Source organism: Halichoerus grypus, chromosome 3 (assembly GCF_964656455.1).
Source record: "Halichoerus grypus chromosome 3, mHalGry1.hap1.1, whole genome shotgun sequence".
NCBI lineage: Eukaryota > Metazoa > Chordata > Mammalia > Carnivora > Phocidae > Halichoerus > Halichoerus grypus.
Genome location: NC_135714.1, coordinates 89,879,500 through 90,167,857, shown reverse-complemented (window position 1 = coordinate 90,167,857; position 288,358 = coordinate 89,879,500). Strand labels below are relative to the sequence as shown.

Genomic DNA, 288,358 nt, shown 5'->3' with positions numbered 1-288,358 from the left:
TTTTTATATTCCTCTGTTAGATTAAGTTGTCTTTTATATCATACATATATGAAATAAAAATGTATTGTGTATATATAATACACACACACTATATCTATCCTTCTATCCTTTCAGTGCCTAACCTTACTTATATAACATTTTAATTTAATTGCTGTCCAAGTAATGCTTTCACATAAGTTAAAAAAAAAAATTAGATGATGTTCAGAATCTTATCTAGAAAATCAGAAGTTCTCTATAATTTTTCTCCACGGGTTTTACCACAGCATGCCTCCCGAGATGGTGGGGGGAGGGGGCAGGGTGAGCTTCCAGCCAGCCAGTCTCAGGAGCTGGGCTTCTGGGCTCCTGGCTTCTCCTGGTGTGGCAGCCACCAGGGCGTCTGCTCCCAGCCTCGGGGGCATTCCACACCTGGCTCCTTCCTGGGGCAGGCTCCTCTCCTGACCACTGCCTGGCACAGCACCCAGGTGCTCCAAGCCTGGTGCCTCAATCTTTCCACTGCCACAAAGCTCCCTCCTGCTTCTGAAATTTTCTTCTGATACCCCTCCAAAGCCAGAGCCACTCCCACCTTTGGTAGCAGTTCTCTGTTGCAAGTTGTGGGCTGTAGTTCTTCCCAGCTACTTTTCATCTTTTAGGAGTTTCTCAGTTTCTGGTCCACAGAAGACACCAAGTGCCTCTTCTTATTTTCCAGCTCTGTGAGAGACATCATCTGTCATTGGAATGACTAGGAGGCAGGATCATGGGTTCAATCCACCATTGAACTTAATTCCAGGTATTTCTTTGATGACTGGGGAAAAAGTTGACATGTTCCCCCTTTGGAAAAAAAAAATTAATTCTGAGTTACTTGATATAATCAAATGAGGAGAAGAGGCAAGATGGACCCCTGGGCTCCAAAATCTAGGATTTGTGCACTGAGGATATGGTCATGTCCTATCTGACATTCCAGTTTCTGCCTTTCCAAGTCCCTCCATCGTGGCTTATTCATGTGCAACCACTCCACATCCATGTTCTTTCCCAGTTCCCATACCAGCTGTGACTTGAAGCAGGAAACATTTCAATAGCAATTCTCCCTAAAAGTGTGAGAGTTGATGGATAAATCAGTCAATAGATCCATAAGTTGGGAAATTTCACTCAACAAAAATCAAGGGATCTTTATCTTCAATATTCTGAGGAGAACATGGTTTAGACTTGGAACTGAGGACTGTGCTTCAAAGAATCTGTGTGCAGAAGAAAGAACATGGCCTCTGGGGAATATCAGGAATGAGTTTGTACCCCAATGTTGCTGTCACCATGTAGTTTACTTTGGGCCAGTTACCTAACCTCTCTGAGCCTCAACTTTTCAACCTATAAAACTGGAATAAGAGTCCTTCTCTGATGTGGAGAAAAAGGAACCCTCTTATGCTATTGGTGGGAATGTAACCTGGTACAGGCACTGTGGAAAACAGTATGGAAGATCCTCAAAAAGTTAAGAGTAGAACTACCCTATCCAGTAGTCACACTACTGGGTATTTACCTCAAAAAGACAAAAACACTAATTCAAAGGGATACATGTTCTCCTATGTTTATAGCAGCATTATTTACAATACCTAAATTATATACACACACACATATGTATATCACATATATCACATGTGATATATATATATATATATATATATATATATATATATATATATGATGGAATATTGGAGCGCCTGGGTGGCTCAGTCGGTTAAGTGTCTGCCTTCGGCTCAGGGCATGATCCCAGGCTCCTGGGATTGAGCCCGGTGTCAGGCTTCTTGCTCAGCAGGGAGCCTGCTTCTCCCTCTGCCTCTCCCCCTGCTTGTGCACTCTCTCCTGCTCTCTCTCGCTCTCTCTCACTCTGGCAAATAAATAAACAAAATCTTTTAAAAAAATAAAAAATTAATTTAAAAAATAATAAAATGGAATATTATTCAGCCATAAAAAAGAATGAAATCTTGCCATTTGCAACTACATGGATAGAGCTACAGAGTATAATGCTAAGTGAAATAAGTCAGTCAGAAAGACAAATACCATGTGATTTCACTTATATGTGGAAACAGACTCTTACCTCTAGAGAACACACTGATGGTTACCAGAGGGGAGGTGGGTGGGGGTATGAGTTAAATAGGTGATGGGGAGGGCACTTGTCATGATGAGAACCAGGTGTTGTATGAAAGTGGTGAATTACTATATTGTACACCTGAAACTAATATAACACTGTATGTTAGCTATATTGGAATTAAAATAAAATAAAATAAAATAAAATAGAACAAAATAAAATAAAATACCTTCTCTGAAAATAGATACTGCTGCAATCCTACAACTCTGGCCCAAACCACCATTATCTCTCACTGGAATACTGCAAAACTCCCGAGTGGTCTCCCTGCCCTCGCTGTAGCTCCCCCTCCAATCTGTGTCCAGCCCTGTAGCTGGTCAGATTGGGTCATTGCCTATGACTCTGGGTGGATCTTCCATCTCATTCAAAGTAAAAGCCCAAGTCCTTATTAATACAGTCCTACCAGATCTGTTCCCTTGTTACCTCTCTGACCTCTGACCTATCACTCTCCCCTACTCACTGCACACCAGCCTCACATGTCCCTTTGCTGTCCCTCAAAGACACCAGGCACACTTCTACCTCACGGGCCTTGACACTGGCTCTCCTCTCTTTCTGGGGTGTGCTCCTCTGGGTATCCAAACAGCTTTCTTTACTCAAATATCACCCTCTTAGGCCTCTCTTTGACGCTGTTAAAAATTTCAGCCCTCCCTCCGATTCTTCTGCATGAGTTTTTTCCCTTAGCAGTTATCATGCCAACATACTATGTATTTTACTTATTTGCATTCGTTTTTGTCTGTTTCTACTAGAATGGAAGTTCCATGAGGACAGGATTTTTTTTAAATTCTGGTTGCTACTATCCTAGCACTGGGATCCATTCCTGGCCCCCAGTAGATGTTTCATATGTATTAGATAGAGACAGTATTTGTAAAGCAAAGCAGTATAGTTTCGTGGTCAAGAATGCAGCTTCAGAGGAGGAGCAAGATGGCGGAGGAGTAGGGGACCTAAATTTCCTCTGGTCCCAGGAATTCAGCTGGATAGGGATCAAACCATTCTGAACATCTATGAACTCAACAGGAGATTGAAGAAAAGAATAGCAGCAACTCTGTGAACAGAAGAGCGATCACTTTCTGGAAGGTAGGACGTGCAGAGAAGTGAATCTGAGGTGATATTCAGGAACATAGACGGCGGGGGGAGGGAGCCTCTGTCAGCTGCTACTGGCAAGTGATAAGAGAGCAGAGCACTAAATCACAACTTTTAAAAGTCGGCTCCCCTGAGGGACATCGCTCCAGTGGCTAAGCTGGGGGTGGAACCCTCGTTGGGACACTGTGGTCTCAGGACCCTCAGGGTCACAGGAAGACCAGGGGTTCCTGAGTGCAACAGAGCTCCCAGGTATCAGAGCAGGGAAACCGGCTACAGAGATGGAGCCGAGGTGCAGGCTTTCAGCTCGGGGTTGCCATAAACCGTGATCCGTGGCACAGTCGGGCCACTGCTCCTCCAGCAGGGACCCAAGAAGCGGCGGATCCAGGGAGACTCCCCTTCCTCCCCAGGAGGAGTGGCGCAGGAGCACACTGCAGGAATCTGCTGGGTTTGGAGACTCCACACGGGGTCGGGTGCCAGAGATAGAAACGCTCGGTCACAGGCTGGGTGAGCACGGAGTACAGCCAGAAACCGGGGAGACGGGAGTGATTGACTGCTTTTCTCTGGGGGCTCACTGAGGAGTGGGGCCCCCAGTTCTCGGCTCCTCCGGGGCGGAGATTGGGAGGCTGCCATTTTTATTCTCAGCCTCCAAAGCTGTATGGAAAGCTTGCAGGGAACAAAAGCTCCCGAGGGGAAACCCGAGCAGATGACTTAGCCCAGACCCGGCAAGGGCGGGGCAATTCCGCCTCCAGCAAAGACATTTGGGAACAACGGCAACAGGCCCCTCCCCGAGAAGATCAGCAAGAACAGCCGGCCAAGACCACGTTTACCGATCAAGGAGAATGGCAGAACGCCAGCACTTGGGAAATACTGCACATAGAATTCATGGTTTTTTTCCCATGATTCTTTAGTCTTTCAAAGTGGATTTTTAAATTTTCTTTATTTTTTCTTTTTCTCTTTTTTAAAAATTTTTCTTCTTTCCATTTTCAATCAACATCTTATCTTACCAATTTCTTTTTTAAAAATCTTTTTATTTTTCATTTTTACAGTCATATTCCATCCCTTCATTGTATTTAACCTTATTTTTGTATATATATGTTTTTCTTTCTTTAAAATTTCTAACAGACCAAAATATACCCAAAATCTAGGGTGTGGCTCTGTTCTATTCACCAGCCTAATCATTTTCTAATTCTTTTCTTTTTTCCCCTTTTCTTTTCCCCCCAATTTTGGGTCACTTCTGATTTGTTTAGTGTATATTTCTCTGGGGTCATTGTTACCCTTTTAGCATTTTGTTCTCTCATTCATCTATTCTACTCTGGACAAAATGACAAAATGGAAAAACTCACCTCAAAAAAAAAAAGAACAAGAGGCAGTACCAATGGCCAGGGACCTAATCAATATGGACATCAGTAAGATGTCAGAACTAGAGTTCAGAATAACTGTTATAAAGATAATAGCTGGGCTTGAAAAAAGCATAGAAGACACTAGAGAATCCCTTTCTGGAGAACTAAAATCTAACCAAGTCGAAATCAAAAAGGCTATTAATAAGGTGCAAACAAAAATGGAGGATCTAACTGCTAGGATAAATGAGGCAGAAGAGAGAATTAGTGATATAGAAGACTAAATGATGGAGAATAAACAAGCTGAGAAAAAGAGAGATATGCTGGATTACGAGGGGAGAATTTGAGAGATAAGTGATACCATAAGGCAAAACAATATTAGAATAATTGGGATTCCAGAAGAAGAAAAAAGATAGAGGGGGGCAGAAGGTATATTGGACCAAATTATAGTGGAGAACTTCCCTAATTTGGGGAAGGAAACAGGCATCAAAATCCAGGAGGCACAGAGAACCCCCTCAAAATCAATAAAAATAGGTCAACACCCCGACATCTAATAGTAAAACTTACAAGTCTCAGAGACAAAGAAAAATCCTGAAAGCAGTTCAGGACAAGAGGTCTGTAACCTATATGGTAGAAACATGAGATTGGCAGCAGACCTATCCACAGAGATCTGGCAGGCCAGAAATGACTGGCATGATATATTCAGAGCACTAAATGAGAAAAATATGCAGCCAAGAACACTATATCCAACTAGGCTGTCATTGAAAATAGAAAGAGAGATAAAAAGCTTCCAGGAAAAACAAAACTAAAAGAATTTGCAAACACCAAACCAGCTCTACAAGAAATATTGAAAGGGGTCCTCTAAGCAAAGAGAGAGCCTAAAAGTAATATAGACCAGAAAGGAACAGAGACAATATTCAGTAACAGTCACCTTACAGGCAATACAATGGCACTAAATTCATATCTTTCAATAGTTACCCTGAAAGTAAATGGACTAAATGCCCGAATCAAAAGACACTGGGTACCAGAATGGATAAAAAAACAAGACCCATTAATATGCTGTCTGCAAGAGACTCCTTTTAGACCCAAAGACACATCCAGATTTAAAGTGGGGGGTGGAAAACCACTTACCATGCTAATGGGCATCAAAAGAAAGCTGGTGTGGCAATCTTATCAGACAAGCTAGATTTTAAACCAAAGACTGTAATAAGAGATGAGGAAGGACATTATATCATATGTAAAGGGTCTATCCAACAAGAAGATCTAACAATTGTAAATATCTATGCCCCTAACATGGAAGCAGCCAATTATATAAGCCAATTAATAACAAAAGCAAAGAAACACATCGACAACAACACAATAATAGTAGGGGACTTTAACACGCCCTTCACTGAAATGGACAGATCATCTAAGCAAAAGATCAACAAGGAAATAAAGGCTTTAAATGACACACTGAACCAGATGGACTTCACAGATATATTCAGAACATTCCATCCCAAAGCAACAGAATACACATTCTTCTCTAGTGCCCATGGAACATTCTCCAGAATAGATCACATCTTGGGTCACAAATCCGGTATCAACTGGTACCAAAAATTGGGATCATTCCCTGCATATCTTTGGACCACAATGCTTTGAAACTAGAACTCAATCACAAGTGGAAAGTCGGAAAGAACTCAAATACATAAAGGCTAAAGAGCATCCTACTAAAGAATGAATGGGTCAACCAGAAAATTAACGAAGAATTTAAAAAATTCATGGAAACAAATGAAAATGAAAACACAACTGTTCAAAATCTTTGAGATGCAGCAAAGGTAGCCCTAAGAGGAAAGTATATAGCAATACAAGTCTTTCTCAAGAAACAAGAAAGGTCTCAAATACACAACATAACCCTACACCTAAAGGAGCTGGAGAAAGAACAGCAAATAAAGCCTAAACCCAGCAGGAGAAGAGAAATAATAATCAGAGCAGAAATCAATGAAATAGAAACCAAAAGAACAGTAGAACAGATCGATGAAAGTAGGAGCTGGTTCTTTGAAAGAATTAATAAGATTGATAAACCTCTGGCCAGACTTATCAAAAAGAAAAGAGAAATGACCGAAATAAATAAAATCATGAATGAAAGAAGAGAGATCACAACCAACACCGAAGAAATACAAACAATTATAAGAACATATTATGAGCAACTATATGCCAGCAAATTAGACAATCTGGAAGAAATGGATGCTTTCCTAGAGATGTATCAACTACCAAAACTGAACTAGGAAGAAATAGAAAACCTGAACAGACCCATAACCAGTAAGGAAATTGAAGCAGTCATCAAAAATCTCCCAACAAACAAGAGCCCAGGGCCAGATGGCTTCCCAGCGGAATTCTACCAAACATTTAAAGAAGAACTAATACCTATTCTTCTGAAACTGTTCCAAAAAATAAAAATGGAAGGAAAACTTCCAAACTCATTTTATGAGGCCAGCATTACCTTGATCCCAAAATCAGACAAAGACCCCATCAAAAGGAGAATTACAGACCAATATCCGCGATGAACATGGATGCAAAAATTCTCACCAAAAGACTAGCCAATAGGATCCAACAGTACATTAAAAGGATTATTCACTACGACCAAGTGGGATTTATTCCTGGGCTGCAAGGTTGGTTCAACATCCCCAAATCAATCAATGTGATACAATACATTAATAAAAGAAAGAACAAGAACCATATGATCCTCTCAATAGATGCAGAAAAAGCATTTGACAAAGTACAGCATCCTTTCTTGTTTAAAACTCTTCAGAGTGTAGGGATAGAGGGTATATACCTTAATATCATAAAAACCATCTATGAAAAACCCACAGTGAATATCATTCTCAATGGGGAAAAACTGAGAGCTTTCCCCCTAAGGTCAGGATCGCGGCAGGGATGTCCACTATCACCACTGCTATTCAACATAGTACTAGAAGTCCTAGCCACAGCGATCAGACAACAAAAAGAAATAAAACGCATCAGAATTGGCAAAGAAGTCAAACTCGCACTCTTTACATATGATATGATACTTTATGTGGAAAACCCAAAAGACTCCACCCCAAAACTGCTAGAACTCATACAGGAATTCAGTAAAGTGGCAGGATATAAAATCAATGCACAAAAATCAGTGGCATTTCTATACACCAACAACGAGACAGAAGAAGGAGAAATTAAGGAGTCAATCCCATTTATAATTGCACCCAAAACCATAAGATACCTAGAAATAAATCTAACCAAAGAGGCAAAGAATCTGTACTCAGAAAACTATAAAATACTCATGAAAGAAATTGAGGAAGACACAAAGAAATGGAAAAACCTTCCATGCTCATGGATTGGAAGAACAAATATTGTGAAAATGTCTATGCTACCTAGAGCAATCTACACATTTAATGCAATCCCTATCAAAATACCACCAACATTTTTCAAAGAAGTGGAACAAATAATCCTAAAATTTGTATGGAACCAGAAAAGACCCCAAATAGCCAGAGGAATGTTGAAGAAGAAAAGCAAAGCTGGTGGCATCACAGTTCTGGACTTCAAGGTCTGTTACAAAGCTGTCATCATCAAGACAGTATGGTACTGGCACAAAAACAGACACATAGATCAATGGAACAGAATAGAGAGCCCAGAAATGGGCCCTCAACTCTATGGTCAACTAACCTTTGACAAAGCAGGAAAGAATGTCCAAAGGAAAAAAGACAGTCTCTTTCAACAAATGGTATTGGGAAAATTGGACAGCCACATGCAGAAGAATGAAACTGGACCACTTCCTTACACCACACACAAAAATAGACTCAAAATGGATGAAAGACCTCAATGTGAGACAGGAGCCCATCAAAATCTTTGAGAACACAGGCAGCAAGCTCTTTGACCTCAGCCGCAGCAACTTCTTCCTAGAAACATTGCCAAAGGCAAGGGAAGCAAGGGCAAAAATGAACTATTGGGACTTCATCAATATAAAAAGCTTTTGCAAAGCAAAAGAAACAGTCAACAAACCCAAAAGACAACCAAAAGATTGGGAGAAGATATTTGCAAATGACATATCAGATAAAGGGCTAGTATCCAAAATCTATAAAGAACTTATCAAACTCCACACCCAAAGAACAACTAATCCAATCAAGAAATGGGCAGAATACATGAACAGACATTTCTGCAAAGAAGACATCGAAATGGCCAACAGACACATGAAAAAGTGCTCAACATCGCTTGGCATCAGGTAAATACTAATCAAAACCTCAATAGATACCACCTCACACCAGTCAGAATGGGTAAAATTAAGAAGTCAGGGAACGACAGATTGGTGAAGATGTGGAGAAAGGGGAACCCTCCTACAGTGTTGGTGGGAATGCAAGCTGGTGCAGCCACTCTGGAAAATAGTATGGAGGTTCCTCAAAAAGTTGAAAATAGAGCTATCCTACAACCCAGCAATTGCTCTACTGGGTACTTACCCCAAAGATACAAATGTAGTGATCCGAAGGGGCATGTGCACCCCAATGTTTATAGCAACAATGTCCACAATAGCCAAACTATGGAAAGAGCCTAGATGTCCATCAACAGATGATAAAGAGATGTGGTATATATACACAATGGAATATTACTCAACCATCAAAAAAATGAAATCTTGCCATTTGCAACAACATGGATGGAACTAGAGGGTATTATGCTAAGCGAAATAAGTCAATCAGAGAAAGACAGTATCATATGATCTCACTGATATGAGGAATTTGAGAAACAAGATAGAGGATCATAGGGGAAGGGAGGGAAAAATGAAACGACAAAATGAGAGAGGGAGACAAACCATAAGAGACTCTTAATCTCAGGAAACAAACTGAGGGTTGCTGGAGTTGAGGGGAGTAGGAGGGATGGGGTGGCTGGGTGATAGACATTGGGGAGGGTATGTGCTATGGTGAGTGCTGTGAATTGTGTAAGACTGATGAATCACAGACCTGTACCCCTGAAACAAATAATACATTATATGTTAATTAAAAAAAAAAAAGAATGCAGCTTCAGAAACCAGACTCCATGGATTCCAATCTACTACTAATATTTACTAGTTATACAGTTTTGGGCAAGTTATTTAACCTCCCTGGGGTCCAGTTTTAGCATCATTAATATGAAAGTGGTACAAGCACCTATGCGTGGAACTGTGGGGAAGATTAAATGAGATAATACATGTAAAATATTCAGAACAATGACTGGCACATAGTAAGCCATCAATAAAAGATGACTATTGTGACTAACGTATCTAATATTCAGTAGGTCTTAGTTTAAGGGTAGTTGTAATTATCAAACTTAAGCTGTAACCATCTCAGAGCCTCAGAGAATGAGCAGGCTTAAGAGGTGGAGAATGCAGTTCTCTCAGACATTAGAACTAAAAAAGCCAAGCTTGCATACTGTCAGGGGAATGTGTAGCTAAGCTGACCATCTCTGATTCAAGTACATGCATGCAGCTTAGGCTAATAATATAGGACTCCAAACAGCTGATTAAGCACAATATGATTGAAGGAGAAATGGCAGCAACAGGACAAAGAGTCCAAGCTGTGGTCACAAGGTTGGTCTAAGTTAGAAGGCTCATTTCATCTGTCAGGGAGCGTGGAGTATAATTACCCAGAGAGGAACACAGAGGCCTTCTGTGTGAGTCTCATGAGCAGTCTTGTCACAGCCGAATGAGGAGGCATGCACAGGATATTATTAACTGTCCCACAAGCAAACGCCCATAAAAGCAAAGTTGTCCTGCTCAGCAAATTCCATTGCAGACATATCCAGCAACAGAAGAGTAATTTCTGGAAGCAAAGGAGCTATTAAACACATGATTCCTAAACAATGAGACAAAGCCTCCCCTTCATTCAACTACTTCTGCTTCTGATGCCGAGTTTGTGGATTTGGGGGATTTGGTATAAATAATTAGTATTCTTTTTTTAATTTATTTATTTGAGAAAGAGAGAGTACGCGTGAGTTGGGGGAGAGGCAGGGGGAGAGAGAGAATCCTGAAGCAGACTCCCTGCTTAGCGTGGAGCCCAACATGGGGCTCAAGCCCAGGGCTCTGAGACCATGACCTGAGCCAAAATCAAGAGTGGGATGTTTAACTGACTGAGCCACCCAGGCGCCCCTATAATTAGTATTCTTAAACTATGTAAGCCATTAGATAATCTAAAGGATTTATAGGCCTTTTATTATTGTACAATTGTACTTATAAAATAATAGCTAAATAATGGACAAAGCTAAGGATTTTCGTTGTTGTTATTACATTACATGATGTATTTTTTGCCAATTTTTTATCTTCTATTTTTCAAAATTATTTAATCATGAAGATATTTTATTACTCCTATCTGAGAATATTTATATTACTATTACTGATTACGGGTATTTAATAATTAATATTACCGATTTTTGACAGTTTTGGATTTTATGATCATTATATTTTGTCTTATCTCTACTATGTTTTCTTATTTTTTCTCTTTTTATCCCTTTATTAGATTAAGTTGCCTTTTACTTCACTCATATAACATAGTTTAATAACCTAAATTTTATATATTTAACAATATAATATGTATAATATATTAATATAATATTTTAATATATTCTATATATTTTTAATAATATACAAATTTTAAGTAAATATACATACATAAAATACTCACTATATCCTTCTAGTGGTTAATCTTATTTACATGACATTCTAATTTGGTTGTTGTCAAAGTAATGCTTTCACGTAAGTTAAAAAAAAAATTAGATGATGCTCAGAATCTCATCTAGAAAATCAGAAGTTCTCTATAATTTTTCTCCACGGGTTTTACCTACCACGGCGTGCCTCCTGAGATGGTGGGGGGAGGGGGCAGGGTGAGCTTCCAGCCAGTCGGTCTCAGGAGCTGGGCTTCCGGGCTCCTGGTTTCTCCTGGTGTGGCAGCCACCAGGGCATCTGCTCAGCCTCTGGGGCATTCCACACCTGGCTCCTTCCTGGGGCAGGAAACAGAGTTTGTCTTACTGACCAATTCTTGACTGAACTGGTTATTGTGATGTGATGGACACACAACCTACACAGATTTATGAGGAAGGAACACACAGAGTTATGAGGAAGAAGAGAAGGAGCCCTGGCCACATATCACATGAATCTCTGCATAAAATGCTACTCAGGTTAAGTGTCCGGCCTCACCGACCGAGGGCTCCCTTCTCCTTTCTGAGGAGGGAATTTGGGGAATCAATCTTGCCCCCCGGGGCAGGGTGTAAACTCTAGTTCAAGTAAACCCGGCATCAATGAATCTTAGAGCCAGACCGACTTGCCACCCTCTTTCTAACTGCACAGTCCGCTTTGTTCTCTCACATCCCATAACTTACTGTGTGTCTGCTTTCTTGGAGACAAGAGTCCCTGCTTGGATGACAGCTTCTGCTTGTCCTTCATTGAGACAGCAGGCCTGCCTCTGATCCCCAAAGAGGGCTGTCTCATCTCTTTGTGGCAATGTCTGAATGCCACAATTCCTAGATGCCACGAGGCTGCGTTCCAGCCATCAATGTGACACCGCATTCCTTTCAGCTGGGTTTTTCTGATGCTGACATTTTGCCTAGACATCCACCCTTAGACCCCTGAACTCTCTTCCCAGCTGGAGTTCTTTCTACAGGCCGCAGCCCTTCCCTCCAGCTCTGCTCCAAGGGGTAGCTTGGGCTCTGGGTCTGGCACCTGCCACTGGGCCTGATCAAGTAGCAGGCACTTTCATGTGCATTCTCTCATCTTAAACACACAACTCTGTAACACAGGTGTCCAAATTCGTGTAACCATCCTCATTTTAGAGTTCAGAAAATTGAGACTCAGAGAGGCTGGGGCTCCTGGGTGGCTCAGGCGTTAAGTGTCTGCCTTCGGCTCAGGTCATGATCCCAGGGTCCTAGGATCGAGCCCCGCATCGGGCTCCCTGCTCAGCGGGAAGCCTGCTTCTCCCTCTCCCACCTCCCCCGCTTGTGTTCCTTCTCTCGCTGTGTCTCTCTCTGTCAAATAAATAAATAAAATCTTTTAGAAAAAATAAACAAAAAAATAGAGAGGCTAAGTGTCTTGCCTCTCTGAAGCCAAGAATTAAGTGGAGTCTGTTCTCAAAACCAGATCTTACATCCATACAATAGAATATTATTCATCCATAAAAAGGCATGAAGTGCTGATACATGCTACACTATGGATGAACATGGAAAATGTTAGGCTAAGTGAAAGAAGCCACACACAAAAGGTCCCATATTGTATTATTCCATTCATAGGAAATATCCATAATAAGGAAATCCACAAAGACAGAAAAGATTGTCGGCTGCCTGGAAAACTGCTTTCCCTCCGGGTGATGAAAATACTCTGGAACTCTATACAGGTGGTGCTGCACAGCATGATAAATGCACTAAATACCGTTGAACTACTCACTTCAAAATGGTTAATTTTATGTTACATGAATTTCAACTCAATTAAAAAAGAAAAAGCAGGCTTTTGGATTTCCAGAAACTTGGTAAAAATAAGGATTCCTAAGCCTCATCGCAACACAGTCTGACTTGGCATGTCTGCAGTTGATCTAATAATTTCCACTTTTTAATAGGGATCCAGAGTTATTCTGATGCAACTGGTTCCTAATCCTACTCTGAGTAATATTGAAACAGAATAAGGAACTCATTCCAGGAAACCATTCTTGAGCAGTTGTTATGTTCCAAAATTCGTACATATGCTGGGAGTGCAAGCATTTATAAAACAAGGCCCCTGCCCTAATAGAAAATATGAGTAAATCAGCCAATGCCATACCATAAGGGACACACAGTGGAAGTACATACAAGGTGCTGGAGCTGAGGAACCCTTATGGGCAGAGGCCAGAAGACGCTTCATGAAGGAGGTGACAGATGAGCAGGACAGTGGTGGATTAACATGCATTTTCCAAGGAGATGGAATTGAAGTGGTACAGAGACAAAGCTGCCAGGCTGAAGTAACATCATGAATAGTCACGGAACTGAGAGACAACAGAATGATCACCAGAAGAGCCTACTGGGAAAAAAAAAAAAGTAATGGTCACATCACTGTGTGCCATGTTAAGGAGCTGAACTTTATCTGTGGGTTATGGAAATCATGAATTGTTTTAAAGAGTAAAGTACCAGGGTTCAACTTATATTTTAAAGATCATTGTGGCTACAGTATGAAGAATGGATTCAAGGAGTCCTGAAGCTGAAGGAAGAGAGATTCATTTAAAGGTGATCACAGGGGCCTCTGCGTGGCTCAGTTGGTTAAGTGTCTGACTTGATGTCAGCTCAGGTCTTGATCTCAGGGTCTTGAGTTTAAGCCCTGATTTGGGCTCCGTTCTGGGCGTGGAGCCTACTTAAAATAATAATAATAATAAATTTAAAAATAAAGACTATCACAAAATCATGCCAAAATGATGATAGTTAAAAAAGAAATGTGTGAAAATAATAGAAGAAAATGTGAAAGGATCTTCTTATGATTTTAGGTATGAAAAACGTTTTTTAAATTTTTAAAACTCAGAAGTCAAAAAAGTAAAGAATGATAAATTGGATGACATAAAAATAGAAAGTTCTGTGTATATAAAAAAAGAAAATAAGATCAAAATATAAGCAACAAACTGGGGGAAACGTTTGCAACACATATCACAAGTGCTAATTTCCTTAATAAATGAAGAGTTTTCATTAATCAAAGAGAATAGATCAATGATCCAGTAGAAATATAAAAAAAATTACTAGACAGTTCACCACTTACAAATGGCTTTTAAATATTAAAAAGTACTTAATCTCATTCATTGTTAGAGCCAATGTAAAATAAAACTGTAATAAAATACCATTTTCACTTATCAAATTATATTACCTTTTCAAAATTTTAAACATTTTTTTAAGAAAAAAAATCCTCTCCAAATAAATGCAAGAAATTACAAGGGAATGAACTAATAAAATGTTTGTCATGCAGATAAATGTAAAACCAAATGCACCAGATATAGGATGGGGACGGGCAGCTATGCAACTGCCCATGCAAAAAAGAAGGGAAGAGGGCCCAAGGATGGTTACAGAGAATTAGGGCTGGGCAGGCAGATTCAGTGGTCTAGATCACCTGCAGGAACTTGTAGAAATTATTCACAATAGGAGCACATTTCCAGAAATGTCTCCTTGAATGGTAAGAAGAGGATAAGAGACACATCGAGGATTCTCAGCTCCGAGCCAGAGTAGGAGCAATAGCCAATGTAGAATCTGTGAAATCAGTGACCCAACTGGATTCAAGCAGCTCAGAGGACCTTAGGCTGGAGCCAACTAGAGAAGTTCTCTGGCAATGGGCTGGAGCAGTGATGAGAATATTACCTAACTTTTTTTCTCAGCTGGCAGTGTTGTTCTGAGAAACCAGGAAAACTCAAAGGGAGACAGATAAATACAGGGGAGAGGTGAGTGCCTTTCTAAGAGTTTCCTAGTTGTGGAGAGACAGAAATTGACTTTAGAGAAATCTCTTTATAAATGGAATCAAAACTGTTGAGGAACATGAGAGGAGAGGGTTAGCCCCTAGGAACAAAGGTCAATCCTATGAAATGACCTCCATAATCTATGTGTATTAGTCAGGGTTCTCCAGAGAAACAGAACCAATAAGATGTATATAGAGAGAGACATGTAAGAGATTTATAATAGGAATTGGCTCACATTATTATAGAGGTGTCCCTATACCTGCCATCTACAAGCTGGAGAAGAAGAAAAGCCAGTGGTGAATTTCAGTCAGAGTCCAAAGGCCTCAGAACCAGGGGAGCTGATGGTTTAAGTCTCAGTCTGAGTCCAAAAGCCCAAGAATGGGATGGGCGTAAGATGATGGTATAAATCTGGGTATAAGTGCAAGACTTGAGAATCAGAAGCAACAATGTCTGAGCGTTAAGAGAAGATGTACATCCCAGCACAAACATAGAACAAATTTTCCCTTCCTCTACCTTTTTGTTCTATTCAGGTCCTCGGTGGATTGGATGATGCCCATCTGCTTTGGTGAGGGCAATCTTTCCTCAGTCTACCAATTCAAATGCTAATCTCTTCCAGAGATACCCTCAAAGACACACCCAGAAATAACAATTTACCAACATTCCTTAGCCCAGTCAAATTGACACATAAAAATAACCATCACACTATGAAAAAACCCCAAGCATTGTTGACAAGTCATTTGTCAGAAAATTTGGGGAGTGGGAGATCTTCTTTGAGGATAAAGAAAAAATGGATGTCTTGGTTTCAAAGAGGCCGTGGTCAGGTCAAAACTAGAGTTAGAAACAGGCTCTCTAGTTCCATCCTCAGTCCTTGTCTCTCTTCTTTCTTTCTCACATGGTATTGTGATCCATCTCTGTGGCTTTAAATACTATATAGTCAATGACTTCCCCACTCAGACTTCAATACTGTCATTTCCTTCTTCCCCCGCCCCACCCAAGCATGGATGCCCTCCTTACTTTGTTGAGGTTCTGAGGTTTAATATTTCTTCATAAATGCTCAACTTCACATATAATTGCAGAAATAAAACTTAAAATAAAAAGCTGCCATGAACATAGATGCAAAATCCTCAACCTAACATTAGCAAACCAAATCCAAAAGAGAATTGTATACCGTGATCAAGTGAGATTTATTCCAGGTATGCAAGACTGGTTCAACACTTGAAACTTGACTAATGTACTCCATCACATCACAGGCTGAAAAGGAAAAATCATATAATCATATCAATACACACAGGAAAAGCATTTGACAAAGTCCAATATCCTTTTATGAGAAAAACGTTCTGTAAACTAGTAATAGAGAGGGACTTCCTCAACTTAATAAGGAATACCTACAGTTAACATACTTTATGGTGAGAAACTCAAAGCTTTCTCACTAAGATCATGCAGAAGCCAAGGATGTCCTCTAACCATTGCTTTTCAACATTGCACTGGAAGTCATAGCTAATTCAGTAAGAAAAGAAAAGGAAATAAAATGTATACAGATTAAGAAAGAAGACATAAAACTGTCTTTGTTAGCAAGTGACATGATTATCTATATAGAAAATCTGAAAGAATTGACAAAAGAAAACTCCAGGAACAAATAAGTGAGTGTAGCATGGTTGCAGGACACAAGGTTAATATACAAAAGTCAATTACTTTCCTATATACAAAGTAAAAATAAAATACCATTTACATTAGCACCCCCAGAATGAAATACTTAAGTATAAATCTAACAAAGTATGTACAAGATCTATATGATGAAAACTACAAAATTTTGATGCACAGTCAAAGAAGAACGAAGTAAGTGGAGAGAGAATCCATATTCATAGATAGGGAGACTTAATATTGACATGATGTCCGTTCTTCCCAATTATCTATAGATTCGGTGCAATCCCAATCATAATCCCACCACATTATTTTGTAGATATGGGCAAACGGATTCAAAAAATTATATGGAGAGGCAAAAGACCAGAATAGCCAAAACAATACTGACGGAGAACAAAGTTGAAGAATAGAGACTACCAACTTTAAGACTTACTATTAAGCTGAAGTAATTATGACAGTGTGTATTGACAAAAGATTAGACAAATAGATCAATGGGACAGATTAAGAGCCCAGAAATAGATCCACATAAATATAGTCAACTGATCATAACAAAGGAACAAAGGGAATACAATGGAGCAAAGATATTCTCTTCAATAAATGGTACTAGAACAGCTGGACATCTACGTGCAAAGAAATTAACCTAGACACAGATGTTATACCCTTCACCAATATTAAGTCAGAAAGGATCACAAAACTAAATGTAAAATGCAAAACTATAAAAGTCCTGGAAGATAACATAGGACAAAACCTAGATAACTTTGGATATTGAGATGACTTCTTGGCTACAACACCAAAAGCATGATCCAGGAAAAACCTAATTAATAGGCTAGACAACATTAAAATCAAAAACTTCTGCTCTGTGAAAAACAGTGTTAAGAGAATGAGAAGATAAGCCATAGAGTAGGAGAAAATATTTGCAAAAAATCTATCTCATAAAGGAGTGGTATCTAAGATATTCAAAGAAGTCTTACAACTCAACTGTAATAAAACAAACACACAATTAAAAACATGGGCCAAAGATCTTAACAGATACCTCATCAAAGAGATATATAGATGGCATACAAGCATGGGTAAGATGTTCCACATCATATATCATCAAGGAAATGCAAATCAAAACAATGAGTTATCACTGTAAATCAATTAGAATAGCCAAAATCCAGAACGCTTACAATAACAAATGCTGGTGGAGCAACAGGAACTCTCACTCACAGCTCTGGGAATGCAAAAAAAAAAAAAAAAGTTACAGCCAATCTGGAAGACAGTTTGGCAATTTCTAATTTTTTTTAATTTCACGTATTTATTTGAGCGAAAGAGAGAGCATGAGCGGAGGGAGGGGCAGAGGGAGAAGAATAAGCAGACTCCCCACTGAGCATGGAGCCCAAGGTGGGGCTTGATCCCAGGACCCTGAGATCATGACCTGAGCCAAGGTCAGACGCTTAACCAACTGAGCGACCCAGGTGTCCCAGTTTGGCAATTTCTTACAAAACTAAATATACTCTTATCATATGATTCAGCAACTGTACTTCTCAGTATTTAATAAGCCAAAGGAATTAAAAACTTCTGACCAACAAAACCCTGCACACAGATGTTTATAGAAGCATCTTTCATAATTGTCAAACCTTGGAATAACCAAAATGTCCTTCAGTAGAAGAATGGATAAATAAATATTGGTACATTCAAACAATGAAATGTTATTCTGTTCTTTTTTTTTTTATGTTATTCTGTTCTAAAAAAGAAATGAGCTACTAAGTCATGAAAAGACATGGAGGAACCTAAAATGCATATTACTAAGTAAAAGAAACCTACCTCAAAAGACTACATACTGTATGATTCTGATACTATATGACATTCTGAAAAAGGCAAAACTATGAAGACTAAAAATATCCATGGTTGGCAAGAGTGGGGTTGGGGGTGGGGGGAGGATGAATTGTCAAAGCCCAGAGGATTCTTAGGGCAATGAAAATACTCTGTATGATATTATGATTATGTCATTATACATTTGCCCAAACCTATAAATATACAACAAGAGCAAACCCTAGAGCAAACCCTAAAGCAAACCACGAATTTTGAGTGACTATGATGTGTCAGTGTAGGTTCATCCTTGGTTAAAAAGAAAAATGTACCATTCTGGTGAGGGATGTTAATAATGGGGGAAGCTATTCTCCCTCTCCCACTCCCCCTGCTTGTGTTCCCTCTCTCGCTGTCTCTCTCTCCATCAAATAAATAAATAAAATCTTAAATAAATAAATAAATAAATAATGGGGGAAGCTATGCATGTGTGGGGGCAGGAGGTTTATGTGAAATCTCTGTATCTTCCTCTTAATTTTATTGTAAACTTAAAAGTTCTCTAAAAAAATGGAAGTCTATAAAAAATAAAAGTAAAAGCCATTTAAACCAATTAGATTGTCAAGGATTAATAAGACTGATAATACCTAGTGCTGGTAAAAGTATGGGAAGACAGCAAGCACAGTCATATATATACCTTACACAAACCTATATTATGGAGCAAACTCCCTGAAGAACAATTTGGAACTACTTCACAAAACTTAAAAAATACTATGCATTTGACTCCGTAGTTCCATTTCTAGGAATTTTCTGACAATTGTTTAAACAAATGTCCCAAAATAATTATAGAAATTTTAATTGCAACATCACTTATAATCACATGCACATGTGCACGATCACACACAAACCAGCCTCAATGTCCAATAGAGAAATAGTTAAGTAAATCATGGTACAATGGAATAATGCAAAGCCATGAAAAACAATGAAGTAGATTTTCATGTACTAAATAAAGAAAGATCCCCAGGAGACATTGTTCAGTGAAACAAAACAAAACAAAGCAAAAATGGATATGCGGTGCAGTATGATTTCATTTGCTTTAAATATATATGTATGTTTATTAATAGAAATTTTCTGGAAGGTAATATTATGAGCACTGTCATAGTGTAATTCCATTTATACTAAACATAGAAAATTTCTGGAAGGATGAAAAAGAAACTGTTAATAGTGATTTCCTCCAGAGGAGCAAGACTGAGTCAAGGAAGAATGAAGTAATCTTAATTTTTATTCTATATTATTCTGTATTGTTGAAAGTTTTTTTTAGCATATACATGCATTGCTTTTATTATTAAAAATATTTTAAATGTTTTTGTGTTCATTAATTATTTCCATTTCTCTGGTCAATTTTCTTCTGGATTGTTTGAGTTTCATTATTATTTTGCATTTATGTTAGTCATACTCATGAAATATACAAGTTTGCTTTTGCCTTTCTCTGTCTTTGACTTTTTGTTGATATATATACACATACATATGAATATAAAATAAGTGTACCACTTAACGAGAAGTGTATTCACCATGTAACCAGCCCAAGACCAAGAAACAGACCACGAGCAGCATCTCCGAAGCCCCGCCCCTTCCAGTCTCTACTTCCATGGCTGCCTTTTAATTTTATTTACAACTTTTGGGAAGGAAAATTTTCCAAGCTTTGGTTCTCAACCTTGGTGCTCTACTCCTTTGAGAATTCTTTCATTGCTTCTGCGCATATAAAATTTTTCTTGATCTAGAAATCAAATGAATAGTCACCCATATTTTTATCTAGCATTAGTAATGGTTTATTTCTTTACATTACTCTGCTGGAATTTACATTCGTGTAGGAAGTGGATGAGAATTTCAATGAAATTGGTCAAATAGCCAATCTTTTTTTTTTTAAGATTTTATTTATTTATTTGACAGAGAGAGACACAGTGAGAGAGGGAACACAAGCAGGGGGAGTGGGAGAAGGAGAGGCAGGCTTCCCACTGAGCAGGGAGCCCGATGTGGGGCTCGATCCCAGGACCCTGGGATCATGACCTGAGCCGAAGGCAGACGCTTAACTGACTGAGCCACCCAGGCGCCCCAAATAGCCAATCTTATAAGATCTTTTGTTCCTGGGTGGGCACCAAAGAAGGAAGTTAATCAGCTCCATCGTCCTCAAGACCCCACAGCACAAGAATCACAATTTCAGTTTAAGGAGAAGAGAGAGACCTCCTTGGAGTATTGATTATGACTGCCCAGTCCTGGAAAAATTGGAAGAAACATATTTATAACACTGTAAAAGAGTATGCATTCTTATGGTACAATTTTAAAGTGAATCAAAAGTTTTATGTACATATTTAGACATAGCTGTACAGATGTTCTGAGAAGGGGCAGGGAGGGGCTTGGCTAATCGTCACCCCACAATATGAAGTAGATGAGAAAACTGAAACAAAGGCCACCAGCTCAATCATGGTATATTGCAATGGCAGCCTTGGACTTTTTCTGGAATAAAGGCCACAAAATTATTCATGTACAAGCGAGGAAATGGTTAAAAGGGAGGCTCAGTGAGGCACTTCCAGCACAAAGCACAAGAAAAATGCGCAAGCGAGAAGTCAAAATCTGGATTCTTTCTCTGCTCCTTACAAGACAGATGGCCTTTGGCAATCTACCTTATCAAACTTGAGTTTTCTCCTGCCTAAAAGGAGCATGAAAATGTTTGTACTGCCTATTTCAGAGGATTACCGAAAGGGATAAATAAGAGGAAGATTTCAAAGTGCTGCATAAAGGGTTAAGATCACACAAAAACTAATGATGTATTGTATGCTGACTAACAGAACATAATAAAAAAAAAGAAATAGTTAAGATCACAGCGCCAGTGTGGGTGTCCCCCCTTTGTACCCGTCTCCTCCTGTGCAGGAGACTGCACTGGGAGGCAGATGGGAAAAAGCAGGTCAGGGGATGGATTCATATGCCTCTTGGCTGTGAAGTAGGAATTTCAGGGAATGAGGATTCATTCGAGAATTTTATTTCTGTGCTTTTCTTCCCAATGGGAAAGGATCATTCTGAAGCTGTCGTGGAAAGAATATGAACTCTGGAGTCACACTAGGATTCAAATACTGGCTCTGTTTTTTTTTTCAATCTATGTGACCTTAAGCGTGTTTATTAACTTCTCTCTGAACTTCACTTCCATTCTGTAAAATGGAGAAAAGAGCAATACTTTTTTCATGGAGTTGTAAGGACATAATGCCTAGCCCAGCATCGTCACTTAATAATTAATCTTTATAATTTCTGTGAATTGCTCGTTTTCCTCTACCTATTTACAAATATCAGGTTTGCTGTTTTCATGTCAATACAATTAAATTCAATAAATATAGATAAGAGATGTCTCTATGGTGGTCACTAGGACCACCAGGATATTAATATTCCTCATACTGTAGAGACAGGGTTTCCCAGCAGCAGCACGGTTGATGTCTTAGGAGGGATCATTGTGTGTGTGTGTGTGTGTGTGTGTGTGTGTGTGTGTGTGGTGTCCTCTACACTGCAGGATGTTTAGCAGCATCTTTACTTTCTACCAGTAGATTCCAGTAGCATCCTCCCAATCATAACAAACAAAAATGTCTACAGATACTGCAAAATATCCCCTGGTGGAAAAATTGCACCCAGTTAAGAACCACTGCTCTAGGGGACTTTTTTGGAAACTAAAGGGAAGCTCAGAAGGAGTTCCATCAAGGACAGGGCAATGGGAAGAGGACAATCGGAGATTTGGGCTTAGCTACAAGTAACGTTTTCAACAGTACAATACAGAACTGTTTGTCATTTGAACTAAATATTTACCTGGTAGTAAACTGATATGAGGGATGATGAGATGGCTGTTTCATTCAACACAGAGCTTAAAAGTTTAGACACGATCACTGTTTTTAGGAGGCTTATTTAAATATCACCTCTCCGCAAAACTACCTGAAACATTAGAAGATAATCTATGCTCATGAGAGGAGATTTTGGTAGTTCAGTTTATCTGTGTCAAAACCAGGAAGTAATTAGATACAGATAGGTCCTCTAACTAATGGTATGAAGGACATTTTCTAAATGCCTGGGGGCTCGGGTGGGCAATGAGTTCCACAATGGCCTTGTGATTCCCCTGATAGAGAGCACAATGTGAGGATCTGCCTCAACCCTATTCATAGGAATTCTCCAGCTCATCATTGAAATGCAGAGTCCTCTAGGGTGAAAACTAACACCTGTTTAGTCAACATCAGTGTGTTATGCTGAAGTTTAGAATAGAAAGCAAGGAGCAATATTTCCGATGAAGACCCCGGGGTCACTTAGCAAGTTGATAAACAGGGGCTCTCAGGCAGTGCTCACAGCCAGGAACCTGCCCTGAGCAGTGTGATCTAGAAGAACCACAGCTAACCACTGAATGCCATTTCTTCTTTCTAAAACAACCTCATCAAAGTCTTCACTTAAAATCTTTTGGAGGCGCGCCTGGCTGGCTAAGTTGGTAGAGCATGCAACTCATCTTGGGGTTGTAAATTCAAGCCCTGCATTGGGTGTAGAGATTACTTAAAGTTAAAAAAAAAAAAAGAATTAAATCTTTTTTAAAAAGCTGTTAAAAAATTAAAAAACAAATCTTTTGGAAAGATTTGTGCTAGAAACAAAGAACTATGTGAGGGTAGCTTTGAACCTCTGATTCTAAGTCATTTATTTCTTCCACAAATATTTGTTTAGCGCTTGTTTGTGAGGCACTGTCCAGGTAGTAGAAACAGCAGTAATCAAGATAGTTCAATTCCTCCCCATTTGTCTGGGGAAGGTGTAGGACCAGCCCCAGACAAGAATAAGGAAGTAGGATTTCTGGTGTCTTTCTGGTCTTCCCCATTCTACACTCTAAGTGCACTTCAGTAGTAAGGCCCGAGGGAAATAGTTAAGAGCACAAATTGTGAGATCTGGGTTCAAATCCTGGTTATACTATTTGCTCACTAAGCAACTCTGTGAAAGTACCTAACTTTTCATTGTCCAGTTTCCTCATCGGTAAAGTGGAATAAAATAATAATATCCATATCGTAGGATTGATAAGGGACTGAATAATAAAATATATACAATCATTAAATACAAAGTAAATGTATAATCAGTAGCAGTCAAAATAGCAATAACAGCAACCACACATTCATCCAGAACTTGGTGTGTCATGCCGTGTTTTGTCTGTCCAGAGTCCTAAAGCGTCACTAATATCCTCTACCCATCATGCCTTTCAAATCAGATTCTCCCAGCCCCTCAGAGCTTGCACTGCAGAACACTCAAATTCTCCCTCTCAAATTCTAAGTTTGGGTCCTTGCTTTCTCAGAATTGGAATTGTTGGGAATGAGAGGAGACTAGAAGGGATCCTGTGACTGGGGGTTGCAATAGACCTATACTACCCTTGCTACACTGAGTCCAAAACTCCTGAAAACAAACAGTATATAAAATCATGGTATTAGAGAAAATAGAAAAAGCTCAGAAAGCACAGTTTTCAGGAAATGTAATGACATTTTAGGACCCAATAGAAATTCTGAATTGCAAAAGCGAGACCCAGAAGAACACTTCACTGAGCAATGAGTTTTATTTGGAGAAACATCTGCTGCAGTAGCATCACAGATCAACTACTAAGTTCGAGCTGGTCCAATGATAGCAAAGACCTTCCTTTCAGCGAGAACAGCAAAGAGTTGATGGACAAAGGGTACTAGAAGCGGGTGCTAATTAGTCACATTGACTTTGCAGATATAATGCCCATAAATGTCAGATTAAATTTGTGGATTTAGCCCACTGGGGGCGAGAGGTTGACTTGAGGTCATTTGGCTTGATTGAGATGAAGGATAGCAGATGGGTTTTATCGTGAGTGCCAATCAGAGCATGTTGGTAGTGGGCACCTGGGACAGTGTGTGGGGAAGGTTATGTGAGGTTGCATACCAACTCGGTAAGAAGAGTGCCATGTGGACTGTCGATGATTGTGATGGGCAGATGGAAGGATTATCAGCTTAATACTACCAGTTGACATCAAAGATTAGGTCAAGTCTTCAGATTTCCCCCCATTAGATTCAAAAGTAGATTTTTAGAGGCCAGGAGAGTTTATTCAATAGGTAAATCCAAATAAAACGAACTTGATACAAATAATTATTTTCTCTTCCTTTTTTGTTCAGCATAGAGTAATAGAGTCACTATTATATTCTACACACTGTGCTAGATGCTAGGGGAAAGGAGATTAGAATAAATATGGTTTCTACCCTCATGTGGCTTAGATGGCAAACTAGACCTTAAATAATCATCCAAATAAACACGGAATTGCAAACCAGAATAAATGCTCTAAAGGAAATGCTCTTCAGGGAGCTATGAGTGAAGAACAAGAAGGTTTAACACTTCCTCGGAGAGTACTTTGGAAAGAACGGTGCATGGCACTTCCATAGGGGGTTTTTTGCTGTCCCTTTCTGACAAGCAGAAACTGAAAAATTCAACTGAAAAATATTTATTGAAAGCCAAGTGTGGAGTTAGATGTTGAAGACATAAAAAGATCCCTTTGACATATAAATCAGGTCAATATATAAGTCAGAGTTCATTCTATCACCTTACATAAACCCCACAGGATCTGACCTTTAGCCACCTCTTTGACTTCTTTTACTCCTCTCCTGTTTGTTTTTCTCTGTGTACTTGCCCTCTAGCCGTACTGGCCCCCTTGCTGTCATTCAGATATCAAGCATCTTCTCACCTCCAGGCCCCGGCCCTTGCTGCTCCCTCTTCCAGGAATAATCTCCATACAAGGTGTCAAACACCTCCCTCACCTCTTTCAGGTGTACTCAAACGGCACTTGCTCGGAAAACTTTGCTTCTGAAACACCCTGTGTAAAATTTGAGCTCCCTTTTCCCTAACACTTTTAATTCCCACTTTCTTATTTTTTTCTAATATACTATATATTTTATTTTTAAAATCTTGGTTATTGTCTGTCTCCCCGTAGGCTGCATATGACTTTCATGGATCCGAGGCATTTTTGCTTGTGTGAGCCCCCCTTCTTACAAACACACACACACACAATTAAAAAATTTATATGATGACCATATTGATATAAAGACAAATATAGTCTGACTCCATTCATTATTTTGTATTCTTTTTCTTCTGATTTTAAAAGAAGTTAAAATTAAAGGCCTTAGGCACTGTGTTTACTTCGTCTAATGGGTCAGTCAGCCTTAGACTTCCCAGCTAGAATGTAGATACCATGAGGGGCAAAGATGTTTGTCAGTATCGTTCACTGCTGTGTCCCCGATACCTAGAATAGTACCTGGCACATAGTAGACACACAATGAATACTTGTGGAATGAATCACTGAATGACCTGGAGAGGCTTGGCTTTCTAGGAACATGCCCTGCAAATTGTTAACTTTCAGCAACATCAAACTGTGGTTCAATAATTTCAAAGTATGAAGGCCTTAACCCCACCAGTAAATGCCTTTGTGAGAAACCGCCCTATCTTTACTGGGTTTTGATCAAGCACAGAGCCACTTGAGAGTACAAGATTTCAGGGCACCGACACCATGCCCTGCCCTTTATAAATTTGATACCACCCTGAGGCTTCACGTTCTTGTCAACAATATAAATTGCTTTAACCCAGATAATATGAGAGGCAATGGTAGCCCCTAGACTTTGCTAACAGACATCAAGGGGCCTGTTCACTCAAGGCACCCCTCTCGGTGGACGACTTCTTAGTCTGCACCCTTGAAACCACAAGGAGAGCTTCGATAGCCAAGCAAGCGTTAACAAGTGTTGGCATGTCTGAACTGGCCTGAGACATCTTATAGAGACTGTTTCCTGACGTCAGCAGACCCTGTTGGCACGTGTACTCTGCTCCAGACAGTTTCACATTAGAAGATGCTCACTCAGATGTCTGTGACATGAATGATGTTGCCTCATCAACTTGGGCTTCTAAAAACATCAACTGCAGGGCGCCTGGGTGGCTCAGATGGTTAAGTGTCTGTCTTCGGCTCAGGTCATCATCCAAGGGTCCTGGGATCGAGCCCCGCATGGGGCTCTTTGCTCAGCTGGGAGCCTGCTTCTCCCTCTCCCTCTGCCTGCAGCTCCCCCTGCTTGTGTGCTCTCTCTCTGTCAAATAAATAAATAAAATCTTTAAAAAAATAAAAAAATGAAAACATCAGCTATGCTCCATCATGAAATGTCTTTGAAAGGCTCCATGTCAAACTGCACACGTAAGGCAGCTTTGCAATGTATCCCCACGGAGATCTCCAAAACTATAGCTGAGGTTGATGGAGCAACAGCTAGGTCTTCTCTAGGTTGCAGATTATGTTTGGGAAATTAAAATCTTTTCATCTTCAAACTGGCAAGTTGACCTGATACTTTATCTTGCGTGAGGTTTATGTGTTCTATAAAGTGTGAGATCGTCAGCAGGCTTCTTTTTCAAACCCTTGCTTTGTTTGTGAAGTAGCAAGGGTCCTAATCTTACTTATCCTATGTTTATCCCAGGAGTCAAATGGAGTGAATCATCGTGAGTCTATTGATATGAACGGCCCAGGACATCTTGAAAAATAAATTTTTTAGAGAAAAAAGCATCAAGGCTCACAAGTTTCATTCAAGAACAATGAAAAAGTTTCTAAAGGAAAAAGGGGAATTGACACTGGGCTTCATGTTTGTCATATCTTTATTGTCTTCTCCCACACCACAGACAAGAATATAAGCTCCATGAGAGCAAGGACTTCATCTATTTTATCCATTGATGTGGATAAAACCTAGAACAGTGTGAGTACATGGCAGGTGTTGAGTAAATATTCGTTGAATAACGAAATGAATTGCATTCCTATCCAGTCCTCACAGATTTCTCTGAACTGTAGCATGAGGAAGCTACAAAGAAGAAAAGAGTAGAACTGTTCAGCAAACTATCTGAAAGCAAAACACAGCTGCTGCACTGGGGATAGAAGTTTAAACAATGGCCAGAGACAGGGCTGCTGGCTTCGAAAGATACCCCCTTACACGGACATCAGTGCTCTTGGCTTCAATCATAAGAGGCATGCAGAATTACTGGTTGGCATTGGAAGTCATGCCCTCAGTGGCCACTGGCAGAAGATCTCCTGCTTTTAGTAGTGATGGGAACCATCACCCCCTGAGAAGTAGAGCCGAGAAGAGGAAAAAATGGATTCCACAAAGTAGCCAAGAAAATGAGTTCATGACTCATGAAGCACCAAACTAAATCAGGCTCTAAGGTAGTTACTTTCCATCAACAGAGCCTGTCTTGAATTGCTTATTACACTTGAAAGTTGATTTGCACTGCCGACAACTACCCAACTTCTTTTTTTAAACAGGATTCTGATCTTGGTGATGAGATGTTTTGTAATGAGTACTGCTACCGTGGATGGGAAACAAGAAATTTTCAACACCATTCCTTTATTGGGACATTACTTTGAGCTACCCCTGCCCTGTGACACGATTTCACAGGGTGTCAGGGACTCAAAAGGAGCCAAAATGAATCACATGTTTTGACTTACAAGCGCCCACGGACTTTCACACCCTTTCTCAGGTAACACATGTAGTTTAACAAAGACTTTCTAGAAACATCTATTTGTTTAATTTGCTTAATTCCAAAGACAATTTGGGGAAAGGAATTAGAGGCCCTTCAGGAGTGGTGTATAGTTCAGTGATGAGCAGTTTGAGGAGGGACTCTCAGGGAGATATTCAGTGTCTCTCACAGCAAACACAGCACACTGCTGTAGGGGTAGTCATGGGATCGTAATCACTAATATCTTTTAGCCATGGATAAATCCAGCTAGGACTTGAGAGAAACACATTCGCCTTCCTTCTTATTGGGAGTCTGTTAGATCCTCAGGTACTAGTCTTGGGCTAGGGCCAAATGGACAGGGTTCAGGACAAGAAGAGGAGCTGCCAGTGGACCTGGAGAAGCGACCCCAAGAAAGGCTGGCGCTTGGTCATTGTGAGCCATTTAACTTGCTTTTGGAGTTAGGAGGGCAGTCTGCAGAGTAAAAACAACGTGAAGAAGACAAGAAACAAGAAAACTGTGACACAGAAGCCAAAGGAAGGGTGTGTATTGAGAAAGAAATGATCAACAGTATAGAATGTGCTGAAAAGTCAAATAAGATGAGGCCTTAAATTGCCAAGTAAATTTAGAGACATGAAGGTCCTGAGAAATAGGGAGAGAACAAACCAGGCATGGCAGAAATTTGTGGTCTCCCAATACCCATTCTCCCCTTACTCTTCGGTAATAGAATTTTTAGTTGGAACACAAGAGGCCCAGAATAAAAACCCCATTTCTGAGAGTTCCTTGCAGCTGGTTGTGACTGTGTGATTGATCTAAGTCACTAAGATATAAGGTGAGGTATCTTGCCAGCTACCAGGAATGTTCCTTATAAGCTGGCTGCCGTATGCCTTTGCCATGCCTTTCTCCTTCCTGCACCTTGTTTTCTGAAACGTGCTTCTAATTGTGCAAAGTCGAGCTCAGCTCATGAGGACCAGGGCCAAGGGATGGCAGACCAGAAGGCTGGAAACAGCCTTAAATTCTAGGGACCTCGTGAAGCAGATCTGCTTCACCAGCCTTGGATCACCTACCTCCAGACTTCTGTGATAGAGAAAAACAAAAGTCCATCTTATTTAAGCTATCGTTATAACCATATCTAATCCTAGCTGAAGTCATGGCCTAGCGTCTCATACACATCATGGCCAAAGCATAACCCTTGACCTCTCTCCCCCAAAGTTTGATCCTCACACATTCTGCCCCATCTCAATTAATGACCCTCCTATAAACAAAAATTAAGCATCACCCTTGATTTCTCTCACAGCCTAGTTTAATCCATCAGGAAGTCCTGTCAGATGAATCATGGAACACTACATCAAAAACTAATGATGTAATGTATGGTGACTAACATAACATAATAAAATAAAATTTGAAAACAAAAAAGGAAGTCCTGTCAGCAGTACCATCAGTGAGCGCCATGACTGCAACTAGTTCTCTCTCTCCACCCCTACCTCTCCAAACAGGTTGTTAGAATTTCCCTCCCAGTTCACTGCCATAACATCCTCTCTAGTCTTTATGCTTCTATCTTTCCCTCCATAATCCATTCTCTATGAAAAGATTTGAAAAGATCTTTTTAAAAATGTAAATCAGTCCATAACTGAATTCTCCTCAAACCTATCCCATTGATGTGGGAAACAAAGGCAAAAGAAAAAATTAAATCTCCTTACTACTCACAGCCCATGGACAAGTCCTTGACAGAGGCAGAGTGACCTTCCTATAGGAACTCAGCTGCCTCCATGTTAATATTTTGCTCAGGGCAAAAGGCAATTTTAGCTTAACATTATCCCAATCCTCCAGGATCCTGTAAGTCTACTTTAGCATATAAAAATTCCTTTGGAAACTTCCTTTATCTCTGCCCCCTAAGATATATGTTAGCAGTCATCCTCCAAGCATATGGCCCACTGATTTACATCTGAAGGGTCTCATGACTAAGTTTTTATTGGACAGTAATAAATGACCTTTTCTAACAATAGCTAGCCCCCTCAAGGTCCTGGAAACCTTGCTTCCATAATGCCCTAGAGACTTACACTATCCCTAACCCCTCCCAACTTGAAAGTATATCATGGTCCACTCCTCAGGACCCCATTGCAGCCCTTTCTGCCCACGGGTCCTGTCCCCATGCTTTAATAAAATCACCTTTTTGCACCAAAGACGTCTTAAGAATTGTTTCTTGGCTGTCAGCTCCAAACCCCAACATTTCTACATCACCATGGCTTTCCTTCATACTTTGAACAAAATTTTAAGTCTTTGCCATGATCTGTGTGGACTTACACAATACGCCTTCTGACTATTCCCAATTCCATCTCCTACCGATGCATGCCATTCAGGTTCCATTAGCCTTCCTCTTGTTCCCTGAATATCCTACCTCCTAATGATGTACACCCACTTGTAAACCAAGTGCTGTGGGTTTTTGAAAAGCAGTTATTACACGTTGGTCGCTGTCTTTGCTGTGTCCTTCTCTGTCAGCAGAAGCCTCACTGTTTATCCCCAGCAGCTCTCCTGCTCCTGCCTCAGCTGCCTTTGCCAACAAGCTCCTAGCACCGCATGAGGAAGAATTGTTAAGAACTAATACAAGAGGTGATATTCATGGAATGCTTACTTTGCACCAGAGAAGTTTCCATATATTACCTCTTTTGTTAAGTAGAGAATATCATCATTTCCATCTTCCTGATGAGGAAACTAAGAATTAAACAGGGTAGGTGCCCTGGACAAAATCAAGAACTAGTGAGAGGTGGTGTCAACCCAAGTGTGTGTCCCCCTTGAATGTCAGTATTATGTTCGCATGCCAGTGAGAATGAAAGTCAAGACAAGAGGAACGACGGCATCTAGGGATTCAAGTCCTGAGAAGAGCAATCAGAGGCCGAATTTCTCATGGGAATGAATTTCTATTTCCTGGAAACCACAGTGAGAGTGGCAATACTGAGTAGAAGACTTTGGGAAAAAACAAAGGGAACCTATTTCCCTGTCTCACCTGAACTGTCACCAGTTTAAACTTGTTTAATTTGTCTTACATACCAAGCTCTAAAAGGACTGTCCTGCTCCAGTTGAGCAGTAAGACCAGATAAAGTGCCTTTTAAGTGCATTATCCAGCCAGGGCACTAAACTATTTGACTAAGATTTAAATTGAAACAAAACATCAGTAAGGGAAAATTATGTTCTGCAAAAGTACTTTGTTGTTTCAACATTATACCATCTAGTTATAAAAAGGATTCGTGGGAATTTATCTAGTAAAGATATCTATACATCTATCTCTCTATATATTACTCTTGGTTCTATTTCTTCTGGAGAACCTACTACAGCACCCAAACCAGCATCAGACATAATCATAGGCATTGGAGCCCTAAGCGCTCGAGATTGTTTCGGATTATCTTCAGCCGAAACCAGCTTCATTTACACTTAATTTGCCATGTTAGGCTCCAAAACAGAAAAACAGCTTTTTAAAAAAATGTTCTGCTTTTGATTTGTAAAAATCACAGTGAACACTGGCTCCTGCAATTATAGCTTATAAGTAGTACACATGCAGAAAATATTTGTTCAATATTTATTAAAGACTCTGTAAGTTAAGGCATCTATCATTACCTAATGGCACCATATCCTAATTGCTAAGAAGGGAATGAGCCCTTGAGAGCTTACTCTGAAAACCTAAAGTTAAAGGAATGGCCAAAATACTGTGTGAGGCAGAGAGCTAGTGGAATTGGAGACATTAGAGATCCAGAGGATGGTCATAGTTTTTTATTCTTCCTGGAAAGTCATTTTCTTCCAAAAAATCAGTTTTTCAAAGTACAATGCAATGCAAAGAACAACACTTCTTCCTTCATGGCATTCCTAATTGCGGTTAATGTAGCCGAGATAGAGTGGTTCCTATAAACTAATAAATACTAGTGCAAGGATGCAAACTGCTGAACCAGTGCACGCTGGTTGATTTAAGGCTCATGCTAGGCGAAATCCAAATAAGCAGATACTGTCCTAGACAATTGCCAATCTCCCTGGTTTCCCGGCTAGAAGTTTCGCATGCTACTCTTGGGGAAACAGCTTTGTCGTTTACTTAGACGTTTACTCAGGGAGTTGCAAGAAGTTGGGGGTTCTCTCTATTTCCAAATAATAAAAATACAAAAGGGCAATTGGCACCTCATTTTAATATGTTTAAAATGCTTTCTTACTCTGTTTCCTTCGCCACTGCAGAAATTACTCCCAGAATGTTCACTAACCCACCAGGGGAGATCAAAAGTATACCACTGGTCTTCCTCTTCCAGCCATTACGGACGAACTGCTACTGTGCTTGCTGCATACAGGTTTTTTTTGGTTTTGGGGTTTTTTTTTCTTTCAATTTTGGAACTGGAGAAAATATAAGAAATGACTGCTTTTAGACACTGGCAGCACAAAACCGTGTTTCCTAAAAGAGGCGATGCAAATATGATGAGCCTTATGATAAACCCCCAGCTTTCTGTCTCAAGGCACTTTCCAAGCTGAGGCACAGGGAGGTACAAGAGCTAAGCTGGCGCTCCAGGGCATTCAAAGGCCAAGTAAGCGCCCACCTTCCAAGAGCAGTAGCTCCCACATCTGGCCCTTGTTCTGCATTTCCAGTCTCATGGCCTTGAGGCCCTTACACTTTCTGAATTACAGATATCTCTTCCTAATTCACCTTCTTCCTTCCAGTTTTTCACCTAAAAATCCATCCTTAAATATATGTCACGTAGATTTTTTTAATATAAATTGAGTTTCAATTCTTCCAATTAAAATTATTCCTCTGCCTTTGAGATAAATTGACAATATTAGCACAGAACATAAAACTGTAGTGATGTAGCTTCTAGGAATTGCTGCCCCACCTATCCACTCTGCTTCACTTTTTCACCTCGTTTTTTTTGACACCTCATTCTTACTGGGAGTTGCCTAAATCGGGCGTGCGTGTGGCCGGCCTCGTGGCACTCAAGGACTATGAAACGTGACTTGGGACCTTGAGCTCACAGGGGCCCCGCACGTGGTTTGAGGCTCTGCTGTCAACATCTTGAAATTCTTAATATTTTAACAAGCTGCCCCAAATTTGTGTTTCTCACTGCAGCCCACAAATTATGTAGCCAGTCCTTGCTAGCTTTATATATGCTGTTCTCTCTGATTTGAATTCACACGCACATGCATGCACGCGCACACGCACGCACGCGCACACACCCACCAGCACTATGACAGGCACAGTGGAAAATGGTGCAATAGGGTTTGAGTGAAATACAATGAACACTGGGGCATCTGGTTTTGAGTTTCAGCTCTGCCAGATTTTACTTCTTAACCGCTCTTCATTTGTTTCATTATCTGTATGGGATTAAAATATCTTTTCTGCTTACCTTGCAGGGTTATTGAAAGGATTGGCTGAGATAATATGAAAGTTTTTAAACAGTAAAATACAGATAAGGATTTTAATTATAGCACCACATCTTAATTGGCTTACTTGCTTTACTTAATATCAACTAATCCCTATTTCCAGGAGGAAGTATTAGGTATGTCAGAGCAACTTATATTTTAGACTTCAGAAGAAGCTAGGAGTGCTTCAATAACGGGCTTGTGAAGTCCTTATTCAAGAATTGCATGGGTTTAGGGGCACCTGGGTGGCTCAGTTGGTTAAACGTCTGCCTTCTGCTCAGGTCATGATCTCAGGGTCCTGGGATCGAGCCCCGCATCTGGCTCCTCGCTCAGTTGGGAACCTGCTTCTCCTTCTCACTCTGCTTCTGTGCGCGCTCTCTCTCTCAAATAAATAAATAAAATCTTAAAAAAAAAAAAGAATTGCATAGGTTTAGAAAAAATGTTTATGATATACTTACATGGATAAGAACATCCTGGGCATGTATAAAGGCAAAAATATAGGTCAAGTAGAGCAGAAATTATGACATATTTTGCAATTGAATGATCTATTAATTTACTGTTTTGAAGAGGATACCAGTTCTTCTGAAATGGACACACTCAAATATTCCTGGTAGAAATAGATAAAATGTAAACCCATACAATAGTATACTATTCAGCAATAAAATGAAAGGAGCTGATATATGCTACAACACAATGAACCTAAAAAACAGATGCACTCTTCTCTCATAAATGGACAAATCCACCAGGCAGAAAATCAGTAAGGACGGGGTTGAACTCAACACACCATCAATCAACTGAATATTATTGGCATCTATAGACTACTTGATCCAACAAGAGCAGAATACACATTCTTCTAAAGTTCACATGAAATATGCACTAAGATAGACCACATTCTGGGCCAAAAAACACACCTTATCAAATTTAAAAGAATAGAAATTATACAATGTCTGCTCTCAGATCACAATGGAATTAAACCAGAAATCAAAAACAAAGAAGATAACTGGAAAACCCAAAAATCATGGAGATTAAAAAATACACATCTAAATAATATATGGATCAAGGAAGAAACATCAAAAGAAATTTTTAAATATTTTGAACTAAATGAAAATAAAAACACAACAAATTTTGTGGGATGTGGTGAAGGCAATGCTTAGAGGGAAATTTATAGCATTGAATGCATATATTTAGAAAAGATGAAGCTTTAAATCAACAATGTAAGTTCCCACCTTAGGAAAACAGAAAAAAAAAAAAGAGTAAAATAAATCCAAATTAAGCAGAAGAAAAAAAATAATAATTAGAGTAGAAATCAATGAAATTCAAAACAGGAAATCAATGAAACCAAAAACTGGTTCTTTGAAAAGATCAATAAAACAAATAAGCCTCTAGCCAGGCTAACTAAGGAAAAAAAGAGAGAGAGAACACAGATTAGTGTCAGAAATGAAAGAGGGGATGAGGTGCCTGGGTGGCTCAGTCAGTTAAGCACCAATTCTTGATTTAGGCTCAGGTCATGGTTTCATGGGTGGTGAGATGGAGACCTACTTTGGGCTCTACACTCAGCAGGGAGTCTGCTTGAAGATTCTCTCCTGCCCCTCCCCCATCTCTTTCTCTTAAATAAATAAATCTTTGGGAGAAAAAAAAATGAAAGAGGGGAAATTTAAAAGATAATAAAGGGATAACTATAAACAACACTATGCCCGCAAATGTGATAACCTAGATGAAATAGACCAATGCCTTGAAAAGCATAATTTGCCAAAACTCACACAAAAAGAAATAGAAAATCTGAATAGACCTATGTCCATTAAAGAAAATGAATCAGTGTAAATAATAACCTTCCCAAATAGAAAGCACCTGGCCCAGATAGGTTCATCATGTAAGGAAGAAATTACACCAATTTTCTACAATTTCTTTCAGAGTTTAGATGCAGAGAGAATACTTCCTAATTTATTATATGAGGCCAGCAACTCTAATGCCAAAACCCAAAATAGACATTACAAGAAAACTACAAAATATGATTTCCTGTGAACATAAACCACAAAAATCAACAAAATATTGGCAAATTGAATCCAACAATTTATAAACCAAATTATACACCATGATCAAGTGGGATTTACCCCAGGTATGCAAGGCTGTGTCATCATTCAAAAATCAATTAATGTCATCTACCACATCATAGACTGAAAAAGAAAAATCACATGATCATATCAAATAGAAGCAGAAAAAGCATTTGACAAAATTCAACACTAATTCATGATAAAAAAACATTGTCAACTAGAAATAGAGGAGAACCTTCTGAACTTTATAAAGAATATCTACAAAAACCCTACAGCTAACATCATACCTCATGTGCAAAACTCTAAGCTTTCCCACTAGGATCAGGTACAAGGCAAAGACGTCCCCTCTAACCACTGCTTTTCAACATCATACTAGTAGACTTAGTTAATGCAATAAGACAAGAAAAAGATTCAAATGGTAAATGGAATGTGAAGGAAGACATAAAACTGTCTTTGTTGGCAGATGATGTGATTGTCTAGGTAGAAAATCTAAAAGAATTAAAAAAAAAAAAAAAAACCACTCCTGGAACTAATAAGAAATTATGGCAAGGTTGCAGGATATAGGCTAATAAACAAGAGCCAATTGCTTTCCTACATACCAGCATTGAACAAGTGGAATTTGAAATTAAAACCACAATACCATTTACATTGCCACCCCAAAAATGAAATACTTAGGTATAAATCTAACAAAATATATACAAGATTTATATAAAAAAAAACTACAAAACTATGATGAACAAAATCAAAGAATGAAATAAATGGAGAGATAATCCATGTTCATGGATAGGACAATTCAAGATTGTCATCATGTCAGTTTTCCCCAACTTGATCTATAGATTCAATGCAATCTCAATCAAAATTCCAGCACATTATTTTGTGGATATTGACAAACTGCTTATTAAGTTCATAGAGAGAGTCAAAGACCCAGAATAGCCAACACAATATTGAAGAAGAAGAATAACAAAGTAGAAAGGTTAACAGTACTAACTTCAAGACTTACTAAAAAGGGGCGCCTGGGTGGCTAAGTTGGTTGAGCATCCCACTCTTGATTTCAGCTCAGGTCATGATCTCAGGGTCCTGGGATTGAGCCCCCCATCAGGTTCCCCACTCAGTGGGGAGTCTGGTTGGAGAGTCTCTCTCTCTTCCTCTGCCCCAACCCCACTTTTGTGGGCTCTCTCCATCTCTCTCTCAAATAAATAAAGAAATCTTAAAAAAAAAAAAGAAAAGAAAAGACTTTCTATAAAGCTACAGTCATCAAGATAGTGTGATATCAGTGAAAAAATATACAAAAAAATCAATGGAACAGAATAGAAAGCCCAGAATAGAACCATACAAATACAGTTGACTGATCATGACAAAGGAACAAAGGCAATACAATGGAGCAATGATCGTCTCTTCCACAAATGGTACTGGAAAAACTAAATAACCACATGTCAAAAAAAAAAAAAAAGGAAGAGAGAAAGAGAATCTAGACACAGACCTTACCACCCTTCACAAAAATTAACTCAAAATGAATCACAGACCTAATGTAAAATGTGAAACTATAAAACTCCCAGAAGGTAACATAGGACAAAACCCAGATGACCTTGGATGTGGAGAGATGACTTTTTAAATACAATGCCAAAGACATGATCCCTGAAAGAAATAATTGATAAGCTGGCCTTCATTAAAATAAAAAAACTCTGTTCTATAAAAGACAATGCCAACAGAATAAGACAAGCCATAGACTGAGAGAAAATATTTGCAAAATATACATCAGATAAAGGGCTGTTACCAAAAATATGCAAAAAACTCTTAAAACTCAACTCTAAGAAAACAAACAACCCAATTAAAAAATGGTCCAAAGACATTAACAGACACCTCACCAAAGAAAATATATATAAATGGAAATAAGCACATGAAAAGATGCTCCACATTCTATATCACAGGGAAATGCAAAATAAAACAATAATTATATGCTACTATACATTTATTAGGATGGCCAAAATCCAGAGCACTGACAACCGCAAGTGCTGAAGAGAATGCAAAGCAACAAAAAGTCACATTCATTGTTAGTGGGTGTGCAAAATTGTGCAGCCACTGTAAATGACAGTTTGGCGGTTTCTTACAAAACTAAGTAAACATACTCTTACCATAAGATCCAGCAATCATGCATTTACTTGTATTTACTTGGCATTTACTTACCCAAAGGAGTTGAAAGAAAACTTACGTCCATGCAAAAATCTGCACAAAGATGTTTATAAGCAATTTTAGTCATAAATGCCAAAACTTTGGGGCACCTGGGTGGCTCAGTCATTAAGCATCCGCCTTTGGCTCAGGTAATGATCCCAGGGTCCTGGGATCAAGCCCCGCATCGGGCTCCCTGCTCGGTGGGAAGCCTGCTTCTCCCTCTCCTACTCCCCCTGCTTGTGTTCCCTCTCTCAGTGTGTCTCTCTCTGTCAAATAGATAAATAAAATCTTTAATAAATAAATAAATAAATGCCAAAACTTTGAAGCAACCAAGATGCCCGTCAGTAGATGAATGGATAAATAAATGATGGTACCTCCAAACAGTGCCATAGTACTTCGTGCTAAAAAGGCATGAGCTACCAAGCCATGAAAAGATATGAAGAAATCTTAAAAGCATATTACTAAGGGGGGGGGGGTGGAGCCAATCTGAAAAGGATACATACTGTATGACTCCTACTATATGACATTCTGGGAAAGTCAAAACTGTGAAGACAATAAAAAAATCAGTGGTTGCCATGGCTTGCAGGGGAATGATTAGGGGGAAGCACAGAGAGTTTTTAGGGTAGTGAAAATGCTCTGTAAGATACCGTAATAATAGTTACATGTCATTATATGTTTGTCCAAACTCACAGAATGTACAAGAGTGAACCTTAATGTAAACTATGGGTTCTAGATGACAACGATGTGTCAGTGTTGGTTCATTAATTGTAACAAATGTACCACTTCGAGGGGGATATTGATAATAAGGGAGGCTATGCATGTGTGGGGGCAGGGAAGATACGGGAAATCTCTATACCTTCCTCTCAGTTTTGCTATGAACCTTAAACTGCTCTAAAAAAATAAAATCTTAATTAAAAAAAACAGATGCAAGGAAAGAAAAACTAGGTATAAAAGATTATAATATTTTATTATTTCATTTATTTGAAATTTATAGAAACAGCAAATCTATAAAGACAGAAAGCTGATCTGTGGTTTTCTTGGCCTGAGGATAGATAGGAGTGGGATTGACTGCAAATGGGCATAAGGCAACTTCTGGAGTGATAAGAATGATCTAAAACCAGGTTGTGGGGGACGCCTGGGTGGCTCAGTATGTTAAATGTCTGCCTTTGGCTCTGGTCGTAATCCCAGGGTCGTGGGATCGAGTCCCGCTTCAGGTTCTTTGTTCAGTGGGGCGTCTGCTTCTCCCTCTTCCTATCCCTCTGCCCCTCTCCCACTGCTAGTGTTCTCTATCCGTCTCAAATAAATAAATAAATAATCTTAAATAAATAAATAAATACAATAAAACCAGGTTGTGGTGATAGTGGCACAGCTCCCTGAGATTACTAAGTTCACTTAACTACACATACAGTGGGTCATTCCATGGTACGTAAGCTGTGCTTCAATAAAGCAGCTCAAGGAGAAGGAGAAGAGGAAGAATAGGAAGAAGGGGGAGGATGGGGGAGGAGGAGGAGAAGAGGAAAAGGGAAGGGAAGGGAAGGGAAGGGAAGGCTCATTGCTATGCAGTTAGCAGCCCCGGCCCCAGCTGCATACTTGTTAGCTCCAGCTCTGATACTTACCAGCTTTGCAATCTTGGCCAGCCGCTTGATAAATGAAGGCTTGGAACTCCTTCCAATCATCTTCAAGGAAAATGAAATGGATTTTTAAATTATTAATAGGTATTGAAGTGAACTTCCCTCCTCTTCATAAGAACTTAGCTTCTTATCATTTCCACTAAGAAAAAGATCACTCTAAAATAAATACCTCTATTTGCTACTTAAAACTGTTTTTCATATTCTTTTTGCAGTTGGTTCAAATTCGTATCCAAACAAAGTCCACCCTTTACATTTAGATTTTGCCTAAGTCTCTTTTAACTTGTAAGAGGAAAAGTTGATGTGTTGGAGGGCACTTCTTTAGTCAAAGCAAATAGGTTTTCGAAATTTCCAATAAAGCTTCTTATCCAGATGAGTATTAAGGGGCTAGTTAGAATTGAAAAAGCTGTCAAAGCGATAAAGGTCAAAGTACTGAGAATTTCCACCAGCAACAGATAAGTTCATTTACCTGAAAATTTGATTTCTACTCAAAAGTAAAGCAGGGAATGGTAGACAGGACAAAAGAGAGAGACAGAGAGAGCAAGAGATATACAGAAGTAACCTCAAAATACAAATGAAGACTCACGAAAATTTTGTTGCAAATATGTATTCAAGTAGCAACAGGAGGATTGTTAACAATGAGCCATGCAATTTGCAGACATAACATAACCCTTATTTCACCAATCTAAGAAATTTAGCAATCTGAAACTTAGTATCAGTAGAGGCCCAGAGGTCTGTTTTGGTTTATCAACTCTACAAGTTAAAGTTAGATGCTTGGGCTTATGTAAGATCCTTTTATAAAGTAACTTGGCCTCAAAAGTAATATTTGCCTTTAACCACAACTTGGAAAATACCACAAATGAATCAAAACAATCACAAATCCTTACAGAATATAGGGAAAATGTTGAATTTTCAACTCAGTGACTACACACTTCCATTGTACCTTCTAGAAATTATTTCTCAACAAACTCACAGCAGCTTATCCTTCAAAAACTTCCTCAGAAGGAGAGTAGAATGGTCTGGGGAAAATGTTTTTTGACATAATATTCAAATATGTCCTATAAAGACAAATAGCTAGGGCTTGGAGTTAGAAGTTAAGTAGACAGAGATCTTAAAGCAAGGGTTATTGATTAGTTATGAGACTTGACATAAATTTCTATAAATACCATTTTGGTGAAAGGAGGCAGGGAGAGAGAAGCTAGTACTTTCGAAATGCCTACTGTGTATAGGATATATGCTTTCAAATACATTTTCACTAATCTTATAACATCTTAGAATTTTAAAACACCTTAAAAGAGGGGTGTCTGGGTAGCTCAGTTGGTTCAGCATCTGACTCATGATTTTGGTTCAGGCCATGATCTCAGGGTTGTGAGATCAAGCTCCGCATCGCATCAGGCTCCAAGCTGGGCATGGAGCCTGATTAGGATTCTCTCCCTCTCCCTCTGACCCTCCCTCCCTCTCATAAATAAATAAATAAATAAATAAATAAATAAATAATAAATAAAACCTTAGGGAAATAAACTTGGAAAAATAAGATATGAAAAGTAAAGTTATTCTATTTTGCTAGAGAGAAATGAATGTAAATGGAAAAATCTTAAAACTCTAGCAAATGGGATTCATTAGTACATCGAGAGGATTATACATCATGACTAACTGGGGTTTATGCCAGGAATGCAATATAATATGCCATATTAATAGAAAGGAGAGAAAAAAACAACAATCTTTTCAATTCATGCAGAAAAAAACATATGACAAAATCTAACACTATATCATGATAAAAATAAACAAAGTGAGAGGATTGGCTCGGTCATTTGAACATCCAACTCTTGGTTTTGGCTCAAGTTATGATCTCATGGGTTGTGGGACTGAACCCTATGGCGGGCTCTGCGTTCAGCAAGGAGTCTGCTTCAAGATTCTCTCCCTCTATCCCTACCCTCACTCACTCTCTCTCTCTAAAATAAATAAATAAAATCTTTTTAAAAATAAAAATAAATAAAATCTTTTTAAAAATTAAAAAAAAATAAAGTAGGAATAGAAGGAAACTTCCTCAACATGATAAAAGGCATTTGTGAAAGACCTATAAGTAAAATTCTACCCAATGGTGAAAGACTTAAAGCTTCTCCCCTAAATTCAAGAAAAAAACAAGAATGCCAGTTTTGCTACTTCTAGTCAATGTTGTACTGAAAGTTCTAGCCAGATCAATTATAGTAAAAAAGAAAAAAGGAAAAGAAAGAAAGAAAAGAGAAGAGAAATGAAACAAAATGTATCAAAATTGGAAAGGAAAAAGTAAAAGCATCTCTGTTCTCAGATGACATGACCTTATATATAGAAAGCCCTAGAGAATCCACAAAAAAGTTTTTTTATCTAATAATCAAATTCAGGAAACTTGCAGGATATAAGATTGACATTACAAATAGTTATATTTCCATACACTAACAATGTATATTAAAATTAAGCAATGTAAAGATAAAATTAAGGAAGCAATTTCATTTACAATAGTATCAAAAAGAATAAAATACTTAGAAATAAATTTAACCAGGGAGTTGAAAGACTCATACACTGAAAACTACAAAACATTGCTGAAAAAAACTTAAAAAGACTTAAATAAATGGAAAGACAACCCATGTTCATGGAAACTCAATATGGTTAATATCAATCCTACCCGATATGATCTAGATTCAATGCAATACCTACGATATTCCCAACAGTCTTTTTTGCAGAAATGGAAAAAGCCATCTTAAAATTCATATGGAATTGCAAGAGACCCTAAATAGCCAGAACAATCTTGAAAAAGAAAAGCAGAGGTATGTTGATAATGGGGGAGGCCATGCAGATGTGTGGGCCAGGGATGTATGGAATATCTCCGTACCTTCCTCTTAATTTGCTATGAACCTAAAACTGCTCTAAAGAAACAGTCTTTAAAAAGAAAGCAAAATTTAAGGACTTATACTTCCTGATTTCAAAACTTGCTAAAAGGCACAGTAATCAAAACAATGTGTTGTGCCATACAGATAACATATAGATCAGTGAAATAGAATTGAGAGTTCAGAAATAAACCAATACATCGGTGGTCATTTGAGTTTTGACAAGGGTGACAAGAGCACTCACTGGAGAAAGAATAGCCTCCTCAACTAGATATCCACATTAAAAAGAATAAAGGTGAACCCTTACCTCATATCATCTACAAAAATTAAGTCAAGGGGTGCCTGGGTGGCTCAGTCATTAAGTGTCTGCCTTCGGCTCAGGTCATGATCCCAGGGTCCTGGGATCGAGCCCCACATCGGGCTCCCTGCTCAGCAGGGAGTCTGCTTCTCCCTCTCCCTCTGCCCCTCTCCCCTGCTCATGCTCTCTATCACACGCTCTCTAATAAATAAATAAAATCTTTTTTAAAAAATTAAGTCAAAATGGGTCAAAGCCCAAATGTAAAATAAAAAATTATTTTAAAAATGTAAGAGAAAATATACAGTAAATCTTCATGACTTTGGATTTAACAATGAATTTTTCCCATTTTGAATTAACTTTTTTCCTAAGTATTTTGTCTTTTGTATGGCTACTATAAATGAAGTTTTCTCCATCTTCATGGAGTCTAATTGGTTGCAGATGAATACATGAAAACTGTTGATTACCAACGTCCTACTGTGTGTGGTAACTTTTTAGTTTTTCTTCTACTTAGATGGAATTTTTTCTTATTTAAGTGAAGGGCAGATTCCTTGAAAGTAGCAGTTAAACTCCCCACAATTTATCTTCCAGAAGACTTTGTGTCATGATATATGATTTTTGCCTCCATCTTCCAGTCCAGCCACACTGGTTCACTCACTTTTTCTGACCATGCCACACGCTTTTCTGTTAATGTGGTTTTAGTCTTTTTACCTTGTTCTCACTCCAGCCACTTAGTAGTCAAAGTCCAAGTTATTGACATTTCTTCCAAAAGGTTTCCTCAATTTTTTATTTATCTAGAAATCATAGCTCCTCTCTCTGTCTTACTGTAGCATGTTGCATAGATCTAGTCACTATCTTGTAGAATAGTTTATTCATTGTATATCTATGATCTCCCTAGTTTTAAGTCCTTTAAGGGCCACCAAAAGGATCTTTTAAATTTCTATATTCCTTTTGTTTCTTGGATGAGTGCCTAGAACATAGTAAATATTGTTTGAAGTACACAGAATAGATAGATATTTAGATCAGTAGGTGGATAGATGAAAGAAAAAAATACAGTAGTTTCTAGACTTTAATGTTTCATAGGATAATAACATTTCAAAAAAAATGAGAACAACTACAAAGTTCTCAGATTTTATAGGTTTTATTCTTCCAAGTCAGAACATTAAAAAACTCCAAAAATTCCAGTTTCCTCACCTTCATTTTATATGAGACAAGACATATGAATCCCAAATTAGCAAGAAGGACATGAATCTTCAATCAAAGCATAATCCTTTAAATTGAATAAATTGCATAGGAAAATGGCAGCAGCATAGTACTGAATCTTCCCACTTCTCCTGGAAGTCACACAGAGCAGTAAGGAGAACAACATCAATTGCAACAAAGAGCACAAACCACATCCTCTGCAAAATAAATACTCAAAGATTCCAAATTACACTGAGGCATGGTCAAAACATCCTAGATATGAAGGACCTACCTAAGAAGCAATGGTGGTGTCGTTGTCATGTTGGGAAGGTTGGGACACGGAGAGGGGCCTGGCAATGGTCCATCTCAGAGACAGACAGCAAGCATTTACTCCTGGAATGCCAAGAGCAGGCCTGAGATAGAAGAAGCAGCAATAGCTGGAGAAGGCAGAGGGGAACCAGCCCAGGGAGGACCGGAGGTGACTCAACTCAGAAAGCACCACTTTTTAAAAGAGAAAGGGGTGCCTGGGTGGCTCAGTCAGTTAGGTGTCTGACTCTTGATTTCGCTCAGGTCATGGTCTCGGGGTTGTGGGATGGAGCCCCATGTCAGGCTCCATGGGAAGTCTGCTTCTCTCCCTCTCTCTTTGCCCCTCCCTCAATTCTCTCTCTTCCTCTCTCTCTCTCAAATAAATAAATAAATCTTTTTTTTAAAAGAGAGATGTATATTCAAGGCAGGGGCTGAGTTTATCATTAGTAAAAGCTAAGAAAGCTCAAAGCAGCCAGTACGTCTTGTGAGAGCCCAAGGAGGTGGAATTTCACAGTGAGGCCATGTTTTGAAGAAACAGTCCAGCACTGAAGCATCAGAAAAGGGAGAATTTGAGCAGAAGAATTTGGAAAACTACCCTGGATCATCCCCTTGCTCCACAGGAATCTTTTGCTAATGGTTAGTCTGGGGAAAAAAAAAAACAAAAAACAGCATATTCAAATATATATAAACACAACCTCCAAACAAAATAGTCTTAAGAAAGAAGATAAAGGAAACTTGCCAGAAAAAAAATGTTGTCACAAGGCAAATGAAGATTATAGCTCAAATTCCTACATGAATGGAAAAGACACACACACACACACACACACACACACACACACACACACACACACAACCCTGGACTTCGACAATTAAATTGAATGAGAATGGGAACAGGGAAAAAAGAAGACTAAAATTATGTCGACATGAAAATGCCTGGCATGGTCAGAAAAAGTGAGTGAACCAGTGAGCTGAGCTGGAAGATGCAGGAAAAAATCGTAACCTGGTACCAGCACGTCTTCTGGAAGATAAATTGTGGTGAGTGTAGTTGCTACTTCAAACCAGTCTGGGCTTTCCTCAATAAGCAATAAAGGACTATTTAAGGGTTTTGAGGAGAGTGAGTTGATTCAATCCATGTCTTCAGAGGATAACTTCAGTTGAGTGAAAGATAAATTGTAGAGACATAAGAATAGCTAGGAAATCACTATAAAATCTCTGTTGGTGTATTTTTTCATCATCTGTTTACTGAGTGTAGGATGTGCCAGGCACATCTCAGGTCCACTGAACCACATAGAGCCCCCGTCCTCAAGTAGTTTACATTCCAGCAAGGTGAGACCGTGAACACTACCAATACACACATACTATGTGCCCTGAGAAAACATCAAGCCAGCTTCAGGCACAGTGAATGATGGTGGGTGGGGCAGTCAGAGTTGAGACCTGAACACGTGAGCCGTGCGTCTGTCTCCATGAGAAGTTGCTGGGACTTTGGCAGAAGCTGGGGACTAGGAGCCAGTGCTAAACTAAACCAGCCAGAGACCCTGCTACTTGAGATAATATTTGAACGTAGCCTGTAACAAATAGAGAACCAAAAGGACAAACCTGGGTCCTGGATGGGGAGAGGCTACCTGTGGGAAGACACAGAAGTTAGAGGCCAGGAGCCTGAGAGGTTTGGAGCCTTCAGCACCCCTAGACAGATTTCAGCAGGTCAGCATCTCTTTCCTAACTAAGGCTGATTGACCTTCACCTGATGAAGGTAAACCTAAGAGTTTTGCTCCCAGCACTGAGTAGTGTATTTTTTCACCATGCATTAGGAATAAGCCCAGTTGCCCTGGAAAAACAAACAAACAACAAACAAACAGGAATGGGGATAATTCAGCAACCAAATGCCATAGGGGTAAAAGAGCTGGTAAGTTGTTTCAAAAACATGTTATTACAGACCTTCTCAGCTAAAAGGGATTCTTAAGCAGAGATGCCCCTTTTAAAAATGATCTCCCCTCATATGTTCCTCATAAAATGGTACAGCTTCTCTGAAAAATAGTTTGGCCGTTCCCTTCAAAACTAAATATGCACTTATCATACGACCTGACAATGGCACACTTAGACATTTATTCCAGAGAAATAAAATCTTACGCCCACATAAAAACCTGCACATAGGGCGGCTGGGAGACTCAGTCAGTTGGGCGTCTGCCTTCGGCTCGGGTAGTGATCCTGGGGTCCTGGGATTGAGCCCCGTGTCAGGCTCCCTGCTCCACGGGGAGTCTGCTTCTCCCTCTCCCTCTGCTCCTCCCCCTGGCTTGTGCTCTCTCATGCTCTCTCTCTCATTCTCTCTCTCAAATGAATAAACTAAAAAAATCTTAAAAAAAACAAAAACCCTGTACATAATTGTTCATAGCAGCATTATTTGTAACAGTCAAGAAGTGGAAACAATCAAAATGCCCCTCAATAGATGTATGGGTAAACAAATTATGGCACATCCATACCATGGAATACTCATTAATAAAAAGATACAGACTATCACACACAACAGTTTGGATGGAGCTCAAGGGATTATGTGGAGTGAAAAGCCAGTCTCAAAGGTCATATACTGTGTAATTCTATCTATGTAACACTCTATAAATGATGAAACTGTAGAGATGGAAAATAGGTTAGTGGGTACCAAGTGTTAGGGGAGAGTGCTGGGGGAGAAAGGGTAAGCGTGACTATGAAGTCACAAGGGAGATATTTGTGGTGATGGAATAGCTCTGTATCTTGTCTGCAGTAGTGAGTCTACCCATCTACACATGTGACCAAATGACACAGGACTATGGAACACATCAGTATCAATGTCAAATCCCCAGTATCAATATTGTATTATAATCCTATAAGATATAACCATTGGGGGAAACCAAATGAAAGATGCATGAGACCCATCTGTTAGGTTTTCACAACTTTCTATGAATCTGAAACTTTTTCAAATTAAAAAAATTTGGGGGGCACCTGGTGGCTCAGTCAGTTAAGCGTCTGTCTTCAGCTCAGGTCCTGATCCCAGGGTCCTGAGATTGAGCCCCACAGCGGGCTCCCTGTTCAGGGGGAAGCCTGCTTCTCCTTCCCCCACTCCCCCTGCTTGTATTCCCTCTCTCGCTGTGTCTCTCTCTGTCAAATAAATTAATAAAAATATATATATATTAAAAAAAATTTTTTTTAATTTTTCAAGATCTTTGAAAACCTACTGACCTTAGGTCTCTGGAAAAGACAAAAAAAAAAGTCTAAAGATAAACATCTCGGTGATGGGTATTAAGGAGGGCATGTATTGCATGGAGCACTGGGTGTTATATGCAAACAATGAATCATGGAACACTACATCAAAAACTAATGATGTAATGTATGGTGACTAACATAACATAATAAAATTTAATTTAATTTAAAAAAGATAAACATCTAAGGAAAAAATATCTTCCATTTATTTCTGATCAGAGTTGATTTTAATTGAACATACTTGTATTTCACTGAATGGTATGGAATTTTTTGTTGTTGTTTTTGGTGATGAATTTATTTATTTTATTTTATTTTTTTATTATTATATTAATCACCATACATTACATCATTAGTGTTTGATGTAGTGTTCCATGATTCATTGTTGTGTATAACACCCAGTGCTCCATGCAGAACGTGCCTTCCTTAATACCCATCACCGGGCTAACCCATCCCCCCACCCCCCTCCCCTCTAGAACCCTCAGTTTGTTTCTCAGAGTCCATAGTCTCTCATGGCTCGTCTCCCCCTCTGATTTCCCCCCTTCATTCTTCCCCTCCTGCTATATTCTTCCTTTTTTTTTTAACATATATTGTATGATTTGTTTCAGAGGTACAGGTCTGTGATTCAACAGTCTTACACAATTCACAGCACTCACCATAGCACATACCCTCCCCAATGTCTATCACCCAGCCACCCCATCCCTCCCACCCCCCACCACTCCAGCAACCCTCAGTTTGTTTCCTGAGATTAAGAATTCCTCATATCTGTGAGGTCATATGATACATGTCTTTCTCTGATTGACTTATTTCACTCAGCATAATACCCTCCAGTTCCATCCATGTCGTTGCAAATGGCAAGATTTCATTCCTTTTGATGGCTGCATAATATTCCATTGTATATATATACCACATCTTCTTTATCCATTCATCTGTCAATGGACATCTTGGCTCTTTCCACAGTTTGGTGATTGTGGACATTGCTGCTAGAAACATCGGGGTGCACGTACCCCTTCGGATTCCTACATTTGTATCTTTGGGGTAAATACCCAGTAGTGCAATTGCTGGGTCATAGGGTAGCTCTATTTTCAACTTTTTGAGGAACCTCCATACTATTTTCCAGAGTGGCTGCACCAGCTTGCATTCCCACCAACACTGTAGGAGGGTTCCCCTTTCTCCACATCCCCGCCGACATCTGTCGTTTCCTGACTTGTTAATTTTAGCCATTCTGACTGGTGTGAGGTGGTATCTCCCTGAGGTTTTGATTTGGATTTCCCTGATGCCAAGCGATGCTGAGCACTTTTTCATGTGTCTGTTGGCCATTTGGATGTCTTCTTTGGAAAAATGTCTGTTCATGTTTTCTGCCCATTTCTTGATTGGATCATTTGTTCTTTGGGTGTTGAGTTCAATAAGTTCTTTATAGATTTTGGATACTAGCCCTTTATCTGATATGTCATTTGCAAATATCTTCTCCCATTCTGGTATGGAATTTTAAGTGTACTCTAGAATAGCATGGATTTTAATCAGAAAGAATGTCTAAAATATCCCTCTACAGCTTCTGAAAAAGCTGGAGTCTCACCTTATAAACAGGCATTGATTCAGGACAACTTAGGTCAGTTTGGCTTATGTCCAGTAGCCAGAGCAATTGCCTGGTCCCTTTATCCTGCCAGGTGAAAAGACATCAGCAAGTTTTGCAGTTTTGCAGAAGTTCAGACTAGTCCACACTGGGCTGGCAGGAGCAATGTGGCTGTCTACAATGTGGCTGCCTGTCATTTCTTTTGAGTGTCTGTGTTTGTAGAATGATCTTTGGTGTTTACTTCTCAATTCCAGGAAGTTGTCCCTCCATCACATTTATAACCCATGATTTGGGGCTGTCAGATATTTGATTGGATTTAAAAGATATTTGATTGGACTAGTTCTCTACTCTTGGAAGCCTTAAGTGTATCACTCAACTCAAATGCCATTTCTTCCTTCAAATCTTCCCTGATCTCTGTCCTCACTTCACACCCATTAGAATATACTGTTTTTCTTCCATATGCCCTCAACATGTGACTTATACCTTCAACCTTAGTCACTCTGCCATGGCTTATAGAACCTAAAAGCATCTATACTTCCACTGAATTTTAAGTTTGAGGTGGCAAACAGCCTATTATCAAAGAATCTACCATAGCGTTTATCACAAAATAAGGAGTAAAGAAATCTTGGTTAAATTTAATTTACACAAATTACGTAATAAACTTCTGCTGAAAATTCAGATCCTATGAAGTGAGGGATGCTCAAGAGGTAAAATTAGGAAAGAAAATAAACTTTGCATTTCTAAGCTGCAAGAGGGAAAACTGCATTTAATGAGATAATTTAGTTACAAAACTGGAAAGCAAATATCTGCCAGGTTCTGACAGAAACGTCCATGTTCTGGACAAAACTTAAACTTGAATGCAGGTGTTCTAGACCAAGATCAGTACATGGTAAGCATTTAACATAGTGCCTGGCACAGAGTTAGCACTTAATAATGTTACCTACTCCTTATTTCATGAATTTCAAGATGCATTTCTTTCACATTTGACCTGTAGAATTTAGATGCGATCTATAATCCACAGTGTTTTATAATTTGTCAGCCAGAGGTAATCTCAATGTCGTTGTTTAAAACTCTTCTCTTGACACAATTTGGTAAGATCAAGAAAGCACCAACAGCAAAGTATCTTAGGTTCAGTGAAATATGGGCATTACAATTGTGCATGTTTACATCCTGGTCTAGTGCCTTTCATATAGTAGGTGTGAATCTGGGTTGCATAACAATATGATACTCTTTGATTATAATCTAAATTTTAAAGTGCCTTATAAATTAGAAATGTGCCTGCAAGACAAGAACTCCCTTCATTCGGTAGTACCTATAAATGCGAATAGAATGTCACCCTTCCTTTAGCTCATATTGAGACATTACCAGTTACTGCAGGAAAAGTGCAAATTAGAAAGGCATTTTACAAAATGCCACAAAGGAATTGTGCAGTATTTTGCAAATACATGCATTAAAGGGACAAATACTTAAGTGCCAAAGCAGACTGGTGCCTATCGCCCTTCCTTGTCAACAGAATTGACCTCGAGCTGTTTCCTGCTTTCCTGGGGGGAAATGCATTCCCTGTGTTATTCCTTACCAAAAGCAGTGCAGGTTACTTCACCTTAAAAAGCAATGTGAATTTCATGGTTTCAGAAGTAAAATAAACATGACTCAAGTGAGATTTATCTAAAAGAATCACAATGGAAAGAAAGTATCACAGGGTTTTTTTTTCCCCTCTACTTAGTAGGGTGGATTTCCCAGTTTCTTTGAAACTTTTTAGAAATGATACAAAGAAAGGGGTGACTTGGTGGCTCAGTTGGTTTAGCGTCTGCCTTTGGCTCAGGTCATGATTCTGGGGTCCTGGGATTGAGTCCCAGGTCAGGCTCCCTGCTCAGCTCTCTCTATCTCTTTCTCTCAAATAAATAAATAAGATCTTTATTAAAAAAGAAAAAAAAAAGAAATGATACAAAGAGAATTTTGCAGAAAAAATCTGCAATTCATCTCTTCTGTTTTACTAATGTCACTAACCACCATATTATAACCTAGGCATGTGCTCTCTTTCTCCCCCTACACATCTAACCAGACGCTAAATGCTGGACATTCTGCCTATGCAATAATCACTGTGCTTCTCCCCAATTCCACGCCTACTGCTAATTCAAATTCAGGCTCTCATCTGAGCCTGGTTGTAATTGCCTTCTAGACCATTTGCTCTATTCCAGCCTCTCTGTGCTCTGAGGCATTCCATGCTGATGTAAACAAGATGATCAGTTTCACACTCAAAAATCTTCAGAAACTCCTTCTTGCCACTTTGATGGCTAACAGACTCTCAAATTCAGTATGTCCAAAACTGTAGCTCTCATCTTTCCCTCCAGACTCTCGTTTCCCGTAATCATTTCGCTTCAGTTGATGGTAGACATTTCAAAATCAGTATGTCCAGCTGGCAACTCCTAATTTATGCTCTAAGCCACTCTTCCTACAGTCTTCCCTGTCATTCCAGTCAGTCAAGGAAAAACCCTTGAGATCTTTGACACCTCTCTTATTCTCACACTTAACATCCACTCCATCAAAAAAAAAAAAATCTGTCCATTCTAATATAATAATATTCAATAAATATCCTGATCCCAAGGTCCTGGAATTGAGTCCCGCATCAGGCTCCCTGCCGCTCCTGTTCACTCGCTCTCTCTCGCTCTCTCTCTTCCAATATAATAAATAAATGTTTAAATTTTTTTTCACCTTCTCAGTGAATACCCTCTATAAAATCAAATCCTCCCTATCACCCAGGACTCTTGAGCTTCCTTATCATGCTCAACCTTTATCTTTTCATGGTGACACTCACCAACTTCTAACATTCTAATTTTTTTTTTTTAATCAGAGAGAGAGCACAAGCAGGGGGAGCAGCAGGTAGAGGGAGAAGCAGACTCCCCACTGAACAGGGAGCCCGATGCGGGGCTCCATCCCAGGACCCTGAGATCATGACCTGAACTGAAGGCAGACGCTTAACCGGCTGAGCCACCCAGGAGCCCCAACTTCTAACATTCTATACAATTTTCTTATTTCTTATTTTTATTGACTTTCTCACTCTGCTGCAATAGAAGTTCTGCAGCTATAGGAATCTTTGTCTATTGTGCTCATAGATACATAGTAAGCCCCTAGTACTTTGTTGGACATATTGTGAACTGAATTAATTAAAGGCCAACCAATTAAGAATGGACTTTCTGGGCATGGTGAGAAAAATGCCCATAGCACAAGTTCTACCCTGTTTTCCCATCTTTCTCCCCCTTCGGTCAATGAATAGAATACCCACATTTAGATAGTTTTCATGAAAGGAAAATACTTGGAGAAAGTTAAAGCAATTTTAACTCTGGGTCACTTGTCCAGATTACAATGTTAAAAGGGGGGACAATTGCCACAGTCTCTCCAATCATTTCCAAACTGGTTGCTTGCACAGTTCCTAAGAAGCGAAGATAGAACAGCGCCATCTGCTGTCAGCCAGCTGATCTTGATGAAATAACTAACTTGCGCCTTTCGGGAAGCAGTTTGTTCTGTAAGATATTTTAATAGTTAGCTTTTTGAACTTTGTTCTATTCTATCTCCCTTGTTGTCACACAAAACTTTTTATCTGGCCATATAAATTTTTTTCCCTTCTTCTTTTATAAAAAAATAAGTTTGGGGCGCCTGGCTGGCAGTCTGTAGAGCGTGCAACTCTTGATCTCAGGGTTGTGAGTTCAAGCCCCTCATTGGGTGTAGAGATTACTTAAAAATAAAATCTTTAAAAAAATAAGTTTAGGAACACCTGGGTGGCTCAGTTGGTTAAGCATCTGCCTTTGGCTCAGGTCAGATCCTAGGGTCCTGGGATCAAGCCCCGTGTCAGGCTCCGTGCTCAGCCAGGAATCTGCTTCTCTCTCTCCTTCTGCCCCTCCTCCCACTCATGCCCCCACCCACCACCAAATAAATAAATAAAATCTTTTTTCAAAAAAAAAAGCTGCTGTTCACCAGCAGACATCAAAGGTATCTAGTTGTGTAACATGACTGAACAGATGTTCTTAATGCGAGCACTTTGCTTTAAAAAAAAAGTTTGTGCTGTAATTATCACCCCCTAAAATAGTCTAATTGATATTATATAATTTAAATATACTCCAAACAAGAAAATGAGTCATCCATGGAAATGTAGAAAATTTCAGATCTCAGGGCGCCTGGGTGACTCACCTGGTTGAGTGTCCGACTTTTGATTTCGGCTCAGGTCATGATCTCAGAATTGTGAGATTGAGGCCCACTTGCGGCTCCATGCTCAGCAAGGAGTCTGTTTGAGATTCTCTCTCTCCCTCTCCCTCTGGCCCCCCCTCCCCACTCACACAGACAAGTGGCCTCTCTCTCCCTCTAAAAATAAATAGGGGTGTCTGGGTGGCTCAGTTGGTTAAGCATCTGCCTTCAGCTCAGGTTATGATCCCAGCATCCTGGGAATGGAGCCCTGCATTGGGCTCCATGCTCAGTAGGGAGTCTGCTTGTCTCTCTGCCCCTCCCCCTGCTTGTGCTCTCTCTCTCTCTCTCTCTCTCTCTCTTTCTCTCTCTCAAACAAATAAACAAAAATCTTTAAAATAAATAAATAAATCAAAATAAATCTTTTTTAAAAAAAGAAAATTTAAGATCTCATCTCTGGAAAATCAAGGAAAGTGTCAAGATGGTAATTTTAATTTTTTTGGTGTATTAGTCATTCTATAACATCATTAAAAGTCATGAATAAAGAATATTTCCTCCCAGTGAAAATACTCTTTTCATGTCCTGATTTTCAGAAATGGAGGTGACCCTCTTTTTTCTCCATAAGTGACTATTACATTTATTGCTTATGAAAGAGTCTATAAAATAAAGGCAACATTGGGCTATCTAATTCCAAATGTCATTAGTTCATCCAAGAAGTATTTATTGAGTGCCCACTGTATGCCAGATTTTGCTATAGGCAATGGTGATTCAACAGAGTGAAAACTGACAAATTCCCTATCTTCAAGGAATTTACGTTCTGGTTTTTGATGGTTCACTTGTTGTTTAGCTAGTTTGGGAAGACTGACAATACTTGCTCTCCCAGCAGCTATAGTCAACTGAGAGGAAACAAACAAGAAGCAAAATAAATAAAATATATAATATGTTGGATGGTGTTATGGGTTGAACTGTGTCCCCCATCCAAATCCATATGTTGAAGCCCTTACCCCCAGCACCTCAGAACATGGCCATATTTGTAAACGGAATCATTGCAGATGTCATTAGTTAAGACAAGGTCATAGGAGAGTAGGGTGAGCCCAACCCAATATGACTGATATCCTTTTACAAAGGGAAATTTGGACATAGAGGCACACAAGGAGAATGCCATGTGAGCATGGCAGAGATCACAGTGATGTGCCTACAAGACAAGAAACACCAAAGATTACCAACAAACTTCCAGAAGCTAGGAGAGAGGTGTGGAACTGATTCTCTCTTAAAGCCCTCAGGAAAAACCAGCTCTGCCAGCAACTTGATCACAGACTTCTAGTCTCCAGATCTGTAAAGCAATACATTTCAGTTGTTCTAAGTCCCTCAGTTTTTGGTACTGTTTCTAGTGCTTTCTTCCCTAGGAAACTCAAATTGAGAAGTAATGTGGCTAGCACCCAAGGTTAAGCTTCAGGAGATCAACAAATATGTATTTGTGTCCCACTATAGGCACAAAATCAGGTAGTCCCTACCATTGGATCTCTCTGATTCAGTTTCCTTGCCTATAAAGGGTTGGGCTAAATAATCTCTAGTTCTAATTCCAGATTGCAGTAGAATTAGATGTTTCTCCCCAATTTGTGTTTTCTGGGAAAGAAAGCACTAGAAGCAGGTGGCTACTTCTTTTAAGGCCGAGACTAGTTTCTCCATAAATTTTCTCTTTTGTTGACTACCTTCCAGCCTCAGGGAGTTCCTGAAGTTGCGGAAAGAGTGCCAGAGGATCAATAACCAATGTAAAAAATTTTAAAATAACTTGACAAGACAAATTAATAATAATAGTTGCCATCTATTAAACATATCCTATTCACAGGCTCCGTGCTAAGAGTTTTACTAAAATTTTCTCATTTAATCTTGCCAACAACCCTATGAAGTATTATTATCCTCACTCTTCATAGGAGGAAAATGAAGTATCAAGAAAGTGACTGACTTTCCCAAGGGTTCACAGTTAGTAAATGGCAAAGTCAGAACACATTAACCCAAGGTCAATTGGCACCGAATTCCATGGTCTAAAGTATTATGTAAATATAAATGAAAGTAGCTGGTCACTGCTTGTATATGTCATCTGACTGAAGCCTTTTTCTTTGTAACCATCTTTTTGCTACTTACTAATCGGAAACTCAGCTTGAGCACATTGTGCTCTCTACAAAATTATTTTCTTCTGCTACATAATGATTTTCCTTCCGTGTCAGTGTACAATGCAGAGTATACAATGTACATCATAGTAGATGGTGAAATTCCCCATTCATAAATACAGGAGCACCTAATTAGAAATCTTTATTCAATTTGACTATTTGCAGAAATAAAAAATGCGTTACCAGGGTGCCTGGGTGGTGCAGTTGGTTGAGCGACTGACTTGATTTCAGCTGGGGTAGTGGTCTCGGGGCTGTGGGATCCAGCCCCACGTGGGGCTCCGCGCTCAGCACAGAGTCTGCTTGGGATTCTCTCTCCCTCTCCCTCTGCCCCTCCCACTCACTTTCTCTTTCTCTCTCTCTCTCTCTCATAAATAATAAATCTTTTTTAAAAATGCATTACCTTATGTCCATATTCTTGCAGCTTCTACCCTTTTTTGTGAAAGAAAGACTTTTTTTTCTTTAGGAAAATCACAGTTCCTGTCTTTTATAAAATTATTGATACCTCCTGGATTCATTACTGTGAAATAGAAGGCTAAACCATTATTCTCTCTCATTTTTTCATGAACCTTTCACTCTATTCTTCATCTTTCCCCAATTTCTTTCATGTCTATTTGCTTTGAACATACTTCTCTCCTGGCAGGAATGATCCTCTCCTTAAGTCATCTCTCATTTACTTCTCCTTAAAGACCTGGTTCAAAAGTCTCTTCTTCAAAGCCTCTTTCACCTGCCCGCCGACAAGGCACTTACTTGCTCCCTTCTGTTCCCCACCACTTTCGGTTCAGCTCCCTCTTATGCCCCTTCCCTCATTAGATTTGACTGATCCACTCCTATAGCTATTTCCTCCACTAGGCTGACAGCAACGTAACAGCATGAACATGTCTTTGGCTGTTCTAAATCCTTAACACTTCAGTTAGTTCTTGGCACATAGTAGGTAGATAAATATTCACTTATTGAATAAATGAATGAATAGAAAACTCAATGAAAGAAAATGACATGTTACTGTACTATTCTCTGGATAAAGTAAACTAATAACAATATTTTAAATAATGAATTTGGGGTAGTTTTATTATTTTTAAATATTAAGTTCAAAATTAATTTAATATATAAGCAAGGAATTGCCAAAACAACTCCTCAAAGTCTTTTTTGTCATGACCAGGCTAGACATTTCTACTACATATTTTGAATTAAGTTTACAAGACATATTTGTACATGTAGTAGATTTAAAGGGGTTGATGGTTCTGAATTTTTTTTGTAATATTCAAATGTTCTATGACATCAAATTCAAATGGAAATTTCAGTGAGTTAATAAATCATTGCCTCTTTTATAGTTGTAAATTGTAATCCTTTCTAATCTTGCAAAAATGCCAGGTGTTCAATGATTTCGACCCAAAGTAAAAATGGTAACTGTTGAAGATAGTTACCAATTGCTTCCTACAGATGGACATGTTTAACTTATGAACATACAATATGAACATGAGTATATAATCTTTCTCCTATTCAAATGAATGATTATTCATATAATTTCTTGTATCTTTTCAAAATGCGAATTATTTTTCCAAGAATGGAATCTTTGAAATTAAATAGAAAGGGCTTCAAAATTGTGAGTGTAGTAATATGTTACTCAGAACAGTAAAACCCTTGAGATGATTAGCTATTATGTAGCTCCTTGTCTCTGATAATAAAATATAATTTTAAAAGGAATCTGTTTTTTCTCCAATGTCTAGTTCTGAAATTTTTTCTTCCACCTGCCTGTCTCTCGAACAGTATGCCCATAAGCCTCAGATTAGAAGAAAAGAGGAAATACAACATGCCAATATTCCTGACACAAAATACTTTGAAAAACTGAAAAAGACACTTCTTCTTTTCATGAGCACATTTGTCTCATGTAAATGTCTCTGAACTCATTTGCAAGGTCATGAAACTTCTATATCTATTGTGATTACTTACATATTTATTTTATTTCCACCATATCTTTCCTGATTTCTACTCACTCTGCTTTTTCTTTGCCTTTTTTTTTTTAAATCTTTTTCTTGCCTTGTAGTAGACAAATATCCTGCTACTTCTTCATCTTTCCTTCTGGAATATTCTATAGCCATGTTGTCCAATACAAATATAATGTGAGTCACACATGTAAAGTAAAAATAAAGGGCTAAAATTAATTAGTATACATGTATATAATATTTAACCCAATATATCTAAATGTTATCAATTCAATATATAATCAATAACTATTTTACATTATTTTTGTATTAAGACTTGAAATCTGGTGTGTATTTTATACTTACAAAACATCTCAATCTGAACTAGCCCCATTTCAGTGCTTAATAGCTACATGTGGCTAATGGCCATACTGAACAGCATAAGCCTAAAATATACTCTTCTTTGTCCGCCTTAGGAAAACTTCATTCAAAAAATGACAACTTGGAAATGGAACTTAAAAAAAAAAAAAAAAGAACCCCAGTGAACTGTCAAACCTAGAAATAAACCCATGTATACATGGTTAATTAACTTACAACAAAGGAGCCAAGACTACAGAATGGGAAAAGGACAGTTTTTTCAATAAATGGTGCTGGGAAAACTGGACAACCATATGCAAAAGAATGAAACTGGTCTTATGTATACTCTTACACCATACACAAAAATTAATTCAAAATAGATTAAAGACTTGAATGTAGGACCTGAAATCATAAAGGTCCTGGAAGAAAACATAGGCAGTAAGCTTCTTAACATTGATCAATGATTTCTTTTTAATCTGATGCCAAAAGGCAACATAAGCAAAAATAAACAAGTGGGACCACATTAAACTAAAGTCTCTACACAGCGAAGGAAATCAACAAATGAAAAGGTAACCTAGTGAATGGGAGGAAATATTTGTAAATCATGTATCTGGTAAGGGGTTAATATCCAAAATATATAAAGAACTCACACAACTGAATAGCGGGAAAAAAATCTGATTTAAAAATAGATAGAAGATCTGAATAGACATTTTTCCAAAGAAGATACACAGATAGCCAAAAGGTACCTGTAAAGATGCTCAATGTCACTGATCATCAGGAAAATGTAAATGAAAACCATAATAAGATATCACCTCACACCTGTTAGAGTGGCTAAGACAAGAAATAACAAGTGTTGGCAAGAATGTGGAGAAAAGGGAACCCTTGTGCACTATTGGCAGGTTGTAAATTGGTGCAACCACTATGAAAAGTAGTATGGAGGTTCCTCAAAAAATTAACAATAGAACTACCATATGATCCAGCAATTCCACATATGGATATTTATTCCAAAGAAAATGACAACACTAACTCAAAAAGATATGTGCACCCACATGTTCATTATAGCATCATTTACAATAGCCAAAATATGGAAACAACCTAAGTGCCCATTGATGGATAAAGAAAATATGGTATATATATTTACAATGGAATATTATTTAGGCATTAAAAATGAAATCTTGCCATTTGTGACAGCATGGATGGATCCTGAGGACATTATGCTAAATGAAATAAGTCAGACAAAGACAAATACTGTATGACCTAACTTATAGGAGAAACTCAAAACAAAACAACAAAATTCATAGATACAGAGAACAGAGAGACGGTTGCCAAAGCCAAGGAGTAGGGATAGTGGGCGAGGTTGGGCAAAATGGATGAAAGAGGTCAAAAGGTACAAACTTCCAGTTATAAAATAAATAGGTCATGGGGATATGACGTACAGCATGATGACGATAGTTACTAATACTGTAGTGCATATTTGGAAGTGGCTAAGACAATAGATTTTAAAAATTCTCATCATAAGAAAAAAATTTTTGTAACTCTGTGGTGATAGATGTTAACTTGACTTATTGTGGTGATCATTTCACAATATATATAAATACCAGATCATTATGTTGTACACCTAAAACTAATATAGTGTTATATGTCAGTTATACCTCAATATAAAAAAGCTCCTAAAAAATAAATTAAAAAAATAAAAAATAAAAATAAAAAAGCTCCTAAAAAATATAATTTATGAAAACTAACACAGAAAAAAATGTAAAATCTGAATAGCTCTGTACCCAGTTAAGAAAATAAATATGTAATGTAAAGCTTTTCTCAAGAGAAAAAGAAGTAAATCGGTAATAAAGATGTGGTTTTGTGGGCCGTAGGGTCTCTATCACAACTCCCACACTCTGCCTTGGGAGCATAAAAGTAGCCATAGATAATGTAGCAAGCAAATCAGTGTGTTTTTGTTCCGATAAAACATAATTTACATAAGCAGAAGTGAGTTGGATTTGGCCCCAGGGCTGCAGTTTACTAGCCACTTCCATAGTTGAAATGGCAGGTAAAATTAGATAATTATATTACAGTGTATTTAGCAACAGAATTAAAGTTTTCATAGGTTCACAGAGAAAGATGGTCGCTTGGCCTGACCTGAGACATTAGAGATGATTGGAAGAGACAGAATATAAACAGAACTTTTTTTCAGAGCAAGAAATTAGGCAAAAAGAGCAATTCCAAGGAGAGGGAAGAGCATCAGCAAAGACACAAACATGTGACATAGCATGGTGAGTGTGGGGAGTGGATAATCAGAGTAAAGGAAGTGGGGGTGGTGGTGGTGGGTGGTGAGAGTGTTTAGTGAGTGCTTACTTTATGCCAGAAGAAAAAAAAAAGTAAAATACAATAATGCACTATCAACAAACATTATAGTTTGCCTAAGATCGTGTCACTCTATTCAGAAGTTATTCCAGAGGCGGGACCAAGGCCTTCATAATGTGCCATTACTGCACAGTAAATCAACAAAATGCAGTTATGTACTTCTAACAGCCCGAGCTCTAAGCCACTACAGGGAGCAGGAAATGTATTCACCAGAAGATAAGATCTAAATTTTTCCCCATTTTTAAGATTAACAATCCATATGAATTCAATATGGATAAAAGCATGACACTGACATAAATTGAAGAGAACATGATCTCATTTAATAATTTTGACATCATCAATTCCCCTGTGCACATGATAAATGCCCCCAGTGACAGGATCATTCTTTACTCCATGAACAGAGTAAATAAAGGACACAGACTAACTTACGCTCTGAATGGCCTCTACCCATTGTCAAAGGCATTCCATGTACATGACTTGACTACATGAAAGCATTTCTAAAACACTCAACCCACAGCTGGGGAGGTTATAATTCTGCTGCCAAAGTTCTAATTGGACTAATTTCAACATAAATGTTGGACCTAACCTATCCCTTCATTTTGGGTAGCTACACAAAGAGAGAAAATAAACTACTGAAATAATTCAGTTCAGTGTTGATAGAACCTATTTCAAAATGTCAGCACAATTGTTCACAATGTTCCCCACATAAAACAATCTAAATGAGCCTGTTTAAAGTGACCAAAATTGTGCCTCAACTGCCAGCAATTTGACTAGAAATACATAGGAGATTTTTTTTCTCCTCCCTTTTGGAAGCTGTACTTCCAGGGGAGAAAAATCATACCATTTCCTGTTGCATAAGATAGATATCGTTTAAATATAAATAACTTAAAAATTTAAGTAGTTCTCTCACAATTCATTTGATATTTTTCTTTGATTACTTTTTTAGTGAGCTCTTACTTTTATTAGAAAGAAGAGATAAAATCGTTATATATAGCAAACAGATTGCATCATGAATAAGACTTAAGCCACATGATTTGGAGTGATTCAAAAAAAATGAACACTTTCATAAATACATTACTCAGTAATTAGAGTTAATTACTCAGTTAACTTCAGTAATTAGGTTAAATATGAGCACGTAGTCAAAACCAATTGATAAAGGAACTATCCATTGTTTTACAAATACTCAACACAGGCCCCTCTTGTCACATGGCACACGTGAATCCTGTAGTTAATTCATCCCAGACCTTTATAGCATATCATGGATAATGTTTGGAGTGGCAGCCTCCATGCAACCCTTTCATTTCCTCTACAATTTGATGCATATTACTCGAAAAGATTATTGAAGTGTATTTGGTTATTCCTGTGGTTGATTGTTTTAGATGTATTTTATATATATTCACCTATGGCCATAATAGTCTATTACATGTTTCTTATTTACAGATACCAAATCCGTTTGAACCACGTTCTCTATGCTTTATTATGAAAAGGGTAGTGTAAACTACCCATTCATAGCACCTAATTTTTGAAACCAAAGCAGCTTTCAAAGTTGACCACCAATCACAATGTAATAGACCACGTTGATGAGCCAAAAATAGCAATCTAAGCGTATTAAGGATATGGTAATAACTCTCAGAATAATTCAAAATAGAAACTACCAGACCAAGATTGTCTTAGTAGAGCAGAATTGGATTTGAAAAAAATAGGGCCCAGAGTGAGCAATTTCATAAAAATTGCTTAGAAAGCATTCCATAAATGGGTAGAAGACCCATTTTTATTATTACATTATGATTACAAGCTCTTCTATATTATTTGATGTTTTAAATATACATTAATTACATTGGTTTAATTTTTTCTTATTTTAAATGAAACAAAAAAACAAAGGTACTGTCTTACTTGGAAATATTAGGATTAAGAAGTATAAGGAACTTTTCAAATTATTATTCTAGTTACCCCATTTCCCAAATGAGAAAACTAAGGCATGGACCACCTCAACGTCTTGTTCCTCTGAAACCTACACCAACATCTAGATCTCCATCAGTAGGGGACATAAAAATGTGCCTCGTGGTTTCCTGACTGTGTGGGGAGTATAATCTACTGATGGCCCCAGATCCACCACAGAGTTGGAGTTGTGGCCACAATTCCCACATGGCAGACAATCACTAAGGTGGCAGAGATATGAAGGCAGACCCACTCCTGCAAGTTGCAAGACTCCTATGACTTTGACTGGAGGACTTCCCATGGCCTTGTCAAAGCTTTCATAAAACAGCACTGCATCTACAACACTTCCTACTCAATCTTTTTTCCTTGTATCTTTCTTTCACAGAGGTCATGCCTGAAACAAAGTTCCTCCAGCCTCCTCCAGTGTCCTTCCCATTTTCCTTCAAAGGCATTTTTCCCAACAAATAATGTGCACTCTCAATTGCATCCTGATGTCTTCTTCTCAGAGAAACCAAGCTAACACAACATCCATTCTTATCTTCTTTCTAGTCTTAAGGATATGTCCCTCCCACCTCCGGCTCAAGGATAGTCCATTCAACAGTACTATTGACCTCAATCCCTCCTGTCTTCTCCAGGACCTTGTTGCCCCTCTAATTCTTACTTACAATATTTCCATTTTCTTCTTGGTATTTATGGTCTCTCTCAACTAAACAACAACTACTCAAACATCTGCCCTGGGAACTGGATTCCCTTCAGTCTGGAATTAGTTGACAAAGCAGACCACTCTAAGAATTCTAGAAATAAAGGGTTTCATATAAGAATTAAGATTTACCTGAAGGATGAAAGAGCTAGGGGAGTAAAGGGAATTCACCACCAATGGTCAGAAAAAGTGAAACAGATACTGATGGCCCCAAGCTGAAGTGCTAAGGCAACAAGTTATCTATCTAATGTCTATGGGGAAATTTGGAATTTTCAAATTTCTCGGAAAAAGTTTCCATCAACTAATTAACTCCAAGGCAGTGAAGCAGGGGGTCCTCAAATGTCTAAGTAGATCTCTTTCAAGTTGGGCATTAATAAAATCTAACTCAGAATCATATGTGGAAGGGGATTAGGGAACATGGAGTTCCCTGCAATACAACACAGAGGAGATTTTGAACAGGGGTTCCAATGGCGGTCCCTTCTTTTTTTTTTTTTTTTTTTTTTTTTTTTTTTTAAAGATTTTATTTATTTATTTGACAGAGAGAGAGATAGCGAGAGCAGGAACACAAGCAGGGGGAGTGGGAGAGGGAGAAGCAGGCTTCCTGCCAAGCAGGGAGCCCGATGTGGGACTCGATCCCAGGACCCTGGGATCATGACCTGAGCCGAAGGCAGACGCTTAACGACTGAGCCACCCAGGCGCCCGTATGGCGGTCCCTTCTATCACCCAGCCCCAACTCATGGGATAGAGGCTCTACCCTGGGGGCAGTGCACTGAGAATAGTGGGGTCCCAATTGCCCTCGTTCTGGCTCCTTCATAAAGAGAGTTTCCTTGCCCAAGCTGAGAAGACCAGAGACCACAGCTGCACCTCCCCTGCCAAGTGTCCAGTTGCTAAAGCAGATGTGTCACTCAGAAAGAAGCACATCACTCTTCCTCCTGACAACTCCAAAGATTTGGCTCAGAGATGTTGCAAAGGGAGGAAAGGCAGGCCACAAATCAGAGAGCTTTGAATCTCTTCCCAAAGGGACAGATTTCACTTGCAACAGAGTAGAGGGAAGTTCAAGCCTAAGGATGCTGTCAAAAATGATAGATCTTGAGTTGAAAAGCAATTAATAGGAGACTGGCAAATGCATTAAAGGTATACACTGAACAATCAACCAGTTAGTTTAGCAGAGTCAAGGAAAGAAACAGCTGGGAAGAACTCTCTTGGGCCAGAACAAGTCTCAAACTCTGACCTCAAAACAATTCCTTCAAAGGAGCCCAAATTGAATTGGATCTGTCTGTGGAACAATTTGGGCCCTAGGACATTGTTGAAAACAATGTAGCGGGGCACCTGGGTGGCTCAGTCATTAAGCATCTGCCTTCAGCTCAGGTCATGATCCCAGGGTCCTGGGGTCGAGCCCCACATTGGGCTCCCTGTTCGGCGGGAAGCCTGCTTCTCCCTCTCCCACTCCCCCTGCTTGTGTTCCCTTTCTCGCTGTGTCTCTCTACGTCATATAAATAAATAAAATCTTTAAAAAAAAAAAAAAAGAAAGAAAACAATGTAGCAATCACATACCAATTAGTGAAGCTTAACAGCTGAGTGTGGTCAGAGACAGTGAAACAACGCTTGATTGTATGAAGCCAATATTACCGATACCAAAACCAGATAAAGACATCAACATAAAAATAAAAAGGGATAAACCAATATCTCTTATAAATACAGATGAAAAATCCTCAAAAAAATCTTAGCAAATCAAATCCAAAATTGTTTAAAAATAATTATACATCATGACAAAGTAGAATTTATTCCAAGTACACAAGTCTGGTTCAACATTTAAAAATCAATTAATGTAATCCATCACATCAACAACTTAAAGAAGAAAAAAATCCATATGATCATATCAATAGATGAAAAAAAAAGCATTTGACAAAATCCAGTACCTATTCATGACAAAATCTCTTATAACACTAGGTCTAGAGGAGAAATTCCTCAAGTAGATTAAAAAAAAATCTACAAAAACCTACAGCTAACATACTTAATGGTGAAAAATTGGGTGCTTTCATCTGAAGAGCAGGAACAAGACAAAGATATCTGCTATCATCACTTCTATTCAACATTGTACTGGAGGTTCTAGCCAGGATAATTAGGCAAGAAAATAGAATTAAAGCATCCAGATTGGAACAGAAGAAATAAAGCTATCTCCATTTACAGATGACATGGTTATATATATAGAATATCCTAAGGAATCCGCTTTAAAAGCTATTAGAGTTAATAAACATGTTCAGCAAGATTGTAGGATACAAGATTATTATACAAAAATCAATAATATTCTATACACTTGCAATGAACAATCAGAATCAAATTAAGAAAACAATTCCATTTACAAAAGCATTAAAAGTAATAAATATTTGGGATTAAATTTCACAAAGTTGTAAAACTTACCCTCTAAAAATTACAAAACACTGTTGAAAGAAATTAAACATCTAAAGTAATGAACAGATTCCCATGTTTATAGGTCAGAAAACTTAATATTGTTAAGATAGCAATACTTCCACAAATTGATCCACAGATTCAATGCAATCCTATTAAAATCTCAGCTGACTTCTTTGCAGAAATTGACAGGATGATCCTGAAGTTCATATGGAAACTCCAAGGACCCAAAATTAACCAAAACAATCTTGAAAGAGGAAGAAGAAAGTTGAAGGGCTCATGCTCCCCAGTTTCAAAACTACTTTATAATGCCAGTTACAAAGCGACAGTTCTGGCATAAAGACAGACATACAGACTGATGAAATACAATAGAAAGCCTGGACATAAATAAACCTTTGCGTATATAGTCGCCAAGAAAGAATAGTCATTTGATGAAGAAAGAGTAGTCTTTTCAACGATACCTCTTTCTCTCTCCCTCTCCCTCTCCACTTTCCCTTCCCCTTTTCCTTACCTCTCCTTCTTCCACACCCTTTAACTCTTTCCCTTCCTTGCCATCAGTCATTCCTCTTCCTGGACTCTGGTTAGAGTGGTCAAGGTTTGCGACCAAATAGGAAACCTGTGACTTTAAGAACTCTAGAAGCCCGGGTCTTCTCAGAGCTTCTCTTGCTCTCTCTGTTTTCAGCTCAGTGCCCCTCGTGGGCAGGACTCAGTTTCTCTGGAACTCCAAAAATGAAAGAAAAAAACACAAAACTTTATTTCTCTTGCCAAATTCAGGACAACTGTGAAGAAAATGCTACCTTTCTTACTACTACCTTTATCAGGACCTCAAGAAAATTGTGTAAAAAATATGATTTATCACATATCTATGGCAATGAGAAAGAAAACGTTACACCTGTTATTTCCTTATTTGAGGACAAATGTTTAATGAAGGACGTGAGGTATCCATTCCAAGCTTTTTTTTTGTTTGTTTGTTTGTTTTTTGTTGTTTTTGTTTGCTGTTCCAAGCTTCTAAGAGAATCCAGAAGATCGGATTCTCTGGCAAGTGTCTAGCCATCCTACTTCTATTAAAATCTTTTTGTCAGGACGCCTGGGTGGCTCAGTCGGTTGAGTGTCTGTCTTTGGCTCAGGTCATGATCTCAGGGTCCTGGGATCCAGCACCGAGCACCATGTCGGGCTCTCTGCTCAACGGGGAGCCTGCTTCTCCCTCTCTCTCTGCCCCTCCCAAACCCCACCCCTGTGTTCCCTCTCTCTCTCTCTCTCAAATAAATAAAATCTTTAAAAAATAAAATCTTTTTGTCACAAACTATCCAAATTGAGCAATTTCTTCTGCATTCACCTCCAAATAATTATGCAGAAATTTAGGAATATATGTTCACTTTGGTCTCTTCTGTGTACAAAACATATGTGCAGAGAGCTACTCAAAACTGTTGAAAATCCAAAGCTGACAGAGCATATCTATTGTGTTTACTGTGGAGTTCTCAAGAACCAATTGCCCTGACAGCTACAGGGGCTGAGGAGAATGCAGTGCATACGTACAGCAGAGCTATGATGTCAGCTCAAAGATTGCAGCCGAAAATATAATATTACAAGGTAGCAGAAACCTAAGTAAAATGTTTAAGAAAGGAGGCAGTCATCCAAGGAGCATGCATCTAGGAACGTAATTGTGCCAAAATTTCCTAGTACCTAGGATTCTTCCTGAATGCAAACTATGCATTTGTGGAAGTTGGGAAAATCTGGAGGAACAACTTTGATCACAAGACCTGACTTGTTCACATATTTGGCAAATGACCTGGAACAAAATAACCTCTTTAGCACCTCAGATTCCTCTTCTGATTTTTTTTAATGTACCTTAATTATCTCCAAGGGCTATTATGAAAATCAAAGGCAATCTAATATGTAAACTACACAAACACATACACAAACACACAGATTAAAATAAAAGTAAAATAATTATTATTTCCCAAAGACTAACTTAATTAAACCCTGAAGAAAGTCAGGCTCATCTGTTTCATATCATGTGGTGATTAAAGTGGTAACATACCAGTGTGTCCCCCTCGTTGTATTAATTTATGTTTCTTTTCTTCAAAACTCAGCTCAAAACTTCTACAAGGGTGACTGTATTTTTAAGAGGGTATATGGAAACATTCAAAGGTGAAGCATCATTATTCCTGCAATTATTTTCAAATGTGGCGAGACATTAAAGTTGTGAATCTAAGGGAAAGATGCTCATGGAACTAGTCATGTAACTTGTCTCTAAGTTAAGTTGTTGGGGGAGGGGAAGCAGAATACATTCTCTCTCTCACTTCATCCCTCACACAAGCTGTTCTTTCTCCTAGAGCAGTCCTTTGCTTCACCCTGAGTATCTAACCTATGACTTTATTCACTTTAGAATGACACAAAGTATCTCCAGTAACCTTTTGAGCTTCAACTTTCTTGCTCGTAAGTGAGGAACAATGACACCTCATAGAATTGTGCAGATGAAAAGAGATGATAATTGTGACAGTATTCAGCAAACCACGAAGTTCTGTTCTTATTATTATGAATTTCTATATTCTAAGTGTCTAATATCATAGTAGCCACACGGTTTGGGCTTAGAAATAATTATGGATGGGTCTTTGAATTTTAAACTTTTAGTAAAAAACTTTTCTACAATAATCTGTTAAATTATACCATGCTCTGTTCACCTCAGCAGGTGTGTACCACTCATATTGACAAAGGTGTGAATTTGCTGCTCATGTACCGATGTCCCTAGTTGTTACCTGGTGGGAGGAAATCAAATATTGGTCATGTTGGGCGCCATTACATCTCCCTTAATACTGTACAAAACCCCTAATATTTATGCAGTTTGGGAAAGTTGAGGAAGATCTTCTGACGTTTAGAAGATCTGCCGAGATGCTCATTGTCCAAGTCTGCACGGTCCAGGTAAAGATTAGTAACTTGGTTGGCATTGTATACACCTTCTGTGTCAAGTTTTACCACTGGGACCTTTGCCACACACTCTTGGCAACAGTGTGAGTGCCAGGTCCCCAGGCATCTGCACATGGAACCCCATCAGGCCAGTGCGCTGGTCACCATAGAACCCACCACCCCTTCATCCTTCTAGTCTCATTAAATCCAACCATCTTCCAAAGGTAAGCCCAAAGCCCTCTCTTACTCCGGCTAAGCAAACGCTTCCTTTCCCCCCACTCAGTACACGGGGGACATGATGCACCCGAACACAAAGACCCAGGTGAACATCCACAGCGGCAACAGGAGAGCTAACTTTGATTCTTGCATTCACTCCTCCACATCAGCAACAGAGACACCAAGTAACTAATCAGTAACTCATCCATAACTGTGCAGAAAATTACAGTGACTCTTATTTGGTCATCAGGATAATCTTGTCTCCAATTTATTAAGTCCATGATATGACTTAAAAGAGATTTCTCATGCTGGAGTCTGTAGATGTAGTTTCAGATATCCATGGGTCTCAGCTTTCAGAAATAGTGATTTAAGGTAAGCAAGTAATGATCTAAGCAAGCAGATGACATCAGGATCCTGATAAGATTTCTTCCCCCTCCAGAATTTCTTTTTCAAAAGTGTAAGAAACGATTTTAAAAATGGCTTTGTGTCTTTCTTCCTAGTCATCTTATTGAAAGATTTTCAAATGCCTGAGATAATTGAAACTCTGAATATATTGTCTTAATAAAAGAAATTGGCGTTAGAGCCTGTTACACCATAGAATTAAATGTGAGTCTTTCCTTGGTTTCCATGTATTCTTTCCTTGACTCAACACTTTCATAATCTCTGACACCACTGCAGTTAATTGAATCCTGTTACCTAAGAACTTGGGATTGATAAAATCAAAGCTAGAGGAAAATCTCCAATTTGCTAGGTTTAGACTATAAATACCTAAGATTCATTTGGTTCAATTCAAGAAAAAAGGACCCAAAGACTTTGTCTAAGATCACACATTAAAGTAGTTATTATTAAATATAGCTATTATTAAATTATTTCGTTCAATATAAGAACATTTCTCATAAATATATCTAACTTGAGTGGACTGGTTCGTTATCATCTTAGACTTGGCAATTGGTATTTCCTATTGCTTTTTCGTTACTTTTAATTTAGGAAAAAAAAAAAAGAGGAATGTACCTAATCCTTTGAAGGTCTATTAAATTTAGTTTTCTTTGATTACTCTCTTTTAGCTAAGCCTTTTTTTTTTACTTAGTTTTATCCACAAGTAAGCTGCGACTGGCCCGTTTGGGTAGACGGCTGCTTCCAGCCCATACTCATTGAGATAAAGTAACAGCACTTAATCACAACACAATACTCAAGCCTTATCTGTAAAGCATTGTCAGTTAATGCAGATTTTGTAAATATTTATTTAAACCTATCTTCTCAGGGAGCCTGGATGGCTCAGTCAGTTAAGCGGCCAACTCTTGCTTTCAGTTCAGGTCATGATCTCAGGGTGGTGAGATCGAGCCCCACTTCAGGCTTCCTCTGCACCCCCCCCCCCCCCCCCACCGCTTGTGTGTGCACGCTCTCTCTCTCTCTCAAAAATAGAAAGAAAGAACTCTCTCTTCTCTGGCTCCCAGTTTTCTTCTTTAGATCTTTTTTCTCCTGTTTTTAGATTTTTTAAGATTTGTTTAGGCTTTTTTCCTCCTATTTTCATCCCCATATAGCATCTCTGTGTCAGAAATGCAGCTATGGTCTCTCAGCTTCAAACTTGACCTTGTAGTTTTGTGTACTGGGACTGGGCTTCTGCAAAACACTTCTTTGCCATCTGGCATCTGTTAGGTTTCACCAGTAGAAGAAACTAAAGGGAAACTAGAAGGCAGGAGGAGGGAGAAAGAATTCACCAGTCCTCTTTTGCGTTCTCTTGTTGCCAGCTCACTCCAGTGTGGCTTTTTACCCACGTAGCACAGGTGGTTCCGGTTTCCAGCTTTGTCCCTCCTCTGAGATCCAGCCTCATAATGATGACGGTCAGAGATAGACCAGCGCCAGCCACGCAGTTCTGAGGGCCTCTCCTTCAAGCTTCCAGGTTTTCTGAGAACCCCAATCTCTTTGCATTGTGCCCTCAGTACTAGGAATGAAGTTACCAACTCTGTGTTCCTTTTTATTTTTTAAGATTTATTTATTTAGTTTGAAAGAGAGAGTGTGCCTGCACGCACGCACACATGTGTGCCTGAGTGGGAGGAGGGGCAGAGGGAGAGGGAGAGAATCTTAAGCAGACTCCCCCCTGAGCATGGAGCCCCACCCAAGGCTCAGTCTCACGACCCTAAAATCATGACCTGAGCCAAAACCAAGAGTCGGACACTTAACAAAATGTTAAGGGAAGCATTTTTCCCTCAGTATTCTTCAAGGACTTCCCTATGGGCTTCAGTTCATTCTGTACCATTCCTTTGGTCTTCCATTTTTAAATGATGAACGGAAAATCGTGCTTAAAGGGAATGAGTTTAAAGTAGTCTTGGTTCCAAATAAAGAAAATGAATGCTCACTACCCTTTCACTGGCTGGCAGAAACTCTTCATCAAAACAGATGTCCTACACCAATTTTCCATGAAGCTTCATCTTAAATTCAAGATCTTAAAAAAGAGTTGGAGATTTGCTGGAAGCCTTTTATCTGGGTAACTCAAAGGATCACAGGTTAAACTTCCCCCAGAAGGGAAGAAAGAGATATAACCCAAAAAGGCTGCTCAGGCTATGACAGTTCTGTATGAATTAAAAGCTGCAACCTGGAAATTACACAGCCAGTAGGTTTAGGCCAAATCCTCCGTTATTGAAATGGCCTGAGGAATGAAATGGAAAAGAAGTAGTTGACGTAGGCACACATCAGGCCTAAGAAATTGCCTAATAGTGTGAACTTCCCAAGAAATAATTTTGGAGAGGAGACAAAATAAAGAATGCTTAAGTAATTAGGTGTCACTTATCATCAACACGGAAAATGCCCAACCGATAAATTACCATACTGACAACTTTCAAATTATTTTTCTTAGACTCATTGTTTCACCCTACTTATTTTATGTTTGACAACAAAGACTCTCACGTGAAATATGATGTTTCATGAGTCTTGATAACTTGACCTCCTGAATATTTCATCAACAGCTGCTTCATTTAGTAAAATTAATAATACAAAAGAATGAGCTAATCAACTGCAGTATCCTGCATTTCATTTATATAAAGCAATTAAACTATTCTGTATGGTTTTTTAAAAGACACCTATTTTACTGTGCATTTTTCACATTTAATAACTGACATCTGGGGTAAATTTTTCAGTCAGTAGAAGAAAAAATGGGAAAACATTGGGTGCAGAAAAGCTGAAAAGTTACAGTTAAAATGTCTGCTCTTCTTGAACAAATCTCATTTTATTTGTTTGTTTGTTTGTATATTAACTTATTCTCACATTTGCACTTGCATCGAAAAAGGATTTGAGGCAACTGATGAAAATACATACAATTAAATGGGATAAAGTAGATTAAAAAAAAAAAGTCAAAATGAAGGGGAATCTAGGAGGAAAAGTTAAATAAATCCAAAGTAAAATACAGGTGTTCCTACACATCTGCCAAAGGTAAGGAACAAGTTTGGCTCTGAGTTTCCCAGCAACCAAAGCAAAGAAAGAAACTAATAAAATGTATGAACAGAGTATACATTCAAAGCCTGCCTGCTACATAGGACAAGCATAGCTTATCCTGGAATTGCAGCCATTTCTTCCTTGGTTTCTTATCAAGGTTGATACTTGGATATGTGGTAGATGACATTCTCAATGTCATCCATATAGTAAATATAATAGTGAGTTTTTATTATGTCTCTATTGAGTCTTATTGTGTGAAAGTGAAAGTATTACACCAAAGTTTATTTCAGTAAAAATAGTCAGGGGTGAGGAGGATGTTCTAAGCATAAATTTCTCTGATCCAGGACAAATAAAATTAATAATACCCAAGGTAATGAAAATATAGCATGTCCTGTAGACATAGATATCATTACTCATAAAGAAGATTTTGCCAAGGGGCGCCTGGGTGGCACAGTTGGCTAAGTCTCCGACTCTTGATTTCAGCTTGGTGCGTGATCTCATGGGTCATAGGATTGAGCCCCAAGTGGGCTCTGCCCTCGGCCAGAGTCTGGAGTCTGCTTGGGATTCTCTCTCTTCTTCCTCTGCCCCTCCCCCGCTCACGCTCGCTCTCACTCTCTCAAATAAATAAATAAATCTTTAAAAAAAAAAAAGGTTCAGGGCACCTGGGTGGCTCAGTCGGTTAAGCATCTGCATTCAGCTCAGGTCATGATCTCAGGGTCCTGGGATCGAGCCCCACATCGGGCTCCCTGCTCAGCGGGAAGCCTGTTTCTCCCTCTCCCACTCCCCCTGCTTGTGTTCCCTCTCTTGCTGTGTCTCTCTCTGTCAAATAAATAAATAAAATCTTTAAAAAAAAAAATACTTCCTAAGTACAATAGTCATTTTTAGTGCATGTTATAAACAAGGACCAGGACAGAGGCACCTGGGTGGCTCAGTCATTAAGCGTCTGCCTTCAGCTCAGGTCACGATCTCAGGGTCCTGGGATGGAGTCCCGCATCAGACTCCCTGCTCGGCAGGAAGCCTGCTTCTCCCTCTGCCTGCCGCTCCCCCTGCTTGTGTTCTGTCTCTCTCTGTCAGATAAATAAAATCTTAAAAAAAAAAAAAAAGTTTCCACTGAGAGAATCTCTCTGGAATTAAAGAACATCAGGAATGATCAAAGACTTTTATTGGCATTCTCTTGTGTAAAACAATTTGACTAACCAAAGGCCAGCCTGAATGGATGTGGAAACAGGCTGATGGAGTTCCTGTGGATAGGACTAGTATGTTCCCCAAATAATGATTATGAAATCGTACAACCAAAGACAGATAGACTAACGAGGAACCCAAGTTCCACAGCATTATGTTAGCTAGAAACCTTCCAGAGCATGTTTTTCTAGTAGCCAAAAGTCATAAAAACAAAAATAAAAATCTCAATAAAAGAATCATAAAACAGCTTCCACATGTGCTCCTTGACCTTCTTTAATGTGAGGAAAACTCATATAGATTTTGTAGGATGTGAGCCAATTAAATTGCTTAAAGATGTCTGCCCAAAATGCTAATTCGGGGCTTAAGTTAGTCATGTTCATAATCATCAGATACTGTTCATTCTTCAACAACAAACACTGACACTCTGCTAGGTACCATCAACCACTCTAGATACAGAAACAGAAAAGCCAGCCTTTCGTGAGACTGAAATTATTACAGCGGAGTAACACACAAGCACATTAATAAGTGAAATAGAGGTGCTACGGTGAATATTAAGGCAGCGAAGGGGGATAGAAAGTACAGGGGTGAAGGTAGGGTTGCAATTTTAAACAAGAATGTTCAAGAAAAGCCATACTGATGCTGAATACTGGCTCCCCAAAATATCACTAAGACAGCCTATTGGTTAGACCAACTGAGCTTATATTCACCTTGGGAAAGGAGACCACAGACTCTTAGCAGCCTCTCATTACTGGGAGCGCAACGTTGGGACATTCATTGAGACCCTGAGTCAGTTTAAAGCCAGGCCTTCAACAGCAGGGCGTGGTTAACATTGTGTAAGGATCACAATTTGGAAGTTTAGGATCGGTGGTCAGCAAGGTGAAAATGTTAACGTGATGTCTTCAAAGAGTCTTCAAGTAGTCTTGGGGTAGAAGCTACAATTTGAGGCTTTCCAGAAAAAGTTGATAGTCTTTCAGAAAGTTTTTGGAATGAAAAATAACATTATTTACAACTTTTCTCTTTCTCAACAAGAGTTTCCTGGACTAGTAAAACTATGTGGATGAAAATAATAAAATAGTAAAGTCCTATTAATACACAAAGTAAACTATGTGAGCGTATATGGTTTTGGTGCTCACTGAGGTAGGGAAATTTGAGCCCATACCCAAAAAAGTAAGGGAATGAGCCATGCCAATATTTGAGGGAAGAGGGTTCCAAGCCAGGCCCCAACATTTGCAGGGCCTCAGGCGAGAGTATTAATGAGGGCCCACATACCATGTCTAAATATTTAGAAGTTATAATTTGCAAACTCTTAAATAAAATGTTTTAGTCTTCTACTTTGATACTTTATAATGACAAAATTTAAAATGTGTATAAGTTGGTTCTTATATGCCTGAAAAATGTCAAAGACGATTTATTCATACCTGTGCATATCTGGGTATTCTGTTGGTGTTTGGGTAAATAATAAAATAAAAACACACATCCTTTATAAATCAGTACATACTTTATTTCATAACATTTCATTTCCTTACCTTCATTTCAGCAGAATCATGAATTAAGTTGATTTAATACAGATTATCACCTATTTTGTTTTTCTATTGACCACAATGATCTAAGGACACACTGTCCTATGTGGTAGCCACTTGCCATACGTAGTTACTGAGCACATGAAATGCGGCCTGTCCAAATTGAGATGTGCTGTGAGTATAAAATATACAATTCCAAGACTGAATATAAAAAATATATGAAATATCTCATTAATAATTTTTATATTGATTATATTTTAGATACTTTTAATATACTGGTAAATAAAATATTACTAAAATTAATTTCATCTTTTTTGCTGTTTTAATGTGACTACTAGAAAATTTCAAATTTCTTATGTAGCTCACATTTGTAACTCACGTTATATTTCTATTGGATAGTGCCAATCTAAAGAATTATAAAATCAAATGAAGTTATAGTCAAAGTATACACAATTTTAATGTTATCATTAACATATGCTAAAATAGAAACATTTTGGGCACCTGGGTGGCTCAGTTGGTTAGGCGTCTGCCTTCAGCTCAAGTCATGATCCCAGGGTCCTGGGATCGAGCCCCAGGTCGAGCTCCCTGCTCTGCGGGCAGCCTGCTTCTCCCTCTCCGTCTGCCTCTTCCCACCAGCTTGTGCTCTCTCTCTCTCTCAAATAAATAAATCAATAAATCTTTAAAAAAAAAGAAACACTTTGTCATACATTTCAGTAAAAATAATTTTCTTCTAAAACACTCAAATTTATCTATTTAAGTTAAAAAGCAAGCTAAAATTAATAATTAATATCAAATTTTTTATTCAAAATAACTTAAATAATCATAGATTTCTAATTGTTTAAAAGCCTATTTATATCTTATTAAATGTTTACAAAATAAATCTGTTCACAATTCTGGAGTCCAACGGCCATTTGGCTGCTCTTACTTCCTCCCACAGCCATGTCTCTTTCCCTTCATTAACATCCAGGTCACTTCTTGCTGAAGGAGTCTTACTCCTTCCAACCCTGTGCAGTCTGAATGTTCCCCATTTCGTTCCACAGACATTACTCCCTCAAAAGTCTCCAATAATTTTCTATTCATCAAGTTGAATGGCATCTCTGTGGCATTCTTACAATCCCCCACCTTTCTGCGGCGTTCAACCCTGTTAAACTTCTCCCATGGAAATATCTCTCCAATTTGTGATGTCTGATTTCTTTGTTTTCCTCTTACCTCTCTAAACATGCCCTCCTCCACTACCTCCACCCTTCAGAACACCTTTAAATATTGGCATTTTTCCCTAAGCCCTTTCAAAATCTCACTATCTTTCTGGAGAAGGCGTCAACACTATTTATTTGCAGTGACTCACAAGTCTTACCTCACTAACAAACTCCGAATACCAATTTCTAACTCAACATTCCAAAGCCTTTCTTGCTCCTGAAAAACCAGTTCTCCTTCCTGTATCCCCAGTCTAAACTAATGGTGGAGGACTCCTGCCAGTGACTCAGGCTAGCACCCTGTGATACCCCTCCTTTTCCCTGATTTCCTGCATCTAATCAGTGGCCACACCCTGTCTTAATACCTCCCCAGTGATTCCCAAGAGCTTTTCATTTGCAGAGCTTGTGTGCAGATTCTCATTCGAATAGCCTCCTAAAAGGGATTGTCATTTTAAAAATCTTGCCCAATATGATAGGACGAAAAATAGTATCTCCTTATTGTTTTTATTTTCATTTCTCGGCTTGCTAGATATATCAGATACCTCTTGTAACCTGTCTCACTTCGTCCCTGCCCACTTTTAACTCTAGTTTTGGCCCTGCTATCCAGCTCTGAGCAAGTGCAACGCAACAGCACTCTGCCTCACCCGCACAGCATATTTCTCTCTTCATGCTCTGGAATGTCTCTGGTGTCCCAGTGAGAGATGCTGTGGGAACCCGTTGGCAGCCAGTACATGTGTAAAACTGTAATGCAAGGGAGCGGTTGTAGGAGTACCTGGATGGATGTTTCCTTAACCTTCCCTAAGGCTAATGATTTTGAGGTGCTTGCTACACCTATATTGTCCAAGATGGCAGCTCCCTGATGCATGTGTCCACTGTCAAAGGATTTCAATATCTAAAATGGAACCAGAGGATACGAAAAGAAGAATCTCATGCATGTGCCCTCAGAAAAACAGAACTTAAGAACTGAAAAGAAATTGATTTACTGTAAGTGACTTATTTACAAAAGACCAACACTTACCTCCCGACCAATGAACATCTGCCAAGAATCTCTCCCTATCCTCAAGCCAAAGAATTTACTGCTTGGACTCTGGCTCGACTTCTCCCTCTGTGCACTTCTTGCCCATAAATAAAACCAGCCCCCAACTCTCAACAAATGTGACTGTAGCTCGCTACAGTACACATTTCCCACATTGCAATTCCCCTGCTTTTCCCAAATAAACTCAATTTCTGGTCATTCAAGCTTGCCTCAGTTTACCTCTTTATTTAGGTTGACACCATTGTGCACTTGAAATGTGAATAGCCCAAATTAAGTAGAGTAAATGTAAAATAAACACCAGATTTCAAGGACAGTATGAAAACGGGGGGGAAAAAAGGATGAAAAAACTCTCAACCAAAAGATATGTTCCAGTCCTCCCCACCCAGGACCTGTAAATGCGTTCTCATTTGGAAACAGGGTCTTTGCAGCTGTAATCAAGTTATGGTGAGGTAATACTAGATGGGGTGTAGGGGACCCTAAATCCAACGACTGGTGTCTGCATAAGAAAGGAGAGCGAGATTTAGATACAGAGGCACAGAGCCCACACCAGTCCTGAGGCCATGTGATGCCAGACGCAGAGACAGGAGGGGTGCAGGGATCCCAAAGACCGCTGGAGCCACCAGTGGCTAGAGAGGGGCAAGGAAGCCTTCTTTCCTAGGACTTTTAAAGGGAGCGTGGACTTATCAACACCTGGAGTTCTAGACAAGAATTGTGAAAGAATAAATTTCTATCGTTTAAATCTGGGACAAACCACCCAGCTTGGGGGAACTTGTTACGAAAATCCCAAGGAAACAAATACAGATTAAAAGCATGAGAAGGACTCAACATGTAGGTGCCTGCTGGTAAATGCAGGGGGCCACAAGGAAAGCATGAGATGGAACTAAATTCTACCAACATCTTGAATGAGCTTGGAGGCAGATTCTTCCCCAGAACTTCCAGAAAGGAATGCAGCCCTGCCAACAGTTTGGTTTCAGCCTAGTGAGATCCTGAGCAGGGAATCCAGCCACAAGATAATAAGTGCTGTTTTAAACTGCTAACTTTGTGGTAGTTTGTTGTGAAAACGAATACACCAGGAAACTGAAGAACATGGAAAAACCAAGATATTCAAATGCCCACACCTAGAATAAGTAAGAATTATTTCAGTATATGAATCATAAGAGATGAATCTGAGAGGGCCTTCTTCAATCTCGAGTTTCCCAAACCTCTACAGCTCATGAGTCCAGTAATGGATGCAGATGGGCTAGAACCCACTCTGACTAAGCTAAAGAGAAGAGGATCAGTCATTTGTCACCTGGCCCAAGATATCCATTCATACTAAGAATGGTGGTGGTGGTCAGAGGGGGACTAACTATCAAAGTATCAGGGCGTCTGGGTGGCCCAGTCGGTTAAGCGTCTGCCTTTGGCTCAGTTCATGATCCCAGGGTCTTGGGATCAAGCCCCACATCGGGTTCCCTGCTCAGCGGGGAGTCTGCTTCTCCTTCTCCCTCTGCCTGCCCCCTGCTGTACTCTCTCTCTGTGTCAAATAAGTAAATAAAATCTTTAAAAAAAAAAATAACATCCAAGTGTAAAACATGACACTTACAATAAAATGTAAGTAAAATGAAAAACAAGTAACATTTACGCTGGATTTAGTCCATATATTGTGAGAATGCATGTGTGTGTATGTGTGCATATAATCTTACAAATAACGTACAAGTTTATATGCATGTGTGTGTACATATATGTATATATGTGCATATATATATGTATGTACACACACACACACACAGAGATTAGAAGAGACAGAAATTAACAAACTGTCCTTGGAGGGCTGGCCAGATTAACACTGGGTAAGCCCCATGCAACTGCAATGCCAAGGTTGGAGTTTAGGATTTCAGATTGATGAGTGGCTTAATGAATGAATATGCTATCAGTGATCGGAGTCAATAACCGTGGTGGCTTTGTCATGTGTCATCTTGGTTCATCTGAACTACATTTGCCAGAAGCGGTTTTTCTGTTTGTTTCTGTTTAGGGTCATCCCAAGAGAATCTCGTGGGAAATTTGAAGGGCAGAAGTGAAGCCTCAGCCCACGTGTCACTGATCTGCTGGCTCACTTTGTTGGCGTGAGGTCACAGCAGGCCTACAACCTCTCCAGCTTCCCCGGGATCCTCCTCAGCTTCTCTGACTTCTGGGCCAGCTGTGTGTGTTTAGTACCATGACGAGGGGCCCTAGTTTCCTCTCAGGATCTGACATGGGCTTCTGTCTGTTCTCAGGGGCTCCAGCTCTTACTCATGGTTTCCTGCTTGTCCGTGCTCTTCCTCTCCTTTTCATCTTCTTCCTGACTGCCTGCCCTGTAGGCTGCAAAATTCCTACATCAGTCAGGAAGGTGACAGCCTTGCAGAGACGGCTTAATCAGCTCCCACAGTTGTGTAAGGTCAAGTCATACACACATACATATGCACATACATTATATGCACATATATATGCACATACATTAGACATTCTATGCATCCTAGAGTTTCTGCTCTTCTGACTGAACCCTGACTGATACACCCATCCACACCAAGAGTTTTCAGTTTTTTTTATGACCATAAAGAAAAAAAACCTAAAACTTTGAAAATGAAGGAGTACAATCTAGGTTATCTGTTGCACAAGTTTTATATCAAAATGCCAAGAAAAATGTTAACACACTGGTATCTTTACATTTGGTTTCCCCATCTGGCTATATCCCACTAAGATATTTTATCCAATAAAATTTTCCCAACACTGATAATACCGCAAGAATTTTTATTGACAACTTCAAACAATTTGAGGTGTCTAAATATGCATATTCAGTCGTGGTATGCAAAACACAATATAATAACGATAGCAAAGTGCCAGGAGATTTATGAGGAAATTTTAAACTGAATAGCAATAACAAACACTAATTTTGAATGAAGGAAAAAAATAAACAGAAACATATCTTTTCATAGTATGATAATTATAGGCATTTGTCTCTGAGATACTGAACTATTCCTATAGATCTAAGAATTCATTAATGTTGTTTTCATGACCCTTATGAATCTTTACAGCAATATGACTGTGAAATATAATTTTTGTTAAGTGGTAGGAGGCACATTCTATCTACCTTTTATCTACATAATTGATGTAAAATTAATAAAAATTAAATTTCAAATATGTATCATCACACATTTAGTCAAACATTCTGGGTGTGTCTGTAAGGGTTTTTTGGATGAGATTAACATTTGAATTAGTAGACTAAGTAAAGCAAATTGCCCTCCTCAGTGTGGGTAGGCCTCATCCAATCAGTTGAAGACTTGGATAGACCAAAAGGGTCAGTAAGAGGGAACTCTTGCTGCCTGACTGCTTTGTCCTAGAACAATGGTCTTTTCCTGCCTTTGAACTGCAACTGAAACACTGCATCTTCTTGGGTCTGGAGCCTGCTGGCTTTCAGAATAGAAACTACACCATTAGCTCTTCTGGGTCTCTAGCTTGCTGACTGCAGACCTTGGGACTTGTCAGCATCCATAATCATATGAACCAATTATAGATATATATTATATAATATATTATATATTATAAATATATATTTGTATTTCTATATATCTATATTAGTTTGTTTGTTTATATATATGTTTATTTGTTTTTTTGGAGAACCTAATACACCATGTATTTAATCTTCTAACCCCTTTGGTAAACTAAAGTTCATTGTGAATGGCTGATAGCATGGGTTTGGAGATCAAGGAAGCTATGGATTGAACTGGGAAAACTTCAAGTGTACAAAGAAAATGTAAATAGTATTTGTTACTTAAGACTATTGTGAAATTTAATACGTAAAATGAATAAATAAATAAATTTAATAAGATCTCAAAAATTTTAGAATAATAATAATCAGGTCTATAATAATAATCAGGGTAAAATACTCCAGAGCACTTCTACTGCCTGCTTATGGAGTGACAACCAGAGCATTAAAACTTTCCCTCAGTGTGCTTACTACATCGGCATCAACCGTGCTCACTACATAGGTCCGTGTGAATCTAAGTAATTCTTTCCTAATTGACAGACACCTATGGACAAGATCACCACAGTGGTAACAGTACAACTCCAAAACCATTTCAAAAGCTTCACCAAACTAAATACACGATGCTTTTTATCCACATTATCTCAGACTTTCTTGTCTGATCGTTAATCAGCCTGAAGGTCAATAAACATTGACTGAGAAGAAAGGAAACTTTCCTCAAAACGAAAAACACCTTTAAGACGAAGTTCAGGTTGAGGACTTCTGACCTTAACTGAGACTATCTGAGGAGAGAAAAACAGAACTTTTTAATATGAGTTTTCTAAAAAATAGTCCTGAATAGCATGTCCGCGTAAGAAATTATTCTAAAAAATCTGGCAAGAGTAAGAATAAGTTTCTAATATTTTATGCCCAGTGTATTTTCAAAGGTTTTTATTTTTATTTATTTATTTTTAAGATTTTATTTATTTATTTGACAGAGAGAGAGAGCACAAGCAGGGGGAGTGGCAGGCAGAGGGAGAGGGAGAAGCAGACTCCCCACAGAGCAGGGAGCCCAATGCGGGGCTCGATCCCAGGACCCTGGGATCATGACCTGAGCCGAAGGCAGACGCTTAACCGACTGAGCCACCCAAGGGTCCCTTCAAAGTTTTTTAAATCCAGATTAATATCAACGCTTAGGTGCAATTAAGGATCTTTGCAAATATATTTTCTTTAATTCCAGTTGTAAATTTTGTGACTCTTTTCCCAAAAAGTAGTCTTTTCCGTCTCAAATGCCTGATTTTTATTCACCCTCTTCCAGCCTTGTCTTCTGTTTTTGACATGCATGGATGCATTTAATATGTACAGAGTTAATGAACAAGATTGGCTGTTCCGCCAGTGCCAGCCAGTCTTGCCCCAAGCTCCCTCCAAGACCACACACTGGTGCTGGGTGTGGCTCTAAGTATCAGCCCAACAAATCGCTTGTAAATGGCTCAGCATACCTTTGCCCGGGCAGAGGACAGCAAAGCCCTGGGGCATTAGACTCCATTACACAGGTCTTGGGAGAAATGGAGGCCCACAAATAGTCCCAGTGAGAGCCACAGAGGGCAGAATAGGGCAGGGGTCAAGCAATTTGCTCCATCCCCTTGGAGGATCAAGACTGCTCTTATTTCTTTTCCTCATTCTGACCCTGAAGGTAAGGCAGTTGAGGAGAATGACAGGGGAGATGCATATAAAGATCATGTGTGTGTCGCATATTATTACATGATACATATATCCTGTATTTTTACATCATGTATTTTTTCATATATATCATGTGTTCTTTTAATCGCTCAAAGTCCATTGTTTGCATTAGGGTTCACTCTTGGTGTTCAACATTCTATAGACTTTGACAAATGTGGAATGACACATATCCACCATTATAGTATCATACAGAGCACTGTCCTAGAAGCCCTCTGTGCTCCTTCTATTCATCCCTCCTTCCCCCTTAGCCCTGGTCACCACTGATCTTTTTCCTGTCTTCATAGTTTTGCCTTTTCCAGAATGTCATAGAGTTGGAATCACGCAGTATGTACCTTCTCGGATTAGCTTCCTTCACTTAGTAAAATGCATTTTAGGTTCTTCCATGTCTCTTTATGGCTTGAAAGCTCATTCTTTTTAGTGCTGACTAATATGTCATTGTCTGGATAGCCCACCATTTATTTATCCATTCACCTACTAAAGAGCATCTTGGGTGCTTCCAAGCTTTGACAATCAGGAATACAGCTCCTATAAATATCTATGTGCTAGTATTTGTACAGACAAATTTTCAACTTGTCTGGAGCACAGTGTAATTTTTAAAATGTAAAATCCTATGAAATAAGTTTCCTGTTAATGTTTTTGTACCATGAAGTCCGATTTCAGAAATGAATTCCTGGAATTAACTAAGAAATCTATGCATAGAAAATAAAATCCGAAACAGGTCTAAACTAGCACCCCTCCTCAGACAAAAGAGTCCCACCCACTCGGGCTCCCCTCTGACTTCACCCTTCCACAAGGGACTTGTTCACCTAGAGCCCAGAGCCCCTTCTGGGCCTCACGATGAGTTCCTGGAATCTTGGAATTCCTCTCAGACAGGAAGAAGAGCAAAAGGCAAAAAGGGATTTTGTCAGCAGAGTCAGCCCCTTTCAATGAGCTTCTAAGAACACTTTCCTCCCGGGCGCCTGGGTGGCTCAGTTGGTTAAGCAACTGCCTTCGGCTCAGGTCATGATCCTGGAGTCCCGGGATCGAGTCCCACATCGGGCTCCCTGCTCGGCAGGGAGTCTGCTTCTCCCTCTGACCCTCCTCCCTCTCACTCCCTCTCATGCTCTCTGTCTCTCGTTCTCTCTCTCGCAAATAAATAAAATCTTAAAAAAAAAAAAAAAGAACACTTTCCTCCCATCACTTCTGCTTACATCTTATTTGCTAGAACTGTATCAGATGACACCTCTACCTATAAGAGAGGCCTAGAAATATAGCTGAAAGCATTACCACAACCAAAAACAAGGAGTATATATATATATATATATATGGAAGAAAGGGAAATTTGATTTAGTAAGGCAATAAAAGTTTTTGCCACAGATGGGATTGTTTGGAGGAGGAACTGTAATCTTCTCCCAAGCCAACATTCACCAGTATTTTGTTTTTTAGCCTGTTACCCTTACAAGTTCAATAGCAATTCAATGGTCAATTAGCAGGGAAGAATATCAGAATATGTTGTCAGGAAATTGTCAATGCCCCCAGGTATCTGTGCTTCAATACCTTGTGAATATTTCTACTCTTAATCTAGAAGCATCTGAAATAATCCAGAATGGGCTTTTTTTTTTTTTTAAAGATTTTATTTATTTATTTGAGAAAGAGAGAGAGCAGGGGCGAGGGGAGGGGCAGAGGGAGAGGGAGAAGCAGACTCCCCACTGAGCAGGGTGTCCCATGTGGGGCTTGATTCAAGGACTCCAGGATCATGACCTGAGCTGAAGACAGACACTTATCCGACTGAACCACCCAGGTGCCCCCAGAATGGGCTATTAATTCAATCTTAAAATCACACCATATACAACTGTCTATACCAATTCTACTGACATCCAAAATTATGCCTGACAGCCTGACAGCCTTTGGTTCAAGATGGCAGATAACAAAAGAGAACGAGGAGTCATTAGGAGATGTGAGAACTCACACATTTCTAGAGACCAGAAAAAAGACAATCATAGCTGGGTCTTGCATGGGAAATGGAAGGGATTTCAGCAAGAAAGAAACCCTGAGTTCTCAGACTCTGAATACACAAGTCTGAAGTGGACTGGAGTGGGGGGGAAATGGCAAAAGCAGGGGGTGTAAGTACAATTCTGACCATGGAAATGATGCCCCAGTCCGTGACTCACAACCTGCCCTTTCCATCTTGGCATATCCCTATCTCTACTCATATGAGCACCAGCATTTTACCTACAGGAAAAAAAAATTTGAGGATATTTTGAAAAACAATTATACAAATTTCCTGGAGAAAAGTAGAGCTTCTAGGATGAGAGGCAACCCACAGAATAAAGGCCTCCCCATTCGGGTATTTGGACCTTCTCTGCCCCCAGATTAAAGTCTACACCTGCAGAAAGTAAAGTCTGCCTAACTAAATATCCTGTCCATATACATAGGGGTCACTGGGAAACAACCTACATTCACTACAGACAAAACTTGTGCTGGCTACTCAGAACAATCTAATTAAGCTATGCTAAATTTTCCAACCAAATTCACCAGAAGGGTTGTACAGCATAGATCACATGAGAACATAAGCTCGAAATGCCAATGCAGCCGTGTGAAATCCTTAAACTTGGCCACCATCCTATAAATTTGAGATGATGAAGTCCTCCTACTAACAAGTCTATTCTTGTTCCAGATATAAGTTAATGCCCCCCCCCATAAACCTCTCCTTTGATTTTCCACATAAAGTTTCAGAGCAGATAACAAATGTCTCACTCCCCCGAATTATTCTTTTTCTCTGGCCCTTTAGGAGGGCTCACGCACCGGTGCCTGGGTTCAGTCTTATCCCTTCTTAACAGCTTGCACCAGCTTCTGTATTTTTTTTGCTGGGTTACATTGGGGTAGCACCAACTTTATCACCTTCAAAGCTGGATTGCTCCCAACCCCGTGGTCTTATGTGTCCCCTGTTTATAAATGTCCACAAAACCAGCCTTTTACCCACTGAATTTAGAAAACATTATGGAAGTCTCCAGAACAAAATGCAAAACCTATGTTTAAATCTCAGCAACCACATACCACCAACAGCATTCCTTAAGCCGAAGTACATATCATAAATATATACTACAACCTAAACGCACATAATTGCTGCCAGCCATCGGCTATAGCAGACTCAGTATTACTGAGTGGAAGAACAGAGACTATGGGAGAACAGTAAGAGCATTCTACTTACTGATGAGTTAGGATGGACTACTTGAAAAATACCACTTCCTCAGTTAAAGGCAGCTAAAGGCCTAGACCCAAAGCAGGCCAAATGACCTACTTTGGCCCTTACTCCCTAAACACCTGACTCCTGTGCTTTCCCAATCCAGAAGGAAAAGCTCACCCAACAAAAAGCAGTAGCACAAAAGTATTAAAAGATAGAACAGGAGAGCTGAGGTTTCCCCACAATGGCCAGAGACTCATTCTTTCCTCCACAGGCCAGGGCAAGAGTCGGGGCCAGCTTACTTCATCAGGTGTCAGAAGAGAATGCCCACAGAATGCCAGAGTCCACCAAAGAGATGATAGAAATCAAAATAGCAGGTAGCTGGAGCAGTAAGTATTGACTGGGAAGGGGCAATAGAAAACTTCCGGAGTCATGGAAATGTATATGTTTTGATTTGGGTCATGACTACATGTGGATGCATAGGCAAAAAAGTTTCAAGATGTTCACTTAAGATTTGTACATTTCATTGCATATAAATTATGCCTCAAGAAAAAAGAAAGGAAAAAAAGAGTTCACCAAAAGAGAGAGAGAGTCAAACTTGTTTCCAATAAGAAACACCTCCAGGGGCGCCTGGGTGGCCCAGTCAGATATGCGTCCAACTCTTGATTTCGGCTCAGGTCATGATCTCAGGGTCGTGAGAACGAGCCCACGTCAGGCTCTGTGCTCAGTGGGGAGTTGGCTTGAGATTCTCTCCCTCTCCCTCTGCCCCTCCCTGTTCCTCTCTCTCTTTCTCTCTCAAATTAATAAATAAATCTTAAAGAAAAAAGAAACACCCCAGTCTTTAATTCTCCAGATTTCTGGAAGCCATAGATTCCAAAGAGAAAATTAAGGGGCAGCCAAAGAGAGGAAGACAATGATCTCAGAGCACACTTGTTTCATCTCCCTTCAACCTCATGGAAAAGCAACTAGAAAAAAGAGAGACAAGAAAACCAAACAGACTTCCTCAAAAAGAAGCAATTCCTATACTCTCACCCATGTGCATCCCAACTTAGGTCTTACAAAAGACAGTGCATCAAAAAGTCACACCCATATGTGCACTGTAACTTGAAACCCTTTGTTGAAAACAGTGAAGGCTTCATTCCAGGGAAATGTGGCCAAAGAAATTGACAAGTCCAGATGGGCTGTTCTAGCCCTTGAGTAACCTTCCCTGAGCACTCAGCTTCACAACTGCAGTTCAGCGCACCTGATCCACAGATTTCTCAGGCATGTGCCAAATGATTTTCTTTTTAACAGGGTTCCTAGATCATTCAAATTGGGAGAATAATGCCTTTGAGGACATTAGTTAGGACTAACAACAACAACAACAACAACAACAAACCACAAGGAAAAAGCTTTATTCAACTTTTTTTAAATATTAAGGCATTGCCGTACTCCCATTCCCCAATATTTTTTTCCAGCTCCCCCTTGCCTTCTCACACACGGACCACCACCACTATCCAGACATCTGGATTGTTCTGTCTACTTGACTAGGGAAAATGATGTGTCTGCAGATAAAGAGATTTAGAGAGGGTGCCTGGGTGGCTCAGTTGGTTAAGCGACTGCCTTCGGCTCAGGTCATGATCCTGGAGTCCCTGGATCGAGTCCCGCATCGGGCTCCCTGCTCAGCGGGGAGTCTGCTTCTCCCTCTGACCCTCCCCCATCTCATGTGCTCTCTCTCTCTCTCTCATTCTCTCTGTCTCAAATAAATAAATAAAATCTTAAAAAAAAAAAAAAAGAGATTTAGAGAGGCTCATTTTTAGGTTTAGTATTTTAAAACTCAGGCCATTTGGAAGTTAAAAAAAAAAAAAAGGAGCCATGACACATACAACATATATGGAGAAATACATGATAAGTTAGAGCAAAATGTCCCAGCCTCACCCCACTCCAACCTCCAGACTAGAAAAGAGTCCTCAGGCTAAGGGAAATCTCCATCTTACTGAAATGGAATTAGAGAAGTGGCAACAGCATCTAGTGGGTCCCAGAAAGAGGAAGCCTCTCCCCACCTCTTGGACCGAGTTCTGGGAAAGATTCAAAACCCCTATAAAAGGCTGGTGGTCTCTGGGAGGAAAAGAAACCTAGACCCATTGTTCAGGCAGAGCCTATAGAAATGGCAGGGCGTCCGAGGAGAAATGCCTGCATGGTGTGCCTAGGTAGACGGCACTGGGGACAAAGTTATAGGTTACCTGTGTCCCAGCACAGCCTGAGAACAGAATGATTTCCATGTTCCCTCAAAAGAAGCATAGCAAGAGAGATGAAGAGCCTGTGGAGATTGGAATGAGGAACTTCTGGGCAAGTACATGGACTAACCTCTAAGGACTAGATAGGATGATGGCTGTTCCAATGGATGTCAGGGTTGGCAGATGACATTGAGGACCACATTGACCCTCTGCTTTCCCTTCAACAACCCAGTCATAGTCATTGCTATCCCATAGAGTACTTTTGTGCAACTTAGGGAAAGAACACCAAAAAGTGTGTACTGCTTAGTGAATGGAGTATAGGTTAGGTTTCAGCCCCCTTGGCTCTTCACCCCACCCCCAAGCCCAGGCAGTGGCACTTGAAAAGTAGAATTCAGATGGTCTCCTTCTTAAACTTGTGCCACATCACCTCCAAACTTGGGTGAAAAGTTAAGATTCAGGAAATTGATCTGAAACCTCAAGTAAAATAAATCTATAGCAGTGATGTTAAAAAAAAAACAAAAAACAACCATCTATAGCAGTGATGTTAAAAAAAAGCCCAAAACTATAATTAGGAAAACTCAACAATATCCACCAATACATGAAACTTTCCTTTATTGTAATATTTGTTTTGGTGCTTAGTTTACTACAAAATTCTATCTCACATCATAATTACTTTTTTGGTCTGATTTATATTTTCCAGCTTTATTGATATGTGGTTGACATATAACATTGTATAAGTTTAAAGTAAACAACAAGATGATTTGACACAACCATGGAGAGGAACATCTAGTCCAAATTCTGAATTTTATAAAAGAGAAAACTGAGAACAAGAGAAAGTTACATTAGTATAGGATTTAGGAATCCTTAAATCATTTTGACATACCTTTGCTGTTTTCCTGGAATATCCCTACCTCTATGGAACATAAACTACTAGCCTCTGTGTAAAAGAATAGGATAAGGAGGGGAACCTGGGTGGCTCAGTCAGTTAAACATCTGACCCATGATTTCTGCCTGGATCATGATCTCATGGGTCGTGGGATCGAGTCCTGTGTCGGGCTCCACGCTCAGGGGGGAGTCTGCTTGGGATTCTCTCTCTCCCTCTGCCCCTCCCTCCCCCACCCTCCCCTCCTCCTTGGTTGCATGCACACTCTCTCTCTCTCTAAAATAAATAAATAACTCTCTAAAAAAAAAAAAGAATGGGATAAAGAGGTGAAGAAAGGGGAAGCAGGAGGAATCAAACTTTTATTTTCAAACACAGATGTCCATTGATATGGGGAAAATATGTGATGGGACTCTAAATGATCATTATTTTCTTCTTTACACTTTTCCACAGATTTTTAATATGTGAAGATTCCTTTTGCACTAAAGAGAGGGAAAAAGACTTAAAATTAATAATATATCAATTTTTAATTACTGGTTATTTATTTCTAAAATCTGACTACCAATTATTTATCACAACAATGTAAACCATTAGAAAGGAAAAAGCCTGGGAGAAAATGCACTTAAAGTAACTTCAAAGACATGCATGTAAATATTTTCTTCTGTCTGTATGTGTTTTCCAAGTTTTCTATAATAATACATATTAATTTTTTAAGATAAAAATAACTATTTTAGAAGAAAAACTCCTAAATGAGTATTTTTAAGTATACAAATGACAATGTCTCTTACCATAACACATTTCCCAAAATACGGGTTTTTGATACTATTGATTGGATAAAAAACTGAGTAATGATACACACACATAATTTTTTTCAAGAAATTTAAAAACAAATCATTGAAACCCACATCTGTGACTCTGATGTAGCATAGACATCAGGATCGAGTGGAAATCTAAGAGTTATACCCTAACCTGAGGTTTTCTAGCCCAGCCTCCTACTTCATGGAGAAGGCACTTCCTGCTCAGAACCTCAGTTTCCCTCTCTGTAAAACCTGCCTTGCCTTCCAGTACAAGGAAACTGAGGCTTGCAGGAAGTTAAACAATCTGCCCAAGGTCATCACAGCTACCAAGTCTCCAAATGAGGGAAAGAACTCACCCGGCTTGACTGTGATACCGAGCAGGCACTCTCTAACGTGCCACAGGGCTCCAGCCATATTCTTTTCACATCACGCCATCTTGTCTTTTAAGATGGTGATAACACCCTAAAATTAAAATGATAATACTTCTGCAAAAACCAACCCATTCTACCACCAGGAAAACAATTTACACAGAACTGATAACATAAGGAAGCATTACCCTTCAACTGGGGAACACAGGTATGAAATGGAAGCATTCATAGCAAATGATGTCAAAGAAAAAATTGGGAGAACATACACTTCTTTTTTATGTCAATTAAACTCTGTCCTTTGTCTTTGCCCACGCTATCCAAAGTAACATCAAATCTTGGACATACCTCTGACCCTTAAGAAACATTCATGAAAGAAGTCATCTTTAAACACAGAAGCTGGGGCACCTGGGTAGCTCAGTTGGTTAAGCGTCTGCTTTCGGCTCAGGTCATGATCCCTGGTGTCCTGGGATCAAGTCCCACATCGGGCTCCCTGCTCCGCGGGGAGTCTGCTTCTCCCTCTCCCACTCCCCCTGCTTGTGTTCCCTCTCTCTCTCTCTGTCAAATGAATAAATAAAATCTTTAAAATAAATAAATAAATAAACACAGAAGTTAAACCACCAAGCAACACAACAGCGTGAAGTAAGAAATTCTAAATCTTCCCTGGCAGATTCATGTGAAATAGAGGAGCCACTTGAAACTGCTAGAGCTGGGCCACCTGGGTGGTGCAGTCAACTGAGCCTCTGACTCTTGGTTTTGGTACAGGTTGTGATCTCAGGATCTTGAGATCAAGCCCCACAGCGGGCTCTGAGCTCAGTACAGAGTCTGCTAGAGTTCCTCTCTCCCTCTGCCCCTCCCCACACTCACTCTCTCTCTCTCTAAAATAAATAAATATTTAAAAATTTTTTAAAAATAAATAAACTGCTAGAGCTAACTGCTAGTGATTCCTTTACCAAAGGCCATTTCTCGCCCCTAAAGTATTCTGATGCAAGGAACTCTGTTCAGTAACATTAGAAATCTGTGGAACAGAGGCTAGTATTGGTTTCAGAAAGGGACATTTGAACGCAATGTTTAAAAAAATAGTAGAGTAACATAACATATAAAATTTAAAAAAAAAGCAGAGTAAACATTTTTGGTGCTAATGTTGATATTCCTCCCCTGGTCTCCATTCCATCTTTTTGTTTAAGCATGATTTTTTAAGGTAGAAAATAATGTAATCACAATCTAGAATATTATGAATCCAGAGGGGGAAAACAGTCACATAATTTTAATACTATAATATATTTTGCCTAGGGGCGCCTGGGTGGCTCAGTAATAAGCATCTGCCTTCGGCTCAGGTCATGATCCCAGGGTCCTGGGATCAAGCCTCACATCGGGCTCCCTGCTCAGCAGGAAGCCTGCTTCTCCCTCTCCCACTCTCCCTGCTTGTGTTCCCTCTCTCACTGTGTCTCTCTCTGTCAAATAAATAAATAAAATCTAAAATATACATAGGTATATTAGGCAATATATGTATATATTGCCTAATACCCTGGGGTGTTTTTTCTAGCTCATTTTGAAATTTTGAGGATAAAATCTTTACTATAGATAAAAGAGCCCTTTGTAGAGCTAACTCATGATTGTAAAACTCACTACCTCTTTAAATTCATGCATCTCCTATTAGTACAAAGGAGAAAATACAGCACTGGGAAATTTTTAAAAACAGGCCTCAGTATTGAGAGAGAAAACAGGTTCTTACTAATGAGATTTGGGATGAGTCATATTGAGGCCCTATCTCAAGCTTCCCAGTTGTAGCAGACTGGATCAATCCTACTGTACTTAATAATGATATTTTATTGTTGGGAGGCAACAGGAAAATAATCTAGTCCAAATCTGTGAATGACTCTTGTGAAGTTCATTGTCCAAGCATATCTTGCACAACAACAACAACAAAACAACAGTAGATACACACAATGCTTATTTTTCAGATCGGAGAACTGAAGTGGAAAGAGTAAAATAGAAATAAATGGGCAAGCTCAGAATTTAACCTGAGAATTCTCCTGTCCTTTCCTTTTTTTTTTTTTTTTTTAATTATAACACACTTTTTGTTTGCTCCACTCAAAGGATCAAGTACCTATGTTTATGCTGACTGCCACAGGCCAAAAAAGGATTTGTTTAGAGTTCACTTGAATTAAGGAAAAAAGCTAAATTTGGACACTTAAATATATAATCTTCCCTAAACTGTTCAGTTTGTAAACTGCATCTCTTTATCTGAAATCCCAAGGACTGTTTAGTCATATATATATAATAGATAGATGTATTTGAGTAATACTACATTGTTCCAAGTAACATAAATATTTCCCCCAAATAAACATAATAGATGTTTATGTTTAATAAAAAGATATTTAAGCATGAAACTCCAAACTTGATCATTAAAAAAAAAAATTAAGACACATCTAGTGCAAATGAAACTCAAAATGGGTATTTGTTTTCATTCCCTTTTCTCATGATAACTCACACTCCTAGGGTGCTGGAATTTGCAAGGGGCTCACCAGCATAAATCTGAGCTCAACATCACCTTCATAATTTCTACCTAAATGTGTTAGCTTATCTTTGGAGGTGGTGTGTTTTTTTTTTTTCTCGTCTGTGAAATAAATGTACAAGACAGTATCTGTTTCAGCAAGATTGCAGACTTGTTTATGGTATGACCATCTTCACCAGTGGCTTTTCTGGACCCACTGCAGACCCCTGTGGCTTCATTGTCAGTGAAAACAGCATCAGCCCTCCTTTTCATACCATGCAGTCTTGTCTGGTTCTTACTCCTCTCAAATCATTTCCAATTTGCTACAAAACTTGCTCCCTTCACCTCACTTGTGGCAGATGGCCTTATTGGCCCCAAGTTTTCACCCTTCTTGATATCCACACCTTTTGTCATGGATCTGGGCAGCTCCTCTCTTTTCTAAGGCAAAGTATATTTTCCCCCCACCCCCAACTTTGGGGCCAGCATGTGACTTGCTTAAGCTTATGCAGTGATAGTGGATGGGACATGTCCAAAGGCGTTAAAGTCATATGAAGGATTAGGCTTGCCCTCTTAACACCTCGAAGAAGAACATGCCTGGAATAGCCTGGTGGTTCAGGGAGAGAATGAGAAAATCCCAAGGATGACTCTCACCCCAGATGCAGAGTAAGCCCAGCTGAGACAACAGAACCACCTTCTTGAGCCCAGCTCAGATCAGCTGCACACCACCTGGCCCATGATAAATGCTTACTGTTATACACCACCGAGATTCTGTAACTATCAGTTAATATGGCATACTTATGGCCATATCTAACTGATACATCACCCCTATATCACTATATTAGTTATCTATTGCTGTGTAACAGATTATCCCCAAACTCCATGGTTTTAAATGACAGTTATTATCTTGGGGTGCCTGGGTGGTTAAGCATCTGCCTTCGGCTCCGGTCATGATCCCATGGTCCTGGGATCAAGGCCCGGGTTATGGGGCTCCCAGCTCAGCGGGGAGTCTGCTTCTCTCTCTCCCTCTTCCCCTCCCCCCACTCATGTGTGTGTGCAGACACAGGCATGCTCTCTCTCTCTCTCAAATAAATAAATAAAATTTTAAAAAATAAATAATAAAAGGACAGTTATTATTTTATAATTTCTGTGATCGGGAATTTGAAAAGTTTAGCCTCATGTGGCTGTAGTCAGGATGTTGGCAGGGGTTTCAGTAAAAATGTTTAACTGGAGCCAGAAGAGCGGCTCCCAAGATGGCGCACTCACGAAGCTTTTGACAGGGAGCCTCAGTTCCTCGCATGCTGCTGACAGTACACCTCAGTCCGCTGCTATGTAGACCCTTTACATAGGCTGCCTGAGTGTCCTCATGGCACGGCGGCTAACGTCTCTCTGCGAGAGAAACCCAAAGGAAGCCTCTATGCCCTTATGACCTCGTCTCCAAAACTATATACTGTCACTTTCGCTTTGCCATATTCACTAGAAGAGAGCCAAGAAGTCCAAACCCTATTCAAGGAGAGGAAAATTAAGCTCCATCTCTTAAGAAAGAAGAGTAGCTAAGCTTTTGTGAACATATTTAAAAATCACCACAGAATGCCTTCTATACACTCCTCCTCCATTTAAGATACACTCACTCCTTTCCAAGGCTTCCAAAAGTCTCATCCCATGATAGCACCAGGGGAAAATCCAGAATCTCATCATGTAAATTCAGTTTTAGGGTCCTGAGTACAGTTCTTGGACTCCAGCTCCTCTCCATGCAAAGACCTGTGCACTAAAGGGACCAGTAAGCTGCTCCCACCACCACGCCCAACATAAAATGGTGAGACAGGCACGGGAGAAAGACTATAATCATACACAGATTTTCAAATATATTCAGGCAACATAACTTTTACAGGTTTTTTCCTCATCAAATCGTTAGAAGTATTATTCCTATTTCACAAAAGAGTAAATAGGTTTATGAATTCATATTTAGTGACAAAAAAGTAACCCCCAGTGAAAGGACAAAATGATCATAAAAAAATAAGTAATCAAGTCACTGGAAACTTGGGTAAATTTATTAGTTAGTAGGATAGTGGGAAACTCAGAATGCCTAGATTATGAAAGGCTTAATTAGTCTTAGTATATCAGCACTATTTAAAAGACTTTCCATATGAGCCGCCATGAGCTATGAAAAGATATCTATTTCCACTTTACTGGTATTACCTGCTAGAACAATGTTTTCATAGTATAGAATTTCTGCTTGGAATTCTACTGAATTCAAGACTATCAACAGACCAGGTGTGAAACCAAGTGTCATATTCTTAAATCATATAGAAAGATACACCATAGTATATCCATTCACAGTACAAAAATGGTATGCAGGTAGAAGGGAATTGGAAAAGTATTTTTGAGCATTGGATTATATTAAATAGGTGCATTATTTACACTGGGAGATACAAAGGCAGAAGAGTATGCATTTTATGTGGTTACAGTTCTCCAGGTACAGAAATCCTTCTGAATCATATACATAACATTGTACACAGTCTAAATTGATAAAAACATATTACCAAACCAAGTACATTCATAGAAATGGATCTTTCACATAAGCCCCCCAAAATGAGACAGCCTCCTGTTTATTTCTTCATTGCTTTTTGTTTTTGTTTTTGTTTTTTTTTAAGATTTTATTTATTTATTTGACACAGAGAGAGAGAGACAGCGAGAGAGGGAACACAAGCAGGGGGAGTGGGAGAGGGAGAAGCAGGCTTCCCGCAGAGCAGGAAGCCTGATGTGGGGCTTGATCCCAGGACCCAGAGATCATGACCTGAGCCGAAGGCAGACGCTTAACGACTGAGCCACCCAGGCATTGCTTTTGGATTTCTGCTCTTCTTTATGAACAGAAACTCTTGCATTTAATTTAAAATAACCAATAAAATCCTTCCTCCTGCCCCTCCTCCTGCCTACCTCCACCATGCTTGGAGGCACCAATTTGGCCACCAGCACCATGACAGCAAGAGACAGGGCGACACGAGAGATTCTACTGTTCCCTGCGCTGGGCAGCTTACTGGTAGAAGAATTAATCCCTAAAGAGACTGAATTGGGTTTCAGGATGGTGAAAGAGGAGCCCCCGAGTACCTCAGAGGACTTGTAGGAGCTACAGAGGAAGCTATCTTTGCTGATAGAGTCCATCCCAAATAACTCAAAGGTCAGTTTCCAATCAGGAGGTATAATGGAGTATCCCAAAATAACACTAACTTAAATACCATAGAAAGTTATTTCTCTCTCAAGTAGAAGAAATTTGGAGGTAGGTCAGGAATCTTTCTAGCTCACCACCCTGCCATGTCTAAATTGTGACCTTCAAACTCATTGCCCAAGGTGACTGTTAGAGCATCAGCCATTGTATCCACATTCCAGGCAATAGGATGGAGGAGGGAGGGGAAAAAGACTTTCAAACCACCTCCAATTTAAGACTTCTTGAAGTCAATTTTTTTTGGTGGGGTTCTCTTTGAAAGTTTACTGTTATTAAAAAAAAAAAAACCTATACTTTTTACATTTTACATTCACCTCACCACATTTAATGGGACCAGTTAATGATGATTATATATGAAAAGCCCACCAGCTGCTTGAAATGGCTGCAAATTTTTATCATGGTCTGGTATTAAAATGGTTTGAGCTCTTTGGAAAAATTAAGGCAACATGAAGTACCAAGATTTCAAATTCTTAGATTAGAAACAAGATGTTTAAGTCAGGAGGAAATTTAGTAAAAATTCAAGGCTAAAAGGAAATGTTAATAGAAAATCAAAAACAAAAACAAAAATATTATAAAAAATAGGATTCCCCCCCCACACACACACACGTTAGGTGAAAAAAAAAAAAAAAAATGCAACCAACCCCATCCCGCCCCCAATATTTCTCTTAGAAAAGTCACCCAATCCTGAATCTAGTGTCTCACACACACAACACTTCCAATTATATCTCATAGACCAAAATTTAGTCTTATGACTACCTGGCAAATACAATACTTGAGCTGGATACAGAGATGTGGCTCTCAGTCTGTGTCACGGATACCATCTTTTGCTTTATTGTTAATTTTGATGTATCTGTTACCCTGAAAATGAGGGGCTTAAGCCTACTTTAAGATTTGAGTATAGTGTTCACCTAGCAATCCAGTGTCCAATAGAAATGTGATGTTGTTACGGAACCTGGACTGGATTGCCCAACGGAAGAACCAAGCAGCACTCAGAGATCTTGGAGGATAGGAGGTTTATTTAATGGCGGTGGGCTCAGAGGAGAGTGGTCTCTGAAGGTCTGAGCCCCGAGCACAAACAAAGGGGGTAATTTATACACTTCTACTTCCGCATACTTGGCACTTTTGGCGGTGTGCGAAGCTGGGCAGGGAGGAGAACCCAGAAGAGCCCCGGGGCAGGGACTGGGACTCCCTTGCTGGTTTGGTCAGCCATCTTAGGACACAGATTTTTCCCCTTCATTCCCCCCTTTTGATGCCTTTTCTTACTTGAATGGGCATCGATTATTATTATTAGGGTTCTTGCCAGTCTAGAGGTCTGTATTGGGTTACCAGTAGTTATAATTTAATTGATTCTATCCGAGAGCTGATGAATCGGGTGATGAGATTAATAATACCTGGACCGAACAGGAATGCCAATAGGATCACGAAGAGAGGACCAGCTAGGGGAAAGAGCCACATAGCCCAGCTCCAGATACTAAACCAATTGCCCCAAGAATTTGCTAATTCTTCTGTCCAGTGTGCAACCTGATCTTGTAGGTGTTGGATCATGTCTCTGACTAACCCTGATTGGTTCATATAAAAACAACATTCCTCATTTAGGAAGAGACAAAGTCCCCCCTTTTCAGCAGTGAGCAGGTCCAAGCCCCTCTGATTCTGTAGTACCACCACTGCAAGGGAGTCTATCTGACCTTGTATAGTCATTATAGACTTGGCCACCTGTTCCATATCTTCTGTGAGATTTTCTGACAGTTTCTGGTAGTAATAGAAGGATGAGGCAATTCCTCCTACTCCAATGCCCACAGCAGTTGTTATACCTAATCCAACCAACAGTGGGATGAATTGGACGGCCTTTTTGGGCTGTGTGTGTGCCAACAAGGGAATGGGAAGGGATTGATTACTGGGGATTCTATCTACCTGAGGAGTAAGAAGTACCAATGCACATGTCCCCGCCCAGTTAGCCAGTAAGCATCGATAAATATGCCTTCCGCACATGAAAAGGGTGCCAGGTTCTGGAGTGCACCATGGTGTGGCAGACATGCACCCACCAAGTAAAAGGCAGCTGTGGGTTTGGAGACATTGGGTGGCAGATAGGCTGCCTACTGAATGTGTTTCCCCGGGATTATGGACACAGTCGGGGGCCGGGTAAGACAACAATACATTGGCCGGTTTTGGGTCTATTTCTGTGGGTTTGGGAGGGTCACCTGTGGGCCTGATCAGGTTGAGAAACTCAGTGGACTCACTATAAGCTGAGGGGGACCGGTTCGCAGGCAGAGCCAGCAATCTGCAGCCAACGGAGGGTTGGTTGTGTTGAATAAATGGTGGACCCCTTCTAATATACCTTTTACTTGAGGGTCTAGAGTGAGAGGTCCCCGATGGGGAGGAAGTCTCAGCAGGGGTTGATAAAGGTCAGGTTTCCAGCAGGTTAGGCCCTTTTCTTCAGGACATCTCGGATCCTTATATCCCCCGTGTAGTCTGTGCCTAATTTTTCCTGTCATGAATATCTCTCCCCTATTGTGACAAATAGTAACTTCCCTCAAGTCATAACATTGTACTGGCATTCTAGAGTACACTGAGGTACAAGAACAGGGAGACCATGGGGTTGGTGTTGTCTGTTCTTGGTTGGATGTGGCTGCAGTTAGAGTGAGAGTGGGAGCTCAGGCAGGGGCCTTCCAGATAGGAGTGGGAGAGGCCATGGAGAGGCTGGGGGGTCCCCAGGGGGTAGGGCAGCATAGCAGTTGGGACATCGGTCTGTCGCGTGACCAGACACATAGAACAGACCCTCGTGTTGGCAGAGGGTTGGGTGGCATTTAGCACATGCATTGAGGTTATTTGCCCATGAGGGCTTGTAGTAACGCTGGCATGTACCTGGCGGGTAGTTGGTGCTCCCTAGTATCCCTATGGCCTAGAGAGTGAAGGAGAGGAAACCTGTGAGCAAGTGAGTTTAGTATTACATCCTAAGGTGATCCAATAAACAACAACAATGGCAAGTCTCTGGTGGAAAGCCCAGTCAGAAAGGGCAACAGTATAGAGTGTGACTCCTAGGATGAGGGATATCACGCCGATGAGAGCTAGGGACCACGACAAGCAGTTGTCCATTAGTTGGTGGGGTCTTGTCAAAGGCGAAGCTGGAGCGGGTCTGTGGGGTTTGGCTGGACTTTCCACCGGCATGACTCCTCATCTGAATGATGAGCTTTCTTCACTCTGGAGTGGTGAACCCACGGGGTGACACCTGAGACTTTGAGGGCAGTAGGGGTGGTTAGAACAAGAGTGTGGGGCCCTGTCCACTGCAGTTTGAGGGGGGTCTTTCTTCCAAACTTTGACCCAAACTGAGTCGCCTGTTTGGAAGGAGTGTACCTGAGACCCTAAGGAGATAGGGGTCCACTAAATGGTGTATTTTTGTAATTCATTTAAGGTGGCCCCCAGGGCCTGAAGCTGCTCCTTTATTTTTTTATCTCCAACCTGATGTAAGTTTCCTGGAAGGCTCCCCAGGCACGGGGGAGGCCATCCATATGTTAATTTGAATGGGGAGAAACCTACTGTCCCAGGCGTGCAGCAAGCACGCAGGAGAGCTAGGGATAGAAGATCCGGCCATGCGAGGTTAGTCTCCTGAAAAAACTTTGCTAAGGTTCCCTTGAGGGTGCAATTCATTCTCTCTACTTTCCCTGAACTTTGGGGCGGGTAACCTGTGTGGAGTCTCCAGGTGATATTGAGAGATTTGGTCAAGACCTGTACAATGTCTGCTACCAATGCGGATCCATTGTCACTATGGATTGTTAATGGCAGGCCAAACTGGAGCACAGTGTCCCACAAGAGGACTTTAGCTACTTCCTGGCTTTGCTCCGTCCTGGTCGGGAAAGCTTCGACCCACCCAGAGTATGTGCATACTATTACTAGGAGATATCTGAACCCCCTGCTCAGCTGCACATCTGTGAAGTCCACCTCTAGATCTTTGAAGGGGGTTGCTCCCATCCTCTGGACACCTGGCAGGGGCCGTGGTGCCGACCGAGCATTATTTTTAGCGTATGTTATGCACCGTTCACTCGTTCCTCGGCATAGTGCTGGCAGCTGACTGATGCAGTAGTGCTTCTTGAGAAGGGCCTCTAATGCAGTTTTTCCCAGATGAGTGAGTTGGTGGTATTCCTTGACTATATGCCCTCCAGTTGCTATTGGAACAAAGATGCACCCATCTGGCATCATCCACCATCCCTTTTCAGTCAGGGTGGCCCCCTCAGCCATGGCCCATTCTTTTTCCTTTTTAGTGTGACTGGGCAGAGGGACTTCTTCCGGGGGTGTGAGGGCCATGGTGAGGGAAGGGGCTTTGTTCATGTCCTCACTGGCCGCAGTCTTGGCTGCCTCATCTGCCAGACGATTTCCCCGTGCTATGGGGTCATCTCCTTTCTGGTGTCCCTTACAGTACAAGATTGCTACTTCCTTTGGAAGCCAGATGGCTTCAACGAGGAGTCTCAGTATCTCCTCCTTGTTTTTGATAGCTTTTCCTGCTGTGGTTAGGAGGCCCCTTTCCTTGTAGATGGCTCCATGTATGTGTACAGTAGCAAAGGCATACCGAGAGTCAGTATAGATGTTGACTCGCTTGCCTTCACCAAGGGTGAGGGCTCGGACTAAGGCATATAATTCAGCCTGTTGAGCTGACCATCCAGCTGGTAATGCCTTAGCTTCTAGGACTTAAGTGGTTGTGGTTACTGCACAACCAGCTTTCCAGGCACCCTCTTGTAGGTAACTGCTGCTGTCGCTGAACAGCCTGAGCTCTGGATTCTTTATGGTTTGATCCCGCAGATCTGAACGGCTCGCGTAGACCTCATCAGTTACCTCGGAACAGTCATGGTCTGGTTCCCCCTCTTCTGTGGGGAGAAAGGTTGCTGGGTTTAATGTCTTTACTGTTTCGAGGGTGACCCACGGGTTTTCGCAGAGGAGCCCTTGGTATTGTGCTAGCCGAGAGTTGGAAAGGAAGCGGTGCCCCTGTGCATTCATGAGGGACACAACTGCATGAGATCTTGACGTTAAGTTCTTGCCCCAGGGTGAGCTTGTCTGCCTACCTGAGGAATAGGACTGCGGCTGCCAGCACCCTGAGGCATGGTGGCCATCCTGCCGCCACGGAGTCCAGCTTCTTTGACAGATATGCAACTGGCCATTGCCAGGGCCCAACAGTCTGGGTGAGTACCCCGAGTGCTATCTTTTCTTTTTCATGTACAAAGAGATTGAAGGGTTTCTCTATATCTAGTAGGCCCAGTGCTGGAGCCCGCCCCAGGGCGGTCTTTATCTCTGTGAAGGTGGCTTCTGCTTCCTCAGTCCAGGCAGGGAATTCTCGATCTGGTCCCCCTAAGAGATCATAGAGGGGTCTTGCTATTGCCGAGAACCTAGGGATCCAGATGCGGCAGAAACCTGCAGCCCCCAGGAATTCTCATAGGCCCCTTTTTGTCTGGGGCTGTGGCAAGGAGACAATGACTTTCTTTCTCTCCGGCCCTAGTTCTCTCTTCCCTTGGGTGAGGAGGAAACCAAGGTATCAGACCTGTTGTTGGCAGATTTGTGCCTTCTTCCGTGAGACTCGGTATCCCAAGTCTGACAGGAGCTGTAGGAGGGCCTTTGTGCCTTTTGTGCAGTCTTCTTGTGTGTCACTGGTGAGGAGGAGGTCATCCACATATGGAGGAGGGTGCATCATGTGGGCTCTCCCAGGAAGCTGGCCAGGTCCGTGGCCAGAGCTTCCCCAAAGAGGGTTGGTGAGTTTTTAAACCCCTGCGGGAGGCGCGTCCACATCAGTTGCATCTGGTGCCCTGTTATCAGGTTCAGACCATTCAAAGGCAAATAGTGGCTGGCTCTGGGGAGCTAAGAGGAGGCAGAAGAAGGCATCCTTCACATCTAGGCAGGTAAACCATCTGGCCGGCCCTGGGATTTGGCCAAGGAGGGTGTGTGGATTCAGGACCACTGGGTACCGAGAGATAGTCACTTTGTTGATGGCCCGCAGGTCTTGAACTGGTCGGGATCCCCCTCCTGGCTTCTTGACTGGCAGGAGTGGGGTATTCCAGGCCAACTGGCACTCGACTAGAATATCTGCTTCTTTGAGTTTGACCAGATGTTCTTGGATGCCGATCTTAGCTTCTTGTGGAAGGGAGTATTGCCTTTGCCTCTGAGGTTGGGCTCCTGGGATCAGTTCAACAATGATAGGGGCCCGATTCCAGGCTAGTCCAGGTGAGGACTAGCCCATACTGAAGAGAGGGCCCATACTGAAGGGAAAACGAGTCTGAACTCTGGTGGGCTGCTTGGTAGGGCCTGGGCGCAGAATAGCCTCCATTCTTCTTCCCTCAGCATGGTAATTGTTAGTACCAGAGACCTTGTCTCCTCTTGCCTTGGGTTCAATCGGAGGCTAGTGTGTCCAGTGGGCTCAAAGGTTATCTGAGCCCCAAGCTTGGAGAGTATGTCTCAGCCCAGGAGAGGCATGGGGCAATCAGGCAGTTAAAGGAATTCATGTCGGAACTTGTGGCCCCTGAGTTCGCGCTGGCGAGACTGGCAAAAGGGCTGTTGTATCGCCTGTGTCCCAGTGGCCCCAAGGATGGTCATAGTCCTTTTGCTGAAAAGGGCCACTGGGGAGGTGACAACAGAGCGCTCGGCCCCAGTATCAACCATGAAAGTCACTGGTTGGCCCCCCACCTTCATTCTGACCTTGGGCTCATGGGGGACAAGGAGAAAAGAGCCCGGTTCCCCTCAGTCTGAGTCCATTCCTGCAAGGCCTATGAGGTCTTCCTCTCGGGGTTCTTCCTTGTAGCAGCTGGGCTTCTGAGCCTTTCTCCGGTTGGGACATTCATTTTTCCAATGCCCTTTCTCCTTACAGTAGGCACATTGATCCCTTGCCAAGGGAGTTCTGGGTTTCCCCCCTTTCAGTGGTCAGAGTCTCCCTGCCTTTGTGTTGTCCTTTTCAGGGCAGCGGCAAGAAGGCTGACTTTCTTTTTCATCTTTTTGTCACAAGCTTCCCATTCGGCTGTGACCTCCCTGTTCATGTAGACCTTATTGGCAATCTCTATTAGCTGGGTGATGTTAATCCCGGTGAAATCCTCTAGTTTCTGAAGTTTTTTTCTGATGTCTCGGGCAGCCTGAGCCATGAAGGAGGTGTTTACCATCTGTTGGCTTTCCTGTGCCTTGGGGTCAAATGGAGTGTATCCTGTAGGCTTCACATAGTCTTTCGTAGTAGTCCCCAGGGGACTCCCCTGGTTGTTGAGTGACCGAGGATACCTTAACAATGTTCGTGGGTTTCTTAGCTCCTGCCTGGATTCCCTGGAGGAGGGCCTCCTGGTACCGGTGGATGTGGGCCTGTCCCTCAGTTGTGGTGAAGTCCCATGCTGGGCACTCTTTGGGTGCGGCCATATTAGCCCAGGCAGCAGGGTTGATGACTCCTGCTGGTGCGTGCTCTTCCAGATACTGCCGTGCACCTTTCATTATTCTCCTCCTTTCCTCTGTGTTAAACAGGGTGCAGAGTAACTGTTGGCAGTCTTCCCAGGTTGGCCGATGAGTCTGGAAGAGGGATTCCATGAGGTCTACCATAGCCTGTGGTTTCTCAGAGTAGGATGGGGTGTTATGTTTCTAGTTGAGGAGATTGGTGGTGGAAAAGGGCTGATAATACATCATAGAACAGCCGAGTTGGACCGTCCCGTCTTCATCGCACCTCTCAGATTCCCATGTCTTTCCTACCAGCATTTGGAGGGCATTTGCGCCCGGCCTGGGGTGCAGCCTGGCCGTTGGTCCTGGAGAAAGTGGATCCTTTGGGCCTGGGGGCACTGGTGGATCCTCTGGGCCCAGGGGTGCCGGTGAAACCGATGGCTGTGGAGTGTCTGGAACTGAAGGGCCAGGTATAGATGGTCTTGAGGGTGCATACGGTGGGGCCAGGATCGGTGTGTCCTCAGGATCTTCGGCTATGATTTGTGGAGACTTGGGCTTTTGCTAATTTTCTTTAGGTCGCTTGGATGAGGCGATTAAGACCCTGGCCTATCCCTGCCTATTGCAAGCGAGTCGCACCCAGGGGGGAAGGGTCTGGGCAATTCCTAGCCAGGAGTCAATGTACGGAATCTGGTCAGGGTGTCCTGGTTCTCCTGTTACAACTTGCCATACTCGACGAATCGTTGGGACATCCAATGTCCCTTCTGAGGGCCACCCGACATTAAAGGTGGGCCAATTCACATAGGGTTCTCAACTTGCTGGGGTTCATCCTGACTCCATAGTCTCCCGAAAACCCCTTCTTAAAATTTTTGATCATGGTCCCTAGAACTGTAGGTTTACACTGCCCTGACCCCATGGTGATGTTCCCGTGTGTGGTGGCGCAGAGACAGACAAAGAGGGGGGTGCCTCCTGAGGTGAGGAGACCAATCAGATGCCCGTCTGGCCGTGTCCCAAAGGAGCTTAGGTGAGGCTTAGCCATAGCGGTCTCAGCATTGTGACTTACAATCAGAATCTATTCTGATGCCACCCTAGGCTCTATGCCGTTCACCACTGAATTGCAGACAGGCCCACTCAGACTCTGTAGGCTTCTAGGGACCTTAAGGGTGCCCGCCTGTGGAGTCACAGAATCAGTCCGCTTGAGCAAGCCAGGTCGGACTGCAAGTTCACTCACACATTCACACTCCAGAAGTTATTACATTCCCTCCCTGAGAATCCCTACCTGTAAGACCTCTAAGAGGTCTCTGGGAGGTGATCAGGCTCCCCTTCCACCCCAAGGGGGCTGGGCCTGTCTGGGTCCTGGGGCCCCAGGCCTTACCGGAATCCGACGTCTGGACCAGGTCCTCACCTGCCAAGTCTCCTCAAGTCTGGCGGGAAGAGAGGAGCGGAGCCAGCCCGAGGTGACCGGGGCAAGAGACTGCCGAAAATTAAGCAGGGTGCGCCTTCTCCATTAGGATCCCTCGATCTGTCACCACCCCGCCGTTGCCTCCAAACCGGTAGCTACAATGGGCCGTTGCAGTTGGGTTTCCTGGTCAGGGAACCAAATGTTACGGAACCTGGACTGGATCGCCCGACGGAAGAACCAAGCGGCGCCCGGAGATCTTGGAGGATAGGAGGTTTATTTAACGCTGGTGGGCTCAGAGGAGAGTGGTCTCCAAAGGTCTGAGCCCCAAGCACAAACAAAGGTGGCAATTTATACACTTCTACTTCCGCATACTGGGCACTTTTGGCAGTGCGCGAAGCTGGGCAGGGAGGAGAACCCAGAAGAGCCCCAGGGCAGGGACTGGGACTCCCTTGCTGGTTTGGTCAGCCATCTTAGGACACAGATTTTTCTTTATCAGTATTAATGAGGTAACTTTTGAATAGCCTCGGGATAAGGGCTGGTTGCCAGGGGAACCCACCCTGTGCTCAGACTCTTGGAATTTTTAGCTCCACCCCCTCCCCTGCTGGACGAAACTCCATGCCCTGCCCCCGTACCTTGCCCACTTCTATCTCTTCCATCTGGCTGTTCCTGAGTTGAATCCTTTATAACAAACTAGTAATCTAGTAGGTAAACTGCTTTCCTCCATTCTGTGAGCCACTGTAGCATATTATTGAACCTAAGGAGAGGGTTGTGGGATCTCCAATTTGTAGCTGGTGGGCTAGAAGCACAGGGACTAAGCTGGATTTCAGACTGGCATCTGAACGGGGGAGAGGTGGAGTCTTGTGTGACTGAGCCCTTCCTTCACCTGTGGGATCTGATGGTATGTCCAGGTAGACAGTGTCAAAGTTGAGTTCAATTGTAGGACACCCAGTTGATGTCTACACAGAATCAGAAATTCTTATTGTGGAAAACCTACACATGCAGTATGAGAAGTATTGAAAGTAAAGTGTAGAGTAGGGAGAAACAGGGTTTTTCCTTACAAACTTCCTCCCTCCAAATGTGTCATGTCTGCATCTAATAGATAAAACACAATTTGTATCCAGATTATAGATGCAAAGAAGAGTGGTCAACATAGTTTTTGGCTTTCTAACCTCCAGTTTACATAAAGGTATTTTAAAAGGAGAGTAGACTGTGACTGACAGGCCATTCTTCAGTTACCTATCATGTCACAGTCCTTATATTTTATATTTGTACGTTCTGAAATTATACAGTGCCAGAAAAATGTGATGGAAGTTATTCCTTTGGGGAAATAAATTATTTTAAGTAAATCTATTCTACTGAAAGCAGAGGAAATGCAAGTAGTGTTACCTGGCAACTTTGAATATCAATGAAATGATTAAGCATATAGTTTCCATTTATTCATGAGCTATAGCTACATAATGCCAAATTTCCAACTGTTTGATATTACAAGGAAAGAAAAAAAGGATCTGACAAGTGTAGAGCTCATTTGATCTTAAAGGAAAGTGTTTCCAAACCTTTACCTCCCCCAAACTTATTCATTCTTTCTCGTGGGGGAAAAAATCAATCCAGGAAGAAAATCACTCTGGATTGCATCACATAAAATCAGAAAACTCTAAAATACTAAATAAAATGCTACTGTAGACTGAATAATGGCCACCAAAGGATATCAGGTCCTAATCCCTAGAACCTGTAAATATTACCTTCTGTGGCAGAAGAAGTCTTTGTAGATGTGATTAAAGTAAGGGTTTTGAGATGGAGAGATTAACCTGGCTTATCCAGGTGGGCCCAGAATTAATCACATGTATCCTTATATGAGGGAGACACAGGGAGATTTAACACAGACACACAGAGGAGAAGGTGATGCATATCAGAGCAGATAGAGATGTGAAGATGTTGGTGTTGAAGGTTGGAGTGGCACTCCCAGGAGCCAAGAAATGCCTGCAGCCATCAAAAGCTGGAGAAACAAAGGAACAGACTCTTCCCCTGAATCCTCCAAGAGAGCATGGCCCTGTTGACTCCTTGACTGTGGCCCAGTGATACTGAATTTGGACTTCTGGCCTCTAGACCTGTGAAAGAATAAATTTCTGTTTTAAGCCACCAAATTGATGGTAATTTGCTACAGCAGCCATAAGACAAGTCTTCTACAAGTACTGAAATATCAGAGCCTACTAGCTCAGTTGCTTACAGCAATTTTTCTCCACTGACATGTTGCCACAGAGCACCAGAGAAGGCCAATTGTACAGACGAGAAGAGTGTGAATCAGAGAGATAACACATTGATTAAGATCACATGGGGCGCCTGGGTGGCTCAGTCGTTAGGCGTCTGCCTTCAGCTCAGGTCATGATCCCGGAGTCCTGGGATCGAGCCCCACATCGGGCTCCCTGCTCTGTGGGAAGCCTGCTTCTCCCTCTCCCACTCCCCCCTGCTTGTGTTCCCTCTCTCACTATGTCTCTCTCTCTCTCAAATAAATAAATAAAATCTTAAAAAAAAAATCACACAAGGTAGACAGCGATGCAGCAAGGTTTTCAATTTAGTTTATTCTGTTTCAGAGGCTGTGTACTCTACCACACTGATCCCTGAAAACTGGAGCAAAGTCTTCTTGTCTTCAGCCACTGGAGTCATTTTCCACTCGACTCCTAAGAAAAACCCTGGTTTCTTCCTCAATGTCTCCCTCTTCCTCATGCCCACACCTATTCAACAATGAAGTTCTTTCTATCCAAACTCAGTTACAGTTCCTGAATCCATCTCTTCCACCCATCCCGTTGCCACTTCCTTAGTTCCTGCCTTTATTGTGTTTTTCCCAAATCATGGCAATAGATTCCCAATTCTCTGTACTTACTCGACGGTTCCCAGTAACCTAAGGTGTAACATCCAAGACCTCGGCATGGCATAAACAACGCTTCATCATCTGATCCCAACTACCTTACCGACTCTTATTTTTCCCCCACACCCATTGTTCTAGTTACACACCATATTTTTTTATCCCTTTCCCATACTCTAGGCTTTCACAAATGCATGATGTTGTCCCTGCCATTCTTCCTGTGTGAAATGAACTTCCTCTTTTCCACCTAGCCATCACTCTTAATCATTCTTCACAATTCAGGGCAAATGTCACCCGTTTCATCAAGCCTTTCCTGAGTCTTCCAGGCGACCCCAGAGGCTTTGTCAAATAACAGGTAGCACAGCGTACATACCAACTGGATCATGAATTCCTCAAGAGTAATATAGAAATATTATAGACTTTCTATTCTGGTTCAACAATCTCCAAACTAGGGTATCTAATACCTGTTTGATGTGCATGGAGAAAATATTAAAACTTCAATTTAAATTTTTTTAATTTATATTTTTCTTCGTTGTTTTAAATTTTGATTTATCTGATGTTTTGTGAAATATACATAATATATACCAGTAGTACATGTATGTAATTTTCAAAAAAGAAACGTATATGGGGGGATGATCACTAATTTTTTTTTTAACTGATAGAAAAGCACAATATAAAGTTTGGCAACCACTGGTCTTGCCTGTTTTTTCTCCAACTATAAAATTCCTTTTCTTGTCCCCAGTCCAGTCTCTAATTTGCTCTTTCAGGGCTTTTTCAGGAATGCAAGTCTGATCCTGTGACCCTCACCTCAAGCTGCTTTGGTGACTTCCCACCCCTATACAACGATTGTAAACTGGTGGCCCCTTGGGTCAAATCTGGACCACAGGCAGGTTTTGTTTTGCCTCAACAATGATTTGTTTGAAAAGAAAATTTCTGACCAATGTTGAAAAATCTTAACTTGTCACACACTGACATACACAAACATACTTAACTTTTTCTTAGGAAATTAAAGATCTGGCAACATTGGGCCTGCATTCAAACAAGGCCACAGTTGGCCATGGCTGCTGCCTTCTTTAGATGGGACCTAATTCTCAAGTTCAGCACAATCCCCACCAGACCTTATTGTCTGTCCACACTGAGGCCAAGCATCAGCTGCCATTTGTCATTACTTTCGTGGTGCTCTTTCCTCAGAGTTAAGAGAAAAGTGAAATATTCTCATATCCATGTTTATGTTAATTGGGAAAGCAAAAGATAGACTTTTTTTAAAGATTTTTTTATGTATTAATAGAGAGAAAGAGAGAGAGCAAGAGTACAAGCAGGGAGAGCAGCAGGCAGAGGGAGAAGCAGGCTCCCTGCTGAGCAAGGAGCTCGATGTGGGACTCGATCCCAGGATGCTGGGATCATGACCTGAGCTGAAGGCAGATGCTTAACCCACTGAGCCACCCAGGCATCCCAAAAGCTAGACTGGAAATGGCAATGAATTCAGAAAAAAAAAAAAAAAAATGGAAAAAAGTAGGTTTCTTTCAGAAGTGAAGATATGCACACAATGTGTGCCCAAGTCAATATAATACGGTTTTCTAATAACCTACTTCATTCATTCATTTGTTACCTAATCCTGGTCCCCAGAGACATTTGTGTTTTTGACTCCATTTTAAAGAATCGAGCAGTTATCCCTTAACATGACAAACAGAGGCTCTCACCTTACCAGCTCTTATTTTGTCTTGCCCCATTTCTACCCTTAATCCATTCTTCCCAGACAACTGCTATGCATGGAAGGAATAGGAGCAACCACTACTGAGTCTTTTCTACCTACTAAAAATAGATAGGTGTAATAATGGGTCTGTTTCCCAAGGCCATTTGTTCCCTAACCACTAAAGCCTTTCCCAAGCAAGACGGTAAATCTAAAAATCTAAATTGAGGCTTTAGAATGTACTTAGAATTTTGTACACTTAGAATTTTTTGCCTGGTACTCTTCTAAACTCTTTATACAATACCCCTAAAAGTTAGGTTCTGTCATCCTCTCTTATAGCCGAGAACATGGAATCCTAGAGGAGTCCAGGTGTTCCAGAGATAACATGGTCAGTGAGAGGCTCAGGCAGGAACTGAATTCGGGTTTATATTATACCAGCGATCTTGACCTCAGTTCCTCCCCAGAAGTGTGCCTTGGTCTATAATGTACTTCCCTGTCATTACCTACATAAAATTTTTACCAATTCTCAGTGACTCAGCTCAAACATCATCTGCTACATAAAGCCCCCTGCGTTTCTTCGGATACAACATTCTTTCCAATAAATACATATTTATTGAGTTCCTATCTGAGATAATATATATAAAGAGTGTATGTGCCTGGCACATATTAAGTGAAAAAGCAATCTATTTTAACCCCTACTACCCATTTCCTACCCACTTACACTACATTGTGATTATTTGTAATTATTTTACCTCTGATGGCACTTATGATCTAGAAGGAAAGAAGTGTGATCAAAGAATGTTAAACCCATTCATATGTAGGACAATGGAAAGTTATTTGGAAACTGTAAGAAAATGAACATACCAAAACCCCTTTTAGCAGAGTATCAGAGGGTTTCAGCTAGATTTGAGCACTAAAGTCTGAATGAATATTAAAATTCTTTGAATGGAGTAATGCTCTAGAAAGGAACCCAGAGTGATTGTTGAAAACACCTACCCACTAGAAATAGGGAGAGAAAAGAACAATAAAGTAAGAGCCCAGCTGAGGACAGAAATAAATAAGCTGTCGTAAGAGGGATCCACATAGAGATATTATGTTTCAGAAAATGGCAAGAGCAAAGATTTTGAAGGCACAATGAGCTGAGTTTTACACTTTTGTGAACTGAGGATTTTAAAAAATCTTACTGTATGAGATTGTTGTAGGAATTAAGCTAAATGAGATAATCTATGTGAAAAGTTTAATTCGCTGCCTGTCATTTGATAAGTCCATCCAAAATGTGTGTTCCCTGCTCCTTACCATCCCTTTCTGAATGCTGGTGTTCAGCTTGTATATATTTTTTTTCTTTTTGTAATAGTTTTACTGAGATATAAAACATACCATACAATTCACCCATTTAAAGTGTGCATTTCAATGGGTTTAGTATATTCACGGGGTTGTGTGGTCATCATTACAATCACTAAAACATTTCCATCACCCCCGAAAGAAACCCCATACCTTTTAGCTATCACCTTGACAGCTATGCTTCCTGGCCCTAGGCAACTAGCAATCTAATTTCTGTCTCTATAGATTTGCCTATTCTGGACAATTTATAGAGATAGAATCACATAATATGAGATCTTTTGTGACTAGCTTCTTACACTTAGCATACCTTTTTCAAGATTCATCTATGATGTAGCATGTATTAGTACTTCATTCCTTTTTCTAACAAAATATATTCTACTTTATGGATGTACCATATTTTGTCTATCCATTCATCAGTTGAGAGACATTGGGTTGTTTCAACCTTTGGGTTCTTATGAATAATGCTGCAGTGAACATTTATGTACAAATTTTTGTTTAAATACCTCTTTTCACATCTCTTGGGTATACTCAATAACAGTGCAATTGCTTGGCCAAAGTGGCCTATTGTTTGAAAAATCCATCCTTCACAACGTGTTCCTGATTCTGTAATTGTTCAAAAATGCAAAACTTATCTTGCCCCTTGGTGAACAAATTCCTCAGTAACTCCTCATTATATAAAGATTGAGGTCCAAACTCCTTAAAATCAAAAGGACACACAAGATCTTTTAATATCTGAATTCCGGACAACTTTCTAGTTTACCTCCTACCACTCTGCCTCCTACTTCTAAGACTTCAGGGAAACTGAAATTTCCCAACCATGGGCAAAAACGAGTCAGATTTGAAATTGTGTGCCTGCTTCTGCCTCTCACGATTTTATCTGACCCTTAGCTCCCTTGAGTATATTATGAGATAGATTATGAGATAGTAAAATCTATATTGCAGAGATATTGACAAGGTTAAATAAGATACAGTAAAGGGCCTGGTACATTGTCTATCTTCAGTAGAGGTTGTTCATCATCATCATCATTATAGTTATCATCGTCATCATCACATTCAGCATCATTACGTCTCTGGATCTTTGCAAGTGCTTTTTTTCCCGATTATAAATTGGAATGTCTTTCCAGCTTTTCTGCAAAATGAATTTCTTCAAGTCTCAGCTCAGATGTCCCCTATTCTACATCAGAGAGTTAGTGCATTTTATTTTTCTTTATTTAGCAAACATGTATATTATGCTTATTATGTTCTTGGTCCCTAAACACTTTTTGTAAATATTAGCTCATTTATTTTTTTTTTAAGATTTTATTTATTTATTTATTTGAGAGAGAGAGAGAGAGTGCGCACTTATGTGAGCAGGGGGAAGAGCAGAGGGGCAGGGAGTGGGAGGGGTGAGAGGAAGGAGGGGGAAAGAGATCTCCAGCAGACTCAGCGCTGAACTCGGAGCCCGACTTGGGGCGTTATCCCACGACCTTGAGATCATGACCTGAGCTGAAACCAAGAGTCGGACGCTCAACCGACTGAGCCACCCAGGTGCTCCCTATTAGCTCATTTAATCCTCATAACAATCATATAAGATAGGCACTGTTATTCTTTTTTTGTAGCTGAGAACATTGAAGCACACAGGGATAAATAACTTGCCCAGATCACCCAGCTAGGAAGTGGGAATGCAAACAGTGTGTTAGCAGAGACCTTATGAGAGGTACCCTCCACCACTTTTTTCTTTTTTACCTTTTCTTTATAATATTATATTGCCTTACAATAAAACTGTGGGCTTTTTGTTTTTCTTTTTTTTTAAAGAATGTGATGTTTGTAGAGCTTATGGATCTAACTACTCTGAATGGCCGCTGAGGTCATGAAAGTTGACAGGCTGACAGTTGCTCTCCTGGACCATGGCTGAAGCTCAGTGAGACTGTTCTCTTGGTGGGGACTTTGCTGAGTTGTCAGCACCAATGATTTCCAGTATGAGGTTTTCCGTACTTCTGAATGAACAGGCTCTGAGAATAAATGCTTTTGCAAAAGCCACTTGACCTCTCCAGGCTTCGACATTTCCTCACTTATAGAACGGAGGTGGCTGGCTTGGATCATCTTTCACATGTCTATTTTTCTACATGAGATTGAGATAAAGGTCATACCATCAACATCGTGCCTGCTAATGTCTGCTGTGTTAGTCACATTATATAATTTATCCATTCAAGCCTTTTACTGTATTTAATCCTCAATTTCAGAGAAGGAAACAGAGGTCAAAGAGATAGAATTGTGTGTTGCTTAAGAGCATTGTTTCTTAACAAGACTACCTGTGTTCCTCATCCCAAATTCTCCCCTAACTAAGGAAACATGAGAAGATGTCTTACCCTCTTGCTGCTCCTTACATGTGAATTGGGAATATTCTTTTTTTTTTTTTTAAAGATTTTATTTATTTATTTGAGAGAGAGAGTGTGAGAGAGCACAAGCAGGGGGTAGGGGTAGAGAGGGAGAAGCAGACTCCCCACTGAGCAGGAGCCCAACGTGGGACTCGATCCCAGGACCCCGGAATCATGACCTGAGCCAAAGGCAGACGCTTAACCGACTGAGCCACCCAGGTGCCTGTAAATTGGGAATATTCTAACAGAACCTAGACCACAGGGTTGTTATGAGGATTAAAAAAGACCATGCTTGCAAAGCACTAAATTCAAGTCTGAGAAATAGTAAGCTATTGTTTTTGTACTTGTCTGAAGAGACACTGTCAGAAAGTGATGCCCACCAGGATAAAGCCTAAAGCCAAAGATCATGCCCTTTCCATAGCACCACATACCTTCCTGTCAAGGGATTTCTGAGCTAGAGGTCCTGCTGGTCCTTCAAATCTCAACTACTGTTATCTCCTCCAAGAGCCTTCCCCAAAGCTCACAGTCTGTTTTAAATACCCCTACTCTGTCTTCAAGTAACCTCCATAATATACTCCTCAGAGTCCTTACTTCACTATGTTATAACAGTTGGATTAACTGTCATCTCTCCCACTGGGGTCTGGGGTTATGAGAGTATCTTCAGGACTTCACACAGTGTCTGTTAAAAATGAATGAATGAGTGGATATATGAATGAACAAATGAATGAATGAATGAATGGCAGTGCTAAGTGGGAAAACAAAGAGCCATCTCCTTTTTAAGACCTCCTCCTTTTAAAAAAAAAAAAAAAGATTTCATTTATTTATTTGAGAGAGAGAGAGAATGAGAGAGAGAGAGAGAGCACGGGGGGGGGGGGGAGGATCAGAGGGAGAAGCAGACTCCCCACTGAGCAGGGAGCCTGATGTGGGACTCGATCCTGGGACTGTGGGACTCGATCCCGGGACTCCAGGATCATGACCTTAGCCAAAGGCAGTTGTTTAACCAACTGAGCCACCCAGGTGCCCCTAGACCTCCTCCTTTTTAAGACCAGTTCTAATAGCACAAAAAGATGGGTAGTTGTCCAAAGGAGAACGATGAGGTTCTTAAGCCCAGGAGCTATAGATGGAGGTGGAAAATTAAGAAATGAGGTCACAGGGGCACCTGGGTGGCTCAGTTGGTTAAGCAACTACTGTCAGCTCAGGTCATGATCCTAGAGTCCCGGGATCAAGTCCCGCATCAGGCTCCCTGCTCAGTGGGGAGTCTGCTTCTCCTTCTGACCCTCCTCCCTCTCATGCTCTCTGTCTCTCATTCTCTTTCTCTCAAATAAATAAATAAAATCTTTAAAAAAATTAAAAAAAAAAAAGAAATGTGGTTACAGATTTATTTCCCAGACTACATATTTTAAGATAGAAATAATAGTGCAGGGGAAATTTATGTAATCTGATTTGTCATTTCACAATATCAATCATTTTCACAACTAATTCCTCTATTTGTGATTAATCTATATTTTTCATATCTTTCAACATGGCAGATCTTTGAGGGAAAGATCTAGGAAATGGTGATTTTTAAAATAAGGAGATGTCAGATTAATGGACAGAGAGAAAGGCAAACCAAAGTTCTCCCTTGGGAAACTGGGGCCATTTCCCTTTTCAGCAGCTCAGGCTTAGGCAAGTTCTAGCTGTTACTCCCCAGATTCTGCTAGTTTCTCTTTCACTTGATCCAATGTTGGTAGTGAGAGGATCTCTTGATCCACTTATGGGTTTGTGACAATAACTTCATATTCAGGTGCCCTGTAGAGAGAATCTTAGGAGCATTTGAGGGTATTACTTTATTTATTTGAGGAGTCAAATGCTCACTTTATCCCTCTGGTTGAGGAGAAGAGGGAGAGAGGGAAGCTTGCCCCATGACTGACAGGGTCCATGTGGAATTAAGGAGCTTCCCAAAGTTCCCCAAATAGCAGTGGGATGCAGTTACCAGAAGGGGAGAGACAAAAACAGGAAATGTCCGTGTCCATATAGAAAAAAATAAGAGTATAGGCTCTGTTTTTCTGAAATTTTTCCTACTGATACTGCAAGCTACGTCCTTTATGTCACTCATTTCCTTATCTCCCCAGATCTTTCTCTAGCTTTGGAAAGTTTTTCTTTCAGTGTTGCTTACTTTCAAATCTCTTTTCAAGCCAATGTTGCATTTGTTGCTTATGTCCAATCCCCTATTATCTTATCTCCAATAATCCCATTTTTTTCTTCCTCTACATCCTGATTGAAAAGTCAATTTTGGAAACTCAAAATGATTAGAAAGTACACTCAAATTCATGACACCCTATAAGTCATTAGACTTTACAACTGGTATTATATAGTGTTAATTTAAAAAAAATTATTCACAGTTTTAAAAGCCTCCAGTATGAGACTTCAAACAGAGTCAGACATGAATAAATCAGTGTGATCTTGGAAAACCCATGTTTTGGGAACTATTTTACTCATCTGGCAATTTGGAAACTCTATTATTTTCTGGATGGCATTTTTTTTTCAAGGTCTTCTTAATTTCCAAAAAACACCCTCCAATCTCTTTCAAAGATTTGTCTCAAGATAGTTGAGTAAGTATAAGAGTTTTCCACATAGTCTAATTGAGAAAGACTCTAGGTCGAAGTTGAATTGGTTGAAAGGAATCTGCCCCTGTGGGTGCGTGCCGTGCTCAGAGCACATGAACCGTAGATGGTCAGGCCAGGAGTAGCACAGCTGTCTGCAGGCTGGGCAGTTTGCCAAGTCATCTCCCCCTGCCTCCTTTGCCTGCTAAGACCATGAAAACATTAGGGACCTTACGGATCACATTGCCCACTATCTTCATTTCGCAGAGGAAGAAACCAAGGGCCATAAAGGGGAAGGGCTTTGCCAGTATTACCCAGTAAATTAATGGCCGGCCTAGGAAAGAACTCAGGCCTTCGGACAACAGTCTAGTACTCTTTCCACTATATGCCACACTTTTCCCCTTTCAAGTTCTCCTTTCTCTAACAAACAGTTGAAATGACATCTCCTCTTAGGTCTTGCCTGCCTTCATTCGAGGCTGGTAGGTCTCTCTCCCTCTCAACCTCCCTCCCTCTCTCCCTCTCTCCCTCTCTTTCTCCCTTCTGTCCTTTCTTACATCCTCCCATTTCTTTCTTACTCTGCTAGATATATAATACAGCAGAAGGATGCATAAAATACCTCAAGATTATAAAAACAAATAAAAGAAAATGTAAGGGTCAAATTATAAGGAGAAAGGAATGAGATAAAAAATGTGTATTATATTAAGTTAAATCCTTGGTACAAGGGCAAGTCCCAGATTTGCCTCCAAGAGTTCTAACAATGAAGACAAAATGCACAGGAATCTTTCTAATAGATCAATTACTTGAGATGACACAATTATTCTTAGTACTGAAACCAGATGGAAATATTCTTCAGAGATTCCTCATAAGAAAAATATTTGAAGATTTTTTTTCTCCCCCTTTAGTTTATCTGGCCTGGAACAGGCCGAAAAGATAAGTCCTTAGGAGTTTAATTGGTATTCACCGTTAGTAAGTCTTAGCCCAAGTCACAAAGGCGGTAAAAGGCCCTCCTAAAGCTTACATGATAGAGTGACCTCCATGCTCTTCCAAAGGCCCAGTCAATACACAGAATTATTCTGTCTTCTGCCCTGCCACAATGACTCCAACAGGTGAAGGTTGGATCATGGTAGGGAAGAGACCCACTGAGACCCTTGCCTTTCTTGAGGCCTGAACTGTAGAGTCTGAACTGGGACCCATAAAGAGAGAGCAGGAGAGGGTTTGGGTATTTCTTGCTAATTCAAAGAAGTTTATTCATTGTTAGATACTTTCCATGCATCTTCTCTTTTTCTATTAACACAGATAATGAGGAGTAAATGCAAATTCCTAACAGCCAGGTCGTTAATACATCTATTCATATATAGAGAGAGGAAGATCAGAATGAGAATGTAGAGGTGAGCTCTTGAGGTTTCCTTTCACACACAGGTTGTCCAATATCCCCCCAGGAGCTCTATGGTCTTAATAGCAATGATGAAAAATCTGCTTTCATTATCAAATAGCATTCTTCGGGGTTTTGATTTATATCTCAAACAAATTTTTGTACTACAGAATAATTCTGTGTATTGACTGTATATAGGGGAAGTGTATCAGAATACATCTGAAATAAAGAAAGCAGAAGACAGGTAGAAGCCCATCAGCCCATTGATCTTTCCCAGAGAGGCCCTGAGTCCCCAACGGCCCCAAGACAAACTCATTCCCTGGACCTTCCTTGCCCTCTGCTATTCACTACCAAAGTGAAGAGTCTTGGCTTATAGACTCAGATGGTTCCAGACAGGAAGTCTTGAATGAGGCAGGCACGTGCTCACAGTGTTGTGAAAACCCCAGGGTAAAACTGGACTTGTGAAAGTCCAGTCTTATTATTTTCTTAAGTCAAATTTCTTCCTCTTGAACTGCTGTGCTCACTGCTCATATACTTAAACTTTTGTAGGTATCAATTTTGGAGTGTGACTTTATTTTTACCTAATTATTTGCACTTCTCTTATTTATATAAAATAGTCAATGTCTTTTATATTTACTTCAATTCCCTCCAAGATCAATAAGGAACATTTGTCAGTATAATAAGATCTTTTAAGACGGGTCTATTTGGGAAAGGGTCTGAGGTAACACAGACCCACCCCAAAATTCAGGGTCAAGAGAAGGAGATACTCAGAATTCGGATAAGGAGAGTAGGGATACTACCCTGGGCAGCCCAAAGCATCACTGGAGGGCAATGGGTAGCAGGATCAGAAGGTGGGTGCCTGGCTCAGCTTGTTCCTTCCACTGTGTGGGAGAGGGCTCAGTCCTGCCAGAGTCTTTAAGGAAGCCCTGGGCCTCAACGTCCCTGTTCCAACCAAAAACCTCGTGAGGAGGTGGAGAGCCATCTCTATTCTGTCAGTTTTTGCTCAGGAAAGGGTTAGGGGTTGGCTAAAGGTTCCTTGGCCTCTTTGGTTTACCAATAAATTATGTCTTTGAGAAAAAAATAATTCTTCCCAGGATTTAGAATTTTCAAAGAGGTCTAAAGTGAAGATGTTCAGGAACCAAATATTGATTTTTCTTCTCTATGGCAGTTATCAGTTTATGGATGAGTTTTTAATATGCAATATTAAGAACGCAAAAAAGCATTTCTCTTTTACAAAACAATATGCTGTCCACTTTTTGAAAATATCTCCAATAAACAGAGCTATGCAACTCTGGGGCAACGTGGCAGTTTGTGGTCATTTGTTACAGCAGTTCTAGCAAATGAATACAATAAAAAAAAAAACATCATCCCTACCCTTAAGGAAATTTATAATCTCCTACATGGAAGTGGATGGCTCAGGCAGGGCCTTAAGAGCTACGCTAACTAGAGCTTCAAGAGCGTCAGAAGCAAGAGTGAGAGATCATCTCTGTGAACAGGAAAAGCCTCAAGTAGGTAGTAGCTTGTGAATATCCAAAGAGTGGACTGAATTCGACAGGTAGAAATGGGGAGTTTGTCATGGAATGGTATCTCGAGTAGAGGGAATTATAGGAGAAAAAGAGCCAAAACTTAAGATGTTCAGAGGATCTCAAATGATTCAGCTTGGTTAAATTCCACCTATGGAATAGAGTTCTAGAAAAGCAGGTAAGTATTATTAGAAAGGCCCAGAAACAATGTGTGTATTTTAACATATTTCTGTGCCAGAGAAATTTGAGCTGGTATCAAGATCATCCAGCTCAGTACTGTTATTTTATACATAGAAAAGGAAATTAAAGGATGGATTTACTTTCCCCAAGATCAGATAGCTAGGTCTGGAATAAAGTTAGTACTAAAATCCAAATCTTTTGCTTAGTAATTGAGTCATCTTTACAGTAAATTTATGTCTTTCAAATACTGCTTACTCTCTGGCCTAACTTTTTAAAATTTTACTACTAAATATCAATTAACTGTTACTTTTTGAGCCTCAGTTATTTATATTCAATAGTAATTACCTATCTGGTTATGGGTCAGAAACACACACAATAAATCTTTTCATAAAGATTCTTAGTGGTGTTGCTGGGCACCCTCCCAACCTTCCTCTCCATCTTTCCCAACCTTCTATAGCCCCTAAAATAAGTCTAGAAAAGTCACCATTTAGAATGTTTTATTTCTAATATTATGCTACATATGAAATCTTTCAATAGAGAAAAATAAAAATAGAAAACTGACCCATTATCTCACTACTCTGCTAATTCCTGTTGACTTTTTTTAAATGAAATACAAATACATCATAAAAAAACTCAAATACTTCAGAAAAACAAACAGTATAAATAAGAAGTAGGAGCTCTCCTTAGTTTGCTCCCAGGTCTTTCTCCAAACATACATCACCAACGAATTGTTGTTTGTCTTTCCAGAAAAAAAAATTATGTGCAATTGTAAATGTTTTTCTTAATGTAACACTATACACAATGTGCTGTGCCTTACTTTTTTATTTTCCTTAAAGATATATCTGGAATCCTTCAATATTACAACCTACAGAACCATTTCTTTTAGCAAAGCTTTATAATATACCATTATAAAGATGTGTCATCATTTAGTTAACCAGCCCCCCATTATTTCCAGTGTTTTGTTATTATAAACTGCTGAACAATATCTTGTACATACATCTAGAATGTTTTTGTTTTGTTTTGTTTTGTTTTTTTACATCTAGAATGTTTTTGCAAGTATATCTTCAGAATAAGTTCCTAGTTGTAGAATTACTAGGAATTATCATGCGATATTCCCAGCTAAAGACCCTTTAATACCCCGCTGCAGGTAGAATCAAATCCAAATATCTTTATTACCAAGTTGCCAAGACCTGGCCTACTTGTCTCTTTAACCTGTCAGTTACTCTTTATTTATAACCTGGGGACACACCAACCTTTTGCCCTTACTCCTGCAAACTCCTTTCTTACCCCACGACTTTTGTACTTGCTCTTGCTTCTTGTAACTTTCTGCAAGATGTGGCTGCCTCTTTGCCACTCTGGTTTCAAATCAAAATCATCTTCTCTGTGAGGCCTAAAAGGGCTTAAATGAGCACTTCTATCCCTTACCGTCATACTGATTTTCTTTTTTTCCTTTTTTTTTTTTTTTTAAGATTTATTCATTTTTAAGAGAGAGAGAAAGAGTGTGTACGTGTACAGGCATGAGGTGGGGGGCGGTTAGCAGGCCGGGAGGGTGGGGCAGGGGAGAGACAGTCTTTTTTTTTTTAAAGATTTTATTTGTTTATTTGAGACAGAGCACGAGATGAGCATGGGTCAGAGGGAGAAGCAGACTCCCTGCTGAGCAGGTAGCCCGATGTGGGGCTCAATCCCTGGACCCTGAGATCATGACCGACTGAGCCACTCAGGAGCCCCCGGAAGAGACAGTCTTAGGCAGACTCTGCTAAGCCTAGAGTCTGTTTGGGGGCTGGATCTCATGATCCTAAGATCACTCACTACCTGAGCTGAAACCAAGAGCCTGAGGCTTTTTTTTTTTTTAAGATTTTATTTATTTATTTATTTGACAGAGAGACACAGCACGAGAGAGAACACAAGCAGGGGGAGTGGGAGAGGGAGAAGTAGGCTTCCCGTGGAGCAGGGAGCCTGATGTGGGGCTTGATCCCAGGACCCTGGGATCATGAGCTGAGCCGAAGGCCGATGCTTAACGACTGAGCCACCCAGGCGCCCCTGATTAATTTTCATTCTAGCGCTTCACTCTGTACGAAATTATTTTGTCTTGCCCTCTGAAATGTGAGCTCCAAAAGAGCAAGAGCCCTATCTCATTTCTTCTCCACTGAGTCTCAAGAGCTCATATCTGGTGAATAAATGGTTAGAGGGTAAATGGGTTTAAAATGACCAAATAGGTGGCCAGATTGTTTTTGGGATGGTCACCGGTTTTTACGGCCACTGGCAGTGCCTGAATACCCTTGGAAGCACTTAGTACTACCAAGCATTTATCATTTTTTGTAGTTGTCCATTTTAAAGGTCAAAAATAGGGACATATCTCCCATGTCAGAGTAATTTTTCTTTAGACACTGTTAAGAACAAATCAGATATTTTAACATAACCTCATATCCATCTCTGAAAAATAAACAGGCAATAACAACCATTATTTGAGTGAGAAACAGAGTAAATGAGAATGTTTCATATTGGTTGGAAATTGATGTGATGACTCGTAAGGGCACTGAATTTGAAAATCAAATCTTTTTAAGACTAAAGACTTATCCTTGCAATATACAGTAAAACGTCTGCTGGAATTTGATTCCTTTCTCACTTCCCTCCCTTCTTTCATTTATTTAATCAATCACTCATTCATCTTACAAATATTTATTGATTGCTCACAGGCCTAGGTACTGTAAAAAATCTTTCTCTCTCATCAGACCACACCCATCTTCTGGGTCAATATCACCTGGCCTTTATTTTTAAATTCATTCTGACTTGTACTGCAGAATTATCTAGAATGACAACCCTGAAATGGAGAGACAAGGAAAGTCTATACCTGAAATCTTTTTGGGAGGATCACCTTACAAGTTATTGTTAATCATCAACCAATCTAGCCTTTTAAGTAATATTGTATTGGATTTAAAAAACTCTTTCTTTAATTTCTTGTTATATCTTCCTCCTTTACAGAGATATTTCTCCCAGTTCCCACTTTTCATAGTTTCCAGGCAACCTAACTTTGAATGAAAATACCCTCTACTTGGACTACAGGTGAGGTGGGGAAATGAGCACCGGAGTAAGGAAGGGAATTTTCTTCTTGGTCCTAATGTCCACCTAATTTTTAAAGCATAGGTTCCTTATTATATGGGGCTTGCAATTACATCCATAAATTATTAGGTAACTCCATGTCTCCTATACCTCATTTTTTCCGAACCTGTGGGTAATGAGTGGAGGGACGGCCGGAGTAGAAAATCCTTTTCCTCCTGAGAATAAGGAGGGGTGTAAACAGAAGCTGAGTTTAGGACACTGCTATGAGACTGGGGTTTCAGTAGGGGTCAACATTGCATTTAGCCTTCTCCTCAACACGATTCTGTTCCACCTACCCGTGAAATATATAAAACGAAATTTTACATATAAATAAAGTTTTTGCATTGGACCAGCTGGTCAGTTCTCCTATCTGCTAACTTCCTTCCCCCCTTTGTCAGTTCATTAAGTCTACCTCTTGCTGTACCCAAACCCTCCACCTAGCAGCCTCTCTCCCTCTTCCGGCCACTGGTCGCTCGCCACCTTCCATCTCCTTACCCCAGCATCCCCAGCCCGCGAGTGATTGAGGAGATCTGGGGGCTGCCGGGCCCCAGGTTTGCGGTAGTCAAAGCCATAGCTCTGGGGTGGGGGATCCCGAGAGTATGGCGGGGGCAAGAAGGTGGAAAGCGCGTTCCTCTTACGTGTGATCTCAGCACAAATTTGCCTGGAGTTCTCCTGGCGAAAGAGCGGGCAGGTTTCACCGTTTCTTAAACGCCTACTAGCCAAGCTTGCAGGTCCGCGCGCCTGACGGCTGCACCTGGCAAGCCGAAACTACGTTCAGAGGCAAGGCTAGGCTGCCCACGAGGTTGGGATTGGGGATTGTGAATGACCCCGAGGCCGCTTCCTCCTTCTCGTCACCCTTCCTCCATTCCCCTAGTCACCTTCGCATCAGCAAAACTGCCCCTCAGGGCGAGAGGTCTCGCTTTCTCTCTCTCGCAAAGGGTTAATTTTCTGATCGCACGAGGGGGAGGAGATTTCCCTGTAGACAAGTAAAAAGGGTGATGGACAAACGTGCGGGCACTAAGACCGCAAGGCATTCATTTCCTCCGCCGGTGGATGCGGACGCCGGGAGGAGGAGAGCGCCGAAGCGAGGACCTGGGAGCCGTGGCACAGGCAATGCTCAACCCTGGATGTAGCTGAGAGAGGCTGGGAGAGGCCGGCCCGCGGAGATCCAGCCGCCGGGGGAAGACCTAGGGGGGTGGGTGGGGAAAACAGGAGAGCATTCGAAATCAAGCGCTTTACAGATTATTTTATTTTGTGTAGAGAACACGTAGCGACTCCGAAGATCAGCCCCAATGAACATGTCAGTGTTGACTTTACAAGAATATGAATTCGAAAAGCAGTTCAACGAGAATGAAGCCATCCAGTGGATGCAGGAAAACTGGTAGGTGATGGTTTCGCGTGATACTCTTCCCGGGAGCCCTGCGCGTCTTCCCGCTGTGCCTTAATGTCGGTGTTTTCTGTCTGGGGCGTGAATGGAGCGATGAATCGCAGGCAGCAGAGAGCTGGTCGCTGAGTTCCCGGGTCTCCCGGGTGCAGGAACCACTGGGGCTGCATGAAGCGCGTGGGTCTGTGAGTGCCCCTGTGTGAACCGTGGCTACACATACATCTTTAACATAGATTATATAACATAGAACATACATGAGTATATAGAGTAGATGTCTGCGCGACACGGAAGGCGGGAGAGATGCTACAGTCCAGATTCCCTACCTGTGCTACCTTCTGATTTTCATCTAGATTTGGGTTTTCTAGCTTGGCCTCCCGCAAGCTGAGTGTGAAAGGCAGTGGAGGAAGGACCCAGGCTTCTGCTCCGTTTAACCCTCTCCCGCCTGCGCTCTCTGGTCCTCGCCCTCTCTCCATCCCTCGTGTCCTTCCTTTCTCCTTGCAGCCCTCCTACTTCACTGCCCTACTCTCTGCTGCTCCCCGGCCGGATTTCTCCTTTCCTGGACCCCCTTCCCCACGCGGATCCCTTTCCGGTTTCATTAAGAGGCGGGGGCGGAGGGGGAGGGGACAATGAAAACAGTAATAAAAATGAATGAACCCGAGCAAGTGGAGCCACGCCATTATTAAGTTTCTGTTTTACGGAAACGCCTTTTGGACACAGTCGGTTCTAATTCAGTAGGAAGCTGTTGATTGAAGTTGAGACAGAGATCAAAAATCCCTCGGTCCGCAGAGTCCTTGGGGGCTCTTCCCCAAACTTCTAATAGGGAAAGAGTTTTGCTTGTTTAGTGTGTTCCCTCCGCCAGTCCTTTTGAAAATCCCTGTGTGGGAGGCGATCCTGTGTCACCTTGCAATATTTAACAGGGGAGGGTGTGCTCATCTCTCTTCTTCCTTGTAGACCGAGCTGCCGTGGCAGACATGCCGGTCCTCTCCTTAAGCCCGGGTCTGGCGATCAGTAAAGTGCACGCTCAACGCACCCCGGAGCTGGGCAGTGGCCTGCAGCCTCCTGGGTGCTCGATGGGAGGGTCGGACTGAGGGGCTCTCCGGAGCCAAGGGATCCTGCCCGCCGCCGCGTGCGCGAGCGCGCGTGCCCCGCGCCGTCACGACCTGCCTTCCCTCCCCCCTCTCATCAATGGGAAACCAAAGACGCGGGCGCGCGGGGGGCCGGGGCTGGCTGGTACGGTAGGAGGGGGTGCCGCGGGCCGGAGCTGGTGGAGGGAGGTTCAACTTCCTTTCCTCCGGTCCCCAGGAGTTGTGACTGGCCCCTGAAGGCTTGGCCGCGGTGCCTGCCTCCTCCCGTCCCGCTGGCCCGCCCGAGGCCCGCTGGCCCTTTGCGGCTGTAGCCCAGCCGAGCCCGCCCCCTGCGCGCTGCGCGCGGGCTGGGCCCGGCCTGTTGGGGGCGGGTGCGGAGGGCACGGCGCATTCACGCCCGCTGCGGCTGGGCTGGGGACTGCACTGGGTGCGGGGCGTTTGGGGGCCCGAGAGCCGCGTCTGGCCGGAGCCGGAAGCCAGCAGGCGGACGCGATCCACTCCGAAGCCCTGGAAGTGCGGCGGGCACTTGGGGCGCGGGGCTGGGGCCCCTCCTGGACCGGCGAGCGCCGAGGGTGGGTCCGGAAGGTGGTGGTACACCTCGAGGCCCGATCCCGTAGGAGTGCAGACATTGAAAGGCCTTTGGCACTTGGGGAGGCCGACCCCTCTCGGGGCCCTGCGGCCTGGGGACCTTCTCCGGAGGCACTTCCTCCTCCCGCCTAGAGGGTGGTGCTGAAGGCGGGGCGGGGCGGGGCGGGGGCCGGAGGCCGCGGGCGCTCGGAACTGCCAGGCTGGCCCCCTGAGCGGCCGGATCATCTCTGCAGCTGTTTGTCCGGTTCTCTTGCCACCCCACTGGAGCCCATCTTCTTCCCCCATGAGCGCTGTGTGCTGTTTTCTAGTCTCCCTTGTCTTCAACTTGGTGCACCTTTATTGAACCTGCCTTTCTGGAGCCGGCGTCCCCTCGCCTTGGCTGCCCCCATTCACGGTCGGCCAGCCCTCCCTTGCACCGCCGCGGTCGATAGTGCCTCTTATTTACCGGTTGCCTTTTCTCTGAGGCCAGGTAACCGTTTCCCGCCTCTTTAATGCATTCACTCAACAAGTACACAATGAGCTAGACAGGGCCTTGCCCTCACCGGGACCGAAAATGGCAAAAATGCGCCAAGTTCTTTTCTCCTGTTGAGCTCTCATCACTGTATTCCTTCTAGCTCTTTAGGGACCGTTCTTCTGGCAACATCTTTCCTAGCTTTTATTTATATGCATGAATTTTTACATGTCTGCCGGTGCCTCCTTCCTTCCAGACCGTCAGCTCTTTAGGGCATGGTTCTTGTCTCATTCGGAGCACGTTGAAGAGAGCTTTGTACATGGCAGATGCTGGGGAAGATGCTTATCCAGTGAGTTAAAATGATTACTGGTGCCCATTTTATTGCCAGGTCTACCTGTTAATACCTGAAGTTTAACATATTTGGCCTCCCCCTGAGTTTGAATGCTATGTCATAGGCACGTACTGGGATTTTTCCCTTCCTGACTTTTTCTTTGTTGACCCTATTTTTTTAGCTTGCCTTTTGCAGTGAAAAAGCTCTACTGGCTGTTTCTCTTTCCTTGCAGGTCTTCCCGACCTTAATTGTCTTGCTTTCTCCTTTTTATCCCCTATTCCAGAGGGGGTGCATCTCTCCCGGTATCCTGGGGGTCCAATTTTCTAAGCCTTCCCCACCAAAATCCCAACAGCAAAAAGTCTCGACCAAGGTGCGTAAGAAAACGATTTTCTTTTTTCTTTCCCTTCTTAACAGGAGTAGGGAGCTCCATAACCAAGGCTTAAACCCTCTTGGGGGCAGGGGAAGTTTAGGAAACCAAAGCTTTACCTTTACAAAATGGTTTGAAATAGCTTCTGGGCGACAAACACAATATTGTGAAGCATCTACTCTTTTGAGCAGTCATTTGCACTTGTCCTTAAAAATGTCTTAGGGCCTCAAACAAAGCTTGTTAATGTAGAGAATTATAACTTCTCTCTCAAAAAAGAGCTACCCGGTCCTTTGAAGAATTGTGAGAAAGGCCAGGAGTGCTGTTTTGTCAGTATGCTGTCTGTGCGCTCCGTAGCATTATTTAAGAGAACCTTAAATAAGAGTAGTTTATTAGCCATATCCTATATTCCATATTCATTACCTTATTACATATTAATGTTATGGTCCCCTTATTTTGGAGTGGTATTTGTGTAAACACTAAAGTGTTCGACTGTGGCAAGTTTATCAGGCTTATTGCTGCCTTAAATGATTAACCCTATACTCATTGTTCTAAACACAGGATAGGTACATAGACCTTTTTAATTTTCTAGCAAATAGTTTCATGTATAATAGAGCAGCAGTTGAAATGAATGCAAACTCATAAATATATTTCCTTGGAGAATCCTCCTGAGACCTCATCTTGAAACTACACGGCAAGTTAAAAATATCTCCGGTAATGTTATCCGGTAAATAGGACTTTATTAGACGAGGTAGAGGTAGAGAAAAAATGCGTGCTTCTAGCTCAGTAGCATTTTTGACTTCCAATTTTACACTGAAAAGCCCTGTCTGGGATTTTACAACATTGAAAAGAAAGGCATTTTGTCCCTTAAGGAGACGTCTCGCCTTTACCTGTTATGGCCACTAATAGCTGACTTAATTTATAAGTGCTGCTAGCAAGGAAGCGAAATCACATAGTGACTGGTAAGGCAAGGCGACATAAAATTCATTGAGTGAGAAGGGCAGCTGGGCTCTGCCTTCTCTTTCAGCAGCCTGCCAGGTTTGTGCTAACAGCGGTGGATGCTAGTTAGTCGCTCCAGTTGTAATTGTCTGGCCAATGATGATTATCTTCTGATGTCGGCTGACAGGGTGTTCACCAATAGGAAAAGAGGAGGCCTGTGCTGACTGCTGTAACATTATGGCTGTGAGGTGACGTCATCACAGGGCTTGCCTAGAACCTCGTGAAGCCCTCCCCTGCTCCCCTCTGGCATCCTTCACGTATCCAGCCTTTCAATGCTTTGTATATTTTTCTGACTTTCTCCACTCCCCCCACCGAGGTATTTATTGGCTATAAGGCTTTTATTGTTTACATTTTGTGTTCTGTATTTTAGGGTCTACAGGATAGTGTAGGAATTTTTAAGATTACATACTACCCAAGAAAACCTTTTTATCCGCAAATTTGTTTTTACTAAGACAAAAATTAGAAGAAACACTATTTAAAAGGAATTGTACATTGTTATATGTGAGGCTCAGAAAGTAACATGAGGTACAGTTTCTGTATTTAAGAACATTATAAGCCTGACTTAGTATTTTACTCAAAATATAGCATCATAAGGCATGTCAAACTTTTAAAATGCAGGCAGAGTATTAAGCTGTTGTTTCTCCTGTAGTGACAATTGTTCTGAATCGATCCCTAAAATCCTTGAAATCTGCTATATTCGTTTATAAGAAAAATGGCTGGAAAATAGTGCAGTCTGCTCTCCTGAAACAGGAAAGGCCAGAGTCTCATTTAATCAGTGCCACCACAGCGACTACAGATTTGGTCAGCTATCTAGGAAAATACTATGTCCACATAATACTCATGTTTCTTGCCACTTTGGGGAATCACAGTTCATATTAGTTTTAGGATTGAAAAGTCCTAAGTGTGAGGAATTTAGCATGTCATTCAATAAACTTTAAAGAGCACTGGGATATTGGCCTAATAGCACTAGGTTAAGAATGAGAAGACTGAGAAAATGTACAGAGAAGAAAAATATGATCTATGTTGTGGTGTTAGAAAATGAAATGTGTGGTAACTATGATCTGAACTTTTATGTATCTTTTTAGAAAAGATGTATTTTCGTGCAGTCCTTGGTGTTTTAGGATTCCCAGGGATAATGGAAATTATTTTATGATCATATTATCCATCCCTATATTTGCATTAGTTATAAATAGTATATGATGATGAAATTTTTACATAGGGCCTTTTGTTAAATTGAAGGTTGAATTTTGTGAAGAAGGCTTGTTGCTTGTTGCTTTTAATGTTAGATGATGATAATTCTAAGGGTATCAGGATCACATTGTCATTTAACTCCAGTGTCTGAACCCACTCCAGATCTAAGAGTTGCTTTGCATACTTCTTGAAAGAAGATTCTTTCAGTTTAGACAGTGGAAAAGCTGTGGGGTTGGAGGTGAGGGATGGAGACTTTTAGAAATACTTAGGAGGGCATAAAATAACCATCTAGTCAGTCTTTAGCCAACAAAGCAAAATGAAGGAGTATGGCACTATTCAGTTAATTCAAGAATTCATCTTTGCTTCAGTGATCTGGATATTTTAGGTACAAGTATTTTTTTTTCTTTTGAGGATACTTGAAATATGTTTAATAATAGATAACCAACATTCTCTTTTTATTCTTATTTGCATTTATCCTATGCGGAATTTACTCCCAGCCCATAAGTTTTTGTTTCTTCAGTCTCTTCTGAGATATCTTTTTCTTCTGTGCAACCTCCTCTTCTGGTTTAGGAACAACCAGCGCTTTTTCAGTAAGGATCATCTAGGTGTGGCAAGGAGAGCTCATGTGTGGGTTAATCCAACCATGAGCCCTGTACGTTCTACGCTGCATCTTGGGGACTTTGTTCACCCGGATGTGCTCAATGACCAGAGAGTCTACATCTAAACCCTTAAGTTCAGCATTACTCTCTGCATTTTTAAGCATGTGCAGTAAAAATTCAACACTCTTCTTGGGCCACCAGCCCTGTGTCCAGCCCCGCTGTTTGGTCTGGGCACACCTACCAACTCCACCATGGTAGCGACAGAATGGCACACACTGCTTCTGCAAAGTGACATCCTTCAGATACTTGGTGGCTTTTCGGATATGCATACCCTTGATGGCCTGGGCAGTTTCACGTGTGTTCCTAAAGTGAACACGCAGATTTGAACCTCTTGATTTGCATGATTTTGTAGGGGTTTCAGGGTCAAGCATTTTCAGAGGTCACCTCAGGCCTCTTAGGGGAAGAGGAGGGTCCAAGTATTTTCTAACATGAATTATGTAAACATCATCGCAATGATCCACTTAATTTTTCATGTATGGACGTAGGTGAGCTGGGCTGCCCTTTATTAATAGGAACCAGACAACAGTCCACAAACTTGGCCTTAGCTCTTTACCTGTTCTATCTTCTAGTCCCTACCTTCAAGTCTTCCTGCTCCCATTTACTTTCCACTTATCTTTGTTAAAAGAGCACAGGCATTTACGTAAAGAAGTTACCTATGTATACCACAGATAGATATTTCTATTGATAACGCTAGAAAACCTGAATGAAAATAGAACGTGGCTTTTTTTTTTTTAAGATGTTTTATTTATTTATTTGAGAGAGAGAGTGAGCAAGTGAGAGAGAGCACGAGCAGAGGGAGAAGGAGAAGCAGACTCCCCACCAAGCAGGGAGCCGATGTGGGGCTCGATCCCAGGACCCTGAGATCATGACCTGAGCCGAAGGCAGACGCTTAACGGACTGAGCCACCCAGGCACCCTGAAAATATAACATGGCTTTATTGAAACATTAAAGTTCATAACTTTATCTGTTTTCAGATTGTGTAAACAGGCAGGTACAAATGTGTAACTTTTGGCATAGTTACTCATAGAATTTAAATAGCATCCCTAATTATATTTAACTTCCAATCATTTTATTTTAGAAATAGATTAGTTCTTTAAAAAAAATTATTGTTTTAGAGTCAAAAATGAATTTGTACTTTTAGGCCTGTTGAGCAAAAACCATTCCAAAGCATTGGGTCGTGTAGGTCATCTAAGTTCAAGCTTATATGTTTATTGTGATTCATTTCTATACTGAGCACTCAAAAGTTTTAGTCTTAAGGTTCTTTATCCTAGTATATTGGAATGACAAATATTTTTAGGAAAATCTTCTGTTTAATCAGTCACTCACTGTGAACTTTCTATAATTTAACTTTAAAGCCTGTCTGCCCCCCCGCCAAATGTACAAGTGAAAAAGATTTACACTTACCTTTGCTGAGATGAATAAGACATGCTGATTACAAGCAATTTTGCTGGATGGACACTCATATAGTTTTCTAGTAATTTTATTTCCTCCAGGGGTGCCTGGGTGGCTCAGTTGGTTAAGTGCCTGCCTTGGACTCAGGTCATGATCCCAGGGTCCTGGGATCGAGTCCCAGGTTGGTCTTCCTGCTCAGTGGGGAGTTTGCTTCTCCTCTCCCTCTGCCTGCCACTCTGCCTACTTGTGCTTGCTGTCTCTCTCTCTCTATCAAATAAATAAATAAAATCTTTAACAAAAATTTATTTCCTCCATATTTTCATATTTTAGTATTTTTCTTTCTAAAAATTTTATAGCTAATTGCAATATGATTAGGGGACTATCATTGACAATGTATTTTGGGCTGGGGGATCTCACTGTTTTTTGTTTTTTGTTTTTTTTCATCTGAGACAGAGAGATACAGAGAGAGAGAGAGAGAGCATGAGCAGGGGAGAGGCAGAGGAAGAGGGAGAAGCAGGCTCCCAGCCGAGCCAAGAGCCAGACGTGGGGCTCGATCCCAGGACCCTGGGATCATGACCTGAGCCAAAGGCAGACGCTTAACGACTGAGCCACCCAGGCGCCCCGATCTCACTGTTTTTATTTAGGTTTATGATCACATATTTTCAGTGAAATAGGTATAACCCCATTTCTTAAAGATACATTTCATATGTTTTAGTTCAACCCTTAACTTTATTAACACCCATCCTTGGAGCTAGTGTTTTGTTTGGTTTTGTTTCTTTAATTGATCCTTTGAGTTCTGAGGCTGAATCTTTTAATTCACTTTTGAATTCATTAACTCTTAATAGACAGTATACATCATTCTTTGAAGATTTTGAAAAAAAACCCCATGAAATGCATGTTTATTATGTATTTTTGTTAGGAGAGGTACAGGCATTTACCTAGAAAAGTACACATGTATACATAAAGACATTAAAGTGACTTTCAAAAAATGAAAACCGATACCCCATTATAGACCATGTCTTTTCTATTTCTTGCTATTCAAAGAGCATCTTGCTGGATATACTTCTAAAATTTGCTGCAAAACAGGTCCCAATTTAATTGATTTTTGTCAATTTTTCATGGAGCCAAACACAGGGCTTCAACCCAGAACCCTGAGATCAACACCTCAACTGACTGAGCCACCCAGGCGCCCCTTGACTTTTGTCAGTGGTTTTTAAAACTAGTTAAATAATTTGATTTTAAGATTTTATTTTATTTTTTTTATTTGACAGATAGAGAGCACAAGCAGGGGTAGTGGCAGGCAGAGGGAGAGGGAGAAGCAGAAGCAGGCTCCCCACTGAGCAGGGAGCCCGATGTGAGACTTGATCCCAGGACCCTGGGATCATGACCTGAGCCGAAGGCAGCCGCTTAACCAACTGAGCCACCCAGGTGCCCCAATAATTTGATTTTAATAAATATTTTAAAACCACAAAAACTGAACGTTTAATTAATTGGATTTATCCCGATCAGTACTTGGATTTATCCCGATTATTAATAAATTTAAAAAATCTTTGATATAGTTAATAATGGCCGAAACCTTCAAGTTTTTTTGTTTTTTTTTGTTTTTGTTTTTGCCTTGTAGGCCCAGTTGTTCCTTCTATTCGAAAGGTGGTGTTAGTAAAATGTAAAAGCTTTTAAGATACTTGGCCCACTCTAACTGGGGTAATTGACTCATTCAGGTGTAGTGAGTTCAGTGGAATTGAATGCTTTGAAGTTGAGAATTTTATGATCTTGTTTTAGGAGGCTCAGTGGAGAAATAGGGGCTGGTTGAAAAGGTTTATGCCTGAAACTTTTTTTTTTTTAATGTGTGAGATTTCTATTAAAGTCTTTGGGTGTGTTAAGCATTTAAAAGCTGAACTAGCAGTGGTTATCATTACAATAAACGGGAAGGAAGCTCAATAAAGGGACTGTAAATATCAATGTCTACAGTTTCTTCTCAGTTTTATGACTTTTTGGCAGACTTAAAGATCTTTAAAAGTGGGGTAGATTTTCTTTATTTTAGAGTAATGATACTAATAGTTGGTACATAATTGTTTACTGATTGCAGGCATTCTTTTTTATTTTTTTTAAGATTTTATTTATTTATTTGAGAGAGAGCATGAGCAGGAGGGGAGGCAGAGGGAGAAGCAGGCTCCCCACTGAGCAGGGAGCCCTCATTTGAATAGGAATAAATACTCAATCAACAATGCACTTGAACACTTGCAGCACTGTAAACACGGAAGGAACTTGTGATTTTAGTCAAGGATCTCCCAAGTACCTCTAAGAAATTTTCACTAAGGGATCCTGAACACGTCCGGCCAGGATCTCTATGAAAAACACCTATAAATGTTGTAGTGAACATTAAACTAGATAGATACATAAGTACCTTAATCATTAAGAAATATTTCCTGAATATTATGTGTTCATCTATCAACACTTTCAGAAGTGGGGAACACCACGTCACCTTTAATGTTGCTTCTATCATAATTCCAGTTTTGTCGCAAGCGATGACACGCAGATTCGGAACCTTTCGTATAAAGCATGCTTTCTGTTTGCTTCTCTTCCACGAGCCTCATACATTCAACCTGTTTCTGGAACTCCGGGAATTTGTATCCACCTGGCGCTGCCTGTACCCGGTTTTCCTCCCACTAAACCTCCAGGCAGGTTTTAGTAGCTAGGGTAAATAGTCACCCACTGTTGACAGAAGGAAAAAAAAAAAGATGTGTGGGTCAGGGATGTCCCTATTCTTTGAGGTCTGTTCCTGCAGTGTGAAGAATTAGAGTACTTTTATTTGTTTTGTTTATGAGTTTTAAATTCTTTATCTCGTTCTACAGAAAGAAATATTATAGGCAAAGACACAAAGGCATTAGAAAATGTAAGGATGCGGGAATAAAACATCTTTAATTCTTATCCGAGGCATCCCCTGTTCTTTTGCCACATTTCCTTCAGCCTTGTTTCCAAGTTTTTGATATACTTTAGATCATTCAGTGCATACCATTTACAGATTGAGTTCCTTATTACTTGCCAGGGACTGCACTGGGCACCTTACATTTAATACATCATCTCATTACAATTTTTATGTTGCTTATTTCCCTCTTTACATTATAAACATACCACTAAAACCTCTCCAGAAGTATATTTTCCATATATTTTATTGTTTGGTATTGTTTGGACCTAAATTAATTTAGGTAACCATTGCCTTACTGTTGAACATGTTAAGTGTCTAAGATTTTGCTATTAGAACTAGTCCTCTGATTATCATTGTATATTAATTTTTTTACTTCTCTGATAATTTCCTTTGTATAAATATAAACTATAGCATGCAGGGGAATTACCTCTTTTTTTTTTTTTTTTAAGATTTTATTTATCTGACAGAGAGAGACACAGCCAGAGAGGGAACACAAGCAGGGGGAGTGGGAGAGGGAGAAGCAGGCTCTCCGCGGAGCAGGGAGCCTGACGCGGGGCTCCATCCCAGGACCCTGGGATCATGACCTGAGCCGAAGGCAGATGCTTAACGACTGAGCCACCAGGCGCCCCGGGGAATTACCTCTTTTAAGGTTTATAGTATTTATAGTTTGGTTGATGTCTAGAAGAGAAGAACCAATTTGCACTCCAGCAAGGAAGGACAGTTTTCATATCCTTCTTAGCACTGAAGATGATCACATTTTAAAAAACTTTGATAGGGCGCCTGGGTGGCTCAGTCGGTTAAGCAGCTGCCTTCAGCTCAGGTCATGATCCCGGGGTCCTGGGATTGAGGCCCCGTGTCAGGCTCCCTGCTCAGCAAGGAGTCTGCTTCTCCCTCTGCCTCTGCTGTTCCCCCTGCTTGTGCTCTCTCTCTCTTTCTCTCTCTCTCAAAATAAATAAATAAAATCTTTTAAAAAATAAATAAAAAATAAAAATCTTTGATAAGTTCATGCAAAATGGGATATCCCATTGCTTTAATTTATACTTATTTGTTTTCTATTGAGATCCCAACAATATACTTGGGTTTATTTTCCATTTGCTTTTGTAAGTTCTCTCTACTGGCCTTTCCTAGTTAGCTATTATTTGCTTACACTTGGGATATATTAAGGATATTTGCTTTTGTCCAGCATGACAACTTTGCCGTGAATAATTTCTTCTCTAGAGTGACTTTCTAGCAACTAGTTTAATATATGAAATAGAAATGTAGTTTCCATCACCCTCTGAATTAAGGGAAACAACTGTGCTTATCTCTTTATAAATAACCTGTAAGTCAACAGCCCCAGGGAGGAAGGGAGAGAGGAGAGAAAGCCTGGAGACTGGGCTTCAGTGTGGAGAGAGAGGGAGTTGTCTCTTGGACTTCCTGCAAATTTTTAGACTCTCTTTTTTGCATTTATTTTTCAGTTTTCCACAGGTGTGGTGAGGAGTATGCCCTGTGGTATTATAGTATGGTGGTTAAGCACATGGACTCTGGAGCCAGTGTGTCTGGGTTCAAGTCCTGGTTGAACCACATAGCAGAGTGACCATCTCACTAGCAGATTAATTAGCACCTCTGCTTCAGTTCCCTCATCTTTAAATGGAGAGATGATAATAATAGTATTGGGGATGATAATGATGGAATCTACTTTAGCAGATTGTGAGAATTAGACGATTTATTATACGTTAAGTCCTTAGACCAGTGTCCAGGACTGTATATAATTTTTATTATACCTTTATTGTTGTCTGCACCATACATTCTATGGCATCAAAAGGAAAAAGGAGGAATCATAATTAAATTCCTGAGGTAACCCCAAATGGCTGTGCAGTCAGTTCTCCACATATGACGCAAAGGCCCATTACCCAGGAGCCACGACCAACAGGTAGGCATTGAGGGGAAACAAGAAAAAGAAAAAGTATGACATTCAACTTTGCTGTCAAGAAATCTATATTTGCAATCAAGAAATCTGTAATTTGCAAGATCCCAACAAGAGAAAATATTGTTCATCTAAATGTGGTTTAAAAGAAAGGGTGGGGGCCAAACTCTACCATGAATGTTTGGAGCATTTTCAGAAGCTATGCTTTATCTTCCATCACATGTAACAAACGGTGTGAAATCGAGGCAGTCCTGGGAATAGATGCTGATTACTAATTTATTTCCTATAAAACACCTGAGATTATCTCATTTAATAATTTATTCAGCAAGAGTGTGATGGTGTCTCTATTGTGTTCCATACACTAAAGGTAAAACCTCTATATCAATGAGTGAAATGATAGTGGCTGAAAATTTTGGAGTTATGAACTTCCAAGTTTGTGCTTCAAAGTAAGGCTTTGGTCATTGCTCAAAGATATGTATATATATATATTTAATTTCAATGAAAGAAGCATGGCTGTGTGGTTTCTTAGTGAAGTAAGATAAGGGAGTATCACACATTGATTTTCTCTTATGTACCGGAATCGCAGTGGGCTCGTGGTGGGGAAACTAAAGTGGAGTCCTTTCTTTAAGGTTCCCAATTTTCTCATTCTTGAGACAAGGAAGTCCATTAGGGGTTCCCAGGGGATAGGGGAGCTTTTCGTCCACATGCTTATTCCTTCCTCTCTTAGCTCCTGTTGAAGGAGGTCATCGAGAGCACATGACCGCCTGTTGACCCTCAAGCTGGACCTGGGCATTTGGAGGATCCTCATCCCCTCCCTTGTTTTTGAGATGTGTGTTCTTCCCATTGTTCCCATGCTAGAAGCCACTTCAAGGAAGCATCCTTGAGAGAGTACTGTGTTATAGAGACCATCTGGACTATATATGTGACTGAGCCCTGTGAAGGCCTTTGTACCAACTCTTAAGATTCTGGTGGGCAGGTGTAGAGATCAGCTCATGTTGTGGTCTCTGAAGACAAGCCCCGGATGTAAATTCCCTTGCTTATTAAATCTGCCACATACAAGTCTGGCCTCTTCCTTCAGTCTCCATGCACAGGGGACCAGTTTCGAATTTCACCTGGAGAACTTCTGAGGTTACAGCAGCTCCCCATCCGGGCCTGGAGTTTGCATGGCAGTAGGCAGCTTGCACCCCTCTTTGTGATGGCAGCACAGATGAAGTGTGCCGTGCTATTAGAGGTGTTTTATATCTAATCTCTAAGCTAATAAATACTTAAGTTGTAAGTGGACTGTCCCCCTAGGCCCATATCAACTGTAGAGAAATTCTTCTTTCAGACCTAGTGTTGTAGATACTTGGAATTTGTGGTTTTAACAGTAGCAGTTTTAACGTGGAAAATGACCCAAAGGTCCAGGAAATGAAGCATTTTTAAAAATTTTTCTGGGGTCGGGCGCCTGGGTGGCTCAGTTGGTTAAGCGACTGCCTTCGGCTCAGGTCATGATCCTGGAGACCCGGGATCGAGTCCCGCATCGGGCTCCCTGCTCAGCAGGGAGTCTGCTTCTCCCTCTGACCCTCCCCCCTCTCATGTGCTCTCTCTCTCTCTCTCAAATAAATAAATAAAATCTTTAAAAAAAAAAAAAAATTTTTTTTTCTGGGGTCAAATTTGAGAAGCATTTATTTGTCAGAGCGGTTATGTTGGGCTTTCTCTTATTGTCCTGTAGGTAGGAATTTTTATGAAGTGTAGAAATTCTGCACTCATGAAAAATGGCCCCACGAAGGAGAATAACACTTAGTACTGACATGAAAGTAGGAGATGAGTAAGAGGTCTAGGGACATCGTGATGCATAATCAGAAAACACAGATAGTTTCATGGAATTTTCTACATTATAGGAGTGTGCTTCAAACTTTTTGCTCATATCCTTCTAAAAGAAGGTTCAAAATTTATGTACTGCCTGACACATTTAAATTTTTTCATTATAAGCTGAATTAATTTCTTAACAGAGATAGAATAAATAAGAGAGGATTAGCTAGTTAAAATAAATATTTAATGATGTGCGGACAGATTTACCTGCTTTATTGAATAATGCCCAGTGAATCTGAAATTCCGTAAACATTTTTATCAATACTTTTATTCAATCGATGGCTCCAAAAAACATGTCACATTCCACAATAAAAGAATCAATGGCACTAACCTATATGGCTTCTGTTTGTTAAGAATTCAGAACATCTCAATGTATCTTAAACTATGTTTTCTTGACTGCAGAGAAGATTATAGATAGAATTTCCATGTGTGTTGTGTTCATTAGGACTACTTTCCTAACAGGGTAAAGCAATTTCTTTTTTAACTTGGTCATCTACTGTCAGAACCTGAGGACTTTCTTAAGAAGCCCCCTTCCACTGGGGGTGGCTCCGATTGTTGAAGGCTGTTCTACATGTTGACCTGAAAGTTGTGTCCCTCCGTTATTCCTCCATTAGTCCTAGTGCCAACTCTACCTGTGTTTAATTCCCACTTCCACATGCCCATCGTGTATGCGTTTGAAAATTGCTATTACGCCCTCTTTAGGCTATCTTTTCTAAGCCATTTCTCATATTATTTGCAGCCCACTGGTAATCCACATGGACGCATCTGAAAAATAAAAAATTAGGACCCCCATGCTTTTGGTTTGGACAATTCAATGTGACCGACTAGGAAACTGCTAATAAATTTTTTAAAGCTTGGTACATATATATTAAAATGAGCAAGTCTGTATTAGAGAATAATGGTGGGGGAGGAGGGAATTATAATTTTAATCTACTGGAAGGTCAACCTTGTGGTCCTTTGGAACATTACAAAGCTCCTATTGTACATATGACATTCTGGAAATTTTAAGGACTCTTATCAGAGAACCACCAGGGTTATCTTGAGTTGTAGCAGTTTTCAATTACTGCTCATGCAGTCGCATTTGCAGAAATCCTTTTTTTGAACCTGTATATTGCGATTGCTGATACTGTTTGTGGTGATATCATTTTTGTTGGTACTTGGTTCTTCTCTAGTTCTTTGTAATTATTGAGTTCTTTTTCTACTGATGAGGGTAGTTTGGGGTTAAAAAAATTCGAGAACCGTGCTGTGTCCTTGAACAGGACCTTAAACAGGTATTTTGGCCAGACTCATTTAGAGGAGGTGGTTTCTCCAGAATACACATGAGCAGGCTTCTTGTCAGAGATTCAGAATGAGTATGTCAGTAGGAGTATGGAGGTGCCCAGGTGCTGTGAAAAGTCTTCTCAGGTAATTGTTAGACTTGCCTTAGCAAGTACTGCTCTGTATGATGCTGATTGCATCATACATTTTTTGGGTTTGTCTTCTCAGACCATTGATTTCACAAACTGAACTTCTTCCCATTTGCCCTACTTGCTTTGTTGCCTGCTTCGGGACAGGATATCACTCTTTTCGACACCCTTGTTTCCCTCCCCTTCCTCCTCACCTCTAATTCATAAGTGCTGCGTGATCTGGCCCTCGGTACATTTCTTTTGGCTCATGGCCATTGCCACTGTTCTCCTTCAGGCCCCGCCTTGCTTTTTGTCTCCTCACTCACTTTCCTCCCTCTATTGTCTCCCTAGTCTTTCAGCACGAAGTCACAGATCCCACCTTCAGTGGTTTCCCACTGTCTATATGACAAGTCCAAATTGTTTTGGTTGGTTTGAAAGGCCATTTAAAATCTGGCTCCATAAAGAATGAATCATGGAACACTATATCTAAAACTAATTGTGTAATGTATGGGGATTAACATAACAATAAAAAAAATCTGGCTCCAAAGCACCTTCCTAGTGTTATCTATTGAAGTAGCCCTCGACCCAGGCTCTCTATTCAAATGCAAATTAAAAATCCTTTTTCCTCCCCACCCATCAAAATCCACTGGGTCTTCCTTTGTGGTTTGCAGGCACTAGTTGACTCATAAACAGATGAGTATTTTTTCTTCTAGCTTTGAAATCAGTGCCTATCACAGAATTTGGCACATAGTTGCACTCTATGTGTGTTAAATGGACAAATACATATTTGTATGGATACTCAAGCCTATTCATTCACTTTCAAATGTATCTGATTTATCATCCAGTACACTTTATATTGTCCTTAAGTGAATCATGGGACACTGTCCAGTGCCTTACTGAAACAATAATAAACATACGTAATCTCTTTTTCTAATTTTATTTTTAAGAGGAAAAGGTATTAATTTATCATGACTAATTTTTAGTGGAACTGTGTTCATTGTTGGGGATTATTAGTTCTTTTCTAGACACTCAGTCCATCTACTCTAATCAGAAAGAAGTCAAAAGACTTACCTACAGTGAGGGTTGGGTAGGACTGTATGCACAGGAACAAAGATCAGGAAGAAAATAATACCCAAATGGTAAAAGATAGTTGTATCAAGATGGTAAAATGGTAGTTATGTCTCCTTTTGCTCTTCTAGTTTTCTATCATCTTTTTTATGTTATATTCTGAGTATGTATGAGTGGTGTGATTATGCATGTGGTCTTTTCAATTTTTTTTGCATTAACTATAACGTATTTACTGTTTTTATAATAAAAGTTGCATTTTACAATGGTGTATTTGATATCAGGTAACAAACACTTTTTTTAAACTAATGCATTTTTAAATAAACATTTAAAAAGGCAACATGGTTAAACAGAAACACAGTTTGTGGACATTGAATTGCACAATCTTCCTTCAATAAATTTTCTCAGATTAAGGTAGAGATGAGCCATACTATTGATGTTACAATAAATTTCCTCCACTTTCTCCAATTGTAAATTATACAGTTTAATTATTCTTTAGTAGGAAGGGGTTGTACATCTTTAAGCGGGGCGGGGTAGTGGGGAGCGGAGATAAAAGACAATTAATTTGACTTTAACATTACAACTTTTATGCATGGGCTTCCGGAATGTTATCTAATAGGGCAAAGTTTCCCCAGGGACAAGAGTCATCTAATCTAATAGAGATAAAAGATTAAACATAAACCTGTCCCTAGAGAGAAAAAAATGAATAGGATAATTGGCTCAGGGACCTTGTGGCATCTGGAACAGATGCTGTACACATACCTGGAATTCATCATTAACAAATACTTCCAGAATTGCAGAATGCCTGGAAAGATCGTATCTCCTCTGGAGGAGCTAGAAGGATTTTGTTTTTCTCTGTGAAGGGTTAGTCTGGAGGCCATGCTGTGTAGATCCAGAGAACCTGGTGTATCTTTATCTGGTGCGAAGTCCCAGGGATGAGGTTAAGAAGAGTGTGACAGAGCTAGAGCTTTTTTACGGGACTGCTTTGTAGAGGAGATCTTATCGTCTTGGGCATGGCTTTGAACTCTTGCTTCTTCTGGACTTCCTCTTAGAAAAAGATGGGGGATTGCCATTTGAATACAGGAAAAGTAGTATTTTGTTTTGTTTTTGTGTTACCAGTGTTTAGGAAGAGCTGCCATTTCATATTAGTCTTTTCCTCTCCATTGTCTCAGCCAGCAAACAGAAGGGCACAGGAGAGAGGAAAGGGAGGTTGGAGGAGAATGGTTCCAAATCATAATGGGATACAGTTTTTAAAGATCTCTGTAAATGATCTGATGATCTTTTGGTCCTATCATTTCTGTAAATTTAGAAAAAGTTCTGCTCTTAAGCTATAGACAACTTAAGTATTCTTTCTGGATGCAAAAAACCAAAAAAACAAAAACGATAGGTAGAAATGTCCTAGAGGAGCAAAAAAGAATATTAAGTACTAAGGAAAATGTTGGATATTTACTATGCTTCAGGTTTATTAGACTTGATTATTTTTAAGAGTGTTATTTCCTCAAAAGATATTTTTTCTTGAAGTAAATTTAAAAATTTAATCTACTAAACATTTGTGACTTTCTTTTTGTCACCTAAGAAGAAAACGTATATGTATCTCCTTTCAGGTAATTTTTTTTAAGGAAGCCTTCTCCTACTATAGAAATTTATGTTTTAAAAATTTTGAAAACCACCCCCAAATAAAGCATAGTTTCATATTCTAGAGCAATGTGCTTATATCAGCCTAATATCCAAATTACAATTTACTAAGCATAAAATGTTCTGACTAGCACAATCTCTGTGGATATGTAGATGCAGTTCCTGCCAGGAGAGAGTAAGGGCTATATGATTGTATTTGACTTTTTAAAACATTAAAACAAAATTTTTCACATTATACACTTTTTTTTTAAAGATTATTCATTTATTTATTTGACAGAGCCAGAGAGTACAGGCAGGGGGAGGGGTAGAGGGAGAGGCAGACTCCCCACTGAGCAGGGAGCCCGATGCAGGGCTCAATCCCAGGACCCTGGGATCATGACCTGAGCCCAAGGCAGACGCTTAACTGACTGAGCCACCCATGTGGCCCTCACATTATAAACTTTTGATAAGCTTAAACGTTCAGACAAATTTTTGCATACTGTACATGCTTGATAAATATTTACATTTATTTTGAAAATAAGCTTCAATTTTAATGCTGTATAATAGGAACATTGTGGTGAATTAAAAAATAAACCTCTACTAATTATTGGGCTTTTTTTTTTTTTAATCGAACAAATGTTGATGCTAATCTCTTCTTTAGTTCTGCTGTGACAAGTAAGAAGTGGTCAGTGCACTGTAACTGATGGCTGGGCTCAGATGGTGGATGTTATTTCATGTGAGTAATTCAGGCAAACCAGACAGCTGTTTTTCAGAACTGGCATTGCCTAGATGAAATAATATTCACAGTGGAAAACTACATGAAACAAACTGAAAAAAAAAAGAAAGATTACCATGTTTTTGAGAATTCTATCATGGCTAAAGAATCGCATGGTTGGCCTCAGAGATCTAAGAGTTCATCATCTGACTTACTTTCTGTGGAGAATATTTCTTCCCCACAAAGCATTTGGTGTCCTGAGGTCCCTTCTTTTCTCAGTGATGTTGGAGGGACGAGGTGTCGGGGCTGGGAAGCCGGTAAATTGTGCTTGTCCTCCCTTCCCACAGTGGAGGACAGTAAATGACAAAACGTGGTGCAACTGGATGCCCCTTCCAGGATTAAATTTCACTTAGTGGAAAGAATACATAGGCTCTTTCTTCCGTTTATAGCTTGTCATATGTAGATGGGCTGTAATAGATTGAAGCTGTTTTCCTTAGGTAGCTGCAGTATAACAGCTCCAACTGTCTTTTTTATATGCAAAGTCTAGGATATTTGGAATATAGTAGCTTTCCCAGAGTATCCTATAAATTATGTTTTCATTGATCTGGGGCCAGACCATCAATAGCTTGCCAATTGTCTTTAGAAGTTAGCTTAAATTGGGCTCCTGCGTGGCTCAGTCAGTTAGGCGTCTGCCTTCGGCTCAGGTCATGATCCCAGGGTCCTGGGATGGAGTCCCACATCGGGCTCCCTGCTCAGCTGGGAGCCTGCTTCTGCTTCTCCCTCTACCCCTCCCCCCTGCTTGAGCGCGCACGCTCTCTCTCTTTCTCTGTCAAATAAACAAATAAATTTTTTTTTAAAAAAAGAAGTTAGCTTAAATTGTTTTTCATGTGAAGATGAACAGTAACACTCTTGTTTTCTCAGGAGTTCAGCTGAGTTTAAAGGTTTACTGTTTCTACTGTCCTTCCTGAAATTGATGTATATATTGTTTTACTTTATCGATTTAATTGTATGCACACAGAGGCCTAGAATTATGGAGATATACTTAGGACCTTTATTTTTTTCCTGACGATTTTACTTATGTAGAGAGTATTAGGATTTATTTTGATAATGCAAAGACGTACTGTCACAGAAATATTTTTAAAAGCAATAAACTTCACTCAGTTGTAGTTTCTTCTTTCAATGAATAGGCCTGGAGCAAGTAAGTTTTAAATAACATTGTAGAAAATTTAAGAAACCACAGATAAGCAAAAAAAGAAAATAAATGTTACCTTGAGATAAACACTAACATTTTGGTGCAAACCTTTTTAAACTCTTTCTATCTGTCCATTTCTGTTTTTCTTTTTAACAAAAATATTATCATAGAGTTCATACCATATTTTTCTGTAATCTGACTTTTTTTCTTAATATAGAATGGACATTATTCCCTGTTGTTAAATACTTCCCTCACCTAATTGTAATTGGGAAAATTATGTTTCTTTATTGTGATGTTCCAGTTAACATGTGAAAAGCTTGAGGAGACACATGTCACTCTTTTTAATCAGTGTATTATTTTTTGTCATTTTTAGAAGGAAAAAGGAAGCTAGGTAGTTTTATTTTTTTTTTAAGATTTTATTTATCTGTGGGTGGGGGAGAGAGAGAGAGAGTGCACAAGCAGGGTGAGGAGCAGAGGGAGAAGCAGACTCCTTGATAAGCAAGGAGCCGAATGCATGACTCCATCTCGGGACTCTGGGATCATGACCTGAGCCAAAGGCAGACACTTAACTGGCTGATCCATCCAGGCATCCCAAAAGTTCGTAGCTTTAAAAGAGGAAAAGTATACACGAAATAATACTATTAAGATGCTTTTAAGTTTGACCAGTAGAATAAAAGCATAATACATTTCAGATTATATCCTTCCACAGATTATGTCCTCTTTGGGCAATACTCATCAGTTTGCTATGCAGAATATACCCGCCAACCAAGGAATTGTGTTGAGATGCTTTCAAACGCTAACAGCATAGTTAACTGTGGCTTAAAACATAAAACATTTAACTATTTCATATAAGAGTAAGTCTGATTGGAAGCCTCTGTAGTTGTTTAGTGGTTTAATAATGCATCAGTGGTCCAGGTTCTATCTGAGTTTTTGTCTTGCCATCCTTAATGTATCAGCAGTGTTTTCTTTGTGGTCACAGGATGGCTGCCATTTCACCAAGCATCTGTCCTCACTACAGATTTCCAAGCAGAAGGGAAGGGGCAGCAGCAAAGTGCCTTCTTTCAGTTCTCTTCTTTGATAAGGAGAAGCCTCCGAGACAACTTGCTCTTAATAAGCTTATATAAGGATTTGCTTCTATTGCTATAACGACATCTCATTGGCCAGGCCTGGGTCACATGCCTCACTCTTGGCCATTCACTGGCAAAGAGGACTGTGATGGTTTTGCCCACCCTTAGACTGTTGACAAAGAGACTAATGCCTCAAAGTGCTCATTCCAGTCTTGCTTTGTCTCAGGGCTGGGCACATGGCCTTCCAAACAATATCAGGTTAAGTTTTCTGTTAGCAAAGGAGAAAGCTGGGTTGGCTGTTACACTATCCTCCACTGTGCTAGTACAAGAACTTCAATCTAATAAGACAGAAAAGAGTTAAGGCTTTAATAAAACTCATTTTGGTACTTTTTACATGACTTCTCACAAACAGAATGGTCTTATTAAAAAGTGGACACATTGGGACGCCTGGGTGGCTCAGTAGGTTGAGTGTCTGACTCTTGATTTCCGCTCAGGTTGTGATCTCAGCGTCGTGAGATCGAGGCCCACTCCCCCACCCCACCCCTGCCCGTGTCAGGCTTTATGCTCAGTGAGGAGTCTGCTTGAGATGCTCTCTCTCCCTCTCCCTCACCCCAGCTCTCACTCTGTAAATAAACAAACAAATAAATAAATAAAATCTTTTAAAAAAGTGGACACATTGACTTACTCATGGTGATATTAAACGTAAATTATCATGTGAATTACTCCTTGATCTCTAAAGATAAAGATTGAAATACTAGTCTTCTAATGGAAGTGTAAGAATAATTCCCAAAGTACCAACAAATGAATAGTTCTCCATGTTACTTGACATGTCAGAGTCCTGAAACTTGACCCAACATTGACGAAGTACTGGGATCATTGATATCAGCACGCGTCAGTCATCTTTAGTTACTCAGTATGTAAACTCAATGCAGATCTTACCTAACCATTCAAAGCAAGGCACTGCTTTGGAGACAGTTGTTAGTGTCTCTGTTGGATCAAATAGAATGTACTAGTAATAGTAACATCGTACAGAGAGATGATACAGTCTGACTCTAGGGCCACACTACCTGGGTTTGAATCCTTCCTTATTCAGCCACTTAGTAGCTCTATAGTGGTGAGAAGTTATATATCTTCTCTAAACCTTAGTATCCTTATTTTTAAAATGTGTAATACGGGGCGCCTGGGTGGCTCAGTCGTTAAGTGTCTGCCTTCTGCTCAGGTCATGATCCCAGAGCCCCACATCGGGCTCCCTGCTCCGCGGGAAGCCTGCTTCTCCCTCTCCCACTCCCCCTGCTTGTGTTCTTTCTCTCGCTGTGTCTCTCTCTGTCAAATAAATAAATAAAATCTTTAAAATAAATAAATAAAATTAAATGTGTGATACTGATCCTATAGAGTTGTTGCATTGATTAAATGAGTTAATGTATATAAAGCATTCACTAACAGTAAATACGTTTTAGTTATGCTGTTATCAATGAATGTTAAATGTGTCAGTATTTGGGCGCCTGGGTGGCTCAGATGGTTGAGCGTCTGCCTTCGGCTCAGGTCCCGCCATCAGGCTCCCTGCTCCTTGGGAGCCTGCTTCTCCCTCTGCCTCTCTCTCTCTCTCTCTGTCTGTCTCTCATGAATAAATAAATAAAATCTTTAAAAAAAAAAATGTGTCAGTATTTAACATTTTACACAGTACATTCACATGATTTCATGGTCCCCTTGCTACAACCCCGAGAGTTAGGAATTTTCATCCCCACGCAAGAACAATATACTTTTATGGCCCAATCATGTATGAGCCCAACAATGATTATTTCTTTTTAGTTTGTTAATTATAAATTTTACTTAGAGTATAAGCAGAAATTACAATATACGTGGAATATACACATTCTTAGATTATATGGTCCATAAGGTCACATTAGAAGTACAGAGAAGGGAAAGGAATGACTGGTTAATAGACAACAAGTATCCTAGAAGTTAACAGTACTCAGTAGAAATAACGATGTTTATTCACTGCATTGAATTTTGGGGACTGACCTAAATGCATGGATATGCTAGCTCTAGGGTGAGAGAGTAAAAATATAGGTAAAGATCGTGGTATATTATGTGATAGTTTCCTGTGCTTTAAATCTATCCTATGCCTGTAGATTTTACACCTGTGACTGCTGATAGGTCTAATATAGGGAAAGCAGATCCAGTCTGGTGAACATGTGTTGACACTAGGAATATTCAGTTCAGAGCAGGAGGGAACTGAACGTCAACAGAAAATTCTCAGTAAGTCCAGTCTTATTCAGTAGGGCCACAGGCAGAAAGAGATGCCATCTGAACTCTTAATTTTTTTTGATTCATATTCAAGAGGAATAGCATTCTTCATTATGAAGATATGTGTTTAAAATGGCTGAATAGGGGTCGCCTGGGTGGCTCAGTGGTTATGTGTCTGCCTTTGGCTTAGGTCATGATTCCGGGGTCCTGGGATCAAGCCCCACATTGGGCTCCTTGCTCAGCGGGAGCCTGCTTCTCCCTCTGCCTGCTGCTCCCCCTGCTTGTGCACGCTCTCTCTCTCTGTCAAATAAATAAATAAAAATCTTAAAAATAAATAAATAAAATAAAATGGCTGAATGGGGGGCGCACCTGGGTGGCTCAGCTGGTTAAACCTCTGACTTATGGCTCAGGTCATGATCCCAGAGTCCTGGGATCGCCCGGTGTAGAGCTCCCCGCTCAGCAGGAAGTCTGCTTCTCCCTCTCCCTCTGCTCCTACCCCTGCTTGTGCTCTGTCTCTCTCTCAAATAAATAAGTAAAATCTTTAAAATAAATAAAATGGCTGAGTGGTTTTACATCCCAATATATGAGATCTTTTTATTTTGCATTGACGGTTATGTCATTTTACTTGACTCTTTATAGTTCAGGAAGTTGTTTTGGCAGAATGCAACCATAAGCTGAGTGACATGGACTATTTAAAAAATAACAGGGTAAATTACATTAGGATGGCTTCCTGCAGATCCAGAAATCAGGTAAAGAATCCATTCTCATCAGGTCTAATAAAGTTTTAGATGATGGTCAGGAGTCTTTGAAATGTTTCAGATGTGGATGTTCCAGGATGAGAAAATGACTGGGTGGGGCGGGGGTGGGGCGGCGGCCGTGGTTGAGGCTATCGCTAGGGGCATTAACACATCAACATAACTCTTGGAGCAGATATTGCCATCCTGGGACTGGCGCTGAGAGAGCATACTGTTCTACTGGCATCCCATTCTGCCTCCTCCTCTTACTGCCTGCTCCTGGGCCTTGACAGCCTGAGTTACATTTCCCTGTTTGTGTGCATTCTCACGCTTGACTAAGTCACACCCAGCAATTTATGTTGTCTAGGCAGAGAAGCAGGTCAGAGGTGCTATTTGAATACACAGATAAGCAGATAAAGTCAATGGATGAAATAGCATACTATCATGGTGATGCATGGTGTGCTTTTTGTACTTCTTAAACAGACCTATAGGTTTACTCAGCGCAGGGCCGAGTAGAAGGTATTGCCTGGACATATGCGTTGTGTAAAGTCAGCATGACGGCAGATTCTGCTTTCCCTGTTTCTCTGTACTTAGAACCTGAGCAAAAGCAGGTTTGGGAGATCTGGGAGTGTTGTCGATTTTCCTGTGTTTACTATATAGCAAACATAAGGCTCAGATGCAAAGTCCCCATACTCCAGGGGACATATGTCCTTTGTTTCACTGTAATGAGACTCAAAAGCTCTTTGCAGAGTTCACAGTATTAAAAAAAAGAAGAAAGAAAGAAAGAAAGAAAAAAAAGAAAGAAAGAAAGAAAGAAAGAAAGAAAGAAAGAAAGAAAGAAAGAAAAGAAAAGAAAGAAAGAAAGAAAGAAAGAAAGAAAGAAAGAAAGAAAGAAAAAGAAAGAAAGAAAGAAAGAAACCAGCAAGAATTTTAAGTACATTGGGATAATACAAGTGTTTATTTTTGCAAGCATTTATTTTAAACTAAGCAAAGTCAGATCACATTTCTTAAGAAGAAAATAATCACTCACCTAAGCAACTATTACCAAGTATGGATTATATTCTAGACAGCTCTTCCTTCCCAGGGTCTAACTGTTGCCTGGATAGATTAGTACCGTCTGTTCTAATCCATGTTCTTTGTCAGAGGTTCAGTTGATTCTCATTACTTGCAGTAGTTATGTTTCATAAAGTGTCTGGAAACACTGAATTAGCAAATTCTTTTTTTTTTTTTAGCACAAACAAATTTATTTACTAACCAAAGGGATGATCCTAATTAAATCAACACTTTGAAATAGATGCATGTAAAATGTTTGTGATAAAGATAATTGAACACAGCAATGAAAAAAAAAAAGCAGTATGGAGATTTGCTCATTGAACTGAGCTTGTTCATCCTCACAGCTAATTCCTGTCCAAAATGATGATGGAATTTTTACTCTACTTTTTCATAGACCTGGGTACAGGTGACATTATTCATGACGCATTCCACCACTAATTTCCCATTTTCCAATTTTCTTGTGATTGTGCTTTCCTTCCCATCCCATTCCCGATGTTGAACCAACGTGCTGTCTGTGAAGTTGTAGACAGTCTGAGTTTTTCTGCCATCAACTGTAGTTTCTTCAAACTTCTCTCCCAGGTTACACGAAAACTGTGTTGTTTCCAAAGTGCTCTTCTGAACCATTGCTCGCAGGGGAAATACAGGGTTAGGTTCCTGCAAGCCTTTGGTCATGACAGTTTTGCCAGCTGATTAATATATAACCTTGTTTAATGTGTGCTTCTGTTTAAACACACTTTAATATGTATTGTTGATTCATTAACATTAAACTTACAGCCATAACTCATGCCTGCATGAAGCTCATCTAACACACGCATTTCTCTGTAAGGCACAGCCTTCTTGCGCTTAGGAGCACTGGACAGCATTTCAGTACTGGAGGCCATTATTTTAAACAGCGAAATCACCAACAAAAGGCACAAAAATCAAAAAATGTAGCACTAAGACCAAACAATAGACTCTTGTTTACTGTATGAGAGCTGAAACAAGAAGGCAGAGTGTTGTCTCGTTTGACCTCAGCTGGGAACGTGGGCATCGGCAAGTCAAATTATTCACTGCCACATGCGTGTGACCATGAATGACCATGAAAGACTTTTGAGTATAGATTTTGGGGTGAGTGATGAACTTGAGTGAGTAGGCGAATTTGCAATAATGAGGATCATCTGTATTCAGCTGCAGAAAGTAGCATCCAAAGTTCAAGTCTTCCTCCTGTCCTAGATGACTCTAACTTACAATGGCAGCACTCAGCCTATGTTTAGCAGTGAAAATACTTTTCACAGAATGCTGAGAAGGCAAGTATCTCTTTATACAGAGAACTTGTCTTTCCCGATTTCCATCACAAAGCATGCCTTTAAAGCTGGAGATGTAAAATTTTATTTTATTTTTTTTAGAGATTTTATTTATTTACTTGAGAGACAGAGTGAGCACAAGGCGGGGGTGGGAGTGGTGAGGAGGAGCAGAGGGAGAAGCAGATTCCCCACTGAGCAGGGAACCTGCCCCGGGGCTCAATCCCAGGACCCTGGGATCATGACCTGAGCCCAAGGCAGATGCTTAACTGACTGAGCCACCCAGGCACCCCTAAAATTTTGTTGAAGGAGATAAGAATTAGGTCAAAAAATGGTTGTGGTTTCCTAAGGGAGAATCAGGAGGGAATTTCAGAAAAGGGTGGATAATTGTAAGCACGCATGCTTACACACACATATGCAGTGAATCCTTTGCCATTGCCTTTATGGATGTGGAAGGTGATTGAAGTGTTTGCTGGAAATTAAACTGTTTATTTGAAGATTTCTTTTGGGCATTTAATAAGGATATTACCTAACAGTTATTGAGAGCCTACCCTGAGCCTACAAAGGGCTTTATGAATATCGACTCACTAACCCTCCATTTTACAGAGTATGCTTTGTGACTGGGCATGTTTTGCAGCTGAGGAACCTCAGGCACAGAGAGGATAAGTAACTTGCAAAAGGGCACAGAGCTGGTAATCAGTAGAGATGGACTTTAAACCCAGGCAGCCTGGGTCCTCTCTCTATGCTTTATATACTCCCTCTCCCACTTTGGCTAATGACCTCAGCACTTACAGGAAAGATCATAAAAACCATTTCAAATATAATATTTTAAAAGGGTAGTGATGGGTGGGAGAGTGGGCTTCATTTTGTTAAGGAAGCCCAGATCAATGGAAATATATCACATGAAATAGGGTTTTTGAAAAAGTTCTGATTGTATCTTTTGAATTAGACTCTTATTCTAATGATTTATAGCAATGTAATGCTCATAAAACAAGCTAAAAATACAGCCAGAAAATGCTGATTCACTCTTGAAAACTTTTAATTTTTTTTTTCCTTGAGTAATCTCTTTTATGTCTACTTATATTCTGGGCTCTATTCATAAAGTGATACGAAGGCAGGTTTCTATTAAACATTAATCTTAATTAAACACTCCCTAACTAGATCTTCCAACTGGAATCAAGCATTAAATCTAGAACTTTGTGCCAAAATTCAAGAAAGGACTTTTTTAATTGGCCTGACACTTGTCAGCACCTAAAGGCTTCAAAATTTTTATATACAAACAGTAAGAACAGCTTTAAACTTCAACATAGACATTCTGTTCTGATGCCTCTAAAAAAATAAGAACTCTACACATAGATTTTTCAAAAGATGATGTATGTGAGTTACTTGTATGTTCTTGACAGAGATCAGTTGTAGTCAAGAATATTCTGATGGAGGGGCAGCTGGGTGGCACAGTCAGTTAAGCATCCAACTCTTGGTTCTGGCTCAGGTCATGATCTCAGGGTCATAAGATTGAGCGCCTCGTTGGGCTCCATGCTCAGCATGAAGTCTGCTTAAGACTCTCTCTCTCTCCCTGTCCCTCCGCCCCCCCCAAATAAATAAATAAATCTTAAAAAAACAAAAAAGAATATTCTGATGGAAAGGTCCTCCGTCCCCCTCAAAAAAACTTTACCCTCCAAAAATCTTTAGTAGACCCTGTGTTCTCATTAAAAGTATATTACTGAAGAATGTATCTTGACAGAAAATGCACATGATATATTGCTAAGGGGGAAAAAAAATGCCTGCCTACAAAACATCATGTCCAATTTGTAAAACATACACATATTATATATATACATATATACAAACAAATATACACAATTTTAACTGTGTGTGTATCAAGATTCTAATCATGGTCCTTTTGAAGATGGGATTAAGTTTTTACTCCTGGGAACCAAAAGTGTGTCTCAGTCCACGAAATACATTTTTGCCAGTGGAGAGAATTTCACATGCCTTGGTCTTCAGCAGCTGTGTGCATCTAGGCCATTCAGTCTATTCTTGGGTCAAGCCAGCTGGTGATTACTAAGAGATCATAGTGTGCCTGACAGGCAGGAGACTGGCAAGACGACAGGAAGACAATGTCCTGTGTTTGGTAGAGAGCCCGTTTCTAAATCTCTCAGTCTATTTGAATTGTGATCCATTCAGGAAGGCAAATCTACATGCAAAATACAGGTAGGATGCCATATGGCCCAGCAAATACTCAAGTGGTGTGATAATCGGAGTGAGTTATAGTAACTCAGAAAAGAAGATCACTATGTAGTGAGATGTTTAGGAAGATTTCATGAAGAGGCAGGGGCCTTGAGCGCTTATAGTTGGATTGACAAGAAGGAGCAGTGGGAGTTTACTTTTAAGGTGGTGGCAAGAGAATCCCATGTGTTGTCCCAAATGCCAACCCCGACAGAGTACAGAGTGCTGAGATGGAGACAGTGCCGTTCAGCTGCTTTCAGTCAGCCAGGGCAAAAGTAGACACACGAGAACTCAAGAGAGCTGTTATCTGAAAAGAAAGGCAGGTATGTTGCTCAAGAGAGCTAGTTGCTTTTTCTGGCAGTAAAAGGACAAAACAAGGTCCTAGACCAAAGACTTACAGCAACCGTCGGGGTAAAGTCAGTGATGTAACATCAAAGAACAGAATAACCCAGGGGCCAGGTTAACACGACTAAAGTCACTTTCCAGTGATCTCAGTGCCTGAGAGAAGGCTGGAAGTCACAGTACCCAGGAGATCAATAATGCTGTCTTTATCTTCCCTGAAGACCAGCTCTGAGCTGGACTTTTGTTGATAAACTGGCCCAGTAGTGCCAGACTCTGTGTCACAGAGAGGGGAGGTGGCCGGGTGTATTGAAAACAGGATCACCAGTTGATAGTTTGTGAGGAATATAGAGAAGCCATTAGAACAGTTATGTTCTTCTTGCTTGAGAAAACCACCCTTTCTTCCCACACTCCCTGGTAAGCCGAAGGGTTTAGGCAGAGGATGCAGGATTGTTCTCGGCAATTCTTGAATTCTCTCCCATGTGTGGGTAAACGTTTGGTTTTTCAAAGGAGGTGTTACCTGGCAACCTCCGTGTACCTTATTTGATGAATCTTTGATAGTCCTGACAGGAATCCTTATAATTGTTATTTTATACTTGAAGAAACTGAGTCTCAAAGAGGTGATTAATTCACCTCTACCCCTTAGTGAGTGTGTGACTAATTTGGGATTAGAACTCGAGCATGCCCGGCTCTAGAGACCAGAAGCCATGCTTATCCTGCACACCACAGCGCATGTTAACGCACGGCCCTGCTGCACCTGTGATCTTTCATACCCACTTTGTTGCGATGCTAATAAAGCACAGGATTTGAGCAGCTTTAGCAGCTGAGAGGAGACACAGCCCAGCCTGACTGAGGTTTACATGGAATTGTTGGGGGGGAAGGAGGCTGGATAGGTGAGGGTCCATTGGCAGCTCAGAAGCCAGACTGAGGAATTGGAGTAGCTCTGGGAGGCAAGAAGGAACCACATAAATCAAGGATGAACATAATGGTGGAACTTCCCTGTTCTTTCACAAACCCAAATAATATTGAGGGTGAACCATATGGAACGGACAATGCTTAAGTATTTTGACCTCTGAAATGGTAATATCCTATGGTTTGACGGAAACAGATTCCCTGGTATTGTCTTAATCTCCTTATTTCACAAATACTTTCACCTGAGAGAGTACTGGAGACGGTTGCCATTTTGAGTTTATTGTTTGCAGACACCAAGCAAATAGTCCGTATTTCTTGTCCAGTGAGTTAGAAGCCAGTTCTCTTTGTTTGCAGAATGAAGATCAAACCTGCTGCACAAGCTTTTACGTTTGCCATAATTTGGATGGACATTATAAAGATTGAATGCACAGAAAGGCCACAGGCTGCATTACTTTTCAGAACTCCTTCCTTTACTCAAAAACAAGTAGCCTCCCAGCCGGCCTTCCATCTTGTTTTCTTTCTTTCAGCAAATCTTCTTGGCATCTCTAGAGCAGACCTACTGTGATAGTTGCCTTATACGAATGTGTGTACCTTGTGCCGGGTCTTAATACTCATGCTAATGAATGCAGTTTCCCTTTTTCCTTTTCTGAGCTATGGCCTCAACTTCCCTTCCCCCAAACTTGTCGTTAGAGAAGCAGTGTAGGAAAGCCTGGTGCCTGTAGATTCAGATGTACCAAGATCCAGTTCCACCCTTGCCACTTAATGGTTTGGTGAACTTGAGCATACTCATTAACCTCCCTAGGTCTCTATTTCTCAGTGTGAAATTGGGATAATCAAATTGCGCTGTGGTTGGGATGCCTGGGTGGCTCAGTGGGTTAAGTGTCTGCCTTCAGCTCAGGTCATGATCCCAGGGTCCTGGGATTGAGTCCCAGTTGCTCCTTGCTCAGCGGGGAGCCTGCTTTTCCCTCTGCCTGCCTCTCCCCCTGCTTGTTTTCTGCTCTCTCTCTCTCTCTGACAAATAAAGAAATAAAATCTTTAAAACAAAACAAATTGCGCTGTGGTAAGAACTGAACTAGAAAAAGTGTGTAAATGGCTTACAAAATGTCCAGTACGTTATCAGCCCTTCATAAAAGGGTAGCTTTCGCTGCATGACTATGGGCATCCGTTTTTGCTTTGCCTTGCTTTCAACATAAGTGTTCCTAATCGAACAGTATTTTTTAACTTCCACTAAGCATTCAGAAACATCCTGTTATAACTCTGCCTAAAAACTTTTCTTTGCTCCCAAACTACCTATCCCATTGACTCAAATTTCCCACTCTGATACATAAGATTCTTTGCAATATGACTTCAACTCACCATTCTGGTCTTATGATTACTTTTCCCCTTTTCCTATGAATAGCTTAAAACCCTGGCAGATTTGAACCACTTCCTATCCCTCATGTGTTTCCACCCCATCCTTTTCCTTTGTTTCTCTTACCTGGAATATCTGTCCCCTTTACTTACCTTTTTTTTTTTTTTTTTTTTAAGATTTTATTTACTTATTTGACAGAGAGAGAGAGAGAGAGCGCACAAGTGGGGGGTAGTGGCAGAAGGAGAAGCAGGCTCCCCACTGAGCAGGGGCCCCCGATGTGGGGTTTGAGCCCAGGACCCTGGGATCATGACCTGAGCCAAAGGCAGACGCTTAACCCACTGAGCCACCCAAGCGTCCCTCCTTTCCTTACTTTTAAAACTTACCCAGAAAGCCCAACTTGACGCCATCAACTTTTAAAAGTTTTCTAAATGGTTTTGGTATTTGCAACCCCTAAATCTTGTTTAGTCATGATTTGTGTTATCACCCTTATCATATTTTATACTCCTTGATGGTAAGACTTGACTTGTAATCAAACCTGCTACGATATACAGTAAGGTCAGTAACTATTTGCAGAATTTCATTTACTCACCAGACACTGTTTCAGGGCAAGACTCTTGCTCTCATGGACCATACATGCCCCCTGGGACAAAGAGGCATTAAACATGTAAAGAAATACATAAAATAATGTTAGATGTTGATATGTGCTACAGTGAAAATAGAGGCGCCTGGGTGGCTCAGTTGGTTAAGCATCTGCCTTCGGCTCAGGTCATGATCCCAGGGTCCTGGGAAGGAGCCCCGCATCGGGCTCCCTGCTCAGCGGGGAACCTGCTTCTTCCTCTCCCTCTGCTGTTCCCCCTGCTTGTGCGCATTCTCTCTCTCTCTGTCAAATGAATAAATAAAATCTTTTTTAAAAAATGTTAGATGTTGGGGCGCCTGGGTGGCTCAGTCGTTAAGCGTCTGCCTTCGGCTCAGGTCGTGATCCCAGGGTCCTGGGATCGAGCCCCGCATCGGGCTCTCTGTTCAGCAGGGAGCCTGCTTCTCCCTCTCCCTCTGCCTGCTGCTCCCCCTGCTTGTGCTCTCTCTATCTCTCTGTCAAATAAATAAAATCTTTAAAAAAAAAAAAAAAATGTTAGATGTTGATATGTGTTACAGTGAAAATAAAATAACAATGTGATAGGAGGTGACAAGGGGCCACACGGAGTCCCATGTTTTAGGTAAACCCGGGGCGGGGGGGGAGGCGGGTAAGGAAGCCTTCTCTAAAGCTATCACCTGAGATGTTACCAAATGAGAAGACCATGCCAGCCCTGGAAGCATCTGGAAGAAGAGGGTCCCAGGCAGGACATAATAAATACAAAGCCTTCGTCAGATGAACTATGGCTTGGCACCAGAATAGGCTTCTGCTTTCTGTTTTGTTTGTGAACACCGCTCAGGTATTGATTGCACATTTGAGTCCTATTTGGTAGTTTGGATTTCATTATATTCTCAGTGTGGTTCTGTGTTATTTTTATCTATATGATTTGGTTCATATTTGTTCACGGGAAGCCAGTTTTTCTCTGCACAGCCTTGGACACAACATTTCATTTAAATCCTAGCTCTGCCACTTACTACCTGGGTGACCTTTAGTAAGTTATTCACCCCTTGAAGACTCATGTTCCTTGACCTGAATGAGTATCACGGTAACTGCTTTTCAGAGATGTGAGGATCTAATTAGAAAAGGTATATCAAGTGCCTGGTGTGTAGTAGAAGTTCAGTAAAGAGTAGAGCTTACTATGCCATGCATTGCGTTTGGGGTACTTTAAAATATGTTCTTCATATGGAATTGTAAAACCAGATTCTAAGCTTGTGTTTCTATATCGTTGCAGTTAGGTCTAGCAGTTAAGCATTCATCCTTGTGAAGTTTTCATTTTAAGGCAAATTCACTCCTGCTGAGAGCGGAAGTGTTGCAAGCTTCCAGTGACCGGGCCTGCACCTCCCGAGTCCCCAACAAGGAGCTGCTCTGATAAAGGAACTAAGGTGTTAACAGTAGAAGTCGTGACACGTTCCATGAGGTGGAGAGATTACCACTAGATGTTTCTTTAACCAGAATATAACTCAGTTTGCCTTTAGTCCACAGTCCAGATAAAAACATTTCAAGATCTCCTGTTTTGTATTTGCAACAGGAAGATAAGAGGGAAGATGTAAAAAAAAAAAAAAAAAATTCTGGGGGAAAAAATTCTCCAAAACATCTATATTCAGAAAAACGGTTCAGGGGTGCCTGGGTGGCTCAGTCGGTTAAGCGTCTGCCTTCGGCTCAGGTCATGATCCCAGGGTCCTGGGATCGAGCCCCACATCGGTCTCCCTGCTCAGCGGGAAGCCTGCTTCTCCCTCTCCCACTCCCCCTGCTTGTGTTCCCTCTCTCACTGTCAATCTCTCTGTCAAATAAATAAATAAAATCTTTAAAAAAAAAAAAAAAAGAAAAACGGTTCATTACAGCTCCTTGAAATAACCATATGAAGGCATTACTGAGTCTGACTAAAAACAAGAGATAATTTGGTAATTAGTTGTCTATTATCTTTATACTTTGTGGCTAGCCCATGAAAACCATTTGTTTAACATTCTACTGTTAGCATTCTTCTACTTTATTTTTAATTTTAATTTTATTTCTTAAAAAATAATTAAAAATAGGCATGGTATAAAATTAAAAATTAGATAAGGGCATACACTGAAAAGGATATTCAGTGTAAAGGAACATAGCCCTTTGTAAACCACAATGCCCCTCCCTGTGGATAACCAGTGTACCCTTGCAGAGATATCCTATGCATGTACAGAGCAATTACAAATACTTCCCATTATTAGTGATAGTTGTGTTCTATAAAGTCACCACAAACACCGAATTAGCAAATGCAGAACCATTACACATACAGGATTAGGTTCCTGAGAGCTTCTGGTCACAGCATTTTTGACAACTGATTAATACTTAAACTTGTTTAATGGTTTTATCTGTTTAAAGACATCTTATTTAATATATATCGTTCATTCATTAGCATTGAACTCACAGCTAATGGCACTGTAACTCATGCCTGAATGAAGCTTATCTAGCACATAAAGTTTCTCCATAAGACATATCACAGCCTTTAGCTTAGGAACACGAGACAGCATTTCAACACTGCAGGTCATTTTGAACAGCAAAATCACTAAGAAAAAGCCCCCAAATGCAAAAGGCATGGCAGTAAATGAGACCTTGAAAGCACCCGTCTTTCCAGTATGAGGGTGGAAACAAGAGGCAGAGAGAACGTTGCCTTGTTTGACCTTCACTGGGCACGTGAGTGTGTCAGGTAATTCACTTTTTTTTTGCCACTCTGTGCATTTCCACAAATGACCATGAAAGTGCTGTGAGTATTGATTTTGGGGTTAGAAATAAATTTTAGGAGCGCCTGGGTGACTCAGTCGGTTGAGCATATGACTCTTTATTTCGGCTCTGGTCATGATCTCAGGGTTGTGGAATTGAGCCCCGTGAGGGTGCTCAGCGTGGAGTCTGCTTGTCCCTCTCCCTCTGCTCTCCCCACCACACCCACCCCCACTCGTGCTCTCTATCTCTCAAATAAATAAATAATAAATAAAATATTAAAAAAAAGAAATTTTAGTGGGTAGGAAAATTTGCAAATAGAGAATCTGCAAAAAATGAGGATCGACTATTATTTTTCTCTAATTATAAAGACACAAATGGTAGTATCAATAGATAATGTTCTTTGTCCCTATTTCTTCACTTAACACATCTTAGACATATATTATACACACATACATATATTTTTCATTTCAGTAAGAAGAGCTTTTGAATTGTATATTGTTGTTGAAGCTGCAGAGTCTTCCATTATGTGGACATTTGTGTTGTTTCCAACCCTTTATTAGTGGAGATATTGTGTATGCATATCTGTAGGAAACATATGGACTAAATTGCATGCTGTACATTATACATTCCTACGGCCATTGTAGGGGGGTATGGCATTCTTTCATAAAGCAACACACTTTGCTGGTAGTGCTGGATAATGGCTTGAATTCTGTCTTAATACCGATCTACTGTGTCAGAGGTACCATTTTACCAGTTTTCCAGTAAGGCACAAGAAGCTACTGACTAGAAAGCAATAGTTAAAACCTCTAAAGAGTGGGTGTCTGAGATATTCCGTTCCTTCCCTCTCTGTATACCTATAACCTAAACTTCATATTTGATACATGACTGTGCTTAGTGTTTCACATGAAGCAATTTGCCATTTCCCACTCTAGTTAAACTTTCTGCAGAAAGTAGTGTGTTTCAAAAATCAGCACACGTTGGAGCAACACATGGGCAACATGCATGTTCTCAGTATTTTACTGTTAGAACAAGCCTAGAGAGGATAATTTGAATAAATTAAAAATATCTGAAACTTACTCCCATGAAGTTGGTGTGGATCCAAACTTGCAAAATGGCACAGCTGTACAAATTATTTAATAAGATAACCCTTTTTCAATCCCTGCCTTCATGAAGTTTACATTTTAGTAGCAGGAGATAGACTACAAACAAATAAGTTAACCATGTAGTATATGGTTATCTGTCAAAGTTTTTCAATGTACATTGGTTTTCCCCAGGACAGATCTCCCCTTGCATATGTGTACCAAAAGTTGCAGGTGTAAGAATGCTCTTTGCAGCACTGTTTGTAATAGCAAATAATTAAGGGAAGTCTAGGTACCTTCTAATACAGAAATGGTTTAATAAAAGTATGGCATATTGAAGCCATGGGATACTATGAAACTGTAAAAAGAATAAGGTCAAGCCCTAAGTGCTATCATAGAAAGATCCCCAAGATATATTGTTAAAGAAGAAGGCAATTCAATTGTTATATGTGTGTGTGTCATGTGTTGTTAAAAAAAAAAGACGTTAAATTTTATTTAAGTGTTTTCCTTTAGGTGCCAATTTTTCCATTGTTAAAAGAGGTCATACAAATTAGTAGGAAAAAGGTAAATAACTCGATAATATGGTATATAGAGGGCATACATTGGAAGTTCATAACAGAGGAAATGTTTCTTAGCCATGTCTTTCAGGAAAACTGAAAAAATGCTTAAATGAATTCACAACTACGAAATAAAAGAAAACAGCAGTGGGGTACCACTTTCACCTTTTCAATGATGAGAGATTGAATTTTTTGAGCAATCTCAATGCTAGAGAGTGTGGGACAATGTTGGGGGAAGTATAAATTCCTGTACTTTTGGGAGCCCTTTTGGAAGCTAATTTTGCATTCTCTATTAGTTGTTAAAGAGGTCTATTAGTTGTTAAAGAGGTAGATTCTTGTGCTGATGTGAAAAGATCTCAAAGATACATTATTGTAAGTGAAAAACATCAAGATGTACAATATTATTTAAAAACAGGACTCCTAGGGGCGCCTGGCTGGCTCAGTCGGTTAAGCGTCTGCCTTTGGCTCAGGTCATGATCCCAGGTCCTGGGATCAAGTCCCATGTCGGGCTCCTTGCTAGGCGGGGAGCCTGCTTCTCCCTCTGCCTGCCACTCCCCGTGCTTGTCTCTCTCTCTCTCAAATAAATAAAATCTTTAAAAAATAAAAAAATATAAAAATAGGACTCCTAGGGGTGCCTGGCTGGCTCAGTCGGTGGAGTGCGTGGCTCTCGGGTCAGGAATTTGAGCCCCACGTTGGATGTAGAGATTGCTTAAATAAATAAACTTTAAAAAAATAAAATATGACTTTTTAAAAAGTGTATATGCACATATTATAAACCAATATGCATAAAAATCTGAGGAATGGAATTGGGCGTCTGTGGAAATGGGAAGGAGACCTGACTTTCATTTTGTACTCTTGCTGTATTACTTGACCATTTTTTTTTTTTTTACCATATGCATGTATTATTTTCATAGTAAAAATGAAATCTCACCAATTTAAATGAGAAAACATTTATTTTTCTTCATACAATTAAGCAAAATAACTTTAGCCATCAAATCATTGTTACTCTCTTCACATATATTATTGACTGGTGGTCCCCTGTATTAGAAATCCCTTGACAGTAAAAGGTTTCATCTGTATTGTTCCCAGGCTATGCCCTGGTATCTTGGCATATGGTAGGCACTCGATAAAACTTTGTTGACTGAATAAAGGAAAAGATTTTTTTAAAAAGATTTTATTTATCTGACAGAGAGAGAGAGAGCACAAGCAGGGGTAGCGGCAGGCAGAGGTTTGAAGCAGATTCCCCACTGAGCAGGGAGCCCAATGTGGGGCTCGACCCCAGGACCCTGGGATCATGACCTGAGCCGAAGGCAGATGCTTAGCCAACTGAGCCACCCAGGCGCCCCAAGGAAAATATTTTTTAATAAAGTGTCCAATATTCCAGTACCACTATCATTCTGGTGGGTACATTATTGTCTCAGTTTTACAGGTGAAGGAGAAAAAACGGTGTCACAAAGTAAGTCTGAAAGTGATGAATAGATGTGCCAAGTGAGTTTAGTATTAGCAGAGGTTAAGATTTTGTGAGTCGTAACTATTTGTTCAACTTCACGTATTATCCAACTTCTTGGTCACTAATTTGAGAATATTTGTTAAATTTTGTCACGGCTCTTGGTAGTTCTTGATAGCGCCTCTGGGAAACAGAAAAATGTGAATGAATGTGGAGTTTTTCTTCATCAGAGCTATGTTTCCGTCTCAGTAAACAGACTACAGTGAGAGGAATGTGTAGGGCGATTCCATAGGTGGCACAAAATAAGTTACCTCATGTTTTGATTTAAGGTTGAAAATGGGGTTAAATTATGGACCATCCATACAATGGTCCATTATACAACCTTACATGTATTTCCATGGATGAATATGTACTGACATGGAAAGATGCACCCTTATCTAATATAAAGTAAAATAGGAATGTATATTATGATTAGATTTTTGTAATATATGTATCATATTTGTGTATTTTTAATATATGTATTAATAAATTTACCAAATTGTAAATAAGTGCAAGAAAATAATGTAAAGATTTTCTTAAACTGTGCATTGAAGCATAATCAACTGACTTGGCAAACTTAGTTTTAGTGAACTATATCCATGGACTTCGGTTTACCTTTCTATATCAGATAATTTTGTTTAATCCTTCCTGTTCCTAGAAAAGGATTTGTGATTAGATGTCAAAATATGAAGCGTTGTTAGTCCGCTTCGTACCTTCATGAGTGTATATGTTTCCTACTTCCTTTTTTTTTAAATTTTTACTTAACAACAGAATGAAACAAAGTGTCAGTTAGGCTAATTCAACATGTACAACTCCACAAGGATGTTTTTATATCCTCCATAGCAGATGGGTAATTCCTTGAGGTATTTGGCACTCAGGAAATGCTTATTGAATTACTGTTGGTTTTCTTCTTAAAGAAAGGTAAAATATCTTTAAGAAATACCTGACAGATTACTCATTCATTCCCCCTGACCTTCCTCCCCAAATACTATGGAATGAACTTTTGGTATCTGATCTGCTCAAACCAGGTACTTGCACTTCACATTGCATATGCCAAATTATTTTCCTATTAGGCTTCAGTTAGCAATAACTTGAAGAGGGAAGAAGAGAAGGTGGTGGTTATTTGACACGAGGGGTGAATAAGATGTTTGAGCCTTTCTCTTACCCCCTTCTGACTTAAGCTTTGGCCTTACCACAAGGAGAGTAAGGGGACCCTGCCTTCTCCTCTTGGACCACCCTCCTCTCCAAATCTTCCAAAAAACAGGTCCTGATAAGGATTGGCCAGTTTGCACAGGTTGTTACAGATCAGTGAAGTGAGTGAGGAAAAGGCATCTTTTACCAGTGTTGCCATGGCTCCCTTTAGTCCCAAATACCCAGCCATGGACTACCATATGAAAGATTTATAGGAATAACTTTGTGCTGTCCATGTGGATGCTGTTTTTAGTTTCGTGATGTATTTTGTTCCAAGGCAGACATTTATTAATCAAATGTTTATTTAATTAACCAAGGCAGTACGAAATGGCTCAAAGAAGCTAATTCAATCCTTCTGTCTCTTCTTTCCTGAAAAAGAAGCATGTGTTTCATCACACAGGGAGCCCCTTTCCTGCCTGTTTGTGTGCGTCAGTAAAATTGTAGAGGGAGCAGAGCCGGGCGTGAAAGTCTTAGGCAAGCCCTTACCTTCCCTTCTCCCCCCAGCAGTGGTCCTTCGGGGAGACTGACATCCTAAGTCTAGGTAACTTGTTCCCTAATCCTCTTTCCTGACATGCCTCCCACTCCGGAATGCATCTTAACGCTCCCTGATGATTCAGATTTTACCAACCACCTCATGTTCCGTAACAACGGCCAGTCTCTTCAATCTTCAAGCTGGCTCTTCTGGAATCTTACTCTTCCAGCAGGTTCTGGTTTCTTTTGTCTTCCTCTTCTTTTTCTGTCCCTTTCTTTGTCTCTTCAGTAGGTATTTACAGAAAGGAAAACAGGCGTATTTGGAGGGATGCCCAGTAAGGCACTCTTCCTAAAAGAATGTTTGTTCAGTGTCTTTTTTCAGTGCCTGTGTGCCTCATTATTCCTACACGGCTTTGTAGCAATTCTCATGATTGAGCATAGTGGTTCCTAACATGACTTCCCACGTAGTAATCACCTGGGAAGCTTTTACAATCACCTGTGCAATCACCTTAGTATCTCTGGAGGTGGGGATCAGGAGGTTTAAAAACTTCCCCAGGAGATGAAGTAATGAGAACCTGTGATTTAGGAAGATATTAGAAACAAGGGAGTCTATTTATCTGCTCAAGTGACTCTGGTTATCTTAAACATACCTGGAATATGTATCTATTCTGTCATGATGTATTGAGCTATCTCGGGGTTCAGATATGAATATGAGGAACCAGGACAACTTGGGTCTCTCTTACTGTCTGGAAAGAATGAAATTGTGTTACAGAAAAAAAAAAATAAATCTTCTAACAAATGCCTATAGCATAGTTAAATCCTGAAATTTGTGATACACATTTTAAAACTTTGATTTTTGTGAAATATTATCCAATTTGTAATAGAATGCACTTAAATATTTGGGTAGATCTTATGGGTTTTTTTGTTCTTTTCTCTATTATAAACAAATTTTTGTTATAAATAGAAAGTTTCAGGGGAGGGGGGTGGGTTAACCTGGTGATGGGTATTAAAGAGGGCACGTACTGAATGGAGCACTGGGTGTTATATGCAAACAATGAATCATGGAACACTACATCAAAAACTAATGATGTCATGTATGGTGATTAACATAATAAAAAATAAATTTAAAAAAGATCATGAGAAAAAAGAAAGTTTCCTGCACTCTTAGTCGCCCAAGATAATAATTTTTGGTGCCTATATTTTTAGATAAGTTTTTTTATGATATGTCAATACTATTAACACACTAATAAATACTGCGTGACTAAATGTAAAAATTTCTAAAACCACAAAGTCATTAATAAATGCATTAGAACCATTATTTAATTTTGAGCAAGCAATTATAATAATTTATCATCTGCAAGACATTAAGTAGAAGTTTTCTTGTATGTAAACATGGTCAATATGTACTTCAAAATAATATTTTCATGGAATTTTAAAAATCTGTTACCAGTTGTGCTCAGAATTTGCTGAAAATGTATTGGGGTTAGTAAAGTATATTAAGTACTTATCATGTATTTAAAATACATTACTCACGGGGCACCTGGGTGGCTCAGTCGTTTCGCGTCTGCCTTCGGCTCAGGGCATGATCCCAGTGTCCTGGGATCGAGCCCCGCATCAGGCTCCAGCCCCGCTCCCTGCTCAGCGGGAAGGCTGCTTCTCCCTCCCCCACTCCCCCTGCTTGTGTTCCCTCTCTCGCTGTGTCTCTCTCTGTCAAATAAATAAATAAAATCTTTAAAAAATAAAATAAAATACATTACTCACTTAATTCTCAGAATAACGCAACAAGGAAGATATTATCTCCATTTTACTGATGAGAGAGCTGTGGGCCAGTCACAGAGTAAGTAACTGTCAAATGTGCTGGATTTCAGCTTAGATCTCTCTTTCTTGGAAAGCCCTTATCTTTTCTCCTTCTGCCACATGTTTGGCTTTACAGCTGCTAGAATAACATAACATTTCTCCTCCAAGTTAATCACAAAGACATGGAGTTTTATGGTTAGAGAGGGGCATGGCACATGGTTCTCCATCTTGCTCTGTACTTTGCTGCTTCTCTTTCATGCAGCACCAAGCCATCTTGTCTACCCAGCAGTGCCAGTATAAGACAGAAGTTGGCAGCTGATAAAAAGTTCAAACAGAGGGGCACCTGGCTGGCTCAGTCAGTAGAGCATGGGACTCTGATCTCAAGATTGTGAGTTCAAGCCCCACATTGGATATGGAGCCTACTTAAATAAATAAATTAAATAAATAAATAATTAATTAATTAAATGATTTTTAAAAAAAGAAATTCAGATGAACTTTGGGTTTGATGATAAAAAAATAACTGGAGGGAGGCAAATCAGATGTTAAGCTGAAGAAATTAATATTGATGACAATGCCTAGTACTTTTTACATTTCTTAACTTTTCTGAATAAAAGAGGAATCCGTAGTTTTAGTAGACAAGTCTGTACCTTGGAATAAAATTGTGGTTGGAAAAGAAAACTATTTCTGTTTCATTGCAAATGAGGTAAAGAATGCTGTTAGGTAAGTGGGGACAGCTAAGCCCTGTAAAGCTGCTTACTTTGCATGAAGAAACTACAAAGTAAGAAACAGCCCATTATTCCATCTCTAGAGTTATTTCCGGAATGGCATTAGTAAGTTCAGTGGATCCCATTTAAACAAAGATTTGTTAGCTTTCTTTAAATCTGGAAAACCGCCCTTAAAAATGTTAAGATTACAGTACTTTTCCCTTTCCTATTTACATGGGAGCAGAAGGTTTAAAGTTTTAAATTTTTAAAACACCAAAAAGAAAAACTGTGTATTTTAAGAAAGAGATTCATATGGAGGATAAAATGTGTCAACAGTTTAAGAATCTTAAAGGAGCATTTATTACATTTCACTTTCTTTACCTGGTGCTTTACCCCTGCCCATCCTTGTGGATTTTATATCAAGGAATGAATTTGTTAAGAATTTTACAGATAGTATTTCTCTTCCTGTTCCACTATCAGTTAAGTTTTAACCTACTATCTGAGAGCTATCTATTTAATTATCCCACTATCAGGGTTTAAAGCATTCAAAAGAGATCTGTAGGTGGTAAATGCTGCCATTCTGTTTCAAAGATAAATGTTTTGTGTAGGAAATAAAGTAATATGTAAGATCTCAGAAGTGATACTTAGCCACCTACTTTCTACAGAATGGTATATTTCTACAATTTTACTGTAATTATAGTTACTTATTACTATTACTATTATTATTATTAAATTTGAAAAATCTTCTCCATGACACCAGGACATTTTCCTAATATACATTCTGTTTATAATTGTTTCCTCAAATCTTTCGGTGTTCTGGCTGCCTACTTACAAACTAACATAGGCTGACCACGACATTAAAAAGTGACCAAGGGCATATCAGAGAAATAGTTCATCATCTACTGTGTCCTCCTTGCTCTCTACTAGACCAGTATCTTCACTCATGGGAGGGCCACATAGACAAAAAATTGTCTTTGCCAATTTGAAAAAGCAAATTTTGAAAGAACCAAATGTTCATTTTGAAATAAGGTTTCTAGGACAGTGTAGGAAGGTTCTTCCCCCTTCATCTAAAATTTCCTGAAATATTTTTAGCTGTCTAAAACACACACACACACACACACACACACACACACCTGTGACCTAATTGTCTCAATCCTCACTACCTGTATGTGTGATCTGTGTGTGGACCAGCAGTATCCCTGGGGATTTTTTTGGACGTATAGAATCTTAGGCACCACCCGAGACCTACTGAATCAAAATCTGCATTTTAACAAGGTCTCCAGGTGTTTCATATGTTCAAACATATCGGAAGTTTAACAACCTCGTATTAAGAATCACTCACTGCCTGGCAGAAAGGCCAAGCATGGCACTATCTGTATTTTCACTGAGACAGTTCTCTTTCTCTGCTTGAGACAATCCTTTACACTTTTCTAGACAAAGGAGATCCTGATCCTGGGTAATAGGGAGGTGAGGCTTGAGCAGATAAAGGTTTTATAACTGTAATAGTGTGATGATAGCTGGTGTAAGGTAATGCCAGGGAAATAATTGATGACAATCCATTATTACAGATTATTTTTTTCTCAACAACTTCCATGATCAGGATTGGGATGAGGTACGGTGTGACCTATCTGTAGTCCCGAAAGAAAACTGTTTCTTATTATAGTGCTATCCACCAGTATTAAACTTTAAAAATATTTTGGAGGCATGTGGGGGTGCCAAGAGCCAAATCAATAGGAGTCAACTATTTAGACTCAAATACTCCTCATATGAACATTCATTTTACTGTTACCCTGCATTAGCTAAATCTCCCTTTTCTAGTTTTAAGATTTTTTTTTTAAAGTAACTTCCACACCCAACATGGGGCTTGAACTCACAACCCTGGTATCAAGAGTCGCATATGCTCTACTGACTGAGCCCACCAGGCACCCCTGGATAACTCTCTGTTTCACCACTAGGATTTCCATACAGTTTAGAATTTAAAGATGTTCATATTTTCAGGTAGTGACTTTCTTGTTGACTGCTGCAACTTCTCTAATAAGATTAATATTCGTTAGGTGATTACTAAATGCATTCTGTGCAATCCACTAAGTGAATCTTCACAATACTCCTAGGTGAACAACTCGTATTTTGTCTTTGTACTGATGAGGAAACTGAAAAAGGAAGACATAAGTAGCCGAGTAGGGAGGAGAGGGAGAAGCAGACTCCCCACTGAGCAGGAAGCCCAGTGTGGGGCTCAACCCCAAGACCCTGGGATCATGACCTGAGATGAAGGCAAACGCTTAACTGACTGAGCCACCCAGGCACCCCATGATGTGCTTGTTTTATTTATTTATTTACTTTTTAACCTTTTTTTAAATTTAACATATAACGTATTATTTGTTTCAGGGGTACAGGTCTGTGATTCATGAGTCTTACACAATACACAGTGCTCACCATAGCACATACCCTCCCCAATGTCTATCACCCAGCCACTGCATCCCTCCCACCCCCCTCCACTCCAGCAATCCTCAGTTTGTTTCCTGAGATTAAGAGTCTCTTATGATTTGTCTCCCTCTCTGGTTTCGTCTTGTTTCATTTTTTCCTCTCTTCCTTTATGTCCTTGGCTTTCTTTCTCAAATTCCACATATCAGTGAGATCATATGATACTTGTCTTTCTCTGATTGACTTATTTTGCTTAGCATAATACCCTCTAGTTCCACCCACGTCATTGCAAATGGCAAGGTTTCATTTTTTGGTGGCTGCATAGTATTCCATTATATATATATATATATATATATATATATATATACACACACACATACATACACACACCACATCTTCTTTATCCATTCATCTGTTGATGGACATCTGGGCTTCTTCCATAGTTTGGCTATTGTGGACATTGCTGCTATAAACATTGGAGTACATGTGCCCCTTCGGATCACTACATTTGTATCTTTGGAGTAAATACCCAGTAGGGCAATTGCTGGGTCATAGGGTAGCTCTATTTTCAACTTTTTGAGGAACCTCCATACTGTTTTCCAAAGTGACTGCACCAGCTTGCATTGCCACGAACAGCATAAGAGGGTTCCCCTTTCTCCACATCCTCACCAACATCTGTCGTTATCTGACTTGTTAATTTTAACCATTCTGACTGGTGTGAGGTGGTATCTCGTTGAGGATTTGATTTGGATTTCCCTGATGCCGAGTGATGTTGGCACTTTTTCATGTGTCTGTTGGTCATTTCGATGTCTTCTTTGCAGAAATACCTATTCATGTCTTCTGGCCATTTCTTGATTGGATTATTTGTTCCTTGGGTCTTCAGTTTGATAAGTTCTTTATACATTTTGGATACTAGCCCTTTATCTGATATGTCATTTGCAAATATCTTCTCCCATTCTGTCAGTTGTCTCTTGGTTTTGTTGACTGTTTCCTTTGCTGTGCAAAAGCTTTTTATCTTGATAAAGTCCCAATAGTTCATTTTTGCCCTTGCTTCCCTTGCCTTTGGCGATGTTTCTAGGAAGAAGTTGCTGCGGCTGAGGTCTAAGAGCTTGCTGCCTGTGTCCTCCTCAAGGATTTTGATGGGTTTCTGTCTCACATTTAGGTCTTTCAACCATTTGGAGTCTATTTTTGTGTGTGGTGTAAGGAAATGGTCCAGTTTCATTCTTCTGCATGTGGCTGTCCAATTTTCCCAACACCATTTGTTGAAGAGACTGTCTTTTTTCCATTGGCTATTCTTTCCTGCTTTGTCGAAGATTAGTTGACCCTAGAGTTGAGGGTAGATTTCTGAGTTCGGAATTGTGATGCCACCAGCTTTGCTTTTCTTTTTCAACATTCCTCTGGCTATTCGGGGTCTTTTCTGGTTCCATACAAATTTTAGGATTATTTGTTCCATTTCTTTGAAAAAAGTCAATGGTATTTTCATAGGGATTATATTAAATGTGTAGATTGCTCTAGGTAGCATTGACATCTTCACAATATTTGTTCTTCCAATCCATGAGCATGGAAGGTTTTTCCATTTCTTTGTGTCTTCCTCAATTTCTTTCATGAGTATTTTATAGTTTTCTGAGTACAGATCCTTTGCATCTTTGGTTAGATTTATTCCTAGGTATCTTATGGTTTTGGGTGCAATTGTAAATGAGATCGACTCCTTAATTTCTCTTTCTTCTGTCTCGTTGTTGGTGTATAGAAATGCCACTGATTTCTGTGCATTGATTTTATATCCTGCCACTTTACTGAATTCCTGTATGAGTTCTAGCAGTTTTGGGGTGGAGTCTTTTGGGTTTTCCACATAAAGTATCATATCATCTGCAAAGAGTGTGAGTTTGACTTCTTTGCCGATTCGGATGCCTTTTATTGCTTTTTGTTGTCTGATCGCTGTGGCTAGGACTTCTAGTACTATGTTGAATAGCAGTGGTGAAAGTGGACATCCCTGCCGTGTTCCTGACCTTAGGGGGAAAGCTCTCAGTTTTTCCCCATTGAGAATGATATTCACTGTGGGTTTTTCATAGATGGCTTTTATGATATTGAGGTATGTACCCTCTATCCCTATACTCTGAAGAGTTTTGATCAAGAAAGGATGCTGTACTTTGTCAAATGCTTTTTCTGCATCTATTGCGAGGATCATATGGTTCTTGTTCTTTCTTTTATTAATGTATTGTATCTCATTGATTGATTTGCGGATGTTGAACCAACTTGCAGCCCAGGGATGAATCCCACTTGGTCGTGATGAATAATCCTTTTAATGTACTGTTGGATCCTACTGGCTAGTATTTTGGTGAGAATTTTTGCATCCATGTTCATCACGGATATTGGTCTGTAATTCTCCTTTTTGTTGGGGTCTTTGTCTGATTTTGGGATCAAGGTAATGCTGGCCTCATAAAATGAGTTTGAAAGTTTTCCTTCCATTTGTATTTTTTGGAACAGTTTCAGAAGAATAGGTATTAATTCTTCTTTAAATGTTTGGTAGAATTCCCCTGGGAAGCCATCTGGCCCTGGGCTCTTGTTTGTTGGGAGATTTTTGATTACTGCGTCAATTTCCTTAGTGGTTATAGGTCTGTTCAGGTTTTCTATTTCTTCCTGGTTCAGTTGATACATCTCTAGGAATGCATCCATTTCTTCCAGATTGCCTAATTTGCTGGCATATAGTTGCTCATAATATGTTCTTATAATTGTTTGTATTTCTTTGGTGTTGGTTGTGATCTCTCCTCTTTCATTCATGATTTTATTTATTTGGGTCCTTTCTCTTTTCTTTTTGATAAGTCTGGCCAGAAGTTTATCAATCTTATTCTTTCAGAGAACCAGCTCCTAGTTTCGTTGATCTGTTCTACTGTTCTTTTGGTTTCTATTTCACTGATTTCTGCTCTGATCTTTATTATTTCTCTTCTCCTGCTGGGTTTAGGCTTTATTTGCTGTTCTTTCTCCAGCTCTCTTAGGTGTAGGGTTAGGTTGTGTGTTTGAAACCTTTCTTGTTTCTTGAGAAAGGATTGTATTGCTATATACCTTCCTCTTAGGACTGCCTTTGCTGCATCCCAAAGGTTTTGAACAGTTGTGTTTTCATTTGCATTTGTTTCCATGAATTTTAAAAATTCTTCTTTAATTTCCTGGTTGACCCATTCATTCTTTAGTAGGATGCTCTTTAGCCTCCATGTATTTGAGTTCTTTCCGACTTTCCTCTTGTGATTGAGTTCTAGTTTCAAAGCACTGTGGTCTGAAAATATGCAGGGAATGATCCCAATTTTTGGTACCGGTTGAGACCCGATTTGTGACCTAGGATGTGGTCTATTCTGGAGAATGTTCCATGGGCACTAGAGAAGAATGTGTATTCTGTTGCTTTGAGATGGAATGTTCTGAATATATCTGAGAAGTCCCATTTGGTCCAGTGTGTGATTTAAAGTCTTTATTTCCTTGTTGATCTTTTGCTTAGATGATCTGTCCATTTCAGTGAGGGGGTGTTAAAGTCCCCTACTATTATTGTATTGTTGTCGATGTGTTTCTTTGCTTTTGTTATTAATTGGCTTATATAATTGGCTGCTTCCATGTTAGGGGCATAGATATTTACAATTGTTAGATCTTCTTGTTGGATAGACCCTTTAGGTATTATATAGTGTCCTTCCTCATCTCTTATTATAGTTTTTCGTTTAAAATCTAATTTGTCTGATATAAGGATTGCCACACCAGCTCTCTTTTGATGTCCATTAGTATGGTAAATGGTCTTCCACCCCCTTACTTTCAATCTGAAGGTGTCTTTGGGTCTAAGATGAGTCTCTTGCAGACAGCATATCGGTGGGTCTTGTTATTTTATCCAATCTGATACCCTGTGTCTTTTGATTGGGGCATTTAGCCCATTTACATTCAGGGTAACTATTGAAAGATATGAATTTAGTGCCATTGTATTGGGTGTAAGGTGACTGTTAGTGTATATTGGCTCTGTTCCTTTCTGGTCTATGTTACTTTTAGGCTCTCTCTTTGCTTAGAGGATCCCTTTCAATATTTCTTGTAGGGCTGGTTTCGTGTTTGCAAATTCTTTTACTGTCTGTTTGTCCTGGAAGCTTTTTATCTCTCCTTCTATTTTCAATGACACCCTAGCTGTATATAATATTCTTGGCTGCATATTTTTCTTGTTTAGTGCTCTGAATATATCATGCCAGTCCTTTCTGGCCTGCCAGGTCTCTGTGGATAGGTCTGTTGTCAATCTAATGTTTCTAGCATTGTAGGTTACAGACCTCTTGTCCCGAGCTGCTTTCAGGATTTTCTCTTTGTCTCTGAGACTTGTATGTTTTACTATTAGATGTCGGGGTGTTGACCTATTTTTATTGAATTTGAGGGCGGTTCTCTGTGTCTCCTGGATTTTGATGCCTGTTTCCTTCCCCAAATTAGGGAAGTTCTCTGCTATAATTTGCTCCAATATACCTTCTGCCCCTCTCTCTTTCTTCTTCTTCTGGGATCCCAATTATTCTAATATTGTTTCATCTTATGGTATCACTTATCTCTCGAATTCTGCCATCGTGGTCCAGTAGTTGTTTATTGCTCTTTTTCTCAGCTTCTTTATTCTCCATGATTTGGTCTTCTATATCACTGATTCTCTCTTCTGCCTCATGTATCCTAGCAGTTAGAGCCTCCATTTTTGATTGCACCTCATTAATAGCCTTTTTGATTTTGACTTGGTTAGATTTTAGTTCTTTTATTTCTCCAGAAAGGGTTTCTCTAGTTTCTTCCATGCTTTTTTCAAGCCCAGCTAGTATCTTTATAATCATCATTCTGAACTCTAGTTCCGACATCTTACTAATGTTCGTATTCATTAGGTCCCTGGCAGTCGGTACTGCCTCTTGTTTTGTTTTTTTTTTTTTTGAGGTGAGTTTTTCTGTCTTGTCATTTTGTCCAGAGGAGAATAGATGAGTGAGAGAACAAAATGCTAACAGGGTAACAATGACCCCAGAAAAATATACACTAAACAAATCAGAAGAGACCTGAAACCAGGGGAAAAGAAACGGAAAGAAAGAAAAAAGAAAAAGAAAAAAAAAGAAGAATATGATCAAATATGATCAGGCTGGTGAATAGATCAGTGCCACACACTAGATTTTGGGCATATTTTGGTTTGTTAGAAGAAACTGCCTCCCAAAATTTTAAAGAAAGAAAAACTTATATATGTACAAAAATAAGGGTAAATATGATGAAGGGATGGAATATGAATGTAAAGATGAAAATTGTAAAAGATTTTATAAAAGGAATTGATAAGCTAAAAAGTTGGTTGAAAAAAGAAAGAAGAGAAATTAAAAGAAAAAAAAGGGAGAGAATGTGATCAGGCAGGAGACTAGAACAAAGCCATACGCTAGAGATTTAGGGTATATTTTGGTCTGCTAGAAGAAACTGTACCCCAAAATTTTAAAGAGTGAACAACTTATATATATATACCAAAAATAAGGTTAACTACAATGAAGGGATAGAATATGACTCTAAAAATGAAAAATAAAAAAGATTTTTTAAAAAGGGATTGATAAGATGTTGGTTGAAAAGGGGAAAAAGAAAAATTCAAAAAAATATAGAAAAAGAAAAAAAGAAAATTAAAAAAATTAACTTTGAAAGACTAAAGAATTATGGGGGAAAAAACCATGAATTCTATGTGCTGTATTCCCCTAGTGCTTGAGTTCTGCCATTCTCATTGATCGATAAACTTGGGTTTTGGCTGGCTGTCCCAGTTATATATTTTGAGAGTATTTACTGCATTCCTAATTTTTACTCCAGGCAAAAAAGTATATATATTTTTTCTTTTCATTTATTATTATTTTTAATGTGGTCCTCTGTCATGCAGATTACTTAGTAAATTCTACTGGTTACTCAGGCTGTGAGAATAACTTCTGACGATTTAGCAGCATGTGACTAACATTCCATTCCTCTCAGGAAGTGAAACTTGAAAACGCATGGAGCCACAGGGTGAGGGGTCTGATGTCTGATTGCTAGCCATCCTTCAGCTACAGTTTGGCCAAATGTCATTCAAGTGTCATTCCTTTCTGGGATCTCTGCAGTCAAAGGAACTTCATCCTGGACATCTTGTCCGTTGCTACCTTTTAGTAATGTCCTGGGTTACAAGAATTTGCCTTACCTGTTTAACAGGATTTAACAGGGTTAATCTTGCTCCCATTCTAACTAGCATTTATGAACATTGCTTACATTCCCACCTATACCTGTCTAAACCATGGAATCACTGTCATTTGATGTAATCTGTCTATTCTTTAGTCTTCCTACAGAATTTTTGGACAACTAGTTAAATGAATTAATGTAACAACCAGGAAGTTCAAATCTTCAACAGTAAGAATAAACTCTTAGTCTCTTGATAATCAACTTGCTCCTTAGTCCCTCAGTTAGATCATGGCATTTCCTCATTCATATTGAAAAGGTAAACAAAATAATTACTGACTTTAGTTAATTCCTGCTCATATCACGTGGCTGGGATCTTTGTTGGCTGTGTTGCCAGTTTTTCGAGTTATCAATCCTATGACATACATCTTAAATTGTGGTTTTACATTTTGAATAAGTTATTATACCAATGTTAAATCTTCTAAAACATATTGTAATGGCTTGCCCGTTATCCATCAGACACCCCTCCACCCCAAGCATACACAAAACGACTTGTCCCTTTGTGAAGTTCCATAGACCCTCAAATCTACCAATTAAAAGCTGATAACCTCTGTACCATGTGCATATCAAGTGGGTAGTTCTTGTAGGCTGGACCACAATATTGTGTAAGGGACATCAAACTCCTGATTCCAGGATTTGGTGAGGACACATCATTAAAAAACAAAACAAACAACCTCACTGGACATTGCTAGATGTGGTATATCTTATTGATGTCAGCTCAAATAAATGGCAGTGAAAATTTCACATGAACTAGACTGCAGTGCTGGTTTTCATTTGTCTTTACAATAAATATTGTTCCATAGATAGTCAATAAATATAGCTAATTTTTCTATTGATAGTTTTCTCTACATATAATATACAATATATAATACATGTCTTCCAAGTGCTCCATTAGATCAATTATTCTTTAATGGCACTCTGAATCTGTAGATAAGGTAAAAATTTCATGCTCTGATTCCATGTTTTGCATTTATAGAGTAAATGCCTACCAAATTCAGAAGAAAAGAGATAGGTTATAGAAATGACCCATTACAAGAAATGTGAGCCATTCCTTAGGATGCCTAGAGCTTTGCTACTCAAAGGGTAGTAGCAATCAGCATCATTAGCATCATCTAAGAATCTATATTTTTACATACTGATTTCCTGCAAAAGAGTCTACATTTATCAGGATTCCCCAAATGACTTGGATGCACATTAAAATTTGAGCAACACTACATCAGAATGTTTAGCTTTCTATCAAGAAAACAATAACAACAGGAACAAAAATAAGTCACTTTCACAACATAAGATTGGTCTTGAGAAAATTGTAAGTCAAGGAACTGACATACCAATTTCAAAGCAAAAATACTGAAATCTGTCACAGAGACATCCTCCATGACCCACTATGTATTAATACAGTCTGTCAGTTTCTGTTACAGATGAAAATTAGATAGCTTCCTGCATTTTGATTCCACCCCAATCCTTAATCCTTATGTAGGTACTCTTATAAGAAATGGAGAGGCACAGGGAGTAGTTATGAATATTTTAGATACTGCAAAAGGTGTCTTTCACTGTAAATCAATAACCTTGGCACGATACCTACAGTATATTCATATAATGTAATACTATGCTAGCATTAAAGACATATTTGCTTATGTCTATTTCCAATTTTTTGATGATGAACATTAACATTTTATCAAAATGCCCCCTTTTCCCCTAATAGAACTGGAATAACCAACCATCAGTGAAGTGATGAGCCCCAGAGAATACAGAAGACTCATGAGGTCCTTCCTCAGTAGTCAGTGGTGGCCCTCCTCTTTCCAACCTTACTCTGGTCCCCAACCTGCAGAAAGGATCCTAATTATAATGAGCTGGGATAGATGCAGTTAGTGTCTTCCTGCTTGGGTGTTGCACAGGAGTGACCATTGCCAATAAAAATACAATTTGTAGCTAACTCTTTAAACAGAGCCTCTTTGCTTTGAAAATTGAACTAATTCCAAATGGAACAACTGTAATCACTACAAAGAGAATGTCTGCCAAGAAATACATTATTAAAGATGGAAATTCAAGCACTTCAAAAAACCTAATTTTAGATGCCAGAATCCATCAACTGTTGAAATCCTTCTCTCTTGTCTTGTCACCAGGCAGTCACCTCTCTTGTTTTGGTCTGACTTATACTCTCGTTTTCTGCATCAGCTCACAGAAGTGCATTAAAATCCTCATCTGAGAAGGCTGGTGTCCAGCATGTGGCAATGCAAGAGGGTCCATGCCAGGTAGAGTTGGAATTCAGGGAGGTTCAAGGTGGGGAGAAATGGCCCAGCTGGGGCAGCACACCAGGCAGACGTATAGTTCAACAATGTGGGGGTTAGAGATGCCAACCTCCTATTGCAGTTGAAAATCCATGTATTAACTTTTGACTCCCCCCAAATTTAACTACCAATAGCCTACTATTGAACAGAAGCCTTACTGATAACATAAACAATTAACACATATTTTGTATGTTATATGTAATTATATGCTGTATTCTTACAATAATTTAAGCTAGAGAAAAGATTAAGAAAATAATAAGGGAGGAAAAATACATTTATATACTGTACTCTTAATAATGGAAAAAAATCTGTATGTAAGTATACCCACACAGTTCAAACCTGTGTTGTTCAAAGGTCAACTATATAGAGAAGAGATAAGAGAGAGGCAATTAAGATGAAGAGAGAGCTCATAGAACTGGCAGGAATAAAGAGAAAAAACAAAAACCCAGCCAGCCTCCTGGGACCAACGCAAGATTGTTTTCCAGCTGCATATTCCCAACCCTCATTCCACAAGGTGAGAAACCCAAATATACTGGATATCCAGACAGAAGGAATCATGGCCAATGGCCCCCTACTCAGCATGCTGATGGAAGAATACCACCAAGACCATTCTCAAACTGAGTGGTTTACCATAATAAGGGCTTCCAATTAGGTTCTAGAGAAGAGGAGAATCAGTCTATTTACCTCGAGATGATCATAAATTAGGATGATGAGGATGAGAAAGAAATAGACAATTATTAGAAATGGAAAAAAATTTTGGAATAAAACAAATATGAATATATGAATTCTATCTGGATGACTTTCTGCTATTTTTCTGTTAAAGAGTCTTCCTAACACTGATATTTACCTGCCTAAATAGAAAAATTTCCACTTAGAAAAGACCTACATAGAGTATGTTTTAAGCACCCCCAAATGGATAAACAAATTTATTGTTTCAAAGACTAAATCTTATAGGTTTGAGAGCTTAATGCTTTCCTAATCAAATTCTTAGTTGAGTTTTTATTTTATCTTTAAAACAAGCACATCGGAGGTCCAAGATGGCAGAGGAGTAGGAGACTTCAATTTTCTGTGGTCTCAGGAATTCAGCTAGATAGCTATCAAGCCACTCTGAACACCTACAAATGCAACTGGAGAATGGAGAAAAGAATAGCAGCAACTCTCTTAACAGAAAAATGACCACTTTCTAGAAGGTAGGATGTACACAGAAGTGAATCCAAGGCGATATTCAGGAAGATAGACCATGAGAGAGGGAGCCTCCATCAGCCGCTACTGGCAAGTGATAGAACAGCAGAGCACAAAATCGTAACTTTTAGAAGTCAGCTCTGCTGAGGGACATCGCTCCAGTGGCTAAACGGGGGGTGGGACACTCGTGGGGACAGTGTGGTCTCAGGACGCTCGGGGTCACAGAAAGACCAGGGGTGCCTGAGTGCGGCAGAGCTCTCAGGTATCAGAGCGGGAAAGCCGGCTGCAGAGACGGAGCTGAGGAGTGGACTCTCAGCTCGGGGTTGCCATAAACCGTGATCCCTGGCACAGTGGGACCACTGCTCCTCCAGTAGGGACCCAACAAGTGGCAGATCCGGGGAGACTCCCCTTCCTCCCCCAGGAGGAGCGGCAAGGGAGCGCACCGCAGGGATCTGTTGAGTTTGGAGACTCCACACGGGGTCGTGTGCCAGAGATAGAAATGCTCAGTCACAGGCCGGGTGAGAAAGCTTTCAGGGAACAGAAGCTCCCGAGAGCAAACCCGAACAGATTGCTTAGCCCAGACCCAGCAAGGGCGGGGCAATTCCGCCTCCAGAAAAGACATTTGGGAACCATGGCAACAGGCACCTCCCCCAGAAGATCAGCAAGAACAGCCCACCAAGACCAAGTTTACCAATCAATGAGAATGGCAGAACTCCAGCGCTAGGGGAATACTGCATGTAGAATTCATGGCTTTTTCCCCAGGATTCTTCAGTCTTCCAACTTTTTAAAATTGTCTTTATTTTTTGAATTCTTCATCTTCCTTTTTCAACGAACTTCTTATCTTATCAATCCTTTTAAAAAATCTATTTTAATTTTCATTTTTAGAGTCATATTCTATCCCTTCATTGTATTTAACCTTATTTTTGTATATATTAAGTTTTTCTTTCTTTAAAATTTTGGGAGGTAGTTCCTTCTAACCGACCAAAATATACCCAAGATCTAGTATGTGGCTCTGTTCTATTCACCAGCCTGATCATATATATATATATATATATTTTTTTTTTTTTTTACCCATTTCTTTCCCCCCGGTTTTGGGTCTCTTCTGATTTGTTTCTCTGGGGTCGTTGTTACCCTTTTAGCATTTTGTTCTCTCATTCATCTATTCTGCCCTGCACAAAATGACAAAACGGAAAAACTCATCTCAAAAAAAAAAAAGAAAGAAAAGAGGCAGTACCATTGGCCAGGGACCTAATCAATAGGGACATTAGTAAGATGTCGGAACTAGAGTTCAGAATAACGATTATAAAGATGGGCTTGAAAAAAGCACAGAAGACACTAGAAAATCCCTTTCTGGAGAAATAAAATCTAACCAAGTCGAAATCAAAAAGGCTATTAATGAGGTGCAAACAAAAGTAGAGGATCTAACTGCTAGGATAAATGACGGTGATTAGTGATATAGAAGACCAAATGATGGAGAATAAAGAAGCTGAGAAAAAGAGCGATAAACAAATACTAGATCACGAGGGGAGAATTCAAGACATAAATGATACCATAAAGCAAAACAATATTAAAATAACTGGGATCCCAGAAGAAGAAGAAAGAGAGAGAAGGGCAGAAGGTATATTGGAGCAAATTATAGCAGAGAACTTCCCTAATTTGGGGAAAGAAACAGGCATCAAAATCCAGGAGGCACAGAGAACCCCCCTCAAAATCAATAAAAACAGGTCAACACCCTGACATCTAATAGTAAAACTTACAAGTCTCAGAGAAAAAGAAAATCCTGAAAGCCGCTTGGGACAAAAGATCTGTAACCTACAACAGTAGAAACATGAGATTGGCAGCAGACCTATCCACAGAGACCTGGCAGGCCAGAAAGGACTGGCATGATATATTCAGAGCACTAAACGAGAAAAATATGCAGCCAAGAATACTATATGCAGCTAGGCTGTCATTGAAAACAGAAGAAATAAAAAGCTTCCAGGACAAACAGAAACTAAAAGAATTTGCAATCACCAAATCAGGCCTACAAGAACTACTGGAAGGGGTCCTTTAAGCCAAGAGAGAGCCCAAAAGTAACATAGACCAGAAAGGAACAGAGACAATATACAGTAACAGTCACCTAACAGACAATACAATGGCACTAAATTCATATCTTTCATTAGTTACCCTGAATGTAAATGGGCTAACTGTCACAATCAAAAAACACCGAGCATCAAATTGGATAAGAAAGCAAGACCCAATGACGTGCTGTCTGCAAGAGACAAACTTTAGACCCCAAACACCTCCAGATTTAAAGTGAGGGGATGGAAAACCATTTATCACGCTAATGGACATCGAATGAAAGCTGGGGTGGCAATCCTTATATCAGACAAATTAGATTTTAAACCAAACACTGTAATAAGAGATGAGGAAGGACACTATATAATACCTAAAGGGTCTATCCAACAAGAAGATCTAACAATTGTAAATATCTATGCCCCTAACATGGAAGCAGCCAATTATATAAGCCAATTAATAACAAAAGCAAAGAAACACATCGACAACAATACAATAATAGTAGGGGACTTTAACACCCCCTCACTGAAATGGACAGATCATCTAAGCAAAAGATCAACAAGGAAATAAAGACTTTAAATCACACACTGGACCAAATGGGACTTCACAGATATATTCAGAACATTCCATCTCAAAGCAACAGAATACACATTCTTCTCTAGTGCCCATGGAACATTCTCCAGAATAGACCACATCCTAGGTCACAAATCGGGTCTCAACCGGTACCAAAAATTGGGATCATTCCCTGCATATTTTCAGACCACAGTGCTTTGAAACTAGAACTCAATCACAAGAGGAAAGTCGGAAAGAACTCAAACACATGGAGGCTAAAGAGCATCCTACTAAAGAATGAATGGGTCAACCAGGAAATTAAAGAAGAATTTTTAAAATTCATGGAAACAAATGCAAATGAAAACACAACTGTTCAAAACCTTTGGGATGCAGCAAAGGCAGTCCTAAGAGGAAGGTATATAGCAATACAATCCTTTCTCAAGAAACAAGAAAGGTTTCAAACACACAACCTAACCCTACACCTAAGAGAGCTGGAGAAAGAACAGCAAATAAAGCCTAAACCCAGCAGGAGAAGAGAAATAATAAAGATCAGAGCAGAAATCAGTGAAATAGAAACCAAAAGAACAGTAGAACAGATCAACGAAACTAGGAGCTGGTTCTCTGAAAGAATAAGATTGATAAACTTCTGGCCAGACTTATCAAAAAGAAAAGAGAAAGGACCCAAATAAATAAAATCATGAATGAAAGAGGAGAGATCACAACCAACACCAAAGAAATACAAACAATTATAAGAACATATTATGAGCAACTATATGCCAGCAAATTAGGCAATCTGGAAGAAATGGATGCATTCCTAGAGATGTATCAACTGAACCAGGAAGAAATAGAAAACCTGAACAGACCTATAACCACTAAGGAAATTGACGCAGTAATCAAAAATCTCCCAACAAACAAGAGCCCAGGGCCAGATGGCTTCCCAGGGGAATTCTACCAAACATTTAAAGAAGAATTAATACCTATTCTTCTGAAACTGTTCCAAAAAATACAAATGGAAGGAAAACTTTCAAACTCGTTTTATGAGGCCAGCATTACCTTGATCCCAAAATCAGACAAAGACCCCAACAAAAAGGAGAATTACAGACCAATATCCGTGATGAACATGGATGCAAAAATTCTCACCAAAATACTAGCCAGTAGGATCCAACAGTACATTAAAAGGATTATTCATCACGACCAAGTGGGATTCATCCCTGGGCTGCAAGTTGGTTCAACATCCGCAAATCAATCAATGAGATACAATACATTAATAAAAGAAAGAACAAGAACCATATGATCCTCGCAATAGATGCAGAAAAAGCATTTGACAAAGTACAGCATCCTTTCTTGATCAAAACTCTTCAGAGTATAGGGATAGAGGGTACATACCTCAATATCATAAAAGCCATCTATGAAAAACCCACAGTGAATATCATTCTCAATGGGGAAAAACTGAGAGCTTTCCCCCTAAGGTCAGGAACACGGCAGGGATGTCCACTTTCACCACTGCTATTCAACATAGTACTAGAAGTCCTAGCCACAGCGATCAGACAACAAAAAGCAATAAAAGGCATCCGAATCGGCAAAGAAGTCAAACTCACACTCTTTGCAGATGATATGATACTTTATGTGGAAAACCCAAAAGACTCCACCCCAAAACTGCTAGAACTCATACAGGAATTCAGTAAAGTGGCAGGATATAAAATCAATGCACAGAAATCAGTGGCATTTCTATACACCAACAACGAGACAGAAGAAAGAGAAATTAAGGAGTCGATCTCATTTACAATTGCACCCAAAACCATAAGATACCTAGGAATAAATCTAACCAAAGATGCAAAGGATCTGTACTCAGAAAACTATAAAATACTCATGAAAGAAATTGAGGAAGACACAAAGAAATGGAAAAACGTTCCACGCTCATGGATTGGAAGAACAAATATTGTGAAGATGTCAATGCTACCTAGAGCAATCTACACATTTAATACAATCCCTATGAAAATACCATTGACTTTTTTCAAAGAAATGGAACAAATAATCCTAAAATTTGTATGGAACCAGAAAAGACCCCGAATAGCCAGAGGAATGTTGAAAAAGAAAAGCAAAGCTGGTGGCATCACAATTCTGGACTTCAAACTCTATTACAAAGCTGTAATCATCAAGACAGTATGACACTGGCACAAAAACAGACATATAGACCAATGGAACAGAATAGAGAGCCCAGGAATGGACCCTCAACTCTATGGTCAACTAATCTTCAACAAAGCAGGAAAGAATAGCCAATGGAAAAAAGACAGTCTCTTCAACAAATGGTGTTGGGAAAATTGGACAGCCACATGCAGAAGAATGAAACTGGACCATTTCCTTACACCACACACAACAATAGACTCCAAATGGTTGAAAGACCTAAATGTGAGACAGGAATCCATCAAAATCCTAAAGGAGAACACAGGCAGCAAGCTCTTCGACCTCAGCCGCAGCAACTTCTTCCTAGAAACATCGCCAAAGGCAGGGAAGCTTGGGACTTCATCAAGATAAAAAGCTTTTGCACAGCAAAAGAAACAGTCAAGAAACCCAAAAGACCACCGACAGGATGGGAGAAGATACTTGCAAATGACATATCAGATAAAGGGCTAGTATCCAAAATGTATAAAGAACTTATTAAACTCAACACCCAAAGAACAAATGATCCAATCAAGGAATGGACAGAAGACCTGAACAAACATTTTTCCAAAGAAGCCATCAAAATGGCCAACAGACACATGAAAAAGTGCCAACATCACTCGGCATCAGGGAAATCCAAATCAAAACCTCAACGAGATACCACCTCACACCAGTCAGAATGGCTAAAATTAACAAGTCAGGAAACGACAGCTGTTGGCGAGGGTGCGGAGAAAGGGGAGCCCTCCTTCACTGTTGGTGGGAATGCAAGCTGGTGCAGGCACTCTGGAAAACAGTATGGAGGTTCTCAAAAAGTTGAAGTAGGGCTACCATACGACTCAGGAATTGCACTACAAGAGCATGCAACTCTTGATCTTGGCATCATGAGTTCGAGCCCCACATGGGTGTAGAGATTCCTTAAATAAATAAAAACTTAAAAAAAAAAAAAACATATACCGGGGAATCAAAACCTTTTTGATTTTGAAATCTAGTCCTAAGCTATTAAAAACAGGCCTGGGAAATGATAAAAAGAGGATAATATTAGTGAAACATGTCTCGAGTCCAATCACTGCCCCCTGCAATTCATATTCCATGTAAGTCACATACACTCCAACCCTGTTTCCTCATCTGTAAAACTGGTTTATAGTATCTGGGTTGTTGCGTCTTTACAATACAATAAATTAAGTGAAATCACCTTGAATAGTGATAAGTTTTTAAAAATACACAAGAAATCTGCCGATCTAACGTTCACAGTTGAAACTGTCTGCGTACAATAATTTATTCTCTGGAGATGAAAGTCTCTAGAATGAGTAAGCTCCTTTCCAGGTAAGTGAGATTAACCAGCTCTGTAGCACCGAATCAACCCACTGAGAAATGTATTCCCCACTTGCTGTAGCAGAAATGGTGACTCCTGGAATGTGAGAACTAACTTATTTTGTGATGAAAGAGGGAAAAAAAGCCTGTTAGAATGATAATATGCATTTGGGCAATTCGGTCAGGAAATATCCCTTTGAAAATAAAAAATTCTGTTTCTTTTAGAGAGAATGGCTACTCATTTCAGAATCAGGAATTTTATGATATCTGAATGAAAAAGGAGGCATTTCCACGAATGAAGAAGAAATTGGATAAGGAGCCAAGTAGTTCTCCAATCCATATCAAGTTTCTTTTTTCGTTGTCATCCTGCGAAGGCCACTGGGCTATGGGATACAAAGTGCATTGGTCGTATTTGATAAGAACTGAAAAGAGGCCATATTGCCACCAATACTAAGTGGACAGACAAGGATGGGTGACAGTCATAGCTAATAGGGCACTTTCCCAGAGCCCCTGAGCCACTGAGAGAGATGTGGGCAATTTGGGGGGCAAGTTGCTGGTTCAGAAGTGGGCAAAGAGAAGGTGATCAGAGAAGCAGGACCAATTTATGGGAAAGTTGGGAAGTGAAGCCTGGCTAACGCAGGGTTAAACTATTTATATGATAGTTATTTGTTTCAAAGTATATTCTCCCACATCAGTTGAATTTCTTGTATTTTAAAAAAACTCACCTAAAATTCCAAAGCACCAGAAGGTTCTTTTATGCTAATAAAACACTAATACTATACTACTAAAATTCAAATAATTCTGTAAGGATCACAGTGATTCTCGAGATAAGGTCCCCGAATGGTCCTTATCAGTCACCTGTAGTGCTCCTTCAGATCTTTCACTCCCCCAGCCCGCGGCTTTTCTGGTATACCCTTTTCTGGGTATGTGGCCCCAGTGAACCAGTGTGCTGTATTCTTCAGGTGCCTTGTGAGTATCTTTCAGGTGTTTTGGGGCTGAGTATTAAAGTTAACCTGGGCACTATTTAAAATACTAATGGTATGTTGTACACCTGAAACTAATGAAACTTACACTTCATTAAAAAAAAAATTAAGTGCCCCAGTCCTACCCCCATATAAATCAGATTCTCTTAGTCAGCTCTCAGATACTGTAGTTTAAAAAACTTTACAGGTGAGGGCGCCTGGGTGGCTCAGTTGGTTAAGCGACTGCCTTCGGCTCAGGTCATGATCCTGGAGTCCCTGGATCGAGTCCCACATCGGGCTCCCTGCTCGGCAGGGAGCCTGCTTCTCCCTCTGACCCTCCCCCCTCTCATGTGCTCTCTCTCTCTCTCATTCTCTCTGTCTCAAATAAATAAATAAAATCTTTAAAAAAAATAAAAAATAAAATAAAAAACTTTACAGGTGATTCTAATGTGCTGCCAGGGATTAGAACCATGCAGCTTTATTTATTTATTTTTTTTCAAACTTTTTATTTATTTATTTGACAGAGACATAGTGAGAGAGGGAACACAAGCAGGGGGAGTGGGAGAGGGAGAAGCAGGCTTCCCACTGAACAGGGAACCCGATGTGGGGCTCGATCCCAGGACCCTGGGATCATGACCTGAGCCGAAGGCAGATGCTTAATGACTGAGCCACCCAGGTACCCAGAACCATGCAGCTTTAAAGATTAAAAATGACAGCTGTCAGTCATTCATGCTTCTGGGTGAATCAATTCCTATGGATTGAGTTTTTCCAAAACCAAGAGTAATGAGAATGAGTTGAATGAGAAATTTTAATTCTGGTGATAGGCCATTAAAAACACACACACACATACATTTTGACAGTTTGTAAATGGGGATAACAGAACTTAGGTCAATATTTTGTTCAGACTAAATTCTAAGCTCTTTGACGAGGTTGCAAACCACTTGCAGACAGAGATCCTAAGGCTTTGTATTCTTCGCAGAGTCAAGAGAGGGATATTACTGCTATTATACTCTCAATAAGTTGTTGTCAAATGTCTTTTTACATGTGATCTATTAAGGTCATAGTAAAAAAGGTTATCTAAAAAAACATTAGAAAAACTAGTCATTCCAGAAGAGTCTACTGTGGTATTTTTATGGTGCCCAACATGTGATTTTAATGGGTAATAAAAGAATATGCACAGTATTATTCATATTTTGTTAAACTTTAGGTACATCTTGAACACTTTAATATATTCATTAAAAAGTATTACCCTGGGTTGCAATTAACAAGTAATTATTGAAGGCATTTGGGCAATAAAGACATGGTCAGTTTCACTCAGCCATTGCTAAGATTTTTGAGTATCAGTTGATAACCTTAAGAATTCATTTAAAAAATATCTCTTGGTTGCAATTAAGAAGTGCTCAGAATTGAAGGCAGAAAACCATCCAAAAAATTACTAAGAGCTAAAGTCTCAGAGTAGTATTTGTTCTTTTTAGCAGAATAAGTGATAGAGATTGGTTAGAATTTGATACCTAAGTGCACAGGAGTTTAGAAGTGAGGAGCAGGAAGCACCTGATCATTGCAACCATTGCAGAAATAAAGACCCAGTACAAGCTTCCTCTGGCTTGTGGGAGAAAAAGAAAGAATGAAAGAAAAAAACTCCCCACTTTTCCACATTCCTGAGAAACATAAAGTCAAGTTTGGGGCATATAGAAAGGTGCTAGTTCTGTCCATCTCCATACTGTCATGGGGAGTAAAGGACACATGAGCTAACCCAGCACTCACCAAGTAAATGAGCAAGTGAGTTCACTCCATCTATGGCAGCTAGGGATTAGGGAGGTCACAGATCATCACCACCTGCTAGGTGGTGATACCAAGCAACCAGGGTGACACAGCTGTCCCCCAAAGTGCCTAATAACTAATTAAGGGACAGGTTAGGTGAATGTTCTGCCAAGGGGAAGGGACAGGACAAAGGCACATCCAACAGTTAGATGTTAGAAACAGTTTATAGCCAATTGGTGTGTTTTGAGGTTTTTGCCATGAAAATTTAGCAATAGTAGAGTTTGTTGCAGTCATGTGAGAGACTGATAACCTGCTAAAATGACAGCACTGGCCAATGTTGACCTGGGAAAGGGGAAGAGTTAGTTTAAGAATGTGAAAAAATTCAGGGCACCTGGGTGACTCATGGGATTGAGCCCTGGGTCAGGCTCCACGCTCAGCGCGGAGTCTGCTTCTCCCTCTCCCTCTGCTCTTCCCCTGCTCATGCTCTCTCTTTCTCAAATAAATAAATAAAATCTTAAAAAAAAAAAAAAAAAGAGTAGGGTCAGCTACATAGTCATTCCCTTCTTTGCTTCCAAATCATTTCTACAAAGAGACAAAGAGTAGACATGTTAAGAGAAAAGGTCCAGGTCCAGCAGAGCAAGGGGAAAAATTTTTATGTGCATGGTTATTCTCTAAAAATGTATCTGTGAGGAAAAAAAAAAACTTTAACAGGCAAAAATAACTAGAGGGAAAGTAGATTTGAATAAGGAAAAACGTGTTACTGAGGTCACTGACTTTCTGCACATGTCTGCCTATCTCTGAGAAGTAAAATATTGACAGCCCAGAGCCCCATGAGGATAAAAATGTGTATCAAATTCTCAAATAAAAATATATTGGACTCAGTTCCAGAGAACATTCTTGGATATGGTTTTTTTTTTAGCTCCCTAAATTTAACCAGCTGAAATTTTTCTTAAAACCAGGCTTTCATAAAAACAAAAGAGGTTTTTTTTAAGATTTTATTTATTTATTTGACACAGAGAGAGGGAACACAAGCAGGGTGAGTGGGAGAGGGAGAAGCAGGCTTCCCGCTGAGCAAGGAGCCCTATGTGGGACTTGATCCCAGGACCCTGGGATTATGACCTGGGCCGAAGGCAGATGCCTAAAGACTGAGCCACCCAGGCGCCCCAACAAAAGGTTTTTTTTTCAGTTTGTTTATTTTCTTAATTTACAAAATATATACAGTTAGTCCCTATAATAGCACTTTCTTTAAAATTTATAGGTGAAAGTTTCACTACCTTCCAACCTTGAGAGATACTTTTTTCTAGAACACTAGAGATAAGTATCCATATCTATCTGTCCATCAATATATCTATATCAGTATCTATAATTACAATGATTTCACTTAATGCAAACCTTCATTAAAAGATGTAACACTGTGGGGACACCTGGACCCCTCAGTTGGTTAAGCGTCTGACTCGATTTCGGCTCAGGTCTTGATCTCAGGGTCATGGCATCAAGCCCTGTGTCAGGCTCTGTGTTCAGCATGGAGTGTACTTGAGAGTCTCTCCCTCCTTCTTCCTCTGCCCTTTCTCCCACTCTCTCTCTCTAAAATAAATTACTCATAAAAAAAAAAGATGGAACATTGTGTCCTTGGTTTAGGTCTATTGTTATTATTATATTTTTATATGCTTAATCTGTAATAATTTCTGGATTACAACACAATTATCCAAGTCATGGCTGATCGAAGGCACATAAACGGGAAGCAGGGGCACACACTTCAGAGGGTTTAGGACTGCATTCTTACCTCAGACCTTCCTCCACCCTATGTCTTACCTACACAATGGCCATTTTGCAGATCCTTACACAAACCAAACTAGTTTTGAGGCTTGCCAGTAGGCAGTTCCTTCTCCCCAGAATGTTCTTTCACTCTTCTCAAGGCCAGAACTTTAGGGAGACGCCCTCATCCTCCATTTAAAGGGAGGACAACGAACATCTCTCCCAGGACTCTGCTTAGTTTTCCCTCATCATAGTGGGTGTTAAAAAACAAAATTCAACAGAGTAAATTTGAAGATCTAATTAGCTTTACTCAATGATTCCTGTACCAGGCAGCACCCCATCTACCAAAGAGAGGGGTGCTCTGAATTGTACAAAATGGAAGGTTGTTATAAGGAGGAGGGTGCAGTAAGAAAGTTAGAAACAAAAGGAAAGGATAAGGCTTGAGTGACAGCTTACCTCACTGGTACTTATCAGAAAATTCCTGGTCGGCAGGTTAATACTTAAATTTCTAGTGGTGGTTGAACCTGCAATCAGGTTAGGTATGAAGCCCCACTTTGGTGACTTGGCCTGGCCCTAGAAACGCCATCTGGGGCTTGTGGTTTTTCTTTTTCATGTGGGTTGTTTTTATTTGTTAGTATCTATCTCTCTCCTTCTCAATAGAATAAGCTCTGTGAGGCTCACAGTGGGGCCCCTCCTTTTTAGTACTGTGTAACCAGCACCAAGCATAGAGTCTGCCAGATGATGGGTGTGCAGGATTTGTGGGATTAATAAAATGTATTACATTTATATATATAAATTAATAATTTATACATAAATTAATTAATTCTATTTATATATTTTATATAAATATTTATATTTTATATATCATTGTATTATTATATATAATTATTTATATTTATATATATTTTTATATAATGAGATATATATAAGTATATATCATTAGCACCAATACACAAACATTTTATTATCTTGCTTTATACTGGTGAGGCCATGAAGAAAGAGAAGTTTGCCATTTGATTGGATTTTGATAGTCATGTTTTACCAAATTAAAAGTTACTAGTAAATCTAGTGGAGTAGTTCCATCTCTAGTCAATTAGAGAGCATGTTGTATGGCTAAAATTGGTTACTGTTTGGGGGAAACCTAAGCAGTAGGGGGTGGGGGGAATTGCTCTATGCATTTCCATAATGACTTGAGCAGAAGTTTGGGGTGGAAGAAAGAATTACACTCTCTTTGATCCTAGATCTGCTATTTATTAGTCATTTATTAGGCTGTTCTTAAAAACCTCAGTTTTCTTATCTGTAAAAGGCAATAATTTTGTCTCATGGGAATAAGGTAGATGATACATGAGGTATAGTTAAACCCTGCCATAATTATGTAAGTGAATGTGCACAGCCATGTTATTTTGAAAGTAATGCAAGGGGGAGCCCATGCAGCTAGCTGCCTGGGAATTCTGAGCATCAGAGAGCCCATTACCAATTGTGTTATTTCCACAAATTAGTTACTGTTTCACAGTGGGTTGTTGAGGAATTTATGTAATGGTAGTGAATGTGTTTTGTTTTGTGAGTTGCTAAGGGCCTCATAAATTTATGGTCTTATCACTATTCTTACTATATGGTTGAAAACAATAGATTCTATTAATACATCTGTTCACAGTGACTGTTAGTTTTTACTTTTTTTAAAAAAGATTTATTTATTTATTTGAGAGAGAGAGAAGAGATTTATTTATTTGAGAGAGAGAGAGGGAGGGAGGGAGGGAGTGCTCGAGTGAGCAAGGGAAGGGGCAGAGGGAGAGAGAGAGAATCCTCAAGCAAACTGCCCGCTGAGCACAGAGCCCAGTGCAGGGCTGGATCCCAGTACCCTGAGATCATGACCCAAGCTGAAACCAAGAGTCAGTGGTTTAACTGACTGAACTACCCAGGCCCCCCAGGTTTTACTTTTTTTTTTTTAAGCTTTTACCTTTTAAATTTTATTTATTTATTTAGTTTTAAAGACTGTATTTTTAAGTAATTTCTACATCCAATGTGGGTCTTGAACTCATGACCCCGAGATCAAGAAGTCACATGCTCTTCCAACTGAGCCAGCCAGGGACTCCTACCTTTTAAATGTAGATAGACTTAACAGAAACATAAGCTTAACTGATACGAACATAATAACGTCCACAGTGAAGTCAAAATAGATTATAAAACCTTCGACAGTGCTCATGCTTCATAATGAAAATGTCCTCTTCACTAGGTGCGTTTTGCTCCATTTCTGATTGACTTTGATCTCTGCTTTCCTGCTTTGCCCAAAGAAAGTTAGTCAAAATTTTGAACTTCTTAAGAGGAAGCAGCCATAAAATGGAAAATCACTAAAGGCAAGTAGCCAGTAGTCCAGGCTCAAAGTCAAAGAAATCACTGAATTCTAGTGCTGGAGGGAAACTAAAATTTATTCGTATTAACCCATAAGTCTAGCCTAAAGTTCTCTTGATTTCCAGTCTCCTCAGGAAACCAAAGAAATTCATTTTATTATATTTCTTGACTACATATAATACGTATAATACCAAACCATTAAATTTACAAAGGTGCCACTTTCCCTGCCAAGTTTTCATGTGTGTACATATTACCATTGGGCCCTTGGCCTTCCAACCAAGAAGGATGGGAGTAATTCTGCATTTATGGGAGTTCCACAGCTTTTTAACTGACAATTCTGAAGATATCTGGACATTTCTGTCATAAGACTTTCTTTTCAGGCTTCTATTTCTTCATTTCCACTTTGCTCTCAACTTCTCTCTGTGCTCTATAAGGGGACGTGGTGTGGCTGTCATATAGCTGCTGTTAATTCAGCTTCAAACAGCAGCTTTACAAATAAATTACCAATCTGATGACCCGAAACACAAAGGTGATATGAAATTCAGAAAACCACAGCAGACCTCGAGCCAGCTTTCAGAGGATAAAATAATATTTTTCAGAGGGTAAAATAATGTTGTTCAGTGTGGATATTGGGTGCAGCTGGTATAATTAGAGATGGCTGGCAGATCCTACAAGAATTAGTTATTCTGGGTAAATAAGAAAATATTCATAAAGTGATTCCAGGACTACATCTCCAGTCTATAATTCGGCTTATGAGGAAGGGCTGATTGCTCCTAATTTAGATAACTGTATCTGTCAGTCAACAGCATACATAATCAGTCCTAGCTTTGTTGATAGTGGGGCAAACCATACGACAACTTTACATTTCTAATGTCTTCAATAATGTACTCAACATACAGTGAACATTTTTTTAATAAAGACAAACTAGGGGCGCCTGGGTGTCTCAGTCAGTTAAGCATCTGCCTTTGCCTCTGGTTGTGGTCCCGGGATCGAGTCCCGCATCGGGCTCCCCGCTCAGCAGGGAGTCTGCTTCTCCCTCTGCCCTTCACCCCGCTCATGCTGTCTCTCTCTCTCTCAAATCCATAAATAAAATCTTAAAAAAAAAAAAAGACAAACCTATAGTTGTGGGAATTCTACTCAGAAGAACTATGAGCAGCACAGCCTTTCACTTTACAGTTGACTAAACTTAAATATGAAACTTAAAAGTATTATATTGATGTGTCTATTCCTTAATGCAGGACTCCTAGCTCCAGAGAAAACATCTGAAGGCATTCATGATCTATTGAAAAGTGAAAGAGGAATTTGAGATACTTTCTAATAAACTGAGACCAAAATAACACTTAGAATTTCAAATATCTAGAATCCTGTGAAATAACATTCAGAGAGACAGGTATGTATTAGGGTAGATTTTCTGAATAGGGACCCCGCAGTCTGTGAATGTGCAGTCAGTCTCCATGATCAGTGCTTTGAAGGAGCCCACTATAGGTATCTTTCATATTAGCCAGGCTTGATCATTTATATTATGCTGATTGAATTAACACCCTAACCCCTCATCCAAGTTGAGAAGAAAGATGCCTTTTTCTACTGGACTCACAGTTTTAACATCTAATCGAAGTTATGTGATATTAATGAAGCTAGAGGTCAGTTCTTTGAAGACCTTATAACACACTGTGGTCAGCCTTTTCCTGGTTCCCTTTGATATTTCTTCATAGATCTAATATTTTGACCTCTTGTTCATCTTTGAGGATCTTCTCCAAACACTAAGTTCTCTCTGGTGCCCAGTGTGGACAGACCCCGCTGAGAACAGGATTATTTCCTTGTTCTTCCAGGAGGCCCTGAATGAGGTTGATTACAGGAAGCCAGAGAGAGAAGAAAATAGGCAGGAAGGAAGAGGGAGCACCATATTGCAGTCCCTCGGGTTGTAGGCTCTTTCCTAGGAGGGCCTCTACCTCCCTCTGAGTTTATCCATTTTTAAATTTGTAGTGCCTTCACTTCTTCCCTGGACTCCTACCCTGCTACCCTAAACTGTCTTTATGGAGCTTCATTCCATGTGTTTCTGACTACTCAGGATTTGCTAATTCAGTTACAATTTTCATCCTCCACGATGCTGACCTTGGCTCTGAAGTGAGGCTGGTTTGAAGCCAGAACGCCCCTACTTTCTAGTTGTATAAGTTACTTGGGTAAGTTACTTAAGCTCACAAAGCTTCCTCCTCTGTAACTGGGGAGGGTGCACATCCGTAGTGGAGTTGGAGTGAATACTAGGAGAGATCCTTGCCAGGTTCTTAACACAACGCCTCCAAAGTCCTCAGCAGCACTGGAGTCTGGTGCAAGTTCAAACACCTCCTTCGTTAGGCATCCTCAGATGATTTTCAGTGACTTTCTGATGGCCTTAAGGTGATTCTCTCCTCTTCTTCCAGTCTTACATCCACATATTATAAAGGAGTGTCCTGGGTTCCACTTTCCAGGTCTGTTAGTGAATATAAGTAAAATGAAAGGCCTCACATTTTTAGCCTGGAATTCAAGGCCCTGCACTGTTCTTTCCCAGGCTCCTCTTCTGCCTTATTTCCCACATCATCACTTTCAGACATCAAACACATTAGCCAACCTGAAATAATCCTCATTCTCTGGACAAACCTTCTCTAGCCCCTATTTCACACCCTTCCTTCCTTCTGGAATGCTATACTCCTGATCTCCACCATTCCCCATCCTGCCATTGTGCCAGTCCTACCCAAGGCCTCGTTCTCTTACAGCCTGAAATAACTCCTCCATTGGCTGATTTCCCATTGTTTTCTTAAGAATTTTATTATGACTGGCCATGTTCTTCCATGTGTGATAGTTACTACTAGTTTGGAGACTCTGAGGGCAGGAAATGGTTGAATGCTTTTATCCTTCACTGTGCTTAACATGGTGCTTGGCAGCTGGTGGGTCTCAGTGATGGGAGTACTGACAGAAGGAATACATTGCAGGGATCAGAACCAGGCAGCAGTCATGAAGTCAAATAGATTCTCCCTAATCATTTCAAATATTTATTTTCATATATTTCTATTTTGTGTATGAGTTGCCTTCCCTGATCACCATGCTGATGAAGCCCTGTCACTCCTGTGCTTTGTTTTTGTATGTAACATGCATCATTAGCACATTGTCGTGGGGCCTCGGGTTGCTTGTTAGTTTCTGTCTCCCACTGGAAGGTAGGCTTCGTGAGCTCAAGGATTTCATCTATGTACATATGTATGTACGTATGTATGTATTCTTCCCTTCCCAGCCAGGACTTCATCTTTTTTTTAATTTTTTTTTCAAATCTTATTTATTCATTCATTCATTCATTCATTCATTTATAGAGAGTGAGCAGGGGGAGAGGGAGAGAGAGAATCTCAAGCAGCTTCCGCACTGAGGATGAAGCCCGACTTGGGGCCCATTCCATGGCCCTGAGATCACCACCCAAGCTGAAATCAAGAGTTGGTTGCTCAACCGACTAAGCCACCCAGGTGCTCCAGGACTTCAACTTTTTAATACTTACAATCTTTAGCAAGAACTCATGAAGTATTTTCTGAATAAGTGAATGGATAAATGAAGTAATCATACGATTTACTCTGTTCAGTGTTACGGATGTTATCAGTTCTATCTGGCTTTCTAAAGGTGTATAAACAGGCTTTCTAATAACTGTTGTTGGGGAGTTTTAGAGGTTAAGTTTTTAGAGTACTTTTAAGAAATGGATGCTCTTCTGGGGACAGCGTCTAGAGGCCTTCAGCATGGCCCAGTATTTGACTTACACTGTTGTAGGCTATCCTTCAATACAGGCTCTCAAAACTAGGCTGTCTCAAATCTGTGGGAATAGAACCCCTGCTAATTGTTTATACCAAGATGTTTTGGAAGGCAGCAGAATCCCCATACTGTGTGTGCCCAGGCCAACTTCGGAGTCCATGCTATAAAACCTAAACAAAAAAACAGGTCAAAAGGGCCTATGTTGGATCCATGTGTGCTAAAATGTGTCTATGACCGATTTAAACGTGCTTTCCTTATTGAGGAGCAGAAAATCGTGAAAGTGTTGAAGGAACATGCACAGAGTCAGAAAGCTAAATAATGAAATGGAAACTTGTTGAGTAATAAAAATCAAAAGACTTGTTCTTTAAAAAAAAAAAAAAGAAAAGAGAAGGACATTTCATCAGTGCTAAGTAATTATGAGACAAGTTTTCTATGAAGTGTAGTCAGAGCCCAGAAATATTTTAGTTTCTTTCTTTTTTTTTTTAAGATTTTATTTATTTGTCAGAGAGAAAGAGACAGAGAGCCCAAGCAGGGAGAGCGACAGAGGCAGAGGGAGAAGCAGGCTTCCTGCTGAGCAGGGAGCCCGATGCGGGACTCGATCCCAGGACCCTGGGATCATGACCTGAGCTGAAGGCAGACACTTAACCAACTGAGCCACCCAGGCGTCCCAATATTTTAGTTTCATTTGGTGTCTTTAACTTTTCTTTCTTGCCTTAATTTTCTTCTTTCAATGCCAAAAGAACATAATTTATTTCTCTTCAGCCTAGGACTTTGCTTCCTAAATAGATGTAGAGGTTAAGTAAAGGGATAAGCCGAAACAAGGGCCAGGATGAGCCAGTCAAGCTGCCTTGCCTTTCTTCCCTTTCTCACTTTCTTCCTAGGCTTCTGGGATCTTCTCTGCACACAAATTCCATTCCTGTTCACATCTTAACATAGCGTGACATCTGTAAGGAAATGGAAATGCTTTCGCTATGCTTTCAAAGTAGGATGAGACTGTCCTTGAGGTTTGAGGTTTATCTGCACAGCACTGAGCACTCAGGGGACTTTGGTAAATATTTGTTGAAGAAATGAATGAACCATTCATAGAGGAGGAACTGATAGGCACTTCGGGTCACAATGGAACACTCTCCATATCAGTACTTATCTGACTTGATTGCTCTGTGACACTTGACCCTCTTTCTTTAACGTTTTTTCCATAACACTGCTTCGTTTTCTTTTCACCTTTGTTTCTTCTTATGCTCTCCTGCTTGTTTCTTTTTCTCCTCCCCACTAAATGGTGATGCCCCCTCCCAGTTAGGCCCCACCTTGACCTTAAGAGTATTCCCCTTGGATGACCTCCTTCATGTACATGACTTCGACCACCACCTCCCAGACATGGATCACTTCCAAATAGGTATCTTCATTCAGCCCAGACATTTCTAAGTCCCATACCCTCTTTCAGTCTCTACCAGTAAGTCCTATAGTCTTGTTAACTATTTTTATTAGTAAATACTGAAATGCCACTTCTTTTTTTTTTAAGTTTTTTTTTTAAGATTTTATTTATTTATTTGACCGAGAAATAGACAGAGCCAGAGAGCACAAGCAGAGGGAATGGCAGAGGGAGAGGGAGATGCAGGCTCTGCACCAAGCAGGGAGCCCGATGCGGGGCTCGATCCCAGGACCCTGGGATCATGACCCGAGCCAACGGCAGTCGCTTAACCATCTGAGCCACCCAGGTGCCCTGAAATGCCACTTCTTTACTCCCCACCCACCGGACTAACACCAGCTATCAAGTCAGACAAACCAGAAACCCACAATTCATCTGTTCCTCTCGTTTGCCTCTCTCCCCACATTAACTTAGTTGTTAAGACCTCTGTTCTTCCTCCTTGTTGAATTCATTTCAATAAACCTAGAGGATGATTACTCTGATGAGTCACCGTCCTCTAGACGGCATTCATCTGTTTGTCTTCCCCAGGGTAGGCATCTTCTGGTGAGAAGGGCCGTTACCTGGCCTCACCACCTCCATCAGGTTACATTCCTCCTGGAGGCCCTCTGTGTTACTGCTGCCTGGCGGCCTTTCTTAAAATTGAAGCTAATGCTGCCTCTCCTGCTTCAACCCTGAGTGGCCTCCTGTGCCTTCAGGATGAAAAGTTAAAATCAGGCCCACACAGGCACAAAAGTCATTTAAGATAGTACCTCATCTTAACTCAACAACCTCATTTCCTACTCCTGTATCCTGTGCTGATTAGTCCAAACTCCCCTATGCTTGTCCCCACCAACTCCCACTCAGGCTTGTCCCCACCATGCTTCCTCCCATTCTGTAGTTGTTCTGCTGGTTAGAGAAAAAACTGGTGATTTCTGCAGGAGAATTTTACTTCTGCTTGCCTTTTGATGCCTTCTCCTATCTTCTCCATACCTCTCTGGATGTTTAAAATACATCGTAAAATTGTTTACTTGTCTGTCTCACTGGAGTGAGCTGTTTGGGGTTTGTGTCCTTGGCTTCTAGAACAGTATGGATCAGGGTTTCTCAAAGTGGGGTCCACAGGAACCTCCTATATCATTTAGCTGTTGCTAACATTCATATTTTGGGGTCCTCCTCACCACCATAGGACCTAGAGAATTCGAATTTCTGACTTTTTAAATAGACTCCCCAGGTAATTTTTGTAACTATATGTATTTAATACTTTTTAGTAAACAAATCAGCTGGAGACTTTGATCTTTTTATTCACATACACTGCAGTAACTTGGATTTGTAGCTGATAATTCTATACTCATCATGTTGTAAAAGGTAATTTAATTCTCGAGAGAAAAGATTGCCTATATGTCTTCAAATGAATTAGGGATTTGGAAATCCTCTGGCCAGTTTTAATCAGTACAAACAATTTGAATAATCCTGATTTAAAAAATAGTTCACACAACTCTAGATTAAGCAGCCTAAGCTATTCTAATTCTTGCAGGGGACGTATTGTCTCCCTGCTTTGGAACTGAATTTCTCTCCACGCAAATTTGAATCAGTAAGTGCATGGCGACAGGTGGTTTGCAGGGACTTGAAAATCACGGTGGCAGATATCTTATAAGTAATTTATTATTTTCAATCTGATGTCCAAGGTATAGACCCTACACATAATAAATGAATTAATTATTAAAAGGCTTTCTTAACTATAAAAGATTCTATTACAAAGAAAACAAAAGAACGGTGCCACCAGAGCTTCTCCAGGTGAGTGGGAGTAAGAAGTCTCAAAGGATCCTTATACTGTGTTAAACTCACATACGATCTTCTTGAACAGAAATATGTGCTTCCCTGTGTTTATATGCATTTAAATGTCAATATAAATATATACTCATGCACAAATATAAATCTGCTGTCTTTGATATCCTAAAATGATTTCTAGTCGTGTTTATATAAATAACTCTGAAAATCTGAAGCCAGCCAAACAGGTTGTACCTTTGAATAAATACAGCTGTTGCAACCTTCAGCCCACATAATATATTTGCTTAAAGTGAACTGTCCAATCAACTGACACTTGTGACTGGCGTGTGCAGTACTTACCATTGTGCAACTTTAGTTTGCCTAAAATTGTCCACAAAACATTTTCCCTTCTGTTGTTCTGGGAATTGACTTTCCCTTGGATCCCTGTATTGCTTTAGCTTGAACATCAGGGCTCAGTCATTTTTAATACTTGATCAATCAAGCTCAACTAAATAAGAATAATTGTGGCCTAAAATGCCCAGGAGGTGTGTGGAGAGTTTTCTGCGTTTTGTTTTCCTGCTGTTTTTTGGTAATAACACAACTCCCATAGATCAGGTAGCTCAGCATCTTCATAGGCGGCTAGACAGATGTCACTTTAAAAACATTTCGGTGTTGGAGGTAATGGCGTGTTGGTTCTCATCCGTGTTATTAAATCACCGCAGCATTCCACACACTGTCAGTAGCAACAGAACTTGGTACATTATATTCAGAGAAGTTTCAATAGAAGTTGAGGATTTTAAGAGTGTTGGGCCGGAAAGAAGAGACAATCAACAAATAGAACCTTCATTAAGTAGGGGGATTTTCTCATTTCATTCAACAAAAGTCTAGAGCGCACAACGTAGAGTTGATGAGGCAGCTCAGTGATGCTGTCAGGAAACCAAGCTCGGTTCGTCTTTCTACGCCACTGTCCTTTCTCATGGCTACTACCAGAAGTCAGGTCTGTGACTGGGTAGGAAAGAGAAGCACAAACCTGTACTTTCAGAAGGTTGATTTTCCCTGTAAGGCACGGATATGAAATCTTGGTGACTCAGTCACATGCTTTATTTATCCTCGTCAGTGCAGCCTTTCTTAGATCTTCAAAAATGTATTCCAGGTAAGCTGAGAACTTTCCTTTACAAGTTCTGTCTTGTTGACTGGAAACGTGGATGAATGTTTTCTTAGTCCTGAAACTAACTTGCATACCGGTGGCCGACACATAATGGCAGGGAGCATAATTTTGTAGCATAATTTTGTATCGAAGAACACGATAAGCACCAAACCAATGAGGAAATACTATACTTTGCTATGTGCCCTACGCTCAGCCAAGAAATGTTTGAGGGAAGTCTTTTGCAGAAGGCACCTGACTAGCTTCATACATCCACACACCGAACATTGGACCATATGATAGGTTACTGTGAAAGGACCCCCCGCAACTGGGAGCATGTAGACTGAGGAACTTCCTGTAACTACACTGCTCATGCCTGCCTTTTCCTAAATTCCAGGGCCTAGCCTTCTCTTGTCTAAAACCTTTGCCACTCCCTTAACTCAAGACTCACTCAAGCTCCTGATTTTCTTTTTAATCAGTGAGGAATCTTTATAGATCACAAATAAGCATGTTGACTTCATTCATATAAACTTGTCAATGGCTCTCCATTGGTTTTAGGATTTAAAAGAAACTTTTTAACATGATCTATAAGAGCCCTCATGATCTTGCTTCCACCTGTTTCTTGGACCTTCAGCTCAACAGTCTCCAACTTACTCTGGATTTCAAGGTCAAGCACGCTAAATTTTGTATAGTTGTTTGAATGTGCTTTTTCTTTCTTGCCTCTGACTCTTTGCCCATGCCATTTCAACTCACCTACTCATCCTGTCTAATCTGAGTTAGAGCGCATCCTTCTCCTTCTTCTTAGAATATTTCCTTATTATCTATTCTCTGCTTTTCCATGTACTTGTCTATTACCTCCAAAAGACATTAAAGTCTCCAGGGAGCAGGGGAATATGTCTGTTTTGTTAGCTCTCCTCAATACCTTGCACATAGTTAGCACTTAACTACTTGTTGAAAATATTTGTTGAATAGCAGTATAAAAGAATGAATGAATCGGAATTCTCTTTCCTCTGAACCCAGATAAACTCTCAGTAATACAAATTCAGCAAAATTTTGTACCATAAGCCAAAAGGCTTTGCAAATTTTTGTTAATTAGGAGGTAAGTAAATATCTTTGATCTCTGTTATTAAACTCTCATCCTTAAAGCAATTCCTGGAAAATTACATCTTTTACTTGAAATAGCTCATTACTGGTGAAGAAAAGTAAGTATGTTGTTCCTAGGTTTCAGTTTTGTTTAAAAGAGCAAGGAATTTTAGACTAAGTCAAATTTTTTTTTTTTAATTCTCACATAAGTGAGACGCTTTAGAAGCTTAGTGAGACACAGGCTTACCTTCTCATAGTTAAGGTACCAGGGCAACTAAAATGCAATGTCCTGTCTGTGTTGTTGATGCAAAGCACGAGAAATTGTCTACCACTTTTCCATTCCTTTAGTTTTCCTCTCTTGTCAAAGTCTTTTCCAGTTGTAATACAGTGGGTTTTTTGTAAATAGGATATTAGCCAGAAGTTTTTTATTTGATTGTAGGATATAATTGATTTTGCTCTATATGACAATTGTGTTATCTTTGAGATAGGAAATCGAGGAATCCAGAGGGTTAAGGATGATGGTCGCTGACGATATGAAGCTAAATAATCATGATCTTGAAGTTCGACCTCAAGTCTAAAATAATCTCCTAAGAGTCATATTTAACTACAGACTTTCTCGGAGTTACTCTTTGTTCAGGCTGCTATCACAGAATACCACAGACTGAGTTGCTTAAGTAACAGAAATTTTTCTCACCGTTCTGGAGGTTGGGAAGTCCCAGATCCAGGTGCTGGCAGATTCATTGTCTGATAAGAACACACAGCTACCTTCTCGCTTTGACCTAGCACGGAGCCTTCTCGGGCCTCTTTTATAAGGGCACAAACTCCATTCGGAAGAGCTCCACCCTCATGATCTAATCACCGCTCAGAGGCCTCACCTCCTAACACTATCATGTTAGAGGTTAGGATTTCTACATGAATTCTGAGGGGGACACAAACATTCAGACCATAGCACTCTCCTACATTCAGAAGGTCTGAGGTGAAATCCACAGTCTTAACAAGCACCCCAGGAGGTTCTGAGGCATGTGGTCCGTGGACCATATTGAGAAACATCTAAGGTTAGCTGGTGAAAGCGTTTAGTTAGAAAATGTGAACTGGCAGATAGATTTAAAAGAGCAAGGAATTTTAGACTAAGTCAAATTTTTCTTTTTAATTCTCACATAAGTGAGACGCTTTGGAAGCTTAGAGGACCAGCACCTGTGAACCCTATCAATCTATCTATCTATTTTTCCAGCACCACCCACACATACACTTCCTCAGCAGGCCTCCACAGAGCCACCATTGTGTTACTAATTTTGCCATTAATGGGAATTCCAACCTTGGCTCCCATTTTTGATGCCAGCCTCCCTCCCCCACAACTGCAACTAGGATCTGACGTCTTTTGTTTAAGACTGGTCACTGGGGGGCGGGGGGGGGGGTGGCGCCTGGGTGGCCCAGTTGGTTGTATACCACATCTTCTTTATTCATTCATCTATTGATGGACATTTGGTCTGCTTCCATAATGTGATGATTGTAAATAATGCTGCAATAAACATAGGGGTGCACATATCCTTTCAAATTAGTGTTTTCATATTCTTTGGCTAAATACCCAATAGTGCAATTGCTGGATTATACGGTAGGTCTATTTTTAACTTTTTGAGGAACCTCCATACTGTTTTCCACAGTGGCTGCACCAGTTTGCATTCCCACCAACAGTGCACAAGGGTTCCTTTTTCTCCACATCCTCGCCAACACTTGGTGTTTCTTGTGTTTTTGATTTTAGCCATTCTGACAGGTGTGAGGTAATATCTCATTGTGATTTTGATTTCCATTTCCCTGACAATGAATGATGCTGAGCATCTTTTCATGTGTCTGTTGGTTATCTGTATGTCTTCTTTGGGGAAATGTCTGTTCATGTCTTCTGCCCAAAAAGAAACCTTATCTTTGAAGTGTTTATGTTTCTACTTAATGGTGACTTCCTAAAATTGGGATTGGCCTATTGATTGAAAATGTAAAACTTCACCTCAACTCACTTAAGCCCTGAAGTAAAAGACCTAATTTTTTTTTAATGGAAATAATTGTTACAGTATATATATATTTTTAAATTAGTTCCTTTTTTAGTCTAAAAGTTGTATTTTATTCATTTTCATTTGCCTTTTTTAAAAATAAAGTTCTGATTTCCACATTACCATTAGACTTTGCTTCTTAATATGTATATTTAGAGAAACATACATTAGAAAGTCACTTGTGTCCTATACTCCCCTGCTGACTCAGAAGAAAATGGAAAACCTATTTCCTTGTCCTTGTCAGGAATTATTATCTTTCTTTTGCAATTTGGACCTAAAACCAGTTTGCCAGTGAAGCAGAATTAATGTGCTTGTAGGAAATCAAATTTTGTCTCTAGTTCAGGAATAAGCCTGCTAAATTCTTGAAGAACCAGGCTCTGCTTTTGTATATTCAAGTCTAGGTTTGCAAGAGGAAATCCTGAAAGAATAGCACACACCTTCTTTATAAGAAAGATTAAATAAATTCATCTCTAGTGTTAAGCTACTTTTAGATCTGTCTTAATTCAAGTCTCTACCATGGAACCTTATAATCTTCACCTACGGACTGTCTTAACTTCTTTCACAGGAGGTTCTTTCAGAAATTCAAATGTTCTGGAATGTCTTAGTAACTCAGATTTATAATTATCCCCTGAATAAGATTACTTCTACAAATTAATGAACTTTTTTAAAATCATAGTCTAGGTGATTTCGTGTTCATTATTCTTGAATGACATTCATGAATATGCAAATAGTTGTACCGACATGAAAATTTACTGGAAGAAGCAGAATTATTGCTCAGATGCACACTTATAGACACATTCTCGAAGGATATCTTTGGATACTGAATTTTCTAAAGACAAAATTGGCACCATCTGGTAAATTTACACATTGGAGATGGTTCTAGCCCTGACGACTTCTCGGCCCCACACACCACACGGTTTCCCACCGTGTTCCACTCCCACATTCCCTTAAAGTCTTCTTCTCCAGTTCACCTCAGCAGGCCTACACTGGCGCTCCTATTTTAAATTCCCATCTATCCCTTACTCCCCACCTCATTTTCCCTTTACAAGGCATAACTCTTCCTCTTTCTGTAGTATTCCTAAACCTCTAACATACCATATTATTTATTGCCTGTCTCCAGACTTGTAACCTCCATGAGAGTAGGCTTTTTGGTCTGTTTTGCTCACTGGTATATTCCCAGAGCCTAGAATTGCACTTGGCACACAGTAGGTGCTCAATTAATACCTCCTGAATGGATGATTAGGCTCTCCCCCTGGAATTGGAAAAGAATATAGAAAATTAATGTTTCTACCTGGCTATTTGTGCTGTCAAAATGTACAACTTTTCTTATTTGGGCCAGCTATGGAGACTAGACATGAGTTTTCAGTGAACATGGGCCATATAAATTTTAGTGAATATATGACCTAAATTGTTGGATTCAGTCCATTTACGCCCCGGAATTCATCAGTTTAACAAGAAAAAAGAATTATCGTGTTGGTGTCATTTAGGTAATGCTTTTGTTTTACCATATACAGTTATGGATTGAAATCCGTGACCCTGCCGCCCACGTCAGACAAGGCTGGGCTGCCTTTGCCTATATTTATACCTACGCCACATTACTGACAGTTTTATTTACTGAAACACTTCCAAAGGACGTGGCCACGAAGAGTTTGTAACTGGAAGAAAGATTTAACTCCAAAAACAGAGATTAGATTTTTGGGTTCACCTAGCACTTTTTTTTTTTTTAATTTATTTTATTTTATTTTTTTTAAAGATTTTATTTGAGAGCGTGGGCGAGAGAGAGCAAGCACAAAGCAGGGGGAGGGGCTAGGGGGAGCAGGAGAAGCAGACTCCTCTGAGCAGGGAGCCTGATGTGGGGCTCGATCCCAGAACCCTGGGATCATGACCTGAGCTGAAGGCAGACGCTTAACCGACTGAGCCACCCAGGCGCCCCAATCACCTAGCGCTCTTAGATTAAAACTTTCCTCTTGGTGCTCCTTTGTACTGAGAACTGCCGCACAGATCTCTCTGCCCCAAGGCTGTTTAGGTAAGGGAAGCACTGCAAAGCCGGGATTAGCTCTTGCTGCCCTCTTCTCTGCCCCAGCCAGCCGCGAGGAGCCAAATGCAGATACTGCTGAGAACAGGAACCTTGCAAAGCACTTTCATAATTACGGCCCTTTTGACTTATACTCTTTTCCTATAAAGGTTTTAGGGAAGTCATGGGCAAAAAGCAGCACTGGAAGTTGAAAACCAGTTACCTGAGATCATGTGCTACTGTCAGCCCAAAGCGAAAGTGCACTTGGGGTCAGAGAGCTGGTGATCAGTCAGGCTCGCCAATGCCAGCCATAGGGCACCGAGGGCACAGTCTTGGCCAACAGCTGGTCTGGAATCATCAGATAGTGCCATATCTTTGAATGTCTGTTGACATCATTGTCTGTTTGAGGCACCTGGGTTAGATCAGACCTTCACCTTGCGGCCAGGTTTGCTTTTCACCTCTCCCCTCCAAGGCAGAGAGCAACAACCTCCCAACGCAGTGTGACCTCTTTCTCCACTCACCTAGTTGCTTGACCAACCTGATCTCGTTCAGACTTGCTGCAGTCAACATTTTTTAAGTTGTGAAAGGAGGGGCCAATGTGCAACATTGACGTCATAACATTCCATGCGCCTTTTAACTGCAGCATAAATCAGCCAAATGGTTACATTTAATTCCTTTCTTTACTGCCACCCTAGTAATTAAATGACTATAAAAGGGACCCTTTTTTTTTTTCTTACTCCGTATATAGGTCAGGGAAAAAAAGGGTATCTACCCATAACATTTTTATTTTCATTTTACTTAAGAAATATCTAATTTAGAAGACTCGACTATAGCCATTTTTGTTACTATTCCTAAATAGACTGCTTTTCGCTAGTTCAGTTAGCTTTCAGCTCAGTTCAAGAGTTACCTGATGCACAAACAATGAATCATGGAACACTACATCAAAAACTACTGATGTAATGTATGGTGATTAACATAACAATAAAAAAATAAAAAAAAAAAAGTTACCTGCAGGTGCCATCTAAGGAACTTATGTCCTGCATCCTGTCTACACGTTATGATATAAAGTGCTTAAATTATCGTTTCACACTCTTTTGATATCAAAGTGACTTGTTTTCATAAAAGCTCTTGTTTACTTGCAGACTTGGATTGTGCTCTTTTGCTCATTGATCGCTCTTTGAAGTACACACACAAGGTCGTATCAAATTCACAGGACTGCTGGTGTCATCTGTAACCTTAAAGTGACTAAACATACATACATACATACACACATACATAAATAAATAAACGACTAAAAGAACTTGAAATGCTTTTGGCCATAAAGACCCAAGTAGCCTGATTTTGCATTTGATTCTATTCTTTTTTTCTTTTTTTTTTTTTAAGATTTTATTTATTTATTTGACACAGAGAGAGAGATAGCGAGAGAGGGATCACAAGCAGGGGGAGTGGGAGAGGGAGAAGCAGGCTCCCTGCTGAGCGCGGAGCCCGATGCGGGGCTCGATCCCAGGACCCTGGGATCATGACCTGGGCCAAAGACAGATGCTTAACAACTGAGCCACCCAGGTGCCCCGCATTTGATTCTATTCTTATGTGTTTTTTGTTTTCTTGATAATGAGCAGTAACATGTCATGTACTGGGTACTTACAACGCATCAGATGCTGCCAGGTCCAGTATTTTATATTTATACCTACGCCACATTACTGACAGTTTTATTTACTGAAACACTTCCAAAGGACGTGGCCACGAAGAGTTTGTAACTGGAAGAAAGATTTAACTCCAAAAACAGAGATTAGATTTTTGATTACGATAAGCCTGAGAAACAAGGGTTATTTTCCTGGCTTTTTTGGTGATGACATTGAGACAGATAAAATCTGTACAGGAATTTATTCAAGATCAAGATCACAGAACCGATATGTGGTAGCCAGGATTGAAATCCATGTGTTTGTGACTCCAGTAAGGGGTAATGGTGAGTGACTGCTACAACATCTTCCAATAAGACTGTAGAAGTATGTGGAACAAAATTTGTGTAATTTTATATAATATACATGCAGCCACCACCAAAATGTTTGGTATGTTTGTTACCATTTTGTTCTTTTAGAAATAAAAACGTACTTTTTATCATTTAGTTTTATTTATAAAAATCCTCAGTTTTCATTATTAAACTAGTAGCAAAAACTTCCATACCTAATAAATTAGAGAAAAGAAGCATGCATAACCCTGTCACCCAGTAATAACTATTATAAATTGGGGGCGGGGGGCATTCGTTCAACTTGCAATTATACCACATTCTGTTTTTTTCTCCCATAGTAATTAAAATTATATGCATCTTGCATAACCCTAATGGCTGTATAATAGTCTTTTTTTTTTTAAAGATTTTATTTATTTATTTGACACACAGAAAGTGAGAGAGAGAGACAGAGAGCAAGCACAAGCAGGGGGAATGGCAGGCAGGGGAGAAGCAGGCTCCCTGCTGAGCAAGGAACCCGATGCGGGACTCGATCCCAGGACTCCGGGATCATGACCTGAGCTGAAGGCAGCCGCTCAACTGACTGAGCCACCCAGGCGCCCCTGTATAATAGTCTTTTGAGTGAATATACCACAGTATATCCCTGACTCTTAGAGATTTCATCCACTTTTTCACTGTTGTACTCCAGTGATTTTCTTGCCTTTCCCATATTTAAGATTGTTTGCTTTAGAGAGATAGTTCTTGGTAAGCTTTTCCCAGAGATAGGTCATTTTCCCTTCCCACTCACCAGCCAAAGCTGTGAGTCACTCGATGCTCTCCTCCATCAAGTACTCTATTATCACTTTCTTCTTTGCCTATTGATAGACATCAAATGGTACCTTAGAGTTTTCTTTGATTATAGAAAGATCCTGATCAAAACAAACCTGTTTTATTTAGAATTGTAAAATTATAGATGGTTTCGGGTCATTGTTTTAATTTTAGATTAAGCTTGGCCCTTCACAGAATTTGTCTTGAAATGTGTCGGTGGGTCACAGATTCTCTTGATGGCAGATGAGGGTAGAGTTATCAGGTGGAAAGTGGTGCTGTCACGGGGCCGGTCTCATTTCATACCTGCCTATTGTGTCTTTTGCTTACTTGATGCAAACAGTTACACTGAGAAAGTAATACATGGGTCTCTGGCCAGTGAGAACTAAAGAAATTGGATCGTGCTTTCCCAGCCTTCCTGAGCAGTATATGATACAGCACGCTACTCCAGGAGCAGCATGCCTCAGCAGAAACATAATCGTATTTCCAAAGAAAGGTGGTTTTTGTTTTTTGTTTTGAAACCAATGGTATTGAATTCAGATTAATTTGTAGGATTCCTTCCGCTTCCAAAGGGGGGGAGAAAAAGGTATAATAAAATATAATTTTGACTGTTTGGACTTAGAATCAAGTGGACTTGAAGCACCCATTCAAAGATGACTTGAGCATTGGTTATCCTATTTAGTCTCTCAGTTATAGATTTTTTTCTTTTCCCTTAAAGTATTTCCAAAATTTAATAATATCCACTATATCATTCATCCATTCGTATGTCAGGAGCCCACTTCAGGCCAACACTGTGGTATATAAGGCCTTGGGCATACAAAGTTGAGTAAGACACACTTCTTATATATACTTCAGGATTATAGACCTGTAAACTTACACTTAAGGATTATAGACCTGAAATATAAAGAGGTAAGGGCTGATATTAGGTACACAAAAAGGCATATAGAAAGCACAGCAGTGATGAAGTTTGGGTAATCAACTTGATTGATCTAGAGGCAGTCATGGCATATCTTCCCAGAAAATGATGAGGATAGGTGAGAAGAGCATTCAGTGTGGGGAGGATGGCATTGTGCAAACGCAAGGTGGGGCAAAGGTATGCCATCTTTTGAAAATCACAGTATGGCTATAACATAGGATGTTCCAGGGGAAGGTATACGACACGGTTCCAGAGTAGACAGGTAACACCATTTGAATCATGTGAAAGCATTTGGAGATAGGCTGAGAGACAAAATCAAATCTGTTACAATTCTTAGAGAATTTTATGACCGTATGAGATTAATGACATTTCTATTCAAATAGACAAGGTAGTTGGAAAATATAAAGTACTTGTCTTTGTACGATTTACTGTGTATATTTCTTTATAGTCTTGTACATGTGTTCTCAACAATTTGTCAATACTAGATTTTAGGATCTGAACGCACAGGAACATTGCATGTCCTTTTGGACGGCTAGAACTACAGCAAAGATCAGTCTAAGTGGAAAGACTCAAAGGCAGAAAATTGTGTGATATACCAAAGATCTTCCAGTGTGTCCAACCATTAAGTCATCAAGGGAAAGTGGCTGTCAGCATACAAAACAGTAGGCAAACATGCAGACTGGAGAAGGATTAGTCAGCTTCTAGGACGCGATGACTCTGGGGGAAGAATTTGCTCAAGACTTGGACCTGATAAGCAAGCGTACTGTTTCTAGGTTATCTTCCTCAAGCTCTGTCTCCCTATTAAAATCAATCACCTATGAATATGACTTTAAAAAAGGAATACTTTCTTGGAGAAAAAGTGGATTTCAAGTGTGAGTAATAATCTACATTTTTGAATGTAAGAAAGAGCAATGAGATGTGAATGGAAGCTGGAAAAGGTGGATAAACACCACTACTGTTGAAAGGACCAACTGAGAAGCAGCATACGTTCTAGAATGCCAATATAATGTAGTGGTTCAGTGCACAGGCTCTGACCCTTGGCTGCCTAGGTTTAAGTTCAGCACCTTCACTTAAAAGCTCTAGGTTCTTGTTCAAGTTATTTAACCTTGTTCCTTAGTTTTTCTTTGTCTACAAAAATGAGGATGGTGGTAGATTCTTTGAAATATAAATGAGACAATGTATATATAAAAAATGCTTGGAACACTAAGAACAGGGCCTGGGATATAGTAAGTGTTCCCTTTAAAAAGTTAATATTAGGGGCACCTGGGTGGCTCAGTTGGTTAAGCATCTGCCTTCGGCTCAGGTCATGATCCCAGGGTCCTGGGATCGAGCCCCGCATTGGGCTCCCTGCTCAGCGGAGAGTCTGCTTCTCCCTTTCTCTCTCCCCCTGCTTGCACACAAGCGCTTTCTCTCTCAAATAAACAAATAAAATCTTAAAAAAATAAAATAAAATAAAATAAAAAGTTAATATTACTTTGACTAAATTGAAACACATTCTATTTTACTGGTCTGGAGCAACACACAGGACTGCATTCCAAGCCGGCCTTCAACTTTGTGTCTATTATGGACCAGTAAGTTCCTGTAGCAGAGATTTGTGTAGATAGCTGCCACCTATGGATGTTCAATAAATACTTTTAAATGTTGTTGTAGCCCTTAGGCATGTAGTATTTCTCAAACTGGTTCAAAATGCTTGAGATCAAAGGACATATCTTGAATAAATACGTGTCAGTCCTTTTTCTTTTTTCAACTTCTTTTTTTTCTTTTGGTGGGAAACCTTTCTGGGTAAGCATAGCTAAGTAAAGACCATTCTTTCAATATTCTCAAATTTGTTGCCTAGAAAATCAGTCTTGACAAAAAAGAATAGTAGAAACTAGAATAGTAAAGCAAAGGCTCAGGTTTACTCTCTGGAGTGATTGCTCTCTCTTGATATAACACATGCGTGCCCACCACGCTCAATGTGAAGGACACATTCCCTTCTAATGCACACCCCAAAGGGAATGCTCTTGGAAGTCTGGGAAGACACATGAACTTTCTGGCTTTCAAAGAAACCATGAGTCAGAGACACTCTTCTCTCCCTAGGCATTTTCACCCTTTTGTGAAGAAAAGGCTGCTGTGCGCATTGTTATTTTGAGAATCTCTTTCGTCAGAACCCATGCTTGATAAATCCCAGCTGTACCTTAGTGGTGTCCCAAGACACATCTGACAAACGTGGAAAAAGGAAATTATTTTTGTCTCACAACCTAGTAGTCCAAAGAAACTTGTAAAAATAAAAGTAATTCCTCTTTCATCCTCTAAAGAAATGGAAGCTATGCTCTTAATGTTTGAGTTTTATAATAGATCTTGAGATTTTTACTATTATACATTTTTCCCTAAAAATCTTACCATTTTTTTCTAGCTTTGAACCTGTGAATGAAGGGGGGAAAAAAAGAAACAAACTGAAGGTCTTTGTGGGAAATGAAGTAAACAGAAAGCTAAAAGGCTCCTAAACCAGCTCTGGACACTATCTGGCAGATTTCACTCTGGTTCCCCCTCTAGAAACTGATTACGTGAACATTATAGAGAGCAGCTTCCTGCTCAGCTCATTCAGCTTTGTAGGCAATCATCAGGGGAGAATCAGTGTCTCTCAATGTGGAGAAAATGTTGGGGAGCAAAGGCCTGAGAGTAGCTAATAAAAATAACCAGTGATTTGTTCTAAGATTTAGAAAACCATGCGATTGATTTTGTTTATCATATTTGGCATATTTTATCATATGAGAGCACCCATTTTCCTTACATAATTCTGAGGCTTACAAAATAGAGCTTTTCCTACTCTAAATTTTAAAAAGTTTATGTCGTAGAAACCTTTATTGTTATCAACTTGTCATACTTCAATGATTTAGAAGAGAGTAAGAACTTATTTTTTTAATTTAATTTTATTTTATAATGTTAAGAGTAAGAACTTATAAGATCTACATAACAGTTGTAAATTCTGATAGTCTAATGTATTTTTATGGCATTGCCCCATCCAGAGCTAAGTTAGGATTGGCTATCATGGAATTATCTTATACTGTAGGATTGGTTAGTAAAGAGATGACTGGAAACAACTGGAATTCTACTTCAAGAAGAATCTGAACTCTGTCTGTGGGGTAGGGGGTTGTCTTGGCAACCTTTCTTGACTAACCTTCCTTTCAGATTATTCCTTTCTCTTGGAAAGATACTATAAAATCATTTCCCAATGACAAGGAAAGCATTGCAAGACGTAGAGTTTGTAAGAATTGATCATTCACATCGTCACCAGGCTTGTACCATTGTTTCCATTGTAGGCAAAAGTGAACCTAATTCTAGAATGGTGAAGGAAAAGTTGACCCAAATTTGTTGTTTTGTCTTGTCTTCAATTTTAACTTGAACTGCTGATTTGAAAAGAGGAGTTTAGTCTGTGCTTAAAATCAGTTTGAAGCGATTCAGCCCAAGTGTATCTGAAGCATAAGTGATATCATCCCAACTAGTAAATGCGTTTTTTGAAGCTATACCACATTTCAACATACATTCTCTTGAGTTCTCCGATTTCTCTTTTCTTTTTTTTTTAAAGATTTTATTTGAGAGAGAGAGAGAGCGTGCATGCGCGTGAATGGAGGGGGAGGAGCAGAGAAGAAGGAGCAGCAGACTCCCCACTGAGTAAGGAGCCCAACACGGGGCTCAGGGCTCTGATCCGTGGACCCTGAGATCATGACCTGAGCCGAAGGCAGATGCTTAACCAACTGATCCACCCAGGCGCCCCGCCCCCGCCCTGCTTTTAAAGATGATTTCTCTTAATCTTTCTTTATATTTATCTTATCCAAGTTTTCACAACCTGAGCACCACTGACATTTGCGGGTGGATAATCCTGCACAGCATCCAGGGCCTCCACAGACTAGAGGCTAGTAGCCAACCCCCATCCAGTTATGAGAACAAAAATGTCTCCACACATTGCCTAATGTCCTCTGCAGGGCAAAATCATCACCCCCATTGCAACACTGGTGTAGATTTTAAAAAAGAGGTCCATAGATTGAACCCTGGGAACCCTTCAAGGTTTGAAGATTGGGGAGATGAAGGGAGAACCAGCAAAGGAGAATGAAAAAAGGGTCGATAGTGAAATTGGGAAAGAAAGAAGGGAAAATAGCGTTCCAGAAACCAAGTGAAGAACGAGTTACAGAAAAGGAGTTACCATCTGTATCAAAGCTGCTGCTCATTAGCCACCTGATGATTCTTTATGGATTTAACCGTAAGAGTGATGAAGCATATGACAACGGGCTTGCTGCAGATAGGAAAATGTCCTGGATGTAGCCTGTAACGTATATTTTAAGATTTAAATGCAAGTGATAGTCACGAGCCAAACAGTCTTTGTTGTCACAAAGGAGAGTAAGAAGGCAATTTAGAACTTGCGACAGTGGGGATAAATTGAATGCGTATTAGTTATTTCTAATAAATTGTGTATGTTACCAGAAATTCCAAGCTTTGACACCTAGTCCATTGTAAGGTATATCATAAACCATATGTTACGACTAAGAGTTCAAGTACCGATTTGTAAGTTTATATGCATATGAGCGGCTTCGGGACAATCCGTGTAAGAGTGTGACTCTCAGCCCCTTGCATTCTAAAGTGCTTTCTTGACTTGGAGGGAAGAGGCTGGCTTTGGATCTAACAAACTAAGAATAGAGAAGAAAGTTTTGCCCTCTGCAGGGTTGTCCCCTATCAGCTGCAGCAGAAAAATGGCTTTAGACTTTATTATTATTTCAAGTTAATCCATGTGGCAAAATGAATCATAGTCCCCCAAAGACGTCCACGTTTTATTTGTGAATTTGTGAATGTGTTTCACGTCTAGAGCAAAAGAGACTCTGCAAATGTGGATTAGGTTAAGGACTTGGAGATGAGGAGATTGTTAGGGAATATCAGTGTGAGCCCAATCTAATCACATGAGTCCTTAAAATTGGAGAACCTTTCTTTCCAGGGTGTGGGCCTGGATTATCTCTTGGACCCAATGTAATCACAAAAGTCCTTAGGAGGGAGGTAAGATCAGAGTCAGAGGAGGTGATAGGATGACAAAAACAGAGCTAGAGAAGGCAATGTGACCCTGGAAACAGAGGTTGGAGCAATGCATTTTGAATGTGGAGAAAGCCAAGGACGGCAGGCAGTCTGGATGCTGAAAAAGGCAAGAAAAGAGATTGCCCCCTAGAACCTCCAGAAGGAACGCAACCTGCGTACACCTTGAGTTTAGCCCCGCAAGACTCATTTCAGACTTCTGACTCTGGAACAATACGATAATCCAATCATGTTGTTTGAAGCCATTACATTTGTGGGAATTTGTTACAGCAGCAATGAGAAAGCAACACAGTCCAATTGATAAGGCAGATTGTCCTCATTACCAGAGTTCTCAAAGCTAGTGTCTTCAGACCTTATCTTCTTCTGTCTCTGAATGAGCATTCAGATCTGGAAGGAGCAATGTGAACACCCTAATCAAAATTTGGCCGCATTATTATTTTCAAGAGCAAAAGAGAGTTCTTTCTTGGGTAACTGGTGATATCTCATGGGTGAAAAAAAAGTCTGTCATTTCCACTCCCTGGCTAATAATATATTTCTTCTTGTCGTTGCCAGTTTTTACTCAGGCTTCATTTCTTATGTAAATGTGATTTGGTGACAAAAAAGTATCCGTGAGCTATACTACGAAATTGTCTTTATCACTTCTGAGCTATTTTCTCCCTAATCCAGAAATAGCATTTGGGACATGTTTTCTCATTGCTTTTCCCACCCCTCTTTCAACATTTCTATCCAGGAGGAAAGTCAGTACAACAGTATATTTAATCACCCAGTGGTTACCATGAAAACATGTGGGTTGTTTTTTTTTTTTTCATGATAGTATTTTCTAGCTTCTCTACAGTTGGCTGAAGCAATGAGTATAAACTAAAATTCTATAAATATAAGGTGGTAGTGAGGCAGAAATGGATCATCTTTCAGTTCAAACGATTAGCCCTCGAGTATAAAGCACACATAAATTTGGATATGTTTATGCTTGGTATGATCTGGTCTCTGTGCAGCTGTTATTTTGATTTTAAGTCTGGGAAAATTGTGTCCGAATTGGACTTAATCTTATAAACCTGAAATCCAGTTTCCGTTCCATTGTGAATAATCATAAATGCTTTTTATAGTGTCTTTTCACTTCTGGTTTTAGTCTCCAACTCTCAGATAAATCTATTTTCTACAGAACATTTCAGGGCTTCTTTAGGATGAAGACAAGCAGGAAACAAATTTCTGTATTTGACTCTAGTTTTTATTTTTATATATTTTTAATATCTTATAAGATTTTTAATTTTCTATTTCTGTGGTGAACAGGCCAGTAGAATAGATAACCAGATTCAAAAACAAACAAACCAAACAAAAACTTGTGGCCTTGACACAAGCCCATAATTAATCATACTTTGTGTAACTTCTGGTCCAAGAAAACTTTATTTTCAGGAAAAAAAAATCCCTAATGTCTCATTTCTGCTTCGTAGTAGATCTTAAGACTGTAAAAGGTAAAATTTAATCTGGTAACAGGGAGTCACTTACTGCTCTTATTTCATAGGAGACGTTTCAGAATTTTAGTATGCTTTCTGTATTCATCATTATATTCATTTTATTCATTATCATGATCTTAATGGGTTAGCGTTTCTTCATTGGAAATTCAGATGAGAGCTTTCTTTTTCTTAGAACAAAGGGCGTTTCTTTAAGGGAATTAGCACAATGAAAGTGAAGTGCTGATGGAACCACTTTTTGAATTCTCTTTCTGCCTGCTGTCTCCTATTTAGAACTTACTGTTTTTTTACATGGCCTCTAGAATGTACTGTTTTGCCATGACCAGTATCAGTAGCTGATGTATTATACAGTATGGTTACTTGGTTACTTAGCAATTCTAACTCAAAGTGACAATCAGGACCAGGTAATCAAGTTGAGCCATGCTCTCAAACAAACCAGAAACTACAAATGAGTTTGTCCATGCACAGCTCGTTATTAGTTTGAAATGGGAGATTTGTCTACCAAGACCCCTGGCAAAATTTTTATTCACAGGTGGTTGCAAGCTTTACTCTTTCTAAGGAGATAAGAAACTCTAAACTTTGTCAAAGCAAGAAATTTAATTCTTTCTTTTGGTGGTCTCTAAAATCTTTAATTCTAACTTTGAACTTGAATCTCTCTGATCAGTTTTATGAAACCATGTCTTCTAAAACAAAGAGAAAATATTCTTGCATCTCTGTAAGATGCAGTATTTTAGGATTAAAAGTGACATTTGTTCTGGAGGACAGTTTAGGGACACTGAACCAAATATCAGCTTTCTTGAAACAATTGCCACGGTTGGCCCAGCAATTTGCTATTCTTTTCTCAGGACAGGAGAATAGTCATTCTTAAGTGAATAAAACTTCAAGGTGGTCCCATCTGATAATTCCTGGGAAGAGCAGCAGTTCATTAAAGAAGTTCCTTCCGTCCACACCGGAGCACTCAGGAACCCAAGCATCTATCGATGCTGGCAGTGTGGACTGTGGGGAACCTGTGTGTGTTGACTTAGAGATCCAGAGTCGAACTTCAGCCACATCTGCCCGCTAGAAGAGAAGTAATCAATGCCAAGTCTCCCCAAATCAATGCATCTCTTTTTATTCTGCCCCCCACCTCAGCTCAAAGACTTTGAGTGCTCTCCATGCCCTGAACCAGTGCGTCTCCATCTATCTTTCCAGGGGTCACGAGCAGTAACACTTCCCTCTTTCTTCTCTCCCCCCAGGCACATCATGGTATACACATGAGTGAAACTATTCTTATTTATTTAAAAAGAAGGAAAGAAAGGAAAATTAAGCCACAGATTCCAGTACTATACTTCAGCTATGAATACATAACCCATTACTGACCACACACCTCACACAACCTTGAGGAGAAGATGCAGTCGTTAACTCGGCCAGAACTTTAATCCACATTTCCAAACTGACTTTCTCCCATGTCTCCCCACCCATGAGGAAACATCAGGTCTGACACATGCCCAGCTTCACTCATGCCTAAGGTACTGCTTTCTTCCCACCTCAAATTCCCATTTATGGCTTTCCATCCATCCAAAGCCTTAAAGGGTCTGCCTCCAAGCCCACCCTCCACAGAGCATTTTCTCATCACAGCAATATCTCCTTCCTCAGAATTTTTATCAGACATTATTATCTATAACACACATTTTTCCTGTCTTTCTAATGAGACTGGCAGAAGCAGAATTTACTCTTACATAGGGATTGGTTCATTATTATTTTTTCATTCAAGGGCATACTAAAAACACTGAAAATGACAATGATAACGTTCATTTAAATTGTGAACGGATGGTTGGATGTCAGCATTTTTTATCAGCAACTGATAAAACAAAGGTAATTAATGGGTATCTTGCCAATTTAAGTTATTAGAGAGATGACAGTGTTTATGGGGCTGTGTGTGTATGTGATTTTAACATTTTGAAAGTAGAAAGATCCTATATCCCCTTGTAAAAAGAAAGCCAACAAGAAAATAGAATTCATCAAGATTTTTAAAAAGGTGACAAGGGGCAAAAATGGTATGTTACCATATAGGTACAAGCAACTTTCTGTAACACGTCTGTTTTAAGAGGAGTGTACTTTCCTAGAAAGAGATACGTAGCCAAGTCATTCAATCCATAGGACTAAATACAAGTCTACTCTGAGTGTGGCCTACTTTCAACAATAGAAAAACTGAATTACCAAAAAAAAATGGTTTTCTCGCCTTTTTTTTATCAAATAAATAAGGAGAACCTGTGATCTTTCAATTCACATCTGAGAGGAAAGCAAAATAAGAAAGAGGTATTTGCAACTCAAAGAAACTCAGAAACTGTTTGGTTTCCTGGGTCACACATAACTGGTTAGAATAACACCCTTTAGTCACTTTAGTCACAGCTTTGTCTTGCAATTTTAAAGTCACTATCCATTTGTATTTATTATGGTTCTATTTCCCTCTATTCTCCAAATCAGTCTTTGTCAGAATTTCTGGGCAGAGTTAATTTCCAGTTATAATTTACTTGTGAATAACAACTTCTGGAAAATTCCCATTGTTTGTAATGTAGAAAAATGCCTGTATGAAGTGTTGGGGGAATTCTCAAGAAAAGGACAGAATCCAGTCCCGAAGCACAACTTCAGGATCCCTCTCAAGAAAACCTTCCTTTATATTCTTACCAAATTATGACCACCATTGGCGACGGTCCACTGAATGTCTTGTTGGCAAAAAGCCAAGTGTTATTTCCTCCGTCTCTGGGTCTCTAATTTGTTTGTGGCCTTAAAATTACTTTCAGAACCTTGCATTGTTTCCTTATTTGAATAAGGAGCTGAACTAAAGGAGAAGTCGTAGAAGAGATGTGGCCTCACCAATTAGCATTTTTTCTCAGTTTCAGCCTATTTGACTAGAAAACTTTCTCAACTAGAAAACATTCTGTGCTTGGTAGCTATCAGCCAAAGCAGGTGAGGTGTTCAGGTGTCCTTTTCTTTTCTTCCTCAAAGCTTTGTTTGCATTTTCACAACTCCTTGTACCTTATACATGCATGGTAGCCACAAAAACAAGGTCACTGAGGCAAAAAGGAGTTCAGGCCATCTGCCCCAAAGTGTCCATTAGCTAATACCCTGTGTTGAAACGCCACCCACATGGAAGAAAAGTTCACCATTCTCAAATGAACTTGTTTTACTCTTTGGAAGAGCACAAATCAGCCAACAGAGATCATGAAGCGAGTGTTAAAGGGACTCAAGCTAGGTCCTGGTTTCAGTGGAAGCTCGGGGATTAGGGAAAAAAAAAAACAAAACGTTTGAATGTATACGCACTCTTTGACAAGTGTTATTGGGTAGAACAATAAGTACAAATCATTAGCAGCTACTCTGGTGAGAATAGGAAAAACACCTCCTAGGAATGTTTTGGACCAGGGTAGCATGATAGAGAAGTCCAGCTTTCTGAGGATAAATGATAAAGCCATTATCTGTTTTTACTAGTTATGGGCTAATGTCCATTCACATCAATGACAAAAATGGAAAGGGGGAAAAGAGTAAGTACAAGGACGACAAGCTCAAAGCACATCAGTATTTCGTTTGGGTGTTCTTTACTTGGTTGGTTACTCTAATTATAGCTACAGAAGCACCATCCTGAAAAGTATTAAGCACCTATAGTGAAGGGTTGGGCTATATGATACATGTTTAAGATTCTTTAACGGGAGGAGTCCCTATCCTCTGAAAATTGCTAGTTATCCAGTAACAAAACAATGTAGTGTTACCATTATACCCAGCTATGGAGGCCTGCCAGAATATGAAGTATTATTAGATTACCATGGAAGCGTTAGGGAAGTTATCTATCCCCATTAAATAGTAAGTGGGCTAGCAGGAAGTCATTATTCATCTTGACAATGATTGAACTTTACCAAAGAGATGGCAGAACTGAAAGGCAGCCTGAGTCCATTTAAATTGCCCAAATTGTTAAAGAAAATCTTACCTTATTTTAAGCTAAATGGAAAAAAATCATGATACATTCAACTATAAATGATACATTTCGATTTCTCAGTTGGAAGAGGTAAGAGTTAAGGCTTCCTTAGATGACTCCCTCTTACAGAAGAAGCTTAAGCTTAATTCTGAATTAACCTAAAGGATTACAGACTTGAATTTCACCACAGTAGACGATTTCTAAAGTATACAATAAGCAACTTATTTGTATTATAGCACATGACTCAGATATAGCCTAGACAATTAATTGATGTTTACCTACCTGCTTAAGCAAAATTTTGGTAGTTTTGGCCCATGTACAGTATGTAGCTATGTGACCATAAGAAACTAATGTCATCCAGCACCCCACCCCATCCCCCCTTCCCTCTTCTGTAGAATGAGAAAATTGGGCTCCATCTCTCTAAGGTCTCTTGCAATTCTCAGATTCTCTATGTCTATATTGATTGACTTGGTTGCCCTAGCTATGGAACTGAAGGTTGGTAAAGATAATCTTTAGAAAACACATGGAAAAGAGAAGGGTCTGTGCCAGGCACTTAGTAGTGCATTAGGACTAATTCTCATTCTGTAGCTGAAGAAATGTAGAGGAAAACATCCTGAGGGAAGATTTTTGTATTTTTTTGGTTCTTCAAGGCACATTATTTTTCCCGTAATGGCTAGAATGATAGGGTCGTATACAGACATCCATTTAATTTGGTGTGTAATTGCAAGTAATACAACTAATCTAACCGTAACCAAAATCCAAATTAGATTGAATGAGCAAGAGAGAGAATGATAGATAATTTAAGGAAAAGCTTAAGGGGGCATATATAGTTCATTTGTCCCAAAAATATGATAGTTGAAACATGAAGGCATGGAGATTCCTCTTGGTCCGGTCACAGTTCAACAACGTGCCACACAGTTACACAATGACCATGCAATTCAGTAGGAGGGCTTGTGGAATTCTTACATGCCTGTAAGATAACACATCGGGTACACCCTTTTTCCTCCTGAAAGTTTACCACAGGAGAACAGGGAGATCTGAGGCTTAACCTCTAAGCCTGTTTGCTTATCCGTAAAATGAAGATAATGCTCTACCTACATTAGGGGTGATTAGGAAGATCAAAGGAGAAAGCTCTTTAGCACTATGTGTGCCCGCCCACAGGACTCACTCCCTAAATCATACCATGAATATTGTCACTCATCGTTACCTTTATAATTTAGAAAAGAATAATAAAATTGTTTAAAAAATTTAGAAAAGAATATATGCTATTTCATATTACTATTGCTTTATCAACTGATAGAATTTGTTTTTTAGCGAGTCTTTGCTTAGATGCGTATAAATGCAGATGGTGATTAGGACTCAATTTAGTGATATACACTTGCTAAATTCATATATAACATATATATGAGTATACTTACATACGCTCATTCACATTCGTATTCATATTTATTATATACACATATTTACAGCCAAAAGTACTTTCTTCTTGAAATGTTTAATAAAGTTTCCATAAAATTGTCTCACGTTTCCACCTCTCTTTGAAGTATAGAAATTCCCTGTTTCTTTATGGAGGAAGAAAATGGATCATGTTTTTTCCAAATATTTCATTCTTTAGTAATTCATATGTTACTGGGAAAGTACAACTATTCATTCACTCAGTTAATGTTTGCTGAGCACCTAAGTATATAGGTGCATAATTATTTTTCCCTATCAGAAAATTTGATATGACAAGACCATGGTCATCCAACAAATATTTATCAAGTAGTGACTATGTGCCCAGGTCTTATGTTTCAAAAAGGATCTGCAAACCTCAGTTGGAAGTGGTTTATTCCATCTTTTTGGGTTGGTTTCTGGAATTACCACTTTATTGGGTGGTGTTCACCAAGTAGATCACATGCATTCACTGAAGTAGGTGTGTTGCTTGTGTAAATAATTAGATTCCTCCTTAGTCAGCAATACATACCAGTGGTATCAGTAATTAGGGAGAAAAACAGGAGGCATTTTGCAAAAAATGCTCATTAGGTTAATTCATTTTGCTTTTTGTATTATGCTTGTAACTTACTTTTCAACAATTTCCCTTTGAATCTCATTGAGTGGGGAATATCCATTTTAAGAGATACTGCTTTTTTAGGAAGTTCGTTCAGGTGCTTAGATTATTTACAAGGCCTCTGTTACTTTCTATGGAATCATAGTTCTATAGAATCTTGTGGGTTTTATTTTTGTTCTTACTGGCATTATCAATACCACTGTTTACTTCTTGGTACAGTAATAAACCAGCAGGACCTAGAGATTCTAATTCATATTGCTTGTACATTTCTGACTAAGAGTTCCACCTAAGCCTGATAAAAAGAGAGAATAATGAGCCCCTGTATTCCTTTGTCCTTTTGTTAATCCGGTTTCCTCTCTCTACCCTGAGTATTGTTTTGGTTTTGTTTGTTTCTTAGGATATTTTAAAGCAAATCCAAGACATGTAATTTCACCCATAAATATTAAGTACATACTTTTAAAATTATGACTAAAACTTTCTGATTTTATTAAAAACGTCTTTTCCCAATTGGTTTGCTCAAATAAAGACCCCCCTCCCCAAGTCTACCTATTACCTTTGATTGTAGTTTCTCAAGTCGCTTCTTAATCTAGAAGAGTCCCATATTTGGATTCCAACTCCTGACTTATTGAAGACATAAGTTCAGTTGTCCTACAGAAGGTCCCACAGTTTATATTTCCCAAGAATAGGTAGTAAAATCAGATTTTGATTAGGTTCAAGTTCAAGCTCTAAGGCAAGTATATTTTAGGTAGTTCTGTGTTCTTCCTATTGTATTGTATGATGTCTACCAGTTATCCCTATTATTAATGATAATACTGAAACTTAATATCTGCTCCTTTGGTGGAAAAGATTTCAGGAATCCATATTGGGGGTGCCCTAAGTCAAGTGCTCTAAGTAGCTTGGTTTTAGTGTTTTAATTCCCTGAGTGAAAATTTTTCTTTTTGTAACTTAATGTTATGTTGTCAAAATTTTTAAAGTCATGGAGCCCAAAAACAACATAGATCTATTCTGACATGTGTTGGTTAATCTAGAATGACCTAATTTGTCAAGGGAGGTTTCCATGGAATGCCATGTCACCAAAAAGACGTTTAAACATTCTCTCTTCAGTGAAGGGGCACATTCCCAAGAATATGCTTTCAGCACTACAAAGAGGGACTGGTATAAAAAATTACAAATAATTATTAAATATAAATTCCTGATGAATAGAAATAAATTGCTTAAAGATTTTTATTTCCTAAGATATTGGGTTTTTGTTTGTTGCAGGAAGAAATCTTTCCTGTTTTCTGCTCTGTATGCTGCCTTTATCTTTGGTGGTCGGCACCTGATGAACAAACGGGCAAAGTTTGAACTGAGAAAACCATTAGTGCTCTGGTCTCTGACCCTTGCAGTCTTCAGGTAGGTTTTTCTTCATTTTCCCAATGCAATCCATCCATTTCATCAGACTTGGCTGAAAGAAGCAATGCTTGAGCATTTTATAGCACGTATTTTGGATTGTTCAATACATTGAGGATAAAATAAAGCCATGTCCAGAGAGTAGGCCTTCATTGCAACCAACTTGCCATATTATACTCAGTCTCTTATTTTCAGGCTATCTCCTTTCTTGTCCAAACTGCTCATGCAGTGATCCAGTTTATCTCGTAGGCCTAGAAGCAATGTGTCAGTTCCATTACTGTTGTTGCTTAAATATAGCCGAAGGGCTAAATGCAAAGCCACACTGGTAAACTATTGATCAATGGCAGAGTAGGGTTTAAATGTGCTGGGTATGCTGTTACTGACTAATATGTAATCAAAAAATGGCACTCAGACACATGACTGGATACTGGACACCTATCTATGTCAGTATTACTAGACCAGAGAATGCTGTTAGCTCTGCATCCCCAAAGGCACCATTCACCCCCATTGCCTGGAGCTGACTTGCTGGCTTATGTTTATGCAACCAGTTCTTACTTTGTACTGGCTAGAACTCATCATAGAGGCTGTCAGGACCAGGCCCATCTCTCCAGAGGCACCTGGCAGCCAACATTCAGACACATTCCTGGAAGCTTGAAGGAGCTTTTCTAGCTTTGTAATATTTGATGATCTAGGCCATCACAAGATTAATTAGCACGCAGCCGGTATCCATACAAGTGCCAGAAAATACTTTCAGCACTAACAAAGGCACCTGCTCTATTTATGTTCTGCTGGTCAAAACCCACAAGTTTGTAACTAGGCTTGGGGTAAGGGGGAGTGGAGGAAGTAGATGTAGATAGCCTACAAATAAGTAACTATTTTAATATTTATGAATATTCATTTTTATTTTTTCATACTACATATTAACTGTTCCACTAGGCAGAAATAGAGGGTATCATTAAAACCCTCATTAGTTACTTAAGGCTTTTTAAAAAGAATCATGCAGGAAGAGAATGTTCATAAACTCTGACGATCTGCACATTTCCGTTATGTCAGATCCCTGCGTCCAAACACTCATTTGCGTGCTACCACCGGCTATCCTCTAATTCGGTGCATTTTGTAAGTTCGACATTTGAAGTACTCATGATTTGGACCTGTCACTAAAAAATTCTTCAATTTTAATCTGAATCAGGACATGATTCTCTATAATACAAACAAAATAGCATTTTCATTTTTGTTCACATCTAAGGTTCACAGAGCCTGCCTCTACTAAAGTATTTTGGTATTTGAGGAAAAAGTTATCTTTTTTTTTTTTTAAGATTTTATTTATTTAGTTTAGAGAGAGCGAGCATGAGCACAGGGCTGGGGGGAGGAGCAGAGGGAGAAGGACAAGCAGACACACCCCGCTGAGCGCAGTGTGTGACACGGGGCTCAATCGATTCCACAACCCTGAGATCGTGACCTGAGCCGAAATCGAGAGTCAGGAGCTAACCAACTGAGCCACCCAGGTGTCCCAAGGAAAAAGTTAATCTTTATCCTAATGATGCCTTTCAGCATTTTCAGAGTTTTCAACAAAAGCCTTTAGCTTTTGTTTTTTTTAAAACTTGAACACTTATGAGCAGAGAAGAGTACAAGGAGTGCCCCCGTGCACCAGTTACCCTGCTGAAAGAATTATTACCAAATGGGTTAATCTTCTTTCATCTACCAACTTTCCTCTTTCCCCCAAATTCTTTGGAAATAATACAAACTTAGCTATTTTTGAATGAAATGATACCACTTCTAAAAGTTAAGTACTCATTTTAAACACCGGCCAGAGTATTATGATCACTTAAATTAGTAATAATCTTTTATCCTTCAGTGTTCAGATTTTCCCAGTTGTCTCATAAATTTTTTTTTCAATTTATTTTTAAGAATCTGGATCAAAGTAAGATCCATACATTTCCATTGGTTGGTTTCTCTTAACTTACAGTTTTCTACTTTCCTCTCTCCTCAGCCCTCCCCAACTCCCAACTCCCCATCCATCCTTCAAAGAAAGCACACATTTGCCCCTCACAGTTTCCCCAGACTTGCTGATCTTGCTGATTGCATTCTGCTGTCCCCTGTATTCCTTATTAGTTGGTAGTTAGATCTAGAAGTTTGATTATATTTAGTTTTCACATCCGACAAGAAGAAATTTACCTTTATCAACTATTCAGTTATCCTAAAGTATATACAGTTATAGCAAAGGCAGGATAAGTGCTTGATTCTTTTGTCATATTTCTCATTTTCCAAAAGAGAACTTAATTTGATTACCTGGCATGTAAATAATAATGTTTCTTTTTCCTTAGGTATCATTATGAACTCATGGATTTAGACTTTATGTGTCATTGATTTTTAGATGAATTTGATTTAGGTATGTTTTTGTTCATTGCTATTATTCTTTTTGATGCTGAGTTATCCATCTTTGGCCAGTGTGAGTCTCTTCAAGTTGGCTCCTGAATCCTTTCACATGCATTGATAGTGCTCATAGCTTGATTTTTTTTTTTTTTTTTTTTTTTTTGGCGGGGGAGCAGGGATGACAAGATATTCCAGGCCAGGCATATTGCATATTCCTTACCCAGAACTGGGGTGAGCCATTTCTCCAAGGAGCCCTAGCTCCTTTGGGGGAGGGGAGATAGTATTTACAAACCACTGAGTTCTGGGGGTGTTGTTGTGGCTAAGGTAGTTCTTATTTCTAGGCCTTTCAGAGGCCAGAAACAGATTTTTTTTTCAAGAGTTGGCTTTGATACTTGTAATTCATATTTGCTAGTAGAGAGTATTTTACTTATATGTTCTTACATCTCCTTCCTCTCGTGCCAAAATCCAAGTTCCCAAAAGAATATATGTTTGAATGGCTTTTGCCTTACTATAATTCACAAATTTTCAAGTCCATCTGCCAATAGGGCCCAACAGAGAAGTTCAAAACTTCCTTGCTCGGAAGACATTCTTGCATTCAATGGCCTGCTTCTGTTCGACTTCCCCCCTCTTCACCACTATAGGATAAGATATGATCTATTTGGAAAAAGAAGGAAAGAGAAAGAGAACCAGAATTTTGAGTTAGAGGAATTAAAAATGCAGGGAAGGGAGGAACAGCTAATTTTTTTTTTTTTTTGGAAAATCATTGAAAATGTGATTTTGTGTATGTGTATGTGTCTGTATTTTGCTGCTTAGGAATAATTTCAAGCTTGCCCATTAGCCTTTTGTAGTAGCCAGAGACTGATTTGCAGATGCCACACACTGTGTTTATTCATGAACGAAGACAACTGAGATAGGAATTAATTTGGATATGCCGAGTACTTAAGCAAAAATAAAACCCTGTCTTCATACCAATCTACTTCAGAAAGTGGTGTGGGGTTTAATCTAGTTTGGCAAGAATTGCCAATAGAATATTTTTCTTCTTTCTCTTTACTTTTGGATATTGACTGAATATATGATAGTAGCCTTCATACGAGCCATATACCATTTAATTTATTGAAAGCTGTCCTCTAGGTTTGGATGGAGTCAGTAGAATATGATCACGACTGAGTTTCCACCAGGCCTGCAATGTATTCATTCTTTTGAGAATGATTTCTCCAAGTTTTCCTGGCAGTTTCTCCCCATCACCCGGCACCTGCCCCACCCTTTTCAGATTCAAACCATCAGCGTCTGGTGTCACTGAGTCCTTAGGAATATGACTGGGATGATGACACAGTGCCCTACCTACATCCCACCTGACCTAAGGACAAGCATTTCTTTATTTTTTTTTTTAATTTTTTTTATTGTTATGTTAATCCCCATACATTACATCATTAGTTTTAGATATAGTGTTCCATGATTCATTGTTTGTGCATAACACCCAGTGCTCCATGCAGAACGTGCCCTCCTCAATACCCATCACCAGGCTAACCCATCCTCCCACCCCCCTAAGCATTTCTTTATTTGATGAGCTAATTCTGTGTGGCATTTGGCCCTAGATATTTGAACCTTTCCTTAGGATAAATACTGAGAAAAATTCTGGTACTTTGAATTAGTAAATCCTTTAGATGAGATTGTTTCTCCCAGCAAAAATCATCAAACACTTCAAGGTGCCTCTGATCCATTCTTCTTCAACATCGCTGAGTCATTAAATTATGTTGCTATGGTATCTTGGCTGGGTTACTACAGTTGATTTGTAAAGCATTTTCTATGTATTTATTTAATAACTCCAAATCCTTCTAGATGGGGTAGAGATGTGCATGCTTCTGACCCAAGCAGCCTTCATCCGGTATCTGTGGGGCAGTGTTTTCTTGTCTTTGGTAGCGTTAGGAGTTTCAACGAGCCTTCCTGGTCTCCGACTTAGAACAGTTCAAAGCAGGGGGCCTAGTCAGTGTACATCAGAGTAAGACGTGCTGCATATTTTTAGATGCCAGTATCACACTTGCTCCAGATTTGCTTACTCATGTTTCCTGGTGATTCACTCTGGCCTCAACTGTGTTAGGCTTTATTTGCACGAAGCCAAATGTTCCGGGGCGCCTGGGTGGCTCAGTCATTAAGCGCCTGCCTTCGGCTCAGGTCATGATCCCAGGGTCCTGGGATCGAGCCCCGCATTGGGCTCCCTGCTCCGCGGGGAGCCTGCTTCTCTCTCTCCCACTCCCCCTGCTTGTGTTCCCTCTCTCGCTGTCTCTCTCTCTCTCTCTCTGTCAAATAAATAAAATCTTAAAAAAAAAAAATGACCAACCAAAAATAATCACTTAAAAAAAAAAAAAAAAAGCCAAATGTTCCGTGCTTTGCAGTTTGACTTCTCACCTTGTTATTAACTGGCCATTTTTCCCATTGAAACTCATTTTTATTTCCTGGCTGTATTTTTACTTTGTCATTAAATTTCAGTGTTGGCTTAAGTATATAATATATTCAAGCTTAATAAAAAGATATATATATTCTTTGTCTTTCTTTAGTGAGATTTCCAAGAACAAAGTGTTTAAAGACAGCACCAGAAACATTTAGAAAAGTATGTTTAACAGTGCAGAGCGGCAGATGAATGGTGTTTAATTAAATCTATTTGTGATTTTTTTTACACACACATCAGTGTTGAATATCTAGAGAATTATTAGCAACAGTCTTATTATTGTTAAGGCAACAAATACATAGTAAAACCAACTGAAACTATTCAGATGACAAAATATGACATCTAAAAAACTTGTTGAAGGGGAAATACATCGCTGACCTGTATAATGATGGGATGTTGAAAATGACAAATTTCAGAATAACTTAATCAATTTATTAAACTCAAGCACCTCTGGTCTAGTATTTTGTTCTATAGTTACCAAAAGTGGTCCCTCTTGATCTACAAAGAACAACATTACAGAGAATGATTCTGGTGATAGTAATGATATAAAAGAAATGGGTATATAAACTATAAATGTGACAGGAGTAAAGCTCCTATTGTATTGGTAAGACGTTAGAAATTTCACATTTTTAAATGTAGCACCAAGGGAGGCAAAAGTAACAAAGGAAAAGATACCTCTAGAAAGCATATGTTGAGTAGTAAAAAAAAAAAAAGCAAGCTGCTGAATAATCATGGGAATGTGATGCCTCGTCTGAAAAGTTTCATAACCCATAAATTAACACTACATTTTATTTATTAACATATATGCAGTAATAGCAAAAAAAAATAACATTTGAAATGTTCAGGCTAGTGATTATCTCTGTTTCTGGCGAGGCAGAGGGAATGAGGGTCAAAAGAAGTCTTCAGCTCTTTTTTTGTAAGATTTTTATGTCATTACAAATAGGTCAAACAAAAAAAAGATAATTGCTTTGATACAAAGTATGGATGGCAGGTTTTTTGTTTTGTTTTTGTTTTAGCTGAAAGCAAATAATGAAAAAAATCTACTTTTCAAAAGAAAAGCTAGCAATTGTACTTAATAAGATTCTGGCGAAATGCTGGTATACATTAAATAAAACAAGCTTATATCCAAACACAAATTTTGCCCTATTGACCCTCACACTTCCCCTCCCTCCCTAATGGCAAGTTTATAGTTAGAATTAAGAATATTTTGTGTTTTCTCTTTTCAGACAACTGTCCTGAGTTAAGAATGTATGTATGGCTGAAAGAATAATTTTAGGACCTCTCTTTTCTGTCCATTTGTTGTTTGACTCTTGAAGACCATCTAGTATTTCTATATTGTATACAGATATATGGTCTGATGGACAACGTATAGACAGATGGAAGTCAGATATTGCTCACTTAAACATTTGTTCATCATCTCATTTTGTCAAAATGTTTTGTTTCTATGTAGATTCTATTTGAAAATGTAAAATATGACTTTATTGATATATATATTGGCATATATATGTATGTGTATATATATATCTCAATACTTTGTGCCTTTCTTCCTCTCTGGATTTTGTGCCATTTTATCAAGGAACCATAGAAATCATTGCATGCTTTGCTTCTGATGCCATATTTATAAATCACAGCTTCTGTCTCATTTTTTAAACTGTAACTAATAGATGTATAGAAAAATCTTCCTTCCTGAAGGCAGGGTGTATAAAAGTTTTCTTTGCCAAATCAAATAGATTTTTCTCAAAAATAAACTGTAAAACCAGAGAGACTAGAGATAACACAATAGCCAGATAACATGGTTGTTTCAAAGGTCAGGTCCAAGAGCGACAGCAAAACACATTTTGTTTCCCTTTGCATCAAGAGAAATGTGAAGCATCTACACTGAATAAAAAACCCAATAAATTACTAAGGCAGGAAGCCTAAAAAACAGTAAAGGCAAAAAAGTCCACTGCCCTAGGAAAAATCATCCCTACATTTTACTCGGTACTTCCAGAGTTGACTTCCTTCCCTGATGAAGGGCACCCTGTTAACATTTTCATACATGAAGATGACAGGTCGAGTCTGAAAGATAATGACTTTCTTTAGCATTTTGAGTTGGATTTGAGTCCCTTCCTACCTGACAGCTGCCGAATACTCTCCACAGTTGGACTCATTTTGAATATCAGTTTTATTTATTTATTTGACAGAGACACAGCGAGAGAGGGAACACAAGCAGGGGGAGTGGGAGAGGGAGAAGCAGGGAGCCCGATGTGGGGCTCGATCCCAGGACCCCGGGATCATGACCCGAGCCGAAGGCAGACGCTTAACAACTGAGCCACCCAGGTGCCCCTGAATATCAATTTTGCTATTCTGTTAAACTACTTTTGCAGCAGAGGAACTACCGAACAAATGACCACTACAGGATAAAGAGAGCTCTTTCCCTGCCTGCTCCTCCTCAGTGTGTCACACACACACACACACAACACATAACACACACAACACAACACAACACACACACACACACACACACACACACATGAACCCTTTAGGCACTCCCCCTCCACACTTCATTAGTCGTGCCAGGAGCACCGATAGAGAGGAGTTACAGGACCTAAGCTACTTCATTAACCAGAATAGACTATAGCCTCAAATGACTATGAAGTGACGCTAATTGAATCGCTTGACTCCTTTTGAGAAAACAAGAGCAATAATAAAGATAAGGAATGGGCAACTCTCCATCCTTGAAAAAGTAAGAGAGCGCTTATAAACTGGAATCTGTACGTGCTCACTGGCTCTGGACAGTCCTCGTTCTCTGCCCCTTGTCTTGCTGTAATGATTCGTAGCTCCCCTCTCACTCGCAAAATGTCCCAACTTGAATGGGAAATGAAGTGGCTCTTCTGTTTATACCCACTGAGAGATTGTGTTGGCTCAACAAAACAGGAAAAGGAGAAATACCGATAATCATTTGCCAACTTCGCCCTAACAGGTTTTTATTTTTAGCATTGCCTCGCCCCTGAAACTTGCTCCCCTGTCTGTAACCCTTCGAAATATTTGGCATATCATCACTCAAATTTAAAATCTTCAAGCCAGGTCCCTTTTTGTTGACCCCATAAAATATCTCAAAATTTGTCACCATTTTCTTAGCGAACATCTTTAAATCCTTCAAAATATACAAATAACTCTTTTAACCAGTCACTAGGTTATATAATTCTTCTCAAATATCTGCAGTAGCTGTCTACACCTCTCCATGTCCACACTGGCCACTCTAGTCATGACTTTCACCGCTTTACTTCTTGAGTATTTGCTATCTCCCAAATGTTTTCTCTGTCCAAGCGACTCCACACTCCACACATTCCGTTTTCCTGTCTAAACCTTCATTGAAACCCCTTTGCCTATCAGTTAAAACTTCAGTCTGTCCATAAAAAAATTACGATCTTACCCTGACCCACCTTTCACCACTGCCCTGTACACATTTTCCATTCAAGGCAGCATGTGTTTCCACTCAAAACAAACACACTTTGCCCATCCTAATTTCATGTCTCTGAATACCCCACACCTCCTTCTCTTTCTTCATTCTTCCTCTATTTTTTTTCCTTTAAATATTAGCCATCGCTTGGACTTCACTTAGAATGCCATCTCTATGAAGTCTCACTTTAGGACGTATCACAGCTTCTACCAAGCTCGCTGCTGTGCATCATTTAACCAGACCATATGCTGCCTTCCCCATGTGCCTCCTGGGAGACCATATGAGTTCCTTGAGGCCAAACTGTGTCAGGCCGTTCCTGGAACACCTTGGCATGCACAGAGTTTCTGAATTAATAGATTAAAAAAAGTCTCACCTTTGGCCACTCGTCCAGTCACATGTGCTCGGCATTTTCAGTCATTTCACTGTTCATCCTTTATATTTCTTGTGGTCACCTGTGTCAGACATACCCCAGTCCAGTCTGCATTTGGTATCATGAGGCTTCATCTGTGAAACTATAGGCAAGCTTTAGGAAATCTGGAAAAGACAAGAAACACTAAGTGTTGGCAAGGATGCAGAAGAAAGAGAACCCCTGTGCACTTTTGGTGGGGATGTAAATTGACATAGCCATTATGGAAAACCGAATGGAGGGTTCTTAAAAAATTAGAACTAGAAATACCGTATGATCCAGCAATTCCATTTCTAGGGATTTATCTGGAGGAAACGAAAACATTAACTTAAAAAGATACATGCACCTCTGTGTTCATTGCAGCATTACTTATAATAGCCAAGACACGGAAGCAACTTAAGTGCCCATCGATGGATGAATGGGTAAAGAAAATGTGAGAGAGAGAGAGAGAGAGAATGGAATATGATTTGTCCATAAAAAGGAATAAAATCTTGCCATTTGTGACAACATGGATGGACCTTGAGAGCATTATGCTAAGTGAAAATGAGCCAGACAAAGACAAAGATTACTGTATAATCTCATACATGTGGGGAATCTTAAAAGAAAGCAAAAAATTGCAAACTCGTAGATAGAGAATCGGTTGGTGGTTGTCACAGGCAGGGGGTAGGAGGTAGGCAAGAGGGTAGAAAGGTACAAACTGCCAGTTATGAAATAAGTACAGCATGTGGATGTAATGTACCATGTGGTGACTATAGTTAATAGTACTGTAGTGCATATTTGACAGTTGCTAAGAGAATAGAGCTTAAAAGCTCTCAGCACAAGAACAAAGATCATAACTGTGTTGATGGATGTTAACTAGACTTACTGTGGTGACCATTTTGCAATATGTATAAATATTGAATTATTCTGTTGTACACCTAAAACTAATATAATGCTCTATGTCACTTATATCTCAATTTAAAAAAAAAAAAAAAGAAATCTGAGATTGATGTTATGTAACTGCAGGGGCCTTCCAAAGGCCTGCAAAGCCCTACACAATCTGGTCTTTGTTATTCTCTGACCTCCCCTCTCCTCCTCCCCTCCTGTCCCCTTCTCCGCCACCCCCCAGCCCCCCGTCCCCCCTCACCCTCGTTCCTTAAATGTGCTAGTTAGACTGCTCCTTCAGGTTCCTCCCACTTTCCCTCCTCTGCCCAGAATGCTCCTTGTCTGGATATTCCAATGGTTTCTCCCTCGTCTTCAAGTCTTTGCTCAAATTTTACCTTCTTGAGGCGCCTGGGTGGCTCCATCGTTAAGCATCTTCCTTCATTTCACTAGCCTTTGGAGATGTATCCTGAAAGAAGTTGCTGTGGCCAATGTCAAAGAGGTTATTGCCTATGTTCTCCTCTAGGATTTTGATGGATTCCTGTCTCACATTGAGGTCTTTCATCCGTTTTGAGTTTATCTTTGTGTATGGTGTTAGAGAATGGTCGAGTTTCATTCTTCTGTATATAACTGTCCAATTTTCCCAGCACCATACTTTTGGGACTTCATCAAGATAAAAAGCTTCTGGGGGCGCCTGGGTGGCTCAGTCAGTTAAGCGGCTGCCTTCGGCTCAGGTCATGATCCCAGGGTCCTGGGATTGAGCCCCGCATCGGCCTCCCTGCTCGGCGGAGAGCCTGCTTCTCCCTTTCCCTCTGCCTGCTGCTCTGCCTACTTGTGCTATCTCTCTGTCAAATAAATAAATTAAAAAAAAATCTTAAAAAAAAAAAGATAAAAAGCTTCTGCACAGCAAAGGAAACAGTCAACAAAACAAAGAGGCAACCCACAGAATGGGAGAAGATATTTGCAAATGACACTACAGACAAAGCGCTGATTTCCAAGATCTATAAAGAACTTCTCAAACTCAACACCCAAAAAACAAATAATCCAGTCAAAAAATGGGCAGAAGACATGAACAGACACTTCTCCAAAGAAGACGTACAAATGGCTAACAGACACATGAAAAAGTGTTCATCATCATTAGCCATCAGGGAAATTCAAATCAAAACCACACTGAGATACCACCTTACACCAGTTAGAATGGCAAAAATTGACAAGGCAAGAAACAACAAATGTTGGAGAGGTTGTGGAGAAAGGGGAATCCTCTTACACTGTTGGTGGGAATGCAAGTTGGTACAGCCACTTTGGAAAATAATGTGGAGGTGCCTCAAAAAATTAAAAATAGAGCTACACCATGACCCAGCAATTGCACTACTGGGTATTTACCCCAAAGACACAGATGTAGTGAAAAGAAGGGCCACATGCACCCCATGTTCATAGCAGCAATGTCCACAATGGCCAAACCGTGGAAAGAGCCGAGATGCCCTTAACAGACGAATGGATAAAGAAGATGTGGTCCATATATACAATGGAATATTACTCAGCCTTCAGAAAGGATGAATACCCAACTTTGACATCAACATGGATGGGACTGGAGGAGATTATGCTAAGTGAAATAAGCCAAGCAGAGAAAGTTAATTATCATATGGTTTCACTTATTTGTGGAACATGCGGAATAGCATGGAGGATATTAGGAGAAAGAAGGGAAAAATGAAGGGGGGGGAAATTGGAGGGAGAGACAAACCATGAGAGACTATGGACTCCGAGAAACAAACTGAGGGTTTTAGAGGGGAGGGGGCTGGGGGATGGGTTAGCCCGGTGATGTGTATTAAGGAGGGCACGTACTGCAGGGAGCACTGGGTGTTACACGAAAATAATTGAGTTGTGGATCACTACAACAAAAACTAATGATGTGGGGTGCCTGGGTGGCTGAGTTGGTTAAGCGACTGCCTTCGGCTCAGGTCATGATCCTGGAGTCTCAGGATCGAGTCCCACATCAGGCTCCCTGCGTAGCAGGAAGTCTGCTTCTCCCTCTGACTCTCCCCCCTCTCATGCTCATTCTCTCTCTCAAATAAATAAAATCTTAAAAAAAAAAAAAACTAATGATGTATTGTATGGTGACTAACATAACATAATAAAATTAAATTAAATTAAAAAAAAAAAGTCTGCCTTCAACTGAGGTCATGATCCCAGGATCGAGCCCCGCATCTGGCTCCCTGCTCAGTGAGAAGCCTGCTTCTCCCTCTCCCACTCCCCCTGCTTATGTTCCCTCTCTCGCTGTTTCTCTCTCTCTGTCAAATAAATAAATAAAATCTTCAAAAAAAATTTTTTTTACCTTCTTGGTAAGACCTTCTTCAGCCTTTCTGTCTAAAATCACAACAGTCCCCACCACACACTCCTTACCGCCCTTGCCTGATTTATTTTTCTCCTTGGCACTTGCTAACTTCTAGCCCACTCTGTGTTGTACTAATCTTGTTCATTCTCCTCCTACTGAACTATGAATGCCACAAGGGCAGGAATTTTTGTCTGCTCTTATGCTGCATCTTTAAGGTCCAAATAGGTGCTATATATATATAGCATATATATTATATATATATATATATTATATATATATTATATATAGCATATATATTATATATATATATATAATATATATATATTTTTATATTATATATATATTTTTTATATTATATATATTATATATATATATATTTTTATATATATTAAAATATATATATATATATTTTAATTAAAAAGGGAAATGAACAGAGGGGGGCCTTGTAAACAGTTGTTAGTAACTCTCCTTTCCTTTTTTGGAAAGTCTTTCTTTCCAACGGGGGAAACAAGAAAAATTTTCCACTTCTCCCTTGAATCCGGGAACTACCCATTTTTAATTCCAAGAGAATAATAAGTAAGTAAGTAAATGCATGATATTTTGCTTGTTTTTTTTTTTTTAAGTAAAAATGTGCATTGTGAGGGAGAATTCCAAGCTGCTGTGAAAAGGACTTACTGAAAAGAAGCCAGGAAAACAAAGGTCATTCTGCTTTGCAGGTGGCACTTTGGGCTCTGGCCAGTGGGCAGGCTGGCCCCTCCTTACTTTAGGATGGGCAGTGACCTGCAAGTCACTCTGTGGCTCCAGACTTGCCTGATTTATCTATTTCCTTCCAAAAACATCCACTCATTGTGTAATGATTAAGTCCAGATAAGACATAAGCTTATGATTTATGGCAGTTTGTTATAAATGTAAAAAGTTTAGGGGCACCTGGGTGGCTCAGTTGGTTAAATGTGTGACTTTTGGTTTTGGCTCAGGTCATGAACTCATAGTCGTGAGATCGAGCCCCCCGGCAGGGTCTGAGCTCAGCTTGGAATCTGCTTGAGATTCTTTACCCCTATCTCTCTCTCTGTCCCCCCTCAAAATCTTTCTTAAAAAAGCTTATAGAAAACTCAGACCGGGCGCCTGGGTGGCTCAGTCGTTAAGCGTCTGCCTTCGGCTCAGGTCATGATCCCAGAGTTCTGGGATCGAGTCCCACATCGGGCTCCCTGCTCGGCGGGAAGCCTGCTTCTCCCTCTCCCACTCCCCCTGCTTGTGTTCCTGCTCTTGCTCTCTCTCTCTCTGTCAAATAAATAAATAAAATCTTTAAAAAAAAAAAAAAGAAAACTCAGACCATCACCAATGTAAGGCATGGAAAGAGCTGCAGGTTAATGTAAGCACAGGTAAAGAATGGCCTCTCCTTCTGCCAAAAAGGCAGTCCACTTGGCAACATTTGCCTACTTATAATTGGAAATGCTATTCAGTAGTATTTTTTTATTAAATAATTTCTTTTTCTAGTTATAAAAGAGAAAAGTCCCTCTGTATAAGACTGAAACCATGGGAAACACAGAGAAAGCCTTTAATCTCACTACACACAGATACTTATTGTTAATATTTTGGCACATGCCTTTTCTGTAATTTAACACTAAACTTGAGATTCTCTCATTGTAATTTCAATTCTCTGTAATATATTTGAGTTTGGAAAAAAACGGGACTTCAGTAATATGTTCGTATTACTGCTGCTATAACAACTTGAAACAGCTGACTCGTACGACGTCTTCAATCATTTTACCGAAATGAATTAGTATTTAAATAGCTGGAGTATGATAGCTTTTCTGAAACATGTGTGAGAAATAACATGAGCATTCTTGAAGAGATCGCATGGTAATTTAGGATATAAGTATAATAACCCCTAAAGCATTTTTTAAGGATTGTTCTGGGTTAAGACTGAGTTAAGGATTGCAGTGTTTAAACTTCCTGTGTTACCTCACAAATTTTTAAGCAATCCTTTTTGTTAGCAGGGTAAAAAAAAAAAAAAGAACAAAAACTGTAAGATTTTGAATGAAGAATTGATTCCTTAAAAAAATGTTCAGACCTAACTTTTTATGAAATTGCCTAATCTGGAATGCATCAGATGATGCTGACATTGGTAATTTTTAAAAATTTTAAAATGCTGAAGTATAGTTGACATATAATGACAGATAATGTTATATTAGTTCCATGGTGATTCAACAATTCCATATATTATGCAGTTGCTCACCATGATAAGTCTAATTTACCATCTGTCACCATATAAAGTTATTACAATACCGTTGACTACTCTCTATGCTGTACCCTTCATCCCAGTGACTTATTTATTTTATAAATGCAAGTTTGTGCCTCTTAATCCCCTTTACTTATTTTGCCCATCTCCCCGCCCCCATTATTAAGTTGACTTAACGACAGTGGTAGACTGGCTGAACGCATCCAAAAAAGGAATGACATGCGAAAGTACTACAAGTTTTTTTCTGAAGAGGGCCATTTAGTGAGCAGAAAATTAACTGAAAATACTGAGAACTGAATCTTCCTTCCCTTCATGGTCCCCATGTCCTCAAGGACAGTGGAGAACCATAGAAAAAACATGAGATCAGGGTTCAATAAAGAAACATTGGTCACTTACGCTAGGATTACCCACTGCTGTTAGATAAGTGAAAGTCATCCTCCTAAATATAATGCCTTTCCCATATGAAACAACTATTGCAAGCCTCTTCTGACCTCAATCTTAAAAGTATTGGCAGTTCTTTCATGAAAGCGATCAATTTTTCTCCTCTGGATTTCAACCCAGCACTCCAGATAGGACCTGCTCATTTGTTTTTGATGATGCCGTGGACCTGACAGGTTGCCTAGCTCTCACTTGATTTTGCATGTGAAATAGAGCGCCTGGGTTTCTCCCTTACAACCAGCAATTCCTTTAGCCAGTGCTACCAACAGTTTAACTGGTAGCTAGGTCTCCTTGCAACTCTTTCCCTACCATTTGTTGCAAAGCATTTGCAGGTGAAAATTGGTGGGGGTTGTTTGCTCCCTTCCTGTCCTTGCTTATACTAAATTGTCAGGCGGCAGGAGTCTGTGGTACCCAAGCAATCCTCACTGCCTTCATTTGCATCCATAACGGTTCTTACAGTTTGCAGAGCCTTAGGATTTGGAATCAAATATATATAATTAAAATACTTCATTGTTCATACATGGCATTTCCCTGACAGCATAATAAAACAATGGTTTACTTTTCCTCCTTCCATTTCATTATACTGGTATAAGGGTGGACAGAGAGGTGGCCTTTTTAAATCTTTTCATCCTGGGAAGTGGATAAGCATCACAGACTTAGAAAGGATGTGCAGGGGGATTGAAGTAGCCAAGAGAGATTGCTCACTGATTCTAGGCATTTGTTTTAATCCAGAGCTGGAGCAGAAATCTTCAATACAGCTTTCCATAATTGTCTACAATTTGAAATTATAAATCATTAGCTATTCAGAATTGTCTTATGTGGGAGGTAGTGATTTGGGTTCTCTATAAGGGTTTAGCCTTAAACTGGAGTTACACTAGGTTGGTACCGGGAAAAAAAAAAATCAAAAGTGTCCAGAGCAAGACTGCAGAACTTAGGAGAGAAGAGCTGAGAAGAAAACCTAATTCTTAGAACTTTTGCAATCTTGAGCAGAAAGTCTGGCTCAGGAGATTTTATCTTAACATCTTGTAATGTTTGATGCCACCTCATATGTTTTTGCTGAGACCAAACCCATTTTTAATCACACCTAGGAGTGAAAGAAATGTACTTGAGTGTTCTCTAATCTGCTGATCGACATCTCTAGGATGTGTATGTAATTTTCTGTGCTCCTATGGACTTTGATCCTTAAGTTCACAGAGTAGAACTGGGTTAAAGTTTGAAGTCATTAAAAGAAAAGGCAGATTCCAGATTAAGATGGCAACAGAGGAAGATCCTGAACTCACCTCCTCCCATGGACACACCAAATCTATAGCTACATATGGAACAGTTTCCTCTGAAAAAAATTCTAAAAACCAGCTGAGAGATTCCTACACAACAGGCGAATGGGAAAAAACCCACATTGAAGTTGGTAGGAGTGACTTGAGACACAGTCTCACCATAAACCCCACCCTAGGCACAATGACCCGTGATGGGGAGGTCAACTGAAAACCTGGAGCTTTTCCCTGAGGAGTGAAGAGTTTGAACCCCACATCAGACATCCCAACTTTTAAGATGTGCACCTGGGACATGAGGCCCCAAAACATCTAGCTTTGAAAATCAATGAGGTTTGAGCACACAAGACCTGCAGGGCTATATCAACCCGAGAAGCGGCTTTTAAAAGGCTTGTGTGCTGGGACTCACCCATCCCGGGGCCCAATGCAGAAACAGCTGATGAAGAGGCTCATTTGTTTATTTGAAAGCATCAGACTAAGCGGCAAACATCTAATTTAACACACATGTAGGGGGCTGCTGGGGTACTCTCCAGGGACAGAGGCTGGTGGGCACCATCTTTGTGCTCTTTTCTGCCTTGCTCCAGCTTGCAGGTGTTTCCCAGAAAGGAGCATATGGTCTTGTCTGCTGCCCTGATTTTTGTGGCTGCTGCCAGGGGACACCTCCAGATCACCTTGCCATGGTGACCAGCAGGCTTATGTTTGTGGTCTCAGGACTGTACATTTGCACTTGTTATAAGCTGCTCTGCCTGAGGGTCTATCACCCAATCAACCTGAATCTAAGAGCTGAGAGAGATCCTCCCATTTGGGACATTGATAGATCTTGGCATATCCTCAACTCCTGGGAGACATTAAAAATAAAATAGACTGCTTGGATAATCACAAAGGTTTGTTAGACCAGATGGACTTATCAGATATATACAGAACATTCCATCGAAAGGCAATAGAATACACATTCTTCTCAAGCATACATAGAACATTCTCTGAGAGAGATAATATATTAGGCGATAACACAAGTCTTTATAAATTTAAGAGGATTGAAATTATACCAAGCATCTTTTCCAAGCACAATAACATGACCAGAAATCAATTACAAGAAGAAAACTGGGAAATTTGCAAATATGCGGAGATTAAACAACATGCTACTGAACAACAAATGGGTCAAAGAAGAAATCAAAAGAAAAATTTAAAAATACCTCGAAACAAATGAAAATGGAAATATAACATAGCAAAACATACCGGATGCAGCAAAGGCAATAATAAGAGAGAAGTTTATAGCGATAAATGCCTACCTCAAGAAAGAAGAAAATCTCAACCTAACTTCATGAAAAAGAAAAAGAAAAACAAAGCCCGAAGTTAGCAGAGGGAAGTATATCACAGAGATCAGGACAGAAATAAATGAAATAGAGACTAAAGAAAAATAAAGGCCAATGAAACTAAGAGCTGGTTCTTGAAAAGATAAACAACTGACAAATCTTTATCTGGACTAACCTAGTAAAAAAGAGAGGATTCAAATAAATTCAGAAATGAAAGAGGAGATCTTAAAACTGATACCACAGAAATACAAAGCATCATAAGAGATTACTATGAGCAATTATATGCCCACAAATAGGACATCCCAGAAGAAATGGGTAGATTCCTAAAAACATACACCCTACCAAGAAAATCAGAACAGACCTATTACTAGTAAGGGGATTAAATGAGTTAAAAAAAAAAAACAAAAAACAAAAACAAAAACAAAAGCCCAGGCAGCTTCACTGGTGAATTCTACCGAACATTCAAAAGAATTAATACCAATCCCTCTCAAACTCATACAAAATATAGAAGAGGAAGGATTACTTCCACACTCATTTTACAAAGTCAGCATTACCCCGATACCAAAACCAAACAAGGATGCCACAATTAAAGAATATTACAGGCCAATATTCCTGATAAATATAGATGGAAAAATATTCTACAAAATGTTAGCAAACCGAATTGCACAAGTGGCTCAGTCATTAAGCGTCTGCCTTCGGCTCAAGTCATGATCCCAGGGTCCTGGGATCGAGCCCCGCATCGGGCTCCCTGCTCAACGGGAAGCCTGCTTCTCCCTCTCCCACTCCCCCTGCTTGTGTTCCCTCTCTCGCTGTGTCTCTCTCTGTCAAATAAATAAATAAAATCTTTTAAAAAAAATCATAAAACATGATCAAGAGGGATGTATTCCAGGGATGCAAGGATGTTTCTACATCCTCAAGTGAATGTGATGCATCACATTAACTGAATGAAGGATAAAAATCATTAAATCATTTTAAGCTGCAGGAAAAAGTATTTGACAAAATTCAACATCCACTTATGATGAAAAACTCTTAACACAGTGGGCATAGAGGGAACATACCTCAACATAATATTAAGACCATATATGGCAAACCCACAGCTAACATTATACTCAGTGATGAAAAGCTGAAAGCTTTTCCTCTAAGATCAGGAACAAGACAAGGATGCCCACTCTTGCCACTTTTATTCAATATAGTACTGGAAGTCCTAGACAGAGCAATTAGGCAAGAAAAAGAAATAAAAGGCATCTAGATCAGAAAGGAAGAAGTAAAACTGTCGTGCTTTGCAGATGACATGGTATTGCATATAAAAAACCCTAAAGTATCTACCAAAAACCTGTTAGAAATAATAAATGAATACAATAAAGTTGCAAGATACAAAATTGTTATACAAAAATTTATTATGTTTTTACACACTCATAATGAACTAGCAGACAGAGAAACTAAGAAAAAAATCCCATTTACAATTACATCAGAATGAATAAACTATTTAGGAATAAATTTAACCAAAGAGGATGAACACCTACACAATGAGAACTAAAGACATTGATAAACAGAAGAAAAAAAATTGAAAAAGATGCAAATAAATGGAAAGATAATCTGTGCTCATGGACTGAAAGGGTTAATGTTGGTGAAGTGTCCCTAATACCCAAAGCAACCTACAGATTCAATGCAATCCCTATCAAAATTCTAAAAACATTTTTCACAGAGCTAGAACATACAATCCTAAAATTCGTATGGAAGCTCAGAGGTCTCCAAATAACAAAAGGAATCTTGAGAAAGGAGTGAAGCTGGAAGCATCACTATAGCTACATTACAAAGCTATAGTAACCAAAACAATATGATATTGGCATAAAAACAGACCCATAGATCAGTACACAGAATAGAGGGGCCAGAAATAATCCCACACATATATGCCAATGAATTTATGACAGAGGAGCTGAGAATATACAATGGGGAAAGGACAGTCTCTTCAATAAAGGGTCCTGGGAAAACTAGATAGCCAAATACAAAAGAATGAAACTAGACCGCTATCTTACACCATACACAAAAATTAACTCAAAACGGATTAAATACTTAAATGTAAGATCTGAAATCATAAAACTCGTGGAAGAAAACATAGGCAGTAAGCTCTTTGACACTGGGCTTAGTAATGATTTTTTTGGATCTGAAACCAAAAGCAAAGACAACAAAAGCAAAAAATAAACAAATGGGACTACATCAAACTAAAAAACTTTTTTTTTTTAAAGATTTTATTTATTTACTTGACAGAGAGAGACACAGTGAGAGAGGGAACACAAGCAAGGGGGAGTGGGAGAGGGAGAAGCAGGCTTCCCGCAGAGCGGAGAGCCCAATATGGGACTCGATCCCAGGACCCTGGGACCATAACCTGAGCCGAAGGCAGTTGCTTAACGACTGAGCCACCCAGGCGCCCAAACTAAAAAACTTTTGCACAGCAAACGGACCATAAACAAAATGAAAAAAACAACCTACAGAATGGAAGAAAATATTTTCAAATCATATATCTGATAAGGGGTTAATATCCAAAATATATGACGCTCATAAAACTCAATAGCAAAAAAAAAAAAGACAATCCAATTAAAAAATGAGCAGATCTGAATGGACATTTTTTTTAAGAAGACATACAGATGGCCAACAGGTACATGAAAAAGTGTTCAACATCACGAATCATTAGGGAAATGCAAAATCAAAACTACAATGAGGTAGCAACTCACACTTGTTAGAATGGATGGCTATTAGCAAAAGACAAGAAATAACAAGTGTTGGTGAGCATGTGGAGAAAAGGAAACGTAATATAGGTTCTCATTTTGACTCCTATCATATTCAAGCCACAACATCATGATACCGGTTTTGGCACAAATTCCACACACAGTTCACTGAAACCTTTGAATAGAAGTGACTGAAGGGACTGGAAGCTTCTGAACCTAGGGTCAGGGTCACCTCGGTCTGGCAATCCATTATTTCTTGTTGCCTTAAACACTTCTAGGCAAAAGGTTCTGAGATGTTTTACAAATCCTAAATAGATCTATAATTTTAAACCCTTCAAAAAAATTAATTAAGCCATGTATTTGGAATCTTTATTCAAAGAGGCAGAAAAAATATTAACTCCTCCTTCATCCCACTATAAATTTTAAATGATTATTTCTTAATGCAACTTAAGTAACTATACAAACAAAGGAAAGGGTGAGTTTCTCTGATGTGACATTAACAGCAGGTGCACACTAAGAAACTCATTCAGGAATTTTTATAGAATGAACAGGAGTATCAGAGACAGCTGGGCTTGCAAACCACTGGAAGTCTTTTATTGTTTCCTGAATTGGACCAAGTCCAAAACGGAGAATAATTACTCTTTCTGACTGCCAAGTTTTCAGACTGTTCAGATAACCCTGGTCTTATAGTAGGAAAGAAATGTGAGCCAAGGTGCAAGAATAGCGACTGAATTTTATAAAAAATATTTCTAAGGGAGCAGTTTTCTGAGTGTTCTGTTTGCTTTAACTAACAGAATACGAAATAAAGGATTATCTTATCAAAACCACAAAAAATAAAGGAGAGGAAAAAATCAAACTTATTATCCACTCTTAGGCTTTATAGTAATATAAGAGCTAAGGATTTCAACCGGACTTCTTTGGGCTTTGTAAGTTATTGATGAAAACCTTTGTGGAAGGAGAGGGACAGAAAGTAGTTCTCAATATTAAATGGAAAATTTTTATCCTGAAAACTCTTTATTTTCCAAAAAAAATTTTGGATTACTCTGATTTAAAGTGAACATGTCCCCTCTCTTGACAATAGTGAAGAAATCCTGGGTTTTGCCCTAAATTTCCAAACCTAATAGCCAATTTAGATGATATATGCTAGGTGCTTTATCTATACTATCTTAATCATCCTCACAACAGACCTATGAAGGAAATACTGTTATAAGGGGGTCACATTTTTTGAGATAGAGGAATTCCTTAAAAATTTCAAAATATTCGAGTATTTCAGAACTTTCATAATTCAAAATCTGTTTTCCCATAGGAATAATTTTATTTTTTAAAATCTTTTTTTTAAAATATAGGTAATACCTTTATCTATTTATTTATTTTTAATTAACCTCTATGACCCAAGTGGGGCTTGAACTCAAAACCTGGACATGAACAGTTGCATGCTGTACCTACTGAGCCAGCCAGGGGCCTTCCCCATAGGAATCATTTTAAACACAACAGTAGATACATGCCTAATAGTAACTTCATTGTGTTAAATTTTGTTTCTTCATTCCAAAGTTCTTGGTTTCTGATACATGTTTCTCTGTTCTACCCCCCACTTAATGAATACTTGGATGGCATTGTTATAATTTACCAGCCGTGACTGTTAAAGTAACAGCTCAGTAGTCCTCCAAAATCACACCCAGGACTACTGAGGCACCTAAAGAACAGCATAGTTCAGAAGATGCTGACGAGAGATGGTATTTCTGTTTCCCACTAGTGTGGTACTCTCGTGTGGCAATATTATAGTTTATATCAGTTTGGCTGTCAACTTTGAAATTATGTCATTCTTGAGTATATTTTAGATATAGGGTATTCATATTCCTTCAGATTTTACATGTCACAGGTGTCCTTATTAATATTGTATAGACCAATATTTCAAAATGTCATGATCCACCTCTATGTAAAATGCAACTATGTCCCTATTGGCAGATGAAGGAACTAATGCTTAGAGATTAAGAAATTTACCCACAGACGCACAGTTTATAGGTAACAGGATCAGAATTAGTTGGTCTGACCCATAACCCATGTTCTTTGCTCAGTGCACACTGTTTACTTAACTAGCAAGGTCAAAATTAAAGGTGCCAACTCCAGACAGTCTTTTGTGACCTCCATAAAAGGGGACTATGAAAAAAAAAAGGGGGGTAGAATATGATTTTATAAGCCAGGGAAAGAGGAGAAACTTTGCTGAGTTTCTCAGACTGTAACCGGTGGACCATTTGCATCAAAAACACTTGGAATGTCTATTAAAAATTTCCATTTCTGGGTCTTCCCCCAAAGCTATTAAATTGGAGCCTGGAAATCTCCATTTTTACTAACCTCCATGGTTCACTATAATTAAAATTCTCATATAATTTCAGGCATCTTATGTGCTCCTTGAACACTACGCTCTCCCCCACCCCCAAATCCAGGGACTCCCTACACTGACAATCCCTGTTAAATAATTAGGGATTTGGGGGAGTCGTTCAATAGCTAAGAAGTCCAATGCATGATAAACTCTGGAGAGGCATCAGACTGTGACTCTGGTCAATTACGGCATACTTGATCCTTACTCACGCATCTCTTATTTTGTCTCTGACTTTTTTATAGCCATTTTATCCAGCTCCATGGACTATTAATTGGGTTCTTGCACCTGAAATAACATCAGTGTTCTGGTAACCTTTCATGAGGGCATCATATCTCAACCATCTTCCTGGTCGGCCTACTGTCATCTCCACAGAGCTGTGAGAAGCAAAGCAAGCCCCCAAATGGCATCTCGTGGTTCTGCTAGGACTTCCTGTGAGCAAAATGTCACCATGACTCTAGCGTCTCCCACCCCACATCCCTCCTCTCACACACATATAGGATTTGCCACATTTCCTGAGTCCCTGTTTCATATCAACCTGCAGTTTCTTCTTTGGTTGTCCCATCATGCCTCAAATTCAACATGATCTGACACAGAATTTTACGAGAAAAAGTTCTTAGCCAGCCCTTTAACTCAGTAATTCCACTGCTGAGAATCTATCCCAAGGAAATAATTCAAAACAATTTTTTTTTTAAACAAAGTTAACTCACTTGTGTAGTCCCCGCCTGGATCATGATCATTATCAGCACCCCAGACGCTTCTCTCTGTGCCCCTTCCCAATTATTATTTCCCCAAAAGTAACTGCTAGTCTGACTTCTCTATCAGATCAATTTTACCTATATTTGAACTTTATATGGACAGTGTACAATTTGTACTCTTGTATGTCTGGATGCTTTAATTCAGCACTATATTTGTGAGAATTATCTACGGTTTTGCATGTAGCGATAGTTCCTTTGTTCTCCCTAATGTATAATATTTCATTTATTTTATTTCACTCTCTTACAGATAGACATTTGGTTTGTTTCTACTTTGGAGATAGGAATAATACCACTGTGAACATTTTTATGCCTGTCTTTAGTGTGCAGCATGTTGGCCTTTCTGTTGGGCATATACCTAAGAGAGGAATTGCTCAGTCAGAGGGTTTAGCTTTAGTAGGGTCTGCCAAAAGGTTTGTACCAATTTACACTTCCACCACCAGCATGTGAAAATTCCAGTTGCTCCCTATCCTCTCACCAACATTTGGTATTGTCAGTTTTCCCTAATTTTAGCAATCCTGGTGGGTGGCTTGGTAGTTTATTCTTTTAAAATAAACCAGCTGTCTGGATGAATTAAGTCTCTGAAAACATCATTTTCTCCTCCTGCTGTGCATTTGTCAGCAGATCTTAGGAACATCCACACTGTGAGGAACAATAAATGTAGTAGCCATAGCTAGAATAAAGTTTTTAAGTGAATAAACCCAGATAGAAACAACCCGATAAAATCAGTTTTCTAAAGGGGTGTCTGTGCTCTCTGATTTTGCTCATGATAGGCACCATGTTCTTGTCTCAATGTTCAAGTAAGATTTACTGGTTCTGATATTTACATGTAACAGCACTGAAGGGGTGTCTTAATTTAAGATTTCTAAGGAGCTGCTAAAGAGGTTTGTGGATGACGGTTATGATTCTACAATGAACACTTTTGACACTCTATCATATGTAGTTATATATAATAAATTATAGAAATTGTTCTGATTTCATCCTCATCCTCTCGTGCTTTGTAGTATTTTTGTCCCAAGACGTTGCACTCATGTTTGCCTCTCTTTTTTTCCATCCTCATCACGAATTCACTCTTACTTATAAACAAATTCATTTTGTAGCTTCAAGTTCTGAGTCATCAGCAGGCAATTCCTTGAACTCTGTTGGTGTTGACACCAGCTGGTGACTGCTGTACTGGTGCTCAGTTTCCTAGTGTGCTCGTACTGTGTTACGTCTCTGTTACAATCCTTCCATGGAACACCACCACACCTGCAATAGTTTTGATCAAGTTAGGTTTCATTCCATCATCTCTTCATTGTTGGAAACTTTGATTTACTTCAGGAAATAATTTTTGCATTTTTATCCAAGGCCTATGTTGCTTCCATTTGGACTTTTTGATTTGTCTTTGGTTCTAATATTTTAAAAGTCATTTCACTAGAAAATCCACCTAATTGGTATTGAAGTGATTGCTCGAGGTATAGGAGTTTGGACTAGGAGACATCTAAGGCTCTTCCCAGTACTCTTGATTTAGGTAAATTTGCTCCCAGAGTAATAAAAATTGGACAGCATGAGATTTTGGCTTGAGCTCACTTCTTTGGTTTTACTCCAGCCCCTTGGAGACAGAATTCATGAGCATAAAGCTTTTGATGACATAAGGGACCTGGCGGGTCAGTTGCAGTTCTAGCTCCAAGAGACAAAGGAACAGGGCATAGCTTGACCTAGGGATCCAGTGGAAGGCCAAGGTTGAGGTCATGGGATAGAGGACAACTGTGGAGCTCACTCCATCCCTTCCTGCAGGTCTTTTATCAGATGGTACCATATTACTAAGGTTTCCTTCTATATATATGGAAATAACATGGGATATATAAAAATAATAAAACAACAAGCCCAATCCCCACCCAGCCCTCCCTAATCTTTCTTATCATCAATCATCTGGCATATTATATATTTCCTGACATATTATCTCTGTCCCTGCTTTAAAATGTAAGCTCCACAAAATGTAAAACCTATCTGTTGAGTTTACTCTTGTATCCCAGTACCTAGTGACTTATCCATATTCTTTTTAATCTTCTCCAAGTCCTAAAATTTTAGGCCTCTCCCTCACCCAAAAGAGTGCCTGGCATATACTAAATTGGTTGAATGGGGACGCCTGGATGGCTCAGTCATTAAGCGTCTGCCTTCTGCTCAGGTCATGATCCCAGGGTCCTGGGATCGAGCCCCGCATCAGGCTCCCTGCTCGGCGGGAAGCCTGCTTCTCCCTTTCCCGCTCCCCCTGCTTGTGTTCCTGTTCCCGCTGTCTCTCTCTGTCAAATAAATAAATAAAATCTTTAAAACAAAACAAAACAAAACAAAATTGGTTGAATGAATGAATGAGTAAAAGCCCCTGCCCTTTCCCTGTCTGGAATTCTTCAGAGACTTGGACTATGTGCAATTCTTCAGTTGAAAATTTCTCTAACTCCCCAGAAAGAGTAAGGGAGTTTCATTAAATCTCTCCTTTGATCACATTGTCTTCTAATGTCTAATTGAGTAATTATATAAAAATGGAGAAGCAAAAGAATCTGTATTTTGAAACTCAAAGTTTTGAAGGGCCATAGGTTACGGGAAAGGAAAGGAGCAAGGACAAGGGAGAAGGCCAGAAAGTGAGGCTGGAAATGCCAAACACAAACCAACAGCTTTCCACTTGTGTTCTAGACTAATCTTTTTATTTCCCTTCTCAAACACCAGATGGAAACAGGCTTTTCCTCCAGAAGAGAGAAAACCCCTAAAGCCTCAAGGACACCATCTTATTTGCTGATATGGCTGGGAGGTCAAGGGACAGACATGGAAGGAATTCTCCTTGTTCTTCCACACTCACATGTAATGATGAAGTAAGAAGGCCTTCTTCCCTAAGGAAATTTACAGAGGCCTGAGGAGTTTAGGTATGCATGATAAGGCCATTTGGAAAATTCAATAGCCTGAGGATCTGTGAAGCAAGAGAAAGCAAGCAAGGTGCCTAGACTTTTTGAAACTTGTGTTTGTATTTTTTTTTTTTTTAAAGATTTTATTTATTTGACAGAGACACAGCGAGAAAGGGAACACAAGCAGGGGGAGAGGGAGGGGGAGTAGCAGGCTTCCCGCAGAGCAGGAAGCCTCATGCGGGGCTCGATCCCAGGACCCCGTGATCATGACCTGAGCCCAAGGCAGACGCTTAATGACTGAGCCACCCAGGCGCCCCGAAACCTGTGTTTGTATTACCAATCCTATGCATAATCATAAATGTCACAACACACAAAATATCCGTTGAGCTTCTATTATTTACAGATGCCTAAGGGCCATGGATAATTCACAAACACAACTTCCTGTCTTATGTCTCACAAATCTTTAAGATAATTTGTGAAAGCACACTTAATGCCATTTTAAGCTGTTTCTGCCTTGAACATTAAAAAAAAAAAAAAAAAAATTCCTCTGTGGGAAGAATACTCCTAGGATATAAGTGATCAAAATGCCAAGCTAATCCAGGTGCAAGATGTTCCAACTACCAGCTCCTATGAGCTCAGTGCCACATGTATTATAGAAACATAAGAGACGGAAATATTTCCATAGACTTGTGGTCCCAACCAGGAGAGTGAATGGGCTTGACATTTTTTCCAGTATTAAAACAAGGGATCTGAGCTTTAATGCACTCTGTATTGTTTTTGGTGGCATTGTTGTTTTCTATTGTTAATCTGTTAGTAGTCCAATAGGATTTCTTCCTAAGAGACGAATGTCCACCTAGATGTCTCTTCTCGAATGTTACCAAAATATTGTCATTAAAATCTAACAGATTGGCCTTAAAAAAATTTTTTTTGGTGAGGAAGAAAGAAAAACACAAAAATAAGCAGAATAGGTAAGACAGTTTAAGCATGTTCTTAGCCCTTACAAATTCACAGAACCCAGTTACTATGAGTGTGTGTGTGCTTAGACAGAAATTAGAGAGATTGTCAATGAGACTGACGTCGTCAGGAAAAGATTTGTTGATGAAAGAGAGATAGTAGTGGTATCAGTAATAATGTTTTTACTGTCATCAAGTCAGTGACTTTAACATCCATCAGCTTATATGATCCTCATGATAACTTGTGATGTAGGCAGAATATTAGACAGGGCCATCTCCATTTTATAAAGAAAGTGAGATTTATGAGATTATGGGACATTTAAAGCACTCAACAGGTAAAGGAGATGAGATTAGGAATCTGGTTGTCAAATTTTCTTGGCCTAACACCAGGCTGCCTTTCTGATAATACCTTAAACTTCTAGACGATGCCATAGTTACTAGAAATATTTTCACATGTATTATCTCAATGGGTCTTTTATTTTACTAGTGATTAACATTTTATTAAGTCCTTACTACATTAATAGTCTTATTGAGGGATGTGCACGTTTTATTTAATTGGATCAAGATAGGTGAAATTTAGGGTATGAAACTTTTCATAGGCATATTAAATAAGCATCCGTTTTAGTCATTTTCACTTTTTGCTCCTAGTTGATAACAAACATATCCCGTTTGAATGCTCTACAGAAAAATTTGGATTAATAGGAAAAATGGAAATGGGAAGCAAGCCAAGATCTGTAGAAAAATGAAGGAACAAAGTGAATTTTTCTTCTCTAATTAGACCGGGTATACACAAATGTATAAAAATGTGCTTATCTGTGCTATGATTTTTGTTTCTAAAATTATTTTGTGATTAAATTGGGGCCATGAGTTCCTATGACCTTGTTGTGATGGATTATGGAGGTTTTGGTTTGGCTCTTGAGGTGCAGGAGAGGGGAAATTCTCAGGCTTCTTTTTTTTTTTTTTTAACTTTTTATTTACTTATTTGTGAGAGTGAGAGAGAGAGAGCATGAGTGGTGGGGAGGGGCAGAGGGAGAGGGAGAAACAGACTTCCCGCTGAGGAGGGAGCCAGATGCAGGGCTCAATCCCAGGACCCTGAGATCATGACCTGAGCTGAAGTCTGACTGAGCCACCCAGGCACCCCTTGAACAAAACTCTTTCTGAAAGGAGTGAGATAGGGCCTATCACCTTAGTAGGCATTCATACTTAATAAATATTTGTAGAAAGAATATTGTTTAAATTTACTTTCTTGGGTATGTCTTGTGATTAGAGTAATTCAATTACTGTGAACAACTATGAAAATTAACAGTCAATGTGCTGCTTAGAAAGGTTGTAAAAATTTATCTAATGGCTTTTTAGATCAATAAGCCCAAAGGAATGAACTGGGCATATAGAGAGCAGCAACTTTTATGACCCATATTTCCTCCCTTTCTTATAGTTACTACATTAGCTCACAGAAGTTTAGGGCTGAAATCCTAAAGGATATTTCCAGTCCCTCAATTTAAGGATGTGGAAAACTGAGAGTTGTAATAACTTTTTCTCTTTTCTTTTCTTTTTTCCCCCTTCTCTTTCTTTTCCTTCTTTCTTCCCACCCTCCCTTCCTTCCTCCCTTTTTATTTTATTTGTTTTGGGGTTGGGTTGTTTTTACAGTTTTTACAGTGTTGACCTTAAAAAGATAAAAGAGCCACCTATTTTACCAGCAAAATGAGTTTATTCCAGAATAACAGAATTGCAGTTCAGGACACTCAAACCATAGGCAAGTCCAGAGAGTGGAGGCGAGCTTACTTTTACAAGGGAGAGGGGGAAGGTGGGAGGGGCTGTTATGGCCTTTCATTGACTGAGTGTGGCGGTTTCTCATTGGCTGGGCTGTTGCTAGACCAGGAGAAATTCTTCCTTCCTCCTGCTTGAATGTTAAGTAAGCTTCTTCCTATTGGGGTTGGGGAATACAAGGTATGCTTCTTATCACAGGGAGTAGTGTGTGAGAGCTCCCCCTACAGGGCTTCTGAACCTTGTTTTTAAGGTTTCCTTTATTTTTTATTTTTATTTTTTTTAAATTTTATTGTGTTATGTTAGTCACCATACAATACATCATTGGTTTTTGATGTGGTGATCCACAACCCATTGTTTTCGTATAACACCCAGTGCTCCATGCAGTACGTGCCCTCCTTAAAGTTTCCTTTATTTTTACTACAGATAATGTTGTATTTCGATTCAAGTACTCTCCCAATGAAATTTTCATTTATCATCCCTCAGAAAAAAAGTTGGTTTCCTCATGTGCCTGTGACACCTAGTTAATTAAGACTGTGCAGTGGGGTTAGTGAGGCAATGCTATTAATCTTAGTACTGGAATTATTGCTGTCCCAGTAGGTTTGTAATATTCCAAAAGGGATTAAGAATTTTTTCAAAGGAAGAAAGTTTTTTGTAGAAACAAGATGATTAACCACTTCTGTGATCTTGGTGAGTTGTTTTGGCTTCAACATTAATCTTTGCTACTGCCCACATTTATTTTTAGGTTCCTTTTAGTTCATTCAACTCCCCTATTTTAATTTTCTACGGTACTTAATTGGGTTCACTACTGGTAGTACTTTATCTCTTTGTTCCCATTGTAAAAGTCTGGAAACCGCACGTTGTTCTTTCCAAATGTAGTTGAAAGTTGTGGGCCAGTCTCCACTTGCCCTGGAATGCATTAGATGACATCCCCATCAGTGGTTGAGTAAAGAAGATAAGGCAAAGGCAGAAAACATACCCATCAAAAGACATTAATTTTGTGGAATTTAGCAGAACTCTAAGACTTAAAATTCAGGGACAAGGGTTCTCATCTAGCACAGCACTGATGTATAGATAAGTAACTTTCTTCGTCAGCTACCTGAACAGCTTCATCCAAAGGTTCATGAAGTAGGAATGATGGGTGAGGGAGGGGAACAGTCAGGAAGGCATCTTGGAGGGTGAAGTCTCCAGAATGTCCCTAACTCAGACCCATTCATGCCTCCATATCCGAGGTTCTGAGTCAGTTCATTGGAGATGGGTCTTAGACATTAGAATTGTTTTAGCCCTTTTTGGTGATTGTAATATCCAATCAGGCTAAGAACCATTATGCTAAATGAAAGCCTGGTAAGGAGTCCGGTATCAGCACTGGAGCTGTGGTCAGAAAATTCTGGTACTTAGTAACTGGGTGACCTTGGACCAGTCCCTTGCCCTTCCCGTGCCTATGTCTTTGTCTCTATAACCAGGATAGGGGTGCTCCATGAAATTGTAAAAACCAAATTTCATAATGGAGGAGCTCAATAAAGTCCTTCAAATGTGAAATACTTTGCCAGCATCTAGCACAATGCTTGCACAGATCCAAGTACTTGTCAACAAGAACTGAAGCTGGCATTGTGTGGCCGCCTTCCACTCTGGCCCTGACGGGGCGAAGGTTACTGGTTGTTCCAAGGAGATGAAATTCCTCTAGCTCAGATTGAAACATAATAATAGTAGCTCAAATAATAGTGAAAGAAAATCCTGTCTGTTTTATGAGACACAGTGCAATCTTAAAATTTCAAATTCAAATTAAAATGTTATGAGTTCTATCGCCAGGTATTATGTTTCTTTGGGGAAATTCTAATTGAAATCTATTATGGTACCAATTGTCCTTACCATTATTATTTTTTAATCTCCCCACCCCTCTTGCCTCCCCACTCTGCCAGGCTGGGTTTTATCAGGTTATTTTTTTTTTTTTTTTAACTTGAGCCAGCATTTCTTTGCCTTGTCAGATACCTGGAGCAAGTGTGTTATATCCAAGTTGCACACTCCAGATGCAAGGATTGTACCCCACAGTCTGATCTAAGCAATATTCAGACCCATAGTATGGCTTTTCCTTTTTTTAATGCTTAGATTCACAAGTTTGGAGAATAAACTGTTCATCAGAAAGTGAATTGAAGTCAACCCTTCCCATCACACATTAAATGAGAACATCTGTTTGAGACTGATGTTTTCTGACTTACCAAGGGGATTTGTGGTAAGTGGAGAGAGCAGTCCTAGAGGGCGCTCCCACCTTCTGTTTGTCTGTCAGGGAACCATGTTACCCGCTAAGATCCCTTCTCTGTAGTCTCTGCAAGACTGTCCTCACCTCCAGCTGCTTCCATGGAGCCTTTAGCTCAGATGGATTCCACACTGCAACATGTAACATTTTAATTAGGAGTTCATGAACATCATTCTCTGTGATACTATTTAACAATTAGGTACCATCACCAGAAATGCAGTGGAAGCTACTCCATGCTCCAAGACTAAGTGATAGTTCTCCACAGAGGCCACAGGTATCATCCTCCTCGTATTCTAAACTAGGCTCAGCTTTTCTACTCAGTACTTTTACTCAGTTTTAAATGATTTATTTCTGGTCTTCTTCATGATTGCTATTGGCTGTCTGATTCCCCTCTAGACTAAAAACTCCTTCTAATATGTCTGACCTCTGAGAAGCAAAGCAGTCATTATCTAAGCAACATTTAGACTTTTAACATATCCTTTTTTATTCAGAAAAAAAATCCCAAGGTTAATTTAACATCAGATTATAAATATTAGAAATGGGCATTAAAAATTAGGTTTCTAATAGCTTCTGAAAAAGAGTAACACATGGCTATTGTAAAACAAAATTCGAGTAGGACTCGTTGTTAACAGTTTGAAGGGCTTTTTCCATAAGTATTTTTATAGCCATCAGTACATGTATGTGTAACCTTAAAACCTTTCTAAAATGTTGGATCATTCCATACAGAATGCTTTGCTCCTTACATTTTTCACTGAATCCTCTTGTACTTTGGAGCTTTTCCATGTCAGCACCTCAGGAAGATGTGCCTGGCACACTTTATAGTTTGTATTGTGTTCGTTGTAATTTACTTAACTCTTCTCATATCAGTGGGCTTTTAGATTTTGTTCTAACCATCTTTTCTGTATTACACAACATACAATATGGTATATTTTTGCAAGTATGCCTAAAGGGCATGTTGTGTTTCCAACAATGGAAGTACTATGTCATAAGATATGTGTATTTTCAATTTTGATATATATAATATGCAGTTTTAGCCTCATGTGTCTTGGTCCCCAAGTTGTCTGAGAGACTTTCTAATGGAGATGTCTGATTAAACATTCCTATCAAGACAAGTGAGTCAAACCTAGAAATGATCACTCAGTGAGAGATGAAATTAATTGTACACTCTATTTGTTAGTGAAAGAATAGGGGAAGTAAATTATTAAAAACTACAATTTAGGGGCGCCTGGGCGGCTCAGTCGGTTAAGCGACTGCCTTCAGCTCAGGTCATGATCCTGGAGTCCTGGGATCGAGTCCCATGTCGGGGTCCCTGCTCAGCAGGGAGTCTGCTTCTCCCTCTGACCTTATGTGCTCTCTCTCTCTCTTTCTCTCTCTCTCTCTCATTCTCATTCTCTCAAATAAATAAATAAATAAAATATTTAAAAAAATAAAAATAAACTACAGTGTATATTCCCATTTAACTACTGATTTCTTGGGCAAAAAATGCACACCTTTATGGTTTGTTATATTATTATTGAAAAATGTATTTTTAACACAGGCCAAATACTAGACCCAACTTAAGTAGACATTCTATTAAGGGTGCCTGTCATCAGATGTGGAAAGGTTTTAGAAGCTAGATTGCACTTTGTCAAAAGAAACATGACATGACATGGAGATGCCATTACTCCCTATCACAAGCACTGTAATCCTGTATCACCTCTGGAATCTAAAGGCATTAGAGTGGATTTTTGGGTTGCTGTTAATTTGCTTTTAACCTGTTCTGGGATCATTGAATATTCTTCCTTCTCTGAAAACTGTCAGAGTCTATGACAAATGGTAATTCAACTTTTGTTATCAGGAAAATCAGTGACCTCCCTTATGTCTGTAGAGTTGCTACTGTTGGATCAGCTGTTGCCACGTTTCGACAACTGACAAAACATCACACTTCTTTTTCTCCTTTTTCCGATTAGAGGATACAAGTATAATAAAACATTTTCATTGCCCAATCCTAAAAGTAATTGCACCTTTGGTTATTGAGTTAGCAGGTTGAGGGGTTCCAGTGGTTGGCACTTCAGAAAAAAAACCTTTCAGAAACCCTTGTTTTGATTCCAAAACACCTTGCATTTAAGTTGAGGGCCAATAAGGGAACAATGTAAAACTGTATCTACTCTTGATGTTCCAGTTGAAACAATTGAAAGGATTATTGATGATTTATACCTTAGGAGTCTTTCTACCCAGAGCAGAATTCTGGGATTCTGTAGTTACTACTGAGATTACTCCACTTTGACTTCCAGATGGCAGTAAAATTGGAAGGCTGGAACACAGAGTTATTCAGACTTTTCTCAACTTGGTAAATGAAGGGGTCTCATGGTAAGAGGCTGGGTTTGAATGAAGATTCGCCATGTCTCTCACACTTTTTTAGAAAGGACTCCAATACTTAACTTGTGAAAGGAAAAAAACTAATACAACCTGAAAATGAGAACTTGTTTTCCAAACTTTTACTCTAAATGTTTCAACATCTGTGTAATGGAGTACATTATATATCCAAAGAAGAATCCCAACCAGATATACATGCATTGTCTCCCAGTCTTTTCTACTAGTCTCCAAGCCCAGGTGTCATCATGGGCTGGCTGATCAGGGATTAGTGTTGTATCTCAACTTCACACTAAAAAGTTTATGTCAAGCCTTGAAAGTTAGTACAATTGTGATTGTTTAGTCATTATATCAATTATAGCTGAGCACCCATTTAAACATTTTTTTTAATTGTCAATCTGATATATGCTTGCTTTAAAACAGTCAAGCAATGCAGAAATGTGTATATAGTATAAAAGAGAAGGTTCTCTCTCCCACCCCCATAATACCACAATTAACAGTCCAGTAAGCATTCTTGATACCTCCTTGAGTCCACGCCATGGCAAATGGCTGATGATGAAGAAACAGACTTCTTCTGGACTAGGACTCCAGAACATTTGTTTGAGAAGAAACACCTTAGCTAATCAGGGCCATGATTTCTTCCAGATCTCCTTGCCACATTATGCCTAATGTAGCTGAAAGAGAGCAGAAACATCCACTTCTCCCTTCACTGAGCTCTCTCCTGCTCCATTAACTGTTACAATCAAAACTGGACTTTGACAAGAAAAATTATATATTTCTTTAAAAAGATGCCAGTGTGACCTTACAGCTGGGAAAAGACATGTGATATAGCACTAATCTGCCCTCGTTAAACCCAATGGCCCAGACTCTCAGCTTCTTTGAGCCCCTAGATTTAGAATAATCTTTATCATCTGATTAAAAGATAAATTTTACATGAACCAGATGCTTTTCCATACCAGTCTCCTTCAAGAAGTTCTATGGAAAAGGCATAGTTCACATCCTCTTGTGAACTTGCTGGCTGTTACTTGTTTTGTGAAAAGTTGGCTCATGAAAAGAAACACTTTAACAATAAATACTTTCTATAAAATGCTTAATAATATGAATAATCATCAGTGCAAATCAAATTCTCTGTACATGTATTTTCTTGACTTTCGATTCGGGCTAATTAACTTTAACCTCTCTTACCTGACACAGTGAGGTTAGACAGGTAAAAGTCCTTTTCCAAATTGAAGGACAGACCAAGTAAAGTGGCATTAATAACAACGATGAATAGTAATAAAGGAATAATAGTAACATAATAAAAACTGTTTTCTTCAGCACCTACATATCAGAGGCTCTACACTACTTTACCTATATTGTCCTACAAAATTCATAGACCTAATATGCACATGAGATATTAACATTTCAGATGAATAAAGACTTACAGAAGTTAGTTTGCCCAGTCATGAAACTAGCAAGTGAGAGCAAGTGTGACTAGAATTTGCAGCTCTCATCTGTTGGATTGATTGGTTTAGAGTGGTTGAGAATGTTGAGAATGTTGAGATCATGTCCAGGCATGGCCAGGAAGAGTGTCAAGATTGATTAGAAATGTCTGCCATGAGTATAAGCAAGGACTGGGGGATGCAGAACATAAGCTGCGTAACTGTCTTTTACGTCACGGTGTCTCTCGAGATGATATAACTTCAGGGGCGCCTGGCTGGCTCAGTCGGGAGAGCACGCGACTCTTGATCTGGGGCTCATGAGTTCGAGCCCCACGGTGGGTATAGAGCTTGCTGAAATAAATGAATTAATTCAAAAAAGAAAAAAGAGATGGTGTAACTTAAGAAGGAAAAAAGTCTCCTGAGCTAAAGTATTTTTTGGTAAGGTATCATAGCCTTAGGGCTTGAGCCTAGTTATAATAAAAAGCCACGTGATTCCAAAGTGTATCAAAGTGTACCGTGGCTGAGATGTACCAGGGCAGAGCTCCTGGCTTCCCACTGATAACAATCATCCCATTGGCTAAGCAGCTCCCTGACGGCCACCCAGCAGGAGCATTGTCACACCACAACAAAGCGCCTTTGCCCACAGACACACAGGCCTGATGGCTGGCACTGACGGTTTCCCTGAAAAATGCACTGTCCTCTGTTCTGAGTCAGTCTTATTGTTCGGAGCTTAGGGAGTGAGGCTGAGGTCCAGATACGGGACGATAATACGTGCTACACGCTGGTTGCCAGCAATATTGTGGCCACGTCATACCTACATTTCTAATGCTGCCGTGCTCCGAAATGACCTCCTTGTACCCTGGCCCTCAAACTCGGAATCCCTATTTATCCCAAAGTCAAATCCCACTTCCTCTGAAGTCTTCCAGGACCGCCCCCACCCCTAGCCAGAGGTAGCTGATTGCTTCTTGCCAGCCTGGCATCTGGGACTTTGCCAGTACATATTTAGCAACTGAAAGAATAAATTAAACCGTGCCAATGCTTAAGAAATGGGCTATATAAACTACAATGATTTTTGAGACTAAAGAAGATGAAAGGACAGTAACTATTCCAGAGGTGCTTTCCTTGTCTCTGATCATGTACGAAGCACAGAGTCTAGCAGCAAAACAGTGGAGGAGGGGCTCGGCTGGCTGTATACAGTGGGCTGGTGTTAGATCTGGACAGTATGCTGATGCTTCAGAAACGTCCTGGACCAGGGGCTAATGAGCAGAGACCAATACATATTGAAAGCGTGTCACTTGTGTGTTTCTCTGCTTTGGGCTTGTACAAAAGTCACTGACTTATCTCCCACTGGTTTATGGGAAGCAGATAACTGATGTAGTAAGTAGCTGACCAGCAGTATCTTGACTCAGACATATTGGGTAGCCACAAAATGTTAACTAGTGTTCAAAGATCTACTGAAAATCCGATCTTGTGTGTTGTGTCTGCTGGAACACAAGTAATAGAAAGCAGAACTCCAAAGGGCTTAGACGATAAGAAAACTTTATCAAAAAACAAGAAGCCTTGCAATGGGGTCACTGAAAGATTGGTTAAGTCCCTAGCTTGGTCACATTTTGCAGCAATAACTTTTGGCCTCAGGGTAGCTCCTTCCCTTTGGGAAGATGGCTGGCTACTGCACTTCCAGGCAATACATAGCAAAGAGCAAGGAAACCTTTCCCACATGGCCCCCAGCAGCCCGGTCCTCACATCACATTGGCTAGAAGTGGGTCAGTGCCCAGCCCTAACCAATCACCGATAAGGGAAATGGGATTACTAAAACTAGCTTAAGTAATTAGGATGCACTCCTAAATTGAAGATGATGTCACCTTCCTTGGGAGAATTATGGGTTGAGAGAAACTGGACAAAATCAGGATTCTTTTCAAACAGAGAAAGAGGAAAGACTTGGCTCTTGACTAGGCAACCAACAGCATCTCCTACATATGCTCAGCAGAGATGCCACATCCGCATTTCTGTATTACCTTCATAGCAGCGAAATCAAAGGGCCCAATGTGCGAATCACCTTAACTTGGTGATGGTGGCCACTTTTCGTGATACAATTTAGCCATCATCTGGTGAGGTAAAGACAACACATAAAAAATCAAGCCAGATAAGACAGAAAAATCTCCATTACCTAACTTTACCAATGAATTCCAATGCTCCACTCTCAAATTAGGACAGTTTGTGGACTGTAAGGACACAGGTCCTTCCGCTAGGAGGGACATTTCTGTGAGATAAGGAAGTGAGAAGGAGCAGCCTTGGAGTGAACAGGGAGAAAAGCTCCCTAGGAGGACATATATGCAAAGTTCCTAAGGCAGAAAACGGAAAGGGTAAAAAAGTGGTGGAATGATTGGCTCACAGTGAGCAGGAAGAGAATGGCCAGTGGGAAGGATGGAGATGGGGGACAAAGGGGCCATTCAGAGCCTTGTGGGTCCTATTAAGGAGCTGGGGGTTTTATTCTGTATGCAGTGGGAAGCCACTAAAGGATTAAATAGGACCTACAACTGTAAAGTGACACCAAAAATACTATGCAGGATCATTTTATATGTTGGAAAGAGTAATTCCATTTAATGTAGGCTGTATGTCATTAAAGAAGCTACTTACAAAGTCCCAACTTGATAAACAGTTGCCAGGAATTCACCTTTATTACCTTGGTTTTATGCAAAGTTGACCTTTGGTTTTAGTGGGTGGATGCATGTTTATGGACCCTGTGGCCTAGTGGAATGGCTTATTCTGAAGCAACTCTTAAGATCTCTTTTTTCTTTTTTTAAGATTTTATTTATTTATTTGACAGAGAGAGACACAGCGAGAGAGGGAACACAAGCAGGGGGAGTGGCAGAGGGAGAAGCAGGCTTCCCGCTGAGCAGGGAGCCCGACGTGGGGCTCGATCCCAGGACCCTGGGATCATGACCTGAGCCGAAGGCAGACGCTTAACGACTGAGCCACTCAGGCGCCCCTCTTAAGATCTCTTAAACAATAATGCCTCAGAGGAGAAATGAAAGCTCCTATTCTGAATTTGGTGAGGCTGCTACTAGTCTCAACAGCTGTTCACTGGTTAATCTCCTAACTGACTTAGAGCCTTGACAGGGATGCTGCCAGAAAAAGGACGGCCGAGTTCAGCTCCCCACATGGTCAGCGGGCTTGGCTTTCAGTCATGCGTGTGGTCCTCGTGCTCTGGTACATATGCCTGGGGGATCACTCCGTAATGGAGACTGCCTGTTCCAGTTGCAAAGTTCTTTCACACTTCAGGTTGCATTACTGAGCTCAACGCATTCCAGAGCTCTCCTGTTTCCTTGGCGGTTCCTTGATAAAAACGCCTGAAGCCAGTTTATTTCTCAACAATCTGAGTACCTGCACCTGTGTGGAGGCAAAGACGTGACAGGGCTTTGAAGAACGGGGTTCGAACAGTGTTAGCCTGTGGTTATGGGAAGCCCAGAGGAGTGAGCCTGACTGGAGAGCTAAGCCTTCTGCTGGCTTCCATGAGAAAGACGGATTAGAGAGTGGAAGGAGGGGGTAAGGGATGACAGCTGCGGGCTAGAGGCTGCTGCGGGGGTCCAGAAAGATGCCAAGTAGGTCTACATTGATAAGGCCAGTCCAAAGGTAAAGGAAGAGTTGGCTGAGAGAAACAAACATATTCATGCAATCGAGCCGGGAGGGACTTCGAAAATGATTGGACATAGGACGGACTTGAGATCATTCCAAGAGTCTTCAGCCAACCCCCTCTCATCCCCAAGGGACAGTTCTCAAGCTGAAACATCGTGGTCACCAGCTTCTCCATGAGATCCTGCCCTGCATCCACTCCGCTTTGCCACGACCTCCTCTTGGTGACAGTGATGAGCAATACGTGACATCAGCCATTGCCTTCGGACTAAAGCACGGAGACGTTCTGTTGCACGGAGACGTTCTGTCGCTCTTGTTCACAAAACATTTTAAGATGCTTCTGGGTCAATGCAAATGATTATGAGTCACCTAGACCTCTTTCCCCTAGGTGGCAGGCAGTTTTCTAAGTGTGGGTAATGTCAGAAATGAAATGATTTGCCTGAATGTTGTTTCTTTTCTCTTTTCATTATGAAGTATATTCGGTGCTCTTCGAACTGGTGCTTATATGGTGTACATTTTGATGACCAAAGGCCTGAAGCAGTCAGTTTGTGACCAGAGTTTTTACAATGGACCTGTCAGCAAATTCTGGGCTTATGCATTTGTGCTAAGCAAAGCACCCGAACTAGGTGAGTGTCTTCTCTCCTTCCGTTTCCACCCCCACCCCTCTGGGTAGCTACACACCCACAAGATTTACTTATTTGAAAACAGACAAAGAAACGATTTGAAGGTCCTGTTTTGTTGGTTGCAGGAAAGTTATAACCAATGAATTTGAGTTCTTGATTAACTTTTCCACGATCTCTTTCTCTCCCCTCCTTCCCTCCATTTCAACAATTGTACATTGTGTATGTGAAGAGCAAAATCGTTGACGAAAACATGCCGGCTTCCAGACACTACTGGAAATACACTGCCAGGGCCGTATAAAGTCTACCTGGTGCCTCTGTCCGGCGCGTTAATGGCTGTGCTGAGATGATAATATGGAGGGAAATCCACAGTGCAGCTCTCTCCCAGTCCCACAAGGAAACAGACTTTCATCCTGCCGTTAGGATTCAGATGAGGAGACTAGGCTTTCCGTTTGGGTGTCCTCATGTTCTAATTAACAAATGCTAAGGGTTGGTTTCTGGTATTGTTTGATTTGAATCATCTAAGAGATGGGCCTTGGAGAAGAGGAACGTGGCTCCCCTTCTAGAACTGAATCCAAAATACTGGCTATGGATATAGATTCCTAAGGTTTTTCCTTCAGCCTTTAATGGTGTTGAATAGAAGTGTGGTCCAGATCCACAGAAACAGTGGAAAATTAGTGGCAAGGATGTGACATGGATGTAGTTCACCAGGAAAATATCTTTACTGCTGGAGAAAGGGATCTGCTCGTGATCATAAACTCTGGGTTCATCCGTGAGCAGTACTGGCCATCAGCTCACAAACTCATATATATCCTTAGGGAACACCTATTCATTGTTTGGGTTTTTTAATTTTTTATTGGGAATTAAGAATTCTATTATTTAGTTCAAAATATTTATTTATAGATTGGGTTCCTTCTCCTGTTTCTCCTAAAAAGGGGGTTAGAGGTTTTACTTTCCTTATACGCCACATACAATTCAAGCCATCTGCAGTCTTTCTTTTTTTTTTTTATTTTATTTTATTATGTTATGTTAGTCATCATATATTACATCATTAGTTTTTGATGTAGTGTTCCATGATTCATTGTTTGCGTATAACACCCAGTGCTCCATTCAGTACGTGCCTTCTTTAATACCCATCACCAGGCTAACCCATCCCCCCACCCCCTCCCCTCTAGAACCCTCAGTTTGTTTCTCAGAGTCCATAGTCTCTCATGGTTCGTCTCCCCCTCCGATTTCCCCCGCTTCATTTTTCCCTTCCTACTATCTTCTTTTTTTTTATTAACATACAATGTATTATTTGTTTCAGAGGTACAGGTCTGTGATTCATCAGTCTTACACAATTCACAGCACTCACCATAGCACATACCCTCCCCAATGTCTATCACCCAGCCACCCCATCCCTCCCACCCCCCACCACTCCAGCAACCCTCAGTTTGTGAGATCATATGATACTTGTCTTTCTCTGAGTGACTTATTTCGCTTGGCATAATACCGTCTAGTTCCATCCACATCGTTGCAAATGGCAAGATTTCGGTTTTTTGATGGCTGCATAATATTCCATTGTGTGTGTGTGTGTGTGTGTGTGTGTGTGTATACACCACATCTTCTTTATCTATTCATCACCCACAGTCTTTCTTTAAGGTATCTTTACTTTGTATCCTGTGTCTGTTCACAAAGGATATGAGGTCTCTCGGATGTGAATGTCGGCAACTTGTCTGTCCTGCCTACAAAGGGAAGGCAATTGATTTGAATTGTTAGTTTGACCATTGTTTTCCTAAGTCAAAGGCAAGGGAAGAACAGCAGAGGAAAACTTCTGAAAACCTTTGCTAAGAAGAGCAGGGGTATGGAGATAGATCCTCTACAGTCCAAAATGACTAGATCACTGTTGTGTGTGCATGCACGCACACAAGAGCCCATGAAGGCACACGTAGGTTGAAATGCATTGGTATGTATGTATTCATTCATTCACTTAACATATTTGTATTAAACACCTACAATAGCATTTAATAGGGGCTAGAACCGAATGTCTAACTCCTCAGAAAAGAAATTTAGAATATGAATTTTATGAACCAGGCCCCAGGAGGCCAGTTTTCGTATTTGAATTGAGACCACAAGCTGCCAAGTCTTAGGCTGGAAAAATGTTTTTGAAACTTGGAGCTATAGACAGTGCCTAAGACAGATGTGTTTTTAGGAATTTCAAAATTCTATGGGAACATTTTAATTTTGTGTTTTCACTTATAGATTAAAAACAAGACTGTCTTACCAGATCTATTTCTTTCATAGTTATTCTTTAGATTCATAGAGCATCTGAACCAGATTACTTCTTCTCAAACTAGTGTTGGTCTGAGAATGTGAGCATGTATTCTCTTGGGATTGTGTGACATTTTCTTTAAAATTCATACATTATTAATGTTTGAGAATTACTCACTTTGAGAAATATCAGATATCTCTGACTTTTAATTTATGCTGTATAGTAAGTATCTTTATGAATCTGCCCATCTTTTTTGACACAGAACTGACTACAGATGTATGAAAACAGTAAATGCATGAACCATGTGGCTCCCTCTACATGTCACCACTAAACACTTCACTGTTTCACTACCCTCAACATTTTTGAAAAAAATCAGCAGTGGTGCCTCTATGCTTTGGGGCCTTAAGCCTTAAATTGCAAAGGAGCAACCTCAGTGTTTGCTTCTTGAAATCATCTTCCTTGCAAGGGCTGCTTGTCTGCGCTCTGAGTTTTATCCATGTGAATTTGAGGGACTTGACACTAAAAATAGTCCCTTCTACCTTTAGAATAATTTCTTGAAGAGCCACCTCAACCTATTCATAGTGGTCATTTTTCTTCAAAGACGTGAGTAGACCTATACTGTCTGTCCTCCCATCTTCTGTTCCATACTGACATCAGAGTTTCAGGATAGCAGACAGAGTTCGAATTGCCACAGAAGAACTGTTAGTGAAGTACTAAGAGGTATTCGTGCTGTTGCCCTCTGCCTTGTTAGAGTGTTGGTCTGGATGATGCTAATTAATCACCTGTCTTAATTTAATGTACACCCAGACATGCCACTCCCTACCACCCCAATGTTGGCTTATAATTGAACACAATTCTATTCCCTCTTGAGCCCAGAAGGAACTGGACTGTAGTCCCTTGTGCCGTTGTTTTGGTGATCCCTTTCCCTAAGAAGCCTCATTCACCATAGTGGTTTGTAGGCTGGATATCAAACAATCCATTTCTTCACAGTTAAAATAAAGGATTGAAGTGCTGACAATGGGCTAAAGAGTTGGAAAAAAATAAAATCCTAAACTTGATCTGGTTCTTTAATGAGGCTAGTGATATTCTTCATGTCGTTTCAGGTTCATTATACAGGTATTTTCATGGTCAGAGTACCCTTTTTTCAGTTTTAAGATATGCCATATTTTCTCTCCAATGTTCTGGAGCTCACTGACAAATGGTCTTGCCAAACTAAACTTCTGAATCAAAATAGATCCAAAAACCAGATAGCCAGCCCCTAGCCCTAATTCAGCAAACGTGTTTTCTTGGATGCCTTCTCGTTCATTTTGGAAGTTAAATCCCTTTCCAGTTTTTTCGCTCCTAGAAGACATTGCAGCTACCACTTAATTAAGAAAGATCTATCCACTTGGATTATTGAGAACTTTTCTTATTTTTAGGTCCTAAGCTCTGCTTTTCAATACTCTAAGATTCTGGACTCCCTTATGTGCAGCAGAAAGAGAAGGTTCTTGTGAGAAGGAATAGTTCCTCTGTGTTCCATACCAAACCTCTATTTTCCCACCAAAACCCGCATGCCTGCAGTTTTCAGTATACTTTTTTGGGGGGAGGAGGGGCAGGCAAAATACACCTACATCAAATTTACCATTTCTAAGTGTATGGGGCTGTGGCATTAAGAACACGCGTCGTTGCACGATCATCACCATCATGCTTCCCTAGCACTGTTTCATCTTCCCCAACTAAGGCTATTAAACACTGCCCTTCACTGCACTCTTAAGAGCAAGAAGGGCTTTCTGTTTCAGCAGAAAACAATGAGCTCATTTCAGTGAATTATAGAGTTACGACCCATTAGAACAAGTGAGGAGAAGAGAACCACCAACCTGCTTTGTGTGCCAAAATCTGTGCGCGCCTACTGTTTGAATTATATTAAAACCTGCTGAGATTTGCTTTTGTTAAAACTTGGAAACATCTGCTCTGAGTCTAGGTCCTTGCTCAGTTGAGCTTGTCATTGTTTTTGAAACTCTGACTCAGCAGAGCTCCAGCTAATTCTGCGAAGAGGGGCACGGCCATCTGGGACAAACCACACAGAGTGGCCTCTTGGGGACTCTGAGCACCCTGGGTGTTTCCAAATGCCGCCCGACGGCTCCACAGCGGCACAGACGTCTGTATTAACAGGCACACAGGCTGGGGGCGGATCCGCTGGGAGGGACACTTTGGGATGAGATTACCTACAGACTGGCTCTTGGCTGAAAATAGCTGAATCTAAAGTTAGAGAGACTGTGGTGGAGAAAACATGAACCAGCGGTCACTCAAATGGGTGACGTGGCTGAATTGTTCAAGAATCGAAAGTCCCACTGCTTATTGTTGGTCAACATTCTTTCCAGGATGCCAACCAGACCTTTGACCAGACAAACAAAAGAAAAAAAAAAACATAGATGGTCTCAGGAAGCCCTTCCGGAACCCCACCAGTGTCCCCTTCCCCTTACCCAGGGGAAACTACCATTCCCTAGGTCAGCAGCCTTCTTGGGGATGGTAACCTTGATGCGGCATTAGAGTGGTGGTCCTGAGAGGCTCCAGGGCTATTATTGGAAAATACTCATCTTTATTACTCCACCTGCCATCCTGTATGTCTGTTCCAGAAAAAATTCTTAAAGGAATTCAAATTAATTTTGTTTGGAAGATCTCATGACATCAAGGCGCCTGGGTGGTGCAGTCGGTTAAGCATCCAACTCCTGGTTTCGGCTCAGATCATGATCTCAGGGTCGTGAGATCGAGCCCCACGCCCAGATCCATGCTCAGCAGGAGTCTGCTTGGGTTTCTATCTCCCTCTCCCTCTCCCCCTCCCCCTGCACTCTCCCCGCCGCCAAAATAATAGATAAATCTGTAAAAAAAAAAAAAAACCCATAACATGTGCTTCACCTTCAGCTCCCCCATATTAAATGGAAACACATGATGTGTCTCAATCATGCCCCCTACTAATGAGATCTGAGACCCCTACTCAGACACGAAAAACACAAAGCAAGTTTCAGTACCAGAATCGTAGGTTCCACTTTTCATTCCAGGTTAGCCCATTCCAATATGGCCTGTCTTTTGTCCCCTATTACTCTCCTCACACTGAAGTTGTTCTTTAGACAACAAAGTTTTAATATAAGAATGACGATAGAGTTAAGATTAAATCTAAAGAATTAAAAAGGAGGAGATACTTATTACTCTATAGCAAATACCTTAATGTAGTGTGTTTGGGTATTGTGTGGCTTACACATTTCAGTCATGCTTAGAGGCTTGTAAAAAAGCATCTTCTCAATGATGAATGACTGAATTTGTTTTTACCATGTAATTCCTTGGACTTCTACCTTCTTTCCACCGTGAACAAAAGTAGGCTGGAATTATTGTGTCTACATTATAGTTTACTGAGCGAAGGGAGGCACAGAGTAGTAATTACACAGAAATGGTGGATCTTTGACAGGCACACAAAAATAGCGCAGTTTAACACTAAGAAGTAGACCCCAGGTCTCCTGATACCAGTTTTGTCCCTAAAGTACATTAGTCAGAGCTACTATCACCATCAATCATTATCAGCCTGTCTGACACTTATAGGCATAATATGTCAGGCATCTCGCAAGAGAGAAAAGGACTTCAAAGGAAATTTTATAATATGTTTGGAGATGCAGCAACTGGTGGCTCTCCTTTTCTGTTCTAAACAAATATGAATTTTCTGTTCTAAACAAATAAGAAGTGCTAACGTTTAACACTTCAGTAGGGAAACAGACGAAGAGCTCCTGCTGAATGGAATGGGGTACCACCTAGGTTATTCCAACCACGGCCATGAGAGCCTTAAAAATCTTCCCAAGGCCTCACATTCTTTGACCCTTCCTAGTGCCGAATGGTTTAGGGCATCCGTGAAGTCTGAGGGATAAGACAAAGGTAAGTACTAATCCCCTTTGTGCTTCATTAGATTTCAGAATAAGAAGAGGGACCTTCTAGTTCTCCTTGTCGTACCGAAACAAGTCAAGTTTGAGCTCACTGAAGGTCATGAAGGAGGTTGGGTTTTCCCATCCCTGAGAAGAACACAGAGCTAGGAAAGAGAATGGAGCATAAATCCTGTTTTCATACTTGTTAATGGAATCGTGTGCATTTGTTACTATGCTTGCTCTTCATCCATTTTGACATAAGTGTCCTATGGTATATGTTTTGGAATCCCTAAGGCTTTTCAGAGAATCATTACATATAAATAGCATCTACCTACCTGAGCATAATTCTGGCTTCTATAACATAAATTTTCCTACCTTAGGGACAGTGGTCTTTTTCTTCAAAAGGATACTCTTAGTAATAGATTGTGGAAAGCTTTCTCAAAGTTAACTCCGTAAAAATGTGTGTCATTCTCTGTTCTTATCACTCGATTCATTGGTATAAAATATTCAGGTTACCGTGTTCAGCAAATATGGTAGAAGGTGACTTTTCTTCTCTTTTTTTCTGTTTTTGCCTTTGTTTCAATTTTACTCCTCTGACTACCAAATGTCTGTCGAGGCTTCACCTTTTACAGGGAGCTCACAAAGATAGGTTTTTTTAGGAGTAGCTTTCGCCATATACCAAAGAAAAATGGTCTTCGTACTCCAGAGAGGCCTACAAACGTTTTGCTGGGCACTTGAATTCTAATCTGTTTCTCTCTATTGACAAATGATCTGAGACAAGTCACTTGACTTTTCCAGATAATATTTCCTAAAATGTACGGTCGAGTTAGAAATTGGGTAACGTGATTGCTCATGTCCCTTCTAGATCGAAAATTGGTAAGATTTTGTGTATAACAGCCTTCTAAAAGTGACATTTATTGCATGTTCTCCATGTGCCAGGAGGGCGCACTGATTATCTTATTAAGCCCTCAGACAATCCCAAGCTACTGCTGTTATCCCCATTACTATCCCCATTTTACAGAAACTGGAAAATAGTGAGGATAAGTAACTTGCCCAAGCTCACGGAGCTAGTAAATATCCGTCCAGGATTCTAACCCAGTCCATCTCACTCTCCAAGTAGGAGTTGAAGCTATGTGCCTTCTTGGGAAAATATGGATTATCGTTACATCACGGTCGAGGGGCTCATGTAGGTTTTTTTTTTCCTTCTCTGTCTTTCAGGAGATACAATATTCATTATTCTGAGGAAGCAAAAGCTGATCTTCCTGCACTGGTACCACCACATCACTGTGCTGCTGTACTCTTGGTACTCCTACAAGGACATGGTAGCCGGGGGTGGTTGGTTCATGACCATGAACTATAGCGTGCACGCCGTGATGTACTCTTACTATGCCTTGCGAGCGGCAGGTTTCCGGGTTTCCCGGAAGTTTGCCATGTTCATCACCTTGTCCCAGATCACTCAGATGCTGATGGGCTGTGTCATTAACTACCTGGTCTTCTACTGGATGCAGCATGACCAGTGTCACTCTCACTTTCAGAACATCTTCTGGTCCTCACTCATGTACCTCAGCTACCTTGTGCTCTTCTGCCACTTCTTCTTTGAGGCCTACATCGGCAAGATGAGGAAAACAACGAAGGCTGAATAGTGTTGGAACTGAGGAGGAAGCCATAGCTCAGGGTCATCAAGAAAAACAATAGACAAAAGAAAATGGCACAAGGAATCACATATGGTGCAGCTAAAACAAAACAAAACACATGAGCAAACACAAAACCCAAGGCAGCTTAGGGATAATAAGGTTGACTCAACCCAGTAAGTTTATGATCCTTTTTGGGTGAGGACTCACTGAGTGCACCTCCATCTCAAAGGACTGCTGCTGGAAACCCCATTCCCTCCTTAACTGTCAGCTCTAGGGCAAATGAGAACAAAAGTGAGCCAGAGGCACGGAGAGAGAGACAGAGAGAGAGAGAAATAGAAGGTCAACAAAGGCTATTAACACTATATGGGAAAAAAAGTATTTACTAAGTGTTATATTTCTCTAAGAATGAAAGAAGTTTACTTAAGAAACTGTGCGAGCACATACACACACAATCCTTTCTAATCTTTTTGGACACACAATAGAATAGATACAAAATGGAAGAGACACAGGGTGTATATCTAGGACAATAATGCTTTTGCAAAAATTAAAGCCTTCTTAAGAAAGGCCAGTAGCTGTAGCCCCCGTGAGAAAAGATGTCTTAATCACCTCTCGTGAAAACGATGTAAACAATTGTATTTCAACTAAGAGAAGGACTGGTGTTTTTCCCTTCCTAGCCCAGTCTGGGGCTAGTGACTTTGCCAGAACCAAACGGGGCACAATATTTTTCCAAGGTTCTTCCTGGGAGGATGGAAACAGTGCAGACCAGTTCCTAACGGGGCAGCTCCACCTCAGAGCACTTCTGATGGTTTCACTGTAATTTCCACTCTGAAATGAGCTCTCAAGGATTATCCTTGGTTCAGGGGCCCCAGGCTTTTGAACGGAAGAGTAAATACCGAATAGCAAAGTTAAAACTCTACCAAATGATTTGAAAATGGATTCTGTACCACCTCTAAAAAGGGTCAGCCCCGTACCATTCTTGAGCTGGGAAAAGGACAGTGGGGAAAGATGGGAGCCCGGGATCCATCCAACAGACACACTCGGTATACCCCCACTCTATTTGACTTCACACACGCACTCATGGCTTTCCAAATGAAACCCTGTTGTACGGTCCATATTTTCTATATTTTTGTGAATTTCACAAAGAAATCTGCAGGGCTCTTCCTGATATTGGGTGAACACTGTGTTTCCGCATCATCTGCGTCTGCTCCCCGAGCGACGCGGAGGTGTGTAAAGTGCCCTCTGCTGGTCAAGTGGAGATACTTCAACAAACCCTTCATGGCAAGTTTGGCTGGAACAGCTGACAACAAAGGGCCCCCGATACACTTATCCTTCAAGTTTTCAATGATATAAAATACTCGTCATATTTTTGGCCAAATCAGAAGACCTTCTTCCTGCTTCAAGTCAGCTTCAGAAATTTTTTTAAAAAGGACTTCTGCTCTGGAACTCAGAAAATCAGCTTATTAAGAGCCATATTCTCTACAAAAAGAGAGAGAGAGAAAGAAATGAAAGCTAGATAATATAATATTATCTGTAATACTTCAGTCCTTTACAAGCCAAATCAATGTGTCAACATTCCTAGTATTTCAAAGAAGCAATTATATAAAATCGTTCAATGTGATATGCTAGTACTCTAATCGGTTAAGTAGCTTCATGATTAGACAAACCAGATGGCACGATTAGCAGCTACACTTCATATAGCTGATACACGCATCACCACACATTCGTGCACACACATGTGCGGTACACTCAACTTCAAAGCCCAGATGAACAGGAACCCGTTTTTCTGGCTAGCAGAAAAAGAAAACTGTTGTTTATCTTTTGCTTTCTTTGAGAGTATACAGTAAAAGGGATTTTTCAGATTATTTTTATATTATTTTAGCTTTAATTGTGCTGTCATTCATGAAACAGAGCTGCTCTGCTTCTGTCAGAGATGACAAGGGCTTTCTCAGCATCTTGTTTATGTGTGGAATTTGAAAGAATAAAGTTTTATCCCATTCTGTGTGAAGGGTTTGAACAATGAACAAAGAATCCATGCAAACCAGGTCATGACCGCTAGACCCGGGGCGGGGGGGGTGGTGGTGGCGCTGGGCTATGCAGGGAGGGAAGCTGTTACATCTGTATTAAATTATCGTGGGCAGTCTATGATGTCTTGACATTGGTTCTTAGACGAGAAACAACTGATGGAGGGATCTGTTGTGATTCTTAGGGTGGAAACTGACGTGAGCTAAAAGGATAGGTCCTGCTATAACAACTACGAGGTTCTTAGGCTGCAAATAATGTTCTTTTGAGCTTTGAAAAGATATGATACTGTGCAATAAGCTTTTTTTCTTATAAAAGAAAATGAGCAGAATAAGTCACATGAGAAAAAGGCCAAATAGCTGACTTGAGCTTAATTGAAGGACCAGTTCGAGCTTATCTGGTTGATTTAATTATTGAATCCATTGATTAATCATTGGTCCTTTAATGCAGGTTAGAATAAGGAAATGAGCATAGACCTTAAATAGACTTAAATGATGCTTCCAAAGCACTTTGATCTTGGTACAATTTCATACTTGTGTTCACTTGTGAGATAACTTAGAATTTTTTTTACAGGTTGAATGTCTAATAAATAGTTTGTAAATTGGCTAAATAAATCTAAAGGCTTTTCCGACATTTCTCATGGGAAGAAAGAAAAACAAAAAAAAAATTCTGGTATTAGAGGTTCAATACAGAGTTTTTAACATCTCAGTTTAACTGCTTAATTGTATCAAGATAAGAGGCTGGACCACTAGCCCATGGCAAATCTGAATCCTACCAGAGAACTGACTGCTACACAGATAATCCTACTGTCAGTTAACATTCCAGAAAAACTTGGGGCAGGCAAGTTTTCAGAACTGCCCCACTATGCTGCAATAGATTATCTTTCTATTGGAGATTTTCTACTGCATTCCAATCCCATTATGGTGAAAACGTTTCTGGATTGAAAAAACAAACATCCTTCATTTCATATCTAAGTGCATGTAATTTGATGCCCTCAGTCTGAGTATCAACCCAAGTCTATGAGTTTGCAATGAAAAACATTCTAATGAAAAATGCTCTATTCATAGAACAGGAGGTTTTATCTGGGTCTTCTAGTTTTGCTAATGAGAAAAGAGGAAGCACTATGTTATTTAAATCCATGCCAGGCCAAAGTACTGAATTAAAATCATGTATTGAGGTTATTATTCCAGGTAATTTACTCTCACCCTTCTACTCACACTCTACTATAACAATTGGAGGGGCGGGGTAGGGATAATACATACATATATGTTGCTTAAGGGGAAAGAAAGGATTGATTGGGTCCCTCTCACTTCCCCACCTCTCTACTAATGTAACTCAGGCCTGAGTCAGAAACTTCATGTGAGGAGGGGTTTTGCAGAACTGAATAGAAGAACACTTCTGGGAAAGAGATCTACAGATTTTTTTTTTTTTTTTTAAATCAGATGTGGTGTCTTTATGATAAAACCTGTCACATCAAAGAAATAATGCACCTGGAGTCAACTACACTGAGTAGAATGCTCCAGAAGTCTGGCCTCAATCCCAGACTGCTAAATTACCTGGGAGAGACAGCATGCTCAGGTTATATCTTTTCTTTATCCTGATAAAACAGCCTCCCCTCAGAGACTACGTGTCGTACAACTGTCAGCTCCAGCACATTCTGGGGGCTTTTTTTTTTCCTCCGAGTTGTTGGACTGGCCATGTGCTGATTCAAGAGAGCTGTTAATAGAGAAGATCCAGGAGATTTTTGCCTCCCAGAGCTCAGCACTTTGAGTTATATGTGGATGGCCCATGCCTGTCTCTCCCATACACTTATTTCCCTGAACAAGTTTCCATCCCCAAGAGTGTAACTGAGTGAAAATTTCATGAGGAAAGCCCAGAACTTTCTGACATTCCAGTCTTTGTTTCCAATAATATTTTGCTATCAATTCAGGACGGTAGAGCCTATGTTCATGCTGTGAATCCCTGTCCCCTGTAGCTTTCTTAAGTTGTTCTCTGTCTCATAGGCAAGGTCTGACTCTTTGTGCCTCAGACTCTTTATCCTCAAGAAGAGATTTTGCTAAGAATGCCTCACAGGGTTTGGCTTGTAGCATATACACACTGAAATGAGAGCTAACAACGCAACCTTACACTCTTTTGTGCCAACAATCAGTACGAAGGTCCCTGTTTTCCAATGAACCAGCAGACCCTGTCTGCTGGTCCCCAATACTTAAGTAAAACAAGTGTCAGTGCAGTTAGAGCTTCTTTTTTTTTTTTGAATGCCACTTGTGACAGAATCCCATTATAAACCTCCTCCAGCCATGTGGCGGAACCCATAGCTAAAGAAACCAGTTAAGAACACCTGCGCAGGGCATCAAAGAATCTTCGCAAGCCTGTTGAGTCATCCCGTTACTTTCCTCATCCTCAGATACTTTGAAAATTCAGGACTCACAGAAGGAGGAAAGATAATCTCCAGGCTTCCCTTCCTCCTGAATTACACTTAGAAAAAAGTGGAACAGAAGTTGTTCTAACACTGAAAGAGAGACATTGGGAGCACCCCCATGTGTGGGTTTGGGAAGGTCTTAATAAAGGCATTTTGATTTTATGTTGGGCAGACAAAAGTCTTGCAGTCAGATACACTTCAGTGGAAATCCAAACCTGAAACTACGTCGTAGTCAACTTTTCCTGAAGTAACTGGTTAGATTAAAGAAACTGGTCCCATACATCAGGGTCAAGCCATAACTGCAACCCATTTAGGCTAGCATTGCGGGGTCCTGACACCTGTTGGTGTTTAAACACTGTTACTTTCCCAACGCTTGGCAGCACTTGAAACTTCTCTCAGTGGGCAGAAATCAAGAACTCTCCAGAAGTAGCCTAACAGTGCTCCCCAGGCATGTCGGTTTCAGACAGGTCTGACTGTCTGGGCACGTTCGGGCAGGAGGTTGCTTGCTGCTAACTTGAAAACCACTGGGAGCTTCAGCCTCTTCAGGGCCCCAGAGCCCATATTCAGATAGAAGTTCACCCATATAAGCCTCATAGAGCAAATCACAGCAATGTTGGAATTGTTATTTTCAAGTGCTCCTTTCACGACATTCAAAGAAATATTTTTTCTTGGTATATTAAAATTAAAAATAAAATCATAACTTTTGATTTAAAACCAAACAATGTTTGCAGTTTCTTTGATCTCTTGTTCTGGGCAGTTCCAAGGGGGCATCCTGGGCACTCAAAAGTCTCAGAAAGGTCATTCCACACTTAACACCGACGTGCTCAGGGAACGTAGTGAGTCACTCCAGTTCTTGAGTAGAGCTCAACAATGATGTAGTCCCCAAATACCACTGGTCAAAATCCCACAAGGGGCCTAGCCCTTCAGTGGTGTTTCACGGATATAACACATAACAATTTATGCACTTTCCAGACCTACTACCTCACCACAGCAGTCTTCACAGGGCAGACAGTCCAAGTTGGATCCCCCATTTTACAGATAAGAAAAATTTTCCTGCTAGATCCAATGTCACAGAAGTAGAAGGAATAGAATTTTCACATAATCTTTTTTTTTTTTAAGATTTTATTTATTTATTTGACACAGAGAGAGAGACACAGAGAGAGAGAGCACAAGCAGGTGGAGTGGCAGGCAGAGGGAGAGAGAGAAGCAGGCTCCAGGAGAAGCAGGCTCCCTGAGGAGCAGGGAGCCTGATGCGGGGCTCGATCCCGGGACCCTGGGATCATGACCGGAGCCGAAGGCAGTCGCTTAACCAACTGAGCCACCCAGGCGCCCCTAGAATTTTCACATAATCTTAACTTCAATTTCATTGTTGCCATTCGAATCTTTTGAAAGAAGTAGAGTGTGAATGAATTAAATTCCAATACTCAGCACTGAACTAGGAGGCAACTTGCCATGTCATTGGACAAACGGTTTCAGGGCAAAATGTATGTTGGGGAAAATATTTCGAAAGCACAGCACCTCCTTCCTAGGAAGGCACATTACCTGCACACCTGTGGGCTATTAGCAAGGGTAGTCCCCCGCTCATCCACTCCCTGATCCTAAAATTTGACCTTCAACTTCTGGTGCTCTCATATGTTCTTGCGTATACTCTTTAGGTTAAATGTCTTACGGCATTCTTTGTGGTTTGGGAGGGGGCATCTATATAATGTGTACAACAGAAATGTCCCTGCAGCGTATATATTCAAAACCAAGAACCTGTCATTTGGGGATGTTTTCCATAGCCAAATTACTATGAACATGCCTCTTTTCCCATCATCTCAGAATAAATAAAGATGGAAATTTCTATTCTTTTTATAAACTATTTAATGTATGTTCTTAACTCAGGACAAAGTGGGGGGGGAACCCCATGCTACACACAAAGTATTTAATTAACTTCACTAAAAAGACAGAAAGAGAAAGAGAGGAAGGAAGGAAGGAAGGAAGGAAGGAAGGAAGGAAGGAAGGAACGAGGGAGGGAGGGAGGGAAGGGCAAACCTAGGGGGTGTTTCTGGTTTTGATAGCGCTCTCAGAAACCCACTACAAATGACTGTACCATCATGTAACTTCTGATAAAAACACAGTCTGATACAATGCAAGCTCCAGAAATTAATAAAGCAAGCATTAAAACATACAAACATTTTATATCACTGTCTAGCTAACAAAAAGGCTGCACTTATGTAATTTCAAAACCAAGAAATTTACTACAGCAGGCTTCCTAGAAATGAAAACCTAAGAATGAGATCAGAATACCAATATTTCAGCAACATGAACACTCTTGGCTATTTTTTGCTTTTTCAAAATGAATGAAATTAATTGGAGCCCATGAATGCCCTAAATCAATGGTCAGGACAGTTAAAATAACTAAAAGAGCTCCCTACTGGTCAGTCTATAGCTGATTAATCTCAAGTTCTGGTAGATCTGGGGCAGGATCTTAGTTAGTGCCAAACACCTCTCCTGAGTCTATAGGGAGGCCTGCCGAGAAGTCGTGGTGATTGCCGGGATGGCCATAGTGGGGGGATGGGATGGGCCACATGACGGCCCCCCGCAAACACACACAGCTGGATACTCATACACATACAGAATTGCTTGTGCTCTCTGCCTCCGTCCATGCTGTCCTGAAACATCATGTCACTCACTAATAAAGGACTCCTGGCAAGATGAGAAGCTCTGGGTCAGGAAACTATCAGATCCTACTGATGCAAAGAGACTATTATCTAATTCACTACCTCATTTTATGCTGCAATCGTTTACATTTTCTTCTGCTTTTCGTCGTTCATGTCGTAATAATTGAAGGTGTTTCACCTTATTTATATATGCATTATAGGATATGTATTTATACGGAAAAGATTATACACCTACCCACGTGAAAACAACGTTGCAGCCTAAGGGTTAAACACACGTGACAGCCCCCCCAGACCCCCCTCCCCACGACTACCACTTCAATCTCACTACTGGATTCTTCAATCTTTGGTCTTTTCAGACCCGCAGGGTGCAAACCCTGCGCTACATTCTGTGCTTCCATACACAGCCTCGTTTTCTATCGACTACACTAATTCCTTTCATTCTAGAGGGAAAAACTGCCCCCCTGGGTGTTGCTCTGCTATGTTTTATTTATGAAAACTCTGATGGGTGTTTCCTAAGGCAGCCAATATCTCCCTACAAAGAGAAAGCAAACAGTGTTCAAGCTTCCTGCGTCCTCCACGGCTCATAGTTAACATGTGAATTACTGTAAAATTCCAGAGCATTTTTGCAAAACGAGCACTTTGTCTCCACATGAGAAGCCGTTCTAATTTCAACTGAGTCTTAGAAGAATCAAATCAATACAACATAAATAAACGTACTGAGTTTCCAAACGGACTTAGGCAGCCATGCCAACTCATTTGTTCATTTACATGTAATTTGAATTTCCCTTGGACCCACCAGCCAGTAGATACAAATCGTTTACCAGTTTGTAGCTCCCACTGAGGCAGGACCTCTGACTTCCTGCCAAGTCCCCAGCATCTAAGTCTGGAAATCGCCAAGAGGAGTCTCACAGCCTCTGTCAGGCGATTCTGTTACGCCATCACCCCCACCTCACCTCCTTCCCTCCCTCCCATTTCCACCGGGCCCAGCTGCTACTGCAGCTCTCCACTGGGCCCGGAAATCTTGCTTTCTGCACAGCGCCCTCTGCTCTCCTCTGCGGCAAGATGCCTTTTTCCACTTGGTCACATATTCTGTGTGGGAAACCTGGCCTCCTTCTCTACTCAGGAGCCAGACATACCTCCAGGAGACAAACTGTGGGAACAGCCATCAGCATGTCTCTTTCCTCCTCCTCCACATGGGCAAAGCCTCTTCCTGGTTTGAGCTCAATGAACCTAGTTCCTTTCCCACTTGGTCAAGTACCATCCCTGGACAGTTCATAGCCCCGCTGTAAATGGATCCCTGTGACCACATCTGCTCCCAGACTTGCCCAGGCATATCCAAGCTTAGCAGAGGACACAGGTAGAGTTCCTTTTCCAGAAGCCTCCCCAGCTCTCCTGCAGACTCCCTATTGCCTGCCCCGACCACAGGTAGAGGCAGTTCTGTGACTTACTTAAATTCACCCCCGGCACCTTTGCCGCCCACACAAATGCAAACATATTTAAAACAAGTCTTTTTCTTTCTAGCAAAAATTGGCTTTTGAATTAAACGGGCAAACTGCAGAAAGTCATGATAATTTCTTAGAATTGCTATGTTTATTCCTGACTCACGGCCTTCCCACAAGCCCATTTCCTCTGCCTCAGAGTACGGGTTAGGGTTCTTGCATTTTCTTCTCACAGCTCTGTGCTTTTCTACTTGGTGGGGCTTATCACCACAGTAATGAAATGATTAGTTATCTGTGGACTATTTAATAGCCTTCTTCAATAGATTGCAAGCTCTGTAGGACAGGAATAAGTTTGCCTGTTCTCCCTAGCAATGCCAGGGCCTGGGAGAGAGCTAACTATTTTTTGAAAAGATGAATAAATGTCAGCATGTAGTCATGGATGTAACCTGTGCCATTTTAGAGCTCACACTGTGTGTTTAGTGTGTATGTGTGTAAATGTGTGTGTTCACAAAAATTGGGAAAGTCCTCGTACTTCATCATCGTATACTTATGAACAGGCCGAACTGTATTTTCAGCTCTTGGATTATTTGCTTATTTACTTCATATTTGCTCATTCTAATGGAAAATTTAAAATCTCGTGTAATATAGCATTTGTGATTCGGAAAAATTCTTGTCTAGGACTTCAGAACATAGGCTCTGGAATCTAACTGCCTTGCTCTGCCATCTGCGTGGGAGCAGTAATTTGGCAATTCTGTACCTCATTTCCTCATCTGGGCACAGTGCATAAAATGGCACGTACTGCACAGAGTTATCAGGAGGATTAAATGAGATAATCCTTGCAAAGCACAAACTCAGTCCTTGGGACAAAGTAAATACTCAGTAAATGTTAGCTAATATTACCACTACTGCTAATGTTATTTTTACTTTCTCTTTTCTGGGTGATCTACACATGAGCCTCTCTTTATTCTTCACCATGAGACATTCACCTATAGAACTTCATTGTCTTATTATTTTTTTTAATTATTTATTTAAGTAATCTCTACACCCAGTGCGGGGCTCGAACTCATGACCCCGAGATCAAGAGTCGCACGCTCTTCCAACTGAGCCAGCCAGGTGCCCCACTCATTGTATTATTATTAGAAAACATTCTATAAACAAAGAAAGTATCTCTTTCGGCTAATAGAGAATGAGATGCAAGGCAAACAATTCATTTACATTACGGCAAATGTAAAGTTCTTTCTAACATTTTTGTTTGTTTGTTTATATTCATTCATGATTAGCGAAAACCCTTGAGGGGAAAATATCTTTTACCTAAGCATCCACTGTTTGGGCCCAAATATTACTGTAACCTGTCCTAAGAGATCATTTTTCACCAAAGGCCTACTTCTTGCATGAATATTGTAATAAAAAAAGAAATTCTTACGGAGATAGAAGTGAGCCCCTGCACTTCATAGCTTAAATATCATTTTTTGGCGTAATACATTTTGAAATTGCCAGGACTATTAATACAACACAAACATCTAAATTTAAACATCGGAATTAAAATAGAATGGCCTTGGGGCGCCTGGGTGGCTCAGATGGTTAAGCGTCTGCCTTCGGCTCAGGTCATGATCCCTGGGTCCTGGGATCGAGCCCCGCATCGGGCTCCCTGCTCTGCGGGAAGCCTGCCTCTCCCTCTCCCTCTCCCACTCTCCCTGCTTGTGTTCCCTCTCCTGCTGTGTCTCTCTCTGTCAAATAAATAAAATCTTTAAAAAATAATAATAATAAAATAAAATAGAATGGCCTTTTTGTTTTTTGGTTCTAATGGGCGAGTCTGTCAGGAACATGTCTCTTGTTAGGAGGTTTTCTAGCAAAAGAAACTTGACTCCAGGAACATAGACAATTCCCAAATGACTACTGTATTCAAAATACCCTAAAACATTTAAATTGCTAAGTTGAATAATATGTACTTGTCATTCAAAAGTAGTGAATGAAATATTAATCACTAAGCATCGGTCAGTGTAGACCTACTCACTTACCTTTAAGCTCACAAACAAACCTTTTATTTGGAAACGTCTTTAGTGAGATGTGAGGAAAACTGAATCGTCACAAGCTGCACTTGAGCTGAGGAACGAAACCCATTTGCTTGTCTGTCCATTCCAACTAGATTAACTGCATTTTGAAGTTTAGGTTATAGATTTTGCTTTAACTATGGGAATTCTATAAACCTCATTTAATTGAGGCATAATGCCACTAAAAAGGGTTCTCCTCGTCTAGAATTTTGGCGTACTTTCTCTATTACTTTGCAGTTATGTTACAGTGACTGCATTTTAATTAAAGCGGCATGTTTCTTTCAAAATTGCCATTCTCGGGCGCCTGGGTGGCTCAGTTGGTTAAACGACTGCCTTCGGCTCAGGTCATGATCCTGGAGTCCCGGGATCGAGTCCCGCATCGGGCTCCCTGCTCGGCAGGGAGTCTGCTTCTCCCTCTGACCCTCCTCCCTCTCATGCTGTCTCTCATTCTCTCTCTCTGAAATAAAAAAAAAAAAAAATTGCCATTCTCCTCAGTGGATTTATCAAGTGTCCAGCTCTGAAACTAGAATAAAGCCAGTATCCTCAACAAATAGAGTCTTAAGACTGTTTCTTTCTCCTTTTCTTTTTCTTTTATTACATATAGGTTGTTTATCAAGAAAAATCTTTATTACATCCGAAAAGCTATTTTAGTTTCTTCCTAAAATGTCCCACATTCACATATATATATGTGCATTTTAAAAAACAATTTGAAGTTTTTTTTATATTTTGAACTGCTCCTCAGAGTTTAATTCATAGGTAACTTTATTGCATCTAACCACTGATTAAACCTTTTATCATGAGAACTTTTAAGCATACATCAAAGTAAAGAGAATAGTATAATGAGCCTATATTCCTACTATCTAGACTTAACATTTACTAACATTTTGCTATATTTACCATATTTGTTTTATTTTTTTAAAGATTGTATTTATTTATTTGACAGAGAGAGACACAGCAAGAGAGGGAACACAAGCAGGGGGAGTGGGAGAGGAAGAAGCAGGCTCCCCATTGAGCAGGGAGCCCGATGCGGGGCTCGATCCCAGGACCCTGGGATCATGACCTGAGCTGAAGGCAGATGCCTAACCGACCGAGCCACCCAGGCGCCCTGCCGTATTTGTTTTAAGGCAAATCCCGGGCTTATGATATTTTATTCTTATATACTTCAAGAAGCATTGCTTTAAAATAAAAGACATTTTTCTTACATAACCCCAGTATTGATATCATGACACCTAGCAAAATTAATAATTTCTTATTACCATCTAATGGCCATTTTTCAACTTTCCCTGGCTATCTCCAAAATGACTTTTTAGAGAGATCTCCTCCGACTTTTTTTTCATGCCAATTTAGAGAAACAGGGCCAGTGGTCCTATGAAATGTCCTACATTCTGGATTCTCTGATTGTTAGCTTGTGGTATCATTTAACTTACTTCTCTGTCCTTAGCATTGCCTATAAATGAGAAATCAGATCTTCAATTTTCATTATAATCAAGCCTAAAATTTTCAGCAACAACATCTTAGGAGGTAGTGCGTCCTTCTGAAGGAGGCACACGATGCCTGGATGCCCCACTTCTAGAGAGTCTCAGATAGTCCCCGTGGCTCAAATGGCAATCTGCCCCCACTTTGTAATGTCAACTCTCCACCCCCACCCCCACCCCAGCATATACTATAGGCTAGTACTTTGACATCTTCCAAATGTCCAGTTCCCTATAAACCTTTCATCTAATCCTTTTGCCATCCATTCTGGTAATAGTTGCCTGAATCCTTTATTTTATTGAGGGATGAAAAATTGAGATTTTTATCATTTTATTTTTTGTCCACCTTAACTAAAATTCTTTTGCTTAATTGGAAAGCATTCTTCATGAACTCGGGTCATTTGGGCATCCTACAATAAAATTTATGTGGGGAACTATATAGGTAGGCAGGATAAATCCTTTCTTTTTTTAATTCTTTCCTTAAATGGCAATTTTCAGAGTACCAATTTGGGGCACCAACCACCTCTGATAGTGACAAATGAGTTCTGAGATTTTTTTTTTCCTTTCACTCCCTTCTTTTTCTCATTATCTTTATGAATTCACAGATTTGTATATATTCAATATGTTTCAACCAATTGTAGTCATTATTCTCTTTTGGCTGCTCAAGTTATCCCATTTTGGGTCAGTGGGAGCCCTTTAGAATGGCTGCTTTATCATTTTGTCATGACCTCACAAGTCTGACGGCTTCCTTTCCTTTTGGCACAACAGGATGTTTCTTTTAGTGGGGAAAATTACCAATTTTTTCTCTCTAAAGTATTTATATTTCACAATGAATCTGAATTTAACTACGTCATCAGGTTGAAAATCAACTTATTTCAAAGACTAAAAACCTACTCATGTGCTGCTCACAAAAGACATTTTAATTAATATAGTCAGCAGGCACACACAAGTAAGATTATCAAAGCACTTTGGGCATTTCCTCACTGGTTCTGCAATATTCCTATTAAGTTGGAACAAGACAGTTTTATCCCCATCTAACAAGGTGAGCTGAATAGAAAAGGAGAAATTTAATTGTACAGAATATGAGATGCATGTAAACTAAGGCATCAGTCGTGTTCTCTCACTATTAACAGAAAGCTAGGCAAGGTTTTAAAGAAATTGTACAAAGCAGTCCAAAAAGTATTATGTAAATGAGACTAACTGGCAGTTATTTAATTAAATTCTAGTTAAGTTGTTTAAAAGAAGTGTTTTGACCATAATTTTAAATATGTATTCCACATAAAAATAGGTAAAGATTGACCAGGGATGTAATGTCCTGACGAGAACATTCATTTATTTATGTAGTCGGTAAATATTTTTGTCCCTAGAAATATGAGACGCTAACATTTAGTCCATAGAGCTGTGGTGTTTTAAATTAATTTCTAGAGATAGGAAGCTTTTTCTGTGACTTTAAACCATTCACAATCAAACTATTCCACAACTGTCAAAGGTAGGATTAGAGTATGGTGATATATTTTAAAGACAGATATATGAAGAAGAAATGGGCCTAATTTCCCAAGATATCAAATCCCTTGAGGTCATCAGCACTTGGCAGTTGATAGTCCTTTGTTTTTCACTGTGGTTGGGTTAGGGTTTCAAGCCATAAATCTGCTTTCTTCTCATTTTAGTTGCCAACTTGTCATTATCACCAACCCAGCCAGCCCCAGCCACCTCATTGTCAGGAATCCTTTGTATCAAAGGGTAAGCTTGAGCCAAATGTATTCTTCCTCAGAGGACTCTCCATGGCTGAAAGGCCCAGGTGACTTCCAATAGGGGGATTTTCCATTCAATTTTACGTCTTTGTCAGCAAACGCCTTGTCACCAGGGCTGTTACTTTTCAGTATGATTTTTCAAGTGTTGCCTGACAGCTCGCTTCAGTTTACAGGGCACCACTGTGGAAAGAGCTCTGATCGAGGAAGTGAACATTCTAGGCTGCCTATAAGTCACTCTGAATTGTTGCGTGTGCTCTTGCTCAAGTCATCGACCTTCGGTGACCGTCAGGTTCCTCAACTCCAGATGATCTGTGAGGGCCGTGAGGACTCCAGCATTTTCCCCAACTAAAATTAGATATTCCTCTCCGCAGTCCTCCTAGAAATCCACATCAGCAAAGGGAAACATGCTTAAGGTCTACTTTCCTCATTTGCATCACTGTGCTTTGGGTTTTCTTCAGCTGGTACAAACTCAATCAATAAAATGCAGTCAAGAATTTAGGAGAACTGACTTAAAAACAGTAATTGAGGACCTAGAAACATTCATCAGCAGCTTGAGTTTTTCAAAAAATGGGCTGCCAAATAGAATTGACTAAATTCATCCGAAAATAACCCAATTCCTCATTTAACTTTTTTGCAGGGATGCGACCTTGCTTCAAAGTACCTTGCACCTTGAAAGCCTAGAGGGACCTTCTTTTAGTTGTGGTTATCCCCTTGGAGGCTGCGTAGCAAAATAATAAAGAACATGTGCTCTAGAGTCAAACTACCTAGGTTTAAATTTTACTCCATCTCTTACCAGCTGTGTAACCATGGGCAAGTTACTTAACCTCCCTTTACCTCAATTTCCTTATCTATGAAATGTGGGTAGGAATAGTATCTCCCTCATAAATAAATACATTAAAGTTCTTAGATAGTGCCTGGTACATCCTGAGTCATCAATAAATATTAGGTAGCATGCAGCAAGCCAAGCCACCATTCCTGACCAAAAAGAGAATTTTGATCTCTTTCAACATACCACCATCATCCTTCATCACCTACCTCCAAAAGCTCACAAGTCACTACAGTGTTTTACAGATCACACAACACCTACAGGGACAGTTAAATTTTCAAGGCAGTTCAATAGAGAAACCGTAACTTCCAAATATTTCTAGAACACTTTCTTCAAGTTAGTACCTATCCAGTTGCAAATCAATCAAACCCATGTTGGGTCATTATTGCTCTCCTGAGAGCTACTCAAAAACTCTGTCTCCTGGCAAGGGAAGCAATCTACCTCTTTGGCATTTTTTTCCTGAAAGGTCATATCTACTTGTCTTAGAAATGTCTGCAAATACCGAAATGTGTAAGTTTTTCCCTTTTAACAGGATACTTCAGCCCACCACTCCTATACCACAGACTTCAGCAGCTTTCACTTCCAATATTCATAGCCAATAACCTGCACGAAGATCGATCGAGCACTTCCTCTCCCTATGATTACTACAATGGTTATAATATTTTCATAAGAAAAATTTATAAATAGGTTTCACAAAGAGCAAAATTTTCCCCAAATTCCTTCATGTATGCTGAAGAAAATTAGTTATTTTCACAAAAGTGCTTTTTTTTTTTTTTTCTATTATGAGGACTAGCCAGAGTAGCTTGAAACTATAAGAACATGCCTGAGGATTATTTGCTTGTAAATTAAAAATAGATTCATATTGAAAGTTCAATAGATGACTCTGGAAGTTCCCACCTACATAGTCAACCTTTTTTGGATCAGAAGGAATAATATGAACTAAGGGTAGAGCCCAGAGCTGGCTTGGCATTTGGGGATTGGTTGACTAGGTATACTGTGTTTCTGGTCAAGTGGAGCATTCGAGGACAAGTTTGGGTTTCCCGACAAGGTACCTGGGCAGAGCAGCTGCATCTTGGGCCTAGAAATTTGTTTCCCCAGCTGATAACAACTCAGTGGAGAACTGCCAAGCTTTATGTCTGCGTGTTGGGGCTGGGGGGTGCAGATAATGCACACTGTGATCTGGGGCAAGAACTGCACTGCAGAATTGGTCCCAACAAGGGTAAGGAGCCCGTCTTTTGTATCAACAGATGGGGCCAATTCTGCAGTGCAATTTCTGCCCCAGATCTTCCATGAGGAAAAGCTAGTCTCTAGCTTCCATCACACCCTTGTTTAGTTTTTCCTCCTTGCCTTATCACTACTTCTCCCACTCCTCCAGAGAGTACTTTACCAAGAAATAACCTGAATGAGAAACCCCACATCCTAAGAGAGCTGGTACTGCATATGGTCCTAGGAAGTAAAACTGAGGATGGGACTCTGCATCCCTAACCTACTAGCTGGAAAGGAGACCACATCACGGGTGGGAGGTGATGGGCTACTAATTCCTAGCATGGTGATTGCGAAGACATTTAGCGGGAGAATGAAGATAGAACACAGGTGGAAAGAGGTGCGCTAACTGGTGCAAGAGACAGGCATTTAGAAGGTATGTGGGAAATAGTAACTGTAGGGGCTTGAGGATCCATAAAGAGAGAAAAATGACTGGCAGATCTGTTCATCAACAAGTTAAAGCAAAGTGTGAGAATAAAAAAAGAAAACTCTTCATCTCCTACAGCTGGAAGACTTAATTGTAAGAATGGCAGAAGTTGAGAGAGATTGGATTCCCAGCACAAGCCAAGGTCAGGGCCTTGATGGGAAAGAAGTGGGACCCTGAGAATGGAGATGGGGATATTATAGTAGATGCCCTTGAGAACCTTGGCACTTGTACCCCACTTGAACCCACTGATTCCTTAGCACCGCTTCTCGTCACTTTACTGAGTGGTTCGGGATCCACCACCGAGGCCTGTGTGGAGTTGGCAGCAGTTGCTCACCAGAGAAGGGCCCCTGCCGCTTTGCCTTCAGCTGTGTGCAAGCAGGAGGTGTAGGCCCTGGTGAGTCACCCCTAGGACACCATTCAAGTACCCTCCATTCACCGCTTAATCATATGCACAGTTCTTGAACCTCAACTTCCTCACTATCTGCAATCACTCTTTGAGGTACATGAGAGAGTACCAACCAGAAGTGCAATTACCCAGCTTCGCAACAGGAAGCCATATTAATGGATACTGTGACTAGGAAGCCACTGAAGGGAAACGTACTGGCAAGCTTCCTTCCAGTGCCACCAAATGACTGAACGTCACCTTTTCCAGATGGCTGGGCCAATTGAAATCACAGGATTACATCAGGTTACAGGAGTCTTCATCCGAAGACAGAAGGTAGGATTACTACCAGAGGTGTTATCAGATAGCATTGAGATCTTGTGGCAGAGGTTCTGGTAGTTTCAGCAGCAACGATCGAAAGAGGCCGACTGAGAAAAGAGAAGGGAACTGGAGCAGGAGATCTCTTGTCTCATGTGGGGCGCCAGAGAAACACCTGCGGAGCACGGATTTGCCCAAGAATCTCAGCCTCCCCCAGGGCCCTGTCGCACCCCACTCCACCGCACACAGACTGTGGAACCCCGATGGCCAGGGCAACGAACCAGTCTCTTCCTGGCTTCCATGGCGGCTCCCCGGTAAACTGATCAGCAACACTTCTCTTCAAACCTGCCTCCTGACTGTTGAGGAATTTCATAAACCTGACTCTGCCGGAATCTGCACCTAATCTCTACAAACCACCCACAGAAGTTTCTGTAGAGACAGATGTTTACACAAACAAGCAAAGCCCCCCTAATCCATGAAAATGATCTTGCAAAGATGTGCCCTTGATAATAAAAGAGGCACTCATCAGGATTCTCACTTAAAATAACAGAAACCAAAGCCACGCTGGCTGAGGCAATAAAAAAAGGTCCTATATGAGCCCACAGCTCGGAAGGTCCAATCGATAGAGCTGGAGTCGATTGTTTAAATGATGTCAGCTCTTCATAGTCTCTCTCAATCTGTCTGTCTCTGTCTCCTCTCTTTCACTCTGTCTCTCCCTGTGTGTCTCTTCGTGTCTCTGTCCCTCTGCCAGTCTCTTTCTCTTTGTCTCTCTCTGTCTCTCTTGGTCTCTCTTTCTGTCTCTCTATCACTGTCCCTCTCTGTCTCTGTCTCTCACTTTGTCTCTGTTTCTCTCTCAGTCTCTCTCTGTCTCTCTCTCTCTCCAGCTCAGCATGGGACTCAGTCTCTTGAAGGCTCTCCCCAGAGGGTGGCAAAGTGACTCCCAACAGTATCATCATTATGTCTTATTGGCTTAGCAACTCAGGCAGAAAGAAAGGGCGTTAATCTTTCTCAGTAGCACCAGTGAAAACTGCACAATCAAGTGGTATGTTTTGACTGAGATCAAGGGTCCACCTCTTGACCAATCAGTATAAACTGAGGGATGGGAATGCCGGGAAATAAGGTCAGCCTCAACTACCCTGACAATGGGGGGAGGCTGCTGCCCAAAGGAAGAGCAAGTTCCTCTTACCAGAGAAAGGGGAAACAGACACCAGGTTGACAAGATATGGGTCTTTCCGCTTTCTAAGGTATTTCCTCTTCTGCCTTATTCCTCGGTTAGAGATGTTGGCCTGCAGAGCCTCTCTCCACACTGGGCTGAATGATTGTCCTTCAACCGTAGTCGTAATAGTAGCTCATCCCTTATGTGGTCATTACTATGTGCTACTTCCATGTTTTTACCCATACATTCCTCACAACTCCATGTGAATTTGTTCCTATTATTCGCCACATTTATAGATGAGGAACCCGAAGCACAGAGAAGTAAGGCAAGTTGCCTAGATCTCACAGCAAGGGAGTGGTAGAACCGGGGAGAAACCCAGCTGGCTGGCGCCAATGGGTATGAATATCCATCTTGCTATTTTGCCTTTGGAATACAGATTTCCTTTGTTTAAAGCATGGCCTGAAAAGCAGGGATGACACCTGAAATCTTTTTCACCCTAGGCTTACATAGAGTTCTAATCTCAGAGCTCAACAACTCAGTAGTGGACAACGGTAATTGAAATGTCTTTTTTTTTTTTTTTTTACATTGAGGTATAATTGACATATAACATTAGTTTCAGGTGCATGGCATAACAATGCAGTATTTGTTTTTGTTGTGAAATGATCACCGCAATAAGTCTATTTAACATCTGTCACCATACACTTACCAATTTTGTGTGTGTGTGATGAGAACTTTTAAGATTTACTGTCTTAGCAACTTTCAAATAGGTACTACAGTATTATTAACTATGTTATATGTATGCTGTCACTATGCTGCACATTATAATCCCATAATTTATTTATTTTATAACTGGAAGTTTGTACTTTTTGAAACCCTTCGTGCATTTTGCCTGCCCCCCCAACTCCCACCTCTGGCAACCATCAACCTGCCCTCTGTATCTATGAGTTAGTTTTTTGTTTAAATACCACATATATGTGAGATTATACAGTTTTTGTCTTTCTCAGACTTTATTTCACTTAGCATAATGCCCTTGAGTTCCATCATATTGTCACACATGGCAAGATTTCCTTCTTTTTTATGGCTGAATAATATTCTATTGTATATATACCACATCTTCTTTATGTGTTCATCCATTGATGGACACTTAGGTTGATTCCATATCTTGGCTGTTGTAAATACTCCTGCAGCGATCACGGGGGTGCATATATCTTTTCCAGTTAGTGTTGTCATTATCTTTGGATAGATACCCTGAAATGAAATCGCTGAATCTTAAGGTAGTTCTATTTTTAATTTTTTTGAGGAACCTCCATACAGTTTTCCATAGTGGCTGCACCAGTTTATATTTTCACCAACGGTGCCTGAAAATTCTCTTTTTTCCACATCCTCACCAACACTTATTTCCTATATTTTTTTATTCAAGTGTAATTACCATAGCATTATATTAGTTTCAGGTGTACAATACAATGACTCAACAATTCTATACATTACTAAGTGTACTTTTAATTGCCTTTATCTATTTCACCCATCCCCCCACCCTCCTTCCCTCTGGCAAGCACCAGTTGGCAACCTCCCCTCTGTATTTAAGAGTCTGTTTTTTTGGTTTCTCTCTCTTCTTTTTTCCCCTATCTTTTTGATAATAGCCATGCGAGCAGGTGTGAGGTGGTATCTCATTGTGGCTTTGATATTCATTTCCCTGATGATTCGTGATGCTGAGCAACTTTCTGTGCACCTGCTGGCCATCTGTACATCTTCTTTGAAAAAAATGACTGAATTTCTTAAAGATTTTTACATGTTGATATTTTGATTCAATCCAAAAAAGCCAGGGAAATAGAGGAAGTCTGAAAAATAATCTCCTCTATAGCAGCATTTCCCAAACTTCACTTATTCACAAACCACTTCCAAATTTTGCTATATCCATATACCACCTCAACTATTATTTATCTGGAATTTTAATTTAACTTCATCTTAAATTGACACACTTTTTATTTGGCCCTGGCTCCAGCCTGATATACTTGAAATCATAGGCTCAATGTTCTAATTGTCTTTTTCCTAAAACAGATTAAGTATAAACACCTGGGAAATCAAATTACAATCACAATCACAATGAGTACCACTTATATTGAAAGAAAGGGTAAAAATAAAAAGACTGACGATGGGACAAGCAAACCACTCACTGCTGGTAATGTAAAATGGTACAACCACTCTGGAAAAAAATTCCCTATATTTCCTATAAAAGTAAAAAAATATACCTATCCTATAACTTGACAACTACAATTCCACCCAAGGAAAGTGAAAATCACCTTACACAAAAAGAATAGAGTATTATTCAGCAATAAAAAGGAATGAACTTTTTACAAGAGGGATGAAGAAAAAAATTAGGCTGAGTGAAAGAAGCCTTATGCAAAAGTTCCATTTATTTGTGGTTCCAAAATAGGGTACACTTACCCATGGTTAAAAAATATATATCTCGGAATCATGGTTGCCTGGGGATAAGAGGTAAGGATGGGGATTAAGGAAGAACAGGCCTCAGGGAGCTTTCTGAGGCGATGGCAATATTGTATATTTTTATAGGAGTTTGGGTTACACAGGTATATGTATGCATTTTGTCAAAGACAGTAAATTTTACTCCCACAAAAAAAATAAACTATAAACAAATATTGAACTCTCAATGATCTGCATGCTAAAGGGTTTTAGGAGAAATGTACTGGTGTCTGAAATGCATTAAAAATAAGATGCATAAAATGCATTAAAAATAAGAGGAGTTGATGGCTAAATCAAGGGAAGGATAGAAAGTTATGCATGTGATAAAGCAAGTAGAATAAAATGTTAATTGTAGAATCTCGGCAGTAGGTTTGTGGGTGTTCATTGTAAAATTCTTTCCTATTGGCTGTATTTTGAAATTTTCCATAATAAAATGTTGGATGAAAAGTAAACACGTAACCATTATAATAAACTGTTTGCATAGGTACCACTTGAAAGTGCATCACCTCCCTCCAATATTACCTGCTCGTAGCCTCCAAACATTGCTCTAGCAGAAATTCGCTTTTCTTGATGCCTGGAGTTGCAAAAGAAGATTATTCCAGCTCTGTTTAAGCCTATACAGCTGAGTGAAAAATGTATGGTTTAGATTCATATCCAACTCACTGCTTTTCATGTCAAAAATTACACATTTCCTCCGATTTGTCTCAATCCCAAGCTTTTCTGAAACAAAGGAGCAACTGACTAAAATTGGTAAATGAGCTCTATTCTCCTTTAGGAAAAAGTCATTCTTCAGGAAAAAAGAGGACTTTGGCTTCTGGAAGTCTTGGTCACTGCACAAATATGTCTCTAATTTAAGGCATGGTCGAAAAAAAAAATCAAAGTTGACAATTACAGAACTTGGTAAGTTTCATAAGTGCTGCCACTGAAACCATTCATTGCCTGAGATGCTGTTGACCATCAGCAGGAAAGGCTCAGTTGCCGTATGCAGTTATCAAGCATATAAATCTAATGAAAACTCACATCAGTAGTGGTTTGGACTAAAATATTTTTTCTGACAAATTAATGACAATCATTCACAAGATTTAAACAGTAGTCCTCAATCAGAAGAAACTGAGAAAGCTAGAACAGCAGAGCAAGCAATATAATACAAATTAGAATAGGGGATTTGGAGCATTGGCAGAATAAACAAAATGATTTTTTTTTTTTTAGCAAAGGCAATTACTATCTTGGTCAAGGGAGAAAAAGCACTAAAGACAAATATTCAGCAGTCTGAATAGAGTTTGAAATGGAAAGAGTTTGAATAGATTACATCTGTGAAAGAAAGAAAAAATGGCACATGGGCTTTCTACTTGCTATTGGTTATTCAAAAATTCAATGCTTATAAAACATAAGAATCATCCTAATAGGCACTTATAATGACTCTGTTTATTGAAACTGTAATTCAAATGCAAACTTCCATTTTACAAACTCTCGCATTAAAATGAATAAATTACTTGCTGTTGGTGAAAAAAAAATAACCCCACAATATGCTGTTTGCTTTGTATCTATGAATATGTGTGTCAACTAACAGAGGGGAGGAATCAGATTTATTTTTCTCTTCTTATAACACTGACATGAAAGTCATACCTATTAACTACCTAGATGAGATCTACTTAAGACAGACTAACATAATGAGTTTCATATTCATATTAAGATTAGGGAAATGTCTCTAAGCCTTCAAAATTGCCCCCAAAAGGAAGAGGCCAAACTTCTGTGGCTACACCAAAGATAACTTAAACACAGCTTAAAAGGACAAAAGAGACCCCTGCCAAGAAACCAGAGTGAGGAAAGTATGGATTTGGTCTTGATGTCTACCGTTTGGCAAAAAAGGAAAACTTTTGTTGAATCAGTGTGATGGATAGACACACCATGAACATGGCCAGGATCATGCATAATGCAGTGGTACAGATGCTAACAGACTCACGAAGGACACTTCCATTTATTTTTTATAGGCTTTGAAAATTGATCTCTAAAGTGGTCCCAGGTGAATATCTCCTTGGCCCAACAAATCTCTGAGAGTACTTTGATTTTCTTTGCATCCCAAATGAATCTATCCATTGTGG

The 288,358-nt window shown here is 40.0% G+C and overlaps 1 protein-coding gene and 1 long non-coding RNA gene across 4 annotated transcripts; both read left to right on the top strand.

The window, feature by feature from the left end:
• The first annotated feature begins 120,768 nt into the window (after positions 1 to 120,768).
• On the top strand, positions 120,769 to 267,590 carry ELOVL6 (ELOVL fatty acid elongase 6). 3 transcript variants are annotated; one of them, XM_036098042.2, is made up of 5 exons: positions 120,769 to 120,796; positions 121,506 to 121,626; positions 218,840 to 218,971; positions 257,672 to 257,823; positions 265,174 to 267,590. In XM_036098042.2, exons 2-5 carry the CDS (start codon positions 121,538 to 121,540, stop codon positions 265,596 to 265,598), a joined length of 798 nt encoding a protein of 265 aa, XP_035953935.1. In that variant the 5' UTR covers positions 120,769 to 120,796; positions 121,506 to 121,537; the 3' UTR covers positions 265,599 to 267,590. The 3 variants fall into 3 exon arrangements, with proteins under 3 accessions (XP_035953935.1, XP_035953934.1, XP_077925201.1); XM_036098041.2 differs by lacking the exon at positions 120,769 to 120,796 and adding an exon at positions 121,083 to 121,355; XM_078069075.1 differs by lacking the exon at positions 120,769 to 120,796 and having other exon boundaries at positions 121,399 to 121,626.
• Positions 123,070 to 135,154, top strand: LOC118539462 (uncharacterized). The gene is made up of 5 exons (XR_013446436.1): positions 123,070 to 123,286; positions 124,368 to 124,454; positions 125,575 to 125,763; positions 133,420 to 133,527; positions 134,249 to 135,154. It is a non-coding gene; the product is annotated as an uncharacterized LOC118539462 (long non-coding RNA).
• Positions 267,591 to 288,358: the final 20,768 nt, after the last annotated feature.

Coding starts and splice junctions, on each gene's coding strand:
- ELOVL6 (XM_036098042.2), top strand. CDS start 121,538: ATGAACATGTCAGTGTTGACTTTACAAGAATATGAATTCGAAAAGCAG. Junction 121,627..218,839: donor CAGTGGATGCAGGAAAACTG/GTAGGTGATGGT, acceptor TGTTTGTTGCAG/GAAGAAATCTTTCCTGTTTT. Junction 257,824..265,173: donor AAGCAAAGCACCCGAACTAG/GTGAGTGTCTTC, acceptor TCTGTCTTTCAG/GAGATACAATATTCATTATT.